This window comes from Spermophilus citellus (assembly GCF_964194105.1).
Source record: "Spermophilus citellus genome assembly, chromosome: 15".
NCBI lineage: Eukaryota > Metazoa > Chordata > Mammalia > Rodentia > Sciuridae > Spermophilus > Spermophilus citellus.
In genome coordinates, this window is record NC_138195.1 from 90955187 (window position 1) to 91243544 (window position 288358).

The 288358-nt window shown below is 47.7% G+C and overlaps 2 protein-coding genes across 22 annotated transcripts; one reads left to right on the top strand and one right to left on the bottom strand.

Moving 5' to 3' along the window:
* The first annotated feature begins 3094 nt into the window (after window positions 1–3094).
* ZRANB1 (zinc finger RANBP2-type containing 1) lies at window positions 3095–54084 on the top strand. 5 transcript variants are annotated; one of them, XM_081267429.1, is made up of 11 exons: window positions 3497–4021; window positions 16816–16987; window positions 18569–19422; window positions 38410–38597; window positions 44066–44219; window positions 46055–46126; window positions 46500–46698; window positions 50840–50960; window positions 52152–52281; window positions 52473–52702; window positions 53655–54084. In XM_081267429.1, exons 2-11 carry the CDS (start codon window positions 16947–16949, stop codon window positions 53871–53873), a joined length of 2208 nt encoding a protein of 735 aa, XP_081123555.1. In that variant the 5' UTR covers window positions 3497–4021; window positions 16816–16946; the 3' UTR covers window positions 53874–54084. The 5 variants fall into 5 exon arrangements, with proteins under 5 accessions (XP_081123558.1, XP_081123555.1, XP_081123557.1 ...); XM_081267430.1 differs by lacking the exon at window positions 3497–4021 and adding an exon at window positions 15771–15897; XM_081267431.1 differs by lacking the exon at window positions 16816–16987.
* A 1854-nt stretch (window positions 54085–55938) lies between these two features.
* CTBP2 (C-terminal binding protein 2) lies at window positions 55939–189204 on the bottom strand. Of its 17 annotated transcripts, none has more exons than XM_081267422.1 (12): window positions 188397–189204; window positions 187909–188115; window positions 146091–146194; window positions 94624–94781; window positions 66373–66527; window positions 66053–66197; window positions 64741–64947; window positions 61703–61917; window positions 61178–61308; window positions 60570–60697; window positions 60109–60226; window positions 55939–58308 (listed from the first exon to the last, which is right to left on the bottom strand). In XM_081267422.1, the coding sequence occupies exons 4-12, from the start codon at window positions 94679–94681 to the stop codon at window positions 58128–58130; spliced, it is 1338 nt and encodes a 445-aa protein (XP_081123548.1). In that variant the 5' UTR covers window positions 94682–94781; window positions 146091–146194; window positions 187909–188115; window positions 188397–189204; the 3' UTR covers window positions 55939–58127. The 17 variants fall into 17 exon arrangements, with proteins under 17 accessions (XP_081123548.1, XP_081123549.1, XP_081123550.1 ...); XM_081267423.1 differs by lacking the exon at window positions 188397–189204 and adding an exon at window positions 134638–134717 and having other exon boundaries at window positions 187909–188189; XM_081267424.1 differs by lacking the exon at window positions 188397–189204 and adding an exon at window positions 146802–146964 and having other exon boundaries at window positions 187909–188188.
* Window positions 189205–288358: the final 99154 nt, after the last annotated feature.

The window sequence follows — 288358 nt, forward strand, 5'->3', positions numbered from 1 at the left end:
GTATGCTGATTTTAAGTCCTTTAGGTATAGACTGAGTGGGATAGCTGGGTCAGACGGTGGTTCCGTTCCAAGTTTGCTAAGGAATCTCCATACTGCTTTCCAGAGTGGTTGCACCAATTTGCAGTCCCATCAGCAATGTATGAGTGTGCCTTTCCCCACCCATCCTCACCAACACTTATTGTTGTTTGTATTCTTGATAACTGCCATTCTGACTGGCATGAGATGAAATATTAGTTTTGATTTGCATTTCTCTAATGACTAGAAATGTTGAACATTGTTTCATATATTTGTTGATCAGTTGTATCTCTTCTTCTATGAAATATCTGTTCAGTTCCTTAGCCCATTTATTGATTGGGTTATTTGTTTCTTTGGTGTTAAATTTTTTTGAGTTCTTTATATATCCTGGAGATTAGTGCTCTTCCTCTCGTGCGAGTGGCAAACATTTGCCCCCAAAATGTAGGCACTTTCTTCACCTCATTGTTTCTTTTGCTGAGAAGAAGCTTTTTAGTTTGAATCTATCCTATATATTGATCTTTGATTTTCTTATGCTTTAGGAGACTTGTAAAGGAAGTCGGGGTCTAATCCAATGTGATGAAGATTTGGGCCTCCCTTTTCCTCTATTAGTCTAATTGCAATGTCTTTGATCCACTTTGAGTTGAGTTTTTTTTGCATGGTGAGAGATGCGGGTTTAGTTTCATTTTGCTGCATATGGATTTCCAGTTCTCTCAGTACCATTTGTTGAAAAGGTTACCTTTTCTCCAATGTATGTTTTTGGAGCCTTTGTCTAGTATGAGATAACTGTATTTATGTGTGTTTGTTTTTGTGTCTTCTATTCTATACCATTGGTCTACCTGTTTATTTTGGTGCCAATACCATGTTGTTTTTTTACTATAGTAAAAACAACATGGTATTTGTCTTGCTAAGGATTGCTTTGGCTATTTTGGGTCTCTTATTTTTCCAAATGAATTTCATGATTACTTTTTCTATTTCTATAAGGAATGACATTGGGATTTTAACTGAAATCACATTGAATCTGTATGGTGCTTTGGGTAGTACAGCCAACAGTTTTAACAGTTTTGATTTACTTGTACAGTGTGTTTAAAACATATCCATGCACAGGCCCTATTGGGCATTGTCTCAGCAGGTCTGTGGGGCCAAGAGTGTGTGTGTGTGTGTGTGTGTGTGTGTGTGTGTGTGTGTAGGGTGTATCCAAAAATTTAAAAAGCTCCTTGGTTGATTTTAATGTATAGGTAGGGTTGGGAACTATTGGACTCAGATCAACTATCTTTCTGGCTTTAACAGAATCATTTTTGGATTTGCTTTTCCTCTCAGTTACAAATTTCACTTTAATTTACTTAGCATAATCTACCATATTTGTCTTACCATCTTTCTGGTGCTGTAGAATCCTTTACTAATGTGTCTTATTTACTTTTGTGTCCTTATTCCTTGGTATATGGTAGATTTTCAGTAAACATTTGCTAAATTGAGTTAATAAACCTTACCCAAACTATATGCCCTCCTCAAACTAAACATAATGGCTCTATGTGTGATTCTTTTTTGTTTGGTTTTGGAGATTGAACTTGGGGGCATTCAACCACTGAGCCACAATACCAGCTGTTTTGTATTTTATTTATGCTGAGGCTGGCTTTGAATTTGGCCTCCCGGGCCACTGGGATTATAGGAGTGTGCCACCCAGCCGGTTCAATGTGTGATTCTTGATAACCTGTAGGTGAAATACTCTGCACCCTTGGTTCATAAGGGGGAAGATGGAGGTATTAAAAAGCTCTTTAAAAAATGTTTTCCGCCGAAAACTAAAAAAAAAATATATATATATAAAAAAATGTTTTCAAAAGTGAAATGTTGAACGATTGTTCTATGAAAAACATGGTGTTTACATGCAACTGTTACATTGTATGCTTGAGAATATGCGTTGTTTTGTAGGCAAAGGGCTAACATTGCTCTGGAAGACTGGGAATATTGAAAATCTCTGTATGCTAGAATGACTGTGAAATTTCACCAATGATTGTGAAATACGTTGTTGGTGAGGGAAAGCTATAGAAGGTATAATTCTTTGTCGGCCATCCTGAAGTTGTACACATTGCCTTTACCATATTTATGTAAAGAAAAACTTAGAACATCATAAATAGTTTTACTAAATGAGATCCATCCAAATATTAAAAATTTGACTAAACTTCGAATAACATAGTCCTCCTGTCCAATGCAACTGCTAAAGGTCCTTTGGGAATGTTGTCGTTTTTCTTTGACAACTTCTAAAGAGATTTACAAGTTTTATGGACTTTAAAACTCTTGAAATAAAGTCTGAAGCACTGAAAGGCACTGAAGAAAAACCAAAGCTGTCGAGCTAGAGAAACCTGACACATTCCTGGGGTTTTATCAAATGGCTGACTTATTTAGGCTGTTATTTTTATTCACAAAAACATCACCATGTAACATATTGCCTGGAACGTGGGCTCTGGGGATTCTCATTTTTCACGGCTGTAATTCATCCGCTGCCTGAAGAAGGTGAGGCTTATTTGCATCTGCAGAAAGGGCAGCCGTAGGAAACCGGCCGAGAGCCAGGGAGTGGCAGAGGGTGCTTGCACGCGAGCAAGTGTGCGTGTCCCGGAGGCTGCCCACAACCTTACCTAAGCCGACAGGCGCACAGTTAGCCTAGGCCTACACATTCGTCCTCCCAGTGTCTTTGTCAGGAGTTAGAAACCGTCTGGGAAACCGCGAAGCAGCGTCTAAGGGACCGAGCGGCTCACTCCGGAGTCTGGGGACGCGGAGTTGACGCAAAACTGGCGAATCTGCGGCCGAAAAGCGGCCCCCACCGCGCTCAGCGCCGTGAGCCGCACAGCTGAGGGGTAAACTCTTCGCCCCAGGGCGTCCTCAGCGTCCGGCCGAGCCCGCAAGCACTGAGGCCGCCGGGAAGGGTCAAGGCTTGGCGAGCGCTGCCTCCTCACAATTGGGACGCGCGCCGGTGACGTCACATGGCCGCGGCCCGCCTCCTGCGTCGGGAAAGAGACTGCCGCCCATTGGCTGCGCCACCGGCGGCCTCGGGGCCAATGACAGGGCGGCGAGCGGCGGGGTCTAGCCCTGACGTTGTGCTGCCGCCGCGGGGTTTATTTGGCTCCGGGTCCCTGGTCGCCGCCATTAGGAGTCCGCAGTGCCCGAGGCCGCCCCCCTCTCCGCCCCCGCCCCCCGGCGCCCCCCCGCCTCCTCTCCGCCCCTCTTCCCCCCGCCTCCGGCAGTCGGGAGCCGCGCGCGGGCCAGCGGAGACCATGTCCTGACTGAGGCGGGAGGGCGGAGGCGGCAGCAGCGGGGCGGGCGGCGGCGCCGAGGGAGGCGGAGAGGGGCCGGGCTCGGCTCGTCGCCGCGGGCTGTGCGGAAGTCGCCGCCGCCGCCGCCGCCGCCGGGCGCTGAGCGTCGTGCGGGGAGGAGGAGCGGGAGCTGGAGGAGGAGCCGCCGCCGCCAGGTAACCGGGCCCGGGGTGCGGGCGCCGGCCGCAGGCCCCTCACCGCCCCGCCGCGGCCTGCCGGGCCTTGGCGGCCTGCGGCGCCCCGGCCGTCGAGCCTCAAGGGGGGCGGCGGCGTTGTGGGCGAGGGCGGCAGGCCGAGACCGCCGCTGGGCCGCGTCCATCTTGGGCTCCGCCGGCGCGGGGAGGGCCCGGCTCCGTGGGAGGGCGGGGGCGCCCGCTTGTTTACCAACACAGGCGGCCGCCCTGCCGCCCCTCTTCCACCAGATTACTCCTCCTTCCCTGCTGGTCCGCGGCGGCGAGCGGGGTCTCGCGCCGGAGCTGCGCTAGGCCGTAAATACACGGGCCGGTCGCCACAAGTTGGTGCTGGTCTCTAAACTTGTATTTTGGTCCCTTGACCGCTTTCTCTCTAACTCCCGCGGTGGCTTCTTGTTGTAGCCATTTCTAAGAAAATCCAGGTGGGGAGCGACGAGGCGGATGGCGAGGAGGAGCTGGAACTCGTGGAAAGATTATCTGGCTCTCCGCTTGCAACAATGATTGCTCAGTGCAAGTATCTGTTGTTTCTCTGCTGTAGTTTGGTGCGGGTCATTTCACAGACAAAATAGCTGTAATTTTTAAGCACCAAGGGCAGGCAGTTTAGGGTAACTGCCTAAGTTTGAAGTTGAACCGGCCCATTATCTTTGAGAATTACAGGTGTTTTGAAACTCCGTTGCTGAGAATTTTTGTATTTCAGTCACTCAGTTCTCCCTTTCCTTAACTATGTAGATTAAGTGCCAGCCGTGTTCCCAATGCTTTGGTGTCACGATATAATCTATGATAATGTAATAAAGGTAATGTATAAAATACTATTTTGAGAACACAGTTGAAAAGAGATCTTAAATTCTTGGAAGTGTTATGTAATGAATGGTTCCTGTACCTGCGGTCTCTCTTAGTTGACTTCCTTATCACTTGTGTAACCTCCAGTGTACCCCTGTGTTGATCAAACAGTTTGACTAGGTGGACAGACCACAAGCCTAGGGGACCGTCAGGAATTTTCATCTTGGCTGATGCCACAGGCCTTTGGAAAGTCATCCAGACAGAGTTTGGGAAAAATAAAGCTGGATCTCGCTTCCTGGTTGTTATTGTTTTTAATTTAATGAGGTCATTCTAAAAAAGGTTAGAGCTCTACTGCCTCTTAATCTTTGGCTCTTAAGGTAGGCAGTTGTCTTATACTAAAATTTTATAACATTGTTTTTATTGGGCCATTAGGGGGGCAGGGGGTAGTAGGATAGTAATGACACATTTTACTCCTTGATGGAGGATGTTATTTTGGGAAGAATGTCATGAGGGATTTTTATTTCTGTTGCTATTTCACACCTTTTTATTAATGTCTCAGAGCATTGGGACACTCGTTATTTATTCTTAAAATGTGCTTGGGTTACTATGATGAACTCATTCACAATAGTATATTTTAACCTCTTGGCCTTGATCCAGATCTGTACACTGATAGGTGCTATGGCATTTCACATTTAAAGTCTGAGAATTCACAGTTTTGGAACTCAGTTCAGTTGTAAAACATTTGAGGTAAATTTGCTTCATATGAGTAGTTGATACAATGAGAGCCATTCCATGTGCCTTATACTTACTGCTTTTATGTAATAAATGTAAACTTTAAGAAATGTGAGGTGCAAAAGTAGAACTCTGTAGCTTTTTATTTAACTTAGTTCAGTTTTATTTATGTGTTGCTGTTCTCTCCTCTTCTTGACTCTGTTGTTATCCTCTCTATCTGCGCTTTCAACACTTTTTCTCCCAGTTAGGTTGTATTTCATTTGGAGTATTTGTGTTTCACTTATGCTTTGAGTAAATGATATCTGTGTATTTGAAAACTATCACCTCTTTGCATCATAATATACAGACCTATAGTAAACTCCTTAGTAAATATAGAATAAAGTTCAAGCTCCTTGGTGTGGTGTTCATATTACTCTGTAGTAATGCCCTGACTTAGTCTTCAGTCTTAACTCTCGTTTTTTTTTATTTTTAATTTTTTTGGTGAATCCTTAGTTCCAGCCGAAGTACATTGTTTGTGGTTCCTGTGAAATCTCTAGAATTTTTTTTTATGCCATTCTTTCTCTTTGATATTGTGAATTCATGGATACTCTACTCTGACTTATTTAATTGCTGTCTCTTGAGAAGTCTTTTTGATGACTTCAACCCCAAGAGATCTGGTCTGCTCACTCTGTGAGTCTTTCTCCTTTTTTTCTTAATCTATTCTAACCTGTTCTTATTTTTCTGTTTTTATTCTGCTTCCCATCTAGATTTTCAAGACCTCTGAGAAATGAGTGATAATAGTCAGCACTGAAAATATGGATATATATGTCTGACAAAGTATTTTTGGTTATAGAGGTAGTCTGAGATATACAGTGTATAGTCTCCTAAGTATTGGAGTTTCTGGGACTTCAGTAGTCTGAGACAAAACACTTGAAATTATGGCTCTCTTAAAAAGAGTTTGGTTAGTATGTTATCAGCTCAGTTCATCTTGTAGAGGATGGTTGGCATTTTCAAATGAAAATAAGTACCACAATTTTGTGGTTTACTTTATATTTGTGTTTGGAGCAGATATTTGGTTTCGAGTTAGGCACAAGTGACTAAAATTTGCTATTCCCTATATGTATATAGGTAACATTTAGCATCAGAGAAGGAGAAAATCAGTAGCCTCAGTTTACATTCTTAACATGCTGCCAGCATCTGAGGTTGTCATTGATAATAAGGCATATGGGACATCAGAATATGTGATTCACTGCTACCTGTCAACATTGTTGAAAGAAAACACAAATGAGCTGAACCAAAGTATTGTTATATTCCAAGAATAATACATGTAATTATGTACTTAGGTGGATGCTGATACATTTGGAAAATAGATGGTGTTTGAGAATAGGAGGTATGGTGTTTTATGGATACGTAGTCTTTTTGCAGTAAACCATCCCAATTTACTTACTGTATCTATGTGAAAACTTGTTCTTTCTAGTTCATCAAAATAGTTTTCCTCTTCAGACTGTCCAGTTTTTTTTTTTTTTTTTTTTTTTTTTTTTTTTTTTTTTTAATTAGAAAGTAGCCTATATGCTCCCAACCCTCCACTCCTTTCTGGTGTAACTAAAGCTAAAATTAACATGTTACTTTGTGGAACTAGTAGGCATTTTTACTTAGACTACTTGCATTCATAGAAGTCACTTTTATAGAATTGTACTAGTAATTTTACTGCTTGAGAAATATAGATCCCCTAAGCATTCTTTGCTTTCTGAGTGGTGGTATTTTGGTTAAGATGAAGTTTTTGATAAGAGCTGTCTGTTTGAATTTTAAAATGGAGATTGGCCAGCTAAATTGAATATATAATATTGATAATTTTTCTGTAGCCTACTGAATGGAACTTACCAGTAATAAAAAAGTGAAGTTTCCTTTGTTTTTATAATTTATATGTTGAAAACCAACTGTCCCGATTCCTTTTCAACTAAGACTATACAATTTTGGTTGTTTTGTCAAGTCATATTTTTATCCATAGATACGCATTACTGGAATCAGTTGCTTTTTTTCCAGTTTTATCTTAATTTTGTTTATTTGTTTGTTTGTTTGCTGGGAAGTGAACCCAGGGCCTTGCACATGTAACCATATATTCTACCACTGAGCTACACTTTGAGCCCTAGTTTTTTTTTTTTTTTTTTTCTCTTTTTAAAGCAAGGGTTTCATTTAGGTATGTTTTATAATGCCATAAAATTTACCCTTTTAATGTATACAGTTCATTGGTTTTTAGTGTATTCATGGAGTTATCCAACCATCACCGCTATATAATTCCAGAATATTTTCATCACCCCAGAAAGCAAGCATGTACCCATAAGCCCCTATTGCTCTGGACTCATGGCCACTACAAACTAACTTTCTGCCTCTATAGATTTGCCCATTTGGAGATCTCATGTAAATGGAATCGTACAGTATATGGTCATTTGTGTTTGAATAAGTATCTTGTTCATATTAAGAATGAAAAATATTCCAGTGTATGGATAAACCACATTTTGTTTTTCCATTCATTCATTTTCACTTTCCTTATTGTACCATATAATGCTATTAACATTATGTACAATTTTTTGTGTGGACATAAGTTTTCTTGGATGATGTATATCTGGGAGTGGAATTATTGGGTGATAGGGTAACTATGTTTAACCTTTGAGGTTTCCAAAAAGTAGTTGTAGCATTTTATATTTTTGCCAGCAGTGTATGAACACTTATTATTGTCTTTTTAAAAAATTCTAGTGCTCCTAGTGAAGTGGCATATCCTTGGTTTTATCTGAATTTCCCTAATGAGTGATAATGTTGAACATCTTTTCATGTGCTTATTGTTGGTCATTTGTTTATCTAGAGAAATTTCTATTCTGATCCTTTGCTTTTTTTTTTTTTCCCTCCTCAGTTAGGTTTTGTTGTTGTTTAGAGTTCTTTATATATTCTAGATACAAGCATTTTTTTTTTTTTTTTTTATGGGGGAGTGCCAGGGATTGAACTCGGTGGCACTTACCCACTGAGCCACATCCCCAGCCCTATTTTGTATTTAGAGACAGGGACTTATTGAATTGCTTAGCACCTAGCTTTTGCTGATGCTGGCTTTGAACTTGCAATCCTCCTGTCTCAGCCTCCCAAGCAGCTGGCATTACAGGCGTGCGCCACTGACTATAGGCATCTTATCAGATTAATGGTTCGCAAATATTTTCTTCCATTCTTTGGGTTTTCTTTTCAGTTTCTTGATGTGTCCTTTGAAGCATAAGTTTTTTACCTTTGATGAAATTCAGTTTATTGGTTTTGTTACATGTGCTTAATCCAGAGTCATGATATGTATCTTTGTTTGCATCTAATAGTTTTATAGCATTAGCTTTTAAATTTATATCTATGATTATTTTGAGTTATGTTTTTTTAAATATTTATTTTTAGTTATAGCCAGACACAATACCTTTTATTTTATTTTTACATAGTGCTGTGGATCGAACCCAGTGCCTCACGCATGCCAGGTGAGTGCTCTACCTCTGAGCCACAACCCCAGCCCTTGAGTTAAGTTTTGTAAATAATGTGAAGTAGGGTTCCAAGGTAATTTTTTTGAATGTGGCTATATATTTGTCTCTGCACTGTTTGTTGAAGTTTACTTTACTTCAACAGTATAATTATTCTCAACTATAAGTTGGTTATTGTAAGATAAAATTCCTTGGATATATGAAATTATTCCTGTTCTACAGATGCAAAGGATTTTAGTGTTGTACATTAGGTTGTAGCAGTACACTTGTGATTAGTTTCTGAAGACAGGGTTGATTTCTGTGATTTATTTATTATTTTGTTACTAGTGATTGAACCCAAGAGTGCTTTACAACTGAGCGACACCCCCAGCTCATTTTATGGTTTTTTTGAGGCAGGGTCTTGCTGAGTTGCTTAGGGCCTTGCTAAGTTGCCGAGACTGGCAAGCCTGGCAATTTCTGTGATACATACATATACATATATATAAAATATGTATTTTTTTTAATCACTTCCAAATCGTTTACTTTTTTTGTTTAATTTTATTTTTATTTTCTTGGTAATAGAAGTATTTCTTTTTTTTTTTTTTTTTTTAAAGAGTGAGAGAGGAGAGAGAGAGAGGGAGGGAGGGAGGGAGGGAGGAGAGAGAGAATTTTTTAATATTTATTTTTTAGTTCTCGGCGGACACAACATCTTTGTTGGTATGTGGTGCTGAGGATCGAACCCGGGCCGCACGCATGCCAGGTGAGCGCGCTACCGCTTGAGCCACATCCCCAGCCCAATAGAAGTATTTCTGACTAAATTTTTGGGGGGAATACTTTTCCTTTGATAACAGCAGAATATTGAGTTGCATTTTTTGACTAAATGATTAGTAAGCAGCTGTCACATGCAGATACTATTTATAGAGAGAGAAATAAATTTTCACAGTTGAGTGTTAGGGGAAAAGAATAGTCCACTAAACTAAATGCTGTGGCAGGTATTTGTCTTGCTTTGTTCTTGGTCCTAGTGGGAAAGCCTCTCACCATTAAGCTTGATGTTACTGTTGGTTTTTTGGAGACTTACTTGTATCACTGAGGAAGTTCTCTATGCTGATGGTTGATCATTGTTTCTCTCTCTCTCTCCTGGGGATGGAACCTGGACCTCAGCCTCACACATAAGCTGTATACCTCCAAGCTGAGTGTTTTCTCTAATTAGTTATACATAACAATAGAATGCATTTTGACACATCAAATACATGGAGTGTAACTTTTCATTCGGCTGATTGTACTTGATATAGAGTTACACAGGTCATGAGGGTAGTAATGTCTTTGATTCATTCTATCATTTCTAGCCCCATGGCTGGTTTTTTTTTTTTTTTTTTTTTTTTTTTTTTTTTTTTTGAGATGAATGGGTGTTGGATTTTGTTAAGTGCTTTTTCTGCATTCATTGATTGATATGATCATGATTTTTCTTTAGCCTGTTGATATGATGGATTATATTGATTTTTTAAAATTATTGAACTTGCCTTGCATACCTGCAATTTGATTTGATTTGCCAACATTTTGTAGAGCAGTTTTTCATACATATTCATGATAGAGATTGAGAAGACAATTTCTTCAGTTTAAGTCTGTCAGGTCTGAAGTATATTTGCAAAAATTTAGGATGGAAGAAACTTTGGTTTCTTTTCTTTGAACCATACCTATAAGTTGTAAAAAGAATCTATAATCTTCAGTTTTCCCAGATGTTTTAACATTTCTTCTCAAACCCAAACTCTTGTTTTATTACTAGATTCAACAGTTGTACCATTATTCTGTAAAATTGCCATGAAAGTTTTTAGATCCTTTTAATTCTCCACAGTTCAGTAAATAGTGAATACTACCACAGGTCCCTGGACCACACTTTTGAGTAGCACTGTCCTAATATACAGTATTCTGATCCCTGTTCCTTTTTTAGCATTAACATTCCAAGTCATAATTGTCCGCCTAAATAACATTTGTTACTGTAATGATAGATTTTAAAACCTGTTTTTTTTCTTTTTTTAAATGTGTAGATGTGCTTGTTCACTGGGGACAAAATTCAGAGACTCATGCATGATTGGCAAGCACTTACCACTGAGCTATAACCCCAACCCCTAAAATCTTTTTTATTATGAAAAATTTCAAGCATATGCATATAGAGAGACTAGGAGAGTGAATCCTCATGTATCCATCACTTAGTTACCAACATAAGGCCAGTCTTGTTTCATTTGTATTCCTTCTTCTCCATGGATTATTTAAAGGAAATTTTAGGCATCTTATGCTTTGTGTGTTCATATCTCCATTCACCCCCACTGGACCCAAGACCTTGTGATGTTCAGATTTGTACTTTTCTCCCCTGCATCTTGTAAACTGGTATTCAGATATAGAGGCTTGATCAATTTAGATACCATAATTATTACTTGGTGCAAATAAGTCAGTGATCCTTAGTGTTAGTCAACTCCAAATTTTAAAATACTATCAATTTGTTGTAATAAGAGGAGGGAAAATTTAAGTTTTTTTTCATTATCTTTGGAAATAGGGTATTTACAGAATCAATAAACAAGATTTTAAAGTGATATTTCACATAGAAAAATAAGAGATCGATAATTAGCATTTAATACATGGGATGGGAATCCTAGAGAGCATCATATTTGCTCCCTTAGAGAAAATTGAGATTCTGAGATATAAATATATTTCACTATTTCAAAGAACAGTAAGCTTTTCTTTAAAACAAGGTCATGCATAGGCCCTGTAATTCATATACATTACATTTGTGTGGACTCCTTTTTCAATTGGCAGAATGAAAATGGAAGGCTTTTCTATTCTTATTTGGTTGACATGGTATGGTTTCTTGGAATTATCTGGATTGATGTATATTAGGCTAAAGAAAGTTAGGCTGACAGTTGTTAATAGTATTTTCTTCGTCAGTGATTGCCTCCAACCAAAAAATACTCAAGGCATTTTATAATCTAAAATTGTTGTGATTATTCCAAGTTGTCCTTTTCCATTCAATTCTTCATGCTAAATTTAGTGTATTTTGTTTTATAAATAACTTTTCTAGGTCCATCTAAATATGCTTTGGGAAGATTCATGTAATTTTGTCAAGTTAAATGTGAGAAAAATCTTAAAAAAATTTTTTAAAATATTCATTTAAATATTGCCTATTAGTAGTTATCTAAGAGGTACTACTCAGTAAGATACTCATGTGGTTTAATAATCCAAATTTTGGATGGTAGGAATAGGAAACTATAAGCAGCAGTATGTACATGTATTTATACATAGTGTATATAGTGCAGACTTGAATACAGAATGCCTGGGTTTAAACTTTGGCACTGCCTTTTAGTACCTTGTGACTTTAGGAAAGTTACTCAACTTTTGTGTCTGTTTCCAGTCTTTAAAATTGGGCACAATTGTCTCAGGGTTCTGAGAATCAAATTAGTAAATATAGATAAAGTGTTAGAACTATGTTTAGCACATAGTAACTGCTTAGCAAGTTTTAGCTGTTGTTTTCTTTTTTTAGTTAATAAGGCTGACCCTGGCAAAACTATGAAATTGACAAAGTTGGCTTAGGTGTTTACCTACCTCTAATGATTTGAGTAAGCAGGGCCTTCGCTTTGTTGCTGTTTTTGGCATTTCTTTCCAGATGCCTTTTATTAAAGTTTTACCTACCTGTTCTTGTCCATACAATGATAGAAAAATCCTTATCCTATCTTTGTTAATCATCATGTCAGAAATAATGAGGAAAGTGATCTAACTGAATGACTTTATATTATTAATAAATAACATTTATTTATTTATTTATTTATTTTTTTAAAGAGAGAGAGAGAATTTCTTTTTTTAATGTTTATTTTTTAGTTCTTGGCAGACACAACATCTTTGTATGTGGTGCTGAGGATCGAACCCGGGCCGCACGCATGCCAGGCGAGCGCGCTACCGCTTGAGCCACATCCCCAGCCCCCAATAAATAACATTTATAAAATAGTTTTTTGAAATCAAATGACTTTAATGGATTAGAATGTAGGCAAAATAACAGCATTGGAACACATAACAGCGTTGGGAAAAATATACTTTTGGAACCAGATGGTAGGTCTGAATTGGTATTAATTTTAATATTTCATCCATTTGGTTCTGTCTTATTTTTGCAGCTTTTTCTTTCTTTTTTTTTTTTAAAGAGAGAGTGAGAGAGGGGGACAGAGAGAGAGAGAGAGAGAGAGAGAGAGAGAATTTTTAATATTTATTTATTTTTTCTTAGTTCTTGGCGGACACAACATCTTTGTATGTGGTGCTGAGGATCGAACCCGGGCCGCACGCACGCCAGGCGAGCGCGCTACCGCTTGAGCCACATCCCCAGCCCTGGACACAATATCTTTATTTATTTTTATGTGGTGCTGAGGATGGAACCCAGTGCCTCACACATGCTGAGCCACAACCCCAGCCCATTTGATGCATTCATTCTTGACAGACTAAATTGTAAACTTTAAATTCTTTGTTATACTTTAAGGATTTAGGATTGTTTTGAATGAGGTAGATGGAGTAGTCAAAGGGCGATTCCTTCAGTTAAGTACAGCATAGTTCAAGTAAGGCCAAGGTAGGTGTTAAATTTCCTTTGTCTTGCTTGTCCACAAATTCCGTGGAAGAATTCACAAGCATGCTTAATTCAAATCTACTCAATTTGAATCAGATATCATGGAAAATAGTGACCTTTTTGTATAGGAAGGCCAGCTCTCTTGAAATATACTGATCATTGATTATTTGCACACAGTTTCACATAAGATTTAGTACTATTATAAGACACTTAGTGATTGCAAAAGTTTTGTCCTTGTCCCCTTTACATAGCAGAATTGGTTAATCAGCTTATAGGTTTTCACATTTTGAAGGTATAAGTTTATTGTAGAATGATGAAGTTTTGGACAATGAGGGAAAAAATTTATTGATCAACTTTATGGCTCTTAGTGGTCTAATCTCTTCAATTTGAAGATGGGAAAACTGAGGCTGAGAAACATGAAATTCTGATAAAGAATTGGGTTTTGAATATGTTGAGGTATTTGTTAGAATATTTGAATGGAGGTGTCAGGTAGGCAGCTGGATTCATATATCTGGAATTGAGGGAGAGATCCAGCCTGGAAATGTAAATTTGAGAGTCATTCCCTTATAGGTGATATATTAAAACCCAGAGGTGGAATGAAATCCCCAAGGGTGTTGGTGTGTAGAGAGATTGAGAACCAAGGACTGAGCCTTGGGAGCTCTTGGCTCCTTAAGTCAGGAGTATAAGAATAAGCTTAACTTACCCTTAAAGTGGTGTAGGATTTGCTAGAAGCGAGCCTGTCTGTTGTGCTTGTGTATTGAAGGCAGTGCCTTCATGTGTATTATCTTCAAGGGAGGTGACACATTTATGAGTTGGATGTGCGTACGGTGTAATTTGGAGTGAGTATGTGGGCTGTGAGTGTAATGGTAAAGAGTTGAGAGTTTATGCAGTTAGAAAAGAGCTTCAAAAAGAGGATTGTTCTAGTCAGCTGGATGGATTTAGAAAGCTAAGATGCTTAGGAAGCTATTATAGTAGTACTGACCTGAACTGAGAAAGGTCTGGTAGCAGTGGGGATGGGAAGGAAATAACCAAATGGATAGAACCAGTGCACTAGAAAGCATGTATGGGCAAAAGGCAGAATTCAAGGTGATTTTGAATTTCTCTCTTGGGAACAGGGATATGAATGGTGTTATTAATGTAAACTAGAGAAGTTAGGGTAGGAGTTTGTTTTGAGAGGAAGATAAAGAATTTAATGGAAGATTTGACAAGCTATTGGACCCCTAAAATGTAATCGGATTTCTAGTCAGTGGGCTAATCATATCATCATCTCTAGGATCCTGTTCTAACCCAGGTGTTTTTCCTGATGATTATTGTCAGAAAGATAAGTAGGAAGATACTGGTGAAAAAAGAAGAAATGACTATGTGGGAGTTTTAACTTAAGAGTTAACTAGTACTTTCAATTTTTTTTTGTTTATCTAAGTTTTGTAATTCAGAATTACTTCATAATATTTTCACAGAACTTGAAAATTGAGCATGCTTGGAATATCCTCTTTAGATTTATCTGTATTTCCCTAAGAGGTTTTCTGAGCATCTGTAAACCTCCACAGATTTATATTAGTAAGTATTTATGTTAATAAAACTAATAAAAACCCTTAAGAGGGCTGTTAGCTCGTTCTTTGGATAATTTCTCATCATTTGAAACTAACTGGCAACTGAGCTTATCTCAGTTTGTTTAATGGGTTTGTGCTTGATGAAGATTATTTCACTTCCCTAGTTTTTTTTCATAGATTTTTTAAAAGTACGTATTTGGGGGCATTTGTTGTATAGCTACAATTTTGAGGAATTGACGTCAGTGTAGCTAAATTTCTTGTACAGTGTTAGTGCTTTGTAAGTATGATTTAATTAATTAAACATAATAATATAAAAATGTAGTTACTAGCTCCTTCCCAGCCATTAATTATATAGACCATAATATTATTCTCTTTTATTATTATTTGAGTTGGGAAGTTTGTAATTAAAGGAGTTATGAATTTAATACTGGAAAATGGTTGATATATTTGGAGACATTATTATTCTATAGGTAGAGCTTGAAGCACAAATGGATTTCCTGGTATTGTATTTGAACCAATGAATATTTAAGAGTAGCAGTTGTATCCAGTTTTCCTTAAAGAAGTCCTGTTGAACATTTTATTGTACCATACAATCTGGCACAGACTAGTTATATTCCTATGCCCAAGTTAATTTATGTTAAAACAATATTTAGTTTTATTTCAGGGCGCAGCATTAATTCTTAGAATTGATTGCTTTGAGACTAGTTTTATATGCCTTTTAGTATGTTTTGACATTGGGAAGAAAAAGAATACTCAGTGTTAATTTCTTCTGAATAATATAAAATTACATAGTTGAGTTGATGTTATCCTTCTTCATTTACTAATGGCCACAGGTACCAGTGGCTTTCTCAGAAAATCTTCTCCAGTGAATTTCACCTTTCAGTTAGTAAAAGACAATATTCCCACAAAGTTTCAATTCTCCAGAATGGATATACATCATCATTTAGTATAATGCACTCCTCTTAAAACTCTTGAGCTTGGTTTTAGTATTGCTTAGTTACCTGGATTTTCCAAAACAGGCTTATCAGGCAGCTGTATGTCCATTATTTACCAGGCATATTTGATGATTATCATGTTTTTGTGTTGCAGATTGAACCCAGGGCCTTGCAAATGCTAAGTACATGCTGTACCACTGAACTACACCCCCCAAACTCTATATGATGATGATGATGATGATTTTAATATGTATATATTTTTTAGTTGTCAATGGATCTTTATTTTCTTTTTGGGTGGTGCTGAGGATCGAAACCAGTGCCTCACAAATGCTAGGCAAGTGCTCTACCTCTGAGCCGCAACCCCAGCCCCGTATGATTATTTTTTATGACAATATTTTTGTTTTTGTCAGCCTTGGACATTTAAGTATATATACCTATACATTAGTTCCATGAAGATTGGCTAAGATAATGTAAGGTCACAGGCTGTTTAGTGAAGTTTACAGGTATATCATAGTAAGATTTATCAAAGCAAGTATGAAGTTTTGAATGTGAATATTAAGTGAAATATTGAATTTTCTTGCAGTAGTCCTTAATATACGTTCATTTGTTCTTATGGTGTTTCTCATGCTTGTTACAATTTCTGGTAGCATGAATAAGTAATTTACTGACATTTCATACCTGAGAAACTAAAGGAAGAACTGGCTAATAAACATGAAAATTGCCATTTAATTTCTACTGTCCACTTTATGAATGCTTATGATTATCGTTCCCTGCTCTTAAACACATATTTGGATTGCTGTCAGATTTCGAGTAGTCTTTGTGTACAAACTAAATTTAAAAAAGTCTTAAGAAATTTAAATTACCTGGGTATGAGGGGGGGAAAAAAGCAAAAGCAAAGGCAAAGACTACTGAAGGAGAAAAAGATTTCAAAGTTAATCAATTATTTCTTTTGCTTTTCTCTACTTACTTGGATATATCACATCATATTCCCACTCAGTAATACAAATAATGATAATATTAGTGCTTGTGTGTATACACACATTTAAATTATATAGAAAAACAACATTCTCATTTAATTTGGCTGACCAATCAATTAGCTATTTTTATTGTTGTTCAATAAAAATTTAAATGTAATAGTCTTATTTTAATAAGTGAGAATAATTAAATAGAACTGATTAAAATTAAGCCTTTAAAATACTTATGGATTAATTAGCAGGCTATAAGTGAAATTCAGTTTTGGTCTCCTTTACAGGAATAGCTATTCAGTCAGACAGAACCACTTATCACGTTTTGCAGTATCTCCTGAGGAAGTCAGAATCTGAGCCAGCATGAAGACTGAATCTTGTCTTTGGTCTGATTTATAACTGTGCTTTTATTCTAACCATGTGCAAGGTGGAGGTTATAGCATGGAAACTAAAACATTAGTAAGTGTGATTTTTATTTTAGCTATTAAATAATAGCCTTTCTAATAGTGAAGTTGTCTTAGAGTTCACACTACATGGGGTGTGGGCTTGGCAGGTAGGAACATAAAAGACTTCCAGAGTAAAAAGACAGCTTTCCAGTTTTGGGAAGAATCCCTGAGGAAGAGAGGGAAAAGTATCTGTTACTCTACCTATGATTTCTTTCTCTTTTTAAATTTAAAATTGGTGGGAGCCAGGTTAGTGGCACATGCCCGTAATTAATCCCAGCTACTTGGGCGGCTGAGGTAGGGAATCTCACAATTTGAGGCCAGCTTGGGCAACTTAAGTGAGACCCTGTCTCAATGTTCTCCCTGCCCCTAAAAAAAGAAAACGAAAAAGAAAAATCGGTTAAGATGAGTAAAGAAAGGATTTAAGGAAATGAAAACATTTTAATGTCTAAATTTAAGCCATTAAAGAAGTCTTAATTGGGGCTGGGGATGTAGCTTAGTGGTAGAGTGCTTGCCTGCCATGTGCAAGGCCCTGGGTTTGATCCCTAGTAATTCATTGTTTAAACTTGCCATGTAAATTTCTTTATGAATTAGTAAGCTCACTGTAGGATTCTAGAAACTTTTAAATAATGAATATATTTTAGTATGAGTTGAATTTTGAATATATTTTAAAATTTCAAATGTTAAATAATAGTCAAAATTATATTGGCATGATTATGCTGATAGTTATTTCAAGAAATGTTCTATCAATTTGATTTTCCCAAGTATTGGTAATACGGGTTTGATTTTTTTTAAAGGCATTCTTTTTAATTAATTAATTAATTCATTAATTTTTATGTGGTGTTGAAGATCAAATCCAGTGCCTCACATGTACTAGGCAAGCTCTCTACCACTGAGACACAACCCTAGCCCATGGGTTTGCTTTTTGTGCTCCACAGAGAACTAGATTTTTCAGATACAGGATATCAAGAAACAATCTATTTTATAAGGTTACTTTGTTAATTATGATGATTACTCCTCAGTGTCTTTTTTTCTACTTGTGCTGATTAAAAGCAGTGAATAATTGATATTTTTAAGCTGCTTTTCTTCCACACCAACGAGGATATAGATTACTTTGATCTTCTGTAGTCGTGAATCAAACATTATAATAACCTAGATAGCATGATCTATGTTGTTTATAATTTGAGAATGATTGTTTTGAGGTATTATTTAGTTTGTATGCTTTTCCTTTGAGTCTTTTTAACTATTGGATACTTTTCTAAATTGATGGTGATGACTAAGCTGAAATTATGACCAAGCTTTCCTATTATGACTTCCATGTTTTAATTTCTTCCCCTTTTAGAATAAGTGTCTTTATCTCTTGCATTCCAGAATACAATTTCATTAAATCCTGAGATCTAAGAGTTTTCTTTGGAAATTTATCCCCTGTATCTCTATGGAAATCCAAAAAGAAAAGTAAAACAATTTAGTATAAAATCTTACATTCCTCTTTTGAGAAATGTATATTTTATAAGTTGAAGGATACATTTATTTTGGGGGCAGATTTTAAGAGGTGGAATTAGTATTTTTTTAATAACCATGTCCTAATTATTTATAGCTTCCTGCTTGACATAACTCACTTCAAGAAGTGCACAATGTCAGAACGTGGAATTAAGTGGGCTTGCGAATATTGTACGTATGAAAACTGGCCATCTGCAATCAAATGCACTATGTGTCGTGCCCAAAGACCTAGTGGAACAATTATTACAGAAGATCCTTTTAAAAGTGGTTCAAGTGATGTTGGTAGAGATTGGGATCCTTCCAGCACTGAAGGAGGAAGTAGTCCTTTGATATGTCCAGACTCTAGTGCAAGACCAAGGGTTAAGTCTTCATACAGTATGGAAAATGCAAATAAATGGTCATGCCACATGTGCACATACTTGAACTGGCCAAGAGCAATCAGATGTACCCAGTGCTTATCCCAGCGTAGGACCAGGAGTCCCACAGAATCTCCTCAATCCTCAGGATCTGGCTCAAGACCAGTTGCTTTTTCTGTTGATTCTTGTGAGGAATACAATGATAGAAATAAACTGAACACAAGGACCCAGCATTGGACTTGTTCTATTTGCACATATGAAAACTGGGCCAAGGCTAAAAAATGTGTTGTTTGTGATCATCCCAGACCTAATAATATTGAAGCAATAGAGTTGGCAGAGACTGAAGAGGCTTCTTCAATAATAAATGAGCAAGATAGAGCTCGTTGGAGGGGAAGCTGCAGTAGTGGTGGTAATAGCCAAAGAAGATCACCTCCTACTACAAAACAAGACTCTGAAGTTAAAATGGATTTTCAAAGGATTGAATTGGCTGGTGCTGTTGGCAGTAAGGAAGAACTTGAAGTGGACTTCAAAAAACTAAAGCAAATTAAAAACAGGATGAAAAAGACTGATTGGCTATTCCTCAATGCTTGTGTGGGTAAGTTTCTCTTTTCTGCATTTTTAAAATTGAGATGGGAAAAAGTATTAAAAATTACATGAAATAGAAGCAGGGTTAATAGTAATATTGAGCTCATTTCGTGTGATAGTTGTACTCAAAAGTATTCATACACAAGAATTTATATTTGTGATCTTGTCAATTTGGTGCTAAATTGCATACATTTAAATGTGTACATGTCTCTGTATCATTAGGGGAGAAGTTTCAGGTTAAAGCAAACTTTTTACACATTGTTAGAAAAATATACCTGGAGTTTGAAACTGCTTCTCTATTTATTGTAACAAGATGTGACTGAGAAACACCAGCTGCTATTTCTCAGTGTTTGTAAACAGTGTGAGCATCTTGTGATGAGAGGCTTTAGTCAGATGTTAAAAATATCATAAAAATGTGTGACTCCAAGAAGTTGAACAAACATAATATTGACCTTGAAAGTGCTGATGTTAATTTAACATGAATACCATGTAGTAAACGTTTGCAAACTTCACGGAACAGATGTCATGTAGCCAGCTGATCCTATAGTTCAAACTATGATTTGTGTATATTGTGTTTTTTAATGTTTTTGTAAGGAAATTTGAAATTTTCGACCCAGACACTGGGTCATAGTTGGTAAAGGACAAAGACATGAGAGCAGGGTTTTCATCCAGTTATTGACATAGTTATTTGTGAGAGTTCATTATTTGTGATATAATACAAAAGCTAAAACTATACTTTTCTGTACTATACCATAGTTTCAAGGATTATTTCTGTAGTTCACTATAAAAGGTACCAAACGTACACACATATCTTGAGTAGATTGGATGTTTGAGATTATATATATATGTTTTTTTAGAAACTAGGAGATACAAAAGGGATTTATTTACTGTCAGATTTTATTGATATCAGATTCATATAACAAACCACACCATTGTGAAAGTGAATAATTCAGTTTTGTTCATATTTATAGTGGTATGCAACCACTACCTCTGTTTAGTTCAAAACATTTTCATCACCCCAAAAGGGAATCCTGTACCAATTAAGCAGTTAAATTCCCATTCCCTAACTGCCAGTCTACTTTCTGTCTCTGAGTTTACTTATCATGGATATTTCATATAAATGGAATTTTACATTATATGACCTTTAATTACTTGAATGGTTTGGAATACTCTCAAAATAATATTTTCAGGCTTTAGCATACTATGCATCCTTTCACTACATGGTGGTGTTAAAATACACATAGGTTTACAGATAGAAATGAGCTAAACTTCATTTTTAGTGATTCTTAACATTTCGGTGTCATAGAATCTTTTAGGAATTAGGTTTATAGTTTTTTAATTAAGTAAATCTCAGGTTGAGAACCGCTTGATATTATGGTTTATTGAAGCCTTAAAAAGCAGTTTTCAAAGTATGTATACTAAGCATCAAATTGTATACTGAGTGTAAATTATAAGACTTTCTTGTTTAAAATTGGAAAAAAAAATTCCATCCTCAGGCCAACTTTGTAGCTGATAAAATGGAATGAGGAAAGTTGAATTGTTGAGAAAGCAAAAATAAACTAAGCATCAGTAGTACTGAACGGGCATTTCTTACTAGTTGTTGTGTATGTTTCTCACCAGTCATCTTTATGTGGTGAGAGGATTGTGGGGGATGGGGGGATGGCAGTGCAAACCTGACATCAGCAAAAGTGGATTCTGGGAGCTAGGATGGTAAAGTCAGAGATGAGAATTTAAATTCAGTTGACTCTGGAATGTCTGTTGTTGGTGCCAAGTGTTTTCAGGGAGCTCACTTCAGCACTCACTGTAGTCTGCCCTTCCCACTGGATAGACAGCATTGTACTGAGAGAATATGGCAGCACTACTTACTTAATACATCGATTTTCTTTTGTTATTGTTTGGAATCATTCCCCTCTGGCCACCTCTCCCCCAACCCCAATGCTAAAGTGCTTTACTACTGAGCCATATCCCCAGCTCTTTTTATTTTGAAATAGGGTTTCTCTAGGTTGCTGAAGCTGATCTTCAACTTTCAATTGTCCTACCTTAGCCTCCTGAGTTCCTGAGTTGCTGGTAGTATAGGCGTACACCACTGTTCCAGGCTCACTTTCCTTTTAACAGATGAATCTCTGTCTCCTTGCAGGATTTGCTATGTTGCCTCCTTTGAATCTTCTCAAATGGTGCCTTCTCAGTGAGATCCTCTTGACTGCTTTATCTAAAATTTCATCCCTGTCCTATACTCCTTGCTCCCAGTTTTTTTTTTTTTTAATATTCTTAAGTTTAGGTGGACACAATATCTTTATTTTACATTTATGTGGTGGTGAAGATTGAACCCAGTGCCTCGTGCATTCTAGGCAAGCACTCTACCACTGAGCCACAATCCCAGCTCCTCCCAGTTTTAATTATATTCTTAACAGTCACTTTCTGGTACATTTGGTAATTTTGGCTATTATTTGTATCTCCTCTAAAATTTAAGCTTCCTCTGAGTATCAGGAATTTTATGTGTTTTGTTCACAGCTATGTCCTAATGCCTAGAACAGTGCCTGCTGTGTATCAGATATTTATTAACCAGTGAAAAGGCTTTTTTATTATTATTATTATTTTTTAAAAATTTTTATTTATTTTATTTTTTTTGTTTTTTTTTAGTGAAAAGGCTTTTTAGAAACCGAGGTTTGAACAAACAGACCTGTAAGGATTCTGTCACTCTTTTGAATTTCTAGATTCATTGCTTTCTTAGCTTTCTCTATCTTGCACTTTACAGACTACTTGAACTTTTTTCAGTAAAGCAAACTCTACTTTTCTTTGGCTGTCAGGGTTAACACTGAGGTAGTCAGTACAATAGTTTTTTAGTGGTTAAGGGTAGAGATACCTTAGTTCATTACCAGACAATTCGTGAGAAGAGAATCTGAATTCAAGGTTTTTTTTTTTTCTTTTTTTTTCTAACATTAAATTTCTTCATCTTTGTACTTGCATTGATGGCAATATTTGATTTTAAAAAGTTATTCTATGTGTTTCTTAAAGTTGTATCAGATAAAATTTTTACATGAAACCGTATTGTCATTGGATCTATAACTTCGTAGTTAGCACTTTGTTTTCACTTTTTTTTTTTTTTTTTTTTCCTGTGCTGGGGATCTAATCCAGCTCATAGCTCTCTACTACTGACACACCCCCAATTTTGTTTCGCTTTTAAACAACAGTTTTTCAGTAATCTTTGTTATATTTAATTCATCTAGTGCTCCTGCTAATGAAAATGTGAAGGAGTTGAGATGTGAGGGGTGTTAAAGGTATAGGGAAAAAGAATTAAACCAGGCATGGTGGTGCATGCCTGTAATTCCAGTTATTCAGGAGCTGAGGCAGGAAGATCCAAAGTTCAAGACTAACCTGGACTGCATAATGAGACTGTGTTTCAAAATAATAAGCTCTGTGGTGTAACTCAATAGTAGAATGCTTGCTTACTTAACCTGTAAGGCCCTGGGTGCGCTTCCCAGCTCCACAAGAAAATAACAGAAGAAAAACCCCTACAAGCTTAAGGGCTTGGTGGTATGGCTCAGTGGTACAATGATTGTCAAGCAAGCACAAAGCCATAAGTTTGATTTCCACCAACCACCCATATACATGTGGGTACATGTATACATGCAAACACAGAAGAATCAAGCTTATATAGTAGGTACGTGTTGAAACTTGGAATTTTTATGCTCTAGTGTTTGGTTGCTCAGTAGCATGAGCACCTTTCAATCAGTGATGCCTTCTGGTGCTCTGAAGTTTTGGGGTTACCTGTATTGTGCACTAATATTTTCTGTTGAGAATCACTGATTTGTGGGCTAAACTCTTTTATGGAGGAGTAGGCTGAAATGGAATCATGAAAATTGTAATCTTGATCACTTCTGAGCAAGATTGGTCACACTTCCAAGATTTTGACGTCTAAAATATAGAAAATATCTTGGAATTGAATTTTTTTTTCTGTCAGGTTGTCTATGAAAATATTTGTTGGATTTGATCTAATTTCCTTTTTTTATAACTTGTTGAAAATTAGTATTTGAGGTATTTTCCATATTGATGCCAATTATATTTTTGGCCCTTTGCAGAAACCTGTGTACTATGTCATATGCAATGTATCCATGTTAGAGTGCCAGATGTAACTGTAGAAATATCTACATGTGAATAGTATTAAACATATCTGAAGGTTTTTTCCATCATAAACGCTATACTCATTTTAACAAAAATTGGCAATCCCTGGGCTTATTACATTTTAGAATATTCTTTCTGATTTTTTTCTGGTATCTATTAAGATTTGTGTATATGGGCCAGGTGTGATAGTGCATGCCTGTTAATCCTGGTGGTTTGGGAAACGGAGGCAGGAGGCTGGTGAATTCAAAGCCAGCCTTAGCAACCTAGCTAGGCCCTAAGCAATGTAGTGAGATCCTGTGTCTAAACAAAATATAAAAAAGGGCTGGGTGCGTGCGGCCCGGGTTCAATCCTCAGCACCACATACCAACAAAGATGTTGTGTCCGCCGAGAACTAAAAAATAAATATTAAAAAAAAAATTCTCTCTCTCTCTCTCTCTCTCTCTCTCTCTCTCTCTCTCTCCTTTCACTCTCTCTTTAAAAAAAAAAAAAGGGCTGGGGATGTAGCTCAGTGGTTAAGCTCTCCTGGGTTCAATTCCCCAGTACCCCTCCCTCCCCAGATGTGTATGGATGGACATTTGCGATTTGTCAGTTGAAGGTTTTTCTCAAGAAAACAAATTGTTAAAGTTGTTTTGGTGTTATTTTTCTTTCTCTGGAAAACTGTTGTAAAACGTAACCTTGTATATTGATTTTTTTTTTCCCCCTTGTTTTTTTTTTTTTTTTGTACTGGGGATTGGAACACATGGACTCTTTTCCATTGAGCTACACCCCTAGCTCTTTTTACATTTTTATTTGGAGAACAGAACCTTACTAAGTTGCCCAGGCTGGCCTTGACCTTGCAGTTTTCTTGCCTCAGGTTACTCATTTGCTGGATTACAGATGTGCGTCATGTGCCCAGCTAATTCTTAGTTTTGAAATTCACGACTGGTCAAACAAAGGGGATATTGTACAGTCCAAAGGAAATTAGGTTGACCTTTAAGTTAGTTTTGGGAGATGGTTTTACTATGAACTTTTGTGATTAAAAGGTGATTTATATCAAAAGTACTATGTCAAAACAAAATAAAATTCCTGTGGTGATTTTACCTATTAAAGACATCTTTGGGAAGATTTTCTAATTTGAGAAAACTGTGGAGATACAAATGATTTTGTAGAAATGAGAGAAATTGTGCAGAAATAGGAGGCTTCTATTCTTGAGTTCTCCTTAGCTTTAGAAGTTATTGATCTGCTTCACAAAGATTTTTTTTTAAAGGGGGGGGGAGAGAGAGAGAGAGAATTTATTTATTTATTTTAGTTTTTTTCGGCAGACACAACATCATCTCTGTTTGTACGTGGTGCTGAGGATCGAACCCGGGCCCCATGCATGCTAGGCGAGTGCACTACCACTTGAGCCACATCCCCAGCCCTCACAAAGATATTTTTATCAAAGCCTTATCTGAAGATACACATAGTAGGGATGTGGCTCAAGCGGTAGCGCTCTCGCCTGGCATGCGTGCGGCCCGGGTTCGATCCTCAGCACCACATATAAAACAAAGATGTTGTGTCCGCCAATAACGAAAAAATAAATATTAAAAAATTCTCTCTCTCTCTCCCTCTCTCTCTCCCCCCTCCCTCTCTCACTCTCTTTAAAAAAAAAAAAGATATACATAGTAAGTATCTTGAAAAACATATTAATAAGATGAATTAGTGTCCACATTTGTATTTTGTTCTTGCCTACTATTGGTCTTATAGGTTCATTCTCCAGTGTACCCCTATGGGTTTTTTGGTGACTGACATGACTGATTCAAATAGCTGGGCAGGTAGGATAATATGTGGTTTCCCAATTATGTTCACAACCTCATCTCCAGAAACTATTGGTTTGCTACTTTACATGGCAAAAGATAGTTTTGCATACATGATTAAATAAAGGATCTTGAGATGAGAGATTATCTTGGATTATCCAGGTGGCAATGTAATCACAAAGCTTTTTCCTTACAAGTCAAAGAGGGAGAGAGGAGAGTGTGTGTCACCAGAGATGTGAGAGTGGAGAAGTGGAAATACAGGGCTATGAGCTTAGAATGAGGGTAGCTGCCTTTAGAAGAAAAGCCAAGGATATTTTACAGCTTCCTGAAGGAGGAGTACACTTGCCAACACCTTGATTTTAGTTTGATGAGACCCAGGTTGAACTTCTGATTTTTCTCAGTAAGAGAAAAAGTCTGTATTGTTTGAAGTTAGTAAATTTGAAGTGATTTGTTAGGGAAGCTATATGAAATAAATACAAATAGCTGTTTTTCCCCACCGCCAACAAATACCATCTTAATTCGACAATTTCAGAAAGCATTTACTTCACTTTCACCAGTTGTTAGCGGGATTGAGTTAATTGTTTTGTAATATAAAGAAACAAGTTGTGGTAGAAAGACTGACTTGCTCCATGTGAAGTAATCATGTCCTCACTCTTTTCTAGACAAAGGCAGTAGAGGTGCTTTTATCTGCTAGCTGTGGTTGAAAGGAGAAGTTACTGGAACTTTTGAATAATTTTGAATAATGTTTTATGCCTGTGAATATTACTGTTTTTAGTCTTGACTTTAAGTCAGCAAAATAAATATGCCTACATGAAGCTGATTGATGTGGCCCAAGTTGACCTGTACTTGCCAATAATTTACAACATTGCAGGATGAGGCCCCATTATTTGAACTTGATTTTTTTTTTTTTAATGTGGCATTTCTATTCTTTTTGCTTTGTTTGTGTTGGCTTGTTTCCAGCTTGGTATGCTAGAGCCATTTGGGCAATCTATTTTTCATCTTTAAGAATTTTTCCTGAAAAAGAAAACAAAAAAAAAAAAAAAGAATTTTTCCTGTTCTGTGAAATTGCATTGCCGTCATATTACTACCATATTGGTGGCTCAGTAGCAGATCTTTGTTGTGGGAAATAATTTTTAGAGCTCATTTTCTGGAAGCTAGAGAAATTGTTCACTATTTTGTTAGATTTAAGTTATGGTTATTTTTTGAATGCTGGATTATGAACTTTGGTTTTTATATTGATGCCAAATTGAGTTTTCTGTTGAAAGATACTCTTCTGATGTAGTGTTCTTTTTCTTTTCTTTCTTTTTTTTAAATATATTTTTTAGTTGTCAATGGATCCTTAATTTATTTATTTATATATGGTGCTGAGAATCGAACCCAGCTCCTTACACATGCTAGGCCAGCACTCTACCCAGTGTTGTTTTTCTTAATACATTACTTTACATATAAATGAAAGAAGAGCCAGGTAAAAGGTAGCTCTTGGATCTTACTAATAGTCTCCTACATTTAAAACTATCCAAATACACTATGCGTGGTGGTGCATACCGTATTGTCATCCCTGCAATTCAGGAGGCTGAGGTAGAAGGATCACAAGTTTGAGGCCTCCCTCGGTAACTTAGGGAGACCCTGCCTCAAAATAAAATCAATGAATAAATAAAAAGGACTGGAGATGTGGTTCAGTGTTAAAGTGCCCTTAGGTTCAATCCCCAGTACACAAAACAGCAAAAACTATCCAGTTGCTCCCTTTAAACAACAACAAAACCCCAAAACCAAAATAAAACAAATGTGATTTGATGGAAAATACTGTATTAAATACTTCTAGTAGAATCTAAAATACATGCAGACTCTTCTAGCAAATCTTTGGCAATGTATCCATAAAAGGAAACTCAACTCCTAGAAATGCTGGCAGTGCTTTGTATGTCCTTGGTTAACTCTGATACTCTAATAGGAGAAGTGTGTGTGTGTGTGTGTGTGTGTATAGTTATAAAAATTGCAGTATCTTTTCACTGTACACATTATTGCTTGTAGATTTGTGCTCTGTTCAAGGTAATTCATATTAATAGGTAGTAGAATTACTTTTAGTACCATGGAAGGAATGTTACCTTTAGGTTATTTTTGTCTTGTTTGAAATTTGGAACCTGGGATATAAAATAATAGTTTGTCATGATTTTAAAATGAATTGAGAAAATTTCCAGCAATATAAAAGATTCTAACCTGTAGGGAAACATACACATAATTAACCGATGCTGGGCAGTTTATTCTGGGATTTGAAAATATTTCCTGGTATGTGGAGTAAAAGAAAACTTCTGGGAATATAGTGTGTCTATTAAGGCAAATGGATGGTGATGGCAGGCATAGAACCCTAGCAGTTGATCTTCTGGTTGTCTCTGGTATGCTAAAACACAGTTTCTAAAATACAGTTGATTACACAGCCTTGCCAAATGGTAGTGTGTGCCTCCTATGCTGAGAAAGAGAGTGTATCTTGTGGTTCTTGATTATATGATACTGACATTTGAGTCTACATCATTGACTTAATAAATGATAATACTGAATTAGGAAATTTGGAAAGTCTTATTAAATTATGTCTATTATAGTAGGGGGAAATACCAAGAATAGATACTTGAGTTTAATTTAAAGAAATGTAATAGTTTCTCCTTTTTTTTCTCCTCACCTCCAATCCTGCTGGAGATAATCACTTTTCACCATCAGCTGTTTATTCTGAGAAATTTCATAACACACTGAATACTACATACATTTGACATAGATTTTCCAGATTCTGACTACTTTGTTACATTTGATGTCTACATTTGATGTCTGTGTTTCCCTCTCACTGGTGCGTTTTTCCTGAAACACTTGAGAATTAGCTGCAGACATCATAACACATTGCCCTAGAATACTTTTGCATGTGTTTTCCAATAACGTGGACATTTTTTCTACATAACCACATATAATCACTCAGGAAATTTAATAATTTAAGTCCATATTTAGTTTCACAAATAGTTTCAGTAATACTGTTGCCTCCATCCTATTCAGTCAAAGCCAATACACAGTACATTGTGTTTAGTTTTATTTGTTGAGTCTCTAATCTAAATCAGTGCCTTTTAAAAAAAAATTTACTCTTTTATAACATTAGGATTTTTGAAGAGTCTAGTTTTGCAGAATGATTTTTCAATTTGAATTTGGAGGTTTCGTTGAGTCCTCAATAGTATTTTCTCCTGCCCTTCTCTCTGTATATTTGTATAATTTTTTTTGTTGTTTATTTTTTGTTATGGGTGAATGAGCCCTAGGCCTGCACATACCAGGCATGGCTCTGTCTCTGTGCCACATGCCTAGACCTTTTTAAAAATAGTTTTTAAAAATTTGAAATGGGGTTTAAGTTGCTGAGACTGGTCTTGAGCTTATGGTCCTCCCACCTTTGCCTCTAGAATAGCTGGGATTACATGTGTATGCCAACATTTTTTTTTTTTTAAAGGAGTGAGAAGAATACTACATGGGTAAAATAGTTTTGAGTGCAGTGTCTCTAATATCTTTGAATAATACCCTTGTATCATTGAGTTTTTTCAGTTAGTTGTGGTAAAATATGCATGACATACATTTTATCATTTTACTCATTTCAATTTAATTTATGGTGCTGGGCATTGAATTTATAGCCTTAAATATATCTTACCACTGACTATTCCCTATTCCCCACCCTTATTTTTAAGTGTATAACAGTGACATTTTACATTTATGTAGTCTTGCAACCATCATCACCATCCATTTCCAAAACTGTTTTCATCTTGCAAAACATTAAACAGTAACTCCTCATTTCCCCACCCCAATCCCTGACAACTACTATTTTTTTTTGTCTATGAATTTGAGTAGTTAAGTATGCCAAATGAATTAAATTATGCAGTATTTGCCCTTTTATAACTAGCTAGCATACTTCACTTAGCATAGTATCTTTAAGGTTTGTCTATATTTTGGTATGTGTTCGAATTCCCTTCCTTTTTAAGACTGAATAATATTCCAGTATATGTATATCATGTTTTATCTGTTCATCAGTCAACAGACATGGAAATAACATTTTTTGTTTTATCAAAGTTAGAAATTCTACTGGCTTCCTCTAACAATGTATGAGTTTAGTGGTTTTTTTTCTTAATAGAGCAGACTGTGCATATTATAGAATATTTCGATGTAAGAAAAGCTATGAACAAACAAGAATTTATAATCTCACTGCCTGGAGGAAATTTTTGTGTATTTTCGGTCTTTTTATTTACTTACTTTTAATGGTTGAAATTTATATTGTATAATCTGTCATTCATTGAACCTTATATTTTCAGATAAAATGTTTTCATCTTTTAAAAAATGAATGTGAAATATAAAGAGGAGTTTTCGGAACTGAAGTTAACCTATTACTTATTAGCCAGCAGTATGAGACTCCCTGTGGAGTTCTCTCTGAGGACTATTTGTTACTAAGGGCAACAAGTTATCCCATTTTATTAGTCATTTGTGTTTTATCTGTGAGTTTTTTTTCTAATGTTTTCAAATTTAATATTTAATATTTATATGTTGAAATTACACATTTATATTGATATGTGAAAAATATTTTTTTCTATCATCCAGGAATCTGTGAGTTGTTGATTCATGTCTTTTATTTTCTTTGTGATTTTTTTACTAGTTACATGATAGCTATATAATTATAAATAATATGCATATTAAAATACTACCAGTCATGTTTATTGCAAATATTCTTTTCCCTTTTTGGTGGGACAGTTTATTATAATTAACATTTGTCTTTTTTCTTTTTGGATTGGATATTGAATACAGAGGTACTTTACTCCTGAGCTACATCCCCATCCCTCTAAGATAAGGTCTGGCTGATTTGCTGAGAGTGTCACTAAGTTGTTGAGGCTAGTCTTGGCTTTTTGATCCTCCTGCCTCAGCTCTTGAGTTGCTGGGATGATAGACATGCACCATCACTCCCAGTTTATTTTAATTAATATTTTATTTTTGTTGTCTGCATTTTTTGGATTGAATTAATATTAAAATAATTGTTCTAAATATTTTTCACTAATATGATTTATTAAATGCAAATGTCCCTCATTGATTTGGGTGCTTAAAATCATTTTTATATCAGTTATTTTGAGGCTTTTATGTACATTATTTGCACACATATATTACATATATACACATATATTTTTTTTCTTAATTTTTTAGTTGTAGCTGAACTCACAATATATTTATTTTATGTGGAGCTGAGGATGGAACCCAGTGACTCACTTTTGAGGCAAGCACTCTATTGCTGAGCTACAACCCCAGCTCCTAAATAGTTTTAAAAATCTGACAAAGTCACTTACTATATTTTTTAAATTATTATTTTAAAAATTATTTTGGAAGTAACTACTCCCCCCCAGTTATTTCTTTTTTTTTTCTTTTTTTTATTAATTGTTCAAAACATTACAAAGCTCTTGACATATCATATTTCATACATTAGATTCAAGTGGGTTATGAACTCCCATTTTTACCCCAAATACAGATTGCAGAATCACATCGGTTGCACATCCACATTTTTACATAACGCCCTATTAGTAACTGTTGTATTCTGTTACCTTTCCTATCCTCTACTATCCTCCCTCCCCTCCCCTCCCATCTTCTCTCTCTACCCCACCCCCCAGTTATTTCTAAAAATTGTCCATTTTACTTTTTCATTGTTTGTTGGTTCATTGATTCATTAATGCATTCATTTATTCATTGAGTGTGTTCCCAAGCATGGTGAAAGTTGTTGTGAGACTCAGAAACTGAGTTTATGGTCTGGCAGGAGACTATATTAATTCAGCAAACCAGTGTGCTGCAGAAGTGTGAAGTGCTAGTGGAACATGTAATGTGATCTCAGTAAGAGTTTTGAAGAAGGCTTTTAGTGACATCTTGGCTGAAATCTTGGAAGAGGGAATGGTATTTCAAAGGAAATTGCATTAGTGTTAAGACCCCAGAATCAAGAAAGCATGTCATTGACTGATAACCTGGGGGAAAAAAGCCATCAGAATGAGTGCTATGAGACATAAACCTGCAGAGAATGCTGAACTACAAGGTCTATTTACTTAGGTAAGGAAATTTGGCTCTCTGTATAATGACAAAGGTAAATCTTTAAAAAGGGAGGTTCCATAATCAGATCTGTGGTTTAGGAAAACTACTCTGACCACAGTGGAGGAAATTGATGAGGAGGGTCCAGCACTTGAGGCAGGCAGACTGCTCAGGCAATTATAGCAGTTCAGGTGAGAGAGCATAGTCTCGGGCTAGGCTAGAAGCAATGGAGTTGGGAAATGGGGATGTATTAAGAGGTACAGTTGGCAAAACTTGGAGGGGAAAAGGAATTAAGAAAGATAACCAGGTTTTTGGCTTGGACCTCTGGGTTGGATAGCGGTGTCATTTTTCACGAGCACAGGAAGAGGGCAAGGTTGTTTTATTTTTTTATTTTTTTTATTAGTTGCTCAAGACAATACAGTGATCTTGACATCATACATTTGATTCAAATAGGGTATGAATTATCATTTTTCCACCTATACAGATTGCAAGATCACATTGTTTATACATCCATGTGTATACATACAGCAATCCTAGCGTCAGTTGTATTTTTCTGCCCTCCTTATCCCCCCTCCCCTCCCCTCCCCTCCCATCACTATTCTCTACCCATTCTACTGTAACACTTATCTTTCTCTCTTTTTTTCTTCCTTTCCCCCTCACATCATCGTATATGTATTTTGTGAACCCATGAGGGTCTCCTTCCGTCTTCCATGCAATTCCCCTTCTCCCTCCCTTTCCCTCCCTCCTCTTTTCCTTGTTTCGTGGTAATCATCTTATGCTCTTCCTTCCTACTCTGTTTTGAGTCACCTCCCTTGTATCAGAGAAGATATTCGGCATTTGTTTTTTAGGGATTGCCTAACTTCGCTTAGCATAATCTGCTCTAGTGTCATCCATTTCCCTGCAGATGCCATGATTTTGTTATTTTTTTAATGCTGAGTAATATTCCATTGTGTGTAAATGCCACATTTTTTTAATCCATTCATCTGTTGAAGGGCATCTGGATTGGTTCCACAGTGTAGCTATTGTGAATTGTGCTGCTATGAACATTGATGTAGCTGTGTCCCTGTAGTATGCTCTTCTTAGGTCTTTTGGATATAGTCCGAGAAGGGGAATAGCTGGGTCAGATGGTGGTTCCATTCCCTGCTTTTCCACGGAATCTCCATACTGCCCTCCAAATTGGCTGCACCAGTTTGCAGTCCCACCAGCAATGTACAAGTGTACCTTTTCCCCCACATCCTCGCCATTATTTGACTTCATAATGGCTGCCTTTCTTACTGGAGTGAGATGGTATCTTAGAGTGGTTTTAATTAGCATTTCTCTGATAGCTAGAGATGGTGAGCATTTTTTTTTGTGTACTTGTTGGGCTCCAAATTCCTTAATAGGACACCTGTAGCACAAGAGTTAAAATCAAGAATCAACAAATGGGACATCTTCAAACTAAAAAGTTTTTTTCTCAGCAAGAGAAATAATAAGTGAGGTAAATAGGGAGCCTACATACTGGGAACAAATTTTTACCTCTCACACTTCAGATAGAGCACTAATCTCCAGAGTATACAAAGAACTCAAAAAGTTAAACAACAACAACAAAAAGGCAAGGTTGTTTTAAACATGATGTGGTGAGGGATGTCTAATGTGTTATGCTTCGAGGGCCTGAAACTGTTGGGCAGAACATACCACTCCATTTATGTGGATACATGTGTGTGAGCCATGAGTATTTATGAAACTTGTAGAACCTTCTCTTGCAGTGGCCAATTATAGGGACTTTCTTGTTTTGGGATTCTAGCTGGGGATCTTATCAAGATGATCTAATATTTCTTCTAATTTGGTAATTTTGTGTATATTTTTGACTAGGAGAATTTTAAGTGACTATAATATGAACAATATAAAGTTATGAAGTCATGGGTTTTTCCTTTTATTTTCAATAAATAACCCCCTGCCTATTGAAATGTTTACTTACCATAGTTTTCTTAATTGTAAAAGAGGGTGGCTACAGTCTTTCCAGTCCTAACTATAATACTATAATCCTAATTCTAAAATTTGATTCCAAATTCAGCCAGGATGACTTGACAGTGTAGCAGTGAAATTTTTATTTTGAAGTCAGAAAAACTTTTGGATTTGATGGCTGTGTGAGTGTGACTCTGGCATATACTATTTATGTGAGTTTCAAAATATGCTTTTAGGGGCTGGGGGTTGTTGCTCAGTGGTAGAGCACTTGCCTAGCATGCATAATGCAGCAGCAGCAATCCCTCCCCACCCCCCCCAAAAAAAAAAGAAAAAGAAAAATATACTTATAAAATTTTTAGAAAAATCTTAATTTCCTCAAGTGACCTTCATAATGTCCCATAATTCATTAGCATTTATACTCCTCTCTGATCACTTGTTCCAGAGATAACTTTTTCCTTTAAATTCTTCCATTATTCTTCCTGCAGTAAATTTTCCTGCACTTCAGGCTCTTCTTTCTTAGAAAGGTGTCTTTCATGACTTGGGGATATATATTTCCACAGCAGTTAACAGTCAGATCAAAGATGTAAGGAGGTAAGAGCTCAGAAATATTATTGTTCTCTGACAGTTTGTCAGTTAATAATAGGACATTTAAAAGGCCTTAGGGACTATTTGACTCCTTATTTCATCGAGTCTTCTTGTTTTTCTAAAGAGAATTTTAATAATGGGGAAGTGAGATTGTTGAATAGGAGTTACTCTTATTATAGATTAGATTATATTTAATAATTTTTTCCGATTTCTAATTATCACCCCTCTTTTTTTTGACAGTGTCACTATTTTATAGCATTATTCTGGCATTAGAAATGGTAAATCGTGTTACTATTAATTATTGTCAGCAGTGAAATAGGAGGGGTTTGTTTTGCTCAAAACTGTTTCTGGAATTTTCCCTCTGTTTGAAGGCAGACTTAAAAATATTGAGGTTATTTAAATTAAAAAGCAGCTTATGTTTGAGTACTGAAAGTTTGCTGTGAATATCTACATCAGGTTTATGATTAAAGTATAAATGATTAAAAAGAAAAGTGTTACTAAGTGGTCTTTTTTCTTATTAATATACAAAAACAATTAAATGAATTCAACTCTGGGTAGAGGAAAATGACCTAGACATTATAGCCAGCCTCATCTGCATCTTTCTACTGACCATGATATAGGACATTCTGAACATTACCACTTAAAACTAACTTTTCTTTTTAAGGGTTCCTGAAATTGTGCCTGCTGACTCCAGGTCCACCCTGACCCCACAGCATAAACCATGCTGTGATGTCACAGCTACCATAGAACTCCAGGGTAGTGTTGAGCTGGCCCATGTGGGCTCAGGTAAGTCCTGGCTTTTTTTTTTACCATTTGGCATTCTTTTCAAAGTGAGTTACCATTATGATTTTATGTCATAAAGGAAAATAAGGCAAAACTTTGAAAACCGTGCCATACATGGGGGAAAAATAAGTCTATTTTCTAAATATCTATGAGCCAGCTTCATATGCTAACCAACGGAGTTCCATAGTAGCTGTGAAGTCCTCGGTGACTTATTCTCTTGTGGCTTCAAAATACTATAAGCTCATGGCCCAGCTCATAGGACAACATGAGCTGCTACGGCAGGTGCCACCATTTTTTTTTTAACTTTGTAGCTAGTAATGTATAACACAGTATTTTTCACTTACTCTTTAGATCTTCATGTTTTTAAAACTGTATTAACACTTTTCTTTGTAATTATGTGACTCTATTTAGCTAATTATGCATTTATTCAATCCTTTTGAATGTATGATGGTACTGCAGGTCAGTTTTATACTGGTAATCTTCTCAGAGCATCCTTAGTTGTTTTTTGTTTTTTTGGTTGTTGTTTGCCTTCATTGCATGGAGGAGGAAGGGACAAAATGTTTGCTAAATTTAAAAAGTATTAAGAGAAAGTTTCTTGAGTTATTCTTTAAGGCATTGTGAGTTGGAAGTAACTTAGAAGAAAGCCATGTACAAGTCATCTCTTTATTTTCTCTTGGAACATTTCAGTACACCTCCCCCCCCCCCCCCCCCCGCTTTTGTTCTATAAAGTGAGATTTTAGCACTTAACCTTTATATGCTATCTTTTCCTGCCTACCATTTCTTCTGCTTTTCTCTACTTTCTTTTTATCCATTATATTAAAAGTAGCTCAAAGTGTATTGTTATTTGAAGAACTCCGATATCTTGTAAGATTTTCTTGAATATACTACGATGTCCTCCCTCCCAGTTTAAATTCTTTGAATATGGTTCGAATTCTTTTAAACATAATGTTTGTAGTGAAGCGTCATGAAGAAATTGCCTAAGCTTTTCAGTAGTTCTCTTTGAACAGTATGTAATAAAGACATAACAAAAATTGGGCAGTTCGTGACATTCTCATGAAATTTGTAAAAAGTTTACTGATCTTTGTAGCTGAAAATTCACCTGTCACTGAAACCATAAGTTCTTATTATGGGTAAAGAAAAAGAATGGAATCATATATTCCTCAAACATTAGACAAAAAGATATTTTTTTAAGTTATCTTTTGTCTATACTTCCATGTGTTCGTGCTAGAAAGTTTGGAGAATTTTGTGCTGTGAAGAGTGGAGAAGAGTCTATTCTGTTTTATCCTCATTTTCTATCCTCTTGTATTTATTCTATGCTAAGGAATGGGCACGTTAGCTTTTCTGCAGTTTAATGTAGAGTTTGGGATCAGAAGGAGTAATTGAGTATTTTTGTTATTTTGGATTAGACCAGATAGAAATTTTGTGTGTGTGTGTGTGTGTGTGTGTGTGTGTGTGTCTGTCTCTCTCAGCGTTACTGAGATATTGTTTATATACCATGCATTTCATCACCATTTTGCAGATTTTTGTTTTTTTTGAAGTACTTACTTTGAAGGCAGAATGGGTGATACTGTAAATCATAGGATTGTAAACTTCAGTGTGCTGTTTAGATTAGTCTTCATCTTCCTGCCACCCCTAATTTGAGAAATCCCTCAGAAAAGGGCTGGGGATATAGCTCAGTTGGTAGAGTGCTTGTTTCACATGTTCAGTCCCTAGCAACACACACACACACACACACACACACACACATACATATATATACAACCCCCCAAAAAAGAAATCCCTCAGAAACATTAGAAAAGAAATAAATTCTTAAGAATTTCTAAGGTGAAATTCTTTTAGACTTCTCCTTTATGGTGAGTTAGCCAGAATAGTAAAGACAGTGATTTAGAAGATCTCCTTCTTCCACCCAAAGAAGGAAGTCATTTTGGTATTTAGCTTTAGATTTCCTCATGTTTGTCTTTTAGAAATAAATATATTTGAATATAGAATATCACACGTACGTAGCATACACATAAATACATATGTATATACAGATCTTCCTCTGTCAGGTGAATTGATCAAACTTGGATTGCTTTTGGGAAAGCATGGAATAATCATATGTAACAAATAAATTTTATAAATAGATATATTTTTAGTTTTAAGCTGAAGACCATAAAACATGCAATGATCCTGCTACATCCCGAAATAGTTATGGCTTTTTTTTGAGATGGAGAGTCTGTATTGTGTAAGTGATCTCCAGGGTGCTGGGACTATAGATGGTGTGCTACCACGCCTGCTTTATCTTGAAAAATGTATGTCTGGGGATAGGGGGCAGGGGGACCTTTTTGAGGCAAAAGCATATTGACTTGCTAAAAGGGTCCATGACCCTAGAGTTTGCAGACTTTTGAAGCTGGCCATTTATGACTCAAAAGTGTTATTAGAAAGGACTTTTTTGAATATAGGAGGTGTGTTTTTATTGTCTTTGTGTTTCTCATATTGCCTTGAACAGTGCTCTTTCAGTAGATATGGAAATTAAATTAAGTGGGGGTTTGGTGCAACCTGTAAGGAATATCTATTTACCTTAATTCCTAATGCAAAATGCTTTTTTAAAAGCATACTATTTTCAGCTAGTATTATCATTCTACTCACCAAATTTAACAAATTTATTTTTCCTGCTGTAAGTTAGGAAACAAAATTGTTTGGTTTTATAATCTCGGGTTTGGGGTCCTCCCCTCTTATTTTTAGTAAATTGCAAGCTAATGTAGACCTTTCTTTTTAAAGGGTTGATTTTTATTGTCAATATAGTTATTACTTTTACCTAACATTTTTGTGTTAAGATTAATAAAATGATTCATTGGGAATTTTGAAGTTCTCTGTGGATTTGGAAAAAGTGATACTTGTTTCATTCTCTTGTCCCTAACTTGTTTGTAATATTTTAACATACCTTATCAAAAATCATCTGGTTTAATTTTTACTTTAATAACAATTATCAATTTGAAATAGGTGTATAGATGTCTTGGCTCATATGTATATAATTGGGATGTTTTCCCACTCTCACTCATTCAGGCTGCTTTTAGAAAAATATGGAATGCTTCACAATTTTGCATATCATCCTTGCACAGGGGCCATGCTAATCTTCTTTGTGTCATTCCAATTTTAGTATATGTACTGCTGAAACAAGCATTCTGAGATTTTGAAATTAAAATTTTTGCTAACTTCCACATAACAATGAAAATGGTTCCAGTCACTAAGTTGTTTCACAATTAAGAGCAGTATGGAAAACTCAGTTCTCCCTCCCCCCTTTGGATTTTGCTTTAAGAATGTAGTGTAAGGGGGCAGCAGCCGCCCAACATCCACTGGAAGCACCTCATTGCCTCCTTGGTTTCTACAGTTAGGATGAATGCAGGCCCAGAACAGGGGCTCAGTATGGTCTGTGAAGTCTGGTGTCTCACATTAGGTTACTGATTTTTCATCCATTTACTGTATTCTAACATTTCCTTTAAATTTTACCAGAGCATGGAGCCAGCACTGATGATGGTAAGGTAAGTGCTAACTAGGTAGTTCTGGCAAGAAATTTTTAAAGGGAGGGAAATGCTAATTTTTCTTATATTCTTCAGGACAATAAGTGATACCCCAGCATCCAGGAAGCACAGAGAAATGTTTAGAGTTTGGAGTGAATGCTACAGGTTTTTGCTTTTTGACGAAAAATAGGATTAAATGCTTTTCTATCTTGATGCTTGTTTTAGGAGTCGTAGAAGGTGATTTAGCTGCCATAGAAGCATACAAATCATCAGGAGGAGATATCGCACGCCAGCTTACTGCAGATGAAGTACGCTTACTGAATCGCCCTTCTGCCTTTGATGTTGGCTACACCCTGGTACACTTAGCCATACGTTTCCAGAGGCAGGATATGCTAGCAATATTGCTTACAGAGGTAAGTGTGGCATTTTGGTTAAATGTTCTTTTTAAAAATATACATACATTCCGAAACCAGACAAAGACACCTCAAAGAAAGAAAACTACAGACCAGTATCTCTAATGAACCTAGATGCAAAAATCCTCAATAAAATTCTGGCGAATCGAATACAAAAACACATCAAAAAAATTGTGCACCATGATCAAGTAGGATTCATCCCTGGGATGCAAGGATGGTTCAATATACGGAAATCAAGAAATGTTATTCACCACATCAATAGACTTAAAGATAAGAACCATATGATCATCTCGAGAGATGCAGAGAAAGCATTCGACAAAGTACAGCATCCCTTTATGTTCAAAACATTAGAAAAACTAGGGATAACAGGAACTTACCTTGACATTGTAAAAGCTATCTATGCTAAGCCTCAGGCTAGCAAAATTCTGAATGGACAAAAGTTAAAGGCATTCCCTCTAAAATCTGGAACAAGACAGGGATGCCCTCTATCACCACTTCTATTCAATATAGTTCTCGAAACACTGGCCAGAGCAATTAGACAGACGAAAGAAATTAAAGGCATAAAAATAGGAAAAGAACTTAAATTATCACTATTTGCAGATGACATGATTCTATACCTAGAAGACCCAAAAGGGTCTACAAAGAAACTACTAGAACTAATAAATGAATTCAGCAAAGTGGCAGGATATAAAATCAACACGCATAAATCAAAGGCATTTCTGTATGTCAGCGACGAAACTTCTGAAATGGAAATGAGGAAAAACACTCCATTCACAATATCCTCAAAAAAAATAAAATACTTGGGAATCAACCTAACAAAAGAGGTGAAAGATTTATACAATGAAAACTACAGAACCCTAAAGAGAGAAGTAGAAGATCTTAGAAGATGGAAAAATATACCCTATTCATGGATAGGCAGAACTAACATCATCAAAATGGCGACATTACCAAAAGTTCTCTATAGGTTTAATGCAATGCCAATCAAAATCCCAACGGCATTTCTTGTAGAAATAGATAAAGCAATCATGAAATTCATATGGAAAAATAAAAGACTCAGAATAGCAAAAGCAATTCTAAACAGGAAGTGTGAATCAGGCGGTATAGTGATACCAGATTTCAAACTATATTACAGAGCAATAGTGACAAAAACAGCATGGTACTGGTACCAAAACAGGCGGGTGGACCAATGGTATAGAATAGAGGACACAGAGACTAATCCACAAAGTTACAATTATCTTATATTTGATAAAGGGGCTAAAAGCATGCAATGGAGGAAGGATAGCATCTTCAACAAATGGTGTTGGGAAAACTGGAAATCCATATGCAACAAAATGAAACTGAATCCCTTTCTCTCGCCATGCACAAAAGTTAACTCAAAATGGATCAAGGAGCTTGATATCAAATCAGAGACTCTGCGCCTGATAGAAGAAAAAGTTGGCTCCGATCTACATATTGTGGGGTTGGGCTCCAAATTCCTCAATAGGACACCCATAGCACAAGAGTTAATAACAAGAATCAACAAATGGGACTTACTTAAACTAAAAAGCTTTTTCTCAGCAAGAGAAACAATAAGAGAGGTAAATAGGGAGCCTACATCCTGGGAACAAATTTTTACTCCTCACACTTCAGATAGAGCCCTAATATCCAGAGTATACAAAGAACTCAAAAAATTAGACAATAAGATAACAAATAACCCAGTCAACAAATGGGCCAAGGACCTGAACAGACACTTCTCGGAGGAGGATATACAATCAATCAACAAGTACATGAAAAAATGCTCACCATCTCTAGCAGTCAGAGAAATGCAAATCAAAACCACCCTAAGATACCATCTCCAGTAAGATTGGCAGCCACTATGAAGTCAAACAACAAGAAGTGCTGGCGAGGATGTGGAGAAAAGGGTACACTTGTACATTGCTGGTGGGACTGCAAATTGGTGCGGCCAATTTGGAAAGTAGTTTGGAGATTCCTGGGAAAGCTGGGAATGAACCACCATTTGACCCTGCTATTGCCCTTCTCGGACTATTCCCTGAAGACCTTAAAAGAGCATGCTACAGGGATACTGCCACATCGATGTTCATAGCAGCACAATTCACAATAGCTAGACTGTGGAACCAACCCAGATGCCCTTCAATAGATGAATGGATAAAAAAAATGTGGCATCTATACACAATGGAGTACTATGCAGCAATAAAAAATGACAAAATCACAGAATTTGCAGGAAATGGATGGCCCTAGAGCAGATTATGCTTAGTGAAGCTAGCCAATCCCTAAAAAACAAATACCAAATGTCTTCTTTGATATAATGAGAGCAACTATGAACAGAGCAGGGAGGAAGAGCAGGAAGAAAAGATTAATATTAAACAGAGACATGAGATGGGAGGGAAAGGGAGAGAAAAGGGAAATTGCATGGAAATGAAGGGAGACCCTCATTGCTATACAAAGTTACATATAAGAGGTTGTGAGGGGAATGGGAAAATAAACAAGGAGAGAAATGAATTACAGTAGATGGGGTAGAGAGAGAAGATGGGAGGGGAGGGGAGGGGGGATAGTAGGGGATAGGAAAGGTAGCAGAATACAACAATTACTAATAGGGCATTATGTAAAATTGTGGATGTGTAACCGACGTGATTCTGCAATCTGCATTTGGGGTAAAATTGGGGGTTCATAACCCACTTCAATCTAATGTATGAAATATGATATGTCAAGAGCTTTGTAATATTGTGAACAACCAATAAAAAAAATAAGAGCTGTTCAGCTGAAAGTATTATGGAAGCCCTAAGAATAAATAATAAATTTTCCAACACACACACAAAAATAAAAGTATACATACATACATACATAAATACATACATACATACATAAATACATTTATTTATTTATTTATATGTGGTGCTGTGGCTTGAACATAGTGCCTCCCAAGTGCTAGGCAAGTGCTCTGTCACTCTTCACATGTGCTAGGAAAGCTCTCTACTGCTGAGCTACAACCCCATCCCTAAATGTTCTTTTATATTAATTGTGGTGTTAATTTTTATTTTTGATATAATGTTTCTCCAAACATTTCTTATGTTTTAGCTATTTTTCTCCCTCTTTAAAAAAAATCACATTAAACTCTTAAGAGTTGATTTCAACAGTATAAATTTCAAGGGTATATTCTTTTTTCTCCTTCCCTTGAAATGAAGTGTGGTTATGATGCTTGGGTTGGCCTTGATTTTGTGGGTTCAAGTAATCCTCTGTCAGCCTCCCAGGTACCTTGGTCTGCAGGTGCACAACATTTCACCCAGCAGTGTGTGCTTTTAAAGCATGGTGTTTTGCAAGAATATTTGAATCATGGTATTTGATGGGATGTGTCTGTTACAAGTTCAAGTTATTGGGCCAGGAATATAGTTTTCAAAATACCAAACCAAATTTGTGACTAATAAGAATGAATTTTATTTTAGGCAAGGAGTTCGTGAAAATGAATAATTTAAATGTAATTAAAACAAAATTTCCATTTAAGTTCTTGGACCCTCAGTGAAGAACTTTTAGCTTAAGGTCTCATAAAGTTGAAGAGGTGAAAAGATGAGAGGCAGCTTCATATCCTGCTTGAGGATGATGGTGAAGGGGAATGCTTAGACGCCATTCTTCTTGAAATGTCTGAGCATTTGGTGTTATGTCCAGGTTATTTTTGGAAAAGTTTTTCTGGTTTTTGAAAGAGTCTGAGGGATAGCCTCTTGGAAAAAGCTATTTTTGAATTTACTTTTGGTATTCATTTTAGCAGTGTTGAAATGAGAGTTGTAGTCTGAAAATGTTTGTTTGGTTTCTCTTGTGTGTGTGTGTGTGTGTGTGTGTGTGTGTGTGTGTACACACACACATATATATTTAATTTTGGTACTCGTATTAAACCCTGGGGTGCTTAACCTCTGAGACATATTCCCAGCCCTTTGTAATATTTAAAGTCGGAGTCTTGTTGAGTTGCTTAGGGCCTCATTAAGTTGCTGAGGCTGGCATTGGACTTGCAGGCCCCCCGCCTCAGTCTCCTGAACCGCTGGGATTACTGGTGTGTGCCACCATGCCTGTCTGGTTTCCCATATTTTGAGTGTTTTTTGACTGTTGGATTCATGGAGTTAAGATGTGGGAATTTTCATAGTTACTGATAATTGTAGCCAGCATAGTCTAGTGTACTTGCATTTTCTTGGTTACTGGTAATCCTGGACAATACATTCTGATAGGACTGAATTTTCATGTAGGAGCTTTCAAAATAGTTATGAATAGTTATGCAGGTGTTGGAAACTCTGTTACTTACAAATGAAGTTAAACTCTCTACATGTAAACATAGATGACATCATCAGTAAAACTTGGAGTGGTTTGCCACAAGATTTGCTGCTCTAGACTCTACTTGTAACTGGAAGGCTGCTGTTAGGTAGGTGATGTTACACGTTGCTGTCACTGAAAACTGAGCTGACTGGCTCACTCAAGGATGGCACCAGACTCTTCTACTCACTAACAGACACCTTTGATTTAAAAATTTTCGATATATGTTTTTTGAACTCTACATACTAAATACAACTGAAACCTAAGGTGAAATCTTTGCAACATTTGTTGCTATTTAGAATTTTTTTTTTTTTTTTTTTTTTTTTTTTTTTTTTTTTGCTACTGGGGATTGAACCCAGGTGGGCTTAACCACTGAGCCACATCCCCTGCTCTTTTTTATTTTTTATTTAGAGATAGGGTCTTGCTAAGTTGTTTAGGGCCTCACCAAGTTGCTGAGGCTGGCTTTGGTCTTGGCCTCCAGAGCCACTGGGATTATAATGGCTTCTGCCACTGGGCCTGATGGCTATTGAGCATTTTAAAAGGGGAAGAAAGTTCTAGCCACCTGAGCCTTGTATTTCCTTGTTTTAGAGGCCTCTGTACTAGACTCACTGCAACAATGTGCACAGCTCCTCTGCCAGATTTAAACTTAGATTACAAATGCTTTTTTAAAAAATTCTGTGGTAACACATGGGGAGAAGGAAGAGTTTCAAGGCCAGTGTGGAAAAAATGCTTTAAATGTTGTTTTCTTTATTCCAAGTCAGGGTTCTTAAAATACATGGAAGAAGAGCATTTGCAATTCCTTATTTTTACAAATGTTTTTAATGATGGCTAGTCCATCTATGTTTTCTGTTCTCCCTCCCTCTCCTATGATGCACCTTTATAAACAGTAGTCTTTTGTATATATTTAAAAATGTGCATCTTTGAGTCTTGGGATAAATATGAAGAGTAGAATTACTGAATCAGAGTAACACACTTGTATTGCTGTTTTTCTGGAAAGATGTACTGATATGTATTTCCACTGGTAAGAAAATAATACCAACACAATATAAGATTAAAAAAACAAACATAGCTTTGAATTATTGGGACATTTTGCTAATTTCTTTAAAATGCTGTGTTATGTTCTTTCACTTATGATAAATGAGATACAGAGGAAAGTTTGTTTTGTTGTATTTAAGGTGTCTCAACAAGCAGCAAAATGTATTCCAGCAATGGTGTGTCCTGAACTGACAGAACAAATCCGGAGGGAAGTCGCTGCCTCTCTTCATCAGAGAAAGGGGGATTTTGCTTGCTATTTCCTAACTGACCTTGTAACATTTACATTGCCAGCAGGTAATTCCAAAATTTAATGTGAAAAGAAATTTTCATTTTATTATAGTTCTGTTTTTATAGATGGAGCAAAAAATGTATTTTTTTTTTAAAGAAAGCAAATAATATATGTGCACCTTAAATGACTTTACCGTCCTGTTTATGCTGAAAGTAGTCAGTACAAGAGCTGCGTAGAAATAGATGCTTTCATTATCATTATTATTTGAAAGATCAGAAGTAACTGATCTTTGTGGGTCTCGGATTGTTATTTTTTTCCCCAAGTACTGGGGGTTTAATCCAGCGGCAGGCACTCTACCCCAGCTCCTTTTTTAGTTTGGGTCTTGATAAATTGCCCAGGTTGGCATTGAACTTAAGATCCTCTTGCTTCAGCCTCCTGTGTCACTGGGATTATAGGCAAGCACCACTGTACCCAGTATTGTGTGTGTGTGTGTTGCCCATTTATTTCCCTCTTTGGTTTTGTCTTACAAAGTTCTCTTTTTTTGGTCTATTTTAATTTTCCCTTTTCATATTCATCTGTTATTTTGAAATTGGATAGTGATTGGTTATCTTGTGTAAGCAGAAGGATTAGAACACAGGACTTTTATGGAAAAGAGGTCATTTTTGGATTAAAGATGCTGGCACTCTTGAGATGGCATTGCTTTTCACTAATTACACTGATTTGTATTATATTTGTGAAACAAATTTTTATTTTTCAATAATTGGCTGTTGAGAGAAATCTTCTAGGATGTCTTGTTAGTGGCATTGAATAAATATACCAAAACTCAAAGGCTTGTAAAATAAAAGCTTTCATATGGGATCTGAGTATTTTCAACTTTCATACTCAGATATAAACAGGGGCATTTATAAATGGTAGGTGATAAAAACTGAGTCTTCTAAAATTTGGACAAATATCATTTGAAGTGCACACACACTAACCTAATCCTAAATTATGATTAGATTTTTATTTTGAATTTAAAATGCTTTTTTTGGGGGAGGGGGGTACTGCGGATTGAACTCAAGGTGCTTTGTTACTGAACTACATTCTCAGATTTTAAATTTCTTTTTATTTTGAGATAGAATTTTGGTAAGTTGTTCAGGGTCTTGCTAAATTGTTGTTTCTGCCCGCAAACTTGTGTTCCCCCCTGCCTCTGCTTCCCAAATCTCTGGAATTATAGTTATGTGCCACTCCACTTGGCTGACTTGAAAATGCCTTTAAAAAATATTAAGGATAATTTTTCTTATGGGTACAAGTAACCTGAATAGAGCATAGAGAATTTGAGGAAGATGGCAAAAAGGCTATGTGCCAGAATCATGCTTCATTTACTTTTAAAGAAGATTCAATTTGGAAGTAATATTTTGAACAGAAGTTTCCAGTGTGAGGAGAAGAAAACAACTAAAAGTTGATTTGTAATTATTGGTGCAAATGTTGTTGCAGTTTATTTATTTGTTTTGTTTAGTGTTATGTGCTTAACCACTGAGTCACATCCCCAGCCCTTTTTTATTTTTTATATTGAGATGGGGTCTCACTAGGTTGCTCACAGCCTCACTAAGTTGCTGAGGCTGGCTTCAAATTTGAGATCCTCCTGCCTTAGCCTCCCTACTTGCTGGGATTATATGTGTGCAGCACCATATAATGTTATTTATATTAAGTATATTAAGAAGTTTTGGTAATGAAATACAAAAAGGAAATAATATACCTGTTTTACCTTTCACATGTTACATGTGTTCATTAATAAAAAAAATCTGTTGACCTTCAGTGGAGAGGAAGTTATTTTAGAGGACATGACTATTAGAGGCTACCATAGTTTATCGAATTATGAAATACAAGAATATGTTTTCAGTCTGATTTTCCTTTGTAGATATTGAAGACTTACCCCCAACAGTTCAAGAAAAATTATTTGATGAGGTACTTGATAGAGATGTTCAAAAAGGTAAGCATGTAATTAATGAATGTAATTTACCTTTTATCTGATAAATTAAATTTTGATTTGCTTTGTTAGGGTATGGAGTAGTTTGATGTATTTTTGTTTTAGATTAAAGATGTAAGATCCTTAAATTTCTACTTTACAGTATAAATGTATTTCTGTATTCAACATTTTTTAGAAAATTATAAGGAATTTTGAAGTTGAATAAACTATTCCAGAGTCATGTTTTAACTACTAAAAATCTATTTCAGTTGATCAAATTTATTTAGGTATTTATTAATAAATTACCTTTTTACATGTAAAAGATGGATTCTTCACCCTACTGAATATTTTGTAACCACATAGGCACGAAAATGAATATGTTATTTAAATTCCTCAGAATTAGAAGAAGAATCCCCAATTATAAACTGGTCCTTGGAGTTGGCTACACGTTTGGATAGTCGACTGTATGCCCTTTGGAATCGAACTGCAGGGGACTGCTTACTTGACTCAGTACTACAAGCTACCTGGGGTATTTATGACAAGGACTCGGTGCTTCGGAAAGCCCTGCATGACAGCCTGCATGACTGTTCACATTGGTGAGCTGGCATCCTTCCCTGTTCCACCTGGACTGGATTTGCTGGATCATTTCCTTGTAGTAGTGGGGTACTTTTCTGCTCAGTTTTATTTTCTGAGAAACTGAAGAACAAAACTATTGGGTTTTGGAAATGAAGAGTGGTTGAATACCCCAGTACCCCAGTAGTTTTATACCTTTTATCAGAGGTTTAAAATAGAAACAGATGAAGCTTTAACCTGGAAACAATATTCATTTCCATAAAATAGAAACAGTGTATTTAAACATTTCTAATATAACATTGTTATTTTTATAGACTTAAATACTGATAGGGCTGGGCATAGTTTCGCTCGCCTATAATTCCAGTGACTCAGGAGGCTGAGGCAGAAGAATTGCAAGACTGAAACCAGCCTGAGCAATTTAGTAACTTAGTAAGACAATATCTCAAAAAAGGACTGAGGATGTAGCTCAGTGATAAAGTGCCCCTGGGGTTCAGTCTTCAATACCCCCCTCCAAAAAAAAGATACCACCTTTGCTCATAATTTTGAGTACTTACTGGTATCATATTATCTTCAACTTTAAGAGAATTATGTTATATATAATTATATATTATAAGCTATTTTTCTTCCTGAGGAAGAGACTTATAAAATCCCATTTTGCAAATTTTCAAATCCACAGAAAAGTTTAAAAGATAAAAATCCATGTGATATACCTAATGTCTCTTTTATTTGATTGACCAATTATTAATATTTTGGCACACGTGCTTCATCTGTTTAAGTGCTACCCTGTACTGATTTTTTTTGACATCAAAATTTTACCCTTCATTATTTCAACATGCACCTTTTCAGAACAAGAATATTCTCCTGCAACATTATGAAACCTAAGAAAATCAACATTGATTTGGTTGTCTAGCATATAGTCCACTGTCAAATTTCTCTATAGTTGTCTCAAAATGTCCTTTATATTTTAACCTAGGATCTAGTCAGTCAAGTCTTGTTATTCTTGAAGTATAAATTCACTCGTGTTATCAAGCACAAGAGACAATTTTGTGATTTTCCTACCCTAAGTATTTTCTTGGTTCTGTGAATATATTATCTCACTTAGCTATCATTTCATAGGTAATAAAATTGAGATTCAAAGAACCTAGCATAATGCAATATAGTAAAAAGTTTGTGATTGCCTGAAAAAAAAACAAAATAGCTCCCTGACTGGCAAGCCTATATGTAAACCTTGACTGGATATATAATATGCTAAAAAAGAATTTTGTCACCCAGGCAGATGGTTTAGTCCGTTAGTCTTTGTCCAGGAAAGAGGGCTTTGTGCCTTTCAGGAGAGGTGGGTACTATATGGATTGATATGGTAGTATGGGCAAGACCATTCCTATGATGAGGGGGATTCATCAGGTTAGGTAAGCCTGATGCCATTAAATGTTCAGTTTTCCTAGCCTGTCTTTGTCAGATTGTATCTTTATCAAGCAGTAGTCTGGTGATTATTTGGCCTGCCTTTGAGAGGATGAGAATGGTCTAATTCCCATGATGGCAGTTATTGGCTCTGTGGTTTTACAGATCTGCCTTATGGGTTTGGTTAATGCGACTGCCCTATAAGGTTGATTTGTGTTATTCCTTGGTATTGATGAAGTCTAGTTTCCTAGCTGGAACAGCAAGCAGATCTGGACTGTGATCAGTCTACAACTTTGCAAATGCCCTTTTAAAAAAGCCTTGTAATTTTTTTCACTGATGGTAACACCATGATCTTGTTGTAAGGTTGAAAGTATCTTGTAAATTTCAGCAGATGATGTTTTTTCCTAATTGTTTTTTTCTTTCTTTCTTTTCTTTGGGGTTCCAGGGATTGAACTCGGGTGCACTCAACTGCTGAGCCACATCCCTAACCCTATTTTGTATTTTATTTAGAGACAGGGTCTCACTGAGTTACTTAGTGTCTCGCTTTTGCTGAGGCTGGCTTTAAACTCTGGATCCTCCTGCCTCAGCCTCCCAAGCTGCTGGGATTAGAGGTTTGTGCCACCACATCTGGCTCCTAATTGGTTTTTGTTGTTGTTGTTTTGAGGTTAGTAATAATAACTTTGGGCCAACTCAGAGCTGGCAGTCAGTGATTTCTGGATTGGAGTTGCTGTCAGTATTTGTATTAGGACTGGACTTCTTAGGTATTTCTGAGTCATTTGAAGTTGTCAGTGTAGCACAGAGATAGGCAGAAATAGAGTACTGTATGTAATCTGAACGAGAAACAAGGCTGTTTGCTTATAGCCACCAGGAAGTGTTGGAGCAGAACTTTCACTAAGTTGTCCTCACTCTGAAAGGATGCTTCAGGAGTTGGGATCCAGAACTGTCATATGGACAGGATTCCCAAAACCACATTCTCGGGTGCCTGCCCTGAGATGTCTTTGCCTAGTGTTTCAGAGTTCAGGAATAGAATGTTGCATAGAGTGCAGTAATCACAGGATCATGCTTATGTTATTCGAAGGGTAGAGTTGGGGGTGAAGATTATGTAACAAAGAGAAAAGGGGTTCATTGACAATTCTGTTTACTGAGCTCAGCACTTCAGGAGGTAGAATGAGACAGGGTGAGAAGTCTAGGGTCTTGGAGGAGGCAACCCATTGTATATGGGCGCTTCTTAAGCCGCTGTTTGCCTAGGTGCCCTTTTTATCTGTGAAGTTCTGTTGGATATCCATGATTTGAGCTGACTTGAGTTCTCAAGACTGAATGTACAACATTGTACTTGCCTTTCATTGACATGTCAGTACAGTTTCTCAGAGGAATGTTTGGGGGTAATTAATATAAATAAAAGTTTAGTACAAGTCTTTTAGAATGATTACTATTTTGTTATTTGGTAGAATTATCTTCAGCTTGGAGTTGTGACATTTTTCAGGGTAAACTGCCAGAAATGCTGGTTGGAAGTAAACAAATAAATAATGCATGTAACTGTGCTCTTTCCAAATACTTGTAGTTAGTACCTGTGCTATCATGTGGATAGATACAGTTGCATGAAAATATTAAAAGTAAGACTAAAATGTCTTTAAAAAAATTTTTTTTTTAAAGAGAGAGTGAGAGAGGAGAGAGAGAGAGAGAGAGAGAGAGAATTTTTAATATTTATTTTTTAGTTCTCGGCGGACACAACATCTTTGTTGGTATGTGGTGCTGAGGATCGAACCCGGGCCGCACGCATGCCAGGCGAGCGCGCTACGGCTTGAGCCACATCCCCAGCCCTTTAAAAAATTTTTAAGGAGCTGGGGATGTGGCTCACTAGTAGAGTGCTTAAAGTGTGCAAGTTTCTGGGTTTAATTTCTACCACTCCAAAAAACAATGACCTAAGCTTGAAAATCGGTTTAGAATTCAAACAGTGCATTAAAGATGAACATGTTTTAAACACATTTTTTGCTCTGTATCTTTATTTTATTCATTTTTTTAATGTGGTGCTGAGAATTGAACCCAGTGCCTCACACATGCTAGTAAGCACTACCACTGAGCCACAACCCCAGCCCTGAACATACTTAAATGGCTATTTCACTTTAGAGGTTTTGACTAACTTATTTTGTAAGACTAAACCAACATTTTGAGCATAATTGTTTCTGGTTTTTGTTAATTTTATACTTGATATAAAGAAAAAGCATACTTTTTTTTATTAGTAGTAATATAGTCTGCCAGTGACCCACTAATTGACTAGGTTGAGATATTTAAAAGGCTAGATAGTATAAAGAAGGAATTGTTTTTTAGTTTTGTTGATTTTTTTTTTTAATTAAGTGATCATCAGATTTGATTTTATAGAAAGAAATCTCACGGCACTGATCTTGATATTTTTATAAATATGGGATATTTCCTGTTTACAAAAGTAGTGATATAACAGTGGACAAATGTGACTTCTTTGTGTATAGGCTCAGATGATGATTGTCTTTTTTTTTAACTTGTAAACTGGTAATAGAAAATTGAAAGTAATTGTTCTCTTCACTCGTGTTTGGTGAAAATTTGGTGGGTGGCAGATCAAATTTTGGCTGAAGATATTTTAAAAGATGTCTGCTAACAGAATGGGAGCATTTTTAATTTGAAAAAGATATTGCAAATAATGTAAAATTGGTCTATGAATTGCCTTAAGATTACATTAAAGAAATATTTAAAGGTAGAGTTTATAGAAGGTTTCTTGTTTTAACTGTGTAGGTTTTATACACGCTGGAAAGATTGGGAATCCTGGTATTCTCAGAGCTTTGGTTTACATTTTTCCTTAAGAGAAGAACAGTGGCAAGAAGACTGGGCATTTATCCTCTCTCTTGCTAGTCAGGTAAGCAAGGCTTGTCTATGAGAAAGGTAAGCCATGTAGTCAAAGTTCCTGATTTGCTTGGGCAAACCATATTGGGATAATGTGGTACAAGGAAAAGTGCTTGACTTGGCACCAGTCAACTTGGGTTTTAGGCGTGACTGCTATTAAATACATGAGCATAGGAAGTCCCCACTGCAGAATTTTGAGTAACAGATGTTATATCAAGTCAAAACGAAAAGTTGTGCAGTGATCTCGAGCACCCTGTTCTTGAGGTTGCTTTCCATATGCCTATTTTACTTACCTATAGGTTAGGTGAGACCTTACCAGGATCCCTTAACCAATGACAGGTGCTTACACGGTGGAGCTGAGCTGTCAGGCCCTGAGGAAGGAAGTGTACATTCTTCAGAATGCTCCCCAGTGGTGAGGCTGTACCCAGGAGATAGATATAGGCAAAGGAAAAGGTGCAGTCTGGCTTATTCTGAATTAATTGCCACTGGCAGGACTGACTTCTAATTGATGCAGGAGTGAACTTTTCCTGATAATTTTACTTGCACATTCTTTAATAGATGAGATTGGTTGGTTCAGTGTGGTGTGTCCATAGCCTGACACACTTATTAAACTCTTGGTTTCATGCTAATTTTATTTTTATTTTGTGAGGTATATTCAGCATAATAAACCACAAAGTCAAGATACATGCATAATAGTTCATTCGGACGTTGGGCCATTTGAGGGCTCACAGTGACCAATTAACATCTAACATGTAAATTGGCCATGTGTTGTCAGCATCACTAACTCTGGAAGATAAACCTATTGGATATGACAATTTAAGTTAGGTGTTACTTCCATTTAATGATTTATGACATAAAGCTCACTGTTTTCTTGTTGTAAGTTAGTCCTTTCACAGTTAATCAGGATGTGATCACAGGAAGCTCCCTTGCTGTTTGAGTCTGTTTCCCAAGATTGAAGGAGTTGTGAGCCTGGATAGTAAAGGGACTTCTTAAAATGTGTATCCTCATTTATTAGGTTTGTGAGTGGGTAGTGAATAATACCTATGTTTATTAAGGTTTTTTTTGCTTTGACTTGCCAATATTGTTTTTCTTAAAAAATGGACTGAAAGTCATACTGTGAAGATAGTGTTGCTTTTTATATATCACTTTTCCAGGATTGGTAATGTTTTAAAGAAAAAATGCCTTTTTTTGTTGTTCTGTACAGCCTGGAGCAAGTTTGGAACAGACACACATTTTTGTCCTTGCCCATATTCTTAGACGACCAATTATAGTTTATGGAGTAAAATATTATAAGAGTTTCCGGGGAGAAACTTTAGGATATACTCGGTTTCAAGGTAAGCCATTATTCTAGAGCATTTCAGAAGTTTTTTTTTTTTTTTTTACTATGATGATGTAATTTGCACCATATCCTTAAGCAGTCATTTATGGGGGAGGTGGTCAGAGTGACTCTTGGCTACCAGCAATAACAGTGGCCATGGGAAATGAGAGGTATTCACCATTGTGATTTTCTTTTGCCTTTTCCCAGGAGTCTATCTGCCTTTGTTGTGGGAACAGAGTTTTTGTTGGAAAAGTCCTATTGCTCTGGGGTACACAAGGGGCCACTTCTCTGCTTTGGTTGCCATGGAAAACGATGGCTATGGCAACCGAGGTGCTGGTGCTAACTTGAACACCGATGATGATGTCACCATCACGTTTTTGCCTCTGGTTGACAGTGAAAGAAAGCTGCTCCATGTGCATTTTCTTTCTGCACAGGAGGTAAGCAGCATGTTTCTTCTGTTAACACAAGTAGTAAGCTTAGTAGCAGAATCCAGTCTCTGGTGCCTTTCAGGTGTGGTTTTATCTGTACTGCTAGATACATTTCTGAATGTGGTTGTAATGATTGCAGCTTTCTGTAAATACTAGTTGGTCAGACGTTGAAATTATCATTTCAAAACTCCTTTGTGGGAGCATAGCAAGGAATTTGAAAAAGCAAGACTGAGGGATTTGTGAGTTAATAGGGTCATGGGTGAAGTGAATCTTCCAGTTTGGAGGAATAGAATTCTAAGAATCGCAGGGCCAGTTACATTAAGGGGAAGAAGGTAAGGAGGAAAGAGAGGATAGGTGACAAGGTGAGGTGATAAGGGTGAGATGGGAAGCCAGCAGCCAGTGTGCCCAGAAGAGGAACACTGATTAGCCAAGGCTAGTTGCCTGGGGCACAATGCCTTATGGATACAGGCACAAACAAGCACATGTAAATCGAGCAGGGGAGGTGGTGAGAAAGTACAAAAGAACACTCTCTCAGAAAACTCGTATTCTTGTGAAATTATTGGTCTTTTATTCAGTGAACTAGTAATGATCATAGAATGTTCATAATCACAACATTGAAGGGAAAAAATTAAATACAAGAAAGACCACAGTCTGTAATTTAAACCTGTTCATAATTTACTAAGTAAACTTACCTTGTTAGGTGTTTGAAGCTGTGACTTTTTTGGTGATTTGTTTGCCTTTTGCTATCCTGTGAAACAAATGATCTTTTGGGATGTTTTTCCCTCTGGCCTTTTCTGATTATTTCCCCACTGACATATGTTAAATTTAATTAAGACTTAGTTTTATGAGGTTGAAAACATGTTAAAAGTTTGTTGCTTTGGCCTAATTGTCTTACCAGCTGTAGGTTGCTGTCAAATCTCTGATGTTGTATTTTCCCCTTTTCTTCACATTCCTCTAAAAGCTAGGTAATGAGGAACAGCAAGAAAAACTGCTCAGGGAGTGGCTGGACTGCTGTGTGACTGAAGGGGGAGTTCTGGTAGCTATGCAGAAAAGCTCTCGCCGGCGGAATCACCCCCTGGTCACACAGATGGTAGAAAAATGGCTTGACCGCTACCGGCAGATCCGGCCTTGTACATCCCTATCTGATGGAGAGGAAGATGAAGATGATGAAGATGAATGAAGAAAAACTTATGGAGCAGAAGACCAAGGCATCAGAATCTGTGATGACCCCCAAGTTAGCTTGGTGCTCCAAGCAGAGTGTATAGCATGAAATGAACCAAATCTGGCAGGATCTGCTCAGAAGTATTTTTCTGATCCACACCCAGTGGAGATAATTAATGCATCTGCTGCATGAGGAAAGAGAACTGGTTGAACTACAGTTTGTATAAAAACTAATTTTATTAAGACAGAACTTTTTTCTTTCAAATTGTAAATCTGTCTATAATTGTAATGCATGTGGTTGTGTAAGAAATTGTGTAATAGGAAAAGTTGTACCAGCATCTTCATATTGAGAAAACTTTTTTCCAGCATGGGCACTTACAAAAAAGCACATGGCAGACCACTCTTATTCCTTTGAGATGTTCTCTTCATTAGAACCTGGCATTCTATTTTCACCTTAAAAGATCCATTTTACATTTAGTCTGAGATCTGAAAACTTTGTACAAATTGTCCACAGCAAAACATAAAAATAAATAAGCTTATATTTTATTAATTTAGTTCCTGTTGTGCCCAATAAAATCAAACCTTTTAGGAACAAACTACAAGAAAAGCTAATAATCTTTGAGTGAACTTCATAGCTTCCTTGGAGAGTTTTTAGTTTCAAATTTGTCATTTTTAGGTTTTATGATTTGCTCCTTTGAGCATTTAGATACTTGTGGACTTGTCTGGAAGAATGCCCTGAAGTGAATGTTCTTGCCCCAGACTCTGGGCAGCAGTTGGGAAGGGAAGGGAGCAGGCTCACTTCTCACTGAGTAGATTGTGTCAAATTTGTTCCCTTCAGCTCCATCCACATTGTTCTACTCCTAAATTGCCATGCAGAGAACCTTTGGATTCTTCCCATCTCCTGTTATCACCTTTGCTCTAAGCAAATGCTGTTAGGAGGCCGTGCCTTTGCTTAGACTGATTGGGAATACTATTCAGTGCAGAATAAAGATTTTAAAAAATGCAATAAGGTGGTAAGTGCATTGTATGAATTCTCTTTAAGTCCAAGAACTCTTGCATGTTGGTTAATTGTGGCCATTCTTATTATTTAATAAGTTAAATTATTATGTAGAAAAACTTTCTATGAAAAGTATTATTTGACCACTTCAGGTATACATTCATTCAGTACTGGGTAAAAATTTCGGATCTCAGGAACACCAGACTTAGTTTCCTGACAAGCACTTTGTAACTATTGATATGACAAGGAATTTGCAAAGAAGCAAATAACATAGACACATTTTAACTTTCCTTTGATGAAAAGGCTGTGAGAACCTTTTAATATTTGCTTCCTGTTTAGATGGTATTGAAATGTGCACATCTTCAAATTTGATGCTGGAATACTAAAAACAGAAAAATACCCATGACCTGTCATGTCTTTGGTTCTTTCTCCTCTCCAAACACTCAGTAAAGTGTTCCCAGGATGGGATCATTTTTGCTGCATGCTAAAACCTGCGAGGAAGAGTCATGTTTGCAGTATGATTCCATATCAATGAATTTTGGTATATTACAATAATGGTGAATGTACTGTCCCAAGTGGTTACTGTCTTACAAATTGTGGTTTCCCTTTTCCTTTGTAATCAAGTTTTTAGAAGCAGGGGCCATCATTCTGAGTGCTTAGAATAGCATCTGTAGTTAACTGTTCTTCATGGATAAGGAGGATCCTTCAGGGGTCACAGATCCTGTTCTAGTTGTTTGGCCACCTCACTTGGGAAGGCAGAGTGCCTAAGAGAGGCATTAGGAAAGCATCTGGTCTCTGGGGTCTGCATTGCACTCATTGTTGAGCTGCTAGGTGTCCTTTCCCCAGAGTTCTCTATTTATTTATGATTAGTTTGATGGGTACAACATTCTTCCCTGTGGGAAAGCATTATATCTGGTTCCATTTTCTAGGTTTCAGACAGGAAAAGGGGCTTTAAGTGGTTTTCACAACAGACTGGTTGGCTGTTAAAGGCCAAATGCTATATTAAGCTCTTGAACTATTCAACAGCCATAATTTTCCTGAGATAGAGTGGCAAAGATTATATATGGCTGGGTAACAGACATAAATGTAATGCCTGAATTGTGTGGACTTAACTTTATGGTTTTTTTTCTAGGGTAAAATCAGTATGGTGTCTTCTATTCTTGTTCTTCTTTGGATTCAATTATATAATAATTTCCAAAGAACTGTCTGAGCAACTGAAATCTAATTAAACAAAACCCAGGCACACCACGGATTCACCTGCCTTTTTTCTATTTGACTCTTAGTCTCATCCCATCCCATTCTGAACATGTGAAGGTAAAATAACTTGTGCACAAATGGTTGGGGTCTTTTTGTGCATTTCAACATCTGTTTGGTAAGTGGTTATAAAGACAGTTATTTGACCTATTGTTTTGGGAAGCTGTCTCCCATGGGAGTTTAAGGTAGTTTCACAGCAGAGTAGGGATGGGGTTGCCACCTACCAGAGTGATAAGAGAAGGCCAGGGAGGGTGATGCCTTACCACAGGATGTTTTGGGTTGTGACTTTATGGTTCAGTGGTAGAGCGCTTACCTAGCGTTTGAGCAGAGCACAGCAAACAGTTTTCTAACCAGAAGAGAAGGATAAGAAAAAGCTCAGAGGGAGTTTGACCTTGGAATTGTGGGCCTTCATATTACTATTTAAAAAGAAAGATCCCTTAAACGAACTATATGGTTCTCAGAGTAATATTTCTTTGTAAATCAGTTCTTATTGTCATTGGCATGCGTGAGCCAGTTCTAGTTTTGGGTCGATTAAGACCGAATTTCTTCAACAGCTTTTTTCTGGAATTGACTTCGTTCTGGTGCAGTGTTGCATCTTGAAGGGTTAGATGATTTAACAGTGATGGGCTTGTGTGAGGTCTTGCTCTATTGGGTAAATGCTGTAGCACATGAGGTAATTGTCAGCATTTGAATCTGGTAATGGAATAGGTAGGTAGAACCTTGGAGTAACAAAGAGTTGGGAATTGGCGAACAATGCAGTTACCTCTAAACATCTCAAGTAGAGAACTTTTACATTGGTGAGATGTACTTGAATTTCAGAGCTTAGCAGAAATTTTAATTACTTTTTATTGAAAACTGCACTGAACGCTAAATGTTCACCTTTTACAATAAACAAGTACAGTAACGGTAACTCACACTAAAACAAAACATACTTCTGATAGCCATTTTTCCTTTTGGGACAGGTTAAAGTTTTTCTTTTGTCACAAAAACAGGAATGTACCTATACAAAGGCTCAAAATAGGCCATCTTTTTAAACAAAAAGGCAATGATTCACAAAAGACTATGAATAGAACATGTAACTAGTTGATACAAATCTAATAGGATTTGTTAAAATCAGTCACATCTAATAACACATCTGAAGTGTTCTTGTATAAAATATCACGTGAAGAAAAGAATTTATCAATGTCTAAAAAAGTGGGTTTGTTCATAGACAATCTGACAAGTTACCATAAAAAGTGTTTCCTGAGACATAAGGAAATGCAACATTATTCTTGAACCCTTAGCAGTTCAAGACTTTCCACTCAATAAAATAGCTGAGGATCTGAAACTGAGAAAATATATTTGAGTACAAACAGCTTGTGAAACTTAATACTTTTTTCTTTTTTCTTTTTTTTTCTTTTTTGCATCATCAGAGGGTACAACTGAACTTACAACCAACTTGCCTGCTCGGTATGCAGTTCAGCTGTGAGGGAGACACTTCTGTACAGGAGCCTGTACTGTCTTCAATCCTATGCGTGCAGGTGTCTAACACAGGCAAACAGTTTTTTCCCCATTTTGTAGCAATTTTGTCTTCCTATTAGCAAAAAGAGGTAACAAGCCCCTGTAGACCAAAGGGACTAGAGTCATAAGATGGGGATTTCCTCTTAATATTTTTTTATTTTGATGTTTGGAACTCTTGATGCAACATTCTAGAGCAAGGTGCTCAGGACCTGCTGTGCCCAAGGAACTGATAAAGGAAAAAGCTCTATTTATTCTTTGTGATTTGATGCACAGATGGAAAACTTAACACACAATAACAGAAGTTGGTCGTTAATAAATCAACGTCCTATTCTTTCAGCGCTTCCGGAAGCAGACGACATCTTCAGTTTTCTAGCTCTTGTAGCTTTTAACACTGCAACACCAACGATGCATATGTCCAGGGTCAGTTAAAAAGACTGTCAAATTCCTTCTCTTTTAGTTCATCCATTTTCACTGTCTCTTGGTCCCAAGTTTATCTGAATGATTACCTTTCAGCATTCTCTGCTATTGCTCGTTGGGGTGCTCTCGATTGTCCCCATGTTTTGTAGGCTGGTTGGGAGAGGGAGCTTGGGAAGGGTGTGCCACCGTGGGGAGGTTGTGAGTCACCGGGATGCCTCCAGGGATGATCCCTTCCATGGCTGCAGGAAGTCCTCCCGGAGCCACGCCTACTATGCCCGGCGGATACCTAAGGAGCACATGGAAAAGGGGCCTTGAGTGAGCAGAGTGCCTAAAAAGCTCTTGGCCCTTCAGGTATTACAGGAAATTTGTTGTCCTCTACCCTTAGGGGTGGATTGGGGGGAATAATCACAACATTAGACCTTTAGTTTTGTGGCTTATAAGTATGGGCAAATACCTATCCATGTTGTGATACCTATGCAGGCTCTGAATTTTCTGGCTGACTTAGGAAAGTGTTCTCTAGTTGGGTTGATTTTGTGATTTGCCAACAGATTGTGAAGTACTATCGGAAAAAGCAAGTGTGGCTGTTAATATTGACTGAGTGTTTCTTTTCCCAAGCCTTCTGTTCAAATTCTAATCCCCAAGGTGGTGGTACTAGGATTTAGAACCTTTGGGAAGACTTCTCGTGAGTCAGATAAGTACCCCAGTCAGCTCCCTTATGTGGACATGGAGAGAAGCTGGTAACTCTCACCAGAACCCAAGCTTGCTGGCTGGCACCTTGTCCTGACAGCCTCCAAAACTGAGAAATTTGTGGTTTGGAAGCCACTGGTCATTTTATTAGTGGCACATACTCTCAAGTTGCTGCTCTTGTGAACTGGGACAACAGCAGCAAACTGGTAACCTGCTGTTAGCTCAACTCCTGCCATTTTATGCATGCCGAGATATGGGCTCACGTTACATTGCAGGCAGGACACACAGTTCTTAGGCACAAGGTGACAATACATTTAAAGGGGATATATAGGTGCTTCAGAATGAGTGTCCCTCACCAAGCTGCCAGGCCCTGTAGGCCCTGGTTGCCACAGTTAAACTGCTAAGGAATCCCTAGGGTCTCCAGGGCCTTGATTGTTGGGTTCTTTGGCAGCTCTTGACCTTTAGAGCACATATGTAATGTTCAGAGCCTTTGAGGGTGAGCCACCAACAGGAGTGAATTTGATTCTGGTTCAGAGATGGGCATAAGCGGTGACGTGACACTTCAAAGTGCTTATGAGGCAGAGCCATGTGACCTGGAAGTAGCTACAAGCAGCAATGTCTGGAGAGACTTTCAGAGGAGGGGCTACTGACTGTTATTGAGTAAAGGCCCGGGAGGCTCCTGACCACCTTGGCCATAAATGCAAGTGCTGCCAAGGGTGGGAGGTCCCAGGTTAGAGCAAGGCTGCAGCTCTTCCTGTGGTGTTTCATTTTGCTGAAACCCAGGGTGGGGAAGGGGACAGAAGACAGGACATTACTGCTCTCTTCTGTCCACCCCCAGTAGTCACACTGATTATTCAAACTGCGTGCATTTTCCCCCCACCCCCTTTCTGGGGATATGACCCAGGGACACTTGACTTGCTATATCACTGGCCATTTTTGAAAGTTACTGAAGCTGACCTTAAACTTGTGATACTACCTCAGTGTCCCAAGTCACTGGGATTACAGCCATGCACCTAGTTCAAATTGCATATATTCTACTTATTATTGATTGTGTGTAGAAAAGGCTATTGTCCCTAGTTGATTTTCACATTCTTTTACAAGAATAAACAGGCCTTTCCCCTTGACAGTTTGTTCTTCTAGAAACAGATTTTACAGTGGCTTCAGGAGAAGGAGAGATTCCTGGCATGGTGGTCATACCAGTTTGAGTGACCGTTTCCTTCAAGTTGTGTTTATTCTATGGGATTTGGCATCAAAAGTGAGGATAATGTACACAATTCCCAATAAAAGGCTGATTTTTCTTTATTACCAAAATCACTGCAAGTTTGGGCTTTTCTTGCCTCCTTTTGTCCCCAAGAGCACAATGCTAGTAGTTCAAGACAAATTCAGTTTCTCTTCTCACCTGTATGTGGCACCATTGAGCTCAGGATGAATTGCTTGCTGGTCTATTACTGACCAAGGAGCTGATGTGACAAAGAATTCCTTGTTGACACAGTTTCTTAAGCTTTCTGGGATGCGACCTGGAGATAAGAGGGTTAAAATTAATCATTCATGTGCAAAGAGTGCAGTCACAGTGAGTTCAATATTACTTGGAGGCTTATGGTGCAGAGAGCCTTCAGCTGGATGAACCTCCCGCCCATCTCTGGGGGTCGCCCTCTGCAGTTTGTAACAAGTACAGTGGCTGAGGCTAGAGGGAAGGGATTTCCTCTGAAATTTACTTCAGAATTTGAGCCCAATTCATACACAATTCAATTTATTGACTATAAAAACTCATTCTGTAGCCCTTGGGGAGCTCAGCTTTGTGGCCGTTTTCTCCTTTCCACCAGCTGGGCTGCAGCTGGCTTGGAAGTACGGAGGGCTCACCTGTGATTGCTCGGCGGATCTCTGTGGCAGCTGCCTCTCTCATCTCAAGTGATGCTTGTTCACTATACCAGGCCGTGTGGGGGGTACAGATGAGATTTGGTGCATCTTTCAAAGGACCCTGAGCAAAGCTAGACAAATGCAAAGGCACTCAGTAAATGGGAAAAGTTAAGACCTGGTGACTGTACTACTTGTCAGCTGGGAACTCGGGGCCACATGGACCAGCTGGGGGACTCTGTGGAGTGGGTGTGTTCTGTGCTGTATTTCATTGAGGGAATGTTAGAACAGGAGGATCAGACAGAAAAAGAAAGGCCAATTCTATTCAGGGTTGCCTTCCACTAACCAGAAGGAATATGCTGTCTACAGCTCCAAACCACCATATTGTGTTCGACTCTCCCTTCTCTGATGACCTTTGGGGGATCTTTTGGCTCTTTCACAAGCAAACAAGAACATCGCAGTCTTCAGAAGAAAGACCGTAATCTTCATCTGCAGAATGTCCTACCCAAAAAATTTTGCCTAGTAAAGTGCCTCAGATTTAAAGTGTAGAGGGTCAGTTCTGGGTCCTGCACACTCCTGGCAGGACGTTAGAGTCAGGCTGGACACACACCCACCTAAAGGGCTCCGATTCATGCACATCAAGGGCTGCCCCTCGTATCCTGCCCTCCTTAAGGGCCTGCGCCAAGGCCTTCTCGTCCACCAGGCCACCGCGGGCTGCATTAACAAGGAATGCCCCTTGCCTCATCTGTGGGAGCAAAGAGAAGCTAGTTACATACTGCTGCCGCTGCTGCTGCAGGTTCTAGAATCGGGGTTTAATAAGAGCTGCAGTTAAAGGATGGGAATGGGAGGTCTTGGTGATAGATGAGGGCCCGGGGTCAGTTTCTGTTGATACTGACAGGAGGTTGGATGTGTGGTTACTCACCTGCCTGAAGAGTGGCGGGGGACCAGCTGGGCCCTGGGCTAGCTCTAGGCCACCCTATGTTCCCGCCACCCCAAGCATGGATTTGTCCCAGGGACTACTATTTGTGGGTTCACCAGTGTGTCCAAGAATCATTTCCCATTCCCTCTTTGCCCAAGGCAGGTGCCCCTACCTTTGGACAGAAGTGTCCAGGGTCTGAGGATGTCTGTTTTGAAATTACCTGCTTTATAGTAAAGTCATTGATGAGGTGGTGGTTATGTTCATTGAGATTGCAGTGCAAGGAGACACAGTCGCTCTGATACAGCAAGTCCTGTAGGGTGTAGACCCTCTGCACGCCCAGGGACCGCTCGATCCCATCCTGCAAGTAGGGGTCATAAAATATGACGCTGAATCCAAAGGCCTTGGCTCGAACAGCAACCGCCTGCCCCGTGCGACCTGTGCAGAAATAGAAGGTCCAGGTGAGTGAGATCTCCTGGGGGCACTGTGTGCTGCCCTGTGCTGCCCAACCTGCTGCTCATTACTTCTTATGCCTGAGGTCACCATCCTTACTAGCAGCTGATGACAAGAGGACTGCACCCAAGACATAGTGGTATCTGAGCCAGCATTATGCCCCAGAGGCCAATGGGGTCAAAGTGGGGATGGGTGTCCTTGGTCAAGTCCATAGTGCTTGTTGCTTATATTTGCCACACAGCAGGAATTTTTTAAAGGACATTTTCAAATCTATATCCAATTAAATGTTCTAAGGACCCACCCATCACTAAAGGTCTCCTATTTCTGTTTACCTCTCCACTTATTGGCACAGCAGGCTTCTCATTATCATCATTACTTTATTGCTCTCAATATCTTTCAGGGAACATTTGTTCTCCAGACTAATTGCCTTTGGAGTACAAGGGTCAAAACTGACCATTACTGTCCACCTTGAGCCTACAAATTGGCTGAACTCACTCTGAGGCAGGGTGTGTGTCTGCCAGGCCTGGCCCTGTCCCGCAGCAGAGCCTCATGTCTAGCTCCAGCATGGAGTCTGAGACTGTCACATAACAGGCAAGAGAGTATCCCCTGCTCCCTGGTGGCCATGATTTGACAAACCTGTAGACCCCTCAACACAGCTTCTGCTTCCCAGAACAGTTTTCAGTTTGAAAATAAAATGGGATGAGGGATGCTTAGGGCTTAGAGTGATAAAATTTATTTAAAACACGTTTTTCAAATATGCAGGCAGGGAAAAAGCAAGGGAAGACCTACATTTTCAAACAGGAAGCCGGTGTTTGAGGGACAACTTGCTGGTAGAAGTCTCCCTCTTGCTACAGCTCCATCTAACTGGGACACGGCCGTGGTTTGGAGGCAAAAGTTTCATAAAGTCATTCTGATCAAGATGGACAGCTGCATGTGATCAGTGGGACATAATCTAGCAAGCCATAACCTATTCACATTACCATGTGGACACAGTGACTGGGGTAGAGGAGCAGGACTGTGCCAAGGTACTGGGAAGTGTAGCACCTGTGCCAGAAGAACCCTCTCTTGGCCACACTTAAAACGCGGGGTTAGTGACCCCATTGTGTGGTTGGTGGGAGTCCATGTTCAACAGGATAATGTCTCCTTCACCCATGATGGCCATCCTTAGCCACCCTCCTGACTCCTGCATATTTTGATCTGAGGCTGTGGCTCTGTCTAGGAGCTGGTGGAAAAGCAGCCCAAGCGCCAAGTCCCCATTTAAAACAGAAGGGGGCTGGGTGTTAGTTCTCAGTTTTGTTTTTCATACATTCACGAACACCCACGGATTCACCAGCTTCTACTTTTTCTGTGAGATTTTCTGATGAAAGACCTAATTATCAAAACTAGTCCTTATAGCAAAGAAGCCAAGTGCTTGGGCCTCTTGTTTAAATTTTTTTTTCCTTTTTATAATTTAGAGCATGCTACCAGTAGTTGCCTTTTCCTTCAGTTTGTTGTGAATGTGTGCAGCCTCCTCTGATCGGCAGCGTGAGTGGGGCTTTGTGGACTGCTGTGGATACTCCCAGGCTCAGTCCTTTGGTCCCTCACAGGTGGCTGCACCAGTGACTGGGCAGCCCACAACTGTGCCTTCCTCTGTCCCCGCTAGTATGCTGGAAGGCTATAGAGACGATGACAGTTTGTGTGTGGGATCCAGGAAGATGGCAGTAGCTACCTACGGTCAGGAAAGCAGGGCTGAAGCCAAGAGGGTGGCCTTGGTATACTAAGAGGGCTCACAGGGCCTTTAGAAATGGGAAGACAAGGGCACACATCCAAAGAAATGGCCCCAGCAAGGGGGTCCTGGAAGGAGAGCTGCTGTGGGGGTCCCAGCCTTGCCAGAGACCACACCAGGCCAAAGGAGGGGCTTAGGAACTGATGAGGTTCTTAAAGCACCTAGCAACTTCCGCCTCAATTTAGCTATCAGATCCCCAGCGAGGCTTGTGGGGCAAGAGGGCACTTGGGTTGTCAGACACTAAGCCAACTATCTAGAGACATGCAGCGTGAGCTGAAGGCTCAGCATTTGGGGAACATTCCCTATCCCTCCTCAAGAGGTGCATCCCACCCCATTTCTATTCACAGGTCAGGAAAACTCAAGGCTATGAACTGGCATGTGTGGAGGCTGTGATTTGGGAGACGGCTGAGGCACCATGAGCTGGGGATGGGGTGTGTCCCTATTTTAGCCCCCAAATGGACAACAGCATGGCATCTGGCTGCCCCCTACTACATCTGCCGGAGACCCTCCCAGCAGCTGCTTGCTGGCCTCCATGACAGCACTGAGGTCTAGGAAGATGCTTCCAGCTCCTCTGAAGGGAGCTTCCAGGCTGATGGATAGTCTGTGCCGCCCTCTGGCTTCAGTCTTTCAATGACATCTAGCTGCTACCTCAGTCTCACATTCAAGACCCACAGAACCCAGGCCACCACTCAACCACCAGCCTGCTTACGGCCCATAAATGTGCCAGGCGTATCCTCCCCACCCTGGCCTCAGGGAATGTTCAGATGCCTAGTCGTCCTGCAGCCCAGCAGTAGAAGATGCCATCCTCGTCATCCCGAGTAGCAGCACAAACCTTGGCTTACAAGTTCAGATGTTACCTCTGAGGGTCCCCAGACTGCTTCTGACCCAGACCTCTCACCCCCTGCAAATTGGTGGTGGCCAGGCACTGGCCCTGCCCTCCTTTGGCAAACGCTGCTCCCTGGCTACCACTGTGAACGCGAACTCTTGGAGACAGGACATCCCCGGCTCCTTTCGGGCAAGCCAGCTGCATGTTGGGCACATACCGAAGCCGATGAGGCCCAGTGTCTCCCCACGGATTCGTGCCGCTCCTGAGGCCACCTCGCGGATCTGTTCCACACTCTGTACCCGTGTGCCTTCCCGCAGGGCCTGGTACAGCCACGTGTTGCGGCGGTACAGGTTGAGGATGTGGCAGATGGTGGAATCGGCCGTCTCTTCCACAGCTGCAGACGGGATGTTGCACACGGCGATCCCTTGGAAAGGACAAAGGCAAGGCCCAGAGGTGAGAAAACCCGAGGTTCTATAGGTTAAGTCCCAGGGCTCCCAGCCCACCCTGCTGAGAGCGCAGGTTCCTGCACCCAACAGGGAAGTTAGGCTTCTTTAAACTTATTTCTGGAGCCTCCCATCCTCCTGAGCTTCTGTGCCGCCACAGAGATGGCTTAGAAGCTGGGCTCATGGGGCGGCTGTGGCCGTAGGCAAATGCTAGGGGTGAAGAGATGTGTGAAGCTGCCACTTCTGAGGACCCTGGAGGGAAACTGGAATCTGGGGTGGCCCCTTTTCCTTTTGCTGAGCCACTGCTAGGCAGGATGTGGGGAAGGACCATCTTGTGCCTCTTCCTTGGACCTCGCCTGTGAAGCAGCCTCGAGGGCCGCACAGCACTCAGGCCTGGCTCCCTCCGCCCTGCTCCTACCGCCAAGGCTGCACTGTGGCCCAGGATGCTGTCCTCGGTGCAAGTCGGGGGGGCCCACCAGGGTTTCACTAGTGGAAATGCATGGGCACAAGTGTCAGTCATGTGGGGTGCTCCAGCTCAGGCATGGAGACCCGCCGACCAAGAGGCAATGTGCACATATGGCTGGCCATCCCGGAGCACCAGAGGCCCTCTGGTACCTTGCTGACAGGGATGAGGTGAGGGCTAGGTGGCAGGCCCTTGGCCCACTAGGTTGTCAGACCAGGTTGGTGGTTGCAATGCTAGTCATTTGGAAGTGTCCTTTAGCAGCCTCACAATATGGGGCCCCGTGTGCCTAGCGGTGCCACATCTCAGAGGGCCTGTCTTTGGGTAGCACCTGTTGCTTCTGGCGTTCTCTGCTGTCAGGGACTGGGCAGGGGCTGCCTATTTTGGCACTGATCTGGGCCCTGCTTCCCACAGTATGTGCTCCTTCCCTAGATGGAAGAAACCCGAGACCCAGAGCCTTCCACACCTTCCTCTCCAGGGATACATGGGCTCCTCTAGTCTTGGGGGTCCCTACAGACCTTAGGCTGCAGTGCGTTCTTGGGGGTAGGGGTCCTGGTGTCTGAGGAATGTGGAAATGAAGCCAACGAAGTACATCGCAACTCCCTGGAAGCCAGCCACGTACTCACCAAGCTCGCCGGCAGCCTTGATGTCCACGTTGTCATAACCACTGCCGATCCGCACGATCACCCGCAGGGCCTTGAACTTCTCCAGGTCTTCCCTGGTGAGGGTGATAGTGTGGTACATCATGGCGCCCACGGCCTCATTTAACACCTGCAGAGGGAGGCGGAGCACAGGTCAGAGCCCCAGTCCTTAGCAAAATCATGAACTAGAGACATGAATGTTTGGGGGCGTGCCGGTGACCTGGCACAGCAGGGGGCAAAGGATGTTGGGGATGCCCGTAGTGGGGGCTTGAGAGCAACAGTGACACAGGACCAGCGTGGCCCACCTTCTCGTGGATCTCCTGAGTGGACTGTGCATCGCAGAAGGCCACAGTGGCCAGGTCCTTCAGGATGGGCATCTCCACGGTGCAGTCTCTGCCATCCAGCAGTGCCACCAAGGGGCGGGGGTGCAGGGGGCCGTTCATGATCTGGGGGCGGATACCTGTGAGGAGGGAGCGGATAAGTGGGTGAACAGGGTCCCAAGTGTCCCCCTCAGGACCCAGGCCAGGGCAGTAGGAAGCAGCAGAGCCTGGCAGGGCAGGAACACGAGGCAGGACCACACGTGGTTAGGACCAGGCTCCTCCTCACACCACTGCAGGGCTGTTTTGAGGACCCAGCAGGCTCCAGACGCGGTCGTTTCCCCTGAGGCCTAGAGGGAGCATCTCCTGGCCTGTGGGGTGAGGACAAGACCTCCCAAGGAGCTCACGGGAAGCCCTGGGGAGCCAACTCTACAGCCACTGAGGAGTGCCTGCATTACAGCTGTCACTTTGCAGAGGGACTCTGAAGGTAACTGCCCACCATCAGCCCACAGCCAAAGGCCCCAAGACCCTTGGGCCCCTCAAAACAAACATGATGAGGGAGTGCTTGAGGACTGGTGCCCTGAGGAACCTCCCCGAGAACCCCTCAGTGGAACCAGGTGGCCAGGGCAGTCTCAACCCTCTCCCTGACCTATGAGGAGCCATAGGTCCGTGATGGGAAGGGCACAAGTGAGGCAAGAGGCCCTTGGCACTCAGAGCAAACTTCCTGAAGGGTTACAGAGCAAGCAGAACCATTTTGGGGGCAGGGCCCTTCTGTGCCATCTCTCTGCCATGTGGCCATTACTCCCAGATATGCAGACAGGATGGACATCCCAGGTCCCCCCAGGTGACAGAGCAGGAGTCCAGACCAAGTGGGTGAGCATTCCCTTGCTGGACTTTCAGGGGCGTTGGCAGGACGGTTTATCAGACGGAGTGCACGATTACGAGTTCAAGTTGTTAATTAAGAAGGGGCCACAGGGGAGAATGACACCAGGCACAAGGCAAGGACCCAGGGTCATGTGATCTATCTGGGGAGGCCGAGCACCATCATTCAAGATGCCCATGCACAGCATCAGTGCAGACCCGTTACCCAGGTAACAAACTCCAGGTTGCCTAGCGATCAGCTCCCTGCGACCCTTGGGCTACCTGACCCAGGTTCAATGCCTGGGTCCCAGCTGGAAGTTCTTTATTATGAGGCAGAGAACGACACAGCCTCGGGCTAAGTAGAGGTGGCGGGTGAGAGCAGAGGGATGCCCTGTGTCCTGCGTGAGGCAGAGCGGGACCGAGAAGCCAGGTGCAAGGCTGCTGAGAAGGCCACAGAGGAGCCAGCACAGAGGGTGAGGGAAAGCCTAGGGACAGTTTCTGACCCACAGAACCTGTCCACTGCACCCTGGGGAACCCAGAGTTTAATACAGTCTCCTCCCCCACCTGCCATCTCAGTCTTGCCAGAGGCTGAGACAAGGGTCCTAGAGGGCCTCGCGCAGTACCAGAGAAGCTGCCAGCCAGCAGACCTCTTGTATTACCCGTTTTCTGATGTTTTACACAAATCAATTTTTAACATATTAGAACGTAATGGACCCATGACAGAGTAAGGTTCAAATACAGCAAGCGGAACACATCCCCGCCAGGACTCTGGGACTGGTCTGTTCCCTCTACCACTAGAAGGATCTGGAGGAAGGGAGTCCAAGGCACCATGGTCAATGAGGAGTCTAAAAATGGGACCAGATTGAGGGCTCCGAGTCATTGGACGCTGTTAAACCTTTTCCACCGACACCACCAAGACTGATAAGGACCTGATGATGCTGCCACTGCTCCTGTTCCCAGCCGGATGGTGAAGCCAAGGCGGGGCCACAAGGCCTGGCACTCCTCCATGCCGAACAGCGGTTACCACCTTCCTTCCCCAGGACGGAAGGCCGGCAACTCCCCTGTTGTCAATTACTGGCCTCGGGAATGGCGGGCCACCTTCCCCTTCAGGAACACTCTTGGAGCACTCGGTGCTCTAGCTCGAAGCCGAGCTGCTGCCTGTCCTCAGGCCATGGAACTGCTGGAGCTGAAGTCGTGTGTAACTAACATGAACTTAGGGTACCAGCAGGCAGCATCGCTGGTGTTTGTGAACAGTGACCAGTCACCCACGAACGTCCCTGTGGAAGACAATGGTGGCTTTCTAGTCATCCAGCTGTGGTGCCACCATATCTTTTAGGAGAGTGAACATGGGCTGACAGGCTAGAGTCAGCTGTCTGGTGTGGGACTCAGGACAAATGGGACGTGCTCTCCGGGGTGGATCCTGCCACCCAATGATGCATGGTGCTGCTGGGCGTGTGTTTACGTTCAGGGATTGAACCCAGGGGTTCTCTAGCTCGGGGCTACACCCCAGCCCTTTCTTCTTCTGATCCTCCTGCCTGCATTCCCTGCATCACCGGAAGGACAGTGTGCGACTCCAGGCACGGCACCCTGCGGTATTCCTGAGGCCTGTGTTCTTGGTCACTGTGTGAGTTAAAGTGAAGAAACATGCCGCATTAAAAAATGGTTCGAATTGGTTTCTGTCCTTTGCAGGTTAAGAGCCAACCTGCCCCCAGGACGTGACTTTGTTGTTTTAGGGATTGAGAATCTCAGGTTCACCCCCAAGGCAAAGCAGCCTCCATGGTCAGGTCTGGACATGTTTCCAGTGCGCCTCCGAAGCCTTCTTGCACCAACAGTGTGGTCCTCAATGCAGCATGTGAAGAGCTGGAGGCAGCAGGCGGTCCACAGGTCCACCAGGGAGAGTCTCTGGAAGGGCTTGAATCCATTACTTCTCTGCAGAAGAGGGTGAGCCTGGCCCCCTCCCTCTCCTGCTCCTTATTTTGCAATGTTGTCATCTGCTCTTGCAAATGCTTCCACCGTGATGCCATCTGCTGTTTGGTCTTCACCAGAGGCTGGATCCAGGGGGCTGCCCCACTGTGGATTTTCAGCCTCCCAAACTTTCAGGCTTAATAAGCATCTTTTCTTTAAAAAGTCAGCCTGCCTCAGGTGTTTCATTATAGGAAGGAAAAAATGGTCAAATGCAATGTTTGACATAGCAGTGGAGGCTGCAATTCTGCGAAGACAAAGCTGGCGACATACCTAAGTGCCCCAAGGGCCCCACAGAGGAAAAGGAGCAGCCAAAGCAGTTGAATTCATGAAAACAATTTTTCCAAGTCAGAGAATGGTCTAATAGATAGAACCCAGATGGGAGCACTGGTGGGCTCAAGGAACTCAAGAGTTCTTGGGGATACTGGCCCCGAGCTATCCTTGACTGCTGGCTCTGGATGAGGGGCCTGGATTCTTCCAGAAGGGAGGCTCAAACACCTCTTACAAAGATCCCGAGACCAAGAGTACCATCCAGAGTGCTGTGTACCCAGCAAGAAGCTGTCATAGATTAAATGCTTTGCCAGCGCCAAGCCTTGTGAGGTAGCCTGGGTGACAGGAGGCAGTTGGTACAGCCCCCGCCCCTCGCACAATAAGGTAGAGAGAAGAGACAGCTGCAGCCTTGCGCCACCTTCAGAGTGGCACCACTTCTACCCTACAGAAGCCTTCATGGCTCATGGGCCCAATCATGTCCCCCAACATCCTAAGCAAAGTTTCCCCTAAATTTTGTAGGCCTCCTTAATTCAACAGCCTCTTCTTGTAATCCAGCCAAACAGGACTTACCCTCCTTGGTGAGGTACAGCACCCCGACCTCTGAAGGCCCCATAGACCCTGAGCTGGGGATGGCAAGGGGGTACTGCAGAGGCCTGGGTTTCACACTACAGACCAGACACTGGGCTAGGCTGGGGCCAGATCAATGACACGGGCAGGAAAGAGGCTCCACCTGGGACTCGGCACTGAGCAGCCCGGCACAGGGAGGTTGCAGGGGGCCTAGCTGTCTAGCTGAGGCCTACCCTTGTCCCACGGACACATCTGTCCACTTTGTGGGACTTCCGAACACCAGACCTGGGATGTGAACCACAGCACAGGTGCTGGAAAGTGACCCAGGCTGCCCCTGCTCCCACCCTCACCACAAAGACCCAGGGCAGCTTGGGGGCAACTCGCAACAGCACTTGTTGCCGGGTGTGGTGCTGTTTTAAGGCAGAACTGCCACTGCCATCAGAGTCAGCTTTATGTCCCTGTGCTTGCCACTGGCCCTCTCACCTGCCAGGTGCGCTTTCCTGCGATGTTGGGGAGGGGGTGCGCTCCAGGGAGGTCCCTGCCAAGCCTCTTGGGTGATCTGGGAGAGCGCCAAAGCCAGGCCCAATTTTGGAGACTCGGTAACCTTCAGATTTGTCATGTGCTCGGATTCTTCTCTGGTTCCCTCCCCTTGCAAGTCTCATTTGACACCTCTGAAGGCTCCACAGAGCCTCTGCCCACCACGCCAAGCAAACCCACGCTCGGCCTTGTTCTGCGCACTGGGGGTTGAACCAGGGATGCTCTGCTATGGAGCCACATGCCCAGCCTGTTTGTCTATGTGCAAGCTGGCTGGGACTTGTGAGGTCCCCTTACCTCACTGAGACTCAAGCAGCTGGGTGTGCACAGCACGCCTTTCTATTTCTGCCTTCACAGTGGAAATCACGCTCGATGACCCAGCACTTCCTTATGCCAGGACTCTGGGCCTCAGAGTCCTGTGTACCCAACAACACTCCAGCACCACCCTGCCAGGCCAGTTGAAATCTGCCCACCACGCCTAGGGAGCCCAACTGTTCCTGTGATGGACAGAGTGGGATGGAGAAGTGGGGTGAGCTCAGGAAGAGGCAGAATGGTGCTCCAGGTGGCCTGCTGACCTCCTCAAACACCCTACGACTCCCTTCCACAGTGCCGAGAGGGGGGCTCAGGAGCAGCCTCGTGCTCTGCCCCCACCTCCTTACAGCAGGTGCCTCTACTGTCCTGAAGCGCTCTTCTGTAGTGGCCAGGACTCCCACCTCCACACACCTTGGGGCCCTTCTCCCTGGGACACTGGCCACTCCTCACCCTCGCAGGGCGCTGGTCTTGCAGCTGCATTCTGGAGTGGTCTGCTACTCAACAAAGCTAATGGACACACTCGGAAAGAGCAAGGCCGGGGCAGTGGGAGCCCAGTGAGCCCCAGATGGAAGACAGCAAGGCAGACCGGCTCTTTGCTACTGCGGATTTCCTCGGAAGATGGTCCCAGGCAGTGGGCAATCAGGATGTCAGGACCATCTCAACTCAGAAGCTGGAGGGTGTGGGAGACTCCTGCAGGGCAGGCTGCAGGGCATGGGATTCGCACCCCCAGGCTTTCTCAGGGGAGGCCTGGAGCTCTCCCTCGCCTCTATAATGACAAGGAGGGGCTGCCACATCCCAGGGTGGACTCAGAAGAGCCTTCTCCAAGGCCCCATCCAACAGAGGGTCTGAAATTTTTATGCAACTTTTTGAGAAGTGCTCCTCTCTTCTCACTTTCCCAGAGGAGCCACGATCTGTTCCCAAAGCACAGGGTTCAGGTCACCCGGAGCTGGTTTCAGAGGTCGCCCTCCCTCGTGGGCCTCTAACACCCCCATTCCACAGCTGGGAATGACAACACCTGGGGCCCCTACCTGTGTGTGGGGAGGGCACAGCCCACTGCTATGAGGATGTCAGGAATGCTACCCATCACACCCACCTCGCCCAGCAGGAAACAGTGAACCCAACCCTGGCCAAGGCCTGAGCAAGGCAGGGGCTGGCCAAACAGCAAGTAATGGGAAAGAGCAGCTGGCTGAACATGAACGAACCCGCTGGTGAAGTCAGTGGCGGTGGAACCCTCACCTGCACACGCTCGGCTACTGCCGGTATCGCCCACCCTTTCTCCAGCGAAGACAACCTGGTGGGAAGGAGTTCTGCAGTTCTGCCCACCTGCCTGCCCTGTACGCGCCAGGCACCAAGAAGTGGATTGCAACATAGGCTCCCAAGTTAGGCTGTCCTCCAGTGTGGACATGCACACCCCCTCTACACCCCAGCCTCAGGGGTCCCCGGGGAGGCATCTGAACTACAGTCAACATAGTAACCAGGGGGAAAGGCTTCAGGAGATCTGGCCTCATCAGTCCCCGTCAGGGCCGGAGATGACAATGGAGGGACCCGAGTAAGCTGGTCCTCAATCAAGCTGCCAAGTCTGGCCTTTGCTGCAGAATGAGCTGGAGGTCTGCCCTAGGGCTGGCCTCAGGACACCTCCACTGCAGGCGATGCACCCGAGTGGGCCGCAGGGACCACGAGAGACTCCCCCACCCCCATGTACCCATCAGCCATGCACACCTGCTGCTCCTGCCCGAGCTACGCTCTGACCCCAGAGGCTTGCTGGGGACTTCTGTCCACCCAATGTCAGCTCACGCCTGCATGTTTTGGGGAGGCAGATGTCTGGACCCACAGGAAACACACCAGCTCATTCAACAACCCAGAGCACCCCGTCAGCCCCAAGCGCACAGCCATTTGTTGTCACTAGTTGGTCTCAGCACCTCAGGAGAGCTGCTCCTGCAGCCTATGCAGAGAAATGCTTTTCCTTTCAGCAACAGCATTTAAAACAACAACAAGAATGGGATTCTGCCATTTTCTTGGAACCGTCCGCGGCACCCTCCCGTATGTACGTATCAGCACTGCAGGTGCTGCCTCGGGTCACTGTCCACCGAGGGACACTACCAGAAAGTACCTAGAAACCCGTCTTGACAGGCCAGCAGCCAGGACCCAGGCTCTGCTTCTGTTTTCAGAAGGTGTAGCAGGGCTGAATTCCTGTATTCTGGTTTCTACGTTTCCCTGGAGCCCAAAGGCCCAGGTACTAGCTTGGGGGCCAGCTGATCTCCAGGTATGAGATGCACTAGCTTCCTGTGTAGTGGCAGGTCCCTGGAAGGTGTGTGACCAAGAGCTGGTGCACAGGGCTGGGAGCCCTTCTGCTTCCCTCTGCTGCTGCCACCTCCTCAAACTTTCAAGGCATCCTCCTCCCAGAGGGCTGGGGCCACTATGCCCTTGGGATTGCTAGACAAGTGGCCCCCACGCTCCCTTCCTTCACATGGCAGAACTTCAAGCCTCTGTTGAAGAGAGGAACCACACACATGATTTGGCCAAAGAGGAAACCAAGGACAAAAGGGGGCTCTCAAGTGAGCAGATGTGAGGACCCTGGTAAATTCACTTTTCACGTCAAGATTCTGCAGTCACCAGGCCAGAGCCAGGGTCAGCTGTGAGGTCCACTTGGCCATCCTGGGCCTCCTCTTCCCAGGGGTGGCAGCTGCCCTACAAGGAGCTCATAGCCCTTGAACTCAAGGGCCCACTGAGCCTGCTGGGAAGACCACCACGCAGACCACCCCTGCTCAGCCGCAGCTACAGATTCAGTTGCCTGCAGACAACAGGTCTCCTGGGATTTCTCTCTTCGGGCACACTAGTGGGGGGGTGGGGACACATTCTGTGCCCCAGTAATTAGACACACAACAGACTTTCCAATGCTGTGCCCGAAAAGTGGGGAAACACACAAGACTGGTCTGAAGTTGTAAAACAGTAAGTCCCACGTCCAGGGCCACGGTCGGTCAACTGCCACTTTCCCATAATTGATTTTCAATATTTTATTGAAGCAATAAAATCACCTGTGCACCCAAGAAACACAACACACCTGGAAATCAAGTCCCGAGTAACCTGGGGAGGGCGAACAGCCAGCCCTTCACTGCTCCCAGGTGCCATGACTACGACATTGCGCCAGCCCTCTCAGCCCCTGTCTGTTCACACCACTTCTCCTCCACCTTCTCCTTTAAATCCCGATGAGGAAACGGAGACGCAGAGGTACACTGAACTTGCTCAAGGTCACAGCGAGCAGGTGGGTGAGCCAGGATTCCAGCCCAGGTCTTCCTGGCTCCGGAGGCCCGGCACTAAACCCCAGGGCTCCCCAACTGCAAGAGGAAGGACCTCACCAAACCCATGACTTACTCTGGAACCTCCCTGTCACATTGGATTGCTTCACCTTGGACACTGGGCAGACAAGAATTCCAGAGCCCACCCCTGGGATAGACCCACTCAAAGGAGAGACACAGGATCTTGTGTTCCTGAGCTCAGCTGTCCTAAGGTCCCCCTTCACTAGGCAAGGCTAACCCATCAGTCAGACATTGTGTGCACTCTCCCTTCTCCCAGACTCCTTACAGGGGCCTATGACCCGGCACATACTCATGCTGCTGGCTGATAAGAAAACTGGGCCCCCAACATCCACACCTGACCATCCTTATAGGAGGCAATTTTGAAGTGGCCTCCAGCGAGTGTCTGCACCTTAGATGCTGAGCTCTCAGGCCTCTGGCCAAGGTGCTGGCTGCGGGGAAGGACTCCCTGAGGCCTCAGGAAGGGGGACCACAATGAACAAGGCCAGGGAGAGCTGCGGCCCGATGTTCCACTATGGGGCTTCCCATGACTGCTAGCCACTTGGTAGATGTCCCTTTCAAATAGAAACTGGACACAGGGTCAGGCCATCAGGCCTCATCTGAGAGGATCAAGCCGAGAGCAGTGAGCATCCGTCAGCCAGAGCCCTGGTAGCTTCTTCTTGGAAGTCACTCTGGAGGGCAAGTTGGTGACCAGCCACCAGCTGTCCACTTCCTGGGATTTCAGTTAGACTGGAGGGAAAAAACATGCTCCGTATCCCTCAGCAGGAGCTCTGGGGGTTCTGAGCCCGAGAACATCTCCACAGTCATCTCCTTCACTGTCCCAAGACTCACATGCCATGTGGTCGATGAAGGGAACTGACCACAAGCCAGCAAGGGGGGAAACCGTTCTCATGAGTGATGACCAACCCACAGAGGGACCAGCTCGTCAGCTTCTCTCTAGAATGTGCTGCAAAATGGAAGAGCAGAGGTCCCGAGGGACATGTGACAGTGATGACAGATCACCATTAACCCCAGGGGGCACACACCAAGTCTGTTCCCTGAGCCAGAGCCTTTGCCCTGGGGGTCCAAGAGGGCTCAGCCCTGCATCTGCCTGGCCTTGGGAGGATGAGATTCGGGGCACAGGGACACTGCGATGCTGTGCCACCTGCATGGTCTGGCACCTCGATCACAGGCCAGGCTCCTGGTCACTCTCCACCCACCCTGCTCTCTGTGAGGAAACCTAGGAATCCTCTGCGGCCAGGTCCACCTGAGGGACTGGTCGGACCCAGGACCCAGCCCCGCCTCCCAGTGCCCCACATGGCCACCAGAGCTGCGGCACTAGTACTTTTCCCCAGCTAAAATGTGTCCTTGACAACACGGAAGAGAGGCCTGAGGAAGGCCGGGGGCGGGGATGGGTGGGGGTGGGGGGTGGGAGAGGAGGAAGGGCTGTCCGGGCATCGCCAGAGGCGCAAGTTCCCTACACATGTGGCAGCTGCATGCGGTTGTCACCAGTGATGCGGGGGTGGGGTGGGAGTGGTGGGTGGAGATCTGCAGGACTCTGAGGGGCTACAGTTGGCCCAGGGAGAGCACAGGCTCGTGGCGTGACCTCTCTCCAGCAAGCACTTTAGAGCACCGGCGTACTTGAGTGCCCACACCCACCAGAAGGAGCTAGGACAAAATCCAGGGGTCCAGAGGGGAAGGGGACTGTGTGGACACGGCGAGATCAGGGACCCCAGGGAGGCCTCTGGAGGGTTCCTGCCCAGGCTAGGAAGGCCGAGGACATGCCTGCTCCTTCCTGTTGGTGCCCGAAAGGGCCTCACTTAACAGAGGACAGGGAGCAGCAGCAAGCAGGAGGGAAGGCATCCCAGGAACAGAGTGGGCTGGGCAGCCCATGAGTGCCCGGTGCCATGAGCTCTCCTGGGTCACTCTCTCTGTTGCTGATTTGTTCTTTGGAATCAGACCAGTTCTACCGGTACACCTGGGAACAGGCACCGTGCCCCTCCAAAGGCCCTGGAGAGCCTGGCAGACCCAGGCTCATTTCCCACATTAGCAGGCCAAGTGCCCACAACTAACAATGTGACGTGTCCTTCCTTAGCTCAGGCAGACGCAGGGGAGGAGCCCCAAGCTTTCAGCTCCCGGAGTTTCTCGTGTCGTCCCCCAATCCAAAAGGAACACAATTCTTAAGAACGCTCTTGCAGGCTTCCTATCCAACAGGCCCGAGGCCAGGAACACTGCCCATGACCCGGAGAGGTCTGACTGCCAGCCCAGCAGCTGGTGAGATGCCCCTTTCTTTTTCAGATGACTGAAGCGTTCCAGGTCAAAGCCCAGTTCACAGGAAAGCACAGAACCCACCACACACTCACATTTATGTCTCAATCTAGAAAACATCCGCCCAGAATGTTCCCAGCAGGGAAGGCTGTTCTCACCCTCCAGGGAGAGCTCCCTCTCTGTGGCCGGCAATCCCGCCCTTCAGTCTGGAAAAAGAGCAGGCCCCCAGGTTCCTGCACCAGCTCAGGGAGGTGGGAGCTATTCACCAAACCACTCCAAATTGTACCGAGAGCCTTGAGACTTGAAACGAGGTGGCTTTGGTGTATCTAACAAAAATTAGAAGACAACATGGAGGTGGCTGTACTAGGGCAGCTGAGGTCACAAAGGAGGAGGTGTGGGATGGAGAGAGGGTGTGATGTAAGAAAGCAGATTGTAAACCTAGAGCTGACACTTAGACTAGGGCAGGATTCACCCCAGACCAACGGGGAAAAGCCCTGCCAAGCAACAGGCTCGCTGTCCCATCTCTTGCACAATGTGAATCTTTTAAGTGACTTGTTTCTATTTTTACTTTGGATGCTAGGAAGCTCAGAGCAATTCTCCCCTCATGCATGGGTTTGTGGGGAAAGCTGGTTCTGGCCTTATCCCCTGCCTCATCCTCTCCTGCATGTATTTCTCTGCCTGTTTAGTTTTGCCCTTGTGTGTGTTAGAACCATTCCTATTAGTGAGGGTCAGATCCTTTTAGGACCAAAGAACATGCTACACTCCACATAACCCTACAGGAGAAAGTTGTTCACTCTTCAATGAGGGATCAAATCCCTGCATTGAGACAGCAGCATGATGCAGAGGGAGGGGCATGGCCCTGAGGTTACCCGTTGGGGATAGGTATGCACCCAGTAAGGGCCCTTGGAGCTACATATGATCTGAGATGGGCCATGCATAATACTTGTGGTTCTCGGAGCTGTGTGTCAGCAGAAGGTCGCAGAGCAGAAAAGTGAGCCCCTCTGGGCACCGTGGGGCTCTTGCTGGCATGGACCTTGGCCTCCAGTGGACTGGCTGAAAAGTTGGGGTGTTTCCCCAGCTTTATACCGTTATGGATTTTCCTGTGCTGTTCTGAACACCGTCCTGGGGGATCACGATGGCAGGTTTGGAGTCAGGCTAGCTGAAGTCCCAATGCTGCTGTTAGACCTATCGCAGGAGGCTGACCTCTCTGAGCCCCGGGTTTGTCATTAAAGTGAAAAGGAAGGGGGCAGATGCCATGGGAGGGAGCCCTTGGTAAATGCTCCAGGGTGATAGATAAGGCCCTGCCTCCCTCCAGATGGGGTCGGCTGCCCCTCCCTGGAGCACAGCCCTGGGCTCTTTCTCACAGTCCTCCCAATCCCTTCCTGGGGTCAAGTTCACTGCTCCCAGACACAGCCTCCATGGGGACAGGGCTAATAACCCAGTCAAGCTGTGTCATGTCCGCCGACCCCCTGTGTGGTCAATGTGGCCACAGTGCAGTAGAGGGAGCAGAGTCTTGACTTTCTCCTTTATGTAGAAAGGACTAGAAGCCCTGCACAGGGCCAGCGGGCACCCCACATCAGGGTTTGATCACCGTAGGTCTATGTGGCTAAGGTGGGCTAGTCAGTTGTGGGTTACAAGTACTCTTTTTATTTTATAAACCTACAAAACTGCCCATGGAGCAGCAAGAAATCTGTGAAAATGCTCTGGATTTCTCACCTCAGATGCTGTGCAGAGAAGAAATTGGCTCCAAACACCTGAGAAGCTTTCCTGTTAATACACGTTGGCTTCCTCACATTAAAAAAGATAGACGGGTGTGGTAGCTCACGCCTGTAATCCCAGCGGCTTGGGAGGCTGAGACTGGAAGATCGCAAGTTCAAAGCCAGCCTCAGCAACTGAGAGGTGCTAAGCAACTCAGTGGGACCCTGTCTCTAAATAAAATACAAGATAGGGCTGGAGAAGTCCCCAAGTTCAATCCCTAGTACGGGGGGGGGGGGGGGGGGAGATAAACAAAGAAAAAAAGCTAAAAACAACCAACTTAGAGGAAAACATGGGAGTCCACCTTCAGGACCTTCCACTAACCAATGTTGACATCAATAGTGCAGAAAACCAAAAAAAACAGGACCTTAAAAAAAACTTAGGACCTTAAAAATGCAAACCTTCGTGCTTCAAAGACACTACCAAGAAAGTGAAGAGGACCACGGATGGGAGAAGCCGTGGCCAACCTGTACCTGACCCCAGTAGCCAGGGGGGTCCTCCTAGGCCCAGGGCTCATAGACAGCGCTTAAGCCGAGGGGAGGAAACACGGGGAGTTCCCGATGGGACAGTGCATGCTCAGCAAGGGCCACACTTGAGAGCAGAGGGGGGGCCCATGGCCAGCCGCTTCTCCCTTCCAGTCTGAGAACCACCTCAATACGGTGCTCAGCATCGAGCCCGGCCCTGCGGGTCTTCCAGGACCTCTGACCTGCACCTGTGATGGGAGGGTGTCCGTTTTTGAGGATCTTGGAGAGGCATGTGGGGCAGAGGGGGGACACCAACCCTAATCTGCTATTTAGCAGTCACAGCTGATCTGATGGGCTGCTCCTGCAGGGGCCTGACAGGTCCTGCTGGACAAAGCCCACTCACTGTGTGGGGCTGCCCTCTAAACCAGGGACGGCCCTGTAGAGAAGCCATGGCGCACTGGTGCCAATCACCTTCAGCACATCTAGCGACAGGAGCTCAGGGCTGGCCAAGTCCCAGCAGCAGGCATGGCTAACTTGTCCTCCCAGGAAAGCATGGGTCAATTCCTTTAAACTGACCAGCAGCGAAGCACAGCAAGAACCAACCCGGGAGCTGCCCACTGAGCCTGTACCGTGCGAGGCAGAAAACAAGATCTCGGCGCCCTCCCAAGCCAGCCAAGGCCAAGAGCCCACGCGACTCTGGGCCATCAGGGCAGTGTCCTGTGGCAAGGTGAGTTTACAGAGATCCCCAGACAGCCATCTGTGCCCACCTGGGGACGGAGCGGGTTTGCTACCAAGGGGCAGAGAGGCTGCTGCAAGGGACAGAGAACTGTAGAAAGAGGCCAGAGGACAATGGGGCCGATAGAAGCAGCACTGTCAGACCAGGCCCAGTCCTGGCCAGGTGCCTCCAGTGACTGTGACCTCTGGTAGCCACACCCCCACAAGCCCCAGAGGCAGTTCAGTTCCTTGCCGCCCTGACAGACAAGGACAGAAGCACAGAGCAGGAACACACCGGCCCCAGCATGCAGCGGGCAGAACAGCGAGTGGAGCTCGTGGCTGCCCTGGGTGAGTCCCTGGGCCAGAGACCCGCTGCCTCCCCGGGAGCAGTGTCGAGAACCAGAAACGGCCTCGGCCTGGTGCGACAAGCTGCGGGAACAAAGGGTGCAGCCAGCACAGGCTGCCGGGTTTTCTCAGGGCAGGAGGACCACAGTGGAGACAGGGCAAGGAGCCAGGGGCACTGAGAATAGGGACAGCCTAGGGGGCTGAAGGTGGAGAACAATGACCCAGAGCCCCAGTGGGAGGGGCGGCTCCTGGATTTGGAAGGGAGGCTTGGCGGGAGGAAGGGGCCTGGGAGAGGCCTGCTACAAGCCCCTTCCTGCTCCCAGATGCCAGAATGGCTGGACCGCACATGTCTACGTCACACCACAGGAAGAGATGCCCGGGAGACAGAATGCCAGCCCTCACACACGCCGGCTCAGGTACACCAGCCTCCAGGGGCCTCCCTTGCCCCGACCACAAGTTGGGCTGTGATGCTCCTCACAGATGCTTCTCCAAGAACAGGGTGGCTGGGCGACTCTGGTGCTCCCGACTCCAAGGGCCCCACAAGGGCCTCTGACACACTATAATCATGACTGTCCTTTTATACCATGATCTTTCCTGGCCCCCCAACCGAAGGCAAAGAGCGAGTCTCGTCCCCCTGTGAACTCCAAATGTAGCCCCCGAGCTTACACAGCACCTGCCTGTCACATCAGCTTACTCCAACTTTGGGATCCTGAAGGGCTGGAGCCCTCACTCTACTGCCCAGACCCCTTCCCCAAATGCCCCTATGCAGAGCTGCATCTTCCCGGGCTGGCTCCACCTAGAGGTGGGAAGTGGTGTAGCCCAGCTGCCCTGGGAGGCCTTCTCCAGCATCCTCCCATCTGAGGGTTCAAGAGTTGAAGACCCTCCAGGCCAGTGGCCTATGCTCTGTCCCAGCACAGACATCAGTGTGCAGAGGATGCCTCCAAGCCGAGGGTCTCTGAGGAAGCACCTGGTGGCGGGGTCCAAGGGAGGCACCTCCTTCCTCAGACTCTCAAGTGGTTGAAAGGTTTCTCCTGGGGCTAATTTCTACCCAGGAGATGGGTGCCCACACCCATGATGCTGGAGTCCTGTATCAATTTTGGTGCCCCCACTGTCACCAGTCAGCCTCTTAACAGCCCTGGGCTCCTCCTCTGACCTGAGGAGTCCTCAGCTGGGCCCTCAGGTGGGGGCTCATGGTGCTTTATCCATCCAGTTGCTTCAAAGACAAATAGCTGGAGGCAGAAGCAGACCTCCCAGGGAGGGACGGAGGCAGGACTGCGTGTCTCACAGGGAAACCGAAGCTGTGCTGCCCCTCGGCTGAGCCTCCTGCAGGCCGCCAGCTTTGCTCTATGTTAGGAAGACAAGGATGAAAATGGCGCTAGTACTAGTAGCTTACTGGATGTGCCCCTTGCCACCCGGCACTGGGAGGCTCAGGAGGGAGCAAACCCTTGGCCACGGGTGACAACATGTGACAGCCACTGTTGGAAGGCTCTGCAGTTTGTGCCACAGCCAGCCAGGTCAGCAGGAATGAGAGCAGCCCCACCAGGTGCTGCTCACATGGGGCTGACCACAGCCCATTAGTCCTGCACATCTCTGCTGGCTTCACCTGCCGCTCTGAACCGCTGGGTCACAGGCTGCACTTGGCCAGCAAACAGGAGCCCAACGTTTTTGTGCACAAAGCCAACCACGAAGACGCAAGTGCTAAAATATCCAAAGCATGGAAAAAAGAAAAGCCGACACTCTCTCTCTCCTCTCCAAAGGGCACAGGAAAACAAGTCCACTTCCTAGGCATTCCTGCTCCCTAGAAGGAGGACATACTCATGTGCTGCCAAGGAGGGACACAGCTGGACTGAGGATCTGAAGATCGCCACCTGTTGGCTGGGAGGCAAGGTGGGCTCCCCAGCAAGCAGCAAGCACCCCTGGTCCAGGGTGCTTTCCTTTAAGGCAAACATGACCTCCCAAGGCTCAGCAACCCTGCCTGGGGCAAGTGACTACAGGCACACTGTTCAGTCTCCTGCTGCCTCCAACACACCCAAACCTGCTGCACAAGTGGCATTTGCACAGCTGAAAAGCTACAGGGGATGCCCAGCCCCTGCCCCCACCCCGATGAGGAAGAGTCATCATGCCACACGGAACGTGTGATAAGGCACAGGGATGACAACTGCTGCTATGGGACAGATCATTTGACAGAATTCGCTTGCTGGCAGACTTCCGACTGCAGACTTCTTCAGCACTGGCTGGCTGCCATGCCAAGGAAGTAAAAATCAATATCCTCGGGTCTGCAAAACAGTGTGTTAACAATCACACTCCAAACAACTCACACAATATCCCTCGCCCTAGACCCAAACAACAGTGAGTGTTTTTGTTGGGAGGCCGTGCTAAATAAACAGAAAGGAGGGGGAAAAATAAGGCAATTTTGCAGGTCCTCCTTCAGCAAAACCTTTCCACAACTTCAATGAGGAGATAATCTTTCTGTGATTATGACCAAACCTTCCCGTTGCTTAGCAACACATAATTAAGGAATATGTTTTCAGATCCGCTTTGCAAGCCCAGCCATTATCAGATGAAATTACTGGAGCAACAAATGTCATCGCCATGCAAATTAGTTGGTTGCAAAGAAAGACTGGCGGAGAGAGAAGGCGCAGGCCCTCAGAAAAATTATCTGACTCGCCTCCTCTCGCGCATTGATTAAAAGTCAAGCAAAGTATATGATCAGACTTAAAAAAAAAAAAAAAAAATCCACATGACACACAACCAGAATCTCCAGCAAGAGAAAAAACAGAAAAATTACTTGGTCTTTCTTTGGAAGAATGAAGAGCCTAGAGGACCCCCCTGGGACAACAGTGGTCATGACAGCAACCCGGGGCTTAGCCGTCCTGGGGGGAACCTAGGAGCGCACGACCCGGTTCCTGACACCATCTGCTACCGTCAAAAGGGTGCATCTCACTTTTCAGCATGGTTCTACCCTCTGCCCAATAATGCCAGTTACTGAGAAAAAAAAAAATTTGTTCATTCGATAAAGGATTCACTATGTTGTGAAGGCAAAGGGAGAAGAAAGGAAGAAAACGGATTTACTGTGTCAATTTTCAATCAAGATTCTGAAATTAAAATTAGAAATTCTGATGGCTCAGGTTAGCAGCCTAGAAGTTTAGGCCCAGCCCAAGGAGACACAGGCAGTAAATCACATGTGGCTCGTGCTTTGAAGGAAACCAGTGAGCACCAACCTCCCTTTCCTCAACTTGGAAATATATTCTTCCCTACAAGCAAACAGAATTCCCAACTGTATTTCCCAAAACGAGAGACTAAATCTGTTTTTGAAACACGGAGTTCTAAGGGATTTCAACATCTTGCTTTGTTTAACCCACAAGTGTGGAAACACACATTTTTATCTTTATGGTGGGTAATCCCTGTCTTCAAGAACGCGTGCAGGCGCTGTGGAGGTACCCTTCCACACCATGATGTGCTCTTAATGGTACAGGAATGGCGCAGGATTTATGGGAGGTGTTTGAGCAAACATCCCTGCCTTTTCCAAAGCCACCCAGGGCAAACTGGAGACTCGCCAAGCCTTGTGCATGGAAGGTCACAGCCCGTTCTGAATGTCGAGTCTCTCCAGGACACAGCTCCAGCACTACAAAGGGAAATCCGCAAAGCAACCTGGACTCCACAAGAGATTGGTGAGGTGCTGCCGCCCCAGAGGGCCAGCCTGGCAACGTGACTCTACTGAACCCAGGAGAACCCAAGTCCATTGGCCAGCCTTGGAGCTGGACCTGGCACTGTGGCCTTCCAGCTTGGCAGAGCGAGACTATGTGGGTATATGTGCCCACGGCCCAAGTGGGACCTGTAGGAACCCATCTCCCTTCTCAAAGCTCTGCCTCCCTCCCACATCCCTAGGGGCCCTGCCAGGAGAGGTGGGAAGGGTGCATTACTTGGCTCCGGTGTGAGCATGGTGGACACGATGATGGGTGCTCCAGTCCGCCGGGCTACCTTCTGGTACGGTGAATGAGGTGTGTGCAGGCTTTGGCTGACTGGCGTCAGGGTAGATGACTCCATGGAGACCCCAGGCTTCCGCAGGAGCTGGGGGCTGCTGTGGGGGCTGGGAAGTGGAGAGGCGGCCATGCTGCGCTCCCGCTTCAGCAATTCCATGGGTACCGTGTACGAGGTGGAGTAGGCTGTTCTGGGGCCTGGGTGGAGGGGGGTCGAGGGGCCTGGGTTAGTCAAGGCCGCCCCAGCCTGTGAGGGGTATGTGGGGCCCAGCCGTGTGGTCAGGGTGCAAGGCGTAGGAGAGCTATACCCAGAGTTGGAGGAGACTTGGGGTCCTTGGGGGGCTACTCCAGGGGCAGAGTAGGTGGCTGCCGTCTCCAGGAGATGCTGAGAGGGTGCACTGGAGGGGCGGCGAGCCAGGTCTCCGGCCCGGGGGGGTGCCGCCTGCAGGGGTGTGGTGCCCAGAGAAGCCAAGTCACTGGGCAGCAGTTCACTTCGGTGGCTGAAGCTGCTGGACCGTGTGCGGGGCAGGGGACCTGCCTGGTCCTGCCTCCGAAACTGCATCTCAGTCCTGCAGCTGCTGGCCAGGCGGCTCAGGACTCGGGCCTGGCCCAGGTTGGGCGCAACAGACTTGATGTCCGCATCCTCCAGGGTGGCCAGGACGGCTGGAGAGTCAAAGCCTTGCTGTAGCAGGGCTGCCAGAGTGGCCTCTGTGAGCCCCTCTGCCCGCAGCAGGGCCAGGAACTCAGGGAGCACATTCCTCTTGCTGAGGGGCCCCTGGAACGCCAACAGGTCAGCTTCATAATTCTCATAAGCCATTTTAGACTGGACGCTTTCCCCAGCAGGCCCGTAGCCTCGACTCAGAGGACCAGGGGTCACCCCCGTGCTGCTCTCAGAGGGAGCAGCCGAGCCAGGGTCCACGACCAGGCACGTTGGGGCCACCTGTCTGACAGGGGCAGAATCCACAGGTCTTTCACCAACATCGTTGTAGACCTGGCTTGGGGGGTAGGCAGGTCCCTCTGCCCCAAACCTGGTGTCCGGCAGTTCCCTTCCATACCGACCAGGCGACGGGGCCCTGCTCTGTGGCCGCTGCCCCTGAGACGTCATTTTGCCCCCAGGATCCTGGTACAGGTGCCCGGTGTCCTGCAGGGCAGGTAACTGGCCTTGGACATGCTCCCACGGCACTCTGCTGCCGAGCACTCCATAGCTGGGCACGGGCCGGTTGATACCTGTGTCCCGATAGTAAGGTGGCTCCCTGGGCACCCTAGTTCCTCTGGACGGGTCGCCATAGTAATCCCGCGGCAGCAGGGCGTGGCAACCAGACATGGCCTGTCTGCTGTCGTAGAGGGTAAAGTCGGGAGCAGAGCCCTTCCTTGCAGCCAGCGAATTGTAAAAGGCTTCCCGGTACAGGTAGGGTTCTGCGGGCCCTGGCAGGACAGCGTCCTGCGCTTGGTGGATTGGCGGTTCACACCAAGTCCCCTCTCCAGGGCCATACGTCAAAGAGCTTCTCCTCCCTGGGGGGCGCGCGGCCTCGGTGTTCTCCCAGGGGCCCTGGTACCAGCCAGCAGCATCCCAGCTCTGCGATCGGCCAATATTGACGTGCCTGCTGGGAACCGGCATCGGTAGAACAAGTGACTGCAGACGAGGCGCGGGGGACGGCTTTCTTCATAAATCTTCAATTACATACATCAAAACCAGACCCGGCTACACGCAAACCCTTCCGAGATGGCAGCAACAACCAACTGGGGGTTTCTGTTTCAAAGGACGGCCTAAATTATTAATCCTCCGAAACCTTAGTAGGCAAAGCAGCAGACTCACGGTAACTTTGCTTCCCTCCCCGGCGGTAGCCCAAGGTCTGTCCTGTGTGGCTGTGTCCCGGAAAGGAGGCTGTACTCCAGCCAGCTGGGTCCCCTCCTGGCTTCTGTGCTCACATGGACCTTGGCTCTCAGCAGGCGGATTAGGAGCTAAATAAAACCCCTAAAGCTTTTGTTCCATGTGACATCTTGTTAGCCTGATGAAGCTGGTGCTTGCTCCACCCAGGCCTCCCAACCTGTGACTGGGAATTATCTCACACTGAACTTCCGGCTGAGGTCCCTCCTGCTCCCTCCCCAGGGTGCTTTGAGGTCGAGCTCAGCCTCTCTCCCCTCTACTCCCCTGGGTGATCCCCAACTGCCGCCCGGATTGCCTGAGAGCTACAGAAGCAAAATAAGACTGCTTCCATGTCAGCCCAGCCTTAATCCTCTCTGATGAAGCGCTAATCCACTGCACACGGCTAAGAACCAACCAACGTGGGCGGATGGGAGAGTCTCATGTGATTCTGGAGGGTGGGTGTCCTACGGGGGGGGGGGGGGGGGTCAGTCTGCAGCTACCACTCTGCCAACACGGGATGTGGCTTTGAGGACACTGCTGACAGATCAGAAGTCCACATACCTCGTGATCAGAAAACAGATCCTTTCAAACACTTGAGGAAAGTAGGACTGGTGACAGGGAAAGGGGGAGGGGGTGGGGGGCACAACACTGCACACCTTCCAGCAAATGTGCCAAGGGTCAGGAGAAGCCCCATGGCAGCCACAGGACGGGCACCAGGGTATTCACCACCAGATGGCCAGGAAACCACAAAGGCCGGCTGCATTTAAAAGGTTTTAAATAAAATCATAAACCAGCCCCGAGACGGCTCTATCTCACCCACAGCCCTCTCAATCCAAGAAGCTTCAACTACTAAAAAATACTATTTAAAAAAAAAAAAAGTTAAAAATAACAATGTGAGAAGTACTAAAGATGACTATGAAGTGGGAGGGTGGGTGTGATTCCATTTCCAGGAACTATAGCCCACGGATGCCAGACCGTCTCATCCCGCCCACCCCAGGCACTCAACAATACGTATTAAATTTGAGACAAAGTCTGTTTAAACATTCACATTCCCCAAGGAAATGCACCAATTCACCCAATACCCAGAAATTCTGTGGCCACTTCTGGACTAGTGAGCCCCAGGAACTAGACCAAGTGCCACCAAGCCACCGACCAGGCAATCCCAAGACCATGGCAGGTCAGTCATCAGCTCCATTGACCCCTCTCTGTTCAGAATATGGGCAGAGCTTTCTCCCAGCCAGAAAGGAGAGGTGCCCCATGGACAACCCTTCTGGGAAGGAGGACCAGCTACCTGAGGAGGGCCCGAGACAGAGCATGAGCCCATGTCTGCCTGCTCACCAGCCTCTCCCAGTACTGGAATTATTACTACTATTTTTGGTGGAGGGGGACCCACAGGTGCAATTCCACCTCGCTGAAGCCACATCTGATCCCACTACTGGCCAGAGAGGATGGACACCACTTCAACAAGGCCCTCAAAATAAGATGACAACTCCGCTGCCATTAGCATCCATGGAATGCCTACTGTGTGCCCAACCCCAAGGGGCGCTATTCAACTGGGATGACACCACATCACAGACCTGGAAATGTAGGGGTGAGGGTTTTGTCCAAGGTCATAGGACTTGGATGCAGCAGTGTTGGGAAAGAACCTCCAAACCTGGGTAGCTCTGCCCTTCTGGTGATAAAAAAGGAAACATGTTTACAAAAGTAATACTGGCAGTTTCTGCTACACCCAAATTCCTAAATCCAAACAGGACTACACAGAGGACTGCTAACCGAGAGCTCACAGGGTATCACTAATTTTTCTTAGGTGGATTTCAAAGGCAAGCTCACAGGGCAAGGTGGCAGTGGAAGATAGGCCCACGGGGTGCCGCCTCCACGTCACACCTTCTTGTGTGGCGATCACCCAAACTATACAGCCTTGGCTCTGAAATTTGCCAAATATTATGACAGAGGTTTTCTTTTTTCTGTTAGGCAGAGACACCTGAGTGAACCTGAACTCTGTCTTTTTTTTTTTTTTTAAACACATTGGGGTCTTTCAGAAAGAGTTACTGTCCTGAAATATCTCACACTGACTACGAAAGGCAAGAGGGGACCAATTTTGGAAAGACTCTCAAATCCTACTGACTTCTTAATCCTGCCAGGATCCTCTCTAGAGGACACTGTACAAAGCAAAAATACAAGTATAAAACTATTTTGAAAATTAAGAAAGACAACCTACACTCTTGCAGACAAAATAAAGAATTAATAAAGAATTAATCTTGGAGGAGGACCAAATGGGCAACTCAGGGTTACAAGCTCACTCTTGAATGCGCGGTGCAATGGCAGGCAAAAATTCACAACCACAGAGGCCTCTGTGGAGAAGGGTCCAGACAGTTCCAAAAGAGTGGGGAGAAGAACAAGAACGGGACTAGCTCGGGCTCACTGGAGCAGCCCCCGACCAAGCCTGATGGGGACTGTCAGATTGGAAAAGGCCAAGCTGAGGGGCCATCACTTAAAAAAGGGAGATTAGGCGGAATCAGCGAATCTCAAGGTCAGGCCAATAAGAAAGTCACCTAGCTCAAAGGCCTGTCCATTGACAGCTGTGTGGTTCCCTGCCCACGAGGTGGACAAACGCTGCCAGGTTGGTCCAAAGCCTCCTAGGAGACGGTTTGTGCTCAGAAGACGGCCAGCCCCCACCTGGGGCGCTATGGAGAGCTGCCTAGGGCTTCCACCCTGAGCGCAGGCGGAAATGAGAAGCTCCCCAGGAGGTTTTCCTGCACCTCCCCAGGGAGGAGGCTGAGGTTAGTGGGTTATGCACTGCTTTCCAGCAGAGAGGAGGCCAAGACTATTCTTGGCCCAGACACACCCGCTTCCTACTTTTAAATGTGGACAGCCTGTGTGTATTTTTTGGAGGTTTCGGTGAAGAATAAGTGTTCTAAAATTTAAATTTAAAAAGTGCCTTCTGCCTTTAAAACAATATTCCTTTAAAAAAGCCCCAGCCCCCACCCCCACCCCATCCCTACCAAAGCAATTTACTTACTCATCTAACGCGCAAAGGCGGGGGAGCCCCAAAGGAGGAAGAAGCCACAGGAAGTCTGGCGACCCTCATCCAACCCTCATCAGCACCACACAGGCACAAACAGAAAGCAGAACCCTGCAGACACCACTGCAACCAGCAGAGGGACGAGTGCAAGCTCCCAGGCTCAAGCACTAATGCCACTTTCCAAGGAGAGCAGTGAGCCAGGTGCACCTTACCCATCCAGCCCCTTGCAGAGGGCTGCACTCTAAGCAGACAGCCCTGGTGTGACTCGCCCCTCGCCCCTCAGGGAAAGCAGTGGCTAGCCCCAGACTTCAGGCCCACTTCTCCCACTCCACCACGGAGCTCTGGGAAGCGTATTGCAGAGATTAGCCCTCATTCCCACTCACCAAGGGGCAAAGAGCCTGTCTAGAAGCGTCTGGTGAACAGACATGCAGAGATCCCACATCCAGTGGGACAGCTGCGGGCAGAGGGCACATCTCACTGGAACTGCAGGCTGCAAAGGCCACTCAGCTCCTGGGGAGCTCCTGCCCACAGCCAGTGTCCAGCTCACACCCCTTCCCTCCTCTAGCACCAACACTTCCTGCAGCTCCCCGACGACCTCTCAGGCTCCAACTCCTCGCCCCTCCACACTCCACTGTTCAATGCTTCCTCCTCAGAACTGGGCTCAGGACAGAAATTCCAGAATTTCATTCTTCCTGTTTGGTTTAGATGCTCCTATCATTCCACAACCACCAGGACCCACATCAAGTAACCCTCCACCACGAAGCCTTCTTGTTCAACATTGTCACTCACTTTGTTCCCAGTTCAGATAAATCACCATCTACTGAGATGACAAATTCTCCCCAAGAACAATCCCGGGGATCTAGCTGCAGAGACAGGCCATGATCTCTCACGGGGGCTTGGAGCCTGGTCCCCCCCCCCCCCACGGCCTTCAGAAGCTCAACACTTGCTTTTCATTTCATTTGACTTGTGGGCCGTCAACCAACCTGCCCTGCAAGGTACTGTTTGAGGCATAGAGTATTCAAGGTGATGGACAGTCCCTGACCTCAAGGAAGGTACAGCTGGGTGGGAAAATGACAGACACCTGCATATGGTTCCCCTCCCCAGGACCGCTCAGTGGTCCGAATCTATGCGCATGAGGAAGCCCAAGCAGATCCAGTCGCAGGCACCACCAGGGCCTGGGCTGCAGCAGCCTCCTTCCTCACAGTGAAGCATGACCCCTCACCCCACTCAGTTTTGGGAGGATCTGCTTCCCTCTTTCCAAGGTCATCAGTTCCTTTTGATGCCAGCTGAGTGGGAGACATGGAGAGGGGGAAACCCACGGTACCCCAGTGCGTATCAGCATCCAGGACACTTCCCCCCACAGATTACCTCCCAGTCCAGCTGGGGGAGCGCAAGTCTCAGGGCGCATGTGATGTTCAGGACACTTATGAAATAATGGCCTGATGAACTTGGTAGAAAGCAGTCAAGAACAAGGAGTCTCACTGTACACACTCTAAACACTCGTAGGTTCTGAGATAGCACAGAGAGGGCAGGAGCCGGCAGCCACGCATGTTTATCTCTGGGTTCTAGTTCACTCCAAGGACTTGGGAAGGCATGCGAGCCCAGAATACTCTTTGCATTTGGGTGGGGCACTGTCTGCAGGGTGACTGCTGCCCCCAAACGAAACGTAAGCAGGGACTTTGCTGGTTCTTAGGAGGAAAACGGACACTCAGAGCTTAGAAGCGCCATGACTAGGAACAAACTTACAGAGAGCAGGAGGCACTATGCTGGGCCAGGAGCATAGTGCCACAACAGCCACAGATGCTGCACCACACACCCGTGAGCCCCAAAGCCAGGCCCGAGCAGCTTGCACAGGCTGCAGATGTGGCAAGGGACAGACCGTGCCTCCAGCAAGCGGAAAGCGCAGAGAAACAATCAACCAAAATTTAAACACTGAGTATGATTCTCGGAGCAGAAAGTGAGGGCCCAGAGACCGTGGGGGAACAGGGTGGGTGCACCCCCAGGGCAGCGGTCAGTGCTCCAAGTGCATCTGAACACCAGGACCATATACGACACCATGGAATGTCGTCCCTTGCAAATAATCACAGTCCTGCCCGTGACTGTTTCCCTGTTGTTACATTAACAGAAATGTTTTGGTATATTTATTTGTATTATGGAGTTTTGAGCCATGTCTAGTTGACTATTGAATATTTAGACTGCTAATATAATTATAGTAAATCACTTAATTACTGGAAATGTGCATAATTGCCCGATACTAACATATAATTAAAATGTATAGCAACATTATTAATTCCATTTTTAAAATCGGCTTTTTAGGGCTTTCAAAAGATATTTATTAGGAATGATCATATAGTACCCATGAACACCAGGTTCCAATTCTGTTGCTCTAAAAGTGCTCAATACACCAAACAGGCAGGGATTATCTAGGGCATTCTTAAGAGGACAAATAAAAAGTCCAGGCTACCCAGAACAAAAACAAAATCATTCAGGACCAAGCCTGTGGACACTGGGCATCACACAGGGGAAAAGACCACCCTCTGGCTCTGTGGTCTCTGAAGGGCACACACCAGGCAAGGAGGATGCTGGAAGACAAGACCCAATGGCTCCTCCCAGCAGCCAGTGCTCAGCAACCCTGGAGGCCTTTGCCTTCCTGGTCCCTCAGCCACCTGGAGGCCCGCCCATGAAATGCCAGGAGCACCCAGGCACTTTCTTTGGAAAGTTTGCTGAGCAGAACTCTTCCTGTGAAATAAGTCACAGGCGAAAGTGGGCTCCCCCCCACCCCTGCAGAACTCTGACTTCTGCCCTCCTCGATGACAAAGAACACACAGAAAAGCCTTCTTCCATCCTTTTAGTGTATGCTTACGAGAGCATTCCTTGAAACCATTTTTTGACATTTCTATGACATCTGAACAAAATGAAGTAAAAGGAAATATTTACTTTTCTTCAAATTTCATTCTTAATAGCCACAGGGGAAAAAAGTGTTTAGTAATTGATTCTACCAAAATCCTCAGCGAGATGATCCAGGAAGAGGCCATCAGCAAAGCCACTGAGGTGCATTACCACTCTACAGACTCAGGGCTGCTGAAAATGCTTCTCTGGGTTACTTTTGCATGCTCTAGTCTCTGATCAACAAATATCTGAGCTGAAACAAAGCAGCTCTGGCATGGTATAATAAGACACGCAACTCTCGGGTGCAATTCACAAGTGTCATGGGTCAACTACGTCAGCAAAGTCACGTCAGAACATAAAAATCATCACCTAAATTATACACCAGAAAAGAGAAGCCTGCAACCTGGGTCTACCCAGCCCACACTGTCAAAGGCTGATGAATCACAAGTATCCTTACACAATGGCACTTGAGGACTGGTTAGTAAGGGGCATCCAAAAAGAGGAGAGGACAAACTTAGTCAACTTGAAAGCCTATTCATCATCCCAACTGATTTGGTGGAGTCTGGGTCTTGGGTTATGTCCTCATCTCTGAGCAAAGAGGACAGCCTGGGCTGAAGCTCCGAGCCCTCTTTCTCTGCCCTGAGTCCAGAGGGGAGCAGCCAGAAGTGCCACCAAGGACAAAGAACGGAACCCATCACCGAGAAGGGGCTGGACAGGTCTTACCTAGCAGGTACCTGATGGGGAGAGTCGCTGCCTAGGAACCATGCTCAGATTTTGTGTCCAACTCAGGCCTGGGACCCTGGAGCTGGGTCACATGGGGTGGGAGGATGGAAGGAGCCAGTATCCCCAGAGACCACTGACAGAAGCCCCTCCGAGCATTCTGTCAATGGGGTAACTACAGAGCACAGAGGCTTCCTGCTTCAATCCTTTAAAAACAAAACACTCCTAAGGACACAGGCTATGGGGAAGGGCTAACAGGACAGGCTCTCTGGACTTTAAAGAGGTCAGGTGACAGAGGCAAGGCTGATGAGAGTTCAAAGCTGTGTGTGTGTCTACACATCCTCAGGCAGAACACATACCCAAATCCAAGACTGACCTGGGGGAAAGGCTATACAGAGAAAGCATACTGCCTGGTACTGGGTACACACGGCCAGCTGCCCAGTGACTACCAATCCCACATCTAAGAAGTTGCCACAGAACCCTAACAGCTTATCAGTGGGAGTACCGGCAAAACACCTTGGCACAGCTATTGATCAAGCACAGTGAGCAGGCTTGTGGGCCGAGAGCTGTACCTGTAGTTTACGCTTATATCTGTGCACTGTACTTTAAATGATGAAAAAACAAATTGGCTGCAAATTCCACATCTCAGATGCCAAACTGGGTGGGAGGGTTGGGGACCATGCTGGCACAGAGGATCTGAGAGCACAGGGAGGGAAGGTCACTGCTCTTCCCTCCTGACCTCATCCCTGATGTAAGGTCTTGAGGAGTGGCTGGGTGGGGATGTGGACCCGCCCCTTGCATAACACCAGCCCAGCAGGGCTGATCCACTAGAGCACTCAGAAGAGAGGACTCAGCAACCTCAAAGCAGCCCCCTTCCTCCAGAAAGTCAAAAGCCAGTTTTTAACAACCTGCCCCAAGCGATGAACCCAAATCTTCAATTACACCATTGCCTGCTCACTGTGCTTGATCAATAGCTGTGCCAAGGGCCAGGGGATTGTTTTAGATTCAAGACTGAAGATGCGTGGCAACTAAGCAGAATGGGTGACCCCTGCCTTGTTCCTACACAGGCAAACCACACCCACCAACCAAACTAGCCAAACAGATGCTGAGGGAGCGAGAATGCTGTCTGTATCAGATTCCTAGGGGGCAACTGTTGCCACTGTGGTTATGAAGGAAAAGGCCCTAAGAGGGGACAAGAGGCCCCAAGAGGGGGCACAAGCTGTAGGTACAAAGAATAAAATACTGCATCCGCTAACTTTCTGGTGGTTCTGGAAAAAAAATCCCTCTATTCATCTCCCATGCACACATGCACACATGCAAAGCTGGATCTCTAGAAAAAGAAATCAAATGTTATCCAGTGGTAAACAGCGTTAAGGACACGCTGGCATTCATTGTACTATTCTTACAGACCTTTCTATAGTCTATAAGACTATAAGTGATTTTGAAAAAATATTCACATTTTTCAAAAAGAAAAACATAAATGCCAAGCTCCTTACAGTATAGCAGAACCCCAGGGATGGGGGCGGGGCCGTCACTGCTCCTACATCCTTAGTACAGAGCTCTCAAGGGGTGTGGAGTCACATAGCAGAATATCTTTGATGTCCCCACCCCATGTGGCTTGAGCTACAATCTATTTAAAGGACAAACAATTCCATATGGGTGGGGGTGCACACTCCTGCCCAGGAGCTGGTAGGCCAGGCGTGGTGTGCACTTGGAGGGTGCAGAGGGGGTCATTGCACCCATTTCAGTTCCGTTTGCCATAAATCCTGCAGGGAAGGCACTGGTGACCACTTGGAGCCAAGGCTAGCCCTGGAGCACTGATCTGGGCTGGCAGGGACCACTGAGCCCCCAGCCACAAGTTCTGGGTTTCTTGCCACTCACTAATTAGGAGAGGATGGTGCTTAATCAACATTTCAGTTCTGCCCCAGGTTTCCATTAGGTTTTTAATTATGTTTATTTTTCCTTTCATGATTAAAACACTTCCAGACATTTTCAAAGATACTCGGGACTCGGACACATCATGAGGGGGCAGTGCTAGGTTCTTTAGGAATATCTTGGAATTCACTGTTGTAAATATCTTAATTTAAAACAGATAAAGTCTAGAAACTTCAGGAAGTAAAAAAACCTGGTCCTAATATACAGCGCCTTTCATATGTAAAATAACCTGAGGTGTATAAAAGAAGCAAACCCCCAGCGGTCTCCAGCCCCACCTCAACCCCAGCAGCCAGGCTGGGTCCTGCATGAAAGGCCAGGGGCCCCTTGTGGGTACCTGGGCGGGCGAGGTGTTCAAATGGGAGGGGCTTGGACTTGAGAGGGCGGGGTCCTAGCCTTGGGTGTGCTAGGCACAGGTCCTGGAGGATCTGAGCGAGGGGCTACATGTCTTTCGTTACAAACCGCCAACCACGCTGGCTCTTACCTTCACAAATCCTGTCCAATCGCTGCCGCTTCACTTTGTGCTTATCCACAAGGGCCATTCTTTATCGAACTTTGCAACTCTGAGTCAAAAGGCAAAGCGGTCCTCTAAGAACTTAGGGGAACTCGCAGGAGTCTGCGCGCATTACGCCACTATGCACCCTGAAACAAGGAGAAAAGAATCCTTACTCTCTGGAGACCTTCAGGACACAGGCCATTCAGGACTTTACTGCCACTTGCTACAAGGGGACCTGCCATCTGGCACGTGGTGCTTGCTCTCCTCCCGAAACACCGGTGGAGGAGGCTCCAAGTCCATGTTCGCCATCTCCTGCTTTCTATCTTGAAACAGCGAGCAGTGAGTGCACAAAGGCGGCTGTTGGTTATTTCTGCAAGCAGCAAACAGCACGCGGACCTCCTGCCTTCAACTTCAGAGCTACAAACGCCAAATGCCAACCAACCTCCACTGCCAGAGGCTGAGCAAAGCTAGCTGGACCTGCCCTTCATTCCTGGGGATCTGAGGTGCTGTGTGACAGGGGGTGGAGGGACGGGGTCACAGACAACTGCAGAAGAGCACACTTGGCAGCAGGTCCCAGGCACAGTCGCTGAGATGCAGACAGTCACCATGGCTACGTGGAAGCTTCAAGGCCTTTCGGGTGCTTCACAAACCCACTTTCCAGGATAGCCTCATGGGGGCCAGAAACCTAAGCCAGAGCTCAGCACAACACAAGCCCCTCCACCCACTGTGCCCCTTGACCCAATGCACCACGGAAGTCACGGCATCACCACCCAGGTTTGCCCATGCCATCTCCCTGAACCTTCCCCAAATACAGAGGGGACTTCAGCCAGCACACTGCTGGCCTTGGTAATGGGACTCAGCTTTGCAGGCTGGAGGTGACTCAGACTGAGGGAGTGGCTGGTGCCTGGGAGCAAAGATGTCCAAGCTGTCTCCAGACCTGGCAAGGAGGCAGCAGAGGGAGGGTATCCCATGTGGGCTGCAATAGGTAGGACTCTTCAGAGGGAAACCCCAACATAGCCTGGGAGCTGCTTCCCAGTCTGCTTTTGGCAGGAGTTGGGGATGCAGAGTCTGATCCGCAATTAGTTTCATGCAATGTGCCTCTGAGGCCCAGATCATCAACCACGACCCAATGCCTAGTGTTTGGTTCATGGCTTCAGAAACTATGTTCTTTCCATTGATTACCACGTGAAGAATCCCAACAGGAATTATACAATGTTTTGGGACCCATTTTCTGGTCTTCTGTATTTTACTCAAAAAAATACGAGACTCAATCTTATTTTAAATCAACACCAATACCACACACACACACACACACACACACACACACACACATATCCTTCCCCCAGAAAAGGTTGCCCTCAGTTATCAGGCCAACTAGAGAAAGAAGAGATAAGACCAAAATGAGGCTCCAGGGTTAAAAATGAGGATTCTGATGTATGCTCATCAATTATGCAAAAATGCTAGGAGTTACTTTATCAAGGGTCAGGCTGCAGGTCTGACTATTAAAAGGTAGGCGAGTTCCTGGTAGTTAATGGCTAATTTCCCAGCAACAAGGGTGAAAAAGCATCCAAAAGATTTATGGCAATAATTATACGATTTTCAAAAAAGATCTAGAAAAAGATCTAGGAAACAGCTCAATTTCCAACCACATAAATATTTAATGGAACATCAAAGGACACCAAACTCTTTCCCAAGACCAGGAAGTTTCCTAAAACCTGGGATGACCACATGGAGCTCTGTGCTAAAATAAGTGGGGTGGCCACGTGGACATGTTTGTCCAGCTCTAATTTCGCTATTGCTGGGCTTTTTGAAAGGCAGGAATGCAGGAGAAGAGGCCCAACTCCCCTGCCAAGCTGCAGGAGGCAGAGAGGCCAGGGCCTGCAAGGGTATGCTTTGGCCCTGGTCCACCACAGAACACTGGGGTCCACCTGCAGCCTGGCCCCTCCTCCTCTGGTGAGCTCCTATGGAGCTCCACCTTATGCAATGGGTGAAAGAATTAATGAGTTAATATTTGCAAGGTGCCGTGGAGATGAAAAATGACAGCATTAGGATCCCGGGCAGGATGGGTTGTATGACCCCACCCCCACCCCCAGTGAGGCATAATCATTCTTTTTGCTTTCCTTTGAATTTTAATTTGTATAATTAGATGGCTTCCTGAAAAATTGATAAGTAGAATCTCGATCATGCAATCAAAGAGAAGATCAGCCGGCAGCTCCCTCCGCTCACACATCACACCAACGCCTGTGTAAAAGAGGCTGCAGTGGACTCCCATGCTGGGCTTTTCTGGGGCCCTTCTGTGGAGTTGTCTCTGCAGGCCCCCAGCTGTCCCTGTGTCAGGTCAGCCATGTTGGCAGTAAATGCAGACTCTGGCCGCCAGCCACTGGGTCTGGCCCACCCATCCCCTCTCTGTGATGTTATTAAAAAACATACGTGGTTTCCCTCCTTCACCTTTCAAGGAGCAAGCTATATACAAGGATGTAATTAACAGGGCTGTTTTTCTAATGACGGGTGGTCTGTGCATGGTGGGCCCCTGTTGGCACTGATACCACCAGCACCTCACCCACCATGCTAGGTGTGGCTGCACTGCAGCCTGCTCTTTTGGGTCTGCTGCAGAAAGTCAACCTTAGCCCTCATCATCATCTACTATCACCATCAAGACAACATATCAAAACCACAAAGGTACAGAGACAGACGAAATGGGAGGAGGCATGTATGTGTCCCACTCTCCTGCTTGAGCTGAGGACAGGATCCCAGGACCCACTTGCACAGTGACTTGGGATCTGCTCTCCTGCGAACTCAGGCTCCTGCTCATCAAAAGGTGATCATGTCACTCTTGCTCTTGTGACAGACAAGAATGTGCAAGAAAACCCTTGGTGGAAAGCAACAGGCATCTGACTCTGAGGACTGTTCCTGCCATTCCCTGGTTCAACACCAATCCTTCCAGCACTGAACCTCTGGCCCAGACCGGAAACAAACCAAAGTACCATTCTGCACTGTCCCCCTCAGGACATGAACCACTGATGCCTCTGTCCAGCTTATCCACACTGTGTAGGCTACCTGCATACACATACACCTGCATAAGCATACACCTCATTTATCAGATTGGTTTTTGGACTATTGAAATGCATGTGTTCAAGTAACCCTTATCTTACTAATAATTGTGAGCTTGACTATTTGGTTGTGCAACAAAAGGCCATTGAGTGCTTTCTCCGAGTGAACAGGCGAAAAGTTTATTATGGATATATAATGTTAGGAAAAAATGCAGCACATACAAGATTCGGTTTTATCCAGAGTTTCAGGCAGCTACTTGGGACAAAGCTTCCCTGCACACGGGAGAGTCTATTATATTTCTAAGATGCCTGGGTCAGAAAAGTACTTGGGAGATTTCTGGTCACTCTGACAAGCTGCAGGAGGAGGAGATGTGTTCAACGTGGGTGTCAAGAAAAACAAGGAATGCATTTCGCAACCACTTCCTCTGAACTAAGGGCAGAAGGAAGAGAAGATTCCCAACGTGCAACACTGTCTAGATGAGTTTTTTTTTTTAATTGTAGATTGTCACAATACCCTTATTTTATTTTTATGCTGAACTGAGGATTGAACCCAGTATCTCACAAGTGCTAGGCAAGTGAGCCACAACCCCAGTCCCCAGATGAGTTTTTCCCAGATGATCACCAATAGCCATCCCCTCCCAGGACCCAGTACCATTGGATGGACAGAAGAAAAACTTAGAAATGCAAATTGAGGAGGGCTAAGTCTCACATTTTGAGGATCTTCTCAGCTTCTTTATTCTAGTTCCCTCCCACCTTCTAAGATTAAACAGCTGAGGGATTTACAGAGTAAGTGCATGTCTTCAATGGTGCCTTTCAAAATCAAAGTTCTCCCCCAAAAGTGGTTAAACATAATGATAGCTTTCAGTTCTTTCAAAGAAATCTACATAAACATTATGCTAATGAAGAAGGTCAAGTCTAACAAATGAATATTATCCTAGTTAAGCAAATACGGACAGTCTTTTGCAGGGACCCCTGCCCACAAAGTCCTCAGGGTATATTCCCCACGAAACCTGAAGGGCACTTGGGCACTTAGACTAAAAATGCGGGAGGTGAGGGTGATCCCATGTAGGTAGAACAGGCTCCCTGCAGCCAGGAGCAGCCGGGGTGCCAAGGGTCTATAATATCCAGTCTGTGGTCCCCTAAGGGCAGAACACACTCTCAGAGAGCCTCCTTTGCCCAGCCTACAAGCTCTGTGGTAGCAAGACCCAGCTGGGCCACCATGGGGAAGCAGCACGGGTCCAGGCACAGGTGAGCATCCGGCTGGCAGCTCAGCCCGGGTGCACCTTTCCACAGTGTCTTGAGCTTTCTGGCTCACCAGTGCCACCACCCTGATGCAGTCTCTGCCTCTACTCCCAGAGAGAAAGCTGCAGGTGTCCATGGTCCCTCAGGGAAGCCACTCCATAACCTTCAGGGGCCAAGCATGCCCAATGCATGCCTTCTGTGTAAAGAGCTGGTCTGACCTTCAGTCATAACAAAGACAGTTCCAGGAGTCAGGGGATGGTGGGCACCACTGGCCTAGCTGTGGTTAGATGGCGGTCAGAACACCATAATTAATAACAAAATTATTAATACTTCTTTAAGGGAGGAAAGAAGTTTTATGGATGATGAGTGGAACATGAGCTCACCAGAATCAATTCTCAAAATTATGCCACCTATCACAGCACGAGCCCAATCACTAACTTTAGGTTAGAAAAACAAAGTCCCCTTGGAATTCTCCCTTGGGGAATACTGAAGCCCAGCTCCCAAAGTGATGGTGTTGGAGGGGCGGCCCTGGGGAGGCGACTCGACTCTGGGGTTTCAGTCTCAGGAATAGGCTCAGTGCCCTTGTAAGTAGACTGTTATCCCTCTCAGGAATTAAGCATGTGGTATTTAAGCCCCACAGACCCTGGCCATCTTGCTACAGCAGCCTGACCTACTCAGACAATGACCAACAGACAGCTCCTTGGTCATGGATTCAGAAGGTTTTTGCAAATGGATGTGTTGGTGGTGGGGACTGAACACACAGTTGGGACATAGAGTAGCATAAAAGGTGTAGAGGGAATCCTCCCTTCCCCACAGTTCCCCAACCAGCAGCGCCCTTCCTGAGATACATATTGAAGTTCAGCTCAGATTCCAGGGGACAGGCCTATCCACCATGCAGCAAGACTAGGGAGCTCATATCTCCCTGCAGAATGCCTAGCAGCCCAACCTTAGGGTAACCTGGTCACACCCAGATCACATGTCTTCCAGCTGGTCCAGGAACTCCACCCTCTGTCCCCCAGGGCTGATGCAACACAGGGCACCCTAGGGCACCCTAGAGACGTTCACAGCAGCTTGGCTGCAGTTATCACAGTCCTTTCCCAATGCCCAGAGGCTCCGAGTGCCTCAGGATCCAGAAGCACTTGGAATGTAAAAAGACAATACACTGCTAATGCCACCTATCACAGCACCAGCCCAGCCAATATAACTTAAGATTAGAAAAACAAAGTCAACAAGACTTCATACCAGAACATGATCAGGCCCAACTGGATCAATATAGCAAATAAAAAATAACTCAGGATAATAAATTAGCACAGGTCAAATATACCACCTAGGGCTTTTATTTGTTTTAAAGAATTTGGGCGTGAGACTTTAAAAAAGCACCCCACCCCCAAGTTCAGACCCTGTAAGTTACATAGTTTGTAAAGTCAAAGAACTTGGAAAGCAAGTCCTCCAGCAAGCAGAAATCAGGGCGCCAGAAGCTAACACACTACCTGGCCAAAGGCTGTCGCAGCTCAGTGGAGGCAGGCAACTTAAAGGCCACTTAAATGCTGGTGTTTGGCCTCAAACAACCTAAATATTTTCACTTGCTAAATGCTGTACTGAAGGACAGAGGGTCTAGGCAGTTGTGGTAGCTCATGCCTGTAATCCCAGAGGCTTGGGGGTCCCAGACAAGTTCAAAGCCAGCCTAAGCAACTTAGTGAGAACTGTCTCCAAAAAAAGACACAGAGGTTGAGCAGGAAGTCATGATTTTTCCACTGGTTGTTTCTTTTGGGTCATGATGTTTAGAATTTTCACACATTTTAGAAGTACCGTCTTCAAATTATGCCTTGAAAGAATACAGTTTTAATAATAGAGGCGGGGTTCGGATGAAAGCAAATAAGCAGATTTTCATTCAAATTAAGAGGCAAAAACTGATGCCTCTGTATTCCCATTGTGTTTAGACCCAGGAATCGCGTTGCACAGATGAACGTCTGTTTGTCTGGTTCTCTATTACTCTGGCATTAAAACTTTGATGGGCAGCGGCGGAGCTGGGTCAGGCAGGGTAAAGGGATTAGTGATCTTGAATTCAGTGCGGACAGGAGCTCCTCCCTGAGCAGCTCCTCTTTGGTTACAGGCTCGGCACCGTGATTCCAGAATATTTATATTTCACCAACTGGTGCCCCACCAAGGAAGGACCCAGAATACCTGAAAGTTTTCCTGCAAGGTCTGCAGGGGTCTTCAGTCTTAAGGCTGTTAGGCTGGATGTCACTGGCTAGACCGGGACTATTTGTTAAATTATGATATAATAGGTAATATATCAATTATACACAGAATATTAAGACATTAATATACACTATGAACATACACTGTAGAATACACCTTATGATACTAAAATATGAATTACTAAATTTGTTATTTAAGTCTGTGGAGTGGGGAGGGAAGATATACATTTGAGGCAACCTTGAATTATTTAGCATAATCTAATATACATGAAATATACCTGTATTTAAATCACATAAAGGCAATGTATAAAAAATTGCTTACTTATCAAAACTATAATGATAAAGTCTTGAATTTTTAGAATGCTTTTTTTTTTTTTTTTAAGATACCTGCCTCTTCAATCCCCGCCCCAGAGATGCCTCTGTCTGTGATGGACTGTCAGCCCTCCTTGGGGACACAATTGTCCTTCTTAAGCCCCAGGAGGCTCATTTCCTGACACTTGAGGTCTAGAATGCCCATCCCAGGCTCACAGTCCCCAATCACTCTCAGAAGCAGGGGAAACTAGGCCCATGGGGCCACCCTCCTCCTCCTCCTCCTGGTCCAGACCTTCTTGGGAGCTAGTCCAACCAGGAAGGCCTGCTACTGCCCAGCGGTGGGCCCTGTGGCCAGCAGAGGGCACTGTTCACCCTGCCTGGTCTTCCCCATTTCTGTCCCTGTGTGGGCTCTACAAGAATCCATCGGCTTCCGAAGGCCTGAGGAGGAGATGCCACATTCACCTCTGCTCAGCAAGGAGATCAGAAGGCACCCCTGCTCTCTTGCAGCAGAGACGTTCAGTGGTGGGAAGGGAAGGAAGGGAAGAAGTGATGAGGCCTCCTGCACTGAGAGCTGGAATCCCTGCTCCTAGAGCTCAGGGATCACAATTCAGGTAGAGACGTGGGTGAAGAAGCAGGAAAGCTCCTGTCCCAGCATGTGGGGTTCCCCAACCCCAGGGCCACCCTGAAGGGCGGTTTTCCATTATGCCCCTGCCTCTTATTTAAGGACTGGTGAGCCACAGAGATGACAAATGGAAACAACTGCTCAGCAACAGAATTAGGACAAACTGTGGAGGGAGGGGGCCGTGCAGTGCCTGTCAGGGTTTCCATGACCAGCTACAGATTCTGGGCAGGGCACGCGCCTGATAAACTGGTGACTGCTCACACCTCTTGGATCCCCGAGATCCTTGCTGTGAGACCTGGATGACCTCAGAATACATCATTTTTTGTTTTTCTGGCAAACTCTACTTTGGAGAGAGTTGAGGCAAAGGGGATTTTCCAGTCTTATTTAGAAACGCATGGAGACCAGCAAGGCCGCCTCCTGCCTGCTGACCAGTTTGACCCACCAGGTTCTAAGAAGGCAGCTTCATCAATAAGTTCACTAGCTCACTCACCACGAGCCAGGCACCTCAATGGCTCGGGAAAGGAAGGGCTGGTTTAGCTCACTGAGGCTACAGCAAGAGGGTGGCATGTGCCCCATCCAGTGCCCACACTACCATGGGATGCCCTTGCTCTCTCTGACCATCATTTCAAACCCACAGTTGCCATTGCAACAGGATGCGGTTGGTTCCCCTGCTGACTCCTGGTTTGACCCGACTTTGCTTTTGGAGACAAATGGCCACCAACACACTTGGGGTCCTGAAGGGCTCCTATGAGCTCCAATTCCACCTGCTCCAGGCAGCCTCCAGATGAGCATCCTTCCTCCCTTTATGGCACCACCATCCCAAGCAACCCCCCCATTTCTTCAAACAATATTTTCTTGTTAAACCTAGGTGGCTCCTCTGTCCAGCCCACTTTAGTGTGGACAACTCTGTGGGCTACATGGTGGCCAAGGAGAGACTGACAGGACCAGTGGCACCATCCTGGTGGGCAGGAGGGGGACTCTGGCTGGACTGGTGACGGTAAGTTATCCAGGTGAGCGCTGATTGGGGCTCTGCATCTGTTTTTCAGAAATCATGTATCCGGAGAGGTTCTTTCAAAAACAAAACAGAAGGAAAAGCTCACTCCAAATGGGCCCACCTGTTAGAAGGGGCAGGGACCACTCTCCAGTATTCACTGTTGGCCAGGTGGCAGACAAGGACCCAAGCAAAGACCCCAAGGAACCCTGTACCCAGCTTAACACGCCCAGGACAGGATGGCCACTGCTCCGATGCGGGGCCCAGCTCCTCTCCTCCCGGGTCTGAGCCAATGTTTCTGGGCACCAACTTCAGGCAGTGGTGGGACAGATAGGTTGACAAGTCTGGGGGCAGCCGGCCCTGTAACTGAGGTGCCCTGTACACAAAGGGAGGCACCTAGCAGAGCCACCTCACAGCTTGGGAGTAAAGTGTTTGTTTTATGACATATATTCTAAAGATGGACTGCTGCACATACCCAGGTTCCATGGTTCTGACATTCTTGAATTATTTCGCCTGTTCTGTAGTGAGCTCCAGTCCTGGGGTCCAACCCCATTTGAACATTTACCCACAGCCTGGACAACAGGTAAGATAGCCCTTAGTGGAGAGCAGCTGCTGAACTGTGGCAGGGAAGTGATGCTTGTGGTGCGCCTTTCCTGGGGCATCGTGGCTTGGATCAGGAATGTCCCCCAAAGTCATATGTTGGAAGCATTTCCCTCAATGCTGCAGGGTTCAGAGGTAGAGCTCTGGGGCAGTGATTAAGTCACTGGGTTCTGACCCACAGGGGATTAATCCACTCAGAGCGGACAGGGCTAGCGGGAGGTGGGACCTAGCTGGAGGAGGCAGTCATCAGGCCATGCTCCAGAAGAGTGTGTCTCCCTTTCTCCCCACTTCTGGGCTGCCACTCACCATCATTTCTCTGCATGGTGTTTCCGCCACGGAATCCCCAATCATGAAGTGAGAGCTCTGAAATTGACCTCTCCTCTACGTATTCCTGACAGGTATTATGCTCACAGCGATGACAAGCCGACTGTGTCACAGGGTGGAAGACTACCACGGTGAGTTGGCCTGCACCCTGACCTTCCAGGGCCAGACTACCACCACCTGCTTAGACAATCACAGCTCACCTGTGCTAATGGCCAAGGTGAATTTGGCATAAAATCCCATTAAGGAATACCTGGCGATATAAAAGCCACTTCAAAAACCTGCTCTAATTTCTGGGGATGCTGTACATATTAGAGGAGCTCGGAGGACTTGTAAGACACCTGGTTGCCAGCTGTATGCCCCAGACCAGACACCAAGTGGGAACAGCACAGCAGGGTGTTTGAGGCCGGGCCCTGGACACCTGTTCCTTGCGGCCTTCCTGACCAAGCCTGCACACTTACCTATGGACCTGGTATAGCACCCCAAGGGAACTGAACTAAAGGACTGTGGGTCACACTGACCATAAGGGTCTTGTTAATGAGCTGACATGTGTTCACCTCAAATCATGTTGAAACTCTGAGTCCCAGTTCCCTCCAAATGTGACTACATTTGGAGACACAGAGAGCAGCAATCAAGTTAAACAGAGATGGCTGGGCTGGGGATGTGGCTCAAGCGGTAGCGCGCTCGCTTGGCATGCGTGCGGCCTGGGTTCGATCCTCAGCACCACATACAACAAAGATGTTGTGTCCGCCGAAAACTAAAAAATAAATATCAAAAAATCTCTCTCAAAAAAAAAAAAAAAAAAAAAAGAGATGGCTGGGCTGGGTTCTACCCCAATGACAGGTGTTCTCATAAAAAGCAAAGTGGGGACAGAAATATGGACAGGAAAAGGTTGATATGAAGACACAGGGAGAAGATGGCATCTGTAATTCAAGAAAAGCCTAGAATGGGTCCTTCTCTCAGTCCTTCAAAGGAACAAACTCTGATCTCGCACGTAGTCTCTAGAACCCTGAGAGAATAGGCTTCCGGGGTTCATGTCACCCAATCTGTACTTTCTTATACGGGTGCAGGCAGACTCCTGGCAGCCTGCTGATGTTAGGGTCTACAACTCAAAAGGAACGCTCTGGGGGTAGTGCACCATTAGACTTAGGGAAGTTCAGAGCCAGGAAGTCACACACCATGAAGGAACAGCCCCTACACAGTGAAAGGACTGGGGAACCAGACCTTCTGCTTTCCTATGCTTAGAACTGGTCCTCCAACACAGCTATTAAACCTGAGCTCTCCAAGTTGGAGAGAAAGAGGATGCAGGTGAACACTTAAGGTGGTCTGCAAACACTGTCGGAGCAGAAACAACCACTCCTGTGGTGTGGACAAGCCCCACCTGGAGCCCCAGCTGCAGAGAAGACTTGGATCACAGCTGCAGATGCACAGAGTCGGGCAGGGGTGCACACAGCTGCAACCAGGGGCCTAAAGGCCCGCGTTCCCTGGCGTTAAAACCATGAAACCAGGTGTTTCTGGGGCCTTGAGATTTCAAAAGTCATCAAATCCAACTGCTCCTTTCACACACAGAACCTGAGGCTCAACCAAGCCAGTTAACTCCCAGGACATGTTTTTGTGGGTTCCCTAGGATACCCCATGCCCCCCCCCCATCCTGTGCAACCCCTATTCCCCTAGAAGAGCTCTGCCAAGGCTTACGGTACAAAATCCTGGAAACCAGAGAGGGAGATTGAGCCACGTCAGCCAGGCTCCTCAGTGACATCTCATTTAGCCAAACCCCACGGCCACTAAACCCCTCGAAGGCAGTGCTCTCCAGACTGAAGGAGAACTGTTCTGTACACTCATCAAAAAGAAAAGCAGGGCTGCGGTTGTGGCTCAGTAATAGGGTACTTGCCTAGCATGGGTGAGGCGCTGGGTTTGAGCCTCAGCATCATATAAAAATAGATAAAATAAAGGTATAAAAATATTTAACAAAAAGAGAAAAAGGAAAGCAAAGGAGGGAGGGGAAAAAAGCAGAAGCTAGGGAGACACATACCTGAGTGCCAGCCAGCAGGGACACCCACAGAGAAGTGGGACTGCGGAAAGAGGGGAGGCTTCCAGCACTGGGTGCTTAGTGTGCACCAAGACCTGCTCCACGTGGCTCTGAGGCCAGCTCCTGCTACCCGTACACAGGCAGGCTCACATACGCTGCCGAGATGGCTCCAGCAGATACAGCATCTGCACTGCAGAGAGGCCCCGGCATGACAGACACCTGGGTTTTCACACCTGTTCTGCAGGCAAGTCACCAAGACTTGCAGCTGGCAAGATAGAGATATCCCCTCCCCACCCAGGTACTTTTTAGGAGAGCACACCATTGGCTCTGAGGAGCCTAGACTGCCAAAGCCCATAAGATCAGGACACAGGTGCTGAGGAGCCGGGCAGGATCTGCTCAAGGCTCTTTCCCTCTGGTCACTCGCTAGGCTCAGCAACTCCTGGGAAAGCTAAAAGCCAACACTGTCTTCCTGTCTGCTATGGCGATCGCACCTGGTCAAGACTGCAACATGGGGGCTGGGGATGTGGCTCAAGCGGTAGCGCGCTCGAGTTTGATCCTCAGCACCACATACAAAGATGTTGTGTCCGCCGAAAACTAAAAAAAAAAAAAAAATTAAAAAAATATATTAAAAATTCTCTCTAAAAAAAAAAAAAAAAAAAAAAAAAAAAAAAAAAAAAAGACTGCAACATGCCATCCTGGACTAGGGGGTGAGATGCAGGAACTTTTGGGGACTCAGGACCTCCAACTTCTTCATTCCACGTTGCCATGGCAATGGCTCACTCCGTGTGGTGTGCCTGCTGGGGACCCACTGCCCAGGGCACATCCCTGCTCCGGAGAATGACAAGCAACAACCACAGCACACATGTATCCACATGCAGAACTCTGGAGTGTTCTCTCCCATGACTCGATGGCCCCTCACTGCATTCTGTGTGCCTCTCCATCTCCATCTCACCTCTCCATGGAAAAAGCCAGCTTCCTTCTGCTCCTGGGAGCACCATAGGAGCTGGGTCAGGCCCTAAGTTCCACTCCAGGTCCAGGGACCAGAAGTGAGACCACTAAACCACAGATGGAACCATCTTGGGGTGTGAGGCTCAGAAAGAGTTAAATGGATCTTTAAAAACAAAACATGAAAATGGCTTCAGTTCAGTTTGATGAGGTCAGTGAATATGAGGCCTAATGACACGTGTAAGAAAAAACATCTGTCAGTGTCAAAGGTCGGCAGGAAGTGAGTGGGGTCTGGGCAGCTCCAATTGGCTGGACACATGCTCCTCGAAAGAGACACACATGGCTTAACTTAGCCCTAGGGGAACAACAAAACCCCCTTTCAATTGTCCTGAGCAGCCCCGCCTCTGCCTCCAGAGCAGCAGAGGACCCTGACTGGCTCTTTGTTCACTCTCTGCCCCATGGAGGCCAAGCCCTTTGGAGCAGCCTTCGGGGAACTGGGACAGCAGGCCACAGAGCCTCCTGCTTCACTCTAGAAACACAGCAAATGCCTCAATAAATCCATCACCACCAAAACCAAAACAAGACGCTCCTTTGGGAAAACAGGAAGTCCTGGAACACAGCACAGCCTAAAACAGGGCGGATTTACTGAGGAACAGCACCAGCCTCCTGAGCCTCTGCACCAACTCACCTTATACTGGTCCTGCAGGAGCCGGGGCAGACGGGGCTGCCCCCAGGAGGGAGGGGCCTGGTCTTTGTTACACTCTGATGCAGGTCACAGGTCTGGGACTTAGCCAGTCCTGCTTCCTGTCCACAGGCCCCAAGAAAGGCCTCAAGGGAAGCCATGCCGCCCTGCTGCAGGAATGAGGCCTGGTGCTCTCTATAAACGGGGGCCGCTGGGGCCTTCTGGAACCTGCCTGCCCCTCATGGACAGCTACAGTTCCAGGAAGACCTGGCAGCTAGGTGCCAACTCCTGGGAACACACTGAACTTCACCACTGTGTGGTGGGCACGCAAGGTGCCAGGTTTCATCTGATATGAAGACTGGGCAGGCAGGAAGATGAGAAGTTCCCATGTCCCCCAAAGGTACCCAACTTTAAAGGGCATAAGTACAGGAAACCTCCTAAGAAACCGTAAGTGTCTTCCACAGACTGTGCACACAGCTTGTGTTCCTTATGCCGGCTCCCGCCAGCTGTGCCCAACTGTCCCCTCCTTTCCCACTGATTTTGTTTTGTTTGTTTTAATAACGGCCAAGGATACTGAGGGCAGTCAAAAGCACAGCCTGTGTACCAAAACTCTACCCTGGCTGCAATGGAGAGCAGAGAATCAAGTCAGCTGACCTCCACATGGAAGAGTCCAAGGCCCCAGAGTAAATCGTCCAAGGTCATGCTGCTTACAGTGACCTTCAGCATGTTCCTTTACCTCAAGGAAAGACCAAGGTGGTTCCTGCCCCCAGAGCTCCTGCAGATTCACAGGGACAGCTGCCTGGGACACTGCATTAAATAACTTGTCAACTCCAAAGGGAATCAAAGTTCGCACTTGTTGGGCGTGGTGGCACGGGCCTGTAATCCCAGCCTCCCTGGAGCTGAGATAGGAGGATCCCAAGTTCAAGGACAGCCTGGGCAATTTGGTGAGATCTCAAACATCAAAGAGGGTGGAGGATGTAACTTGGTGGTAGACTGCCCCAGGGTTCATCCCCAGTACAGGAGGGAGAGAGGGAAGGAAGGAAAGGCCAGTCCAGGCTTAAGTAAATAAGAAAACGTGGGCAATGTTGGGTATTTCGGGATTTTAGTGAGTTTTGTTGGTTCACAGAGAAAAAAAAAATCAGCTGAAGATAAACATCAAGGCACACAATTCTGTTTAAATATGAATTTAGTCCACCATGGGGGGGAACGGAAAATTGAGAAATGGGGGAGGGGAGACTATGGTAGGTAGAACTGAGAACTAAAGTGATTCAGATGAAATGCAGTTTGGACCTAAGCCTTGCCACCACATAGCCATCCTGATCCACGTGCATCCTGGACTCCAGTGAAGCAGCCCGACCTGGTGCGACCACGCCCCTCTACCTGACTTCGGGGCCAAGACTTTTACGGGGTTCTTTACCCATGACCTCAGGAGCAGCGTTCCAAAGGAGTCACCTCTGAACCATGAGTGCAAGGCCCTCCTACCCGTCTCCAGCCTTTCTGAGGGCCAGAAGGTTGTGTTGGGGGCTTGTGCTAGGTCTAGCTTTGCAGATGTTCCAGGGGAGACATAGGCGACTCTCTCTCAGGACCTCCAAGTTAACCCACTGTCTGGCCTGGGGTTCACCCTCCCAGGGGATCTGAGGTTTCAGGTCTTCGGTGCCTAACTGAGGCCATCTCGTCCAGCTCTGTTCTTTCTAGTGAACAATATGGAGAAGCTGAGCACATGTGACCACGCAGCTGATCCACACAAGCATTTCCCCACAGCCATTTATTTTAAGGCACCAAGCACTATTTTTACACTCCACAGAAACACTGCCAAGGGAATCCACAGAGGAAATCAGAGAAGCTTCAGCCGCCCGGGCTACGCTGGTTTCGCACATCCACAGCGCCAACGATCATGGTGCACTATCTGCCTCCCTTCCTCAGAGACGAGTCTCATAGCTACAGTCACCGGACATTGTTGAAGATCAACAATTAAAAAAAAAATGTTGCAAATGGCTTTGAAATGAAAACTCAGTCTCTCTTCCACCGTTGGCCAGGATATCCCACCTGCAACCTCGTTGTGAGCAAGTGACAACATGAAATTCCAGCGTAGGGAACAATCGATGCCTGGGACCCATCAGTCTTGCCCTCTGCCTACCATTCTGGGTTCCGCAGTTGAGGAAAGGCTGACCCTTGCAGCCCCACCCAGAGGGCGTGGAGCCCCGCCCAGGACTGCTACACTGGCTGGAGATCCTGGCTGACCAGTGCAGGCAGAAATGCTAGGGCAACGGGAGGAGGGAAGAGGAAAATGCAGTTGCCGGTTGTATATCAATCAGCCTGTTCCAGACTCTTCTGGTCAGCCCTGGAGGTGTGCCTTAGGATGCCCAGCAGCCAGTGCCTATTAGACCCTGCTTGCCCCCAGCCTTTGGAATGCTGAACTCTCCCTGGAATCCTCAGAAAACAGCCCTGGTATGTACCATTTTATTTGCACTCAAAACATCCTTTCTGGGCCCAAACTAACAAGCTGAGCTTACTATTTTTGACGAAGGCCTTGGCATTGTTTAGGAATGTTTTCAGGGCTAAGCACATCACTAAAGCAAACATCTTCTTTCCCGCTGCTAGGCCAGCGGAGCTGTGAACGTGCCTCCCGACAGGACTTCCAGTGGAACTGCCCCCTCTGGTGGAGCCACTAGCAACAGGCGCCCTGGCTCCAGGGAGCTCTGCTGGGCACCAGAGTCCAGTACCCATGCTGTCTTTGAGGGTGGCTCCTTCAGCAGCCTCTGGCCCCTCACCCCAGCAGCATGGGAGAGGACAGAGCCTCCTAGGCCTGTCCTCAGCACCCTGACCATATCATTGAATTTTCCCAATGGTGCTAGGAAACAGGCATGATATTATTTCCACTCAAAATGGCAAATGTGATGTGCAGGGCATGGAACAACTTGTTCAAGGAGACTTATAGGTGTCCCCCAAACTCTGTGAGAGACAACATAAGAAAGTTTAGAGGTGAGGTGACTGAGTCATGCAGCCTTAACTTAATCTGTGCATTCACCGGGTGGTGACTTGGCAGGTAGGGCGTGGCTGGAGGAGGTGGGTCACTGGGGGCTGTGCCTCTGGTGAGCAGAACTCCACTTCCTGGTGCCAGGCCCTGAGGTGCCTTCCTCCTCCACACCCTCCCACCATGATGTCCTGCCTCACCTCAGGGCCCAGAACAATGGAGTTGGCCAGCTATGGACTGGGCCCTCTGAAACAGTGGATTCACATAAATATTTCCTCCTCTAAAATTGTTCTTGTCAGGGTTTATAGGTCACAGCAGCAAAAACAAATAGCCCCCCCCAAATAAATGCCCCCCCCCCAAAAAAAAACCTTGATTAAAACCGAGACTCCATGAGGGGTAGAGGTAGGCAGAGCCATGCAGTCCAGCTGCAGCTATACGCAAGGTCCTGGAGAGCTCCCAATGCACAGGCATTTGAGTACATTTATTTTAACTGCTACAAGGAGAGCACCTTCCCATTGGGCAAGGAAGGAGGGCCAAGAGAGCATGCGACTGCCCACAGAGAAGAGCACAGGAGCAGGGGGCTAGAGGCTGCACCCCTCAATTCTAGACAGTGGAGAGAGCACCCCCAAACAGTGGGGTGTACTCACAAAACCCTCACATTGTTCGACTGCCTTTTAGATAATTTAAATAAAGGGGTGCCAGTATGTAGTATTTCTAGATTTGAGAATTTCAGGCACAATAAAAAGCCTTGAGGGCGCCACAACCCACAGCCCACACCTGCTTTATATTCTGCCTATTCACTGATGTAATGAGTGACTTGCTTTACAATGAGGATGTAAGTATCCGCGTGTGTGCGGACAGCACGTGTGAGGTTGCCATCAGTCACCTGTTCACCTGGCCGGTGGGCACACCTGCTTTTGGACATTTGCAACTTCCCATATGTTATTACTTTTCTAAAGCTGCAGTCTGTACAATGGGACGGGGCTGGCTACTTAGTAAAGTCGCTAGGAGGCACAGCTTTATGCAAATAGCTGCTGCTTTTGTGGCTCTCCTGAGGTCAGGAACGTTGGGCCAGCCTGCTGCACACCCATTTTTCTGTTGGTTCTAAGGAGGACATATGAACAGATCACTGTGTTCCAGTCACCTTTCCAGGCTTCCAGACAGCAGGCCAGTCCTCTGCATGAAGGGAGCTGGACCTGACGGACACCCTGACCCCCAGACCAGCAATGCCCTGGGCAGCAACGCACCAAGGGGCAGTGAGAACCTAGACCTCTACCGCCACGGTGTGCTGACCACGGTGTGCAGCCATTGTTAGCTGAACCAAGAACAATGAGCAAGCCATCATCACATCATCCACGTGGTGAAGCTGACTGCAGGCTACCCTGAGGACGTCTTCATTTCAGATGTGGAAGGAGCCGGGGTGAATTGCTCTGGTGGGCAGAAACATGTTTGAGAGACGAGGATCGTTTATCCACCTGCAAGCCCCGTGCGTGTCTCGCACATGCACCATGGGACCAATTTCACCCCAACGAGGAGTGAGCATCTGCCCTCAGCCTGGGCTCTGGCCACTTGAGGAACCAAGGAAAGATGCTGAGGCCACCCGGGAGGGGCCCCAAACATGGCAACCTGATCCACAGGCCAGAAAGGATTCCTTCCTGCTGTAGCAAAACTGTTAAGTTCCTCTCAAGGTACACAAAACCAAGGCAACCCTCTCGTCCTTTGGCTCCCCTCCAGTAGTAAAAATTAATTGCCACATAAAATTGCTGATTCCTAGCAAATGAAGCTATACGATTTATCAACTCACGGATGGCGCGAACTCAATAGTGGTTTAACTACATCACCTGAGTTATGGCTGTGTTTTCTACCAGTGACAGCTTTACGGGGAATATAAGTTTAGCAAATTCATTCACGTAGGACAAACTCCCAAAGTAAACAAAGGCATCAGGCAGATGCGGCTCCCTGTGGCTTTGTCACACTGATTCTCAACCAGCACCAGGAGTGGACTCCCCTTGGGCCCTTATCTGACCAAGCTCCCCTTGGGTACCGGTGAGTACTCACCTTCCCTTGCCACCCCCTAGGCTCCAGCACCATCCCACCAGGGGCCCTTTCCCAAGATGACCCAAAGCCTCGGCACCCTAACTTTAGAGTCATAGTTTTATTACCCGATGCAACTTTGTAGAAGAATCCAGTTATTTAAGATGCACAAGAGACAAATTACTGCCAATAGCGTTTTAATTTTCTGGCAGGGTGACGAATTTACAAGTAGCTCACAAGGTGCAGCAGACCCTTAGACTGAGAGCTGCTCCCTTGACACCCAATGACAAGCAGCACCCGGCTTTCCAAGAACATAGGCACCTTTGTTTCACTGGAATCACTCCCGAGATCTGGACATCCCTGTCATGTCTTCTCCACCCCACCCCCACCCGCCACCACTTTCCTTGTCCTTTGTCCCCTAACATAGTGCCATTCTTTCTAAACTGAATGAGACTCCGGCCTGGATGGGGGGTTGGTCACCTTCTGGTTCCACAGTTCCTAGAACAGGCCAGCTCTTCCCTGCACTCTGTCTTTGGAGAAAAACACCTTTGGGAGAAATCCTTAGAGAACAGCAACCTCAGGAAGGGTACCGAGAGGGCCCCCTACCTGTCCCTGTCCGCAAAGGAAAACCAACGGCTACGACTCTTGGGAGAAGCAACCGGATTCTGAGAATTCCAGGCTGATGGAAGACGCAGCAATCCTGGCTAGATCTGTTTTGTTTTCTACCTGTAGCTGTCAGTGTGGTGCCTGGAGGCTGTCCAAGAACCCCGATTTGAAGAACTGGACATAAGAGGAAAGTCACAGGTCATTAACCCGCATGTGGATTTTCCCCATTTCTGGCCATTCCACTCTGTCCCTCTGTCAACCCCAGACTCCTCCTCCAAGGATGTGGAGATTCTGCCCACGGTTTGTGGTCAAAGTCACAGGAAGAGAGACCAAGAATGCAGCCTTTCTGGTTTGGTCACTTACCTCAAAGCTGGTTTTGTCCTTTCTTCTTTCATTGGCCAAGTTGTGCATATTTAGGATTTTCGTTCCACAAGTTTCCCCACCTCACTGGTTTTACTACTTCACGAGCAGAGACTACTCCCTCACGATTATCTTAAACGCACCCGCAGGTCACCCCAACTATTTGGCACAGAACACGAAAGGCCCAGGAGAAGTCTCAGCTGGTGATGAAATGTTTGCCTCCAGAAAACACACTACTGTCCCCACTGCCAAGGGGTAGCTGAACCACTCTGTGCAAAATCTGTGGGCGAGGACTTTCTTCAGACAAGGTCCTCTGGCGGGGTTCACAGCCATCTCTTCATGCCAAGGGGGCCAGGCCCTCAGAGCCCAAAGCCCTGCAGCTGTGGCCTTGCTCGCCTCTTCCGTAGGGAAGCCAGGGCTGGGACTCGGCTCACCACACAGGGAGACTCTGACAGCTGGCAAAGGCGCACACTTTTTCCTTTGAAGAATTTTTTTTTTTTACTTAAAAAGCATGCACAGCAGTCCTCTGCAAAACCCCACACCAGGTGACCAGAGACTGGTGACCAGAGACTGGGAAGCACGAGGAGGACACGAGGCCTGAACGTCGTGCAGGGTGCAGGTTGGGGTCCCGAGACGGGAGAAGGACATTAAGCAACTGAATACAATCTAGACTTCAATCACTTCTCACCACGCCTCAAGGTCCTTCAGCTCAAGGAAGGCTACTCCATACACAGGGCCCAACAAAAAGCGCCTGAGCAGGGGCCTCCGCTGACCATGCTGACCTCGGGACAGCCAAGTGTAGTGCAGGGCCAGTGTTAAGGTCAAGGCCTAGGACAGTGTGTGCAGCGCACTCTAAGAGGGCCAATTCCTTGGCGGGACTCCTGCCTGCCCACTTTACAGGGTCTATCATTCCCGCAAAGGGGCCCTTTGGTGCCAAGCAACACTGGATTCATACTAAATCCTGTGGCGGGATGGTCCTCAGCTCACATGGTGTGCCCAATAGGAATTTGGGAAACAGAGCGGGAAGGAGAGTTAAAGGTGGATTTCCCCACCTGGCTGGGCACCACTGACCCTAACTCCAGGGGATGCTTCACAGAGAAGCCAGAGTTTTCTCCTCCAATGACCTTCTTGGACTGTGGAGTCATGTCCCTTCTGACCTGATGTGCGCTGGACATAGGACCAGCACCACAGAATGACCACGCCCCAACTCTCCAGCCTGAAATTCTGTCAAGGAATCCTAACTCTCTGGTGGCGTGAACCACAGGAAAACAGCATTTGCACGTACAACTCCCCGTCCCCTTTTGTCAGAATAGTAAGTTAGAAAAGCCTAGAAAGCAAAGAACATCACAGTCCCATTCTGATAGCCTAAGGTTTAGGGATCAATAAAAACAAGAACGCTCATCCAGAAGTTAGGCTAGTCTCAGGGGGGCAGGAAGCAGAGGAACACGCGCGCCACAGGGGTCGCGAGTTAATCTGGACTGCACATGGGACTGTAGCCTGCCCCACAAGGAGGGGACCCAGGTTTTCCAGTGTGGTCTTTGGGGGTGGGGGTGGGGGGACTGCACTAGATTTATCAGTGGCCCCAGACACTAGCACTCCTGGGCCAGCAGGGCCTTGTGAGGGGCTCACTGCATTGGGGGGGGGGGCTTTTCTAGCAGGTGGTCCCCCTCAGCAGGCACACCACGCCCGTCTTCCTCTACACGTGGACTCCTGGGCTCTCTGGATTGAGGTGTGACCTCACACAAGGCAGCTTTATTTCTGATCCTCCAGGTCCCAGTGGAGACAAAGAGATAAGGCACAGGAAGGAATGGCGCCAGGGCAGGGCTTGGGGCGGAGCAGGTGCCCCCATCCTCCCCTAGACAGCCTCGGGGCTGCTCACTTCCAGACTTTCCTGTGGACAAGGTTCCAGGTCCCCTGGCCTGCTTGTGCAAACCCCTGGCCCACCCACAACAGCCACGGGCCCTTCTGATGACAACACCGACCCTGCAAACAAAGTGGACGGTCATTTCCTGAGCTTTTAAAGTCCCCAAGTCAGAATGGGGATGGATCTAATCCATAAAATACCCCAATGCTGAATTTAACAAAAAACACGACTTGCTCCAAGATTCCACTTACACAACCTTAGCTCTCATGTTAAATCCCCAAGGCACAACCTTAGCTCTCATGTTAAATCCCCAAGGCGGGACCTCGTCACTTCGGCTGACTCCCCCCCATTTCATACAGAGTACTTTACGGATTCACCCCCTTCACTAAAAAATTCCCAGAGGAAGTGGAAAAGAAACCAAAGGTGTAAAATTATTTCCTTTTCCTCACCATAAAAAAACAAAACGAAAAAATCATATAGAAGTTTGCCTCTCTGAGTAATAAACATCAGCTAATAACAATATTTCAACATTGTTTTATTGGCTGTAACAAACACATCATACCAATGTAAGAGGTCAGTAGGGAACACTAGGTGGGCAGTATATGAAAATTATTAGATTTTTTTCCCTGTAAATTTAAAATTACTGTAATACAAGTTATATTAAAATCATTATTATTTTTATTTTTGGTACTAGGGGCACTTTACCACTGAGCCACACCCCCAGCCCTTTTTTATTTTGAGACAGTATCTTGCTAAGTTGCTGAGGGCTTTGCTAAATTGCTGAGGCTGGCTTTGAACTTGCAATCCTCCTGCCTCAGCCTCCTGAGCTGCTGGAATGACAGGTGTGCATACCAAATCCAGCTAAAATGCTTCTAATCAAAGAAAAACTTACCTATGCCCCCTCCAGTTACATTCAGGGCAAGAGAGCCCCTGTGTGCAGGAAGCCCTCCCCTCCCCCACTTCTGAGCAGACTTGCTCAGCTCTCCACTGTGCATTCCCTCCACATCCAGCTGCATCTGTGTCCTAGGCAGGACCAGCAATGTCCCAGCCCTTGGAGCCCCACTCACCTGGCAGCAACGGTCGGGGCATCCTAGAAGTGGAAAGGAAATTTGAGGGGAGGTGTCAAACACAGGAGCCTGTGGAAGATGACAGACAGCTCTGGGCATAGGAGGAGGGGCCCAAAAGGACAGGGGGCAGGATAGAGAAACCAGAAGACAAAACTCACAACACTGGTGTGAGCTGACGGCCAAGGAAGGGGCAGAGCCCGCAAGCAAATCGGCCAGGTGTGTCGTGAGCTTGAGCCCAAGTAGAACAGGAAATCAGTTCAACATCACAAGACTCACATCCCAACCGTTGGAACCAGGTGAGGGGAACCCAACCCAAAGTGAGCTAGGACCAAAAAGATGGCAGTGAAAACCTACAAGACTCAAATTAAAACACAGCAAATGGCCACGACAGCCAGCCACGCAGCCAGAAAATGATTTTCAAGAGCCGTTTAGAAAAGCAGGCTCACTAGGGCCACTGAGGGAAATAATGGCAAAATAAAAACCTCCGCCAACAGAGGATAAATCTCTAAAGCCACGGTTAATGGCCCAATAATTTTTTCCTTCAATAACAAATGAATCAGCAAAATCAATTTCCCAGATACCCAGAAAAGCACCCCATGGCAGCCTGACACTTCCCAAACAGATCAACACCTTTGCAAAGATGGCCACCAAGTGCTACAGGTTCAAAAACAGTGCGAGGACAGGAAGCGGAATCTGGCCATTTTCACAGAGGAGGACAGGCCAGAACAGCCAGCTGCACACACGCAGCAGGCGGGGTGTGTGGCAGGAGACCAAAGGTCAGGAAGACTCCACCTCCTCCTCCAAGCTGGAGGGGGCCTGCCTGGGCCCTGGACAGACGCCTGACTTCAACCCTCCGGCCTGGCCAGGGGGTTCCCTGACCAGACACAGAAGGGCCAGAACAGAACCCACCTCTAGCCCAGATTTATCCTGCAAGGAAAGGCAACCGGGGAGAAGGACAGATGCTAGTTCCTGGGGTCCCTCGTGGCTGCTGGGCAGGGAACTCAATGCCATTCACTAGGGGCTACCAAATGGAGGTGCCGACCCTGGCGATACACACAGAACAGGTACGGGCACAGGCTGGGCAGGGCCTGAAAGCTCAGGTGCAAAAAAAAAAGCTGCTCTTGGAGATTTGATGTGTTCCCCTGGATATGTGCTTCAGGACTAATCATTTTACAAGGCCCCAAATCATTAACAAAACGGTTGATTACAGTTCTGGCAATCATTATTTAAGTCATTACTTAGACTGTTGGATGCAATAAATAGAGAGATGACAGAATGGCAAACAGCTGAGATTCCACCTCCAGAGCCCAAGAACACAGTGTCAGGGAAGGAACAGAGCAGAGCCGTGGCGCAGCCACATGGGCTCATCCCAGTCTTCAGATGCGAACCGAGCCAGATAAATCACTCTAAGATGCCTTCCTCTGCCTCAATTGCAGGGGTCACTGCGCTAAATTCTTACATAGCCCCCCATCCACTTAATTTTAGTGTTGGTTATGTATATTCAGAGGCTCAAAAATACTTGATAATTCCAGTGGACCCACATAATTTTGAACTGTTTTTAAATATAAAAATGGACATATTAATGAACTGGAAATCAATTAGGACATAGCAAACCCTTTTTGGTAGCAAATCAAGTGCCTTGGTTCATAAAGCGGTGTACACATAGTACTGTGGCTCTGACACTCAAGTTTTACCAAAAGATTCTCTTAGAATATGGGCTCATCAGGGCTGGGGCTGTGGCTCAGTGGTAGAGCACTTGCCTCACATGTGTGAGGCACTGGGGTCCATTCTCAGCGCCACATATAAAGGTCCATCAATAACTAAAACAAAAGAATATAGATTTATTAGAAGGTAACGGCCAACACGGAGGCTTCCTGCTGTGTGGTTACCTAAGACAGAATCCTCCCCCTGGCCAGTGTCTAGAGCTGGGCTGGAGGCTGTGTGATGTCATCTCACCTCCACAAGAGGCGGCTCCGTTCTTGCCCACTGCAGCCCAGAGGTGGAATTCCTGGACCCTAATCCTCAAATCCCTCAGACACCACCGGATGCCGAGGATATTCTAGCACCATGCCAAGTGCCACCCTGGGCACCGCTGACATTGGGGCTGGATAACTCTGCTGGGGGCCGTCTGTGCACTACACTACATTTTATGGCATCCCGGCTTCCACCCAGTGGAACGACTTGGGTGACAGGGGTTTCCTGCACACATTCCTGGCAGGAACCTTGCCTGCAATGATGTCCTCCAGTGGCCACACTGAAGTCGGGGTGGCCTAAGGACGCACTGTGAAATGTGCAACATTGACTCTGCTCTCAGCTCCTGTTCTTCCAGGAACGCTTGGTACTACCTCCAACTACCCTGGCACCTGCTCCGGGAGCTGTTCCTTCCCCACAGCTACGGGTTCAACTAGAGAGAGAGGTCTCATAAGCGAGATGGCAGGGCCACACAGCTGGTATTGCCCAAACTGGAATGGCTGGCTGCCCTCAGGCACACAGTCCACTTGTCAATCTCTCCTGCAACTGGACAACCCAGCCAGCCCTATCACCCACAGCCATCAGCCTTAGGTGCTCAGCCATGAGGGATGTTGACAGGGCTGTCACCTCTTCTTGCTCCTACTCAGTCCATCTAGAAATGGCGGCCTTCTCAGGGCAGGCCTCGACACCGCAGCTAGATGCCCGACTCCTGTCCCAACTCCAAATTCTGACCTGTTTGCAGAGGCCGGGGACTGACCCGAGATGTCTGCCCCAGCCCGTCAATCCAGGGGCCTCAGGAGCAGCAGCTATGATGGTGCCACCTGGAGAACTAAGAGCCTACGCACCCGATAGTGGTGCCACATGCAGAGTGGAGAGGAGCAGGAACCTGGACTTAGCACCAGACACAAGCTGACCAGCACGGAAGGGGGAAACCATCAGACTGCTAAAAGAAGACACCGGAGAGAGTCTTTGGAATCCTGGGTGGGCAACGATGACAAACGAGCCATAAAAATACAATATTCAATACGGGACTTTACAAAACTTCTGCTCATCAAAAAGATTCCATCAACAGAGTGTGATTGCAAAGTAGGAAAAGATATATTTTTGGTACCAGGGATTGAAGGATTGAACTCAGTGGCGCTCGACCACTGAGCCACATCCCCAGCCCTTGTTTGTATTTTATTTAGAGACAGGGCCTCACCGAGTTGCTTAGCAGCCTCACTTTTGCTGAGGTGGCTTTGAACTCACCATCCTCCTATCTCAGCTCTGGGACACACAGGTATTATCACCACACCAGGCAGGAAAAGAGATCTCAGTACTAATATCTAACTCAAGACCTGTATCCAGAATCTGTCACAGGTTTGTACAGTTTTAGTGTGCTAGGGTTTGAACCTGCCTCCCAAAATGTGTGCACTGGAAACTTTATCCCCAATGCAAAGGTGTTGGGAAGAGGGCTCAAGGAGCAGAAATTGGGCCCATAAGGCTACACCGTCATGGATGCATTAAGCCCTTCATCATTGGGACCACACACATTTGACACAAAAGGACCTTGCAAAGCCCAGGCAGCAACTGAGTTGTAGCAGGGGTTAAAGGTTTCGTATCCACGCTGGCCAGAGGTAGCTTACTTCTCAAGGACCATCCATGGCCTCCGGATATCTCCCTTAAGAGTCTGAATGTCCAGAACGCTCCGTCCTCCTGAACCTCTTTTCTTCCTCCCCCTTCAAATTGTCCTTTCTGCCAAGAATCACTTGCCTCGCTACTTCCTGCTGACACATTAATTACAACAACAAATAACCCGAGTGATGTCATCTAAACGCTCACTTCCTGTAGTGGACTGGCCGTGGCAGGGGAGGGTGGGGAGGCAAGGCCTCTGCCCCATGTCCAGCACCTCATGCCTCATTTTAGAGAGGAAAAAAAGACCGCGGCTCTCGCTTGGCACGAAGCCCTTACACAGAGGAACTCACCCCTAAGGGTAAGTTAAATAAAAATAAAATGTGTGTCAGGCACCGCTGCCACCAAAACACAGCTATTGTAGTGGGAAACAGGCTGGCGATTGTGCGGAACTATGTAAGTGTGTGCACAGAAAGGGGAGCCACGTTGGAGGCGTGGGCCATGAGATGCAGGGTGCGATCACATTCCCTGCGTTCCCAGCATGAGTTGGTGAGGAAGGCCCGGGCGGAAGTCTCTGTGAGGACAGGGAGGCACCTGCGGGGCGTGAGGACGGTGCGGGGGTGGTGGTTCCCTGTCTGTACTCTTAGCATGATGGATAGGCCTGGAGACAGGGAGGAAGGGCCAGCTCCAAGGGCCCCGGGCTCAGGGGAAGGGCCAAGGACCAGCTCCAAGCTCCCTGGGCTCAGATGGCAGCTTGGCCCATCGCCTTCACCTGCCCTGGCAGCCAACACTGATGGGTGTGTTTAATTTTCTGAAGGGAACAAAGATTTAAGCTGGATCCAATAGCACCTTCTGGAAATACTTGGGACTTCCACCAAATGGGCTCTGTGGCAGACAAAGAGGAACGTGACCAGGAAACTGGAAACCCAGGTTGGCTGGTGACATCACGGTGAGGAGCTACGGGGGCGACACGGCAGAGGCCCAGCCCGCAGTGTTCCACACTGCCCATGGCCCTCACTGTTTCACCCGAACTCACCTCCATGTGTTTCGTCCTAACGGGGCCACCAGCTGGAATCTGTCCTGCAAGCCTAGCACTTGGTATCACAATTATCTTGGATTATGGCTTCAAGAGCCAAGTCTGACCTTGGGTTCAAGGTCACATCCCTAGGCGGGTGATCAAAGGGCAGGGGTGGCCACTCTGAGGCCATATGTCCCCAACCCACATAAGAAAACTTGTTCTGATCTTGTCACTCCAGTTTCTCTAAGACCCCAAGCAGAACCCTCCTCATGGAAGGCCACGGGCTTGGGTACCCAAATCAACAATCCAGGAGACTTCAGGATTTATTTTCTAGGAGACAAGAGGTCCCAAATATTACCAAGACCGTTTTGTCTGTAGTCCTCTAGATACACGGTCTTAGTGTCAGTTATTGTGCATGTATTCAGCTGAGCCCAACCTACCCCATCCTCAACGTCACTCCGTCACTCAGAACTACCTGCCCTATAGCCACCAAGACTCTTATACTGCCACGGCTTTTCTCAACGTGTGCTGGCCAGTCTCAGAACAGTGTTCCAAGTTCCTAGCCAAAGTGCTGCTCCCACCTGCTGGGAGGTCACAGCAGGTCCAGCTGTGAGAACAACTGCCCAGGCAAGGGACAACTCAAGGTCGTGCCTGCAGGGGGTCCGACCACCTTTGGGGCAGTTGACTCCCAAGTCTTCAGCTGACCCTGACCCCAATGATAGAGTTCCTTTCTCCTGCTCGGTCTTCTTGTTCCTGATCATGCACAGAGTGCTCCATCAACCCAAAACATGGGAAAAGCAGCCCAGGCTCTCTAGACCTTGATGAGCTGAGGATTCTCCAGCCTCCACAGGGACCTTCTGGGAGCCAGCAACAAACACATCACCCGCTCTGTGGGCAGGGCCCTGGCTTGCTGTCGCACAGTGAGCAGATGACTTGGGAGGCAGAACCGTCCACAGCCGCTGAAGCAGAGGCTGCCCACACTCACCAGCAGCACAGGGCCCCAGGGAAGGGTGGAGGGGGAATCCGAGGACATCTGCACTGATCTGCCTGGGCGACCTCCCTCCAGACTTGAACCCCAGTCCCCTGGTCTTAGGGATGCCATGCCCTGGGGTTCTCTTTACAGGGACCGAGATATACAAACAGTGGATCCATTTCAATAAGATATGAAGAAACGAGAAAAGATCATTTTGAAACAGGCTGTTATATATAGAAAATTAAATCAAGTGCCTTGGATGTAAACACCAGGGTGGATCATGCACCAGAGTGCCATTAATTATTAACTGTCCTGAAATGTCCCAATACGGACTAAATGGCCTATTCCCAGAGCAAAATGTATTCTCATTGACAAAAGGAGACCAAAATATTTGTCATGGTTGCTAATTTGAATAGAATGGGTTCCAAAATTAGAAAGTGGCTACTTCAATGTTGAGCATCTTGACAAGGCTTTTTGCAGTTGGAACAGGGAGACCAACAGGCTGTCTCCCCAAGCACTCCGTGCAGTGGGCCTTACTACCAGCCTCCCCTTTTGATTTTGAAGAATTTTAAAGCCAAGCCACACTCCCTCCATTACTGGTAACCATGCTAAACGGTTCCAATACCGCACCTGAGCATTTGCAGCGATCCTGTCAAATAAAATCTTCCTCCAAGTTAACTCTGCTCTATATTTATGCATTAATATCACAGCTTACTGCAAAGCGCACAAATCATTCTAACAGAGTGTAAATTTAACTACCATGAAGGCATTTTATACTCTGCTTAACTTCACTAAGGGGCCCATATTTTTTGGAGCAGATAAATCAGGTTTCCATATAACTCTACTTAAGGGAACAGAAGTCAAAACTTATAAAGAGAAATATGCCCTGTGTCCCTGGAATACAGAGCAAATAAACATATCTGCACCCCAGCCAAGAGTCTACTTTTGTCATCTGTCACTCTTACCAAGCATAGAGCACCCACTGGAATACCTGGCCCAGGGAAGGTGGAAGGGCGGGAGGGGTTGTCACCTTCCTCCCAAGTCCGGTCCCTGTCCTCTTGCTATTCTGCAATGATGAGGACTGACCACTGTTGCCCTGAGAACATCTTCCCCACATCATGAGGAGCCGACATCTGTACCATCTTGAATGTCATCGATAGAAACATGATCTCCTCTGGATCTTTCCTAAAGGGAACTCATGCCCTGATGTCACAAGGTCCCCAGATGCACACAAGTGAAAAGAAAAAAAAGGGGGGGGGGGCAAAAGAGATCCATCCATACCCACAGCAGCTGAAGTCATAAATTATTACTGAATAAGGGAACCTTAGCCACGGCCCATCTGGAAGGGCCAGACGGGGCCTCACACTGTGCCCTGAAGGTCGACAGAGGGAGGGCCCCAGGCCTGAGAAGCCGTGGTCCTAGCCTCTGAATCCAGTGTAGGACGCTCCCAGGTTCACAGCACATAACCCCAAACATGTTGCATGCACCAGTGAGGAGCCCTGGCCACTGCCTCCCGCATCCCACAACCAGACACCCAAGACCTGTGCAGGGTGGACAACAGCCACACCTCCTCAGTTTCTGGGGAAGAGAAAAGTCAAAGACAAGATAAAAAGACACATGAAAATGTGGCCCACTCAAAGGGCCCGACTGGCCAGTTCAGAAGCAACCCGAGTGAGCTTCAAAACCATGGCAGGACCGGCTATGACAATGGGATGAAGGAGGAAGCTGGGGCTGTGGATAAGCACGCTCGGAAGTAGGGATCACGATGAATGCCAACAGCTTAGCAAAGGCGCCAGCAGATCACACTACCAATCATCAGGCTCAACAGAGGGAGGGTGAAGATCACAGGGCTCGATCCCCAGGCTTGTTAATTACAAAGAGAAAGAGAAAAACATCAGCCTTACAGCGAGAACAGACAGGCCACCATAGCCATGTGATCAGAATCAGCTGGCCAGTAAGGAGAGAAACTGGGCAAGTCTTAATCCGTCTCCCCAGGTGGCTCAGGGTGGCTGAAGCCTGGTCAACTGCCCTCCTTTCTGGCCAGCATGTGTTACAGGCCTGAATGACCACATGGCTCCCAAACTCATGTTCATGACAGCTCACTGACGTCCTGTTTAGATTCATCCCTCTGGAAAAGACAGGGAACTATCAGTAGCTTCCCCCCAAAACCTTGTTCTTCTGATAACTAACCCCGACTTTCCATTCTAATCAATCCTTATAAAAATTTAACATGCCTCTAGCCTCAGGTAACATTTATTTTTAGCTAATTTTGACGGTTCCCAGTGACTAGCCTGTGGTGGGCACACCAGTCCTTCGGCAGGCAGGCTGTTAACCATGATCACTCTGCTGTGATCAGTTGTCCATGGACACGTGACCAAGGGCCTTTGGTATTACCATCTACTTAGAAAATTCAGCTCCAAAGTCACAGCTCCAGGAAGGTGTTTCCCAGAGTGCACCTAGAGAGTTAGGAATCCCCTTTCTCCAAGCCAGCCCGAGGACCCCCTCTTGCCAGTGTCCCCAGACTGTTAGGAGGGCCAGCAGGGTATGGACCCCCAGCTCATCAATGCATCCCACCGGTTAGTGCTGAACACCTGCTGGACTTAATACAACCAGGTTAATATTTACCTTAAGGTTCCAAGTATACGTCTGACATGGAAATCGAACATAAGACCACCAGATCCTGCCCACGTCCTCTACACACTTTCCAAAGCTGGAAGTCAGAGCCAATTGCTTGGAAAAAGGTCTTTGGATTTTACTTCTGAATGCAACCAACAAGTCTTCCCACTATGTTGTAGGGAAGCAACTCCTGAGAACACTCGGGGTCCACCCCCCAGGCTCCACAGGAAAACCCCCAGGTCAGGGAGCTGCATGCCCAGCACTGGGCATGTCAAGGATGCACAGTGACCAGACTACCAACCATATGGTACATAAGCTCCCTGATCCGGGGACTTGGGTAAGGACGCAACCTGCAACATGGTTTCCTCGTCTGCAAAAGAGGAAAAAAATGCCACATTTGGAGACTACGAACCTAACCACCCACAGCTAGGCCGGAAGATAATCCAAGCTGCCTGAACAGGACCCAGGACCCAGGACCCACTGGCTGCTGCTTCTAAATGCATTTCTTCTCCACAGGCTGTGAACATGTACCAGCCCACAGCTCCAAGGCCACCACTGCAGGGTACCTCAGTAACACAGGGCAGGAGCCGCCGGGGAGCTTGGCCCAGTCATCCTTCTATTTCAGGCCCTCGGCAGCCACATGGAAAGGTGACTGATGAGTAAGAGTCTGACTCAGAGGGAGGCGCTCTGCAGGCTGCTCTTGCCAATCTGGGAGGGGCTATCTGCTAAGTGGAGGCCTTATGTCCAGTAGCAGGGTACCCCAGCCCTCCTTTCTGGGAAAGGAACACTGGGAGCTACCTCCATCAAAACCACAACTTCTTGGGCCAGAGGGGTTCTCAGAAGCACTCTCTCTTCCTGCCCAGCCTTTGTTCCCTGCAGAAGGGTGAGTGCGGCGTCCACAAACCAGATCTGGACCCCACCCAGAAAGCAACAGTAACCTACCCACTGGTGCTCTTTCCCACCAAGGCCCCTTTAGATCGCCCAATTTGGCCCCCGGGGATGAAGAACTCGCCACCTGTTACTGCCCGTTTTGACACCCAGCCGTGAGTTCTGGCTTCACCCCATTATCGAACCTTTGCCCAAGTGTATTTCCCTTGAACATTCCCCAGGCTCCATGCAAACAAAGCCCTCTCCTTAGCAACAGTGCACTGGGCACAACCCAAAGATGACCCAAACTGGAGCTGCTCCAGCAGCCGGGGTGTTGGCCATGACCAATGACATGGTGGCCAAAATCACCTTCATCCCTCCCGTCTCCACCCATTCCCGAGCTGAGACAACAGTCCATCAGCAGGAAGAGAGACAGATTGCAAACAGCTGCTGAGTCCTGAGATCAAGAGTTTTATTTTAGTGGCTACAGGGAAAAGTCAGGAAAAGCCGCCAACATCTTCACTAACAGCATAATTGTATCAGAGAAGACACCCTCCTCCAAGACTCCCGTGCTGCCCTGACGGCAGTTTAATCAGCGGAGGAAAGATGGTGAAGACAGTCATGAGGCAGGATTCCGTCTCCTTCCCATGCACACGTCTGACTCTCTTTAATGACAATGAAAGAAAGCTACACAGCCATATGGCGAGGGGAGCTACCCCGGGTGCGGCCGTTACATAAAGCGTTTAGCAGAGGATTTAGCTGCTGTAAAGATCCCATTAACCAGAGACGGTTTCCATCTCCGACTCTAGGCAGAGCTGGTAGTTTTACTTCCGAGATCAGGGCAAAGAGTCTCCCTCAGCAGGTACTCAGGGAGCCCTGGCACTCTGGCCTGACCTGGGTGACACCACTCTAGGGTGCCACCTAGTCCTGTTTCCCGCCAGCCACCCACCAGCTCCCCCATGGTGATCTCCTGAGTGTATATTTTTACCCTTTCCTACATCACTTCCAGGCACACCAGGGCTGGGAGGTGTCTGACGAAATCACACAGCCCTTGCAATCCTGTGGGGGTGGGGATGACTTGGTGGGTGAGGTCGGGATTCTGAATGCCAGCTGACCTGCCCTGAATTCCCCCCACCCCTGAAGGGCCCCAGCCCCAGGCTGCTGCTCCCTGCCTGGGAGCTCTGCAGACAGGCCCACCTCTGCCCAGGGGCGCTCCATCCCCTGACCCTCCTGCAGCTGGCTGCCTCCTGCTCCTCCAATCTGTGTCCTCCAGAGGCCTGCGCCAACGCTCCCACCAGATCTAAGACTTGATGTCCTGGTCTGAATGTTTGGGTCCCTTCAGATTTCTATTGATATCCTGACATTAGGAGGTGGGCTTCTGGGCATCAACTAGGGGATAAAGGCAAACTCAGGATGGGATGAGTCATTATAGGAGAGTCCCTGGGAGCTCCTCTGCCCCTCTACCATCTATCTGCACTACACCAAGAAAGTACTCTCTATGAACCAGAAAGGGGACCTTCACCAGCCACCAGATCTGCTGGCTTACTGATCTTGAACTTTCTGGCTTAGAGAACAGTGAGGAAATCAAGTCCTGGTCTTTATCAGCCAATGGTATATGGTAGATCTTTCTAGCAGATAAAGACAATGGATCTTCCCCTGGAGAGGTAAGGCCAGCTCACAGAAAGCCCCCTGCAGGGGGATGCCCGACCTCTAGGACATGGCTCAGTGAGAGCTGGTCCACTGCCGTCTGCTGAATCTGGACATCCCTAGCATGCAAACACACTTTCTGAATGAAAGTCTATGGACGGCAACAGGCAGCCCCCATTCCTCAGCCCTGCAGAGATAAGTCTGGGCAAGTACTGAGTAAGAATGGAAGCACCTGTGAGGGCCAGTGGTCACCAGGCTCCTCGGCGCAGGTGTAAGATGATACCCCATGGCGATAGGACACCCACAGTGACAGGGTGTCCGACTAGGCCCACAGCTGCTTGCCTCGACATCAGGAGCCTTCTCATTCCAGTGGACACACCCCACCCACAGGTCTCAGCCTCTCTGAAACTCATTTTCTACTTAACAAGTGAGAGCCCCCATTTAGGAATGTGCCAGACAACTAGAGTGTGCCTGAATACACGAGATCTTCATACTTCAATGCAGACTGCTCAACACGCAGACCCCTCGGGCGAGGCCCGGTGGCCTGCCATGCAATTCAGCAGCACCCAGATGGTCCACCTCAATGGTGGACAACTTGCATGTGCTCAAAGTTTTTCAGATTTAAATGAAATGCACCTCCTCATCTCCCAGCCCTGCTCAGCCCTGCCTCCTTCACAGGACAACACTGAGGACAGGTGTTTTCTTCTCTGGGCTCAAAGTCCACAGGTCCCTGAGATGCCATCCCCGCCCTCCATTCTACTTCCTCCAGGGAGTTCTTCAGGGGTCCAGGTGCTGTTGATGCCTGGCCCTAGAACCTGACCGGCATTCTGGCCACTGAGGACACATCCAGGAATTTCCTGGGCCCAAGATACCTTGGCTCCTGGAGCCACCAAGAGTTGCAGGAGGGCTGGGGATGTGGCTCAAGCGGTAGCGCGTTCACCTGGCATGCGTGCGACCTGGGTTCGATCCTCAGCACCACATACAAACACAGATGTTGTGTCTGCTGAAAACTAAAAAAATAAATATTAAAATTCTCTGTCTCTCTCTTAAAAAAAAAAAAAGAGTTGCAGGAGTGGAACAGAAATCCAGTCCTTGAAACCCATCAAGAGAAGTGCAACCAGCACTTGCCGTTTGACGGGTGCAGCCGGGTCGGCAGTCAGCAGGAACAGAAGAACCAAGAGAAAGGAAAGGGGAAAGGGAGTTGGTGAGGGGCAGGGCCTGTGCTGGGCAGGACAGTGGCCACAGCGCAGGAAGAACAACTCAGGAATGCCAGCACACAGCGGGAGTGCCCCACATGAGGTGGCTGCTGTGCAACTTAGATTGGCCTTCGATTCTGGCTGTCACCATGCAAAGATGGCCAGACACAGATGGTGCTGCCGTGTGCAGTCTACTGCTCAGCACTTTGGGGCTCACCACATGGACTGGCCTCTGAGCTGTATGGGATGAGTCAACACCACCTCTGGAAATTACTTCGTGTTTCCAGCTGCTAGGAGCTGGCAGCCCTGCCCAAGGCCTCACAACACAGAGTTACTTAAAAACACAAAGGGGGCAAGGCAACCTCCATGATCTCCACCGCCTGCTGCTGTGGAAGCCCACAAACGTGCGCCACGGGGAGGCCCAATTGGGAGGGAGGGAAATGCCAGCCTGAGCCCTGCCCACCCTCCCCCAGAATCCGATTCTCAGAAGCCAAGTGGGGAAGCATCAAAGCCACCCTTTCACCTGCCTGGCCCATCCTGCTGGGCCTCGGGCTTCAGCACTGCTCAGACAGAGTCAGTAGCGGAGACGCGGAAGCTGTATTCTCCCATCTCCTGGAGCTTCCAGAGGAATGCAGCAGCTTCAAAGCACATGGAGACCTACACAGAGTCTTCCTGTGTCTGATCATGTGCCGCCAAACACTCCTTTTACTTTAACACATGTGCTCTTGACAACACGTTTTAGATGAGAATAAAAATCGCTTTTTCACAAGAGGATTGAAAAGGAAAGCAGGAACCGTTGGTGGGAATTTGTTTTTAAACATCTGGAGATTTCCAAACTATCAGAGGTTCACAGGAAAACTTCAAATCAGAACAAAAATGCCTGAGAGAATCAGGGAAATTATCCTGCACGGTTGACCGGCTCTACTGAGGGCTACACTTTGGAAGTAAGGCTCTAGCCCATGGAGACAGAGGACAGTTAACCCAGGGCTATTAAAATGATGACTGTCAACCCAGAGCTTCACTTGCACCCCAAGTATGTCAAGCAGGCCATGGAGGACCTGTGCTCTATCTAGGCACAGCTCGGAGGGGTACCCAGAGCCAGCACTGCTCAAGAGACAAAACCTCCAGAGCAGCCCACACGCCCTCAGAGTCCCTGTACACCCTGACGTACAGCAGGCTAAATCCATGTCTGTTCAACAGAAGACACCACTACTTAGGGTCTGGCTGCTCAGCAAACCCATGACTGGGACCAATGGCAAGAGGATGATCCTCTTGTCCTCTGCTGGCTCCATGCTCACCAGGCCCGCCCCTGAAGTCACCCATCCTCCCTGGAAACACTCCTGCCTGGGCACTTCCTCTTGGGCTGGGCTACAGCTTTGGGTTCTGCTGGTGGGACTCCCAGGGGCAAAGCAGCCTCAGGAATGAGCCACCCAAGGGGCGGCTCCAATGCCATCAACCTTGACAGCTGATCATAATCCAACTGATCACAATCCCACCCAAAGGGCTGTAGATACCATCTCCCCAAGTGGGCAGGCAGGAAGCACAGCCAAAGGGACTTTCCTTCAAAAAGAGAATTGTGAGAGGGAGCCGACTCTGATAGTTAAGGCTGTTATCAAAGACAGTTCAGGGCAAAGCATCTGGGTTAGGCATGTGGAAAGAATTATATCTTTACATGTTATTTCTCAGGGGAAGACAGTAACAATGTATGAGGATGTGCCTGGCATGTGTGAGGTGCTGGGTTTGATCCTCAGCACCACACTTAAAAAACACCCCTCAATTTGGAACACTTCACTGTGCCCTGCAGCTTGGGGTGGGGACATCCCTGGGGCGCATAAGAAAAGAGAATTCTCATGAAGAATTCCAATGATCAAGCATCCTTTCCAGTCCTGTTGGCTGCCCCCAAGAACATGCTCACCACCTCTGTGTATGACACAACCAACTCGGCGGGCCCTGTTTGGGGTAGTTTCCACATTAGAAGGCACAGTGGTTGAGATGCTTGTACAACACACGTCCTGAACAAAGCCAAATACCTAAACAGGAGAGCAGACTGTTTCCCGCATGTGGATGTATTATAGATGGGCTTGCTGGTCACCCAGGCTGCCCCGCCCCCTTCCTTCTTTCAGACGCAGCTGGGTGGGAATTCACTGACCTAATATCACTGGACAGATAATTCCTTGCCTTGGGGAAAGACTGGCAAAGCCCATGGCATCTGCCATTTCCAATCTATGCTTTGGAACAGTGACTTGGGGCCTGTGCCAAGTGGGGGCAGGGCAGCACCGGAGGCCTCAACAGGGCTGCGGGTGAAACCTTGACAATCCAGCTCCAGCCTCCTTGGGAGTCCCTGCTCTGCATGGGAGAGCCAGGCATTTGATCCAGCTAAATCATCTCAAAGCCTGCTCTGGAGAAAATAATTGAATTAAAGAGTTGCCATAAAAACCATCCAGTGGGGAGCAAGGAGACGCGCAGGACGTTGTCTCCCCAAGATGGTGAGGAAAAACGTAATATGATGTGGTTCAAAGGACAGATGGGACTTTCCTAATTGTTCCCAGATTCCTAGCAGCAGGAGGGGTAACTAAACTGTTTCAATTAAAAGTTAGAGGAACAGGGGAAGGCAGGCGAAATTTTGCCGGGTACTGATGAGACTCTGGGATGCATTGTCCCAACTTCAGATGGTGAGTGGCAATGGCACATGAGTGGTGAACCCACCCCAACATGTCACCATGTCAAGGTGACAAATCTGTCAAATGCACTGGCGGGAGAATAAGCGGCCAAGCACCAGGCGCTAGCAACTGTTTCGGGGCAGGGCGCCTCTGTCTCACAGGAGGATCCCTCCACCAGGCCTGCTCCTGCACAGGAGGGTTGGAAAGGGGACAAAGTCAGGTGCAGTGGCATTCGCCTGTGATCCCAGTGATGTGGGAGGCCAAGGCAGGGTCACCAGTTCAAAGCCAGCCTAGGCAAAGTCCCACCTCAACATCCAAATAAACTGGTGTAGCCCATTGGTAGAGCACCCTTGGGTTCCATCCCCAGGACCGAGAAACAGATAAAAAGGAAACGTGCTAGCAAAGCCAGGAGGCAGCTGGCTGTGGTGCAAGGGTGATGGACACACGCCAGAAGGCCCAGACAGGCCCCAATGGGGGTTTGAGGCCATTTCCATGGGCATTGAGTAGACTCCAACATGGAGAATGGACTTCCAGGCAGTTCAAGCCAATGGTCAGGGTTGCAGGAGACTCACACATCCACCCCTGGAGCCAGTGGTTCTCAGGCAGGGGACAGCTCCCACCCCGGGACACCAGGCAATGGCTGGAGATGGTTTAAATTGCACTCTGCAGTGAGGAGGGACAGTGTTCCTAGAATGTGGGTGCCAGAGGCTCCAGTTCCCATGTCCAGGGACTACTGGGCCCAAAACAGTAACAGTACCAAAGCTGAGGAACGGTGGCTGGCAGGAATCATGATCGCAGCCTCTGAAGTTTCAAAGGAAACAAAAATGCTAAGGAATAATGGCTGGGTGTCACTGATGCGAAGGTGGCTGATGAAAGGGACAATGGGAGATGGTGACAAAAGGCATTCTCAAGCACAGAAGAGCAAAGAAGAAAAACAAGAATGCGCTCCTGTCACCTGGAACAGGAAGGTGGTGTCACAGGCCCGACCCAGCCCTCAGCTCACTCCAAGTTCATGCCTCCCGTCCACGTCACCCCGCAGGGAGGAAAAACTTGACACACGCCTACACATAGATCTCACAGAAAAAAAGTTGTCGTCGTCCCTAGCTGACAGAGGTGAACAGAGACACTGAAGCATTGAAGGCCCCAGAAACCCAAGACCAACGAGCCGACTCTCACTGCTGATGGTTCTTATCTACCAGCCCCATCTCCAGAGTAGCTACAGCAGTCAGATGGTTCAGCCAGGGGTGCAGGGGTGCAGAAGTAACAGCAAGGGACCCATTGGCCAGGGGCTCTTCTTCCCACGCAGATGAGGTGGGTTTGTGTAATCCCACCCATCTTCACCAAAGCCCCAGGGATATGGCTCTAACGGAGCGCTTTCTGCCATTCCCGCAGTGTTCTATCATGTCCCGGCTTTGAGGAACAGGTGTGTTCAGGTGCACACAGACACAGGGCCTGCGAACAAGGAGGAGCAGGTGCTGAGCTCTACAGACAAGACAGATTCCATAGGAAATAGATTCCTCCCCCATCTACCACAGGGAGGCTCCAGGATCAGGCTGTCCATGATCCCAATCAGGAGTAACAATGCCTCATCTGGGCCCAGCGGCCATTGACCAGGGGCTTGAGAGTCCTTGCATCCGCCAGGAAGTCTGGCCAGGTCTTCTAGGACACAGTCCTTCTAGGAAGCCCCGGGAACAGGGGGCTGGGTTCAATTTCTTTCTCTGCTTTTATTGGTCTGTTTCAGTGCTGGGGATCAAACCCAGGGCCTCACACGTGCTGGGTAAGTACCCACCACAAACAACAGAAAACACATACATGGTTTAAGCAATGGGATCACATTTACCACCACTACTAAACTAGGGAATACCCCCAGCACCCCACCAGCCTAGTACTCTGCCACCAGAGTTAATGCTTCCTTCTTTTCCTTTCTCTGAAAGTAGGACAAGAGAAGACTCTGAACTCAGTGTCACAGCTGTCCTGTGGGGGAAAGCCCTGCGTGTCATAAGAAAGTGGCAAAAAACCAAAATTGCTAAATAAAACACAGTCCTGGCGATAAAATCCTAGCACGAATTGAGACTGAAGCCTCTGGAATTGAACACTGACCGATCGATGCTTCCTAGTCCCAGCTCAGCAACGGGGACAACAGATCTACAAGCCCAAACCCATGGCCCACCACAGCCCAGTAAAAGACAAAAGCTCGCAGCCTTGAGATTGCAGGTGGAGCCCAGAGGGTGAGTTCCCTACACCCCACTCTCCTGATGAATCCCCTCTCCTAAGACAGAGGATGAACATGTTTAAGTATTTAAAAAGAAGAAGAAGAAAGCAAACTCAGTCCCTGAGCTTGGAAAAACCAAGTCTGGCTAGCACGAACCATCTCCAGGTTTGTTTAGTGAAATTAACTAGCGGTTTAACGGGGGGAGTCTGATATACAAGAGTGCCCCAATTTCTTCAGAGAAATTAACATTTCAATCCTGTTTTTATCTAGAAGTCATTAAACTGTGCAACATGAATTATTGGAAGTGGAGTAGCGAATTAACTCTATTCATCAACTAAGTCCAAACACTTTAGAGTGCATCGGTAATGAAAAAATAGCTCTACAATTCTATCTCTTCTCATTAAAGTAAACCAGTTTTCCCCTCTCTCAGTATATAAAACTGTCTTCTCTTCATATAATTTATATTACCATAAGCCGGCTCACATTCTAAACTATTACACGCCTCCAATTAATTTTTGCAGCTTTTGCCTGAAAATTTAATGAGATAGTAGAGTATGAACCTGCTGACTTCAGATTACGTGCGCGCCCCCAATATTCATGTTGGCATAATAAAATAATCTGATCTGGACCTGATGAGAGCATCTCCCATTGCCAGAGCGGTGAAGGTAATGTGTAAACCAGGTCTGCGAGTTTTACTCTTTTAAATCCAATTACAAAATTTACTGGCCTCAAATTAAACTGCTCCTACTCATCAACCTGGGAGAAAAGAAAGACGTGGCCCAGTCTAATTACTGCCCAACACCACTTCCATAAACATTCCAGTGAGTGGTTAAGACGAATGACTATTTGTGCAAGTCCGTAGTTCTCTACCATGGAAGCAGAGGCCAGCCGCTCGGGCAGTGTGGGTAAGAGGAGCCCTTCGCTCTGTTCAGCAAGTTCCCTGGGGTATGTATACCGTGGGCAGGGTCCTAATCAACTCCTGTGTCCCAGGTGTGTAAGAAGGTGTAGCTGTTTTGTGTAATACCTATTTATATGTACAGGTGTGCACACATATTTGAGCATGTGCAGGACTGTGTCTGTGGGTTCTGAGCAGGTGCATGTGTGCAGATGTGTGCAGGAGTTTGCACTTGGTGCTTGACGTGCGCCGGAGGAATTTAGGCAGAAATGCATAGGTCAGAGGCACTGGTGACTGGTGTCTCATCAGGCCTTCTTATTACTAACTTTTGGCCAAAAAGATTATAAAAAATTATAAACAAAGGTGTTCTACAGGTATAGGTAGAGAAAAACTAGCAACCAACGTGTGGTCGTACGCATCCAATCCCATATCTCACCCAACATCCAGGCTTTGGGTGGAGGGGATCACGTGGGCATGCAGCCCAAACCCAGTTCCATTTAAATCCCACCTCAGCTCCTGCCAAATGCCAAGAAGTCAATGAGCCTTCCTTATCCATTAAGTTAACAGGAATAAAAGAAAACCTAGCCTTGCAGGGCTGTCCCCCCATACACGAGGCGGGAGGCCTTGTTTAGTAGCGCTCAACACACTCAGTTCACAAGGCTTCCTTTCCGATGTCAGCGGCTAGACTGCTTTGGGCTTCTTCAACTCTGCTTTCCTGGTCAGGGATGGCCAGGGACATGAGCCCTGATCCCCGACCCTCAGCTTTCCCCAGGCTTGCTGGGCTGCAGCAGCCCAGCCATCCTCTGGAAGATACTCCTTTTTAAAAGGGCAGGTTCCTCACCCTCAACACGAAAAGGAGCCCTCATAAAGAGACCTCTTACGGATGTGTAAGAAGGCCAACCACAAAGGTACTCTGCTACCAGGGGAGGTGGCAGAAAGATCCCTAGGACTGCCCAGGTCCATAGTCACTGTTGCAATCTGTCACTCAGGTGGGCCAGGGTGGGGTGGGCACCCAACCAGGATTGGTCAAGCTGGGCTCTTCCCAGAACCAACAGTCCTAGCACACTCGAACCAGATGCATCTGAAATACAGATGCCACACTGTCTCAGGCCCATTCCTACAGGACCCCAAATTCCACAGGGCAACCCCCCCCCCATGTGTGCAACAGCAGATCTCTCACCAAGATCACACAAAAATGCTATGAGCCTTCCTGTGCTGAAGAATGGAAGCTATTAACTGTGTTACTGGCATGCACAGATGTTGTCTATTTCTAAAAATTCCCAAATAGATCAATTAGCATATTATAAAGAATTTACTTCCATTCTCCCTTGACAGATCATAAAAGCCCAAACATAACACTCAGTTTGAAACTGACAAGTGTATATAGCAGGAGGTTCTGTATGAACTGCAGACAACAGCAAAAGAAAATGGTATTTATCATGATTAGACACCTAATTAATTCTAAGAGTAGAATGTCAAAAGCTATATATACATTTCTTTAGTAACCGAAGTTCAACATCAAACAGTCACTTCTGCTCTGCAAAGGGAAGTCCTAACATTTTCCAAACATCTGTACCTAGCAATAAGGGCTATTCCGCCCGCTTTCTTGGTAAGTTAGACAGTAGAAGCAGGGGGTGGTCTAGGGTAAGTAAATAAGTACTCGCGCAAAAAAAAAAAAAAGGCAATACATTTTAAAATTAAACCAGCTTAAATACCACAACATACTTAAACAGGGCTCTAGGATACTCGCCCATCCCCTACCGTGGCAATTAACTCAATTTAAATTAAGAATTCTTGAGCTTCCACCATGTGAAAATTCTGGAGGCCTTTTGTGTTTGTTCGATTTGGGTGGGTTGGGGGTGGGTTGGGGGGTGGCTGTAAGGCGGACAGACAGAGCAAGGACATTATTCTGAAACTTTAGGCATTGTTCTTACTTGGGTGTCTAGCAATGGCCCTGGGGAGAGGGGTAAAGGAGATAAGGGCAAAAGGAATACCAGCAAGAATAACAGGCAAAACCAAAATTCAGTTAATAGATGCAGAATTGTCCTTCTCCCCATTCTTGCAGAATTCTCTTCCTAGATTGCAAATCAAAATCTGCATTTAAATAGAATCTTTTTAATGTAGAAAAGAGGAAGCCCTAGGGTACAAAGGTATTGCATTCAATATCTATGGGCACAACATTGCATTTTAAACGAGATGCCGCATTTTGAAATTTACTGAATATATTATGCACTCCAAAATTGTCTTGTTATTACTATTTTTACTAAATTCTCCTTTCTTAATGGGTTATGTTTCTTTTACAGCTAGGACTGTTAATAAAAGTAATGTGATATTACATCATTCTATCAATTTCATCGAGAAAGGACTACAGGGTACTGGATCTCAAAAGCTGTGGGCTCTGATAATTCCAGCCATTATTCAGTGTGAGATTCAAACAGTCTGAATTCATTAACATTGGTTGTTACAAATCTGCATTTTTAGACTTTGCCATAAAATGCAGCAGTCCAAACCCAGTGACCTGAATCTAACAGCCTTTCACGTGAAGTGGTCGCGTTCACCAGCTTCTGTCGTGGCTCTAGGGATAAAGCCCCATGTCCTCTCCTCTCCCTGGATGGACAGAGATGGGAGTGATGTGGGTCCCAGGCCTGCTGTGGTCTGAAGGTGTCCCTCACAGCACCAGGTGGACACAGTACCCAGACTCAAGTGCTGATGGTTCCTGGAATTGGGCACTTTAGTGGGTACGCAGGACTGGGTGAGGCTGTGGTCCTTGGTGGCTCTAAGCCTTGCCCATTCTCACAGGTCCTCTGCTGACAATGTTTGGGCAACTGCGAAGATCTTGTTGCATCAGCAGGAGAGTGGGGTGGAGGCCCATTATTAGACAGGTAGGGTCCAGCAAATGCACACACCTGGGTACAGAACAGGCGATTTGGGCACAGCCGCCTGGCACCAGCACTTCACCTTTGCTGGGATTCCACAATATTTCCTTCCCAAAGTAGGTGAGAACTGGGATCCAACACAGGACCTTGGGGAAAGGCTTCCTGCTCGGTGAAAAACCATCAGCACCAGGCTGGTAGGAAGTGGGTACATCCCAGTCCCAGAAGGAAAATGGAACCTTCAGAACCACCAAAGGTAGGTGAAGCTGGGGAAGGCAGATGAGAGCTCTCCTCTGTCACATCTACTAACCGCTCATGCTAACACAGACCACGGTGCTGCCCTGATGAAAGGCACCCTTCCTTCCTGCCAGCTTGGGATGGGCCCCATGCAGAGCCTGCGCTGTCAGCATTGGTGCTGCAGCCATTCCTCCGTGCACACGGCAAACCAGGGCCTTGCTAAGCCCTCTCCAGTGTGTTGGATGGGCACAACTGAGGTTATACACCGTCATTAACCCCATCCTGTGGCACAGAAAGTTTGTTTTCCGAGGTCAGTGGCATCAGAAGCAGCAAGGGTCCAGTGGCAAGAGCATCTTGTGATCCTGCCATCAAGATTCTGCTCTGTCCACCGTCAAGCCCTGGGCATTATGATCGCCACTGTTCCCATTCGAACACAGAAGGAGCCAAAGCCATGGGGCTACTGATGGGAGCCACTGTCATGAGCAATGCCATGAAGAGGAGCCAAGCCGCTTCCTGGCCACGCCTACCGCAGCATCAATCTGCTCCGTTCCAACAGGAGCACAGAAGTCTTTCCTTTCCGGCCTTGAACAGGCCTTGCAATGCTGCCCTTACGCCTGTGGCAGATCAGAGCACAAATCAATATGGATGCTCCTTCCTGGAGGAAGCTGCAGCCCGGCGTCGTGGTTTAGAGGTCATCTTCTGCTGTAATTAGGGAGCGGCAGCGAGTGGCAATTGAATTATGAGAAGCTGGAGCACTGTATACGCATCCGAGTGAGGGGCTGGGACTATCAGTTACACGCACAGCAGCACCAGCTGCCGGGCCTCTGGAGGCAAGGTGAGGCAAGCAGCTGCTGAGCTGGACCCACGGGCGGAATTTGAATCACAGGCCACCTAAGCATTGGTGCCAATGGATCTGGGGCTTTGGGACTTGGGGAACCAGTTGGACCTTTGTGCCATCCTTATGGTCACAGCTTGATGGACCAGCGCAACTGACCAGCGCATGTGCCCCCTCACCTACATGGCTGGCACAGGCGGGGCAACCCCAGATGATGAGAGAATGCAGCCAGGTGCCCTCGCCACACAGGGCTCAGATTCCCCACTCCACCTGCATGTAGGAGAGCCAGGCACATGCCTTTGCCTTCCCGTGGAGGAAGGCTCCAGAACACGGCTTTGTTATTTCGGAACATGTACACTCCCCTGGACAGGTAGTACCACGTGCTGGTTTGCCTTCTGTCTGTGGAAAACACTCCAGGCTACCACAGAGCAAGGCAGCCCTCCCGACAGATGCTGGGATGGGCTCCTGCCTGCACCCAGCCCACTCCACCCCCCCACCGGCAGCACTGAAGCCCAGATTTACTCCTTCAAAAAATACTTGGGGGCACCTGCACTGTTAAGCTCCCCCAACAGAAAATTATGGAGATCATAAGTGCAACGGGCACAGGTCTGCCTTGGAGGGCTTGCAAAAATCACTCTAGAAGGTTCTACGTTACCAGAACTCTACCCCCTAATCCATTAATCTTACCTGAAGCTCAGGAGAACCCAGTCAAACACAACAAAATCCAGCTATGGGCTCTCATGGGACATGAGGCCACTTTCCTGCACTCAGGGCACATGAGCAAGGGCCTGAGCAAGTGAGGTGGGTGGGGGCGCCCAGGCAGAGATCGAAGGATGCACGGAGAGGCCAATCCCAGGGTTCCTGGTGCAGCCAGAGACAGAGAGGAAGCCAAGTGTCCAGGAGCACTGGAGTCGAGGTCTCCTAGGACAGAGACCCCGTCTCTTCTCCGCCCATCTAGTCCTGTATTCTGGGAGGCCCATCTAGTCCTGTATTCTGGGAGGCCCATCTAGTCCTGTATTCTGGGAGGCCCATCTAGTCCTGTATTCTGGGAGGCCCATCTAGTCCTGTATTCTGGGAGGCCCATCTAGTCCTGTATTCTGGGAGGCCCATCTAGTCCTGTATTCTGGGAGGCCCATCTAGTCCTGTATTCTGGGAGGCCCATCTAGTCCTGTATTCTGGGAGGCCCATCTAGTCCTGTATTCTGGGAGGCCCATCTAGTCCTGTATTCTGGGAGGCCCATCTAGTCCTGTATTCTGGGAGGCCCATCTAGTCCTGTATTCTGGGAGGCCCATGTTGTGGAAATGAACCACTTTCGGTCAGCACGGGGCAGGACACCATCACTGTGAGTGAGCCCTTGGCCACAGCCTCTCCCTGGGAGAGAGGCACCCGTCCCCAGCTCTGGGACCCTGTCTAAGGCCCAGTCCTATAGACCTGCCTCCCCAGGCCCCAGAGGGAGCCATCAGCGGGCGGGCTGCCAGCTCCAGCTCAATTCTCAAGGAGCTACAGGGTCTGCCCCATGCAGGATGGTTTCCATCGAGTTAAAGGCCCTATGGCTGAATGGAAGAGGGAAGGCAACCACAGGTAGAACAGGTGTCGTTACCAGTGACAGGACCAGATAGATGCCTCACCACCAGCCTCGTTTTCTACAAAACTATGTCGAAAGACAGCAAAACGCAGTTCTGAGAAGCCCAGGCCCTCTCCAAGCAATCCAGCTGGAAGTCCACAGGGACACCCGATTCACCAGCCCAAGAATGGACGAAGGGGAGGGTCCTGCGTGGGAGCCAGTTACCGAGTACATGGATAGAGAAATGGAAATTCAGCACTGTAGTCGGATGCGCTGAACTGCTATTTGTTCACGGGTTATGTTTTTTTATCCTTACACATTAACATTTTTTTCCCTAATGTTCTATCTTTTTGCCATATATAATTAATTTTAACAGCCTCTGCAACTTACCCCACAGGTTGTTTCTGTTTCTTTTAAATAGTGTACCGCTGAGAAATTGATTTGTTTGCGCCGCGTGCCTAAAGAAACCACATTATGAAATATGTATAAATGTCACTGTTTGGGCCGTTTCTCAGGATAAATACAGAAGAACATCCCACTTTACTCCTTACATGGGAGTCCGCTTGAAGAAGAGGTTCTCATGGATCACCCATGTTCCCACACACAGAAACCAGTGAATTAGGCAGCATTTTCTTTTAAAACCTGCTATTTATCCTTAACTGGTATGAGTCTGGGGAATTATCTTAATTGCTACATGGAAAGAATGAATTGCAAAAGCGTTCAGTTAACCAAGACTTTATTTGTAACAGCTTGGGGCCAGGTGGGAGTTGCCAAGTTTGCCAAAAATAAATGAAATCAATCAATAAATAAAGCAAACCTGTTCTATTGGTGTCAGGTAGATGCCAGAGAAGGAGGAAACACAGGCAGCAGCACCCATCTTTCTGCACCAGATAAAAACACCAGGCTGGGGACCCACTTTCTACGAGGGCCCTTTCCTAGAACGTTAGTTGAGAAAATACATTCAGGTTTTTGCTCTTCAAGCAATACTGAAATTAGGAGTAGAAATGTCACTGTGACGAATTCTGAAAGTACCTGGGTACTTTCCTATCATGTGGGCTGGTTGAGGCCAAATCCCCTTTCTAGCACTGTCTGGATTACTCGTGAGTTGCTGCAAGCTCACAGTTACGCCCTTTACACCTGAACCTGGGCAAATCCCTGGAATTTCAGTGAGGTGATGGACGCCCCCCCCCCCGCCCACACACACACACACACATACACGAAAAACCAAGTACGACTGCCTAAAAACAAGGCCATGCTTAAAAGAAAAGACGCTACTGGTCTTCCACACTCTATGAGCAGTCATAAAACCAGGAATGGTAACACACAACCACTACACAAAAATGCCTGCGGAAAGACAAATCCCTTTCCTCTGCCATTAATCATCACACCCAGGAACTTGACTCCAGATCCAACATTTTTAACAAGAAAGCTCATTTCCCTGCCTCCTCATTTACACACCAACATGTGCACCCTAAACCTCCTCAAACTTCAATTTCACCCTAAACACAAAACTCTCTTTCAACACAGTAGGACCCTCACCCTGTTGCACCCATCTATTCCCACTCTCCCCTGCTCCAGCAGGCTCACTCCGAGCCTCAGAGGCCCAAGGCCCGTGCTTGGTCACTGACGTTGGCCTCTGGTTGTCCCACAGGATGGGGTCGTGGTTCCTGGGTGCAGTGGGAAGACCAGCGCTGGGGCAGAAGCAGTCTACAGTCATCCCCACTTTGCATGACCAACACTATTCTCCAAGCTTGGGGTGGAGACCAATGCCAGACACTCGAGAAAGACTTCCAAGCACATCTAGACCAGGGAAGTTGGTCACCGAGGGTCCTTGATATTGTTGACACAGCAAGTCACACCACCTCAGTGTTTCTGTAGGCTCCCACCAGGCAGGGGAGCAGGAGAAACCTAGGTTTGGGGGTACACCAGCAATACCTGAATCCTAGGTGTACAGAAAGGTCCCAGGTACTGAGAGGAGGATCTGAGCACCTAGCTCCTCACACAGGAAATGGGGATCTTAGCCCAGGTGCCAAAGACCTGGGAGGGTGGGCCACACACCCACACTTTCCAGCATGGCATCCAAATCGGGTGCTTGACAGTGATGTGCACGAAGTCCCCCAAGGAGCCAGAGGCCAGCGGGCTTGCCACCCTTTCTGAAGCACTGCTCAGAGCCACCTGTCGCAAGGAGGGCCCTGCAGTGGGACACTCACCCTAGCAGGGAACCTCAGAAAGCACAGGTAGGCTTCTGCTGCAAGGGTGACAATGAAAATTGAGACCTTCCGTTTCACTCTGCTCCTCCTGACTTTGGTTGGAACCAGCAGCCGGGGTGGGTGGGTGTCCTCTATAAACAGAGCAGAAGATCAAGCCCACCGGGAGCAGCCAGGGCTGATCCACCAGACCTGGAGAATAACGGGAGATTGGACTACGGTGGCTCTAGTGTACTCAGGAAGCAATGCTAGGACTCAGAGTCTCAGGAGGAATGCAGGCTGCGGCCACACCTTCCATGTATGCTCGGGGGCTGAGAATGGCAATGGAGTGCTCAGATTCTGAGGCACAACCCACATCCTTTACTACAGGCCCAGGAGTAAAATCCATCCAAACAAGACCCAGAATTTCAAAGGGACCCTTTGCTCCTCAGAGAGGGCAGGCCAGGGTGGCCAGGGCTCTGCAGCATGGCTGCAGGCTCTGCCTCAGCCTGCTGACTGCTTCTCATCTTGACAGTCTCCCAGAGGTGAAAGGCCCCAGGACCATCCTCTGACCTGTGATTTCCAACATAGGCAGTTGTGCCTCTGGCCTAAACATTGGATCACTCGCCCCCAGGTGGACATACTGGCTGACATTGAGCACCCAGAAGGCCCTGGGAGGCTGCAACACTGGGACCACAGTGCCCATGGCCAGACACCACACGGCTCCACAGTCCACGCCACCAGGTCCTGAGGTTTAGGTACTGTGTCTGGAATAAGAGTGTTGTACTTTGCCTTCCATTTTATCATGTCTGTTCTGCCAGAAACGGGTCAGAGATCCTGACTAGGGAGAAGACCTTGGCTGGCACTGCAGAGCTCCCGCTTCAGACGGTCAGTACAGCCTGGGTCCCTGACAAGGAAGGGCAAGGTCTCCCACCACCACACACCAAGTGACCCTCAGATTGCCACCTCCAGGGTCCTTGTTAGGCAGGTCAAGCTTCCACGTTATTATTGCAATCTCTCAGAGCCCTCAGTGTGCACAGGCCGCCAGACGCACCGTCACGTTGTGCGTTTGCGAAACCACAGCCAGCATCAGCCCACCATCACTTGACATAAAGGCAAAGGGCTGTGACTTGCCTTCACTCACTCACAGACGTTCAGCCAAAGGGGCTTCTTTTTCTCTGACACTCGAGTTAAAATTACAAGATAACTAGATGGCTGCACAGAGCACAGCTTAATGACAACAGCATAATAGAAACCACAACACAGGCGAAGTGATGAGAAAGTTAACTCCCGTTCCCGAGTAGCCAGCAAGATACAGGGCACACTGGGTCTTCACTGCACAACCGACTGCAGAGAGAACAGCAGTTAAAGAGGACAAAATGTGACAGGTCTGAATTCAGCACGCTGCCCTTCATTATAAATCACAAGATGAGCCTTCCTTGGGACAAGAAAGCTGACCTGTTTAATGAAAGTTTTCATAAAAGGCCACAAACCAAAATATGAAGCCTGGTGCAACAGAAATCTAATGCTATTAAATTAGGACATGCTCAAAACCACCAAGAATGACAAAAATGACATAAAAATGGTTCTAGTGCCTCGCATGTTTGCCATTCTGAATTCATGACTTTGATGGAGTTGTGGATGTTTTCATTGGCCTCCTTCTGGGTCTCCATCAGGGATCTCAACAAAGGAGTTGAAATTGTCATGCGGTCCTTTAGGAGACAATTTAGTAGCCGAGGTGTTACTGTACTTCGACTACAGGTAGGTGGAGGGAGTGGCTGCCCACAGAGTGGGGTACATCCTACTGGGCATGACACCATGCTGTAGAGCACACTCAGGCTTCCTGGAGACGTGAGAACATCATTCTGAGGGGTTTGCAAGTGTAGTCAGGGGAGAAGGTCAGCCCTGGCATGGGGGCAGCAAGGCAACCTGTGTGCAGACTTTGGAGATCACAAGGTACCATCTCAGCACAGTGGCCAAGCTCCAATGAGGGCCAGCTCCATGACTGCTTGTCCAAAGGGCCATCCAAAACTCTTAGTCAGGTCAGGCATCCCTGGAATCCCAGCAAGTTGGGAGGCTGAGGCAGGAGGATCAGCAAGTTCAAGTCAGCCTGGGCAACTTAGGAAGATGCAGTCTCAAAACAAAAAGGGCTGGGGTGTAGCTCAGCAGAGAGTGCTTGCCCAGCTTGGGCAAGGCCGTGGATTCCATCCCCAACAGGGGGGTGGGGGGGGGGGTAGCAACAACAAAAAGCTTATTCAGAAGTATGCCAGAAACCCAGGTGTGCTTGTAAGCACTGTACAGGCTGTGTCGAGGCACACTCGGGGCTCAAGAAGCATCTGCTAACAAATGTTGGGACCTCATTCTGATACTGGATGCATTGGTAGAATAATTCTTTTCCTCCGAGATGGGGACCAGTGCTAAGCAGGGTCGTGAAGTGGCTCCAACTTGAGTCAAATGAGGATGCCATCATTCACACATGTATTTTAAAAGTACATTTTGTCCTTTTCTGCATCCTTTAGGCGAAATGAGTTCACAGCCCCAGCCCGAGTACCCATGAACACCCAGGACTTTCCTCGGCAGTGCTGGCTCTCCAGGGGGGCACACCCGGGTGAGCGCAGGCAGGAGTCAGGCACTGCCGGTGCTGGCCCACGGCCTGGTCCCCTCAGCAGACCTGCCCGTGACACCTCCAGTCCCAGCACTGGGCACAGGAATTCAGGCATGCCAACCCAGAGGACTGTGCCTCTGCCTGGGAATGCCGGGAAGGTGCTACGAGGGATAACGGGAGCCAGAGGAAAAGGCACACGTTGGCCTTGAATGGCAAACTGGATGGCGACACCACAATGTCCTCGTGTTCCCCTGGAGAGGCCCCAGTGACCCTTCGCTGTTCTAAGCTGCCTAAGGGCTCCCTCTGGAAAGTACCTGAACATGAGGGCCACCTCTGCCGTGATGGCTTTTGCCCTGCAAACCTCGTCTAAGCATTCCTGGGGAAGGTCTCCGAGTCTCCAGGTCAAATTAAATCCTGGAGACCATCTTGGCCCACCTACTCAACTGACAAAGAAAGGTTCTATCACATGACCAGAGGAGGCCAGGCTCCCTGCTCAAGGTCATCATCCTGCTGGCCCATCTGTAGGCGTAGGCTGGGGGCAGTGGCCTTGCCCTCCACCCGTCTCTACCACTTGAAAACGAGGAAGACAGCTGGCAAGACCTTCCCAGTCCCGACCCACTGTCTGCTGTGCTCAACCTGACAGCTCAGCCCCCCAGCGGCTCATCCCACCACACGGGACTTCAAGTTGCTAATGGCCTCCACCAACTCAGGAGGCCAGACCCTCCTCCTGGCCAGCTCCAGCGTTCTCCTGTTGGACACCAAGTAAACTGGCTTAGACTTTTCTTGCTTTTGAATGACACTGTTCATTCAAGGATAGAAGAGGGCTTTTTAAAAAGGTAGGAGAAGGGGGAAAAAAAATCAATCCCAAAGATGTTGCCACTTGGAGATCTTGAGTAAGACCCACATCTTGTGTGAATGGTTAAAGGCATGTTAAAACTAAACTCCAAACCCCAAACCTTGCAGCAGGTGCAGTCTGATCTGTTATCAATCAATATTCTCTCTACCACACTCCAAAAGAGTGTGGGCAGAATTGAATGCTCTCTCTTGCCTATACCCAAATTCCCAATCAACTCCCCCAGAAAAAAACATCCTGTGTTAAGACAGCCCAGAGGTTTAGCAAGTCTGAACATCTAAGCTGATTCGAGAGTTGCCCTCACCAGCAAGCTGCTTTCTTTATAAAATGTCCATTTAACTGTTTTACAAGGGGCTGGGGTGGCAAGAAACCATCTCCCTAATTCATTTTTACTCTTTTTAATTAATACATCAAGAAGTCCTACCACTGTTTCCACCCTGACTTGAGTTCCCTTGTAGTATAATTTCCGTTGACTTATCTCTATAGCAGCAGCAGCAGCAATCACTTTACGCTGAACTGTACTGCTTCAGAGTTAATTACATGTATTTTGCTTTTGATAAATGAAAATACCAGATGCAATTAATTGAAAGACAATCAATATGATCCTGCTATTAGACATCCCGGTGATACATCCAGAGGCTGCCGCGATCCATAGTCATCAACTAATTGAAAACACGTTCCAAAGGGGGTTTTAGAAAACTGAACTTTTACCTGGAGATGTTTTACAATAACTCACCAATATAAATCTGTCTGCAAATTCTACAGTTCACGCGACGGGCTGTCCGTCTTCTTAAGGGGATACAGCTTCATTGGCTCAAAACCATTTAAGGTGGTGAAACCCTGAAAGCAAAATGAATCAAATCAGTGAGGCTGAAGCAGGGGTGTTGTTTACATCTTAGCCAGCCTTTAATTGCATCTTCCAATGCTTTCGACTCTACGCTACCGAGGTTATTAAATGGTTTCATTAAAAATACTATTTGTCTTGCTGCAGTCACACACCAGATCAAATCAACCAGTAGAGCCCCAGAAAAAATGGACTCTTTCCATCTACCGTGACATGAAGCCAGGAGGGCAAGACCAGAAGTCCAGGTTGTGTCATCGCCAGGAAAATGTCATTTAGCTTTCTTTACATCTCCAATTGGCAAGCAAAGGGACCAAACAATCAATACCTTCAAGCAAAAAGTATTACCAACTGTTTTGAGAAATGCAGAATTATGGAGCACAATTCATAAGCCCATGGTTTCTCAGTGCTATTAGCATAAATGCTGACAACCGTTAATCTACTGTAAGTCTGATGAACGGTTGCAGTTGTCCATTAATAGAAGGTCATTTTAACTTACTACTGGAATTGATTACTCAGTTAAGAATTCAATCCTAATGTTCAATAAAATCGCACTTTCTTAGCAAATGCAGTATGAAGTGAGGTGACGCATTAAACAGCACTCACATTTATTTCACTGTACTGGAGGAGAGAGGAAATAGATGGTACCATTCATGTCATCTGAACCACTTCCTACACACACAGAGCTGCAGGAGGAGAGAGCACCTCCTGGGGTTGACAGAAAAGGCAAAGGTCCGGGCAGCGGCATGGCCAGGGGGCTGTTCTATGGCTTTGCAATGAAGAAAGAACTTTTCAACATGGGTATTGCTATTCAACAGGAGGGTCCACACAGCAAGGTGACCCTTCTCCAGCCTCAGGAGAAAGGACAGGACTGTCACAGCCAGTCCTAGCCATGCCCCACCCCAACTTCCTTACAACCAAGACACACAAAATGCCATATATCACCATGACCAGCTCTAGCTACACTCCAACTTTCCAATCATTCACATCTCAGGAAGCTATGGATTCCTAATAGTTCTCATGTAAAACAGAGGCTGAGCCCTAGGACCCAATCCTGTTTAAAAAAAAAAAAAAAAAAAACCATACAGGAAGTCACAAAGAAGGACCACAGGACCTCCCAGGTCCTCCACCCACTTCAAAAGAAAACCAGGATCCCGTGTTCACCTCACTACTTCACTTTAGGAGTGGGGCTTTGGAGTGAGACCGCCAGCTCCACTCCACAAGAAAGCCCAGGGCAGGAAGGCCTCCAAGGAACCATCCCTCGGAGGCTCGAAGCCCTGCATAAACCCCAAGTCCTCCCACCTACTTTACTCCATCTCTGTCAATCCATGCCACATGAATAGCGGTTACCCTGTACTTCTTAAAAGCTGTACAATTTTTTATTATTGTGCTGCGTTTTATATTGGGAGGCTCCCCCCCAACAACCATTTTCAATCTGAGATGGGTTAAATCCACAAATGCTGACTTTGTAGACATGGAGGGTTAGTGGTACTTGGGCAAAGAGTGACCTCTATCCCCAAAGTTATCACCCAAGATTAAGAAAGACCTCATGGTCCTAGGCACTGCACATGGCATTATAACCCCCAAGTCTACAATTTAAAGAAAGTAGGGACAAAGCAGACATCCCAGCCTTTTAACATGAGAAGAAGGGAGGGACTAGCACAGACTTTCAGTAGTCCCCAAACCTATAATGACACAATCACCAAGAGCCAAGGAGCCATCTCCCGTTAAAAACAAAAACAACTGATACTGGAAATTAAAGCCAGGGCCTTGTGCATGCTAGGCAAGCTCTATCACTGAGCTACATTCCCTTTTTATTTTTTTGGTCTTGCTAAGTTGCCTGGGCTGGTTTCGAACTTGCTATCCTCCCACCTCAGCCTCCAGAGTGACCAGGATTACAGGTGTGCACCCCCATGCCCAAGGAACCAGGTGGGGGAGCTTCTCTAGAGAACTTCTCTCCACACTCCCAAGCGCTTCTCAAAGGTATCTTCTGTTACTGCTTCCCTTCCAGGCTGCTATATACCCTGCCCATCTCCAAGTCTCTAAATGTTAAAACACCTTGATCACATTTTATTCATCTCTGGAACACAAGAGGAAATCAAAGATTTAGTTAATTGTGTAACAGAATTTATATTCCCTGCTAAGTACTACTTGTCCTAATTGGCGAGGGACTCTTTCTTTTTCCAGAGTTTTGCACAAGAGACAAAAATGTTCACTGATGCACAAACATGAAATCAGTTGTCAAAAATGTAAGGAAGTTGTCCCTTTTGGAAAGGAGGAAAAGAAATTGGGGGAAGATTTAGTGATTTTGTAAATTACTTCTTGATTTTAAACAAAGGTCTGAGGACAAACAAAATAACATGGTAACATCTACCTAATCTTGGTGTTGGGCACAGGCTCTTACTTGAGATCTCCACAGTGAAGATAATTACACAGGAAGCACAGCTGTACCTGGAGAAGGCTTCCAGAGAGGTGGCATGCCACAGAACTTCAAACTGGGGGATTCGGGGAAGCCTGTGGACTGCCAAGTGAACAGTGACGGCTTATTTAGTGGGTTAGGAACATGAAAAGACTTGGAAGACTGTCAGAATCTTTAAAGCAAGTGCCCATTGTTACTTGAAGGTCGAAAGAAGTACTTTAAAAGACTGCAGCTACAGAAAAGCTAAAAATTCAAAAATACTTGTTTCGGCAGATACTTGCTGACAGTGCAGCGTGGAGGTGTACCCCGAGGACTTGCCAGGGGAAATTTTCTTGGCAGGATTTCTCTAAGAACTTCCAGGAGGATACAACCAGATGCAGAAATGACTTAGCTGATTAAGATCACCTCTGTTCCCCATGCAGCAGCTGTAGGAGCCCCAGGAGCAGGGCATCTGAATGCCAGTCAGCATAGCCACCACATCTAGGTTAACTGGGCTGAGCCACCACATCTAGGTTAACTGGGCTGCTTCTGGCAGAGAGGTTCTGCCTTTGGCTTATGCCACCCACCTGGGGGATCTACTAAACATCCTTTGGCCTGATGTGCTCCCCCCCCACACACCCAGGCAGGGCAGAGGCGCTGACGGGCACAGGCATCCTGGGAGAGGAAGGAGCACCAGGGAAGGAGTTGGAGCCAGCAGAGCTGCTGGGTTTCTAACTTGTTCTTTAACAAAGTCAGGTATAAGAAAAACTGCATTCTAGGTGGAGAGAGAATAAATATTCTTTTCTGAAACTCAGTGAAATTAGCACCTTGGGAAACCTGCAAGAGCTCGTGAGGAGCCTAAGCAGATCTTGAAAAGGGACTGAAAGGCTCTGCTTGCTCATTCCACAAGGGCAGGTCCTGTCCAGGAACTTAGGCCATCCTGCAGAATGGCTTCTGGGCTCTGCACGGCACTGGAGGGCAGCCACTCACCACCCAGCCATAGACAGTGGAGAGGGCATGCAGGCGGCTCGGCCCACCTGGCATGAGCACTGTTCAGAGTGCCCACCTACCTGCACCTACTCGGCACAGGGGATTTCTGGAGCTACTTCTCCCAACAAAGGCTTGGGTAGGCTGGCTCTTCTCAGCATGCGGGGCTTTCCTGAAACCTACTTGGATTCTTTGTCCAGACCGAGTTGCTGAGGCTTTCCAATACCCATCTACGGTCCCCGAGGCTGAGTCACACTGGCCAGTGAGCAGAGCACAGCTCAGCTTGGGCAGTTATCAGGAGGAAGGTCTTTAAGAGGCAATGTGGACAGAAGGAGGTGGCCCATTTGACCTGCTCATGGCTTCCCTGAGACCCTCACAGATCCAAGGGCCCAGGCATCTTTTACTATTTAAACCAGACAGGAGTTCAAAAAGTCATCCCTTAGGCAGTACAAAGTTACCACAAGAGCCTTGGAAGGGGCTCGGGGAAGAACACTGCATGCGAGGCAGGGTGGCATTCCGGTTTGGTTGGCGCACGGGGAGAACCAAGAAACTGACCCTGTCCAGTGCAGGGCAAACTGTCTGCCACATGGCACCATAGACTGACCACGGCCACTCCTATAACTTGATTTCACTGTCGCCTCATGGTAAATAAGCCATGTGGATGAACTTTGAAACAATTATCCTTTCTTGGGGGCGGGGGTCCTGAAAGCCAATTCTGTCCACAACCCTCTACAGCCATCCACCTTGGTCAAGTCGACACTTACCATGCCCCACGTCCCACCGATTAGAATTCCAGAAGGAAAATGTCCTCCAGGCAGAAACTTTACCTACACAAGCTCTTTGAGAAGTGCTTATGGAAACCTAGAGATTAAACGCACTCAGCTGGTTTTAGGTGAAGACTGGAAAGGCCCAACAGCCAGAATTTGAGAGCTCTGGTCTTGAGCACGAGGACAGCCATGGAACGCTAGAAGGCGCGACTTGGGACTCTGCCATGTTCTTAAGGAAAATAAAATAGGATAGCGCCTGGGTGTTGTCTCAGATGCAGCCAATTAACCCTGCTCTGCTCGGTCTTTCGGCTGTTGACTTGTGGACGCCACAGAGCCCAGGGCTGCCAGGCAGGCCAAGGCCAGGTGAGGGGAGAAGCTGCCTGGTGGCCGTAGCTGGGCCTCAACCCGCTGGAGCGCCCTATGCCGAGGCTCCAGGAGGGAGAAACAAATGAGGGCGTGGGAACAGCAGATGGGAGGGCTTGGCAGCACCAGAGAGGAACACGGAGCGCAAATTGATAAATGGGTGCTGCCGATCAGGGCTGGCGCTGGCCAAGTTTTGAAAGGGGGAAAAAAAGGATAGATCCATGAGCAGCAGCCCACACAATGACGTCACTCCGTGAACTCAAGCTGTGTTCCCACACCCCAACTGCCCAGCTGGCGGGAAAGCAAGAGCAGCTGCTGCGGCTGCGTGTGCTGACGGCGGCTCCCAGAGGCCTGGCCAGGCCCCAGGTCGGCCCGTAAGTGGGGGTGCCACGGGCCTATTCACAGTGGCACCTCAGCAGACCAGAGTGGCGAGGGGTGCCTGCCTACCAGAGGGACGGGCCTCCATCAACTGGCCCAGCACAAGAAAGCTTCTACCAAACTTACCAGGCTGGGGGTCCACCCCCATCCCACAGAGACCCAAAGGGGCATCGTCTCTGGCCTTTTACATCTCCAAACAGTAACCCAACCAGACAGCCACCAGGTGAGGCGCCCACACCTGTGACACGGCTGGGAACTATCTCAGAAGAAACGGAGGGCAGAGATGAGCCCAGGAGTCTACGAGAAGTCGGTGACTACTAACGAACTGGTACGTCCTGACAGGAGGTGTTTCCGAGTTCCTGCCACCAGGCCCCCAGGACACCAGTCTCAGGGAGGTGGGGTGGGGGCAAGGAGCAACAGTCAGCAGAGGGAGGGGTCTTCAACACACTAACCAGCACAAGGCGAGATGGAACCTCTGTGCCAACAAGCTTGACCCAAGAGGGGACCATCCAATAGTGGGACACTTCCTGATCTTCAGGCTCTGGAGACAGTCTACAAGGCAGACCCCTCATGCTAGTGGGAAGGGCACTGGAGGACATCTCGCAGTGGGCAACGTCTCTGGAAAGTTTAGCCCCTGCTCCACTGACCCCCAACAACAGGGGAGGAGATAATCCTCCTCTGATAAACTAGTGCTACTCAGGATACCATGTTCTACATCATACATTTTGATCTTGAAATCATGCGATTAAAAAATTTACAGACACGGGAAAAAATAACTATAGGTCAAATGGAAAACGAAATACAAAACATATTCAAATCTTATATTTAGAAATATTCTTCAGTGAATTTCACTTTCTAATATATACATATATGCATAAGAGGCAGAAAATATACCCAAAGTGTTGTTTCTCCATGCTAAGATTGAAGAGAATTTTTCAAATATATAACATAAAAATAATTTAATTTAGTTCCCCCCACCCATACTCTCCTATATTTCTCCACGTTTTACAAAGAGCATGATTTCCTTCAATCTGGAAAAGGCTGTGGGCTACTAGGTCAGGAAGCAGGACAACGCTGAAGGCGAGACACTGCCCAGGTTGCCCCTGCAGGCTCCCAGCCGGGGTGCAGCCCCAAAACATTAGCCCTCTCGTTTAACAGAAGCTTTCCTAACATGGCTACATGGACTGAAGAATCCAGAGCCCCGGAAAGAAAGGCTGAAAGAAATTCACCCTATTTTATTTCAAAGTAAATTAAAGCTTGAATTGAAAATGAAGACCATCGCTGTCCTCGAAGGCAGCAGCCTCAGAGACTGTCCTTATTAAGAGTCCATTCCCAAACCAGGTATACCAGAGGCCAGCATACAAAGTCTGTAATATCGACTCCAATGACACCCAAGGACCTAACTGAATGTTATTTCCTCTGGAAGCAACAAAACGAGTCACAGTGCCAGAGGAGTGCTATGAGACCTGGGAATGGGGTCCAGGTCACCAGCCAGGCACGGCAAGGGCAATCCCCCTTGACTCAGTCTTTTCCGTTCCCCACCAACACCCTGTCTGTCGGCAACACTTCAGTGGACCAACTGCAGATGGCAACCAGAGCAGGCTGACCTCCTCCACGTGAGGGTCCTAGATACAGATGCTGCTGTCAAATGCCCAACTGTCCCATTACCCACCTCGCCAAGTGAGCCCATCTCAGGCACCAAATGGGCTTTCCTGTTCTGTCACCTAACATCCCCCAAAAGGGCACAATGCCCAGAAGCAGGGCTGGCTTAGCAGTCTCCCTTTAGCCAAACAGCAACTAGCAAACAACAAAAACCAAAACCTGCAGAGCCCCTCCAGCAGAGGGAACCTGGGAACACTGTGAACACCGTCCGCTGATTGGAGCACACAGGAACTCACCCTGGGAGCGAGCGAGCCTGACCCAGCCTGCACACACAGCCATTACTCAGTTACATTTCAAGGACAGACACCCTTTAGCTCGGATGTTCATGAGGGCCATAATTCAGAGATGCTGTCCTCACTCACTGGACGAACATGTAAATACACATGTACTTCCAAAGCACAGTGCAGGGGAGCCTTCTGGAGGAACACAGGCGGCTGACGCAGAGCTGTGAAGGAGATTCTGGAGATCCACTCTTACTCCAGCAGCCACAGCCACGCAGGGGAGAGGGCTTCTGCCTGAAGAGCCATGGTGACACAGCCTCTGATGGCTTAGCACACGTGCCTCCACAAATATTCGTGGAGCATGACCACTAATGAACAAAGTGGACTTGATTATAAATTCATCCAAAATTGGGTTTCTTCACATATTTCAGCCAACGTGTAAAAGCACTCAGAGGAACAAAACAAGCTAAAGATGCTCTTTGCTGGTCCCTAAACCAGACAGCCCATCCTGATGCAAAGCTGCCCTGGGCATCACCCCATGGACCCCAAGCAAGCAAGGGCCCTGGAACATTCAGTCTCCATGATGGATTTCCAGCTGCCCAGAGCTTCAGTGTGAGATACTCCTCATCAGCATAGACACAAACCAGGGACACGTGCAACCTGAATGAGTCTCCAAGGGAACGAAGCTAGACAAAGCTGATCTTCAGAGGCTACGTGCTATGTGATTCCATTTGTGTAGCATTCTTTTATGACAAAAATTAAGAGCTGGAAAACAGATTAGGGGTTGCCAGGTTCAGCACTGGGAAGGGGAAAGACAATCCAACTCCCGAACTTTGAACGAGTGGGTCAGTTTCAGGTATAATGAGCCATGTGCCAGTCTAGGACTGTCCTAGTCACCTGAAGGGGGTGCAGTTACAAAAGGTTAATTGGGGACTCTTGGGGTGAATGCATACAGGAACTTACACTTGTGACAATATTGTGCAGAACTAAAGATACACCCAAGTGCATACTTGTAACACCAGGGAAATAGTATTTGAGGGTAGGAACAATGTCAATTTCCAGGTTGTTACAGTTACACAATGTTTCTTTCCACTGAGGAGCTTCAGGAGCTGAGGGATCTGTGTTTACTTCAAAATAAGAACTTTAAAGAAGTAACGAGGAAGTGGGTGCTGTTTTTTGGTTATTTGTGCAGTTTGGCTTGTGCTGACAAGTAGGGCACCTCCTTCCTTGTGGCCACCAGGAGCTGGCCTTGTTGATACTGCTAAGGCACCGGGCTGGGACAGGTGTCTTTTAGCTCCCGGGGCCCAGAAGAGCTCCCAACTCCTGAACCCTGGCCTTCTCTTGCTGACGCGGGCCAAGACGCCTGCCTGCTACTTCAGTTCTTTCCTGGGAACAGGCACAAATGCCCAGCTTGCTCTCTCCCAGCAGCTACCAGCCACCCAGGGCCACACCCGACAGATGGCGCCTTCCCTGGTAGAGCAGCCTGGGGAGGAGGAGAGAAAACCAGCCCAGGGTGTCTCCGTGCTGGGCAGGTGGGCCACTCTGGACTTCTGATCCCGCCTAGCTGAACCGAAACCTCAGGCAGCAGGCTGGAACAGGCCAGGACCATCCGGCTGACACACACAGTTGTACGCGGGGCTGGCCAGCTTCCAACAACCAGCGCGTTCAAAGAAAGTTCTAGAGCTGGGGCGTCCCAGCAGATGACCAGGATCAGGAGAGCTGCCTGCCATAGCTCTGCCCCTGCTCTTGCAGCAGCCTGGGGACCTGGCTGGTGCCTGTGGACTCCACATCAGCCTTTTGTACCAGGGGAAAGGTCCGCCGTGGGGCCGGTGCCCAGTCTGTCCTCACAGAGCCTCTGGGGCCTCCCTTTTAAGGAGAGCTGGCTTTCTCTGCCGAAGCTCCCAGTCACTCCCTGCTGATTCAAAGAATCCAAAGGAAGAAAATTACAGGAGTGCCTTCCCTATTTCTGTCTTTATTGTCTTCAGGGTTACACTTTTTCCAGTTCCCTCGACAGGAATTTATCCTCACTAACTCCCAGCAACAGCAATGAAAACACCCCCATCCCCCATTCAAATGCACACCGACATGCACACGGGTGGACAAAAACCTTTTCAATAATACTATTTTCCAGATTCAATAAACCCTTAAATGGCCATTTACTCAAAGATCTCAAACCGCTTTCAAATCAGCACTGCTCAGCTTCAAAGCTCTTGAGAAAAAAAAATAACCAGTGAATCTCCTCCACACGAATAAAAATTACATTCTACATAAATTAAATATATAATTTGATTAAACATGTTTATGTCTTTGTGATGACATTTAAAATAGAAGTAATCATTTTCTTTTTTTAAAAGAAAAACTCTTTCAAATATAATTCGAAGCTGTCAAACCAATCTTCTGCTACAGATCTTTTAAATGTCACATACCTTCAAAAGGGGATGGCAGTTTCCTTTTAAATATGCAATTCCAAACAGTGTGTTCTGAATCAAGAATGTATTAAAATACACCGCTGGCATTTATCCCGATTTAAGTATCGCCCTTTCCCCCTCCCGATTTGCTCAGAAGCATAGCACTGTGGCGTCTCTCCCCAGGACAACTCAGGGCCGTCAGTGCCACCACCGCTGGCTGTAATCACGGGGTTGAACACCAAGTCACACTCCTAACACCTTAGCGGGGGCAAAGGTGTCCTCTGCTGATTCTACCAGTTTCCCTCCCAGATGGCTTGCTGAACTCTGTGTAACCCAATTTTGGCACAGCATCAACGGCCCGATTGTAAGACAGTGTTAATCAGATGCAAGGAAAACTCGGAACTCATTCTCATAAGTCAATGACCTACATATTCAATTGCTTATTCGCCATCTCAGTAGCAAACACTGTGCTATATTTAAACGCAGAGTACAGATCTATCTTTCTTCTAAAAGGCTTAGAGAGACAGATAAGCTTACACTCCAGCCCTCCTCTCAGCACAGGGAGGGCAAATCTGTCAACATCAAATGTTTAGGGGACCCTGGAGGGAACACATTGTCTATCTCTCTGCTGTTTGGATAGAGAGGTATGAAGGGCCTTTTTTTTTTGGTAAGCAGCAAACATGAGTCAATGCTTCTATTGAACTTAAGGAGACTGAGGTAGGGTTAATGCTGCCTCCCAGCATCTGGCAAAAATATGTGGGGAGGGGTGGGGGAGCCAGACAACTTCAAGTCAGTTAAGCACAGGTAGCAAGTATACCAAGTGCCCAAAGAAGTCGAGATAGTGACAGGATGTGAATACTTCTTAACTGCAGTCCCCCGGCAGTATCTGAGTCATCTTGGAGCCAGCAGGGGCAACAGCAAAAGCAGTAGAGACCTCTTGAGATCTGGAGCAGGGAAGCACAGCTCAGGGGCTGGCTGCTCACATCTCTTGGTATCTCACCCAGATCTGATGAAGTGCGGGCATGTCGGCTCCTCACCTGGAGGTGTAGGGCAGAGCTGGACAATCAGCCCCAGGCCAAAGTAGGCACCCCCTACCTGGGAAGGGGAAGCTGCACCCAGGACCTTGCCCTGCACAACTCCAGGGAGCCTTTCACATAGTCTGTAGTGCAGAGGTGCTGGGGAGAGGGCTGGATGGGATTGCTTCAATTGAAGTTGGAATTGGTCAAGCTGGGTGGCAAATGCTGTGGGGCCAAGGGCAAGTAACTAAGCCTCTCGGAGCTGAGGCTAACTGCCACCAGGCAGAGGAGAGGAGGGATGCAGCCAGAGATGCACCAGTGTTCCATGTAAAGCCAGGCAGCCATGAAACTTAATGAGTCTCAAAAGTCACTGGGGCTTGAAGGAAATCCAGAGGGTGGAAAATTAAGAGTTGGGAAAAAGACTCTCCTCCTCTTAGGATTCAGACAAAAGTCCCTACTTGGATGGCAAACCCTGCTCCCAGGAAATGGACAGGAAGGTCCAGAAAACACTAAGGCCACACCCCACGAGCTGACACCAAAGGCAGAAAGTCACAGATGACCAGAAAGACAGGGCAGTGCAGGGTCCATGCATAGCTCTTTAAGCACTTGTTCCCTTCCCTGTGAGGCCAGATGTACTTGCTCTCCTCTCCCTGGGCGGCCCCACGGGACTGTCACCACCTCTCGCAGGTGACAACGTTCCTTCGTGTGACCCTTACTATCCTTACTCCAGTTATTCCCAAGGTAGACACACAGCACATCCACGTACCTATGTACGCACACACAGAGGGTCCCCGAGTAATGATTTGACTTTACAATGGTGTAAAAGTGATTTGCCTTCAGTAGAAGCTGTACCTTAAACTTGAAATTTTGAACTCTTCCTGGGCTAGTGATACGTAGTTCAATCCTCTGACGTGGTGCTGGGCAGCAGGATTGGGCCTCAGCTCCCCAACAGACACGGCTGATACAAATGTTTTTTTAGAAGGGAATAGACCCACATCAACTGACAAGTCCTCCAGGTGTTTCAAGTTCTATCACAAAAGATATTCCTAGCTGAACATGGAGGCACAGGCCCATAATCCCAGCAACTCAGGACACTGAGGCAGGAGGATGGTAAGTTTGAGGCCAGCCTGAGCAACTTAGCAAGACCCTAAGCAACTTGGTAAGATCCCGTCTCAAAAAAAAAAATTTTTTTTTTTAAAGGCCCGGGACTGTGGCTCTGTGGTAAGCGCCTCTGGGTTCAATCCTGGTGTTTAAAAAAAAAAAAAATCCCTGGAAAGGCTCCTCACAGAATGGCCTCCCCTAAAATGTCCCTCTGGCCACAGGTATGGGACTACAGGCCTGGCATGTCACCAGGTCCTGGGCTGTGACAAGGCTTATAGAGCAGCTGCCATCCCTCTACACCACTCCCTATACTTACTCTTAATGACAGCTCAGTGACACATACTGGGTATCCCTAGACTCAGAGCTGCCCCCCACCCAAGACATCTCTGTCTATAGCCAAATGTCCCAAATTTGCAGTTGTTTTATTTGTATCCTTTTTTTAAAGTCAACTCTGGTCCTCATCCAATCTCATCCCTTCTTACAGCTTTTTTTTTTTTAAGTCCTCAAAGTACTTTCTCGAAAGAGGAAGGTTATAAATAAGTAAAACAGAATCCACTAAGAGGACACTCTAGGAGCCCTATAAAACACGCCTCTGAAAATAACGGCCCCAGAGAGACTTGGGTAAGCAGGCAGCAGCGACTCAAGGCTGCAAGGCCAGCTAGCCAAGGCCTGGGGCCCTGGATGGCCCAGGTCACAGTGTGGCTGAACAGGTGGCCCCTGTTCAGAACCCCTGCTTAGCCACTGTCCTCACCGCTCTGAGGCAACCTAGAAATACAAGTGCTCCCATGTAATCATCAGGGGCTCCAAGGCCAACTGTCAGTCATAATGTAAACGGTGGACAGAGATATTAAACAGATGCAGGACCACACCAAGAACCAAAGGGCCACAAGACCCTCCCTCTGGACTTACTGGTGTCAAGCTTTGTTGGAAAGCAAGGTGGCATGAGCCACAGTGGGCCAGGGACTGATACCCATTCTGAAAACTCTGACTACAGAGGAGCAGATGCCAGTTGGCTTAACAGGGAATGGGTGTGTTTTCTGGGGTGGGGAGTCCTCAGCCCACCTCCAGCATAGCAAAAAGTATAAACCCTGCACCATCTTGAGTGGTGGGAATAAGGGAGAGCACGGGGCTCCACCCACTTATACCTGCAGGAAGCCAACATTCTGATTAAAAAAAAAAAAAAAAGGTAGCTCTAAATTCCATGATTAGTCTTAGAAGATTTCATGCTTCCACCAAACAGATTTCTGGGCCATGGAATAGGTATCTATGTCCACAAAAATGTTCATAAATGGTTTGTTTTGTTTATTTATTTATTTATTTACTTATATGTGGTGCCGAGGATCGAACCCAGCACCTCATGTGTCTAGGCAAACACTCTACTGCTGAGCCCAAGCCCCAGTAGCAGTTTTATTCAGAACCCAAACCTTAAAAACAGACCAAATGTCCAAAAATAGGTGAACAGGTCAAGAGGCTAGTAAATTCGTTCAATAGAATATTACTCAGAGGTGCAGAGGAACAAGCAACCGAGATAGGTCCCCAAACGGGCTTTTACAGCTAGAAAACATTGATTGAAAAAGGCTCTAGGCAAACAGGTGTGCATGGTACATAATAAGCACATCACAGATATACACTATGAATGATGTGTGTATATCATACATTCTATGGAATTCTAGAACAGGCAAAACTAATCATACTAGAAAAATAAAACAGTGCTTGCCTGAGCTGACCATGGAGGTGGGAGAGGGGACGGCATGGACAGGACCATAGGGACTTACATGGAGTGACGGTATATCCTGTCCCTTGATGGATGGGTATAGGATGGCCAAGTGCGAGTCCCTGTTGGAACCCATGGACGGGCATACTGAAGATCACCTTGTTCCACGTCTCTTCCCAGCCAATCCCCATTGCACCCCACACTCCCCAAAAGTTTTTTTAGCTCAAAGGAAAACAAAATAAAAAGAACCACAAACAAGTGGACCTTGCTTGGGGAATGCTCCCTCCCAGGGATTTGTAGCAGGTCTTCTCTGGACTGAGGCCCACAGAACCAATTCAGCACACAGCACAGGCAACACGCGCTTCCCCAAAACACTCAGGGCTTCCAGGAGGTCAGCCATGCTCAGGACTGTGTCAAACGCAGGTGGACAGCAGGGACTCCTACACAGGAAAAGGGCCACCAGAGGACTAAACCCCCCAGGACACCGGCATCTGCAGTTCCACAGGGCTTTGAGACAGGGGAAAGGACAGCCCAAGGGTTTCTGATGCCTCCCGCCAGCCTCACCAGTGGCAGAGCAGCCTGCAGCCACAAACAGCTCCCAAAGAGCAAAACGACCACCTCAGGTCCATGTGGAAGCAAACTGCTAAGTGCCTGGTGACTTCTTAACATGGCTGCCGTCACAAGCTGCGTCCTATTAAAGTGGGGCTTCTCGATCTCAAGTTGCGTTCCCAGTGCGGGTCATGCGCAGGCTGTACTTACAAGCCTCTCTTATTACCCAAGAGGCTTTTAAAGTATTAAGTACAGAAAATGCATGCAACTCCCCAGTTAAAATAGAGCGCATGGACACTCAAAAAGGTCAAGGCAGCCTCCACTCCATTTTCATTACGGATGCTTCATCCAGATGACAGGGATGCTGCGATAAAAGCAGTTAGAGACGCCCTGACAAGGGCTAAAACCTGTGGCGGAGTCTTTGAACTGGCAGATCCTGGAAATCACCTAGCACAGACCCTCCCTCCCTCTAGAGGGAGGCAAACCCAACGGGGAGAAGAAATCGCTTGCAGTCCAAAGTGGGGGGAATTTCCTGGGCACCACTTCATTTGAATAAATTCAATGCATGTTAGCTGGGGTCCTCCAGAAACCAAAGACTTCTTCCAGAACAAAAGACTTCTTGGAGAGCCAGAGGGGGCTGGAAGGCAGAGGGAGATGACCAGGATGCCCTGCAGTACCTGAGATGGCAGGAAGGAGGAATCACCCAGCGGTCCCTGGCTGTGTGCCAGCTGTGAGTAGGGGCACAGGTTGTATGTAAACTTGGTGTTGGAGTCCAGTGTTGGGACCACCAATTACACTCCCAGAAATAGAAGGTCATGGAGGAGCATCCTCATGGCTACCACACCAGGCCAGGTCACCGCTACAACATTATACCCAAGACTTGCTTTTCAACTTCGTCACGGTTTTGATAGTTAGACTTCTAGGGCCACCTGGCAGAACCCAATGCATCTAGGTGGACATCACCGGAAGGTACGGGACTTTCATGCTGCCCCCAGTATGCGCAGAAGGGAGGAATGGGATCTCTAGGACTCAGTGAGTACATGGACATGAAGGGATGGAGAAGTGGAAGCCATGAAGCTGGGACTGGTGACAGGTGGAGGTGACACGTTCTAACGGAAGCAGAAAGTGAGACAGAAGGGGACGGGGGCTCAGAGAATTGACAAGTTAATCAACTACCCAATCTCAATGTATTAGTTAGGGTCAGACACTTTCTCTGCAAGCCTGAGCGTGTGTATCAGTTCAACACATTAGAAAAATAAAGAAAAAAAGAACAATTGTTGCTCTATGGCATGCAGATCAATTGGGTGTTCTTGATGGATGGACAACTCAGTTCCAGTGAACCAGGGCCGAGGATCCTCCTCCTTCAACTCCTGGCATTCCCTGCGCATTTCCCACATCCAGCAAAAGAAGAAAAACTGGGTAAGGCATGCTGACCTCTCAACTACTTCTGCCAGAAGTGACACATATTCCCACCCACGTTCCACTGGCAGAACCACCACGGGGCTTCTGGCTGACGCCCGGTGGGCTCATGGCCACGCCGGCAAGAAGTCCCCCAGGAGGAGGGGAGGAGCGAAGGGTGTTGGCTCCTTTGTACCCACCTTCCATCCCAGCCTAAGATGGGCTTATCTCTTTGGGCTGGGGATGTGGCTCAAGTGGTAGCGTGCTCGCCTGGCATGCGTGCGGCCTGGGTTCGATCCTTAGCGCCACGTACCAACAAAGATGTTGTGTCTCCCGAAAACTAAAAAATAAATATTAAGATTCTCTCTCTAAAAAAAAAAAAAAAAAAAAAAAAGATGGGCTTATCTCAGAATCTGCTGGGAACTCTGTCTCTCCAAGCACAAGAATCCTAGATTGTGTGACCACTGAACAACATCAGAAGAGATGCCAGCTACTCCACAGACTCATCTATTCAGCCCTCTCCTTACCACACCACTCGGAATTCAATACAAGCCTGGCCAGGACTGGTCTTTCATTCACCAACTCCAAGTTAAGCCCAGCCAACCATGACAGCATATGCCCCAAGTCCCAGAACTTGGGAATCTGAGGCAGGAGGATCAAGCCCAAGAGTTAAGATCAACTGGGGCAACTTAGGAAGACACCATTTCAAAACGGAATAAAACAAAAACAAAACAAAAAACACCCCTTTTCTTGTGAAAAAAATGTCAAACTGTAAACCCTGGGCAATGCTTTCACGCCCATCAAGCCTAAGACACCATGACATCTTAGATCAGCACCACTTCATAAACCACTAAAGAAAATAAAATACTGTCAAGTATTTGTTGGTGACACAACAATTCCAGAGATGTTAAAATGTTGGAAAACAAGTTAATATAGTGCTTCCATTGGACTCTTCCCATACCTTTGGTAGAAACACAGAAATAACCATTTCACAAATAAGGACCTGGGGCTCCCATGGGTTGGGTGACCTGCCAGTAGTCACAGCTGGCTGAGCTAGGAGAGGGGGATTTCCAACAAGCGTCTGACTCAGCATGGGGTTCAGGGTCCAGCTCCCCACAGCTGTCTCCTGGCACCCAATTCTCAAAGCCCAAGCCAAGCCCTAGTACTCTTGCATCCACAGAATTCTGATCCAAATGGCAAATCAAGCACCTTGGAGATATAATATCCTTATAAACACATTTGAATTAAAAAAAAAAACTCCACTAAAATATGGGTTTTCATCTGCATAACACTTTACCAACAAATTCTACGAAATTCAAGTGAGAACAGATGATGTACAAAAATATCAAAAACAAGGATCCGATTTGGTAAACAGTTGAGCGCTATTTTCACATCATCCTAATGAATTTAGTTTCAATAAACACAAATCAAGCAAACACTCTACAAATTTTAATGGTATGGTACAGAATGAATCTCAGAATGACAGTTCTGGAAAACAAACTCTTTTCATCAAGTGACAGATATCACAAGAGAAGAAAAAATCACCACGGGAGCCTTGGTTCAAAGGGTCTGCTCCCAATCTGCTCCCAACCTGTGCATCTGAACTTGGCCCTGGGCTGGCTTGCCTCAACCCAGGCTGAAGAGGAAAGCTCCAGGTGCCAGGCTCGTTCTGATGGGGGGGGGGGGGGGCAGACATACCGCAGGCAGGTCACACAGAGGTGAAACACGGCCACAGCATTGAGTGAACATCACTGGGAAGGCGTCTGGGGCTGGCATGATACAGGCCAAGATGGGCCCACCCATCCTCCCATCTTAGTCCCATTCGCACTCTGAGGGTGGCATCCCAGCTGACGTTTCAGCAAAGTTTTAAAAAGTAGAAACAAACCAAGTTCATGTCAGGCTAGTCACATCACCTGGGTGCAGGAAAACATGTTCCTGCCCCAGCAGGCAGGCCTTACCCCAAGCCCTCTCATGGCTCCACCTGAAAACTGAGGGTTGTGCTTGGAGGCTATAATTAGAACACATGTGAATGGGACTGTAAACCCTAAGGCATGACAAAAAAGACTGGATGGGTCTCTTGAAATGGTGGGGGATGGGCTCTGGGAAATTACAAACCAACAGGAACAACTCCACCAGTTGTTTCAGAAAGAATCCTGGAGCCTAACACCACCTATCCCACCACGAGCACCCTGAGCCCCAGGATGGCACAGGCCGGATCCTTCTGAGCCCCAAGTGCAGGAAATGGATACCGAGGGTCTGGCAACCCCTGGCCACGGCTCCAAGGTCTTCTGTCATTTTCTATTGTGCACGTGAGTGATCGAGTCCCAAAAGATAGACTCAAATGCATTTAAGACTTCACAAATATGGCATTAAAAGGCAACAGATCAAACTTGAAAAACACATGATAGGAATGCCAATACTCTAAAGCCACCAACCGGAGTGCAGGCCCTTTCCCACACGCACAAAGATTAAGGCAGCCCCAACCACCAGATTCAAACACACGACCCCTCGGCAAACCCGGTGCAAGTGCCACTTCAGCAGTTAACTGTTATCACTCCGACTCACAGGTGAGGAGACTCACAGGTGAGGAGCCCCAGGCTGGCTCGTGCCAGAGCTCACAGTGAAGCTCAGACGCAGGCCAGCCCACGTGCACCAGTGTGGCAGAGGAAGCTTCAGTAAGGACCACCCAGTGGGAACACAGAGCCCTCGGCTCCCTGTTGTGCCCCCCTCTACCCTGGGAAGTGGTGCAGTGAAGGCACTGTTCTAGCTCTGAGCTGGGGCTGATCCAGGCAACCCCAGGAGGGGGCCACAATCCTGGTCCCATCACCTGCTGGAGACCCTCTGAGAAAGAAATCCTGCCAGGGAGGACCACCAGAGCACAGAGGCATCTGCTCTCCTGGCGCCCTGTGGTAGCCCTGTACCTAGAGCTGGAGGCCAACCAATCGGGGCCACAGAGCTCCAGCCCCAGAAGCCACCTCCAAGAGGACTGGGGTGGAGCTGGGTTTTCCCTTAACCTGACCGCCCCCCCAGCCTTTCCTCCTTTTTCCTTTCTGGAAAATTAAGTCCACCGTGCACCCCAACAGCTGACCACTCCGGATTTTACGATTCTTAAACCCCTTCCCGTCAGAAGCAGCAGCAAGACAGTGTCACAGGCAATGAACCTGAGGCTCCCCCACCAACTCTGCCCAGCTAGAAAGCAGCTTTCCTTAGGCCAGGTATCACTCTTCTCAGGTTTGCATCCTCCCGTCTAGGAGGACGCTTGGGGAGAAAGCAAGTCCCAGCACCCCCACCCATGCCCTCCAAAGCCCAACGCCCTGCAGAAGGAGAGTCCTGGGAACTCCTACCCACACCTGCACCTCACTCCCTGCTAGCCAGGGGGCACCTCCCCTCACCCCACCCCATTCTTTGTAGGCCAAGGATCCCTACACAGGGACTCCCAAAAGTGAGGTCCTGGTCTCCTTTGAGATACCCTGAAAATTGGATTCTTTTTCTATGAAAAATGTATCACCTCATGCATTTCTGGGGTTCACCCTCCAAGCAGGCATGGTGCCCTGAGAGGTCTCTGCCCGAGTCCAGCCCTCCGGATGGGTTTCCTAGGCAACGGAGGCTCTGGCCTGCTAGCTCCGCATGGACTGACGAGGCAGGTAGATTATGCTGCTCCAGGTTTCTTCCACAGGGAGAAGAGGCGGCAGCTGTCTTTTATTCGGTGGGGGCACGGGCCCTGCCAGGCTCGGGCCGCAGCAGCTACCTCATCCACGAAACTAATTCCACGTTTTCTTGCTTTCTTTTTTAAAGCTATGACTCTCACCTGTTGATGGAAAGCCAGGCCACAATCCACCTCCAAGTCCAACCAGGGTTTCCTGGCCCTGAAGGGCAGGTGTACCTGTCTGTCAAGGTAACTGAGCAGCTGGGCATCCCTGGGCATCCCAGGGCAGCCCGTGCCTTCCAGCCCAGGACAGGAAAGGGGTGTTAGCTTCTATTAGAACCACCTGGAGCTTTTGAACCATTGAAGGCAGGCCCCTAGTCCACTGATTGAACCTGGGAGGGTGGGTCTGGGCTTGGATCTTTTTGCAAAGCTCCTCAGGTGATTCTCAGGGCCAGAAAGGGATGAGGATGATGGGGTAGAGGGACGCAGGTGGGGAACCGGGCAGGAAGACAAGAAGACAAGTGGGAGGGGGGCCCAAGCTGGCCTCCTCAGGCTCGCAGCCCCATAGCTCACAGCCCATCTTCTAGAAGAGGTGCCCCCTGGCCTCAAGGCATAAGGGTGGGGAACCCCTAACTCCTACACTCTCCTACTGGCGGGCTTGCCCACTTTATTTGCTAGCCTAGTATGTGTTCTGGTGGATGGCCAGCTCCTTTGGGTCAGAACTGAGTCAGGCCACCCCCTCAGTGCCCAGCACAGCAAATGCCCCGCTGTCCTACCATCCCCTGGGGGACTCACTGGCCCTGAGTCAAGGAAGGCCCACCGCTTGAGTGTGCCTGATAGAGGACAAAGACACTGCAGAGGAAGTGAGCAAAGAAAGAGAGCAGGAACTCTGCGCCTGGCACCTCCTGAGCTTCCCTACTTGGGTCTGATTTGCTTCTAAAACAAACTCCTGCAGAGATTGCAATTCACTTAATCCTCACTGTGCACCTACTACATGCCAGGGCCTGATGAACTTGAACCTGGCAGTCTTTTACAAAACGCCATCCAGAACACAGACTCCTAATCCCCTCCCCCGCCCCCCAATGGCTTTGAGAGTCCAGGGACATGTAGGGGCAAAAACACTAGACACATTCTCCCAAAACAGCAACAGGATATTTTCCTGATGGTGCTGCCCATGGCCTTGAAAGAGCTAGGATATGCAAACAGGCCCTGGGCAGGCAGAGGGTGGGGAGCGGCAGATAGGAGTGTCCCCATGCTCTGACTGGGAGTGAACCCAGGCTCCCTACAACGGAGCTACACACATCCCCAGGTCTTTTTGCTCTGTAAGACAGGCTCTCACTAAATTGCCCAGACAGGCCTTGAATTTCCAATCCTCCTGCCTCAGCTGGGATTACAGGCAGGCACTACTCTCCATGTCTCCAGCACTGACGTCACTTCGAGGAATGGAGATGTTTATTTGTTGCAAGGTCTCCTGTTTCTGCTTATTCTTCTACTTCAAAAGTCTAAAATTTCCCATCGGGGTCTTCACATACCTGCCACGAAATCACAATTCACCAAGATACTGGGAGCACCCACAAGCACCAGAAGAAGAGAGATTTAAAAAGAAAAGCGGTGAGGAAATCAAGGTGATTGACAGGTGTAGGAGGAGTGGGGTATTTTTACATAGAGGTGTAACATGGGCCTACAGAGACAGTGACCAAACCTGCAGGAGTCTCGGCCTCGGCCTCGGCCTCGGCCTGGGGCCTCCTTTCCTGCCAGATCAGCCTTCCCAACCCCCCCAGGTTGCAGGTGGTTCTCCTCAAGGATGGTGAGCGGCATTACAACATCAGGGATCAGACTTTTATCTTTTAAATGCACAGTGTTCTTGGGCCAAAAACAAAACAACCTTTCCACGATGCTTTCCAAATTCCTGAAACACGCTTGGTGGAAAAATGGAGCCTGTTTCCTCTTATTTTGAATCTTACATTGGCTGTGTTTATAATGAAATAGAATAACTTATTTATTTGCTTACCTTACTTGGAAAGACAATAAATTGGAAGGGCTTCATAAATCTCACAGGGAATTCCTTTAAACAAGGACTGTCAGCAAAAATTCGTAAATAACCTCCTGCCAGCCTTGAGCAACCCCCCCCCCCACTGCACATTCTTGTTCCTTCCTGCGTTTGTACTAATCTTCTAGCAAACAAATCAAATCAAGCACCAAAATGTTTTTATTCTTATGGAGGTAGAGCTCAAAAAACATCCGGAGTCCACAGGGCTGCAGACTCTCATGGTCTCAGTGAAGATGAGATGCAGGTGAAGCCCCCCCCCCAAAAAAAAAAACCGGCCACACTACTCTCACTCATTTACAAAACCTGAGTGAGTTTTTGGCTGGCTTCAAAAATAGAGACTGGGCTATTCTAGTAACAAGCACAGCACAAATTCCCTCTGAAGCAAACCTTCTCTGCAGAGCTCTGGGTGAAAACACCTGAGGAAAGAAAGTCCAGGGCAGGGGGTGGTGAGAGGCCCTCAGGCCCCCGGCCTCCTGGGCTAGGCAGGTCCCAGTGTGGGGAGCCTCTGGATCCAGGAAGTTCTGGTCCAGTCGCTTCTCCCCAAGCAGATGAACCGTCATGCAAACCCAGACCTCAGGCAGCTGGTCCTGCCCTGCCACACCACAGGGCTTGGTGGGGCTGATGAGAGTGCCCTTCCGCACAGTCTGGATGGACAGTCTCACACTGAGGTTTCAAGGACTGTGCTAAAAATAAGTTTAAACAAGAGGCAGAAGGAGGCTTGTGGATAATCAAACGTGCAAGACTGGAAAGGGCAGCAGTAATCAATTTACATATCAGGAAAATATAATTACCATAACCAAAGGGAGAGTTTCCAAGCCAAAGGTTTAAAAGAAAAAAAAAGTCAAGACCAGCCAACCCAAATGGAGAACAAACGTGTGTTTTCTGCCAGGGCCAGACTTCTGAGTTCCCCGTCAGTTCCCAGAGCCCTGTAACTTCACCCCGTGACCTTGATTCCTGGGTGTAAGGAGCGCGGCTTAAGCAATCCAAACATACTAGTTCACATCCGTCTCTTCACTCAACTGGTTCACTGTGCAGAGACCAGCTTTTGATTTAAGTCCCATGGAGGTTCCCATACAAGCAAAAAAAGCCACTGAAGAGCTCCCGCTGCTGCCCAGGTCCCTGGGCCTCTGGGAGCCAGCTGTTCTGCAGCCTCCAACTCCTACAAGTCGCCCTTCTCTCCAGAACCCAAAGTGCTCCAAAATCTGACATTTTGAGCGCTGATATAACACAAGGAGAAAATTCCACACCAGGGCACTTTCATGCGCAATATATTATAAATAATGTGCTATTATTTTTAATATGTGTATAAAGTGTACATAAAACCAACGAGGGGCTGGGGTTGTGGCTCAGGGGTAGAGCTCTAGACTAGTACATGTGAGGTGCTGGCTTCCATCTCCGAAGCCTCATAAAACCAAATAAACAAAGGTATTATGTCTATCTACAACTTGAATGTTTAAAACAAAACAAATGAATTTTGTTTGGATGTCTGTCCCATCCCCCAGATAGCTTATTACATATTTGCAAATACTCCAAAACCGGGCAGGGGGCCCCCCCAAATCCAAAACAGTTCTGGTCCCGAGCATTTCAGAAGAGATCCAGGGCCTGTCCTATTAAGGAGCCACAAAATACATTTCCATATTCTCCTCTGCTGGGCACATTCCTGGCAATCAATAAACTATAGCTATTATTATTATTCCTTAACGTGTGTCTAATAGTCTCATACATCTAGTAGTCTCAGTGTGAAGGCAGAGGACCTTTTGGGAAGGCTCCTTTCAGTGCTTCAGTCACCCACACAAAGAGTATTGTCCTTTTCTCCCCTCCTCTGCAGGGCCCTGGGAGCTCTCAGCTGGGGCCGGCTGGGCCTGAGCACAGAACATCAAGCAGGGAGGCTGTGAACTCCCTTCCCTCCAACAGTCAGATGGAATCTCAGGATCCATCCAAGGAAGCCTTCCCTACCCAAAGTGGGAGACAGGAATGGAGCCCACAGAGGAAACTGGGACAGCATCCCATGCCAGAACACCCCAGGCCCTGCTATGCTCAAAGGCATGTGGTTCGGAGCTGCTGACCATGCAAGAAGGCCCCTGTGTGGCTGACTGACTGTTGGGGACACAGTACAGAACAAGACTATGGATGCCCTTCACCACACCACAGCACCTTCTCCCTTGTGCTTTTTTTAAACAGTGGGTATGTAAAAGCCTCCTACAGTTAACGCAGACAACTCAGTGGGTGTGGACACACACATGCACCTGCAACGCCACATCAAGGTGAACACAGCCCTCTCCTCCATAGAGGCTCTTGCCTTTCTCTGATGTTCAAATAAAGCCCAGCTTTCTGCTTTCCCCATAATAAATTCCAACGTTTGGGCAAATGTTTTAGCTGACCAAGGATCCAGGGGGGAACTGCCATGAGGGGCCCCTGGTGTGACAGTGGCCAGGAAGCAGACTAGAGGTGGCCACACTCTGCACAACTTCCACCCAGGTTCCGGCAGACAGTTTCCGACAAGAGCTCTTGCCATGGTCCCTAGAACCTTCAGGACAGGACCCACTTTCGACTATGAACCCAAGACTCCAAGGTCTCCTTACACCCACAGCAAGCCTCCCCTGACCCCACCAACATCAAATGCTATAACCAGTTCTCCACTGTCACTGCATGGCAGCTCACAGATAAACACCCCAAAGCCAAGGATGAACAAACATCAATCTCAGACCAGGAGTCAAGGTCACATTCAGTCTGAAGTCACGGACATCGTTTTCTCGGGCAGCAAGTGCACACAGACAGGAAGCAGCGTGATCACTTCGAGGTGGTCGACCAAAAGATGAACACGCTCACCTGCCCCTGACCCCATCTGAACAATGGGGGGACCAAGCCTGAGCCATGAAAGGGCACTTCTGGCAGCAGCCAAGAACTTAAATAACTGCAGCCATCCCCACTTAACAATTTAAAATACTCCCAAGACATTTCTTAAAGTTTCCCCCCAACAAACAGAAATAAAAGAACATTGAAAACTGCAGAGGAAGCGAGTTAACTGCTGCTCACATCCCAGAGCGCAGCAGGGCACCTGGCCAAGCACTTCCTCTGTGCCCCGCTCCTAAGGGCACCTGGGCTGGGAGCATGTCACCTCATAAACACCTCTTTCTGCAAAGCCTGACCTTCCTATTCCACACAGAGGAAGCAACAGCCGTAGGAGTGGGACCCAGGACTGGCCCCGGGGGATGCTCGCCCAGGTGCTCCAGCGCCACACTGGCCTCCAGGCAGCCTACCTTCCCACCAGGAAGTTCTCTAGTTCCTTGGGCTTTCCAAAGACCGTGCTCCTTGACCTCATGAAGATGGCCGACCTCTACCTTTGCAAAGTAGAAGCTGCTTAGGGGTCTTGGGAACATGCACAGCCAGCAGTGGCACCAGCATGGTCAGTATGCAGCCTGGCTCTCTCCAAAGCCACACCCCCCACAGAGAAAGGAGGAAGCAGCCAGTGACCTAGCAGTCACTTGCAGTCCCTCTGGACCTGGAGCCAGTGGCCGTGGCAGACGGAACAGGCACCTGTTCCCAGGCCCTTCCAAGAGGGGCTGGCGGGACAACGCATGGACAGACAGCAAACCTGTGTGTGCATGTCCCCAGGGAACCTGGGACAATGGCCTTAGATGCACCTAGGCCTTCAAGTGTGGGTCCAGAACTGTCCTTTTGGGGACTCAGGTGGTTTAACAAAACAGACAAGATTCTGAAGTGATTGCTTTTGACCTGACCTATCTAGCTAGCATAAGCCAAAGTCCTTCAGTCTCAGGCATCCCTGGGATGACACTGCTGGGAGGTCACCTAGGCAAATGCATCTGCTCTGACCAAAACATCCTTGCAGACAGGCGCAATCCTTAGACATTACAGATATCTCAGAAATCCCTGGCCTCTCACACCAACACCCACTGACCTTTGTCAAATTCCTAGGCTGGCTTCTCTATTATCCAAAAGGAATGATTTGGCAGCGATGGGCAGGGCTGGGGTGAAGGGAGGCACCTAGGGCCCCAGGAATATTCCTGGATGAGGAGTTTGCTATGCAGCCAAGTGGTGGTACCTCAATCTTTCAAAACTGACAGAACTGTGGCCACCTGGTAACCCCAGCTGCTCAGGAGGCCTAGAGAGGAGGATCGCAAGTTCAAGGCCAGTCTGCACAATTATGAGGATGGCAGCCACACACAGGTGTGGACCTTGGGTGGGGGGAGAGCACTTGCCTGGCATGTGTGAGGTCCTGGGTTCAATCTCCAGTACCTCAAAAAAGAAAAAAACAAACAAAACCCTTGCAGAATCGCAGGCTGAGATTGAGTTTTGCTGTACATAAATTATATCTACATAAAAATTTTTAAAAGCTAGTATCCCTCAAAAAAACAAATAATAAAAGTAAATGACTTTCCCTTTTCCTATTCAGTAAGCTGTGGAGTCCCGTGGCTGCCTCCAGGCCTTTTTCCAGCTAAAAGGAGGGCTGGCCCTTCACCCTCCCCACCAGCTTCCTGGAACCCTCAGCCCAACATCAGTGGCAAGGGTTCTTTCTGGTGGAGGCACACAGTTTGCCTCTCCTGCAAGTCAGTTACACTTTAATTTCGTCAGGGAAAACCCTTTTTATCTCTGGCCACAGTGTCCAGGAAATGAACTCCCTCTAAGAACCTTTCCTTAACTGCTCTCAGCTTAGAGTTCCATCACATTTACCCCCACCATCCCCCCTGCAGTCTAACTCTAAACCCAACAGCCTCTCTTACCAAGCAAGAAGGGCACAGGTTCATCCTGGCCCCTCTAAGTCTCTCCAGGAACAGCCCTGGCAGCACAAGGTCCACCTGTGTGTGGCTGCCGTTCTTTCTCCGGCAACCTCAACCCCTCCAGAATCCTACCTTGTCCCTTCTGGGGAAGTCTGGGCAAGCAGTCATGGAAGGGGCAGCCCAGCTCCCCTGATCCTGTCCTTGCCTGAAGTTGCAGAGGCCAGGGGATGCCCTGAGCTGAGAACCCCAGGACACATGTGGATAGGGAAACTGAAGCTCAGCATCCAAGTTCACCCCAGGGCACTGGCAAGTTAAGGACAGAGCCAGGACAAGACCCTGGCGGTTCCTTCTACTAGAGAGGTTCACTGCCACCCTGTGCCCCCTGTAGATGTCCTATGTGGGGAAGGCCAAAGTGACGGTGACAACATAGCTTTCAGCCCTACTCTTGGCAGGACACAGGGGGATCATGCCCAGGTATCCCAGAATGAGACAGAAGCTTGAGCCTCATCAAGATGAGTTGGGGCCACCCAATCCCGTATCCTGTACCCTGGAGCAGGGCTCCTATCACACCTCTCTGGCTCTCAGCGTCATCATTTGTCAGATGAGAGGTAGTTTAAAAGGCCCAAGACAGTGCCTGGCACATAGCAGTTCCCCTAGAAGCTGTTATAGCCTGTATCCAATAAGGATACCAAGGACCTTGCCAAACACCAATAAAATCTGCAAAGCCCTCCAGCTTGACTATTCTAGAATTCTGTGCCTGGATGATTCAGGCCATCCAACCGTGGCACCAGAGGCAAACATCTTCAGGACTAGGTGAGGCAGCCCACTCAGGACACCCTTACCCTCACCCTCATGGTCTCCAGGACCTCATACCTTCTTCCACCCCAGTGAATGCTGCAGCTGAGGGCAGCAGCTGCCCACCCTTGGGATTCTAGATGCTTCCAACTGTGCCTCCAGCTCTTCCAGGGCGCGGCCCTAATTTAAATGTTAAATGTCACTTCTGGAGATAGAAACTTCTGAGTCTGCAGCTAAGTCAGAGGCCTTCGGATGCTCTCCCGGCAGCCTACTCCCCACTCTTGACTTCACAAAGAGACAATAACGACCCACATTTGGGATCACAAGCCCTAGCAAAACTCATTTAACCTTCACCATGCCCTGGGAGTCATTTGCCCAGGGCTCCCAGCTAGTCATTCGACAACCTGGTAGAACAAGTGCATGTCCTGAGGCTGTGTGCTTACCCACCACACTTCAGAGGAGCACCAGGGAAGTCCTCAGCTCTTCCAGTGGGTCCCCACCCTTACCCCAGGCACTTTCCTACCCAATATATTCCCCCATGACTGCTGTGAATTAGAGTGAACTCAACTGTTCCTCCCTACAGCCCTAGGCTGGCCACCACCTCTGGCTACAGCAGGGGCCCCATTCCAGTCAGCACCCAGTAGGAACTCCATTCTATTCAAAGCAGATCTTCCTTACGGGCAATTTTCAGAAGCAGCAAATTCCAACACAATGTCACTGCTTAAGTTTCCAGCAATCAATCCAAATTGAGTTACCTTATCATATAACATGTATAAACCCTATGCCTAATATTGCACAACTATTTGTTTGATTTACTAAATTATAAAGCTTTTCTAAATCTCTTAAAGGTAGTTTTCCTACTAATGCATAACTGCTTAATTGGGAAGTGTACAAAACATAATTACACTGCCTAACACTCCGATATTGCTTATGGGAATATCTCCGTTCAGGCATTCTGCTTTATTTTGTACTTAATCTCTATTAAGATGTCTGTATGGAAACAGATAGGTATGCTACTTTTCATAAACACCATAAATCTTAAAGTCATTGCTTGGTTAGCCACCAAAATCCAAAAGGAGCCCCAAAAGATGTTTGGGCCCCCAAGCCTACTATTTCTCATATTCAATCTGACAAACCCCTTGCCTTTTCATAGGTAGCCAGGACCACCTAGTCCAGGCTACTTAGCCAGGTAACCAGAGTTCAGGCCAGGGCTGTTAATATGCTCCCACGGTGATACCTCAAACTTCCCCCAGGAAGCAGTTACCCAAACCAAGGGTTAGTCCCTTCTGCCTAAGACCTCAGTTACAAACCTCGTATAAGGGATAAATGGAGGCCCCTTCCGTCCCCCCTTTTCTGAAGACACCTGCGGATACCTATCAAGTTCACCCCTTCACTCTGGGCTCCCATGGAAGGTGCTAGCTCTTACGCTGGATGGTTTTCTCCTGTCCTGCTTCTGGCCTTCAAACCCACACTCTTCTCTAGAATCAGGGGGTCTGAACACAGCTGCCTGTGGCGGGCCTGGCTCAGGTGGAGAAGCGACCATCTGGATCTTGCTCCACCCTTCCTGAACCAGAGGCCATCCTCGGGGCTCTGCCAATTCCTCAGGTGGGAAATAACCACAGTGCATTACTGTCTCACAGTAGGGATGTTAATGTATGACAAAGAACTTCTGCAAACAAAAAGAGAGGTAACCTGTTGGCCTCACCGAAGCCCAATTAAAAATTCTCCAAAGAAGATGAAAAGCCTTTGCTAGGAAATGTTCCAGAGTGTCATCCCCAAATGTCTCAGAGCACTGGCATCACAATAAAAAAAATGCAGTTGGCACAGGTAGGGGCCTCAGCTGAGCCCCCAAAGGTCGATTTATCTGCCCTGAACTCCATGTGCCTATCTCTGACTTGAGAAGAGAAATTTTCACAGTGTTACTTCACAAAGTGATTCAGATTTTACAAAAATACAATTTGTAAAAACCATTTCTTTTCTAGCTGGTGTCCTGTGCTGTTCCACTCTGCCTCATCTCAATAAACACGCTCACTGGTCAGGAGACACAGTTAAATGTCATGTGCATCTGCATATGGAACCCGCTCCCCAAGTGTCAGACAGACAGCAAAAGTCCTCTGGGAAAGTGTGGTGAGGTTTATGGAGGCGGGGATCCCTCCTACACCAAATTAGGAGTAGGGCAGAAACATGCATCTCAATTTTCAAATCTATGCATTTATTTGGGGGTGGTTATTCAAGGTCTATAAAATTTCCTTTCAAACACTTTGTATGCCAAGTGTTCCTTCAGGAGGCCCAGGGTGTGGGCTGCTGGGGAGTCTTTAGAGGCAGTCTAGGCCGTCCTGAAGGGCTGCATTAAGAGCAGCCTGGGCGAGTTTGCTAAAATGCAGATGTTAGGGGCTCTACAAAAGGACCGAGTGGGCCCAGGAGACAGACTCCTGGCTAGAGTGCCCCAGGGATCCCCCTGCATGACGGCCTCTCTCAAAACACCCAGGCACAGGTCCTCCCTGGGGACCGTGTGGTCTCTCATGTGAAAACCACCAAGCCCACAGCTGGTCTGTTACCACCAAATTCTGGGGCTGGAAAGGGCTGGGCAGGGGATGGGCTGGAACCCTTCCGCTCCCTCCCAAGGGCCTTCCCCAAGCTCCTGAGGACCCTAATTTTAACTGTGTGTTAAAGATTTCTGAACCCGAGTTTCTAGATGGAGGTAGAACTGGAACGTCAAGTGCAGCTCTCACAAGACAGAGGTGAAGGGGAGGTGTCATTCAAGTCCATGAACGCCACCACAAGGACTGGGCTGCCCTTATTCCTACCACGGTCACCACCCCCAATGATTGTAACAATTAGCTAATGTGAGCACCTCTCAGGTAAATCAGCTTCTTATGCACTGTACACTTCCATGATTCGCAGCTGGGAATACGTGGCGGCCTTCTGGCCCCAACGCATGGCCTGCGGGGATGCCCTGGCTTCCAGTAACGTTGCCTCCCAAGGGCATTTTCAAGGACCCTCTTGCTTTCCCAATCTCCAAACTATAAGTTGAACCCAAGAAACTGCTGGTCCATGCAATGACCAGCCCCCTGTGACCGTATCAGTCCAACAGACATCTGTCTACACATGCCCTCTCTCACCAATTCACACTCACCCACACTTACAACTCACACTTGGAGCCCACCATGCTGCTTAGCACAGCATCACCACCCAGGGGAGAGAGCATCTCACGTTGGTAGCTCCCGCTTGGAATCCCAGCTACCCGGGAGGTTGATCCAGGAAGGAGAATTGCCTGTTTGAGGCAACTCATTGAGGCTCTGTCTCAAAATTTAAAAATAATAAGAAGGGCTAGGGATGCAGTTTGGTGCGAGAGGGCCCTGGATTTAATCCCCAGTGCCTTAGTGAGGCACCGAGCCCATCCATCCTGTGTGTGGCCTTTTGTGGGTGGCTCAGTCAGCACCTGTGAGTGGATGGGTACCCTGGGAGGAGATGATGGATCACCACCCCATTGCCAGGGCCAGGGTCAGGAAAGGGCTCAAACACCCCCCGCAAATCTGCCACCCAGCTGGACCTGGGCCAGTTACCAAAGCACACAATACCCACCACGTGCCAGGAAGACAAACCTATCAAGAGTCCAGGAAGCAAAGGACTGCCCTGACCAGGGTGCAGACCCTCCTACTGCCTGGGGACCTGGAGGAATTACAGAGACAAATCCACGAAGGGGAGGGGCAGGCAGAGTCGCTGGTGCCTCTGCAAATGTGGCCACGTTCCCCCACCTGCACCCTGGCTCGCTTGCTCTAAAGTGGGTGCTGAGCCTCAGGGGTACAGAACTAAAACCTGAGCTGCCCTTCTCAGCAGGCTCCACCATGGAGGGCAGCCCGGGCAGACCCACACCCCCATTCTGGCCACCCAACAGCCAAGACAACTTGTTTATTCCTTCTCTGGGAAGGGAAAATAGATCTAAATAGAAAAGTAAATATTTTACTGGGCATTTCTTGGAGTACACTAATACAAAGTGACATTCTGTAGACTAAAAACAACCTGAGTGATCTGTAGTCTATCACTGTAGTCTCCCTGTACGTCTCCCTGTAGACTATAGGTAGATCTGTAGCCTATCTGTAGTCTCCCCACCCACTGCCCTTCCCTACCCAGGTGCCCTGCACATTCCAGTTTTTGTTGTTGTTGTTATTGTTGTTGTTTACTCTAAATACTTCTCACTGTGACCCCCTCCAAAAAAAAAAAAAAAAAAAAAAAAACAGCTCACCAGGCCCCATTAAGAGTCATCCATCTATCCTTCATTGCAAATGATAAAAATACCCTGCACTGCAGGTCTGCCCCTCCAGACAGGGCACAGCCAGCCCACCTGCCACCAGTGACCACCCAGCTCACTCCTCACCCTGTGCTACCCACCCAGACCCAGGGAGCCTCCCTGCTGTCCCCAATGCTGTCCCCAGGAGGGAGAGCACAAAGTGCCCAGAAAGTCATGGCCCCTGTGCTGGGTAAATCCCCTGCTCCTGTCCTGTAGAGGAAATTGGTGATACCAAGCTCGTGGCTTTTCTGAAACAAGACATACCTCCCATACCCCAGACCCACCTAAGCACAGTTCTGAGACCGCCCACACCCTGGCTCCTTTAGGAAGCTGCAAAGGCCATCTGAGCATTCAGACCTCAACTGCCTACAAGACCAGCCACTTGGCCGGGTCCACCTCAGGCACAACAGCCTGAGGAGCAGCCCCACCCTTCGTGTCTTGAGTCTGAGGGGATGAAGCCGACCCAGAGCTGATCCTGGCCCCCCAGCAGCCCACCCACACACCACCCTTTCCGTGTGGAGTGAAGCGGAATGGAGACCTGTTTGAAAACTGCAGGGGGACTTAAAATAGAATATAATCATTACCCAAGCTGGAGCCAGGCCAGGACACCGGGGCTAACATGACTAATTTGTCAAGAGACACCTCCCCGTGATTCCCTCTGTTGACCTGAAACAGGGAGGGCCTCACTGCGTGCCCCCAGCCTCCCTGGGGCCCAGGCCCCAGCTAGACGGCAGAGATTCCTGGGCACTCGTATGGTCACAAGCCCACACGTGTTCCTGAAAGGAAGAGGAGGGCTGTGAAGCAGGAAGATAGTCTTATAATTAAAGGAAAGCCTGTTTTTCAGGAAAATCTCCACTGCAGGAGGACCTGCCTCTAGGGGAAGCCAAGGTCAAGTGCTCCAGCACCACCTGCCTGCTCCAGACTTTCTGGCCAGGCTTGGCTCCGGATCTCAGGACACACCCAATTTTGGGCTGTGCCCTTCAGATCAGATAGCCTGTTTGAAAAAAAAAAAAAAAAAAAAAAGCCTGTCCCTTTTGTTCCAAAGAATTCATTCAAATTCCTCTCTAAGGCTCCCGGGCCACAAACTCAGGGCAGCAATCAGAAGGAAGCGCCCCCCCTCAGACAAGTTTCTCACTGGTTTTGATAGGAGTGGTGCAGACAGAGTATCCCAACGGGAGAAATCCTACCCAGCTCCCCGGTTTCTTCCCCTACATTCCCCCATGAATGCAGAAACCAGATCTTATTTTAAGACGTGCACAATGAATCCAGTTGAAAGTGAGAAGCAGCCAGAGTGGGGGCGAGGGATATCCCATTCTAGCCCCTCCCTTTAGAGAGGGGCACACCCCAAAGGCCGGGCTCACTTTGAGAAGACATCACACCAGCCCAAACCTCAAACACAGAAATCGGAGTCCGATCTACAGAAAAGGATACCAGGATACCTGACCACTAAATCCAGATGACCACATACTATCTACATAATCCCAGGTGGGGTGTGTGTGTGTGTGTGTGTGTGTGTTGAGGGCGGGAGGTGGAGTATTACCTTGGACACAACCAGATGGAGGGCAAGGGAGGAAGACTGTAAGACATCTAATCTTGGAGCATGGCAGTCACCCCCAAACACCCCCAATTCTCAGTTAAAAAGCAAAAAGAAACCTCAATCAAAGACAGGAAAAACCAGAGCCAGACAAGGATATAACTAGCTCACTTCTGGCTCCCTTACTTCCCTAACCTCTTGACCCTCAGTCTCTTCATCAGGTAAGTAGGGACTATCACTTCTACCGCCTGGAGTCAAAAGAACAGAAGTGAGAATATGGCTGAGGCTGGAGTCTTGACTGGCCGAACAGTGAGAATCCAGAGAATTCTCCCCACAAAGCCAGTGAGGACTCTGCCTACCATGCCTGGCGGAGGGTCCTGATCACAAGCCTTGGTGTTCTGAACATTCATCCCCAAAGTGCAGTGAATCTAAAACTGGCCTGGAAACAATCTAGAAAGCCCTCTGTGGCATTAGACCGTGATATTCTAACAAACAGACCTAATCAGAAAACTAGCTGAACTTATAGCTCCATATGCTCTGGGGAGAAAAAAAAAATCAGGAGAAAGATATTTGCTTCTGAGATGAGAATTTCAATCCTGCGGACACATGCCTGCTAGGTGCTCAACCCAGCCCAACCCTCCTCACCTCTCCCTCTACTTGGATCCAGTGGGTGAGAGGGGGCAAAGAGCCCAGAAGAAGGCTCCAGAACCCACAGTTCTCCCACCAGCGAGTCCTGCCAACTCTCCCCCACCCTCTTCCAACAACCCTGTTCAAATCCCAGCTCAGCCACTTTTAGTGGGGTGGGTCCTGGGCAGTCACCTGAAAGTGCCTGTCTGGCGTCACTCTTGTGAACCTCAAACTCCATGGTACACACCAAATTACGTAGCAAGCGAGCGAAGCACTGATACCAAGTAAGCGCCCAATGGCTGCCCGCTACAATGTTACTTCAGCAAAAGTTGGTGAACGTATTTAAATGCCGGCAGGGAACCTGGGCCACCAAATAAAGTCTGCACAGGATAGAAAGGCAAACAGAAATTCCTCCAAGGAGATGCAGGCTAAATGAAAAGGCCTGCATTGGGCAGACCTCACCACTTAGTGCTTGGGCAAGAGTCCCGAGCCTCTAAGTATCGAAGAGCTGACACGCAGAGTAACAGTACAGCTTCCTGCATATACACCTGCTACAGCAGCTGGCGCAGTTTCCCGCACCACGGCGCTATTTTATAGTACAAGTAAAATACTCAGAATCGAGAACTGCGACTCCAGACACTGCCCAAACCACGGGATACAAACCCGCCTGGTCTTAAAGATGCCGCTGTTTACCGTTTGCTGGCAATTGATCACGATCGCTCAATCAACCAACCTCCGCAAAAGTCCACTAGAGGCGCCAGGGACACCAAGACTACAGGTCTGGGGCATCGGAGGCCGCGATCACTGGAGCGGGGATGGCCCGAACAGGGTCCTGCCGGGTACCTGGCTCCTGTGAGGCTCATCCTGGGTACTCGGGCCACTTGGGCGTCCCGCGGCGCCAATCCCCGCCCAGGGGCCCCCGCTGGTGTGGGCCGGCGTGGAGCCCGACCCCCACCGCCCGGGATGCCAGCGCTGCACAAAGGCCTGCGGGAGGCAGGAGGAAATGAGCGCAGGGGCAGGGACCATTTCCACCCCCTCTCAATGACTTCCCCGCGGCGGGAAGCGATTCCGATTTACACGTGAAAAGGCGACCGCAGCGGAGGGGCGTTTCCGGGGGGTGTCAGGTACCGCCGCCCGCGGAGGGGGCGGGGCGCGCCCGCCAGGTACCGGGCCTGCGGGGGCGGGGCCTCCAGGTGCTGGGGCCCGGAAGGGCTGGCTGAGCCGCCAGGTGCGCGGGCCCCTGAGACATCCCACCTGCGGCCCGGGGAGGCCTGGAGTCGCGGAACCCCGGCCCCAGGATGCCCCGACGCAGGAGGCCGTACTCGCGGGAGGCCCGAGCTCCGGCAGGTCCGGGGAGCACGGCGGAGGCGCAGCCCGGGAACCTCGGCCAGACCCCGCCCCCTCCAAGTGCGGCGCGGCCAGCTGTGCGGTGGCCTTCACCGAGGCCCCTCCGCCCTCCGCGCCCCCACTTCGACCCAGGAGTTCCCGCGGTCCCAGGCCCTCCAAACTGGGCGCCACTGAAACAAGACAGAAACCAGCCTCTTTCAGTCTTTCTTCCTCGCATTAAAAACACGGATTACTTTATTTACCCAGCTCGCAGGAGGATTAATGGCCGTGAAATGTTTTTCAAGATCAAAACCATTCCCAGATTTTACTTGTGGGCACCTATGTGTATATTGATATCTGTCTGTCCAGTGAAATACACTACCCATTGCTCTCCCGAAATGACCTCTCTCCTGTAACCTGAAATATAGGTAGGGGACTCCAATTCAACCACGTGCACTGGGCGTTTGAGCCTCACTTGAAGACCTCTCAACATCTAGAGAAGGCAGAGGGGAACGTTTAATGTTATTTGTCACCCGCACTGAGAAGAAAATGTGGCCTGTCCTCCTAGGCAGGTGTCCCCAAGCTTGGGCCTCCATCCGGGTCTCCCTTGTTTGGAAAGCCTTGGTCCACACAGAACCCCAGCGGTCAGCCAAGCTTTGCCAGTTCTGGGAGGAGCCCACGCAGCCTGTCTGGCCTGGCAGCTCCACCAGCTAGGCCTCCCTTGTGTCACCAGTACTGTTCCTCAGAGCAAAGCCAGGCCAAGTGGCTAAGCCAGGGAAATTGTTGCCCGGCAGAGGCCAGGGGTCTACTCCAGGTTGAACCGCACCCTCAACTGTTCCCAGAAGGTGGTTTTTCAGAGCTTTCTCAGACCCTGCCTGATGGTTGCTTTGGCCTTACTTCTGCGGGAGCTTACCGCAACAGTATAGGACATCCAGGACCCAAATAAATGAGTAGGCACTGTTCTACTCTTCCTCGGGCCCACTTGGGCCTGAATAAGAGGATAAGCAGTTCGCACTTCCACTCAGATCACACTGAGACCACCAGTCAGCAAGAGAATACAGCCACTGCTCAGAGTTCGTTTAAAAGGAAAGGTGCACACCTCACCCCCTCCAACAAAGAACTCTGGCAGCTCAGCAGCCTCAAGCCTCTCCCCTCCCATCCCCCTCCTCACCTCCCCCAACACACACACATCTGGAGCAGGTACAATACTGTCACTTCCTGGTTTGATTCAGGCCCCTTCCAACAACTCTTGGCTAGCCTCAACACTGAGGTGAGACTTTAAAACTGCCATAATGGGGAAAAAATATCCCATTAAGCAGAGAAGTTGACCTCTGATTTAGGTCTATGGTTCCTTCCAGAGAAAACTTCCTGGGTTCCTTCCAGAGAAACTTCCTGGGATTCCGTGCCTCCAATAATGAAGTTTTTGTTTGTCCTGGGCTGGGACAGACTACAGGAGGCCAGATTTCAGGCATGGTTGGCAGCACAGCTGCAATTAGGTGCCTGGCACTGGGGAAAGACCCCCATGCCCATCTATGTCCACAGTCTTTCCAATGGTTCTCCCAAGCGCTTTGGGAGGAGACACAGAGGGTCACCATTTCCCACTGGAGGGCCTTAAATCATAATTAAGGATTGGTCTTAATGCAAGGAGCACATTTCTGCTATTAGAGGGCTGATTTTGAATGGAGTAGAAGTGAATGACTTAAAGAAGCATGGCTTTCTTTCTGCATTTTACTTACAATGAGAAGGATTTTTAGAACCACAATGGTTGAAAAGCAATGCCCTCCCCAACCCCCAGGACTTTTCTGGACTCAGAGGCCAACAGATCCCAAAGCAAGCCTGACCACCAGCTCAGGAAACAGCAGCTATTCAGGGTTAACATCCTCTAAACACCAAATGACCTTTGGGTAATATTACATAGGACACAAGTCACAATTCCCCATAAAACCAAAATCACCACTTGCCCCAGTAATAAGAACTCAACTGTTTTTAATCACAATTTTTGTGGATATTGAACCCATTTTAGGCAATCATCTGTTAGGTAAACAACTAAAGCAGATCATTTCTAAAACATTCACTAAAGGACTGTTAGATAATGAGGTGCATGGGCTAGGGTAGGTACATCGAGAAACTGCCACTGGCCCCCAGAGTTCTAAGCTAATGTATGTGGCTGAACAGCAGAAGAGGTGATGGTCTCAAGAATGTTCAGCTATCTAGGTCAATCTCGCTTAGGGTGGGGGGTGAAGAGAAGGTGGTAGGCATGCATATCATCTGGGTGGGACCCTTGGTTGGCTCCTGCTGGCCCTAGGTTCTTCGGGTGGAAGTGAGAGGGCTTTGAGTGGAGAAGAGAGATAAAGGAGTTTTAGAAAGGGCAGCAGGCAGGACGTGTCCAGGACACTTTCCCTGACACTGCAAATAGCACTACTTCAAAGTGAGAAAAAATAAAAATAAACACACCTTCTTCCTGGGACATGAGATGCCTCAGTTTTGGGTGCTGAATATTACTTTGTCACTCAAATTTCTAGGGGGGAAAAAGTTTGATTTTTCCCACTTTCCTGGAAGAACAGTACTATTTGCTTTTGGCATCTTTCCTCCAAAAGCAAACAAACAAAAAGACAAACAACAACAGCAACAAAAAAGCAACAAAGCAGATTACTGAAAAGAGGAAGCACACATTCCCTAGCAGCCCAGAAAGACCACCTTCTAAGAAAAACTCTGGAAGGGAGGCAGTCCAAATTTTCCATGCCCGGCCAAAGCAGATGAATGCCAGGCTGGTTCCCACCCCGCCTGCAGCTCCCGGGGTTCTGTTCTCCAGCAGTGAGAATGGAGGCACAACTGCCCCTTGGCTCTCATTGTCAACATTCCACACAAACAATGGCCCGGCTCGCTCTCCATTGTACATTCTGTATTCATTTGTGAATCCCCCTTTTTTACACAATGTGCAAAGCCCTTCTTTTCACAGGCAAAGTTCTGAATGCCCAAGTGCAGCCATAATTTAGGCCTTAAACATTAATAATGACAGCTAAAAGCAAACTCTGGATTATGCCGAAACATTAATTTGTGAATATCTTTAGAATCACATTGATGGCTTTTGGATGCTTTCCATTAAATCACCATCAAAAGAACCACTGAATACCTTAAAAGTGTTTCTGAAGTTTTGAGCAATTATTAAATATAATTTTCCAAACCTGGAGATAAGGAGATCCTTTCGGAAGTCTTTGATACACAGTCTATCAAACCCAGACTTGAATAAAAATTAACTTCAAAAGACAGGCATAGGGAGAAGCCTTGCATTTCACCTTTTTTTATTTTTTCCAGGAGTGCTGTAACTTTAATTTGCAGCCCCGAAAATTAGGATAGGCTTACCAGCTGTAAAGGGGAAACCTGATACCTGCCCAGGCAGCAGCCTGGGAGAGTTCATCATCCAGCATTGAAGTGCCTACCAAAACTTTTCACTAGGCCGCATCTTCACAAGCATTCCTGAGTTAGCAATTCTCAGGGAAGATTCTTGGGGAATAAGATACCCTGACATTTCACCAAATAGGGTCACTTCTGTTAAGGACAAGGAATTCTTTGTAAAGGATGAAACTGTGCTCCCATTTTTTAATTACTACAAAATTGTGTTCCACACTCTGTAATGGAATGATCCCTCAGACTTAGAAATATTACCTGAATTGTGCCCTGCCCAGTGGATAAATTTCCCTTTCCAACCATGTGCTGCATGAATACCTATTTGTGGCTGGTATCAGGGACCCGGGACACTTGGCTGCTGCTTTTCACTGATGGAAAGACTATTAACAGAGGGACCCAGGTTGCACTCTCATACATTATGATGACAGCCTCTCTATATTGAAATGACAGTGGTAAAAAATGACAACTGGGGCCACCATTCTATTGCTGCTGTAAACTCTTTAAAATTTTTCCATTTAGGGAAAGCATTAGGTGCAAAGGGTATAACTTTGCCTTCAAAAATGATTCATGATGTTGGTGATCCGTTGGCAAATGGCATTCCTGTGCTGAATCTCAGCAGGGCCCCTCCCTGAGAGCTGTCCTTTTCTGTCCTTTTCCTCTTTAATAAGTGAATCTCAAGAATTTCAAATAACATGAGCCACCCTGAGCTCCCTTTCTCCTAGTATATTAACAGTTCCCCAGGCTGCTCTCATTCTTAAATCCAGTCCACTCCTCCTTCAGTGGACACCCAGTCCACTCACCAGCTTCAAGACCGGAAAAGTTGCAGGTTGGCTTTGCAGTTTTGTTTGTTGTTTCTATTTGTTTTACTTAATCTCTCTTTAAAACACTTTCCAGCCTTAGGAATAACATTTCTGTTTGGAGTTTTTAAAGTCAAGAGTGAAGTTATTGATTATTCCCTGAAAAGGCAACTGATGAACTAGTTAATAATTATTCAACTAGCAAGTTTTACTGTTTCATCTTGTGTGTGGGGCCAGATTAACAATGCCAGGGAAAGCAAACTCAACTCAGTGGGACAGGAACAGGTGTGCCTGAGTCTTAAAAGGCCAAAATATGTCACTGGTGGTGTGTTTTTACAATGGCAGTTAGTGTTTGTTTTTAAGTAGCCAAACTTTTTACTTTCTTAACTTTTAGACATACTTTGCTAATATTTCTTCATAAGACAATGACTAAATATCGCACATAAACTGCAACTCCTGCCTAGCAAAGAAATGCATTTTGGAGACAAAGAGTTTTTTTTTTTTTTTTTCAGTCACAGCTAAGTTACCCTGCTCATCCCCCAAGAGAGCACCCATTCAAGGGTTAGTTTCAAAGATCCCAAATGAAATCGTAAATAACTCAGGAGGCCAAACTCAGTCTGCAGAGCACACCACCTTCCCCTCTGCCTTATTAAGGTACCATTAAAGGGGGGAGGGTGGAACATATCCCAAGTTAAGTATCTTCCCAAGCAGGAAAAGAAACCAAAAAGCACCTTGTCAGGTTCAAAACAAGCGCCAAACCCTAATTCCCTCTAATCACTGCTTTCCATAGGGACAGAACTGGGGTTCCCTACCCCTGGGGCACAGAAAACCAATCAACGCCATAAATCCCTTTGCCTTCGACCCTCTGGGGCAGGGTGGGGGAGGGGTGACCCAACATCAACACTTACACTAAACCCTTCAGTGCTCTACAGAAATATGCTGGCTTATTTCCTTTGTTTGGTCATGTTATACTTGATCAAGTGTGAACGATTAAACTGGTTTCATTAAAAGCAAGTGCATTCACGGCGAACATCCAACTTCGGTGGCAACTGTAAGCATATTTTGCAGGAGGGAGGGCCTCCTTGCTTCAAACCTAGCATCTCATTAACTTTTCTTTGGGGGGCAATAAAAAGGGCACTGGGGGTTTTTCCAGGAGAGTGTCCGAGCCAGACAAAAGGATATTCAGTGTTTCAACTTTAAGATACAGTCCCTGCTACTTAGAAAAATAAAAAGAAACCTTGTTTCAATATTAAAGCTGCTGACTGAAAATGTTGAATTAGCATTTTAAATATTACTTTGTAATTGCTGTAAGAAGTACTCTTTGAAATCAAGTGATTATAAACACAAGATCCTTTAAAGTCCCATTACTTCGAAATGTAAAATACTTTATTTATTAAGATTTCAAAACAGTAGAATTCTCCGAAGTGGATGAAAACTAGTTTTACTTTTGAGAACCGCAGGCAGCAAACCAATCTTAGGGGCCAAATACTGGGTACTTTTAAAACTGTCCTTGAACCCCAGCACCGAGTAGAGAAAGAATATTTTCTTTGAGAGTGGTTCGATAGTGGATGTATTTCGTCAAAGTTTAGAAGGCAGAAAGAAATCACTTTGTAAACTTCCCTCAAATATAACGTTCCCTCAAATATAACGTCCCCTCAAAATTATCCATATCAGATAAAAATATACCAGTCTCTAGAATATCCAACAGAATTGCAAATAAGGCATTTAGCATTTTAAATTCCCAATGCATATTTATAGAATTCTCTTGTCTACCCTTCAAGCCACTCGCATCTGACTCTCTAAGAACTTAGCCCGATCTCCAATCTTTAAAGAAAAAATGGGGAAACATAAAGATCTGTTTACCCCGCGTAGGGAAAGGGAGCCCGGCGTGGCGACGTAGGCCACTGCCAGCAGCCTCCACCACGAGCGCGCAGGCAAGCGGAAATTTCTATGAAAAAAAAAAAATTCCTCTTCTCCCTTATAGAATCCTAAACGTGGGGTCCCCAGGAGCCAACTGCTGTTTGGGCCGCCTCCGGAAAAGTACGGGGGTGGGAGGGATAACCACAAACATTCGCGCGCGCACGCTCTCCGGGTCCGCGACCATCGTCGCCGGCGGAAAGCAAGCCACTGGAGGGAGTGTGCGCGCGCGAGTGTCTCGGCGCGGCCCGCGGTGACCGCGCTGAGCTCTTGGGCCCGCGGCCTCCCAGCCCCAGGGCGCAGCGTGGGCTGCAGGCGACCCGCCACGCTGCTGGGCCTCCCGTAGGAGAAAGGCCTGGGCGCGCCCCGGTTCCGGCGCTCCACTGCCCAACTCGCCCCGGGCACTGGGGAGAGAGCGAGGAAGAGAAAGAAAGGCGCTTCCCCTTGGCCGCGCGGGGCCGTCCAGCACCGCGGAGGACGAGGAAAAGGAGGCGACCGCCGCGGCCCGGCTGTCCCTGCGCGGCGCTGAGTCCCCGCCGCCCAGGGCGCGCCCCAGCCAGCCCCTCCTGCGAAACTTTTTCTTTTTGATTCGCCCCACCCGAAAAGTGCGGCCCGGGCGGGGGAGGTGAGGGAGGCGGGCGGGCCGGGCTCCCGGCGGCGGGTGGCGAGAAGGAAGTGGTGCCCGCGGGAGCGCGGCCGGGCAGAGGAAATGCCCAGCCCGCCCGGCCCCCGCCCGGCCCGCCCAGGCCCCCCGCCCCGTCGCGACTTTGGCGGGCCGAGCCCCGCGCGGCAGTGGCGGCGGCTGCTGCTGCTGCGGCGGCGGCAGATGTGGCCCGGCTGCCCGGAGGAGCCAACAATGCCGGGCTGGCAAAACAAAAGGGTTCCACTTCGTCTCCTTCCCGGTCTTTCACTTGCGCTCTCTGGGCGCCGCGCGGGATCCCGGGCAGGCAGGGGCCGCGCCCCCAGGGGCCTGAGTCGCGCGCGCCCCGACTTCCCCGCAGACCCCCACCTCTCTGCCCCCCCACTCGCCTCGCAGGCGCAAGGCCCGCCGCACCCCGGCGTGCTCGGACTCCTGGTCCCCAGGGATCCGGCCGTTTTGTCCCCGCGGCGCGCCGCGCGCTCCGCCCGGGTCGCCCGCGGCCCCCGCACGCGCACCCACCGGGCTCGGGGGGCAGGAGCCGGGGGTGCCTAGGAAACCGTCGCCGAGACGCCGCCGCCGCCGCTGCCCTCCGGACGCCGCTGCGCTCCGGGTTTTTCTTTCCTTTTTTTTTTTTTTTTTTTCCAATCCTGATGGGAAGGAAGGTGACCGCCTACTTCGCATTCATCAACTCTCATCACAACAAAAATCCTGGCGCAAACGCGACCAGCGGGCGCAATCGGTGGCGGGGGGACCGCAGGCGGGGACCCCGGGCCGGCACCCACCCCCGGGCGCCGAGAAGAAACCCGGGCCGGGGTCGCGGACCAAAGATGTCCTCGGAAGCCGGCTCGGTGTCCTTCGCCCTCCTCCTCCTCCTCCTCTTCCAGGAGTGGCGCAGTGAGGCGCGGGCACGGCGCCCGCGGCCGCAGGTGAGGCGGGGGCGGCGGCGGCCCCAGCCCTCCCCCCTCCCCCGGTCCTCCTTACCTCGTCCAGGGCCGCCGGCGTCCACCGCGAAGGGCGCCCACCCGGGAGGCGGCGGCGGCGGCGGCGGCGCTCCCGCCCCTCCCACCCCACCCGGCGGCGGTGGCGGTGGCGGTGGCTGTGCTGCCCCCCCTCAGCGCGGCATGGCTCCCGGCTCCGTCCCTCGCTCCTCGGGCCGCCTCCGGCTCCTCTGGGCCGCTCCCGAGCCACCTTAAAATGACACACGCACACAGGGACACACACACAAAAACTTAATCTCTCCAGCTCCCCGCCCCTCCCCCTCCCGCCCTACCCTCCCTTCCCTTCCTCCTCCTCCCCTCGCAGCCAAGCCTCTTCCTACTTCCCCACCCACCCCACCCCCTTCCTCCGCCCACCCGGCTCCCGATCACCCCCACCCCTAGTCCGGGCCGCGCGTCCTCCCGCCAGCCCGCCCTCCAGGCGGGGGCTGCACTGGGGGTCCCCGGCCGGCGCCCGCCCCGCGCCGCGCTCACCCCCAAGAGGATGCTGATTCCAACTTGGATCGGGGGAGGGAACGTCCTGGATGCAGAGCGCCTCCCGGCTATTTGCTCTTCTTTATTTGTTTTCTCCTCCGGGAAAGGAGGAGGAAAGCCGAGAGAAAAGGAAAGGGAAAGAAGCGGCTCGGACCGCGTCTCCCGAAGCCTGCTGGCTGCGCAGGAGCGAGGCGGGAGGCGAGGTGAGGGTCGCCGCTCGCTCACTCCTCGCTTTTTTTTTTTTTTGGGGCAAAGGCGGGGTCTCTCTTTGCAAACCAATGACACAACCCCACATGGGCCGGTCTCGCCCCCTACAGATACTCCTCACTACAAATGGGCTCTCTCGGGGGATTAGTGGCTGAGCGAAAGTGCACACTGGCGCGGCGGGCACTCCCCGGCCTGCCCCCCACCCCCGCAAGGTTCTGGGGAGGCTCGGGGCCGCAGGAGCAAGGGCGGGGGTCCAGAGGCTGCGGCCTGGAGTCCGGGCTCCCCTCTCCCTCCTTCCTTCTCCTCCCGTTCCACGTGGGGCCCCAGGCTGTCGGCCACGTGGGAGGACGCGAGTCCGGGCGGGCCTCGGCGCAGATCCCCCGGATGGCCCGGACCTGTAGGGCCCCCTCCAGGCCCCCGGAGCCGACCTGCCCCTGTCCCCGCCGGGCGATTCCAACTTCCTCCTGGGCCCCGCGCCGGCGGTTTCTGCCTTCTCAGGCCCGCGGGGTCAGACGAGGGCCGGCCACAGGGGGCACTTGCGCTCCCCAAATCCAGATTCCGGAGGCTGTGCCAGAGAGGCGGCGAAGGCTGAGGGTGCGCGGGGATAGGGCCCCATGTGCTGGAACTTGCAACGGTGTGTTCTCCACAAGAAGCAAAACATTTTTACACACATTAAAAAAAATGTTCCTTCCTGTTGCCTGGATCTCGCCGGAGCTATTTTTAAAGCCTTGCCTTGAATGGGATCCCGAGGCCTCACGGGACCGATGCGCGCTGCTGCCCAGGGTCCAGGGGTCGGGGTCCTGGGCTTGCGCGGCGCTCTTTCGCTACCCCAAGCCCACGCCGTCCTGACGTCCTGCTGTTGGAATCTGGACACCAAATACGGATCTGGGCCCAGCGGCCGCTCTCGGCCAGACAGCACCTGGACTGGATTCCATGCCCGTGACCTGCAACATCCGAGCTCCGTCTCCGGAAGGGAACCAGCGGTGCGGAATGGGGAGGCTCTTTTTCCTGCGCCCCAGGGCCCCCCAAACTCTGATATGATCCCCTGAGTCCTCAGCGCGTCGTCCAAGAACCCCTGTGGGGGCCGCACAGAGCCCTTGACTTGATTTATTTAAAACCCGTATTGAGATGTTAGAAGCTGGATTGAGACGTTGAGCAGGAAAGGCGCGGGGAGGAGTCTGAGGTCTGGCCTTTGAAGTCGGGGACGGCCATTCCTTGGACCAAGTGAAACGAAGCGCGTGGTTTGGCTTCCTCTGAACCTGAGAACCCTCAACCTATGTGACCAAAGAAACTTACTGCCAAGGCCGGGCGCGGGGGGGCGGGGAGGGGGGTGCAAAGAGGTCATGGAACCGCGGAGCCCTTCGCTGCTTCCACAGCAGCCCTGCTCCAGGCCTCCCAATCCATCTCTGCCTGTTGCCAAAGCGCGTCCAGATGCCCCCTGTGCGATGGGTAGTGTGGGGCCGTGGCTTCTGTGATTTGCCTTATAATCAAACTGGAAGTACTGAAGATCTCCTGTTTCTGATGGCATCACGGAACACACAAGATGTCCGAAGCACGTTTTTTTTTTTTTTTTTTTTTTTTTTTTTACGTGGCCAGTTATGTGGCTCGAGCCTGCGTTCCGGTTCCATGGGTGAATTCCCAGACAAGTGCTCCCAGTTGTCTCCATCTTCTGGTGACTCTATGTCCCCACAGACTTATCTTTAGGGCTCTCTTGTAACCAGCAGTTTCCCCTCAAGGTCATGGTGCTTAAGACTTGGTTATAACTGGCTTTGTCCACCACTAGGCTACTGGGCTACCAGTTTCTGCTTCTCTGAGTTTCTTGGACACAAACGATAATAATTATAAAGATTTTTCTGCTTCCTTATTTCACAGAAGATCTTTGGTTCTGAATAGTTGTCCATCCTCCCTGAGAAACCATAGAAAGTCAGTTGGTTCTTCATATCAGTTGCTCAACTTTTGAGCCTTCTATAAATTTGAATTCTCCCTTAGAAAATGCTGTCTTCTTTGTTTTGAGAATATTAAAAAGAAGGCCTTCTCAGAGCTGAAAATTATTTCCCACTTCAGCTTGACACCCTGCATTTTAAAATACAGAGCCAGTTGCCTCCAACATATGAATTATTTCAGACTTTTTTTTTTAAAGATGTTGCAAACAAAGAGTCCCATTCAAAAATGGGCAAAGACTCCAATAGACATTTCTCCAAGGAAGATATACAAATGGCCAATAAGCACATGAAAAGATGTTCAGCTTCACTAGTCATTAGGGAAATGCAAATCAAGACCACAATAAGATACCATTTCTTGTCTACTGGAATGGCTATTATCAACAAAGCAGAAAAAACAAGGGTTGATGAAGATGTGGAGAAATAGGAACCCTGTGTATCGCTGGTGGGAATGTAAAATGGTACTGCCACCGTGAAAGGCAGCCTGGCAGTACCTCAGAAAGTTAAACATAGAAATACCATATGATCCAGCAATTCCATTTCTGAGTATGTGCCCAAAATAATTGAAAGTAGAGACTCAAGTGGATATATGTACACCCATGTTCATAGCAACAACATTCACAATAGCCAAAAGGTGCAAACAACCCACATCTATCAAGGGATAAACAAAATGCGGTGCATCCGCACAACGGAATATTATTCAGTCTTAAAAAGGAATGACACTCTGACAGGTGCTACAATACTAATGAGCCTTGAAAACAAGCAAGTGAAACAATCCAGACACAAAAAGACAATGTCAATGTGTAATTCCACTTAACTAGAATAGGCAAAGCTATCGACAAAGTACAACGGCAACTACTGGGGCTGAAGGAAAGCGGAATGGGCAGTCAGTACTCCAGGATACAGGGTTTCTCTTTGGAATCATGATAAAGTTCTGGGAATGAATAATGGTGGTGATTTCACAGTATTGAGAATGTGTGATGTTTCCCGGGGCCACGCCGCTCTGGCCTGTAATCCCAGCAGCTCCAGAAACTGAGACAGGAGGATAGTGAGTTCAAAGCCAGCCTCAGCAATGATGAAGTGCTAAGCAACTCAGTTAGACCCTGTCTCTAAATAAATACAAAAATAGGGCTGGGGATGTGGCTCAGTGGGTGAGTGCCCCTGAGTTCAATCCCTGGTACCAAAAAAAAAAAAAAAAAGGAGAGAATGTTTGATGTCACTAAATCATGCACTTAAAATGGATAAAATTGTAAATTCTATGTCACATTTATCTTACCACATCATAAGAAAGTTGCAAAGTACCTTTGTCTTACAAATGTCCTAGCTGTATATTTATTGCTATGTCTAAAAGTATTTTTCAATAAAGAAAAAAGGATAATAAAATGTTTCAAAACCAATGCCAGTTAATTTTTAGAATAAATATCATTTACTAATTGGTATCTGTGTATATTACTTCTATAGGATATGTTTGGTTTTCAGAACTTCCAGTGGTCTCTTCCTATCTGATGAATTGGTCAAGTTGAATTTCTAGTGTTTCAACATGGAATTGACAGACCCAAAAAACAGGGGAGTCTTAAAACTCCTAACAGCAGCAGGTGGCAGAACTCATACTGTTCTAGACTTACCACCATGCTTAGCCCTGTGTCACATACCTGAGACACATCTTCAGTCTTCATGGCAGCCCCTTAAGAGAAATTCCAGCATTATCACCATTTTACAGTTGAGGAGACTTGAGAGTCAAGGACAGAACATGATGTCCCACCTGTGCTGCTGATGAGTAGGCACTGGGCTTGGATGCCAGTCCTAACACAGACACCCCTGCGTGCTAGAAGGGGACTTTACATATCTGCACTGTCAGCAAAGCTCCAGAAAAGGCAGATAGTTAATCTTGAAACATATACTTAGCATCACCCTACTTGAATGTTTTTTTTTTCTTTATTTAATAGTTTAAGAATGAGTCTTCAATCTTTAAAGGCAGGGGAAGCCCAAGAATTATGTGGTCAGAGACTGGTTAAAACGGAAAAGACAAAAATGGGCATGATATAGTGGACTTTAAAACTCCTAAGGGTCAATTTTGGAACAATAACAAAAAGCCATGATAATGAGAAAGCAGAAAGTAAATTTTTAGTAACTGGGAATGAGTAACCCATATGCTTTCATATTTGGGAAGGAGAGATAACATGGGACTTACTACTTTGCAACTAGTGCTTTTTTTTCTTATGAAATATCGATAATCATGTTTTTCTGATTGTTCGAGTTAAGTAGCAAATACTACTTTTTTTCAGACCTTATCATTGATCAAATTTCTTTTTATTTTTTAAAATTTTTTATTTTTTTTATTTTTTTTAAATGAGGTGAATGATATCCATCCATCCATCCATTCACCCATTCTACACTCTGTTTTTAGCATTTTATTTATTTTTTTTAAAGAGAGAGAATTTTTTAATATTTATTTTTTAGTTTTCGGCAGTCACAACATCTTTGTTTGTATGTGGTGCTGAGGATCTAACCCGGGCTGCATGCATGCCAGGCGAGTGCGCTACCGCTTGAGCCATATCCCCAGCCCCTGATCAAATTTCTTGAGTGTAGGTGAGTTAGAAAAGGACACACTGCAGTCAGATGTATATAGAACAGGCGTTTCTACCACTTAGCTATATCCCCAGCCTGCCCCCACCCCCTCCTTTTTGCTAAGTTGCTGAGGTTGGCCTCAAACTTGGGATCCTCCTGCCTCAGTCTCTAGAATCACTGGGATTACAGGCATGTGCCACCACACCTGGATAAGACTTTCTTTTTTATTCTGGGGAATGTAACTTATCTGCCTAGAAGCCTCCATTCGTTTATTTATTTATGTTTGTTTGATTATTTATTTGTTTTTGCATTTCTGGGAATCCTACTCAGGGCCTTGTGCATGCTGGGCAAGCCCTCTACCCCTGGATTACATCCCAGCCCTGCATTCCATTTGATCTCAGATTTCCTGGTTTGATTCTGTTTCTCCTGACTCCCTCCATCTCTTTTGGGGTGCATGCAGTTTGAACTCCCTATCAAAATGAGTCTCCCCTTGCTCCAGAGTCTGCATTCTTTTTCTGGGTGCCCAGATTGGGATTCAGAGGAGTGCATTGGAGGAGAGGGTCCCAGTTTTCCAGTTCAGCAGTGTGGCCTGGTGGAGCTCCAGAGCTTTAGGGTTGAGGGTGGGTGTACCTGGCACAGGTGTGACTGACTGTACAGACAGGGCAGAGACATTTTGCCTGGGGACCCAGACACTCCCCACTAACTAGGCCAGCACCACTAACCCTGAGATGCTGCCTGTCCTCCATAGGCTCCCCTTCCACAGCCCGAGGACAGGGCCACTCCACCTCCAGGGAAACCTTTTAACTTTGGGGTGCTTTCTGGGTTCCCCTGGAGGGCACTCCTATCACTGGCCATCGATCCAGTCTCTTCCCTTGCCACCCACCAGCAGGGCAGAGAGGAAGGGAAAGGCAGTAAAAACTAGTCCATCAAACCTTGGAGGTTTCTATTACCTCTGCTCTGCACTCCTCCAAGAGAGAACAAAGTGCGTTTCTCTTGAAGATCTGATGGGTTTGCTCCGAAAGATCATTAAAAACATGGGAGTGATCCTCTTTGCCGGGGCTCATAGGAGGCTCAAAAGTCAAGTTAACGCTCAAAGATGCTGCACCCTAATGGCATATTTTAGAAGGCCACATCCTCCTTCCTCTTTGAAAACTGATTTTGTTTGTTATGGGAGAGGATTGGTTTGTGGCATTGGAAAAGGCATCACAAATATGTGCATATATTCGTATGCTTGGAAAAAATATCAATTATCCTTTTAATACAAATTAAGGAAAGGTTCAACACAAAAAGTTAAAAAGAAACTGTATTGAGGAAGTTCTGATTTCCATTTTGGCTTTTTGATGAATTGTAGCATCGTACAAGTTTTTACTGTAACCATGGATAGTACTTTTTGGAAATTGATAAAATACACGTAAAACCCAACCATATCAATATTCCTGAGTTAGGGCCAGGGACATTTTTCCCCTTGGGAGAGGAGGTTCAGAGGAGGCAGATATTGTCCTCAAGGGCAATTGTCACATTTGTAGCTCTGGAGTTGAGTGAGGGTTTGTTCAGTGCTGTAGAGCTGGACCCTGGGGGGTGCTCAGGAGGTATTTCCTGGGTAGATGGATGGATGGATACATGCATGAATGAACAGACAGACAAACGGTTCTGAAGTGAGCTGAACCCTGATGTAAGGATGGATCAGTTGCTTAGTGAATATATTTCAAGAGATCTGAGCTGTACAAAAGTTATATATGCAAATGGATTAAGAGAATGAGAAGACTTTCAACTGAACATCTTAGTGTTGGGGTGGTAGGATTTGGGGTGATCTTTAACTTTTTAAATCTTAATTTTGTTTCATTATTTGTATAATTTCCAAAAGTAAAGGGGCTTAGGAAATGAAATATATAGCCTACTCTGCAAAGGTTTAGAAAATGATAATATGCATAGAATAGAGAACAGCAGAGCGCACGAGGCCTTGGTAAAAGGATTGCAGCTCGAGCCATCTCGGCGTTCTTGTGCTGGGGATCAAACCCAGGGCCTCCCCCTTGCTAGCCAGGAGCTTTACCACTGTGCTGCAGCCACAGCCCTTCTTATTACTATCCTAACAACTTCTCTATAAATCCAAATTAATTTAAAAATTTTTTGAGGCACTGTAGAATGAACTCAGGGCTTTGAGCACACTAGGCAGGTACCCCAGCATTGTGCTAAACCCTTTGCTCCCCAAATGATTTTTTTTTAAGGAATGGGGAAAGATGAGGTCTGCAGCCCCAGTGTGGGGTGTTGAGTGTAAGGACTTCTTTTCTTCTATTTAGGCTTTAAACGGGATGTTGTGATTCCCTCCTGCTTTCTACCTCCCTGGGAGTGGCTTTGATGTCTCGGGGAACCAAGGACCCATGAAAGGCCCATGGGACAGGTCTGCTGACACAGTTCCGCGTGTGTCCCCCGGGACAATCAAAGTCCTCTAACTGAGGTCCTTACTGCTCTGTTCCCTATCTCTTCTATTTCATTTCCAGAAAGCAACAGTTATAGAGAAAAAGATAGTGGCCCTAGATAATAGTGGGTACTTTTATTGTGACTGTTTTGTGCAATAAAATGGACTAGTTATGTGCACTTGAGGATTTCAAGGGTCTCTGCAGAGAGTTCCTGGGAGCGGACTTCACTGGATTGTCATTCACCTGTCTCCCCTGTTCAGGGTTCAGCTCACTTCAGAACCGTAATTAGCTGGAACTCTCAGTGGGTGCTGTTCTCAGAGGTGGCGGGTGGAAGCGGAGGATCCTGCCTCGATGCTTGGCTGCATAGCTGTGCTCACTGTGGCTACAGTACAATCACTACACGATTCATAATTAATTCTAATCAGTGAGTACACGTTGCCTTTACAGATGCTGCGGCCCTTCTCAACCATGCATTAAAAGTCCTGTGCTCACAGCCTACACAGTAAGGAGTACAGATTGAGACTTTCACAGATTCAGGATTTAACTGGCATTTGGGTTTAAAACCATCACTTTCACCGGGCATGGTGGAGATCACCTGTAATCTCAGCAGCTCTGGAGGCTGAGGCAGGAGGATGGTGAGTTCAAAGCCAGCCTCAGCAACATCCAGGCGCTAAGCAACTCAGTGAGACCCTGTCTCTAAATAAAATGCAAAATAGGGCTGGGGATGTGGCTCAGTGGTTGAGTGCCCCTGAGTTCAATCCCCGGTACCAAAATAAAACAAAACAACAACAAAAAACCCATCACTTTTATTTTTAAAACACACACACACACACACACACACATACACACACACACAGTGCCTGAATTCTTTGAAAAACAGTTTGTATGGTCCTAGGAAAACAAAAACAAAAATGCAGATTCGCAGACACGATGAATCTGTAATGTAACATCCAGAAGAAATAAACACCCACTCAGAAGCTCGACCACTCAGTGAACTGGGAGGAGGGCCTGCTCGGAGCCTGGCCTGGCCGGACCCTTGCAGCAAAAATTTACCCCAGGGATTAGGACTCCACAGTTTCCTGTGTGAAGGGTGAAGCTTCAAGAGAGCCCAGGGGTAGGTCTGGCTGCCCCCTGGGGATGGTGGGTGACCTATGTAGTCACACAGAGCTCAGCGCTCAAAACGGCTGCCACTTGAACAATAGGCACCACGGCCTCATCGCATGGAGCCATCCAGGTTGTGTACCTCGTTCTGAAGGAGTGCTTTGCCTAAGGTCCCTCTGCCGCTACATGGCCAACTGAGTACAAGGGCTTCTTAAGCCTCCAGTTTCACTGTTTGTCAACCCCCTTGGAAAAGGAACTTAAACACTGGATGAAGCAGGCCTGTGAAGATTCAGATGGGGACGTCTCCCTGAAGCACGTGGGTTAGGAGCGCAGCAAGGCTCAGAGGCGAACAGATAGGACGAGGAGCACTCTGACTTGTCAGTGGTTAATCCACTTGATGGATTTATGATTTGAATGGACCACTGGGTGGTAAGTGCGGGTGGGTGGGGTGTGGCTGGGGAAGTAGGTCACTGGGGAGCATGGCCTTGGGGATTACATCTGTCCCTGGTGCCTTCCTCTGCCCACCAGCTGCCACACCTTCCACCAGGATGATGTCCTGCATCATCCCGGCCCAGAGCAATGGAGCCGGTTGACCATGGACTGAGATCTCTGAACCCATGAGTCAAAATAAACCTTTCTTCTTCTAGTTGTTCTTGTCAGGTATTTTACTCCCAGTGATGAAAACCTGACGAACAGGCCCTGTCCTCGTAGAGCAGGTCCCAGGGTGGAAAAGCCTAGAAGCCTTCACCAGTAGCTTTTGGAGTCAAGTAGAAGCCAACGTGAATGTAAAAGGCCCCCTGGCCTCCTGTGAGGCCGCTGCCTTACAGGTCTGGCGTTGACCATACCTGGGAATGTTAATTTTTCTCTAGCAGGGGAGGCTGGTGCCTGCAGACCTTCAGACATGTGACCGATGGTGACTAAGGCCAGAGTCCCGCAGGCTGCTGATGTCACTCAGAGGACCAGGGGTGAGGCCGTGGGGGGCGGGAGTTACTGCTAGCAATAGCCAAGTGTGGGACAAAGATGGAGTGGTTGGACTCCCTGGGAGCTGGGCACTAGGGGAAAGATCCCTCTTGTCAAAGATTATTCAGCCGCAAGTAGACTAGTTTTAGTGTCTAAAGCTCCTGATAGTCACCTGCAGTTCCATAGTCTGCAAAACACCCTATTAACAGACCGTACTTCACTGAGAGTCTGTCCTCCCAGGGGAGCTCTGTACTAAAAAATAAAACAGAATTTAAAAATCCATGTGACCCTGCATTTCCCTGAAAATCTACAAATAAGGCCCATGTTTGTGGGGTCAGCTGCTGGCCAGGGGAGCCCACACCACACTTGCTAATACATTGCTCATGGCACCCTTACTGCCCCTAGACAGCATGGCTACTTCCTTTGGGTCTGGTGTGGCCCTTGCATGTCCCCGAGGTGGTGCTGCTGGATTGGACAGGTGAAAGTCCCCCGACCTCTGGCTCACCCTTGCCCTCACACTTAATTTGTGCTGCGAAAAAAACGAGGCAGGGTCTGCTAGTTGTCTTACCCGCTCCAACTTTTTTTTTTTTTTTTTTTGGTACCAGGAATCGATCTCAAGGCCACTCTACCACTGAGCCACATCTGCAGTCCTATTTTGTATTTTATTTAGAGACAGGGTCTCACTGAGTTGCTTAGTGCCTTACTAAGTTGCCGAGGCTGGCTTAGAACTCGTGGTCCTCCTGTCTCAGCTTCCCGAGCTGCTGGGATGACAGGCGTGCGCCACCACACCTGGCATGCACCAACTTTTCATTTCAAGATTTTTTGAATCTATAGGACATTTGAGTTACATAGTACATGAGTGCTGCCCACCAAGGCTGCTGACTGTTGGGGCCATGTATTGGTACCAGGCATGTTTAATTCAGCTTTCCCCCTCTCTATAGAGAAACAGCTTCCTGAACCATTTGAAAGAATGCTGCAAACGCCCTGCATGTTAAGTAGTCTAGATAAGTGCCCCCCACCCCAATCTGTATGTTCAAATCTGGTTTCCAGGGAGCCCTATTGGGAGGGGTGGGGTCTTTAAGAGATGGACTTCATGGGAGGTCTTCAGGTCACTGGGGAATGCCCTTAGTGGAGTAGGGGGAACCCCGCCTCTTCCTCTTCCTGGAGGTCTTGCCCCACCTTCATTCCTGCCGCAGAACCAAAGGCACTGAGGCCAGTGAGGCATGGAGTGGAGCCTCGGAGTCTGTGCGCAACCAAACCAAACAACAATGAGAAAAAACAAACCCAAACAATCAGAGAACACTTCTCATAGGTGATCATCTCAGGTACTGTAGTAGCAGAAAGCTAACACAACCCCCAAATACTTTAGCTTATTTTTTAAAGAAGAAAGTCCTAAAAGCCTTAATATCTTATCACACCTATGAAAATTAACAATACTTCTCAACACCAGGGCTGTGAACTCAGTGCAGCCCTACATACGGCCACTCTGTGTGGCTGACCTTGCCCTATTTGTTACAGGTGAACAACAAGCTGACTTTAAAAACTGAGAGCAAGTGTGTAGAAACCTTTGCAGAAAAGTGACAGGTTGAATTGAATTATTATTGAATCTAATAATAAAAATCACCATGACTATGTCTTGTATATTTTTCATTTTATTTTCCTAGAAATTCACTTTTTATTATATTTTACAAAAGCATCAGTTTGAGACACTAAAAAACAAATAAACAAACAAACACAAACAAACAAACCTGTTTCTTCACTGAACTTGTTTGAAAGGCACCAGTGAACACCCAGGCCATGTGCAGAGTTGCCCAACTGTCCTGAAACGTCTTTTGTAGGATACGCCTCTGGATCCAGGATGTGCTTGATGCATTTCATGGTCACGGGCTCTGCTGGCCTTTCTTAGCAGTACTTCTTGCTTCCCTTTGGGTGGGTCCAGCTTAGAGCCAGGAGTGTAACTATCAGGGGCCCATCCAAGTTACTGTTCACAAAGCAATAGAAGTCTAAGCCCAGTGATTTGACAAACCATTTTCAAATGTCATATGAATGTTTTCTTGATGCAAAGAAAAATTATATCTGTAGCATTTTGGCAGATGATACGGAGCAGGCAGAGAACCTGTGTTCATGCTGAATCTCAGCCAAGCGAGGGGTGGGTGATGACGGGCAGGACAACCGCACCTCGGGGGTGGGGGAAACTTTGCACAAGAAGAAAACATGGTCTAGTTTGGGCAGCAGTGCTTCTCGGGCCTGGAGTGGGCGTCTTGATGTGGACTTGGTGCTCCTCAGATGGGAAGCAACCATGTTTCTCTAAATCCACTCCCACTGAACAGAGAAGTCATGGGATTGTTAGAAAGCATCACAGAAATGCCTGTCATTCATCATGTGTGATTGTTCAACACCGGGTGTGGCACAGGTAGGGGCTTAGAGTGGATGCCCCTGGGCCTGCATCCAGGGCGGGTTCCCAGGCTGCAATCTGTGCAGGTGCAAGAGGCCTCATGCTTAGAAAGTCTCTAGGTTTACTTCAATGCTCTACAACCACCATCCTCTGGTTCTTCATACTTTTTTAAACAAGGGCCTTATTCTTTATTTTGCACTAGGCTATGCAGCTCTCCAGCTGGTCCTGCCCCACCACATCTGGTTGACCTACCTCTGATTGCAGCGTGGGGGCTGCGGACAGGGGCGTGCGAGCTCAGACTCCACTCTTGCAGTCCATAGATACTTCCAAAACAGATGGCCCCACATTCTGCAACCCACCCCTGAGGCTTCTCCTGAGGATCCCACTCACCAGCATTTGTGACAGTCCTGAAGTACAGGAGAGATCACTGGGGGGGGAGGGAACCTTGCAAGCAGCCGTCACTAGTGGGGACAGGAGCTGGGGGAGAAATGTGCTGGGCTCCTGCCCTTGCAGAGGCAACTCTGAAATGTGTTCAGGAAACTTGTCAGAGTTCCCACCTTCATTCGATGCTCCCAATGCTCCTTGCCCTCCCCACACGGACTCTCCTGCTCCTGGGGCTGTCTCCTCGTGCAGGACATGACGAGGTTCTGCTTCTGGGGTACCTGTGCTAAGATGGTCCAGGCAGGGGGTTTCAGCAACACCTACTGGGCCCAAAGGATTACTGATAGGAGACAGGGGGATGAGCGAGGAAGCGCGAGGCCCAGGGCCTGGCACATAGTAGGAGTTCAGTAAGCTATAGCTGCAAGTGTGGCTTCCTGTTTCGCCTGTCTACTTTCCCGTCAGCAGAACTGACATGAGATGCAGGACCACATGTGACAGAAACGGTTAGTGTCCTGGGCTGCAGGGACAACTCACCACACACTGGGTGGCTTGACAACACATCTTTATTCTCTCACAATTCTGAAAGCCAGAACTCTGGACTCAAGGTGTGGGCAGGACCGTGCTCCCTCTGAAGGGTCTGGGGGAAGGGTCTTCCTTGCCTCCTTCAAGTGTCAGGCAATGGCCATTCCCCACGGTGTTCCTGGGCTTGTGGACGTGGGCTCCGGTCTCTGCCTCAGTTGCCGTGGGGACTTCTCTTTGGGACCTGAGCACACATTCTTGTCTTCACCCTTAGAAGGACAGTGGTCATTGGATTAGAGCCTGCCCTAATCCTGCCCACACCTTGACTCAGTTACATCTCAGTTACATCTAAGACCCTGTTTCCAAGTAAGATCACATTCCCAGGTCCCGTGACCTGACACACCGCTAGGGGGAAGAGTTCTCCCCACTGTGGAAGACGAGTGGAAGTTATTTAAGGTGAAATGCAGAACACTCTGGAATCAGTTCATGTGTCACTTTAGAGTCACACTGTGACACCATGAGGTCTTCGTGGGAAAGCCAGACTTCCCGGGTGGAGTGCTGAGATGTTTTGACATGGCCTTTTGTAAGTGAGCTGAGAATTTAACTTCTGACACAGGCCATAATCCCAACTGGGCTTTTCCCACGGAGCTATTTATAAATAGCCTCAGATGTTAATTATTAATATGTATAAAATATTTATTAAGCACTTAATTTATACCAGGTTCCTTTGCCAGGCACTAGACAGACAAAGAAGAATCAGGCACAGACTTGGCCCTCAATAAGCGCCTTGTTCACTGGACACTGGTAGTAAAAACTTGCAAATCCATGTATGAGCACCTGCTGAATGCCTACTGCATGCACAGACAAACTGGGCTGTGAGGCCTTGCTGTCTGCCTGTTTGCCACCCAGCCGGGCTGCCTGGGGAACTGTTCCTGGGCAACACACTAACACGGTGCCACCCCTGGGAGCTGTGGGGTGTGCTCGGGCTGCAAGCTGGGTGCTGCTCCTGACTCTGCCTTCCTACTGCCCCCGTGGTTTGATGGATTGCAGCCTCTCTGGCCTCCCTCTCTTCCCCTGTAAAGATGAGCCAGTGAAATCGACGGTGGCCCAGGAACTACTGTCATCCTCATGGTCAGCAGAACCAACCAGACTTTTATAAGCACTTACTGTGTGCCAGGAACAGACTAAACCCTTGCCACGCACCACTCCCTTTAGTCTTTGCAACTTCCTATGAGGTGTGGGTTTAATAATTGGTCCCATTTTAGCTGGGCATGCACCTGTAATCCCAGCCACTCAGGAGGCTGAGGCAGGAGGATCACAAGGCCAAGACCAGCCTGGGCAACATAGTGTGACTCTGCCTCAAAAAATAGTTGTTACTGTTTACAGATTAACAAACTAAGGCAGAGAGGGAATAAGTCCATTTCCACGGGGAGTGGAGAGTTAAAGGTTAGAGCAGGTGTCTAACCCAGTGGTCTGCCAACAGGTTGGAGCCCTTAACAAGTGTGCTGGGCCATCTTCCTGTGCGTGCTATGACTTTTCAGTATTGAGAGGACTTTTAAAGGGGGCAGCAGTCCACCAGGTGGGTGGGGAGGGCAGGGGTGTGAATCTCGAGCTGTTGGGGAGGAGCGGTGGAGTCTTGTGTCTTTCCCACACCATGGCAGAAACTTGCTTCGCCTGGAGCCGCCTCTCTGCTTGTCCTCTGCAGTGGGTTCTCCCGAGCTCCCTTTGGCCTGCTGGACAGCACCTCTCCCTCTCTGTCCATGCGCTAGAGCTGGGCAGCTCACACCCCACCTCTGAACTTCCTCTAGCAACTACAGACTACCGTGCAGGATGCATTTCATGTCCCTTCACTGCTCCTGGCTTTAGCTCCTTTACATATTCTCCCCCACCAGCCCCAGTACTGGGGCTGGAACCCAGGGCCTCACACATGCCTGGAACCTGCTACGTCCCCAGCCCTTTTAATTTTTAACTTGAGTCAGGATCTGGCTAAATTGCCTAGGCTGGCCTTGAACTTGTGATCTCCTTGTGTCAGCCTCCAAAGACATTGGGATTTGTTATGGTCTGGATGTGAGGTGTCCCCCAAAAGCTCACACGGGAGACAATGCAAGAAGGTTGGGAGGAGACATGATTGGGTTATAGCCTTAGCTCAATCAGTGAATTAATCCCTGATGGGATTAATTTGGTGGTAACTGGAGGCAGGTGGGGTGTGGCTGGAGGAAGGGGTTCACTGGGGGCGAGGCTCTGGGGTGTATATTTTGTACCTAGAGAGGGGAGCCTCTCTCTGCTTCCTGGTCATCACGTGAGCTGCTTCCCTCTGCCGCCCTCTTCCGCCATGATGTTCCTTCCTGCTCACCTCCCACCCTGAGCAGTGGAGCCGGCCTTCTCTGGATCTTAGTCCACCTCTGAATCCAAGCCTCCAAATAAAGGTTTCCTCCTCTGCAATTGTTCTGGTTGGGTCCTTTAGTCCCAGCAGCAAAAAATCCAACTAAACAGGATTACAGGCATGAGCCACTGGGCCTGCTCTAATTTTCCTTCTACTCTGGGCTGCAGATGTCTCCCCTACCCCCGACCCCCAGACCTACTGCATGTCCTTCCCACTCTGTGCTATCTTGGGAGGTGGACACAACACGTGGCCTTCTGCTCTGGTTCTTTAGCCCAGTGTGTCCAAGGGCCGTCCACGTAGCAGCCGTGTCCCTGCCTTGTTCTGCACAGGCGTCCTTTGGAGACCGTGCACCCCTCCCTGGGTTCTGGTAACTTTTTCCTTTCCCCACTCTTTGGGCTGGGCATGGTAGGAGTCCCAGGCTGCTGCACGATCTTGGATCTTGTGGGGTCCCCTGCACCCATGTCTTTGGAGGTAGATCCCCCTCACATCATCCTATTTGGGAGGGGTGGGCTTGTGCTCCAGTGGGTCCCATCTGAGACCCAGCCTCTTTGCAGGTGTCTGTATTTCCTATGGATTGTCATGTGTGAGTCACATGCTTTTCCATGATGAGCTGGGACCAAAACAGGTGCCTACGGTGCTGTGCTGGGTGTGTGGCCTGTTCTCATGCCTACCAGTTACCAGGCGAGTGCATGGGTTTAAGAATCTCGGAGGGTCTCGCCCCCTCCAGCCCTGCTGGTTCTGGAAACATCGGTCAGGGAAGGTCTGCTCCCCGGTGGCATTTTGGAAGTGGCCACGTTCACTTGGTTCACATGAATATAGAGGAAACTTCTAGTGAATGTCTGCGTTGAAAAGCGGCTGTGACTGTTGGGTTCACACGAAGACACGAAGACACGCGGGAAACTTGCGAAGCCTTGATGGGGGCGGGGGGATGGGCAGCTGACACAGAGCCATTTTCTTGCTTTCATCTCGTCACCACTGGTGGCTGGGAACAGGCCATCCAGCCTCTGCCTACTCAGGAGGATTTTCAAAAGAGTTTTCAGGAAATTTCATTTATTAACAAGGAACTGCTCTACTAGAAAAGAAGAATAACATTTGCAAATAACCTCCTATTACTTAAGGCTTTGATTTTTGCTGTATTATGGAAGAATTGGCAAGAACAGCAGCGTAAGACAATGCGCTCCAAAGCTCAGGACCAAGAGGAACAGGCAAGAGTTTCTTAAGCCTGTCACTCAAACCCGAGGGCTTCTTTCTGGAGCAGTCTTTGATGTGAATGCCCCAAATCCAACGGTCATTTAAATCTTAATGATTACACTCAGGAGCAAGGCAACTGTTTACAACACGAAAGCTCTACAAAATAAGGACTAGGATTTCAATGTTACTGGCCAGAGAAGAAAACTGAGGTCAGCATGTCCAGCTCAGAGCCATTTTATCTCAAAGATAGTGTTACTGCCAGGCGTAGTGGGCAATCCCAGAGACTTGGGAGGCTGAAGGGTGAGCTCAAGGTCAGCCTGGGCAACTTGGCCAGACCCTGTCTCAAAATAAAAAATAAAAAGGATTGGGGTGGTGCACGCGTGTGGTCCCAGTGGCTCAGGAGGCTGAGACAGGAGGATTGCGAGTTCAAAGGCAGCCTCAGCAAAAAGTGAGTTGCTAAGCAACTCAGTGAGACTCTGAGTGGCAGAGTGCCCCTGGATTCCATCCTCAGTACTAGAGGGAAAAAAAAGAAAAGAAGAAGAAAACCCTACCATTTTCAACAACATGGATGCTTCTGGAAGACATGATGCTAAGTCCAGTGAGCCAGTCAAGGGAGGCCACTTATATGAGCATCTCAAACTTAAATCAGCAGAATAGTCAGTGGTGGTTGTTAGACAATGCGGTAGAGGGGACCAGAGAGTGGACCAATGGGTATAAAGTTGAGGTTACACAGCATGGGTAAGTTCTCGATACCCACTGTTCAATGTAATGCCTGTAGTGAACAAGAAGGGGTTGTTCTCTTAAAAATTGGCTAGGTGGGGGCTAACCATGTGGCTCGGAGCTTGCCCAGCACGTGTGAGGCCCTGGGTTCCATCCCCAGTACTGGAAAAAAAAATTGGCTAGATGGGAAGATTTCATCTTAAAATATTCTTATCACCAAAATAAATTAATTAAAAAAATAAAAAACAGCTAAGGGACTTGAGAACTTCTGGAATTGAGGGGTGGGGGATGTATCTATTCCCTAGCTTGTGGTGATGGCCATGAGTATGTGTGTGTCCACATTGCATACATTAAATATGTGCACTTGTTTTATGTATCAATCATACCTCAATAAATGGTTAAATTTTTTAATGGCCTCAGAAAATAGTCATATCTCATTAAGTTAAAAGAGCCTGTTGGAATTATAGTGCAATCCCAATTTTGCAATAATTTGGGTGCACAGACATAGAATAAAGATGGGAAGATATATATTAAAATATGAACAGGATATGGTCCTTGGGCTTCAGGATTAGAGCTGGCTTTTATGAATGGCTGTCTGTCTTCGTTCTTTGAGATGAATACACACCAGTTTTCTAATCAGAAATAAATAAGCAATTTTTTAAAGGTAGAAAAACAAGAATGAAATTCCAAAAGGATTATGTCACACTCGTGGCAGGTGAGATTGGAGCAGTTGAGAAGTGACTTTCATTTGCTACTTTACATGCTTTTAAAATGTGTGTATTATTGTTATAATTAAAAAAAGAAGAATGACGTCAAAGCAAGTTCAACTTCTTTTCTAGTCCAAGCCCCACCAGATGTGTTTTCAGAGTCACGGCTTAAGAGAGAGTCAGTATACATAAAAAGCACCTGACCACAGCGGAGGCCCCGAAAGCCTTCACAACTGGGACTGTCAAGTTCTGCAAGTTTCAAGGTTTGTGGCACTGTCCCAGCACAGGCTGTTGGGAGGTGACAGGAGCTCTGGTAAGCAGAGGGTGGGCAGAGGCACCTCCAGTAGAGCCTGTTCTGTGGTCGGGGGCGTTGGGGACCAGAGAGAGAGCCACCTGGTGTCTCAGACAGCAGAGGGCAATGGATAGGCTGGAGCATGCTCCAGCAAGTGTATGCAACTCTCCGTTTCCAGAATCCAGACGTCCATTAGCAGCAAAGAATGCAGGGGGTTTCTCTGTCTTGACAAAGGAGGTGTTTGGGTTTTGGAGTTGCTGTCCAAGTGTGCAGAAGCAGCGCATCGTCAACATACTTGAAGACACCCGGTCACCCCGGCTTTCACTACTATGACAGACCATTGTGAGCCTGGTACGAACATTGCAAGAACTTCAAGATCTGGCAAATTTTGCTGTGATCTTTTTGCTGTGTCTGGTGCTGGGCTGGAACCCAGGGCCTTAGCATGCTGGATAAGTGCTCTACTTGGAGCCACACCCACTGCCCTGCAGTGCCCATTTTGAAAGAGATGAGGAATGGTCTATTTCCAACTTGTCTAAGGATTTATTTTACTTCATTGAGTTGATCATGCATTTTTCTAAATGGGTCTCCATTCTTAGGGCAAGTCTGCTTATTTTGATCCTGCTCTTCAATTTAGTATGACAAGTATATTTTTCATATTAATACAAATTTTTCAAAAACTTCCAAAATGTCATACAATGGTCCATAGTATGATTGTGCCATAAATTATCCCTTTGGCTCCCATTGAAGTTGCTGGCAATTTTATTAATATTGATACTGCTGTAATTAATATTTTTGTGCCATTTAAGCCTTATTCATGTTTCAGGCTATTTCCTAAGGGGTGGTTCCAGTTGCAATCATTAGGCCAAAGGCATGCACATTTTTCGGTGTCTTTTTTTCTTGTGGTGCTGGGGATGAAACCCAGGGCCTTGAGCATGCTAGGTAAGTGTCACGCCACTGACTGAGCTACAATCCCGGCTCCTACCATTTTTTTTTAACCATTTGGTTTTTATTTTATTTCTTGGTCAAATTTTATTTTGGGTTTCTAGGTTATATTTTTCTTTATGTCTTTCTTTGACAGAAAGAAAATAGCTTTCCCTTCTAATCATAAAGGAAATACCTACCCAAGGTAAATGGTTCTGGTAAAGAAAAAGAGGTAAATGAAAAGTCCCAGGTATTCTACCACAGAAAAGTCCCAGGGATTCTACTTCAGGCATTTCTTCCAGATCTTTCCTTATGTGCTCAGGCACACACATGTGATCACCACGCTTGTTCACCTCTAACTTCTTCCCTTAACACATCACAAACATCTTTCTAATTATTTGTTTATTTATGTGTTACTGAGGATGGAACCCAGGGGTGCATTAACACTGTGCTATATTCCCAGCCCTTATAATTTTACTTTTTAAATTTTGAGACAGGGGGCTGGGGATGTGGCTCAAATGGTAGCGCACTCGCCTAGCACGCGTGCCTCAGCACCACATAGAAACAAAATAAAGATCTTGTGTTCACCTAAAACTAAAAAAAATAAATATTAAAAAAAATAAATTTTGAGACAGGGTCTCATTAAATTGTTGAAGCTGCCCTCAAACTTGCAATCCTTCCACCTCAGCCTCCTGAGTCATTGGGAGGCTGTAGCTATCAAACCGGGGTTCCTAATAATTTAATAGAGGACTCTACAAATTTTTTTTGGCTGTACTCTGTCCCACTCTATGGAGACATGCATCTTACTTCACTTTTTTGTTGTTGTTGCTATAACCAGATACCATAGACTGAGCAATTTACTAAATACTAGCACTTGGCTCTGGTTCTAGAGACTGGCATGTTCAAGAGCAGGGAGCAGGCACCTGTCCCATGTCTGAGAGGGCTTACTTGCTGCGTCATCATGTGTTAGAGGGTGTCACATGCTGGGACAACTTCATCTAATCCTGGTTACTTCTGAAATACGCTCCCAAATACAGTGAGCAGGAGCTTGTGGATTATGTTTCTAACTTTGGGGACACATTTGAATCAAATTTGTGCTTCATGAAAAACCAAATTTGGGCATTTTTTAATGTTCTTGACTCATCACCAAAATACTTTCCGGCATCGAATACCAATAGTAGCCACTTCCGGTGCCAGCACGCGCTGGTCACTCTCTTGACCAATAAACATCATTGGCAAAGGGGAGTGCAAAGTCGGCTGGTGGAGGGGCTACCTTGGAAGAATGGCTAGGAATCGCAGCAGCCACCTCGGCAGCTGGCTTACTTGTACGGAGCACGCTGAAGGGGTGCCGAGGAAGGGATCCCGGAGGATGGTGGCTTCCCGGAACACAGCTGTGTATTTATCAAGCCCGTGATCACATCTCTGAATTCACATGGGGGGCTTATTTACTGTAATGTGACGCATCTTGGGGGAACATTGCATATTGATACTAGCAATCAGCTTGATCTAAGAATCACAATTCTTGCAATTAATGGAGCACCAGTCTGACACTCCAGTCACCAACTCTACCCAAAAGGCCAGTTGAACGGGAGCGGGGAGACTCCTACTGAGGCGGGACTTGCAACACCGACCAAAAACTGAGATACTGAGGGTCAGACAGGGAAACATACCCATCTGCACCACTTCACCCAGGCCAAGGGCACATGGCAGATAATGGCACTTGCCTGTGACAGTGATTCCCCATTTGCTCTGCCCATGAGAACTGTGTGACACCGAGGTCCCTGCTCACATCCTGACTGTGTCCATTTACAGGGCAAAAGGGGCCTTGGACCACTGTACACGGGCTGCGGGGCCTTGAGAGCTCTGGAGGGGTCTTCCCACAGTCCCCTGGTGGCCCGAAGGCTGCATTTATTCTTGAACTTTTCTCACCCCAACTTGTTCTGAGGGAGACCCGTGCTCCCAGGGCAGCAGAGCCTCTGTGCCTTGGTTGTTTCCGTCACCCCTCCATAGGGATGGGAGACCTGGGGACTGAGGGCCTCTGCCTTCCCTGCTCCTGGGGAGGGAGGGAGCGCCAGCCACAGGATCCTCAGCACAGCCTGGTTTTCTCCCGGCACTGACCCAAGGTTTCCCGTGGCCTGTTCGCTCTCTTGTGCCGCCTCCATGGTCTCCCTGATCCTCACAGGACACCGTCTGTGTTTAAACTTTGGTTCCCCTTTCCCTCCCTTTCTTCCCGCCATTAACTCCTCTCTTCCTCTTCCCTCTTTTTCCCCACTCTTCCTGGTGCTCTACCTAGTGAACTCCTACTCATCCCTTCAAACCCAATTCAGAGCTCAACTCGGGGATGCTTGCCTGTCCCCTTGAGCTGCTCATCTCAAAGTGGGTCCATGTGTCAGGGAATGGCAGGAGGCTTTCTTAAGTAGTCTGGCCTCATTTTGCATTTAAACCCGTCATTTGGGGCTGGGGATGTGGCTCAAGCAGTAGTGCGCTCGCCTGGCATGCGTGCGGCCCGGGTTCGATCCTCAGCACCACATACAAACAAAGATGTTGTGTCCGCTGAGAACTAAAAAATAAATATTAAAATTAAAAAAAAATAAAAAAATAAACCCGTCATTGGGATTCATTAAAACTTTCTCAAGGGCCTGAAACTGCAAACCAGAGGCACGGCAGACGGCTCCGCTCTGTTGTGAGTCTCTGGGGCCTCTGGATGACTGGTGGCCTTTGGGACCCCACAGCAGCACCAGAAGACAATGGGGCAGCAGACCAAGGGACTGTTGAGAAGAACCCTAATGAAGGAATGCAGCCCTCCCTCGCCTCGGACCCAGGGCTTAAGCAATTTGTGGGGTCTGCCTCCCAGAAACAATACGAAAATCAGCAGGACAAAGACTCCGGCTTCGTAAATCTGCTCTGGTCCTCTGTCCCTCAGGGCAGCCACTGCAGCCGAGCCAGATGCCACCCTCTTTATGGATGATGCTCTTTCCCACCTCTGCTATTGGCATGTCCATGCTGCCACCAAAGGTGATTCGACTCGGGAATAGAAAGTCAAGACAGGTTCTTCCCTCCCAGGAGCCAGTGCCTGAGGAAAGACAGGCCACTGTCCCAGCAGCCAGCATTCTGGGATGTCTCCTGGAGGCGTCTCCCTCCCAGTCAGACACTTTATGTTCTCAGGAGGGAAAAATGCTTCTTAGGGGCTATGACAGAGTGGAATTTAGAAGGGTCGACAGAGTTTCAGTGAGTGACAAGGAGGAGTGTCATGTACCTCTGGTCCCTGACAAAGTTGGTCCAAATTCTTCTGCTGGCATTGAAGACCTTCCTCTTGTGGAGTCTTCCATGGCTCCCTAGCTCAGTTCTACCAAGCTTAGCACCAAGGCCTAGAATATGCCCTTCCCAGTGCCACCATCTTCCAGGGCACTGCCATCTCTTCCTCCTCCGACTCGTTCCTTTTGCCTTCGGCCTGGAAGGCTCCCCTTGTGACCGCCTGAGTTTCTTCCTGCTTCATCCCCCTACGAGGCTGTGGGCTCCATCCTGGTCCCTGGGCAGCCCCTCAGCCTCCACGCAGGACGGTGCTCCTGAAGGTTGGTGGCTTGGAGTCTCTGCAGCCTCGGGAGTGAGCTTCGCTCTGCCAGGGGAAGGGTAAGCACTGAGCCCCCAGGACCCCTTTGGAAGAGGAGGGTTGAACCCGTGGCTTCCTCTGCTCTTCGCTCCCACACAGGGGATGAGCCAGAGGGTGCCTCAGTGTCCCTGGCAGGCCTCTTCCAGAGGGTTTCCAGAGGGACAACCCAAGAGCAGGACCCTAAGCCCTTCCCTGTCCACTCAGCAATTCATGCCCCCCACACATGAAAAGTGTGCATGGGCCAGGCACCAGAGGGCTTTCACAGGCCTTCCACCCCAGAGGGGACTCAGAGCTGGTCACAGAGAGGAACAGCCGGAGCCTGGCCCAGTGGAGGCTGGGGACAGGGTGGACGGGAAAGGCCCTGCAGGCACAGCAGTGTTGGCCTCAGGACTGGGAGGAGCACAGACTTGTGCAAACGTGTACAGGTGTGAATGAGCTCTGCTCTCCCGTGCCCCTCTTGTTTTTACGTGTGTGTGACTGAGTGTGGTGAGTTGTGTACATGTGGGTGTGAGTGCATGGGTATGTGTATGAGCATGTGCTGTGTTGGTGTATGCATATGTGCATTGTGAATATGTGTGTACCCGTGTGCAAGGGTTGGTTTTGCATGTATGTGTACGTGTGAGCGCCTGTGCTTGCATATGTGTATGAGTGTGCTCACTCTACCTGTGTTGTGTGTGTTGTGTGTCACGTGTGTGTACACTGTGTGTGGGAGGGCATGTTAGGCAGAGGGAACTGCATGTGGGAAAACAAGGGTGAGCAGGGTCACTCCCTGATTCACTCTGGGCTTCAGGGAAAAAGGCGTTAGCAGCAGCGCTGGGTGGGCAGGTGGTGGGGAGGGTTTGAGCTCCTTTGCTCCTTGGAGACCACCTGGAGGGAGCCCTGAAGAGTCTGAACTGGAAGGTGACATGGCTGGAGCGGGCCCAGTGCCCCTCATCCTTTGGAAGGACGGTCTCCGTGGAAGGGTGGCTAAGCTGGCCATGGGCAGGTGAACTTCAGGTGAGGGTGAGACCAAGGAGACTGGTACTGGTCCTCCAGTTTCTGGGGTTTGACTTTGACGGAGTTGGAAAGAGACACGAGGGAGGTCAGCGCCTTCGGTCCTGCCCGTCCGTCCTGCTCTTTACATCCCGGGGTTTCCTGCTCCCTCCCCAGACAGTGCCCTGCACTGTATTATGGAGCCCGGGCCCCCACAGCCTCTATCCCTGCACTCAGGTGACCTGTACTTGGGAGGGACGCCCCCATGGGGCCCTGCACATCTGCGTCAAGCTGGGGAACCTGCCACAGGGCTCTTTAAAAAAAAATAAAGGCCTGGGTTTTGAACAAACTCTTTTTTGGGGAATAATTTTTATGCTTCCAAGTATTTGTGGGTTCAATTTTGCACACAATTAATTGTACTTACAAATGCCTCCTTGAGGGCACAATTAGTCACCGACAACTCCTTCTAAAGGCGCCAGAGGCTAATTGTACCCCCAAGTGAGAAGTTCCAGGTGTAATTAATTATTCTTTAATTATTAAATTTATTACTCATTGGTTGGATGCACAAAGTTGTGCTCGGATGAACCGGCTGGCATGGGGTTGCTGGGGCCGTGAGGCCCGCGCCGCCTTCAGAGCAAACCCCTGCTGGGGAGATGTGTGCGAGGAAGCGAGCCCGCCGGCTGCCTGGTCGTGGGAATTCCTCGAGTGACACTGAGGGGCCAGCAGAACTGGGTGGGCAGCAGGAGGCCTGCCCAAAAAGCTCTTGCTTCTTCCTCTGGCTCGAGAGAGGGAAGCAGCTGGGGCTGCAGTCATCCAAGTCTGCCCTGCAGCTGTGACCCCTGGGCAGCCCTGTACCCTCCTGAGCCTCGCCTGTGAAGGGCAGTGGCACCAACTAGGTCCCTTAGCACTCAGCACATGCAGGGGGTTTGCTGCGGGGCCAGCCTCCTTGTGGGCTGACCTCAGGAAAATATCCTACAATCAGACTTACCAGATTTTTAATTTTTAATTTTTTTTTGGTGGTGCCAGGAAGGGAACTCAGGGCCTCATGCCAACACTCTACCACTGAACTCCATCCCCAGCCCTTTAAAAATAATTAAAAATAAAAAATCTTGTCAGGTGTGGTGGTACACACCTGTAATCCTAGAGACTCAGGAGGCTGAGACAGGATCACAAGTTCAAAGCCAGCCTCAGCAACTTAGCAAGGCACTAAGCAACTCAGCAAGATCCTGTCTCTAAATATTTTTTTTTTAAAAAAGGGGAACTGGGCTGGGGATGTGGCTCAAGCGGTAGCGCGCTCACCTGGCATGCATGCGGCCCGGGTTCGATCCTCAGCACCACATACAAACAAAGATGTTGTGTCCGCCAAAAAACTAAAAGATGAATATTAAAAATTCTGTCTGTCTCTCTCTCACCTCTCTCTTTAAAAAAAAAGGGGGGGGAACTGGGGTGCAGGGGATATAGCTCAGTTGGTATAGTACTTGCCTTGCATGCACAAGGCCCTGGGTTCAATCCGTAGCACCACAGAAAAAGAAGGGGAGGAGAGTGGGGATGTGGCTCAATGGTCAAGTGTGTCTGGGTTCAATCCCCAGAACCAACCAACCAACCAACCAATCAACCAATAAGTAAATAATCTTGAGACAGGGTTTTGTTAAGTTGCTTATGCTGGCCTTGAACTTGCAATCCTCCTGCCTCAGCCTCCTGAGTAGCTGGGATTACAGCAGACTTATCAGTTTTGAAACCTGAATATATACATCAGCTGTGTAACCTTGGGCAGGCGATTTCTCTTTGTGGGTGTCAGTTTCCTCTGTGAAATGGAAATTCATAACAGCAATCCCCTTCCTGGGGCTTCGAGGGTTGAATGGGTTTGTGTATGGAAAGGCTCAGCTCGGCACTTGTCCCTGGCGAACTTCAGGAAGTGTTTGCCACTTATTTATTTTGTTACTTCCACGTCCACCAAATTGTTTTCAACAGAGAAATCACTGCACAAATGGTGCCTCCCCAACTTTGTTTAAAATATCCCTAAGATATTGGGTGCCTAAGAGAATAGGTCTTTTGCATACCAAGTCAGTAGGAGTTACATAAACATTCAAAGTGGTCCCAGGTGGCTTCGGGATAATCATGGGTGGCCATTTTCTTCTTGACTTTTTTCAGTATCTTTCAAGTTTCTTAGTTTTCTGTTTTTTTTTTTTTGGGGGGGGTTGGGTGGGTGGGTGGTACTGGGGATTGAACTCAGGGGCACTTGGCCACTGAGCCACATCCCTAGCCATATTTCATATTTTATTTAGAGACAGGGTCTCACTGAGTTGCTTAGTGCCTTGCCAAGGCTGAGGCTGGCTTTGAACTTGGGATCCTCCAGTCTCAGCCTTCTGAGCTGCTGGGATTACAGGCATGCGCCACTGTGCCCGACTTGGTTTTAAGAACGCAGTGTGTTGAAACAGAGACAACAGAATGACGTGAATGCTGCCAGCCGGTTACGCACACCCTCTGCCAGCCCTTCGGCAGGTCCAGGCCCTCAATGCCCTTCTAGGACCAGTTTTGTCCTGTGTCCTTCCCTAACCACACCACCCTCACCAAGAGTGGCCATCTTCTCCTCCCCAGGATCCCAGGCTTTCACATGCCTCCAGGACGGCGCTTGCACACAACCTGCCTCTATGCTGGCCTGGCCATCATCCCCCCAAATCAACTGCCAGGATCTCTCCTTGCAGCATCCCACACTGGGGCTCAGTCAGGAGCTCAGCTGACAACCCCCTGCACCTCGGACCTGCACCCTTCATTTGATTTTATGTTTTCCTGGAACAAAAACTCAGAGCAATCCAGAGAATAATGCAATCAGCACCTTCAGCATCCAGCACCAGAAGCAGCACAGTAATCCCTTCACTTTGGTTTGTTTTTTGGAAATGAAGCCTACAGATGCAGTTACTGCCTCCTCCATGCCCCGGCCCAGTTTCTTTTCCCTCCATCCCCGCCCAGATTTGATTTGAATTTGGTGTATCTGTGTGTGTGTGTGTGTGTGTGTGTGTGTGTGAGTATTTTTACTAGATGTGTCTGCATCTCTGCACATATCAGTTTTATGAAGATGTTCATGGTGATCTCATTTTGCAACATGATTTTTCCCCTCAACTCTCTGTCGCTGAGCCCTGCCCATAGGGAAGTATGCAGATGCAGGTCTTCAGAGAGACAAGGCGAGGCGCTGCCGAGACACCGGCGACAGACCCTGGGATGCAGGGATTCGCCCAGCCGACTGCTTCTTCATGGCATCAGAGAGTTCTGGCCTCAAGCAACAGAAGCCCAGCAGCCCCACTAAGTTAAGCTACAAACAAATTTATGGACCATGTAGCTTAACTCACAGAAGGAACTACAGAAAGTCAAGTTTCAGGACACACATCCAGACAGCCCAGGCATTTGGCGGGCAGGAGCTAACCCATAGCCTTGTTGGGAAGCCACTGGCTAAGGTTTTTTTTTTTTTTAAATCTTTGTCATTTCACTCAAGATTCAGGGTTCCTGGGCTGGGTTTCTGGCTCAGTGGTAGAGTACTAGCCTAACGTGTGTGAAAGCCAAGTTTGATCCCCAGTGCAGGCAAAAAAAAAAAAAAAAAAAAAAAGATTAGGGTCCCTCAGAAAAAAACCTCACTCAAACTGGTTTACACAAAGACAGAATACACATGACTCACACATTAAAAACATACTGATCAGAAGTAGCTTCAGGAATGGCCTGATTCAGGACCCAAATAACATCACTGGGACTCCACCCTTGCCCTTCTCTCATGGTTCCTCCTTGTCTCATGCTTGTGCTGGAGCGACGGCCCCTGCAGTTCCGGCCTTCTAGGCTCTCAACTTCCAATGGACAGACAAACTCTCAGCTTCTATCGTAGCTCTCCCAAGAAAAGACTCCTGTGTCCATTGGCCTTGGTTAGGGCATGTGTTCATATCTGAACCAATCACAGCGGCCAGAGGAATGCAGTCGTCTCATTGGCTAGTGCCTGGTCACAGGCCCTGCCTTAGGAGTTCTACCTGAAGCAGGGGGCTGAGATTTCGAGGAGCAAGCAGCTTTTCAAAGGGAAACAAAGGGAAATTTATGTCCAGTTGGCCAAAACCCATCACATATCCACTCTGCAAAGTGAATAGATAAATAAGCAAGAGAAGAGATAGGAATCAAATGAAACGTGGTAGCAGCAGGCCGGCCACGCAGGACTGGCCAAAGAGGGAGACGGCAGGACCCCAGAGGCAGTGCTGGGAGACGGACAGGGAGTAAGCCACTGTCTTCAGACATCGTGGCAGTGCCCAGGCTCACCGAGCCCCTTGCTGCAACAGGGTGGGCGGTGAGACCCTCCACCTGCTCCCTTCCACCTTGCTCCCATCCATTACTGCCAAGTGATTAACTTCAGCCACATACTACATTTTCCTGGGATTATCCCCTCAAATGAATTATATGAATAATAAAGTTTCAATATTTTTCATTCAGCAATTAATCTTGGTGAGCATAAAACTTCATTTAAAGTGCCGGCACAGTGGCTGGAACCCATTAATCAGCGGGGAAGGAGCTGGCCAGGCGCAGGATCCGCCTGGGCTGTGAAATATGGGCACTTCTCAAAAACCGAGGTCCCCCCCAGATTCCGCTGCCGCCTCGGAGCCCTGCTGGGCTGCCTGGCTGCAGGGCCTCTCACTCGGATTCCACGTGGCAAACCCCAGGTTGGGCTTCACATTCACCGGGAGCGTTCTCCTTCCTCACTGGAGGAAAGAGACGATCGAAAAAATAGCTCATAAACCCAAACCAGTCATTATTAGAGCAGCAAAAACACAGTGCTTATACACAGAATAGTTTACGTTAAATTAAAAACCATAACTTATCTCTGAGACACTCCATTTAGTACATCTGAGGTTAAATATGGTTCAGAGCAGCTCCTTCAATTAAATTGTTCTTCCTTTGCTCTAGTAAACTATATTAAACATAATTTCCTGAAAAGTAACAGAGATCATTACTCTGTTTGCAAATTGATACCATGCTATTAAAATAGGAAATATTTGCAAGGATATTTAAGATAACTGTGTTTTTACAGAGACTCTGGGATCTGCCCTGATTTCTGGCTTTCTGGCCTGGGTGCGGGCAGGAACTCTGGACGCAGCAGGACAGGAGGACTGGACAGGCCAATGAGTCTCCAGGCTGGTCCTGAGAAACCAGGAGAAGTTTTCTAGAGACTTCCTGCTGTGACCCCACCCAGTATCTCCCTAGCCGGAGAGCTCGGGTTGGTTCTGAGCTGTTCATTTCTGTTGACTGTGGTTCCTGTACTGAAGCTGACTCCGTGGCCGAGGCTGGCTCTTCTCTTTGCCACCTGTCAGGAAGGCCGTTATAGTTACCTGGAGCAAGGCTGTCTCTCACCTCTGCAACCCGAGTCTTGCTCACAGGATGATTGCAAGTTCCTAAATAGCCTCTGGTTGGTGTCCCCAGGTTGGAGCACCAGGACTGGCGAGCCCATCAAGCAGGTCCGGCTGCCATCCGGAGTGACCGGCCATGGGAGGAATGGAAGGCCCTGGTAAGGACTGGGGGACACAGCCTGGCTGAGCTCTGGTACTTTGTCAGGGACAGAGGCTCTGGGAACCAGGTGGCTCACCATGTGGAAGCCACCTGTCCAGGGCAGTAGGGTGCCCGGTCCCGCCTGCCTGTCACCAGAGGCCGAAACTGGAGACTGATGGGATTGCAGAGGTAAGAGGAGGGTAGAGTCCTCCTTTGAGTGCAGGAGTAGACAGGATGTGTTCCTTGCTGCTCTGGCCACAGCTGTGTCACCTGAATGCCATGGTGCAGGAAGGCAGCGCCTCACGTTACGTGGAGAACATGCAAGAATAGTCTTCAGAGCCACCCACTCGCACGGTGGAGACTCAGCCCACCAGGGGGGTCACTGTCCCTGGGACAAGGAGAGATACTTGAAGACCTGGGGCCTCCAGGCTAGAAACTGCTGCTGGGGCGTCCGGTGGCCGCTCTGCGGGTACCTGAGTTCCAGGCCCCCTGCCTGTGTGCCCCAGCATGCAGCAACTCCCAGCTCTGTCCCGGGTCCCCTGGGCCCAGCCGTGACCTGGATGGGGTGTGTGTGGTCTATAACAAACGTAAGACAGTGTGTCACGAGGGACACTGAGCCGTGGGGAGATTCCAGGTGTGACAGCCGCACTGCGCACTGTGCCCTCCCCCAAGCTCTCACCAACATCTGACGGGGGCTGAGGGCTGACTAAACCTCCAGCCACCGGTGAGTAAAAAGGTATCTTATTGGTGGCTTCCTCTTGCTTTTCCCGACACCAGTGAGGTGCAGCGCCCTTCATTCGCCTCTGGGCCTTTTCCATTTCTTCTCTGAATGGCCGTTTTTGGCCCATTTTTCCGTGGGGCTGTCATGGAAAGCATTTCTTCGCGCGACCTGACGATGAACACCTTGTCTTTCATGCATGTTGCAGATACTTTTTCCCAGTCCACTTCTCTTTTCACTTTGTTTCTGGTTTCTTTCTTCACACAGAGGTACTCACTGTTTTCTCTAGAAGGACACTCATCTGTGCGGAAGAAGCCAAGAGGGGCCAGGTGTGGTGGCATGCGCCTGTGATCCCGGTAACTCAGGAGGCCGGGGCAGGAGGATCACATGTGTGTGAGGCCAGCCTCAGCAACTTAGAAAGACCCTCCCTGGCTCAATATAAAGTAAGATGAAATAAAATAAAGTAAAGTAATAAAGGATTACTTTATTACTTTATGAATGAGGATGTAGGTCAGTGGAAGAGCAGTTGGCTAGTATGCAGAGGCCCTGGGTTCAATGCTGTGCACCACACACACACAGAAGCCAAGGATACCCATTGCAACCTTATTTTTAATAGTGAAACACTGTTAAAATAAAAAATAAAGCAGAATCTCATATATTTATCAATAAATGACTAGTTACACAAATGAATGACACATCCCTACTAAGTACTGGGCCACCATGTCGTAGAGAAAAGACAATTGAGACCAGCGTGAGCTCACTGATTGGGAGCATCGTGCAGAGTGAGGTGCAGAGCAGGTTTGGATTCATCAGAGTGAGGTGCTCTCGCGTTTGGATTCATCAAAGCCCAGCAGATAGGAAACTCAGCTGTGCATTTCCCTATGTGATATGTTTTATATTTATTTAATTTTGTTTTCTGTGGTGCTGGGAATGAAACCCAAAGCCTCATGCATGTGAGGCAAGTGCTCTTCCACTGAGCTGCCCTCCAGCCCTTTCTGCTAATAGTTACAAATGCACAGCAGCACAGCTAGAAATACCCCCATGGCACGCATGCATGCCAACAGCCCCAGGGAGTCAGATTCCTAGGGAACTTGAGTTGTGTGTCCGTATTATTATCTGTATTATTTTATCCGTATTATTTGAATATTTCAGAATGGGCTGCATTCCTCTTTCACATGAGTGGCTGATAGAGAGACGCCGGTGTGTAACACAGGCTCCAGCAAACGCTGCGAGATCAGCAAGGAAGCCAGTCCGCGGGGTCCACCTGCTTCACCTGCGCAGCCCAGAGGAGGGGGAGGAAGGAAGCGGCATCTACTGAGGGACATCTCCTGAGCGTCCAGGCTGAGTCAGGGTCTGCCCTTAGTTCAAAAATCACTCTCCCTTAGTGCACGTGTTAACCTTGCTGATCTGTTGACCTGTGTGACCTGGAGGGGACACCATGCCATTCACTCTTTTGGGTCTCAGCTCCTTCATCTCAGAGAGGATGCTGTCACCTGCGTTGTCCAGTTTGTGCCACTTGGAGCTTGAGCTGCTACCAGAACAGCAGCCTCAGGGAGCCCATAGCCCCAGGGAGAGAGGTCAAAGGCCTGCAAGAAGGGAATCCAGGGGCTGGCACTGTTAGGTGGTCATGTGGCCAAGGAATTTTCCTGGAGACACCGTCAGATGGTGCTGCTTATCCTCGGGGAGGGCAGAGGCTTGGCCAGGGCCGAGACCCTCACTGTTCCCTTGCCCTTGAACCCTTGATCCCAAAGAGGCCTGCCGACGACAGAAGAAAAGTGCGTTCTGTTGGCGGCGTGGCACTTAGAGAGTTAAATCCACTAAGGGAAATCGGGAGGATTCCAGATGGAGAAGACCCTCCAGGGGGAAAATTACAACGAGAAGAGCCATCCATTAGGGGCTGCGTCCTCCCTATCTGAGACTGTCTCCAAGGCCATCCGTCAGTGCCAAGGCCAGCGAGAAAGACCTGCAAAGATCAATTCCTCTGTGCAAGATAAATAGTTTAAAATAATTGTATATATGTAAAGGGTTTGCCTTCCATAATTGAAGAGAACAGAGGGAGCCACGCACATTTCAGGGCGGCTTTCCCCTGCTCCGAGCTGCCGAGGCTGCAGCCTTGTACAGATGGGTTAGTAGCTGGCACAGAGCCAAGACGCTTAATCAATCTCCAAAGTTTATTATGAATAACCCCCAAAGCTCATGGATCATTCTTAGCAAGAACACCATCCTGGTTATTTCCTCATTTTTATAAATTGATCTATAACTTTGAATCCGGGTCCTTGAGAGCTGCAGGGGACATTAAAAATCAGCAAATCCAGCTGATTTTATTCTTTTATTCTCGAAGAAATCAAAGCAAACTGTTCTTGTTGACATCGGGGCAGGTCCCTGTCCTCTCAGACCCCGCTGTCCTGTGCCCTGCAGGGCCTCACAGTGGACCCAAGGGCTCTGAAGGATGCACTGAAAACCACTGGTTCGTCAAACTCCCCCATTTTTCAGATGGGGAAGCTGATGCCCAGAGAGGGCAAGTAACTTGACTAAGGTCACACTCAAGGTCAACATGGTGGTCACGATGGGTCCCTCAGCAGCCTTTGCCCAACCACCTTTTTTCTTGACTGAAGAGCCTGTTTCAGCCAGACACGGTGGTGAGTGCCTGTAATCCCAGCTATTTGGGATGGTGAGGTGGGAGGATCTCAGAGCCCATCTCACATAATAGGGACTGAAAGTGCTGTTTCTTCAATTTCCTGACCTGCCTTCTAGCTGGAGCATGGGCCTTGACCTAATTCTGGAAGGGTTTACCTCCTAGCAAAAGACTCAAGCAAAGAGAAATCATCATTCTTCTTGACCTTCAATGTGGCTGTGATGAGGATGTGTTGACTGGAGCTGTGGCAGCTAACTTGTAGCCATGAGAACAAGCTTGAGAATGACCACTGTATGCTCTAGGAAATATAGACCACTCTAGGTGTTTAAAGTAGAGGAAATTAGGGATTGCTTTCAGAGATGATAGAAGAGCCAACAAGTCAAATGAAATGATGAGGTACACCTCTCCTCCAAGAGGTCAGCAATGTTAGGATACTGTGAACACTCCCAGGGATGGAGGGACAGAGGAGGAAGAAACGAGAGCTCAGGATCTGCACTTGGGGTCTAAAATCACGGCCAAGAGCCTTTTGGAAGGAGCTGGGGCACCAGGTGTGGGTTGAGGGGAGGCTGGGCCATAGTACATAGAGACTCATGCACTGCTGGGGTGCCTCAGGAAGCCAGGGAGAGGGAGAGAAATGGCCCCACGTCACTCCTCTCTGTCCTCCAGTCCTTCATTGGTGCCTCCTGTTGGTTGAGAGTCCCCAGAATCCTGGGAACTATAGGTCCTCAAAGTGTAGGTGGAGCAGGGAAGGGGCCAGGGACACAGTCAACCCTTGCCAAGGAAGGGCAGCCCTGGAGGGTCTCACCGAGGCCTGGACCAGTCCGTGCCTTGCCTGCTCCTGAGGACAGCAGGGTCTGAGGTCATCCTCTTGGACTTGCTGGGCATCGAATTCTTGCAGCTGAAATAGCTCGTGGTCACAGCCAGATCAGTACCAAACCCAGTCCCCGCCTGGCACCTGCCCCTGCCCGGCAAAGTCAGGGACAGGTCAGAAACCTGCATCTTGCCCACTTTGAGCAGAAAGATGCTGAGCAGGTGGCCGGGCGTCGGGTTCCAGCTCAGAGATTCTCGAGCAGAGGCAGGGAGGGCAGGGTGCTGGGCCACCCACGTAAGTTAAAGCAACAAATAAGATCCCTTTTAACTCACGTGGCCCGAGGCTTTAGCCCTGGACAGAAGGCGCCTGCAGGGCCATCCCCGGAGCCCAGGTGAAAATCAGGATCTCAGCTGGACAGCCCACCTGAGCTGGTCATTTCACATTTGTTTAGACTCAGAACATTTCTTGGAAGCCCAAAGTAGGGCTCCCCATCCTGTTTGAAGCCCCCGAGGGTCTTCCTGGTATTTTGAGGGGGCAGATCAAAAACAATGAATTGAGTCCCAGCTCAGCTTACAGACAAGGAGACTGAGACACTGGTTCTCAATTATCTGCTGCGGGACAGAAACCCCCTCGAGCCAGCCTGCGTGGTCAGGGGACTTACTGGGGTGGGCACAGGCAGAGCTGGCCTCAGGGACGTGGACCTGGGGCCCCAGCAGCTTGTGCCGTTCGCTCTCTCCCCCTCCCCACGCCCACCCTTCCCCTCCGCCTTCGCCAGCCTTGATGCTGGCTTCAACTCTGACCCTGACCTGATTCTCTTTCACTGGCCTCTCCAGCCCAGTCAAGGTCAGAAATCTGAATGTCCCTCTCTCCATTCCAGGATGAGAACTTCTGAGGACACACTAGCAGGGTCAGGAACATGAGATGTCTGTGACCCCGCCTTAGCCACAAGCACAGCCTGGGGGGGGGGTGATACCAGGGAACTGGCAGACAGCACCTGGGAAGGACTCAAGTGGGGCGGCCCCGGCTGCTCCCATTCCCCGTGATGCCCCAGAAGAGTCGGTTCAGGAAACTGCCCGAGCCCCGCTGGTCACGGGATTCCACTTGATCTTGACGTCCTGAAACTCTGGTCCTTGCTGTCCTTGGCTGTCAGACAGGAAGTCATTTCCCATCTCTTGGTCCTCGTTTGGTCAAGTAGGATCAAAATCGCGGAATGGTTCACACTGCAACTGAGGAGGAGTATGGACAGCGGTGGGCTGGCCCTGGCTGGCCCGGCTGCTCCAGGTTCCTTCCCAGAGCCCCTTGAGGAAGGCAGGGTGAGGCGGTGCCCAGCCCAGCGCCTGCTCTCTGGGCGAGGCCCCGCCTGCAGCCTCCTGGAAGCGTCTCCCCCCTGGGATGGGAGCGCTGGTTTCCAGCATCTTTATTTCTGGGGCTGTGATTCTTATTTGGTTAAATAACACATTTTTAAAAATTGTTGTGATTCCATACTGAAGCTTCCCATATGGTTAATTGGAAGTGTTCTCACCAATATTGCAGGCTGTAAAAACTAATGAGGTAAATGGAAAATTTATCAAGTGCCACAGTTAGAAATTAACTTATAGCTTGATGCTGCGCTCATGGCTAATGCAGTCAGAGGGGAGCCGGAGTCAGGCTTGGCCACCCTTCTGGCCCCGGGTGGGGGATAAGCCTTCCCCCTGCCCATCCTGAGCTCTGTGCCCACCTACCCTCTGCACACAGCGAGCGAGTACAATGAATGGCGTAGTAGTCCATTTCCTGTGGCTGAAAACACAACACCACACCTTGGGCTGGGTGTGTTGTAAAGAAAAGGGGGTTTATCTGGTTTATGGCCCTAGAGGTGCAAGGCTGAGCCATCTAGTGGCCCTGCTGGCACAGTGTGAGAGGACAGGGCATCCCATGTGAAGACACAGGGAGCTTTGCATGTGGGTCCCTTCTGGTGTCACTCCCTCTTCTTATAATTTTTTTAAAAAAATTTTTGGTACTGTGGATTGAACCCAGGGGCACTTGATCACTGAGCCACACCCCCAGCCCTAGTTTGTACTTTATTTAGAGACAGGGTCTCACTGAGCTACTTACCTCTTGCTTTTGCTGAGGCTGGCTTTGAACTCACGATCCTCCTGCCTCAGCCTCCTGAGCCGTTGGGATTCTAGATGTGCGCCAACCATGCCTGGCTCTCTCCCTCTTCTTACGAAGCCACCAACATTCCATCGTGGGGGGCTGTGCCCCAGGACCTTACCTGATCTTAGTCACCTCCACAGCCCCACCTGTAACATAGCGGGGTTAAGTTTTCATGCTTAGTACCCCATGATGGGGACAACTTTCAACACAGGAAGCCTTGGGGACACTCGAACAAGAGCAGACCAGGCTTTCTAAGACTGTGTCACTCCCAGTACATGTGTAGCCGGTCATCGGGTCCCCAGTAGTGACTGCAGCCAGCAGTTATGGTCCGGGCACCTCCTCTGCAGTCTCTTGTGCTCCCCTCCCCTCGAGGCTGTAGGGAGGTCTGCGACTGTGGTCATCTTCAGGTCAGGAAGCGGAGTCTCCGAGGGGCGTGAGTTGTCGGAGGTCACGCAACCCTGAGAGGCGGGCTGGGATTTAAGTCAGCTCTGGCTCCCGTATCCGTGTGTCCCCATCAATGCAGGAATCAGTCCTTTAACCCAACCATACACAGACGCAGGGAGCCGTGTGGTGTGGGCACCATGCTCTCCTGGAGACACCAGGAGGGAGCAGGGTAGTGACCAAGATCTGGCTGCGAATCCCACTTGCTTTGCCACTCGCTGGCTTGGGTGGTGCCCTTTTGGCTGCCCCCCCAGATCTGTCTTACCCTCTCCAGTCTCCACTCTGTGCCCCGGGAGGCTGGCCTGTGGCCCACGGATGGACCCCTTGCCTGTGCTGCTGTTGAGCTTAGTCGGTGGCAGGCGTTGGCTAGAGATGGAGATGGCAGGAGGGTGAGGCGGGGCCATTTATTCTTGGGTCCCCAGTAGTGACAAGTCCCTCCTTGCCAGATGCCATAGACTGTATCTCTCCCATGAAGAATGTGGCCTCCCCTGTTAGTCCTTTAGACCCAGGAGGGGGCGGACCCCTGCCATCGACAGCCCTGAGAGTCTGTGCCGTCCCTTCTTGCTTTCTTAAACCTAGCCTACGCTTCTGCCATTTCCTCCTTTGAGGACCTCCTCTCAGCTGACTACTTCGAGTGACATTTCTTCCCTGCTGGGACTGTGGGAAGGCGATTTCACTCAGGTGGCTGGCATGGGCCTTGGCTCCTTCACCCCCGAGGTGGGTTCAGTAAAGAGCTGCCATGAGAATTGCAGGAATTTTGCAGAAAACATTTGCACATAACAGAGGCTCAATAAACACCAGCTCTTTTTGCTAAGACAGGATTCTGCCTTTAAGGACAAGCGCCGAGGGACTCCATGCTGAGTGTCCCATGGGACCACCTGCATGTGTAGAATCCAGCCCTAGATTCTCGGCCCAGGACAAGTCACACACAGGTGACGCTGGAGACCCTCAGAGGCAGGCTCCGGCCATACCCCTGGGAAGCCACGGGAGACTGGCTGGGAAGGCTTTCTGGGGGCTGCTGGTGAACCCACAGGAGCTCAGGGAATGAGGGTGGGGGGGGCAACCTGATGTGTCGGGAAGTGGGTGGCGGCAGGGCTCTGGCCGCTCTGCTCTGTGGTCCAAACAGCAGCACTGGGTGGAAGCGGTCCTGCGGGTTCTCACTGGAGAAGCACCAATGGGTAGCAACGCCTGCCGGGGCAGGGCTCCAGGGTGTGGGTCTCCGGCCCCACGCTGTTAAAAACGAGGGACTCATCATGGTGGGTGGGCAGCAGAGAGAAATCTAACTCCCGCAGCCCACATTAGACCCTCTGATTTGGGAGCTGTCATAATGTGGAGAGGACTGGGTGGAGGGGGCGGAGGGCAGGATGCTGGGTCTTGGCTTGCAGGACATGTCCCTGGAGGAGGTGGAGGAGATGGCTGAAGGGGTGAATTCGAGGGCTTCTGCTCGCGGCTCTTCTCTCGGGAACTTTCCTGCCCGGCCTGCCCCCGCGGTTGACCTTTAGTGCCAGCTCTTTCCACCAGCGTCACTCTGCGCCACCATCACCCTTGTCCCAGGCCCCCTCCTGGGATCAGGAAGCGCATCTGATGGCCACAGGGGCCCCTCCTGGGAAAGCCAACAGCAAAGCAGCATCTTCCGTCAGAGCCCAGGCCTTGGTTGGGTGCCCATGGGCCCTACATTCTATGTGGGGTGCAGGGTCTGGAGCCCACCAGCCCGGGTTTCAATCTTGTCCTCAGACAAGTGGTGTGACCTCTCTGGTCCTCTCTCTCCTACTCTGCAACTCTGGGTAGCAATGCTGACCTTATCAGATGGCACACATTGTCACCTCGTGGACTAGTCTGAGTGCCGATGGGGGACAATCCCACTGTTTGAATCGGGGTCACGATGCTGCACTCAGAAGAAGGTCTAGGATCAGACCCTGACAGGGTGGAGAAGGATGGAGGTCTTTACTTTTGTGTTCCTGTGTTAAGCTCACCACAGCCCTAAGCAGAGGCAGGGATGTGCAGAGGGTCATTCCTGCTGTTGACCACCTCTGGGCCGGGCCTAGCTGGCCACCTGGGCTGGCGTGGTGTCCTCCAGCAGATCCAAGAAGGGGTCTGTCTGCCTTGGGCCTGCTCGACCTCCCTGGGCACCCCCACACCCACCCAGGTTGGCTCTAACACCGCCCTCTATGGGCTCAGGACACGAGTGTGCCCCATCCTCCGGCCAGTTCACCCTCCTCCAGATCTCCAGCACTTGACTCTGGGGGAGGGGCGATCTGGGACCCCTCTTGGCTCTTCTTTCTCCGCTCCTCTGTAGCTCGTCCTCTCCTGCTATCTCCCCTTACCTCTGTCCACATTGGCTGTCCCCAGGTCTGCTCACTGCCACCACCCTGACAACTCAAGTCCCTCTTCCACCTCCCGCATTGACAACACCACAAAATAAGAGCCCTCTCCTCTCGGCCCTCCACTGGATTCCCAGTCTCTCTGACCGTGGCTTTTCCCAGAGATACAACGTGCCGGTGGCTGATGGCCACAGTCACCAAACACAAGGGCTCAGCCAGCCAAATCGCCCCCCTCACGAGCCCTTGGCACAGGGGCCAGAGGTAATTCCCAGGCCTGGAGGTGCCGTCTCCCCTGCAGTCCCTTGGGCGGCGGCCACACCTGAGTCCTCGGGTCTCCAGGCAGGGAGTCCCGCTTCCTGGGTGCTTCTCACAGGATAGTTGAGTGCGTGAAGCCAGATGGGGCCTCTCTCCGACTCTGAGGCTCGGGGACTGCGTCTCTTCTGCACTGTGCCGGGAACTCTTGACAGAAGAGAGGGACTCCTACCTGCCCCTAGCAAGCCGATGACCCTGCAGCAGAGAACACTCAGTGCCCACGTCCCTCCCGATGCTCTGGATGCTCTGCCTGTGGCAGGACACCAACGTCCCAGTCTTGTCCCATCTCTGAGGTTTCCTTGCCTCCCCCTGGCCTGCGGCACAACCTCCCGGCTGGCCTCTCCTCTCCAGTCCTGCCAGACTCTCAGAGCCGACAAGTCTTCTGGAAGAAGGCAGGTCACAGCGCGACCCTCCTGAGCCTCAACAGTCGCCTGTCATTTGTGAGGAACCCACAGGTTGCCACCAGGTGGGCGCAGGCCTGTCTTTGTTCAGCGGTCTCCCCACCCTCCAGTCATTTCCTCTGTCCTTGGGATGTTCCTTGCTTAGAGCAGTGTCCCACCCCGCAGCTCCACCCTTCCTGACAGTCTCCTGCGCACCTTTTAGGCCCCTTTGCCAATTCCACTTTCTCCTGAAAGACTTCTGATTAAACAGGTAGCAGGAGAATTTTCAAAAACCGAGAGCACTCAAAGTGGCCCAGCAGGCAATCACTTCTGTTGCAATAATTCAGAAATCCCAATGTGTCATATCTATCCAGAGATTTTAGAGTTCTCTGCTTAAACCCAGTAAATCCACTTGTGAGAATCTATATTACAGAAATACCTGGAAGTGCTCTCAGATATTCCTACAGAAGGAGGCTTGCTGCAGTGCGGTGTCCGATCCTGAAGAGAAGCAGTCTGGGATGCATCATGACCTAGCTGGTCAGCGGCAGGGCTGCACGGGTGACCCTCCCGCTGGCAAACGTGTTCTCAAGACGTATCCACGGATGTGGCCAACTGCTTGTGACCTGCGATGTGCACAATGTAGGCTACTAAGAAGGTCTCGATATTTACTATGTGTGTGTTGATACGCGTGTATACAGGCACAGACACCGGAAGGAAACAGGAACAGGCCAAACTGTGGACAGTGGCTTTCTTTAGTTGGTGGTTAGTGGATTATTTCAGATTTTATTTTCTATAACTTTCTCTTTGTATTGCTTCATGATGGAAAATAAAATAAACGCCTTTCACTTCAAAAGAAAGCAAACTCCAAGGAGCTCTGTGCATCTTTTAAGGAGGGGACGTTCCTGGGATGATGCAGGATTTTGGGGTGTTTGTCTCGTTTCTTCTTAGAGGCCGACTCCCTGGAAGCACATGGACTGGCCTTTGCTTCTAGCTCACCTAGAGAGCCCGTGCACGCCTGGACTGCAGGACGTGGGAGCTGGTGGGAAGAATTGGTGCTTCCTTGGAAAGCAGCCCTGGCCGGGACCTGGCCGGGATGGCCAGAGCATGAGTGCGGCTGGAAGCAGCCCCCCACCCGCGCCCTGCAGCCCTTGGAGGGCCCCCACTCTGGTCATCCTGTTGATTCATCTGGAAATAGCTCCATAAATGGAGTCGATGATGACTGCTGCACAAGATCTTTTTTGTTCTTTAAGGACTTACTCTTGTTTTTGCTTAACCATCCATTTTTATTTCTTGCTGATTTGAGGGTCTATTGTTGTGGAGATTAAACTTTTTTGTTGTTAAAACCCTCCAGTCTCCTGCCTTTTCCCTTTCCATTTCAGTTTTATTTTCCGATCACCTGATGGAGAGGGCTTTACCGTCTCAGATGGGTGAGTGTTTGAAAGTGAACCTGAACAGGCGCCCCCACACAGGGACCAGGCGGCCCCACACGGGGACTAGGCGCCGGAGGTGAACTTCCTGAAAGCGAAGGTCCCTGGACCCGCAGGGCTCTCCCCCTTGCTGTTCTCTTGGCTCTCTGCTGGAGACAAATTCCTCAACTCAACTCACATCCCGAACCCCAGGGGAAGTCAAGTGCTCAGTCTTATATCGTGGCTTCTCTAAACTCTGAAGTAAAGAAGCCGCCCCTCTGATCCACGCGGCCCACCTCTCCCTGCAGAGAACCGAGGGACATTGATTCAGGGGCCTGAAGACACAGAGCATGCTGCTTCTGGATGCTGGGCACTCCCCCAAACAGGAGAAGGACCTTACCCTGATTTTTAGGTGACAAAAAGAAGTTGAACTCAAGTTGGGGACAAATGTGGCACCAGTGCGACGGTAAGGGCAGTAGCTCAGTTGAATGCACCGCACATTCATTCAGTCCACAAGAATTTGTTGAGCACTTTCTAGGTGCCAGGGGCTGCTACAGACTCTGGGAAAAATAGTGGGCAAAGCCAGGCTGGCTCCCGCCGCCCCCCAGAAAGCAGTCCTGTGGGCATTCATCAAAATCACACAGACGACATTGGAACTGTGGCAAGCAGCTTCCACGACACCCTGTGGGCCCCAGGTCAAGGGCCTGCTCCCTGAATCCGGCTCTGTGAGTGGGCCCCTTACCCACACCTCTGCTGCTGAGGCACCAGGATGCTCTAAAGAAAGGAAAGGAGGCTGCTGTTCAGAAAACCAGGCAGCGGACAGTTTACAAAGACAAAACTTTCACTGGCTAACAGTGTTGGAGACTGGGGGGTCCAGAGCATGGGTCAGCCTCTGGCAAGGGCCTTCATGCTGTGTCATCCCATGGCGGAAGGCAGAGGACAAGAGAAGTGAGGACCAGAGGGAGCCCACCCTGAGGTGACCTTGCTCCTCCTGACCTAGCAGGTCTTAGGCCCCACTCCTAGGGCCATTGCACTGTGGGTGAATCTTCCAACATGGGAACTGTGGGCGACACCTTCAGACATGGCATCTGGTCGTCTCTGGCATCTGAAGGCAGCTGCCTCCCTGGATGGCACCTACGGCGGGGGCTGCTGGAGGGGGGGGGCTCATGTGGGCCCGGGTTTGGAGCCCCAGCTTAATGGAAGAGTGTCAGGGAACCTGTGTGGGCCCTTCCAGTCAGGACCAGGAGTGGGAGCCAGAGGGGCTGCGGGGGCTGCTTCTCCCAGCCATGCCGAGAGTCCTGAGCACGTGGAGGGCCCTCTGCCAGGGCCCATCCACAGGCCCCTGGGGCAGGAGGCTGGTGAGCACCATCCCATCAGGCCAGAGAGGAGGAAAAGGCAGAGAGAGTCTGTCCAGAGTGTGACCACACCTCTACGGAGCCAGCTCTGAGATTAGACAAATGGGTTCTGGCTCCCAGACCTGCCGCAGAGCCCCAGACCCACGCTGTTTCTTGGCAAAGTCTTTCCACATTCCTCTAATTCAGATCCACCCTAGTTTCGTCTCTGGAAATATTGTAGCTGTCATAATCCTTGTTCTAATAAAATACTCATCTGACGACCTATTAGGAAGGCATATTGTTGACAGGAAATGTGCATTTGCCACATTTCCTATTATATTGTCTATTTCCTGCCTCATTTTTCTTGGGAGGGCAGGAGTCACTGGAGATAATAGCATATTGACAGAAAGAGAGGACGAGGGAAAGGGATCATTGGAAGTGGGGAATTTAGTTCTTTTCTTCAGCAAAGGCTTCTAGCAGGAAATCCACAACTCATTTCCTGTCGGTCTGCTCAAAATAACATCTGCCCCTTCTCCCCTTAACAGATTGTCCCCAGCCCTGGAGGCCAATGCCCTGGTGATACGTGGAGGCCACGTCTGTCTTTTCTGGGGATGATGGCCAGATGAGATTCCTTGTCAGGGTGAGAAGGTGTCCCGTCAGTCAACAGGACCTAGTTGAGGCTGGTGGAATAAGAAGAAAGAGATCTTACTTTCTAGAAAATTCTTGCCCCACACCTTTTCTCTCTCAGTGTCAAACTGCAAATAGTAAATCGCCAGGGTATCAAAACCCTCTTACTGGTGGTGGAAACACCCGTGGTTGTCTGAAGACTGCAGTCTGTGGATGGGGATGCCACCGCTTGGCCCCCTTCTGGGATGACCCTGCCCTGCACACACCTGTGGGGCTCTGGATGGCAGAGTTCTGACAATGGCCAGTGGAGTGTCCCCAGGAGGGAGGGGGCTCAGACCTGCCCATGGGGCTAGGGTATGAGGAACCCAGAGGCCGACCTTCTCCTCCAGGACTTCCTGTCTCCACGTTTTCCCTTAGCAGGTGCAGGTGTATCTACAGCTGGGAATGTTGGGGGAGAGGGGAGACAGAGCAAATCTGGGGTGGCCCATCATCCCGGTTTGCCCAGACAGTTCCTCTTTTAGCACTGGAACTCCACAGTCCTGGGAAGAATATGATGGTTGGTCACTCTCAACATGTGAATCTTTTGTTTATCAGTCATGTACAATGCTTTCTAACTCCATGCCAGCCCCCGGGCTAGGCTCCGGGAAGCAAGAATCCTACAGGTCTGGGAGGGATGGAGATAGATATCTAGATTGATAGATAGATGTCTGCCTGGATATCTAAGTAGGTAGGTAGGTAGATAGAGTGGCGCTGGGGATTGAACCCAGGGCCTTGTGCATGCTAAGCAAGCGCTGTACCACTGAGTTACATCTGCAGCCTTCTTTGTTTTATTTTGAGGCAGGATCTCCCTAAGTTACCCAGGCTGGCCTTGAGCTTGTGATCCTCCTGCCTCAGCTTCCAGAGTAGCTGGGATGATAGACGTGCATCCTTGTGTCTGTGTAGCTGAGAGAGAGATATGGACACAGGTTGTGCAAACTACTCAGATGGTCTTAGGTGAAGAGTTGAGTTTCTTGGTTCAGATAATCTAAAGTGGGGACATGTTGCTTCTCAGGTATGGCTGGATGGGGTGAGTGCATTGCTGTGAGGACAGCGCCCCCTGTAGAAGATACCCAGGGAGACAGTCAGCTCCATGCCAACTGAGGGTGGTGGCAGGGGATCCCCAAGGATCACTAGGGTGTGCTTGCTGGAAGCAAGGAGCTGATGCTGTAAGGGCACAGATAGCAGAGGACCCTGCTCATCTGTCAGCGCTCTGCCTTCCCCAGCCTCCATCCCCGGCCTCCATCCCCGTCCAACCCAGAGTTCCAGGCATGCTCCCTGTTTCCCCTTTGAAGCATTTTCCTGCAGATTCACAATTGTTTGTCCCAGGATCTGCACGTCCTCCAGGGCCGAGTCCTGTCTCTGGTGAACTTCTCCCATGCCTTAGGAGATTCTGTGTTCTGAGTTAGGAGGAATGTTGGCCATGGTTTGCCTTTGTCACTTATCTGGCTTTTTCCTTCCAAAACTCAGTAGAATGTTGCCTTTAAGGAATCCACAGTGAGCACTGTAGAGGAGTAAACAGAGGGAGACTCATCTGAGCACCTGCTGGTCTGTGGCCTGGGTAGGGCTAGTGGCTGGGTGAGAAGGAAGTTGGCCCCTGGGCCTGGGAACTGGGCAGGAACATTCTAAGCCAAATTGAGGGCACCTGAGTGAGTTCTTGCTCTGTGTCCACAGGCTCCAGGTTCCAGTGGGATGGGAGCCTCCTATGAGCTTCCCAGCCCCTGCCAGGCACTCCTTTTGGAGCATGCCCCTGCCTACAGTCTGGCTCCTGGTCTGGTTTATTCTTCTCCCCAACACCATGAAAGCAGGAATAAGCTCTGTTCACTGTGGGAGCCCAGGACTTGGCATGGTGCCAGGCACATAGTAGGCACTTACTACATGTCATAGTTACTATTGCTGGGATTATGCTGTCACACTGAGGTAAACACGTTACGTATGTCATTCGGTTTAGTATTCACATTAACTCCATAAGGTCAAGGTTGGTCTTTATTTCTTAATTAAAAATAATTAAAATACATACCAAAGTTTCCCATTTTATCCCTTTGGAGTGCACACTCTGGTGGTGTTAAGCACGCTCACCTTGTTTTGCCGTCGCCACTGTCTGTCTCTGGAACGCTTCATCTTCCAGCCTGAAACTCTCTCCCCATTCGCCGGCTCCCTGCCCCTCTGCCCATCCCTGTCAACCACCCTTCTACTTCCTGTCTGTATGACCACGTGCGTCTGGCTCCTCCCGTTGGCGTGGCATTTTCCTTCTGAGGTTGAGTCACATTCCACCGGGGTCCATCCCACCCACGCTTGTCTGCCTGCGATGGACGCTCAGGGTGCTGTTGCCCTTTTGGCTCCTACAGATAAGGACCAGGAGTTTCAGAACCACCATCCTACGGAAATGAGTGTGGACGCTGAGGGAAGGTAAGCGACTCCCCCGCCACACACCCCCCACGGCAGAAGCAGCTGTTGGCTTCGCCTGTTGGAGGCTGCCACCCCACAGTTCCTCGCAGCCATGGGGTGAGAAGTCCTGCAGAAGGCTCTCCATTGTACCAGTAAGGATCAGAGCAGCTGCTGTCATCTACGCCACCATTCGATGGGCTTAGCATTGGAGGAGAAGTTCCCTCCTCATTTAGGTAAAGTGCAACTGTGGGTTGGTCCCGAGCGAGGGCGCTATTTCTCCATGGGGGTGACTCAGAGGCCCAGTGTTCTTCCTTGTTTGGCTCCACCATCCCTAGGGTCCTGGGTCTCTGCCTCCAGATGTTGGAAGGGGAGGGAAATCAAGGTGGAAGCTTCTCAAAGCCCCTGGCCTGGAAGCGAGCACCCCACTTCTCATCTCTCGGCCTCGAGGGGCACTGGGAGATATAGTCCCTGCTGGCTGCTATTCCCAGCAGCTCTACCTGCTGCAAGTTGGGGCATCTAGTTTTGCTTGGGTCACTTGTGCCTCTGTCACACCAACAAGTGCTGTGAGAATCTGGGTGTGATTTCTCACAGAGGGAGCTGTGTGTGTGCAGGAGGCTGAGATCTCGGGGTGCGCAGGAACATCGTTGGGATCCGACGCGGTCTCCGCTGGTGAATCTCACTTTCCAGGCTCCCCCAATGTCACGGGTTATCCTGAAGGTGACTTCTCGGAGGGCCTCGGTGTGGAAGCGTTTCCATAGGCAGTAGATAAAGATCTCTTAACCTTGTGTTTCCCTCATATCATCATAAATAGCTCATGCAATGCCATTTCAGTGAGCCTGACAGTTTCTACAATGAGATCTGGAGCAGCGGCGTATCTTCTTGTTATATATAAAAAAGAGTGACAGCATCCATCGTTTACGGTGACACCAATGAAGTCTGCTCGTGGAGGTTCCCTCTCCATCCATTCATAATGCCGTTTATGACTTCAGGCTTTTAAACACGGCGCTCCGGTCTATTTTTCAAATGTACCACCATTATCAGCTCAGGAAGCCATTCTTCAATATTTCATTTTTCTAAGAATATCTGGAATATCTTAATTCCTATGAGGTTTCTCTGTGGGCGAGGCTGACAGATAGGCCTTTAATGTGAAAAAGGGGGAAAGGAAGCCGTGGCCGGATCACTCTCTCCTTCGGGAGGCTTCCATTTTCCCCTTCTTGTTACGTTTGCCCAATAAAGACCCACAAGACGCGTGGCTCCTGAGCGCAGCCGTCCATGCTGTCTGGGGAAGCAGAGGAGAGTCACCACAGGGGCTGATCCTGCCCTGGGTGCGCAGTACCTCACCGAAGCCATGAACCTGCCACCAGGAGGAGGGAGCGGAGCGGCCGCTGGAGGTGAAGCAGAGCCCCCTGGTCCCAACGGGGGCTTGGAGTGAGGAGACCTGCTCTCTGCATCCCGAGAGACCCCTGCTGATTAGAAATGCCCACTTGCACCCCCAGGAAGCAACCATATGGATCCAAGAAGAATCACAACTGGCATGGCTTCCGGATGTCCCAGGCCTTGCAGGCACATGGTGTCTCCCTTGGGCCCTTGTCTGCCCATCTTGCCAGAGCTGGGCACCAGCCACTCCAGCGGGAGCAGAGTCTCCAGCAGCAGGTCTCTCCACGGGCTGAACACAATCAAGGCAATTCCCACAGAGACGCAGAAGGACCCTGACCTGAGTACCCTCTAGGGAGGGAAGTTGTGGAGCACCCGGAGCTGCCCACGAGCAGCCACTGAGGGTCTGAAATGGACATGCTGGGCACTCCGAGGATGGGAACGTTTGACCTATTTTAGCAGTAACAAATCCTTTCCCTCACTCGTCCGTCTTTAATTACAAATGAGTTCTTGGTAGGCTTAGCAAGGGTAAATAAAATTGATTCTCTCCACATAGTATTGGAGATGATAAATGTGTTCAAGCCAGGGCTTCAAAAGCCTGTTTGCTGATTAGAAAAGGCAAAATAATTGTGAGATAGTGACTAATAGGTGGAAGGGATCGTGGTGGAATTGGTCTCCTTGCAGAAATGTCACAGGTCTGATCTTTTAGAGATAATTGCCACCAGATGTCTGTGTTTCATTTTCTACCCTTGGGTTGGCTGGGGCATTACAGGGACTCTGTCCCCCGGGGTGTTCTGCCTCTCTTGGCTTGAAGTCTGTAATGGAACCTCTCTGTTTCCTTGAAAGTAAGGGCTGTGTCCCATTCATTTGTTCCCTGGTGCCTCACTGGGTCCAGCCGGCAGTGCCGTGGAGAAGTAGCTGGCAGGTGCTGTCGTGGCTTCCCATCCAGCTGCGGCACACACCCACCACAATCTGGGAAGTCACATGACCTCGGAGAGCCTATTCTACATTTTTGGAATGAGGTTAAACAGCACATAGTTTGCAGGATGCATGTAGAATGAATAGGATAAAATATTTAGTTTGACTCATAAGAAATTGCTGATATTTAACTTTTTAAAACTTAATAAAACAGGGATTCTATATGGTTCCACCTAAGATGTATTAGTTGTTCATTACTGCATAATAAATTGTCCCTAAACTTAGCAGCTGGAAACCACAAACATTTGTTATCCTGTAGTTTCTGTGCATCAGGAATCCAGGTTGGCTGAGGCTGCTCCCTGTGCCTCATGGTCTCTGGCAAGCACAGCCAAGGTGTGGGCTGGGCTGCGTCTTGTCTGAAGACCCGACTGGGTGCACCCCCTCTGGTGACGCAGGCTCACTCACCTGATTGTGGGAGGTTTCAGTTCCTTGTGAACTGAGGGAAAAGGACCCTCAATTCCTTGATGGCCACTGGCTGGGGTCCATGCCCTGTCAGGTCTGCAGGGTGGACTTCTGCAGAGGCTGCCCCAGGGCATGGCAGCTGGCTTCTCCTGGAGTGGGCGGTTGTGGGGCACCAAATACAGAAGCCATATTCTTTATAATCTAATCCTAAGAGTGCCATGTCCTCACCCCTGCCATGGTCTATGTGTCAGAAGTGAGCTGTGAAGTCCAGCACACACTCCACACTCAAGGGAGAGGTGTTACTCAAAGATGCACAAGCCAGGAAGCAGCATCACTGGGGTCACTCAGGAGCTTCCTCCCACAGTGTGTGACCCTCAGCATGGAGTCTGGTACATGAATCTCAGAAATGGTAAAGAAGATCAAGGAGAGGAAAGAGTTGCAGTTTCAGAGGTGTTTGCATTTCCATTTGTGTGTGTGTATGAGTAGGTATATGTGTATATGCATGTGTATGTGTATGTGTGTGTATGCATGTGTATATGTATGTGTATGCATGTGTGTGTATGTGTGTATATATGCATATGTGTGTATATGTGTGTATATATGCATATGTGTGTATGTGTGTATATGTGTGTATGCATGTGTAAGCGTGTGTATATGTGTATGCATGTGTGTGTGTGTGTGTGTGTGTGTGTGTTTGGTGCTGGGGATTGAACCAGGGCAATATCCCAACATAGCCCAGCCTCCATTCACATATATTTTTTTAATATTTATTTTTCAGTTGTAGTTGGACACAATATCTTTATTTTATTTATGTGGTGCTGAGGATCGAACCCAGGGCCTTGCACATGCTAGGCGAGCGCTCTCCCGCTGAGCCACAACCCAGCTCCTCCATTCACATCTTAATTTAATTGGAATGGAACTTTTTTCCATGTGAAATGATGTGGATGAGATAATCCGGAGTAAAAATTCCCAGTAGCAGCAGTCTCCAACAATCCCTTTACGGAGTGCCTCTGGCCTGCTCTGCCTTGTTCTCCTGGGGTCTTCTCCTTAGCATTCTGAGCACCTGTCTTCTGGGAACACCTCCGTGGCTGTCCAAGGGACCTTTCAATGCCCTGGGTCAAAGCCTGGGGTGGGGGTGCTGCCAAGTGCAAACGAGGTAGAGACTTCTAAAGGAGGGACCAGGGCTGAGCTGCCTGATCTTGTGATGTTGGGGGTGTGGGCAGGGCCTTGCTACTCTGAGGTGGAAGTTCCAGCTAAGGGACAGACCCCTCTGGGAGAAGATGCTAGGGAGTGGAGGGAGGAGGAGGGGGAGGGGATCCTGTGTCTGTGCTGGTATGGAGCTCCCTAAGATGGCTCAGCACTTCCTGAGAGCACCCGCTGTTCCCTTGACCCCCTTTACATGCAGCAGGAACCTGTGGGGCGGAGCCTGCTGGAGCAGTGGCTTAGGACCACGAGCATTTGACATTGGCAGCCGCCATTTGTTGGGCGAGCTCTTCCTGGGTTCTCCAGAGCAGCTTCTCTTCTGGGTTCACAAGAGTGGAAGGAGGGGAGAGCTGTCATTTCCCATTCACAGGTGAGACTCAGAGAAACAGGTCAATTGCCCAAGGCCACTCAGAGTGAGGCTGCGAACCCAAGTTCAGCTGAGACAGGGCGTGCGGAGAGCATCCTGCAGACCTGCAGCGCTGGGGAGCTGGGGACGCTGAAGGAGCCACCCAGGGTGTTGCAGCCTGGACTGCTTCTGACTGCAGCACTCTCTTCTCCAGGACCTTAAATCTGAATTTTGCTGCTTCATCATAACCAGCCTAGAACCCACCCAGAGGCCCAGGCCAGGTGGAACTGTGGAAGGGGAGCGAGGCAGGAAGTGACACAGAAGCGTGAAGGGAGCTGGGCTGGCAGCTGGGGACCCCTGACTTGATCTTGACTTCTCCTCCCCCTGGGTCGCCTGGGAAGGTCCCCTAGCTTTTTGAATGGGTCTTTCCCACGTTCCTCTGATGAAATAATCATACTATCCTAAGGCTGGATACTACGAGTTTCATGGCCTGTGTGGCCCTAGGAGGACGTGGCAGCCTCCTGAAACCTTGTGTTGAGGACTTGGATTTGACCCCAAGCTCAGATGAAAGCTTTGGCGTTGACCAGCCCTGTCTGCCACTGGCAAGGGAGGGCAAAGCAGGGGTGGTACATACACCTGGCTTTTGCCAACCCTGACCTAGGGAGGATGCGTGCGGAAGGTCCTCATGCCTGCTTGGTACCAACGGATGCCTAATATTTTTCTTTCAGTTCATTCTGATGCAACTTATGAACAAGTCAGTACTTCACTTGGAAAGCATTGAACAGGCCACAGCAGGTGCCCAGTCAGTATCCCCGGAGTGCTGACAGAATCCCAGGCAGGCCAGGATCTCTCTCGGCCATGCTGACCCCCACCGGGGATCCCTGCACCCACCGACTTGGCAGAAGTAACCAACCAGGACCCCAAGGCTGCCCACGTGAAGCCAGGGAGGAGGCATCAAAATGGCCACGGTATTAAGTTGGTGTATTTACACCCCAAGAGCTTCACTGTCACCAGGAGCAGCCCCTTCATGAGATATAAATAATTTGTGCAGGCTGATCCCGGTTTTCTCATTAATATGCAAATGAGGCATGCCAGTTGTTAGGTTAGAAGAAAGCTGTCATGTTTATTGTGACAGATTTAATGGATGTGTTTGGATTGTGCATTCAATGTGTTTTCAAGAGCATGTCTTATCTTTGTTTAGGCAGTAAATCAAAAATGTAAACAACAATTCATTAGCATCTGTCAGAAGCTCAAAGCCACATTGTTGTACTTGACAATCTTCCCAGAGGTGGGGGGAAACCTATATCTGACTTATTCAAGATTAGTTAGAAATCGCGCTGGTATTTCTCCTCTTTTGCTCACCAGTGGGCAAGTGGCCGTTGTAGGACAGCAGCTCTCCTTGGAGAGCTGCGAGGGTCATAGGCCATGGCAGAGACCAGGCAGTTCTGTCCCCACTCACCTTGCAGTGCCTGCAGAACCTTGCAGCCTCCAAGTGCCCCATGGTGACCAGGGTTCTGGAATGGACACATTGCTTCATTCCACCAAACTCCACCAGCAGCCTGTCGGGAGAGAGAGTGGAACAGAGACAAGTTGAAAAGTAAAAAGATAAATTAGGGACCAAGGGAAACATAGACAGAATGTCATGATGTGGCTAAGGAGAAAACGAATTCAGACTTTTATTTTCTGTTCTTCCATGTGATTCTTTCATTTGGCTGCAGGCTTAGCTCTGAGCTTCCTGGGGGCCAAAGCAAAAAGGGGCGTTTGAGGTTATAGTGTTTCCTTTTAGGTTGTAACATTTACTTTAAAAATAAAAAGCAAAACCCAGGGAGGGCAGCCTATCATCCTATTTAGGAGAGACAAAGATTGTCACGAGACTTGGTTCTAAAAGCTTCCTGAATTGTGCAGCCCAGGGTAGGCACACAATTGGAGAGTCTTTAGATTCTTTATAAGACAAGGACCTAACATCTAGCCTCACCTGGTTCCTCTCTCTCCTGGCTTCTCATCAACACTTACACCCTTCCCTCAAATCTTTCTTTGCCTGCCCAGGCAAGCTCCTGGGAAGGGCAGGCTGTCTTCCCCGTCCTGTTTCATGTCCTTTCCCCCAGTTGGTTGTCCTGCTGTCCTGGACTGACTCCTGCCCCAACCCTGCCCACAGTGCTGACCACTCTTGCCTCCTCCTTTGTGACTGGCCGGGACCTTCCGCCCCTGGAGCTCCCCCCTGGGGCACAGTCCTGGTTTCCGCTCTCTGGTGTGGCTCTTGGTGGCCTGCTCCTCTTCCTCAGCCTTCCAGCCTCTTTCTTGGAGTCCTGCTCAGTGCTATTTGTCCTCTACCCTTTGGTCACCTCTTTGGGTCTCTTTCATCTGGTTCTGTCTTCTGGATTTCAGTCCTCATGCCCAGTGTCCCCTGAGGTCCCTGAGTTGGACCATGCCTCCACCTTCCCTGGAGGCCGGGCTCATGGGCTGGGGGTGGGGAGCACACAGTATCGTGGCTGTTGGGAGCTTCTGGTGTCCACCCTACCTCTTTGGGCGGCCCTCCCTTACCTCGGCTTCTATGCGGTTGGCTCTCAGTCTGGTGTGTGGAGGTGCAGGGGGGCAGAGGAGGGTGTCAGGGGTTCTGGGGGCCTGGGGGGGCACTGGGAGCAGACTGCAGGCAGGGGGCCCTCCGGACAGGCTGCGAGGCTGTGCTCAGCGAATCCCGAGGCTGAAGCTGCACAAAACACCCCAAAGGTGCGAAGGCCCTGCCTGCCCTGGGGTCTACAGAGCCACCCAGCAGGGGCCTGGGCCTGGGAGGGGCTGTGGGAGAAGAAGGTTAAGAGCCTTCACTCTGAGCCTTCATGGAGATTTAAACCCAGAGCTAAAAGGGTGCATGAACCTTCCAGCAACTCTGGAAAGCCAGCCCCATGTTCAGCAGGAGTTAAAGTAATTGATGAACTTGTTCTGCAGACGTAGGATCACATAAATAAAGAGCTACGGGTTCTAAAAATAACACTCTGGGGCCTTTTTTTTTTTTTAAAGTAAGGTAAAGATTGACTCTCAACACGCCCCGCCCCAAGGCTCTGTGTCAAGCATTAGGAGACGGAAGAGAAAGGACGTTGAAAATGCTGATTCAGAAACCAATCAATTTATTCTAAAAGGGGTTAGAGAACCACGTGAGTAAAAGCTGGTCCCCCTGAAGCCCCCAATCACTCTGGGCAAGGGAGGCTCCGGGCAGGAAGGGGTTAAGGTATGGATTTTTTTTTTTTTTTTAAACTCTGGATTTGAAGGAGGACCCCTGGGTGAGCTTTTCATTGTGTCGACTAAAAATGTTTTAAAAATCAATATAACAGTATATAAAAGGATCTTCTAAAGATTGAGACAGCCCAACCAAGTGGGCCAAGTGGGCTGCAGGGAGCAGAGCCAGAGGGTGTCTAATCCTCCCAGGTTCCCAGCCAGGAGCAGGGAGGATTTGGGTGATACTTAATGCAGGGGGTGGAGAGACCATTTCTAAAGAGCGCTAATTACTTCTGCAGAAGCTGGTGATAAGACCGGGCCTTCCCACTGGCCGAGTTTGTGCCCAGAGACAGTAATTACACACTTTCCCTGACCCCAACTGGGTCCAAGTTGTACGTGATGCTGTCACCTAATAACTATGATAGTGAAAAGGATTCAGTCAACAAACACTTGCTGGCCTGGGCGCTGCACATGGGGATGGCTATCGGGCTCAGGAAGCCAGAAGTCTGCCCTCAGTTGCTCAGACTCAGGGGCAGTGGACTTCCCATGTTATCACCTTGACCCACTGACAGAACCGTGGCTCCCCTGTGATCCAGCGCACATTCATAAGCTTCTGGAAAAGCCACTGCCAGCCGACGCTCACTCTGCTTTGTGTGATGTTCTGATCTTTTCTGTTCTTGCCTGTTATTTTATTGAAAAAAAAAAGTGTGCTGGTTGCAGCCCCTGAAATTGATTTCATGACCACTACCAGTATACAGTGACCGGAAGTTTGAAACATTCTCATCAATTAGTGGGCGTGAGTAAAAGGTGACTCAAGGGGAATGCCATGTGATAGAGTGGCATTGGCCACGGCTTCTAGCTGGGGCATCAGGGAGGGTGTCACAGGGGAGGTGGCATTTGAACTGGGGCCCGAAGGACAGGGTGCTGCTTCCTATTTAGCTGGGCTGTGCTGGGCAGAGCCATGATGTCAGGGCTTGCCTTTCAAGGGCTTTCCCACCTGTGGCTATACCTGGCACACCTGGGACCCACTTAGACAAGGTGTTAGTCATATTGTATCAATGGGGAAACTGAGAGTCAGAGAGGAGGGACTTGGCCAGGAGACACACAGCTTCTAGGCTTGGGTGGGGCCACTACTTTGCAGCCCCTGCCCTGCTGCACAGCGGGAACCCTGGGCTCTGACTCTGCTTGGCTTCGGGTGCCCGGTGGCTGAGAGCTGGGCTTGGGAGCAAAGCTTGGCTCCTGTCCTGGCCCTCTCTCCTGCTTAGACAGGGACAGTGAGTGACGTGTCTCCCAAGCATCACCAGATAAACCTTCTGCCTTCTCCACAGGGAGATCTGAGTGAGGAAACTCTAAGTGTCCCATCCTGACTGTGGACACCCGCCCCTCCTTCCCTAGACATCTCCTACTCCCTGTGATCTAACCTCAGTTTGCAGGCCAATGTTAAAGTCACGTCTCTCTGTTCCTTAAGCAGAGGATCTCCTCTCTTAGCCACCAGGCTGAATCCCAGCTTCATCTATTTGACTTCCTTTCTCTCAAGGAACTTACAATTTAATCAGGAGTCCCTAATAGTACACGCATTCTAAATTGCAATCATTTATTGCATCTAGCCTGGGGCTTTTCTGTCTGTTAGAAATATCAGGGTTATTTCCTTCTTTTTAAGAGTTTATGTTGAAAAAAAAAACTTTACAAATAATGTTTGCTGTTTAATGTTCTCCCCTGAAATATCAATCTGCAAAAAATAGAAATCCTTTTTTACAATTCATCTTAAGGATAGAGTTCCAGTTTCTTATAATGTAATGAATGTACTGCAGATAATGGTCCAATCGTGCAAATGAAAGGCGCATATAATCAAAATGATAATGGAGCGTATTGTACTGCTTGTATAATAAAATCCATACCAATATGGAAATCATATCTCAAGGCAATATTCCTCTCTTTGATTTTTGTAATAATTGTACATGTAGGAGCAGGGCAGCGACGGGTGGGGGGAACACAGGCCTTTATTGCTTCATTAGGCAGCTGGCCTGTCAGCAGCCGGCCCTTCATTTCCAAGGGAACTTCTCTTCTTCACGGGATGATTTACTGCTCAAGTCAGCTCCCTTCTCGTCCTCATGGAAAAGAGTCACAAGGAGAGGAAATGGGCTTGCAGCACCCTTGGAAGGGTCCCTCGTGCCTGCTGGGTTAGGGTCTCGGTTTCACTGGGCAGGAGGCAGGCGGCTGGAGTCTGAAGGGAAGAGGGAAGTCGTCCTCATCTTTGGTGGGACCTGAGAGATCCCGGGACTGGACGGTCTCCCCTGCCAGCTGGGTATGGGGCGCAGGCAGGGTCTGAGCCTTGCAGCATGCTGGTTCAGCGCACAACAGCTGGCGGAGAAGGTCCCTGCTCAGCTGGTTCATGCACCAACTGAAGTATGACTTTGGGTTTGACCTCTCCGTCCCACAGAAGGAGGCGGATCCCATGCCCTCTGCTCTTTCCACCGCCGCAGGGTGGGCTTTGCTGTGTGCAGCCTGGGTGGGGAGCGCAGGCCTGTGGGTCTGGAGTTTGAAAGGCAGTCTTCAGAGGCTGGGCACTGCCAGGGTCTTGGTGACTGGTGGGCCTCACTCAGAATCTTGCCCGTAGGTCCTTGGTGTCCGACCCTGTTCTGTGGTTCCTGTCCTTAGCCAGTCTTGGTCTGACCATCCAGGCATCCCTTGGCCCCCTTTGGGCACCAATGCTTTGGGCATGGATGGGGCAACCCTGCCCTACAGGACTCGTGTGGGCCAGATCACCAGCTCCTTCCTGGACGAGTGTGGAGTGCAGTGACAGCAGCTACCATCGACACCTGCTGGCGAGAGCTTGGTAGCATTAATCCTGTGGATTCTTCACCAGCCCTTTCAGGTGGGTGCTTTATGATCCCCCTGTTACAGATGGGACACTGAGTCCATGGCCAAAGTCACAAAGCTGGTAGGCAGAGGCTAAGGGAGAGTCTGACTGCCTAATGAGGTCGACTCTGGTTTCCCTAGAGTCCTGAGAACAAAGGACCCGGCGTGAAGCAAGTCAGACCTGTGTGTCCAATGCCAGAGAAGCAGATGCTGTGACAAGAAGACTGAAAGTTACTCCAGGATCAGGAAGTTGCTCCTTGCTCCTCATCCTGAATGCCATGTGTCTGGCCCCTTCTCCTGGCCCAGTGGGGCCTGGGGCTGTGTCTTCTGGGATCCTGGACAGTGTGGGTGGGCTTGGCTCTGGAAGTCCCCATCACTGTGTATGTGGGGGGGCAGATAGTGCCCTTCGAGTGCCAGGTGTCAGCTCTGGGCGGGGACAGGAGGAGGAAGCTGGGAGGTCCTGAGCTGCAGCTGAGTCCATGGAGATGACCCAACTATTGAAAGGGCACCTGTGGCCCATCATAAGCTGGCTGAGGGATGGCAAAGGGATACAGGAACCTTGCTTATGATAGGGCAAGATGCTGGCCCACTTCTCTGGAGGGATGACTTTTTTTTTTCTTTAAGGGGGAAAGTTTATCTGCTACTCAAGGTTTCAGAGGTCTCATTTTGTAGATGGCCAACTCCATTCCTCAGGACCTGATGATAAGGCAGGACATCATGGCACAAGAATGTGGTGGACGAATGTGCAAGCAGGGAACTCCACTGGTCTTTTCTCAAAGGAATTTTTACTTTCACACCCTTGAGACTGAGATGTGTGTGATCTTGTCAGTTCCTGAGATCCCTCAAGTCATCTCTCCTATTTCTCTGGGCAAAGTCTTTAGCATTTCTTTAGTGTCTGTAATGACTTTAACAACCACATATTCCTTAGCCCCAGTTTTACTAGCAGATTTCTGGTCAAACTGAAGGTTTTACAAATCTTTCTGCTTTGCTTTCTGCTTCTTATTATCACGATAAATTTGACTAAAAACTGCCAGCAATTTCCATGTCACCCCCCAAAGGCTGTGCTGCCTTAAAAATTTCTCCATTAATTAGAATTAATTAGTCCATTGCCTTTAAATTCGGTCTCACAGAAAGTCTCAGGACATGGGCAAAGTGTAGATAATTTCTTAGCCAGAACTAACAAGAATGGCCTCTGGTCCAATTTCTAATAGAGTCCTCCTCCTCTGAAACCTCATGACCCCAGTCTTACTGTCCACAGTCCTATCAGCATTGGTCTTCTGAATTTCCACCAGAAACACCCATTAAGCTTCACTTACAACAATTTATAAAACCTTTCCAGCTTGCATCTGTAAACTCAAATTTCCCCCACAAATTCCATAAAGTTTCAAAAGCTTCTGAACTACATGGTTAAGTTAGTCACAGCAACAATTCAACTTCTCGGTACCAAATTCTGTTTTAGTTAATTTTTTTTTTTTTTTTTTTTGCTGCTGTGACCAAAATATCTAACACAAAAATTTTACAGGAGGAAAAGTTTATTTGGCATTCACAGTTTCTGAGGTCTTAGTCCACAGATGGCTGACTTCATTCCTTAGGTCATGAGGTAAGGCAGGACGTCATGGCAGAAGAGTGTGGTGGAAGATAGCAGCTCAGAACATAGTAACAGCAAGTAGAGAGTGGGTGACTGTAGTTTGAAGTAATACTACTTCCTAACCTTGGCCAGGGGATGCTGCCAGAGAGCCAGGACTATCTGACCCCTCACTATACGCTGAACCCAGAGTGGGGAGGATGGCCTGTGGCCACATAGTGAAATAGGGTTCAACAAAAGCCGTGTTTTCACTTCCAGGTCCTTTGGCTGGAGCACGATGGCCCACTGACTTCTCCAGTGTTTCCAGAGCAATCCCGTGGGCAGACTCAGTTCCTGGGGAGATGAACCTGCCAGGTCCCACCCTGTCGTATTGTCTTTCCTGCCAACATCCACTCAAGCCTTGTCATTCCCAAGTCTGTAGAGGCTTAATGGAGGGCAGGAGAGATTAGTGGTTAGGTGTGCACCCTCAGGGACCGGACTTGCTGAGCTTAAGTTGTGGTTCTGCTGTGGTCTAACTGGGTGGTCTTGGCCAAACCCTCTGAGCCACAGTTTCCTTCTGTGAGACACAGGGCTTGATGGGAATAACTCCTGCTGGGAGGAGTGAAGGGCTGAGTGAGTCCATCAGGCAATGGACTCTGGCCATACATGCTCTAGTGCCTCAAGTGTCACCTGCAAGGGCAGCAGGCTCACCAGCCTGGGGAGGTCCCCAACCTGCTGAAGGTGGTGCACCTGCAGCAGGAGGAGTGGGAGTTGGGGAGGGGTGGCTGTCTGGTAAGCAAGCACCAGCCAGGTTAAGGTGGGCACTGTGGCCCCCCAGAGCCCCTTATAGTGAGCCAGGGTGATGGCCTGCTGGCAGCTCCTTGGCTGCATCACTTTCCTGTAATTGCCCAGAGCCAACTTGTCCAAGGTTGTGCCCACTCCCCAGGGGTATCTGGTTCACGGTGGAGAGGAATAAAGACCTCAGAGCCCCAAACGTACCGTGTACTCAAACGAGACCACTGTGGCAACTTCACTATCCTCGTTCTCCCATGGTCCAACCTTTGCCTTGTATAGGTGCTGATCTCGAAGGGATCCCTCTGCCATGCACACCTCAGTCTATTTCTGGTGCCCACCTAGGACATCATTCCAAGCACTTCATATCCTTGAACCCAATTACTTTCCTGTGAGATGGGTACTATTATAATCCTCATTTGCAAAAGAAGAAATTGGGGATACCGAGTGATTAAGTAACTTATCTAGGGTCTAATGTGACTACGCTTTTTTTTTTTTTTTTTTTTTTTTAAGAAAGCTGTACAATAAGTAAGCCCAGGTACTTCTCAAGGTGTTCCAAGGAATCCTGCATTGGAATCACCTGAATTTCTTGTTGAACAAGCAATTTCTAGACTCTGATTGAGTCAGACTCTCTGAGGGTGGAGCTCAGGAATTGTATATTTTACAAGCAAATTAATGTAGGTGCCACTGAACTCTGGGGATGTTATGGTTTAGATGTGGTGTCCCCCAAACGCTCACTTGTGAGACAATGCAAAAAGATTCAAAGGAGAAATGATGGGATTGTGAGAGTCTTAACTCCATCAATGGATTAATCCCGTGATAGGGATTAACTGAGGGGTAACTGAAGTGGTGGGGTGTGGCTGGAGGAGGTGGGAATTGGGGGTGTGGCTTTGGGGTGTGTATTTGTTTCTGGAGTGGAGTCTCTCTCTCTCTCCCTCTCTGCTTTCTGCTCATCATTTGAGCTGCGTCCCTCAGCCTCACTCTTCTACCATGTTGTTCCTGCCTCACCTCGAGCCCCAAGGAATGGAGCCGGCTATTTATGGATTGAGACCCTTGAAACCGGAGCCTTTAAATAAACCCTTCCTCCTCTACAATTGTGTGGGTCAGGTCTTTCAGTCATAGTGGTGAACAGCTGACTAAAACAGGAGAGACACTCCTGCTGTGGCAGCTAGAAGGGATGTTGAGGATTGTCAGATGCTTTGGGCTGCAGTTACGGAAACAGAGCTTTGAAAGGCAGGAGTCTCGTCCAAGTTCAGGAAGGCACCAGAGAGCCCGGGTCCAGACTCAAATTCTCCCAACTCCCAGGACAAGCAACTGTTTCCACCCAGGTGTGGACGTTGCTCACCTGATGCTGCACACGGACAGGATTACAGCCGAGACTTAGTGGACATCTTCAGTATTTTAAAAAATACTGAACCATAGTTTTGGGGCTGGGGATGCAGCTCAGTGGTAGAGAAGATGTATGAGACCCTGAGTTCCATCACTAGCACTGAAAAGAGCACCTTTTGATAGTAAAATAGACAAAATTCAACATTTTAACCACTTTTAAGCCTGCAGTGGTGTTAAGTACATTCACGTTGTTGGACATCCATCACCCCATCCGCCTCCAGAACCTTTCATCTCGCCAAAGTGAAGCTCTGTGTCAGGAAGCACTCCTCATTCTCTCCTCCTCCAGCCCCTGGCAAACCCTCTGCTTTCTGACTCTGTGAATCTCATGGCTCTAGGAACCTCATAGAAGTGGCCTCAGTTAGTATTCATCCTTTCAAGACTGGCTTATCTCACTTAGCGTGAAGTCCTCAGGGTTCTTCCCTGTCATGCCAGAATCAGCCCCTGTTGTTTTCGAGGCTGTGTGACATTCCACTGGGATCCATTCCTCCACCGATGGACGCTAGGGCTGGTCCCACCTTTGGGGTATTGTGGACAGTGCTGCTGTGAGCATTGGTGCAGAAGCTTCTGTTCGAGTCCCTGCTTTCATTTGTTTTGAAAGTATACCCAGAGAGAAAGCTGCCAATCATCGAGTCATTCTGCATTGACTTTTTGGGGAAAGTGTCAAAAAGTTCTACAATATTCTGTTTCCACAAGAGCCACATCCCCACTAGCAGGGCACAGGGGCTTCACATCCTCCATGTCCTCCTCACCCACGCTGGCTCTTTCCTGTTTTCGACACTAGCCATCCTCAAGGGTGTGATCATAGCATCTCACCATGGTCACCTTGGGCATTTCAAAGCACATCTTGGAGACCACTTTCACCATAGGCTGCTCATTGACACCCCAGCCAGGATGTCAGGTGCCTCCAGAGCCAGTGTGGATGGAAGGGGCTCCATCCTCTCGCCCTGCTCTGGTGGGAGTTCCACCCAGCTCTGTGGCAGAGGCCAGGTGGGGAGACCTGGGTGGGCTGCAGTCACCAGAATGGCAGCCCCAGCCTGGTCACTGATGAATGTGGGCTTCAGATGAGTCACTGGCTTTCCTAGTATCTGGTTCCTCGTGTCCATAAATGTCTCCCCTCCTGGTTTTGGGATCGTCAAAGACAGCCGGGTGGCGTTCACCCATGTGCTTGTGCGTCTGACTTAACATAAGACACGAAGCTGAGATACAACTTCCTTTGTAGAAACCTGGGAAGCATCCAGTCCCCAAAGGAGGTAATACCAGGGCTAGGGAGCTCCGAAACTGCAGTTAGGGGGAAGCTTGTCCACTAGATGCTGTGGCCCGAGAGTGGGCCTCTGCTTCTGGGCCTGAATCAGACCTGGGACAGCCCTGCATGGTGGAGCTGCCCCTTCCCACCTGGGCCCCTCCAGGGGTGAACCTCAGGTGCATGTGGAGGCTGTGGGGCTGGGTGGTTTTCTAGGTCAGCCGGGCCAGAATTCCAGAAGTTGGGACCAACCAGCTCAGTGCTTCTCAAGCTTTGCGGACATGAAGCCCCAGGGCTCCTGTCTGTTTGCCGATTCTGGTTCAGCAGGTCTGGATGGGGCCAGACCCCAACAGCTGGCCGGCTCTCAGGGATGCTGCTGCTCCCTGGCCCACCTTCGAGTCCTGAGGACCTGGCTGATCTTGCTGGTGCTGCCTTGTCTCCAAGGCCTTCAGCCCTGGGACCTCTCTGCATACTGCTTCCCAAGCTCTTTCTGATGAACTTTCCCTGCAGCTCTGACAAAGGGTATGTCAGTTACAGTTCCTGTGGCAGCTGACCCCCCTGGGGCTAAGGACATTTCATTTATTACGTATGGAACCTGCTCTAAGGATAGGAACTGGGTCTCACCTGTCCCTTTGCATGTCCCAGAGGACCAGCGACGGGCTGCATCACGAGACTTCTCAGTGCTATGTTTTTGAGTAGAGGTTACAGCCCTTCCTTAAGTGTAGATACTTTGCATTCAAACACCTTCGTGTACTGAATTCATGACCTGCCGTTTCTCTTCCCACGGACCTAGCAGTTCCTCCCAGCCTACGTGATGGGCGTGAATTTTCTCATTTTTATCATCACAACAGTCCTGTGAGTTATTCAGACAGGTATTGACCTGCCTGCAAATAAGGGGAAGCTATTGTTTGGAGAAATGTTTAATGTGCTGCCCAAGGTATCCTAGAGGACAGTGGCAAAAATTGGGATCTGTCCCCAAGTAGCTGCTACCACTTCCCCAGGAGAGAGTTGGGGTCACAGCAGGAGCAGGGTCTTGGGCTCCAGACAGGGGTTATTCCTTCTCACTGGGACATCCTAACATTGGCTGGCCAGTGTTTCTAGGTGCCAGTCCTGTGGGCCTTCTTGCCTGGTGGCATAGATGACCCCACATGGCTTCTTTCCTGTCCTGGCATCATAGGCCCTAGCCCTGCAGGGAGACAGCTTGACAGAGTGGATACTGGCCTTGCCTCTGTCACTTTGGACCCTGGGGTTCTCTGAACTTTGGCTTCCTCTTCTGCAACACGATGCTGTGTAGGTGGCCCGGCAGCTCCAGGTGAACATGCTTCGTGCGTGTCCAGAGACGCACACGCTGCTTGCTGATCAAGAGTGCATGATGTATGATAGAATTGCTTTAGCGTTTGAAAAGTTGGGTGGTCTCAGGTGGCACTGCCACACGTCTTTATTTGAGCGGTTCATGCCTTGCTGTGTGGAACAGTGAGACCCGAACCCCTGTGAAGTCACCAGCATCTCCTCGAAGCTCAGAGAGCCGATTTCCTTTGTCGTCCTTACAATTCCCCAGGGTTAGCCTGAGTCATCCCACATCGATGGCAGCTTCAAGTTAAAAGTTAATTATTCTTCTTCATCTTATTGAAGACTCTTAACATTTTTAGTGATTTACTTTGCTTTGTAATTATAGATGTGGTGATTAGAATGTCTTAGTGTCTACATTAGGTTTTTTTTTTTTTTTTTTTAAATATGATTTACCCCCATTGCTGATTTAAAACTCTTCCTTAAGTTTTTATTCCTGTTTCTGTGTCAGGTTTAGGGAGTCTGGTCCAGCCCAGTGCCTCTGTGGGGGCTATTAAAGTCTCTGTGTACATATATAATTAAGGAATTTCAAAACACAAATTACCGCCTTTGGGGCCAATAGCCAGCGCAGTTACCATCTATCATGTCAGCTCTTGAGAGGGTGCTGTGTGTGTTTGGCAAAGTAAATTAACATACAACAACTTTGCTTAAAACAATGCTCACATTTAAGATGCAGCAAGAATCAGGAAAAACAAACAATAAAGGGTCCCAGGGACAGCCAAAGTCCCATGTTTAAAGGAGGAGAAGATTCCTGCCTGGCCCCTTTTATTGTCTGTAGATTTCTGCACAAAGCTGTCTGTTGACCCAGGCTCTCTGCACCTCTTTCTGTTCCTGGCCAAAGTGTTTTGTTTACATCACCTCTGAGCGGACGGGGCTTGGAAGAGACTTTGGAGCCTCATCTGTGTCGCCTGCTTCATCAGGACTTATTATCATAGAGACCACGGAGCAGCTTTTCTGAGTTTGGAAAGCAGGAGGGAAATCTCCCACCGCTGTCTCCAACCTCAGCACAATGGGAGGGCAGCCTCTGGCTTTTGTGTCCCAGCTGGGACTCTTGGCCTCAAAAGCCTGCTTCTGGTTTTCAAAGTTGGTCCCTTCCCAACATCATTGCATTAAAAGATTTTTTTTTCCACCAATAAAACCACATTCAGGGCTAATACTCATGCTTTAAAAAATTCAATTGTCCTTTGGAGGCCAGTTAAGAGAAACACATTTTTTAAAACAGATGTGTTTGTGGTCCGATGCTGATGTGGACAAGGTCCTTCTATTGGGATGAGTGAAGTTTCCCCATCTCAGTAAGAAAGATATAGGTGATGGTTCCTCACACACAAAAGTCAGGGATCAATGGTGTTGTACAGCTCAGCTAGTATTTTGGTGCATATTTTTTAAGACCTACTTCTATAGGGATTGATTGATTGATTGATCAATTCCAGTACTGGGGATGGAACCCAGGGTGCTCTACCACTGAGCTACATCTGCAGCCCTTTTAATTTTTACATTTTGAGAAAGGATCTTGCTAAATTGCCCAGGCTGGTCTTGAACTTGTATCCTCCTGCCTCAGCCTCCTGAGTAGCTGGGATGACAGGGGTGGCCACTGCTCCTGCTCTATACCTAAAGATTCATCTGTTTAAACTGAAAATTTGCTTCATAGCCTTTTTGCTCCACTTACTTACCTTGAACAGCTTCGCGAGTTAGTGAATTTTTGATTTTTAATGGTTGCACATGACTTTATCCCTCAACGGAGACCATCATTTCTATAGTCTTTGTTGCTGATGAAAATTTAGACTCTTCTCTCTTTTTTGGGGGGTGGCTATTAAGGATAATGCTTCAGTGAACATCCTCCTACATACATCTCTGTGCATGTCTATGATAATTTCCTTAAGATAGATTCTTAGAAACGGGGATACTGTATCAAAGGTTATGCACATTGACATTACCATTTATTTCTCTTAAAAATAGCATTTTCCTTGGTAAAAGAAGCAAATTGCTTTAAGACAGATGTGCTGCACTTCTTGTGGTATTCATGCAGAACATCTTGGCAAGAAGGGCTCAAGGCATGTTTTTGATGGCAGCCCGACTAAGGAATGTCATCCCAAGAAGAGACTAGCCACCTGCAGGAGAAGTGGGAGCTGGGAGGGCAGTAATGGAGACTCTTTCTCCCCGGAATGCTGGCACCAGTCCCTACCCAGGAGCAGAGACCAGAAATGACAAAGGGAACATGGAGCCACAGCTGCCTGGGTAGGAAGATGCCCACTGCTCCCAAACCACGGGCAATCCTCATGGGGAGGGCAGACACCAAGCATCTTTACCTTTTGGAGGCTGTTCATCTGAGATGGTCCAAGAGTTGTTGTAGCAGCATTGTGAGGGCATCACAGTCACAGAAGTTTCCAGAAGTTTTACCAGTCAGACAGTTGCAGAGTGTCAGATTTCCATTGGGTGGAGTTCTGCAGGATAGGGCACTAGGAAGTGAGCAGTAGGTAGCAGTGGCAGCTTTGGCTCAAAGCTTTTTTTTTCCCCCAATTCATTAGAGAACAGCTGAGTCCCCAGGGGTAATTCACTGGCTGGGTTAGATGATATCCTTCCTGATGGGCTATCACCTCAACGAGAAAATGTGGTTTCAGCCCTCTCAGCATGCTGCCATCCCTGTCTTCTGATAATAACCGCCCTGAATTTTCTCAGGAGACATTAATCACCCCATTGTTAGTCCTTGGGTTTGGATAAGGTTGACCCCACTCACCTGGACCACACAATTCTCATCTTCCTCATCACTGTGATTAATCTAGGGATGGGCACATGACCCAGTTCATCCAATCAGAATGTTCTCAGGATTTTTGCTTGAGCACCTGTAGAAAAGTGTTCCTTCTTCCCCTTGGAAATTAGCTCCAGCAGAGGCAGGAGCTTCCAGGAGCCCTGGTCCAGGAGAAGCACTGCTTGGTTTGGGAAGCATTAAAAATATTTTTAGTTGTAGATGGACACCTTTATTTTATTTACTTATTTTTATGTGTTGCTGAGGATTGAACCCAGTAGCTCCTACGTGTGAGGAAAGTGCTTTACCACCGAGCCACAACCCCAGCCCCTTGGGAAGCATTTTTAGAGAATAAAGTCAATGCAAAAAAAAGTGAAACAGAGATCTAGAAATACAGCTTTGTACAATATAATCTGAGGCCCTGGACCTAGGTGTACTTAAAGTAGAGATCCATGTGGAGTGTTCTGTTACTTGAGCCAATATATTCGTTTTGTTTTCCCCCTCAAGCTGATTTGATTTGGGTTTCTGCCACTTACATGGAAAATTCCTGACTACTACAGTGTATTAAATTTCAACTTGATCCATGCTCTAGATGAGATAATGTTGCCCCTGAGCTTCTGTGAAAGGGCTAAGTCCTATGCTTAAGGTTTCAGGCAGGAGTACAATGTCTCAGAGACAAGGCAGTAGTTGGTGAGTGCTAGATCACCAGGGAAGGGAAGAATCCAATTTTTCTGGTAGAATAAAGACAGGGCTCATGCAGAAGGTGATATTTTTGATGATATTTGGGAAAATGTCTCCACTTATAAATGACATGATGTGTACATAGAAAATCCAAAACAATCTATAAATTTTTAGCATTAATAAAACAGTTTAGTAATGTCTGGATACAAGATCTACATATAAAAATCCTTTGTATTTCCTTATAGCAGCAGCAACAGCAGCAACAACAACAGCCCAAAACACAAAACAGAAAAAGAAACTATTGCCAGTAGCACTCAAATCAAAGCCAACCCAGTATAAACAAACATTCCTTCCAGATCGGTATCAAACATCTCAGAATTAATCTAATAAAAAAGTGTAATGCTTCAGCACAGGAAGTACCAATTTATTATAAAGTGAAATTCAAGAAGATCCAAATAATTGACACTCTGTGCAAATAATGGAAAGAAAGATATACCATGTTCATGGATTAAAAAATTCAATACTGTAAAAATATCAATTCTCTCTCAAATTAATTTGTAGATTCAATGCAATTTCAATCCCAATTTTAGGATGATTTTTTTTTGGAAATTGTCATTCTGATTCTTACATTTATATTTATACAGCAAAAATGAATGAGCAAATAAATAAGACAGTCTTAAAGAAGAACAAAATTAGAGGACTTACACAAATAGATATCTAGGCTTATTATATAGTTACAGTATGGTAACTAGAGCATGATATTGCACAAGGGTGAACAAATAGTCTATCAGAAGGGAATAAAGTCCAGATACACACCCACCCATACAAATTTAGAAGATTTTTCTCAAAAGTGAATGGCACTGGGGAATATTAGAGATAGGATAGCCTTTTAATAAATGGTACTGAATTATTGGGATATCCATATTGAAAAAATGGAAACCTGGGTCCTAACTCACACCATATACAAAGAGCAGTTCTCAAAGGAATGATTCCAGAGTGCTCTTAGATCTAAATTGGGAAACTAAATTATTAAAGCTTCTAGAAGAAAATGTAGAGAACATTTTCATGGCTTAGGCATAATTTCTAAGAAAGGTCAGAAAAAGCACAAATTATAAAAGGGCAATTGATATGTTGAACTGTGCTAAAATTAAAAGATTTTTGTTCACCAAGGGGAGGAGAATGTAAGCCTCATATAAGATATTTGCCATATATATATATATATAACCAAAGGCTCATGACCACAATACATGAAGGATTCCCACAAGCCAATAAAAAATAACAACCCAGCAGAAAAACAGGAGAAAAAGTTGATAAACATTTTACAAAAGAGAATATTCAAATTACCAAAAAATAACTGAAAAGGGGCTTCATTTGTTAATCGTCAGGGAAATGCACATTAAAGTCATAGTAAGGGGCTAGGGTTGTGGCTCAAGTGATAGAGGACTCACCTAGCATGAATGAGGCACTGGGTTCACTCCTGAGCACCACATAAAAATAAAATAAAGGTATTGTGTCCACCTACAACTAAAAATATACTTAAGAAAACTCATAGTTAAACATCTACCAAAATGGTTGATATTAAAAAGGCCCACATAAGCATGAGTTGGAGAGTATATGAAGCCTTTGAAACTTTTATTCTCTGTTGGTGGGAGTGTAAATCATCACATCTTCTTTGGAAAACCTTTAGGTTTGTATACTAAGTTTGAACATAACACATACCCTGTGGCCAAGTATATGCTCAAAATAATTGTGTACATTTAGTCAATAAAAGACACCTCACACAGTACTATTTGTAACAGACCCAAACTGGCGCTATCACACATGTCCATTGATAGTAGTATAGATAATTAAACTGGGGCCCATGGAACACCATACAGGCAGGATCTTGGCTAGTGGATGGTAGTTCCCAGGCCTTTAGGGCTTCCAAGGTCATTGGACACTGACACTCTGCGCAACAGCTTGCATATTTGAGCATTTTTCTAAGAGAGCCAGAGTTTTTTCTTTTCTTTTAAAGTACACTTTATTTTTGAGCATAGTCTTAGGCTCACAGCAAAACTGAGGTGCAAGACACAGAATTTCCTATATACCCCTTGCCTCCTTCACACACAGCCTCCCCCATGGTCAACACCCCTGCCAGGACGGTGCCTGTTACGAGAAACCCACAGAAACACGTTGTTTCCTCCCCACACCACAGTGTACCGGGGAGTTCACTCTTGGGGGTGTACATTCTATGGGCTTGGACGTGTGTAAAGACAGGTACTCGCCCTCACACTATCATACAGAATATCTCAGGCCCTTAAAGTCCTTATCTCTCTCTCCTGACCCCTGACGATGGCCGTTCTTTTTTACTGCCTCCACAGTTTTCCCTGGACGTCATCTTGTTGGAATTGTACTCTAGGTGGCCTTTTCACACTGGCTACTTTCTCTCAGCCCTATGCACTGAAGTTGCCCCCAGGCCTCTGGTGGCTTGATCGTTTGTTTCTTTTTGGTGCAGAATAATGCGCCTCCGTCAGGATGAGCTCTTATGAATTGGCTTACGAAGGTCTTCTTGGTTGCCTCTGAGTTTTGACAATTACAACTTGAGCTTCTATGAACCTCTCCCCCCTTGGCTATGCACCAAGGAGTGGGATTTCTGGACGGTGTGGTGAGGGTCAGTTCTGCAAGAAGCTGACAGACTATTTTCCAAAGCGGCTGGGTCATTTTGCATTCCCAGCAGCTGTGACTGAGAGGTCCTGTTGCCCCTCTACACCCTGCCCAGCATTCGGCGTTGTCAGGGCAGAGATTTTTTTTTAAATCAAGTTTTTAAAGGTGCCTGGAGCCTACAGAGGTTAAGAGCGACTGGAAAGATGACCTCCAAGACACCTCCGGCCGTGCGGGCCACCGGGGCTGCAGGCAATCTGGAATCCGGACGGTCAGCGGTCAGGGTGAGGCTAAAGTGTCTGTGGCTGACGGTGGGGGTGGGTGTTGGAAGGAAAAGTGGGACCCCTTCTGTCTCGGTTGCTGGACACACAGAGGCAGGTGGAGAAGAGGCCGTCTCTGTTCTCGGGCAACACTGTTGCAACTGTGATTTCTCAGGCCTTTGTAGCAGCACTGCCTAGTTTCTGTAACATGCAGAGATGTGGCTTTGAGGGCACCCAGAAGTTGTCATAATGGATCAAGTCATCCATGAGCGCTGGATACAATGGGAACTGCTAGACGCCATCCCAAAAGGGCATCTTTTCTCTTAGGAAACAGGTCACACAACTCATTACATCAGGAGGAATTAGAAGCAAGTTGCTGAGGCCAGAACTTGGCCTGAGGATCGGGAGAAACCTTTCCTTCCGCTTCTGACATGAAGTGATCTGACTTCTTTGATGACAAAAATCTTGTTGTAGGTGATGGATAAATGGACTTTATTAATATTGACTCATGGCACTGTTCTGGAATTTTTAGCAGATTTCACATTTGCATGCTCAATGTGGCAATTTCTAAATGAAAACAGGCCCACGGAGGGGGGTGGCCTAGGGATGGGACGTGGGGCTGGCGTGTGGCAGAGTTGGGAGAAGCCATTCACACAGCCCTCAGAGGCTTCTAGCTGGGGCCACAGAAGTCCTCTCTGCTGGGGTGCAGGCCACAGAAGTCCTCCTCGGATTGCAAGGGGCTTTTCACCGGGTTTCACAGGGAGAAAGATGTCTCACAGTGTTTGTGCCCACAGGTGAGCCTCTCTGAGCTGTGTGAACTGGAATTCTCTCCCCCTTGGCTTTCTCCTGGGTAAGATGACACTGTGGTGCCGGGCTTTGGTGAAGTTTAGGTGGCACACCTGGATGACGGGCCACCAAGCGCAATCAGCAAGGACCCACGTGGTCATGAAAGACAGAATGAAGGAGGAGTCTCCACAGCGAGGACTGGGGGAGCCCAGGAGGGACAGTCTTTTCCTCGGGACAGTCTGTGGAGACCGCAGGGACGTGATATTCGCCGTGAGCTTTGAAGGATAAGGAGGGTTTTGGTGGAAGTGGCAGAGAGAAGGCTTTTAGGCAGAAGGAAAAGTCTTGAAAAGAAATGTGGAGACTGAGAATCCATTGGAGATTTGGGGACTCCTGGTCCAGGCCACTCCTTGAGTTGCCTGACGTGACCAGAGCTGAGGGCATAAGGGAGGATGCCATGGGGCGGGATGGTGAGTAGATCCGGAAGTCCTCATTCTGTGGGCTGAGCAGGCATGGGGGGGGGGGGCTTTACATTCCATTCTGGAACCATGACTGTCCTCCTAGTTAACGTGCCAGCAGTACCTGGGGCTGAGGTGGTCAACTCTCCGTGCCACCCCAAGGGGACATGGCGTCATGCCTCTGCTCCGCTGGTTAATTTTATCCTAACATTAAAGCAAAGGCTAAATTAGACTGTGAAGGTAAATATACACAGAGAAAGCTACAAAATTAAAAATAGAAGGGAGGGGTTGAGTTGTTAATCATATTGCAGCATTTCAAAAAGAATGGGCTGAGTTTTCCTACCAAAGGATGACTCCAGCATATGAATTAATCTTTTGTATAGGAAGAAATGAAAGTCATTAAATGTCATTGTCTTATTTTAAAAGCAGCAATATCCTGCCTGATTGCAAGTGCTCAGGGGAGGATGATTAAACAGAAACCTTATCTCTGCTGTTGCAAGGAGAAAATTGGAGAAAAGTTATCCAATTACAGATGATAAAACTGAGAAAAATTCTGAGAAGAGGCCAGCTTAGGTTGGTAGGTTGTGCAAGAACATGGTCACCTTGGTCCTGTGATGTGCTCACAGTCAACAGCCAGAAACACACAACCTTGGAAGTTACAGCCTCACTCCAACCTGTGGTCGAAGACATTCAAAAAGTCTTGCTTCCTTGAATCCTTCTGCAAGTTCCTATTTTAACAGAAGAGGCCCATGTTGTCATGTGCTCCTATAGAATAAGCTCAGGACTTTCAAACCTTGTTCATGGCCCCTGCACTCAGCCACCCTCTCTGTAGCCTGGGTCTACAAGTGCCCCACACTGGGTGTTCCCGATGGGTTACGCTGGGTATTAAGTGACATCTGGTACAGTAAGGTCGCTCCTCTCACCCTCTTGACATTCTGGGCTGGATGACCTTTGTGGTGGGGGCCTATCCTGTTTTATTGTAAAATGTTCAGGAGCGTCCCTTGTCTCTATCCCCTCCAAGTCCCATTCCCCCCGCCCAGTGTGACAACCGAAAAATGTCTTTGGCTCTTGCCCTGATGGAGAGTCATCCTGTAGTCAGTGCTCTGTCTCTGTGCTTCCTGGAGTTCACCATCAAGGGTAGCTGGAATTCTTACTTTTGTTACTGTTGTCACAACCTCCTAACAGTGGCTTTCTAGCCTAATGTTGTTGCTAATGTACCCAGTACATGATTTCTTTTCTTTTCTTTCTTTCTTTCTTTCTTTCTTTCTTTCTTTCTTTCTTTCTTTCTTTCTTTCTTTCTTTCTTTCTTTCTTTCTTTCTTTAACTGTATCAAAGTATTTAATTTCTAACTTGTCAATCTAGGATTCTGATAATTTTTTTTTCTGCAAAGGAATAAATATTTTCCTAAAAATTAAAATTTGGACTCCACATTTTCCTTGTGAATAAAACCTCAGGGGCAGGTATCATCTCAGAAGAGAATATCACATGAATCACATCTGGTAGTATAGAAAGTTATTGAGCTATCACCACGTGAAGCTGTCACATCATAGGTGACCATTCCAGGAGAACATGGGCTTTACTGGATACAATAATAAAAAAGCACATTTTAAGTAAAAATCAGCCGGATAACACAGATATGAAAATGGGAACATGGCCACAGGGGTCCCTCTGGCAAAGGAGGGACAGAGCTGCTGTTTCTAAATATTTACATCTATTTAGGTAGTTGGGACTCTATTTCCCGGAAGAAAAAAAATAACTTAACTATAATTATCCTTTTACTTGGACCATTCCCATTCCCTTTAGATAAGTTTTTATCACCAAGGAGAAGTTAGGGGAAGAGGAAATGGGTTTTATCAGAGTTGGTCCACACTGGCCACAGCTCCGTTTTGGTGATTTAGAGAAAGGGGCTGCTGCAACCGATCACCCTAAGTGTGGTGGCTTTCAACAGCAGAACTCGATTCTCACCATCTGGTGGTTGGAGGTCCCAGATCAAGGGACTTCTGGGCTGAACTCCCCCAAAGCCTCCAGAGGACCCTTCTTCCTTCCTTCCTCTTCGAGTTCCCAGTGGCTCCAGCCCTGGGCTTGTGGTGGCATCTCTGCCTCTTTCTGTACAAGGCCCCCCCCCCCCCCCCCCCCCCCCCCCCCCCCCCCGGTCTGGGCTCTTCTTTTCCTGTTTCCTATAGGACACTCATCACTCGATTTAGGACCTACCCTAATCTGCTGCTTCTTAACCCTAACCATGTCTGCAGAGACCTTCATTTCAAGTAAGGTCGCATTCTGAGTTGCAGGGTGGACAAGTCTGTTGGGGACAATCTGGTCACTACATCGTGTACTTCCAGGTGGAGCCCTTGAAGGCTAAATCCACATGGCTGATCCCACGAAGAAGCTCCTAGCAAAAGGGGATCATTTTTTCCTCCCTCAGCCTTCAGATTTCCTCTCCAAACAAAGGGATCACAGACAAAATGAGAAGAATATTAGGCACCCCCCCTTCCTCAGGGAGTTTCACCTCTTCATGGGGCTTTGAGGGTGAACAGGGAACCCTCTGCTGATGGTGACAGCTCTGTTAGGAGAGTCAACAGAAACTCCCCAGGGCTCCTTCCCCGTCCCCCAGGCAAGGCTAGAGGGAGGACAGCCTTGAAACTCCAGTGCTTCTAGATTCACTGATAGTGGCTGACACACTGACCAAGAAGGGAAGTTAAAATAAACGGTGGACCTTAACTGGGACACTGACTGACTGGCCATTTGTTTCCCCTGCTTTGAATATCAGTTAACGTCTGCTCTGTGACTACCGTGGTCTCCTCATAAGCATTTCCTTGTGGGTGGCTCAATGATGGAAATTCTCCACCTTCTGCTCAAGGTCCCTTCCAACTAAGGTAGATTTCTGCATTGTACAAACCAACTTAAGATGGAGCTCCTGCCCTTAGTCAAAAACTTTCAGGTTCTCCTCAGTTCTAAATGTTTCCCTGCCTTTTACCTATCTATCTATCCATCCATCCATCCATCCATCCATCCATCCATCCATCTATGCATCCATCCATCCATCCATCCATCCATCCATCCATCCATCCATCTATCCATTCCAACTATGCATCCATCCATCCATCCATCCATCCATCCATCCATCCATCCATCTATGCATCCATCCATCTATCCATCCATCCATCCATCTATCTATCCAACTATGCATCCATCCATCTATCCATCCATCCATCCATCCAACTATGCATCCATCCATCTATCCATCCATCCATCCATCCATCCAACTATGCATCCATCCATCTATCCATCCATCCATCCATCCATCCAACTATGCATCCATCCATCTATCCATCCATCCATCCATCCATCCATCCATCCATCCATCTATGCATCCATCCATCCATCCATCCATCCATCCATCCATCCATCCATCCAACTATGCATCCATCCATCTATCTATCCATCCATCCATCCAACTATGCATCCATCCATCTATCCATCCATCCATCCATCCATCCAACTATGCATCCATCCATCTATCCATCCATCCATCCATCCATCCAACTATGCATCCATCCATATTTCCTTCCTTATATCCATTTGTTTATCTTTCCTTCCTTTCATCCATCCACCCATCCACCCATCCATCCCTCTATCCCTCCCCCCATCTATCCAACTGTCCATTCATTTATTTCCTCCCTTCCATCAATCTGTTCATCCCTTTCCTTATCTGTTATGATTGGGATTTGGAATGTCCCCTAAGGACTCATGGGTTGAAGGCTTGGTCCTCAATGAAGCAATGTTAGAGATGGGGTCTTTGAGAAGTGATGGATCATGAGGGCTTTGACTTCATCACTGGATTAATCCAGTTGTAGCTGAATGGACTCTTGGAAGGGTGTTCTTGTCCCCATCCCTCTCCTCTCTCTCCTTCCTGACTGTCATGTGCTGAGCAGCTTTAGTCCACCAGGCACGTTTAGCATGATGTTCATGCTCAAAGCAATGGATCCAGCCAACCATGGACCAAGATCACTGAAAGCATAGGCTTAAATAAATCCTTCCTCCTCTAAGTGGTCTTTCTCAGCTATTTGTTATGGTGATGAAAGCTGACTAACACATTCTCCTTTCATTCAATCAACTATTTATCCACATTCCCACCTTCCTTTCCTCCTTCCTTCTATCCCACTATCCATCCATTTATATTTCTTTCCTTCTGTCTGTCTATCCACCCATCCTGTGCACTAAGTTAAGAGTTGCCTGTGTCCAGGGACAGTGCTGGAGGACTCCAAGGACATAGTGACTACACAGAGCGGTCCCAGGGATTTGTGACCTGAAGCTAATGCAATTTGGGGGTCCTTTTAAAAAGGGTCCTGCAAGTGAAGAGTCCTGAAACTTAGGTTTCAATGGCTTCTTAGCAAATCCTCCTTTGCCGGTGTGGCCTCTCCTGTCTTGGAGCTCAAACCCTGGTCCCACCGAGGAAGGCTGGGTCTCAGCCAGGAGAGGATTTTGGTAAACATGGATGAAATCCCCAAGACTATGGCCCAGGAGAATCCTGAGTCCCCTGTCCCCCAGCTTCCTTTTCAGTGCCCCATCTGACTCTGTTCAGGGTGCCTCAGCTCTCTCCCCACTGCTGTACACAAAGCTCCCCCTCCCCTTTTATACAAGATCACAGGTGCTTCCTGGTCACTCTGCTGCCCCATTGTGCTTTGCCTAGCCTTGCTCCCGTGTCTCTCCCACCCCTCCCCTCCTCTCCCTGTTTCTTTAACTCCTGCCCTTGTAAGGCATCTTCACAGCCCCTGGGTCCTGGGACCTTCTGTTTTAAGCGGGTTGTCAATTGATTCTTCCCATTAAAGATAGGTGTCTGTCTACCTGAGCGGGATCCACGTGTTAGCTGCAGGAGGACATTTTCTCCATCTTGTCACACTGGTTAACATCAAGTTACTGCCAGGGTGACACTGGACCAGGAAAGGGGAGCTCTGTTTCAGGTCACCTTTGCTTTTCCATCCATAAGAATGGGAGCCACACTGGTGAAGCTGCGGGACACACACCTTGAGATCCGTGAGTCCACAGGGCTCAGTGTCAAAAACAGTCAAGGTGTCCTCATTTCTCATGCTTCTCTTGCCTGGTGTCCAGGGAACTGATCTCCTCTGACCTGAGCGTGGACTTGCCGGAACTATGCAGTTCCAGTTGGGATTCTCGGAAGGCTTGGATTCATCTGGGCTCCTTTTTGCTGGTGTTTTATTTCTGCTATTGTGCTGGAATCTTCCAACTCTGCTGGGGCAGGGCTTGCTCTTTGTTTAAAGCATGCAGTCATCCACAGTATTGTGTAGCGATGCCCATGTGGCTTATATAAATAACAGCAGAAATAACTGTAAAAACTTTGCTCCTCAATAGCGCTTTTCATCATCAAAGCGCTTTGAAAATATTAATTAATTAATAAGCAAAACAAAAAGCCATAAGTATATTTTGAGCAAAACAGACTTGGTGTTCCTGGGTGGGAGACCTCGGCAAGTTTGCAGGTGCAGGTCTAGTGGTCTGGTCCAGGGGTACTTGATGAGCTAGGGAGTCAGGTGGAGCAAGGCCTGCAGGCCACTGGGCAGGTTGAGGGATTCTGACCTGGAGTTTCCCAAGGGATCCCTACCCAGCTCTGCCTTAATGGGGGGACCGCCATGTTCTTTCTGTTCCCAGCAGAGAAAACTTAGAGATGTCAAATGGGTCCCCAAAGTCTGAGTGTGACTGGTTCCAGATTGCCCACAAACCATAAACCCAACTTGAAAATCACCCAAGGTACAGCTTAGCCTGACCGTGTCCCCCCGTGGGCTCAGGGGGCAGGCCGGCTTCTTTTCATCCTGATTTATCTGGCACCCAGTCCCCTGATCTTTCTGATACACAACCTGAATTGAGCCCAATATCTTCCAGTTGCCTGAAATGGCAGTTATAGAAAGGCATGTGTGTGATTTTAGAGCTCAGAGTCGGGGTCACTCTGAACATCTCTTCTTTATCACCTGGGAGTGGGGTGGGATGTGGAGGCTCGATGGTCCCTCAGTCAGGGCTTGGGTGGGGTTGGGCCTCACTGTGGTGGCTGAGCCCAGTGCTCCTCCTTCCATGACCAGTGTGTACTGTGCACTGATCTTTGCATTTTGTATGGGTGCGGCATAGTTAGTCATCATAGCAGGATTGATGATGCTCTGTTTGTACTTGTGCACGACACATTCGATCAATCCCATTCCCCAGCACCTTCCCTTTCTCTCCTTTCCTCCTTCTCCTGATCCACTTTCTCTACTGACCTCTCTTCTATTATTATAATAATTATTGTAATTAGTGCATTATAATTATATGTGTGGGTGAGATTCATTATGGTATATTCATACACGGACATAGCATAACTGGGTAGATTTCTTTCCCCAGGGCTTCCTGGTTCCCTCCTCTACTCCCTCCCTCTTGATTCCCTTCTTCTTCTCTATTGGTCTCCCTTTTATCTTTGTGAGACAACTTTTTTTTTTTTAAAAAAATCTTTCTTTCTATTTTTTTAAATTCTAGTGTTTACATGTGAAAGAAAACATTCAATCCTTAACTTTCTGAGTCTGGCTTATTTCATTAAGCATGATTTTTCCATCCATGCATTTATCAGCAAATGCCATATTTCATTCTTCTTTATGGCTGAGTAAAACCCCCTTGTGTATACGTACCACATTTTATTCATCCATTTATCTGTTGATGGACACCTAGGCTGTTCCCATAACTTGGCTATTGTGAATCGTGCTGCTATCAACATTGGTATGCTTTGGTCACCATCGTATGCTGATTTTAGTTCTTTTGGATAAATACCAAGGAATGGGATAGCTGGGTCATATGATAGTTTCATTCTTATTCTTTTGAGGAGTCTCCAAACTACTTTCCAGAGTGTTTGAACTAATTTACATCCCACCATCAATGTAGAAGTTTCCCTTTTCCCAAGTCCTCACCAGTGTTTATTGGTGTTTATTTTCTTAATGACTGCCACTCTAACCACAGTGAAATGAAATCTCAGTGTAGTTTTGATTGCTAATGATGTTGACCATATTTTCATATATTTGTTGGCTATTTGTATTTCTTCTTTTGAAAAATATCTGTTTAGATCAGTTTCCTATTTATCTATTGGGTTATTTGTGCTTTTTTTGGAGTTTAGTTTTTTGAGTTCTTTATATATTCTGAATATTAATCCCCTGTCAGAAGACAAGGTAGAGAAGATTTTCTCCCATTCTGTAGGCTTTCTCTTTACACTCTTAATTGTTTCCTTTACTGTCGGATTTGATGTCATTTGATGTCATTCTTGATTTTATTTCTTGAGCTTTAGGAGTCTTGTTGAGGAGATGGGTGCCTGTGCTTATATGTCGCAGGATTAACCCTGTGTTTTCTTCTAGCAGTTGTGGTGTTACCCATTACGCTCGTAATAACATCCTGACTGCACCCCAACCTGGACTTTTAATCTAATCTTATTACAAAATTAAAAAAAATTACACTCCAGATACAACACTGTAAAACCCCTGACTTACTATTGATGCTAACTTCTAGGAGTTTACCCTACAAAAGCCGAGAGATGAAAGGAACCAGTAAAGTATTTAGAAACATTCAACCCCAGAAGCTTTCAAATCTGACTCTATGTGGTGGCCTCTCAACAAACTAAATCCTGCACTTTAGAAAAAGTATTTTATCTGCAAAGAATTTTATCAGCTACATAAGAATCCGTGCAGATTGTATACTGAGGCTACTTACTGATCTTGCACTTCTCTCTCTTTCTCTCCCCCCTCTCTTATCTTCCTCTTGCACGAAATCCATTGCAGCCAAGCAAATATTCTGAACCCAGGCCTCTCTACCTGCATGGTCCCATCCTTTCCCTGGCCCCCAACTGGAAGTCCATGTCCTTGAGAAGTCTTCCCTGCACTCTGCTGTGAGATCTACCTGTCTTGGCACTTGCCTCTTCCCCCTGCAAAGGGGCAATTTGCCTCACTTGAGGGATCTTTCTGGGCTGGGAGCCTCTTGAGAGCCAAGGCAGGTGTCCTTCAAGGTCCCCACTCACTCCCGCCACTGCCCAGCGAGGTCGTGTCCTGGTGGGCCCTTTGAGCTACACTATCCCTACTCAGTGTCTGCCTTCCCTGGTGCTCACCCACCCAGCTGGTGGCTCAGATGCCTGGGGCCATTTGTCTCAAGGGTCCAGAGGGTGAGCTGAGGTTTCCATGACAACCCTCACACATGGGTATTGGAGGTCATGTCTGCACAAAGGAAGGGATAAGCCCACTCTGTCGACATACGTGTTTTCTTTGCCTGCAACATCGCACAGTTTTGTTGCCATAACATCCAAAGTATATTTACCGGGGCTCCGGCTAATGCAGCTTCTGCTGTCTTCTGACCTCTGCATGCAATTTTAGAGAGTCTATTTATAACACCTTCTTATGGTTCCCTTTCCAGAAAACTGAAATTCGGCCCCTCAAGTGTATTTTTTAAATACTTTCAAGGAATCAGAAAAGAAAAAATAGGTGGATTCGGTAGTGAGTAACGGAACGGAATTCTACCTTCTAAATAACCACTCCAGGTTCCGCAGCGACCTGTTACTCTGGAGGGAGCGGAGACCAGGACTCTGCCTTTGCTGAAGGGAGGCTCAGTCTCCCCTCCCCTCCTATCAACCTCACCCACCCCCAGCTGGCTTCCCACCTACTTCCCAACAGGGCTTTCTCTTTTCATCTTCTCCATCGATTGTTAGGGATTATCATCCGCGTGGCTTTAGAAGTGTATGGATGTAAAACAAGCACTTTCTGAAATCACAGTGGTGGCGATCCGCTCTGAAATTCCTGTTTCAAGTGGATGTGTGATGTTTTACTTCTCCTTGACTGAGTTGGGGGTTAGTAATTTCTGCCTATTGGTTTTCTTCAAAAGAAGAAAATTCATAGCTGTATTTATAAATTTAGAGGATGGCTTTTAAAAGGACATAAATTATGCAAATCTTCTGAAAGTCTTCTGATCTGAAAATGAACTTGGGGTCCTCCCCACCCATCTCCCATCATGCCAGGACCCTCCCTCCCGACCCCTCTTCTTTCTCTTAGCACATCAGGCTTGTTCCTGTTTGGGGGCTATGTCTCCTGCCCTGATTCTGGCCACAGAGTAGACATCCAGGAGCTTTTGTTGAGGTAGACAAGTGGATTTTGCAGATTTAAGATAAGTGCTATGACACATAGGAAAGCCAATGTGTTGGGAGTTGGGGCCCAAGTTCAAGTCCTGGCTGCAGCCCTGCCTGGCCTGTCTTGGGCATCTCGCTCCACCCCAAGAGCACCGCCTTTCCATCTGAGATGGGGTTGGTGGCACCTCGTCCCCAGGACAAGTTGAGGGAGTGAAATCCTGGACAATGTGTTGGCAAGTGTGGTGCAGAGGGGAAGGGGTCTGTCTGTATTGACAGTCACAGTGACAGCTTGGCAGGGCCGGGGGACGATGAGCTACTGTCTTGCAGATTAGGTTTCATCTCAGTTTTTTTTTTTTTTTTAAGCACTTTTGGAATTAGTTCCAGAATGATCTTCACTCCTGTTGAAGTCGGGCTGATCAGGGACAAGAACTGTTGTATGATTGTGGAGGGGTGGAGTCACCCAACCTCCCCATGTGGTCTGGCCAGCCCAGGACCGCTCCTCAGCCCTGTCCAGACTCCACTGAACTCACTTATCTGTGCCAGGCACTGTGCGGGGGACAGAGAGGCAAGCTGACCCAGAGCCTGGGCACGGCCTTGCCAGCATCCCTGGAGCAAGTTCCCTCCTGGTATGAGTCTCTTGCTGTTTAATGCTCCTGTAAAATGATACTGACACTGGGAAATTGATAAAGAACAGAAAGTCATTTCCTCACAATTTTGGAGGCAGGGAGGTCACAATCAAGGTGCTGGCATCTGGCAAGGGCTTTCTCGCCACACTTCCAAGGGGAGGAGCACTGAGTCCTTGCGTGGAGAGGGTCGATGGGCAAGGCCATGGGTGCCGTGAGAAGCAGCCTCCGTTGTCCAGCCTTGACCACTCACCAGTGGAGGAGGGCGGAGCTCATGGCCACACCCAGCTGGGCTCCCCCTGCCCATCCTCACACACTTAACCGCTCTCTTGCCTGGGAGGACCTTGGTCCCCCTTCCCCTTCGCCGTGAGGACACAGAGGCACACCAGATAACTGCTGGGGAGCTCCCAGTCACCCCGGGATGCACACCCAGGCTCATTTGGGCCCATGAACTGCACTCAGCCACTCTGGGGCCACCTCCAGCAGCCGTTCCCCATGCTCCTTGGCTGACACCCCCTTTGGGAGGCACTTGGCTTTGGGGGTCCTTCTTGGAACACCCCCACATACAGTCACACATTTCTTCCCGGCAGAGGGGAGAGGCCAACCCCAGGCTGCCGAGCTCAGCCCTTCCCAGCCCACACCGACCCTTCGAGAGTCCTTTCTCCTTGCTGCCTTCACGCCAAGGTGATCTGCTCACGGATGTACAGAGTAAATGAGGTTGTTTGGCTTATGGATACAAATAGATACTGCTTTTTGACTTGCAAAATGAATTCCACCGTGACTGGCTCAAACTTAAGTATGCTAATGCTCAATGAACCAGTTGTCTATTTATTTCTGTTTACGCCTGCAGACCCATTAGCAACTTTTTCTTGTTTTCTTTTAGAATATTAAACGGTTCCAACATATTCTAAAAATTAGTTGATTAGCTTGTTAGGGCACATTTTAACTGCTAGCTCCGCCGAACCAAAGGAGAAAATGAAGGTAATTTTGTTTGCAAGGAATGTATGATTCGGAGCTGACTGTTGAAAGATGTGCAGCGTCAACGTAATGAGGGAGTGTAATATCTTAGTTTGCATCAATATGGAAATAACCGTGCGCTTTGACAGACCTGATGCTGAAGGCATCACCAGCCTGCTCATTATGCATGCCGGCTCTGATTATGAAAAATAGTGTGTTTTCTTTTAAAGAGGAATCCACATTATCAATCAAACCACACCAATTATTTCAGAAGGGGATCACAGTGAAACAGACATGGGGGCTTCTCATCAAGAGCAGCGCCTGATAGGCAGGCGGATCTTAAGGGGTGTGATATTTTTATTTCGTGACAGTTGTTAGTATTAATTAGGAGCGCTAACGAAGTATTTTGTGTGGTGGCACCCAGACAACCTTCTTTCCCTGCTATCATCTGGATCTTTATTATTTTGTTTTAATGAGCCCTGTCTTCAGTAATATCAATGCACCTCTAATGATACCTCTCATCCAGTCTGACTACTGCAATGCTCTTCTCACGGGGCTGTCATGTCAGGGACACATGGAAAAGAAGGGAGATGAACAGAGAAACAATAGGAAAACCACAGCCTGCCAGGCGCAAAACCCAAAGAGGTATGCAAACAAAGTGACGTCCACTGCAGTGCGCAGCCTTTCCATTCACTGTGAGCACGTGCAGGGGTGTGGGTGTGTGAGCTGTCCATGTGTGGGGCAGGTGCGTTTGAAGATTACTCAGTTAATATTTTTATTGCAACCTTGCAGATGGGTCATCAGAAGACAGGATCATCTTTAGGTACAGTCACCTGGGATTGCTGTTCTTTTTTTTTTTTTTTTAAAGAGAGAGTGAAAAGAGAGAGAGAGAGAGAGAGAGAGAGAGAGAGAGAGAGAGAGAGAGAGAGAGAGAGAATTTTTTTTAATATTTATTTTTTAGTTCTCGGCGGACACAACATCTTTGTTGGTATGTGGTGCTGAGGATCGAACCCGGGCCGCACGCATGCAAGGCGAGCGTGCTACCGCTTGAGCCACATCTCCAGCCCGGATTGCTGTTCTTCCCCATGGTTCCCCTGGTCTGTGAACTGCATGGGGAATGGACAGGTCTTATGATTTTGGAGGGAGCCCAGCCACTATTCTCACTCAGGAGCTGATGTGCAGTTGGAGCTCAGGCCTGGCTGAAAGAAGGAGCTCTCTCCTTCCGGTTTAAGCCTGCATCTCCATACACTTGTCTGTTTCACTGTGGTCCCCTTCTGAAATAATTGGTGTGGTTTGATTGATAATGGGGATTCCTCTTTAAAAGAAAACACACATGTTTATCTAGAAGGAAACACAATAAAAAGCTAATGAGAGGGGCTGGGGTTGTGGCTCAGTGGTAGAGTGCTTAGCTAGCATGCATGAGGCACTGGGTTCGATCCTCAGCATGACACAAATGTAAAATAAAGATATTGTGTCCATCTAAAAAACTAAAAAAAAAAAAAAAAGCTAATGAGAGGTGCTGATGAAGTGTGAGGATTTGGGCAGACCTGGACACACTCATCTGGCGACCTTGCATTGCGTCACTTTTCTGAACCTTAATTTCCTGAAGAATAAGCAGGGGTGTGAATTAAGGATAATATACCACAGGGTGACATGTGACAATACATGCTCAGAGCATCCATCCCTAGAGGGTCAGCACTCAGGGAATTCTTCTTGTCACATGAAACATGGAGGCAAGAATGCTGCACCTCTTGGTGATCTTCTTCTCGAGTCCCCCAGCAGCTGGACAGACCGACCAGTGTGGGTGTGATGGTCACCTTGTAGCACTGGGACTGCTCGTGTCCTGGCATGTTCCAGGATGGGGACCAGAGAAAGTCTGGGCCCTGGCACCCTGGACACGCGCTGCCCTCCATGGCATCTCAGAACTGCTGCCCAACCTGCCCTGCTGCCCCCGCTCACCTTCCCACTGAGCCCCAACCTGGGCTTCAGGGGTAGTGACACCCCCCCAAAACAGACTTTCTCTGAGTAGATTGTGTTGGGTTGGGGATTCCGCCTTTCTGGGGTGTCGATGTGCACAGCGGGGATTCAGGTCAGGGGAGTGGCTGCATAAACCTGGGCGATGAAGCCAGGGGTCTGAGTTCCAGCCTGGATGGAGAAGCCATGTGAAGTCAATGCTGAGAGCCTTGAACTGTGGTGTCCTTTCCCAAAGCACTTCACCGGCCCCAGGGACACAGCCCAATTGCCTGCACCTGCTCATGCCTCTACTGACGCGTGCATTCAAAACACACATGCTCATAGTCTGCACAGAAGACTGCAGGCTTGGGTTCCACCTTGTAGAGACTTGCAGTCTAATGGGAGGAATAAGACATACTCTATAATCCCAGTCAGAAATGGCAGGTGCAGTAGGTAGCTCTACTTTGTGCCAGGCCAGCTTGGAACCCGGAGGGATCGCAGGCTGCTGGACAGCTTCCTGGTCGAGTTGGCATGGCGTTCATTGGATCACAGCATTTTTGGAGCAGGCTTCCTATGGCTCTGTGCTTGCCAGGCCCTGGGTTATAGGGTCCCTGCTCTAAGGGATTGACTCAGTAGCAGGGGTGAGGTGCAGAGACTAGCAATGAACCATCCAACAAGTGCCTGGAAGGGACACTTTGCAGAGTGGAGACAGCAGCGGGCAGGAGGCATGTGCTGAGCTGGGTCCGTGAAGAGGAGCAGGCCAGGCCCTCTGGGCAGTGTACAGGGAGCAAGGTCAGGAACAGCACCAAGCGCAGGGGAGAGAAGACGGGAGGGGAGGGCTGGGGTGTTGGGACGCTGGCTAAGAAAAGATGATTTTATCCAGTGATCTTGGGGGACTTGGGCAGGGCACCGTGCGGGAAGGTGCTTGCAAGGGGCGAAGGTCCTGCAAGCTGGGAGTAGCTGGAGGCCCTCTGAATGGGGAGAGGAGGCGGCTTCCTCAAAGGGTGAGCAGGGGTCACTGCAGAGGTGGGGCAATGGAGGGAGATACGGAGGCAGCCAGGGACAGGGTGCTTGACAGCAGTCCATTCTTCAGGGCACCTTCGGCCTGCTGCTCCAGGCTTGGTGACCCCAGAGGGACATGCTGTGAGTGGGAGGCAGGGATCCCTCCATGGGCCTCTGCGGGAGCAGCACACCACACCCCTCCCACCCCCGTGGCCACGTCTGCTCTGTTCCTGACGTCATCAGCAGCCGGGAGGGTGAGATGGTTCGTCTTGGTCGTCCACTGGCCTGGACTGAGAGATGCCTGGGGAATGAGAGCAGCACGCTTCTGGGCTTGCCTGTTTGCAGAGATCACTGGCATGTGAGGTAGGAAACTGAGTGGGAAGCCTGCCCTGAGTGTGGGCAGCACCGTCCGGTAAGCTGGGGCCTGGATGGAGCAAAAGCGAAGGAAGAAGGAAGCCCCTCACCACCCAAGTGCAAGGTCTTCTCAGGCAGGTGTCTCTACTTTTTGGTATTGAGGATGAACCCAGGGGCTCCCTACCACTGAATAACATCTCCAGCCCTTTTTAATGTTTTATTTTGAGACAGGTTGTTGCTAAGTTGCTTAGGGCCTAGCTAAGTTGCAGAGGCTGCCTTAAACCTTCAGTTCTCCTGCCTCAGCCTCCCCATTGCTGGGATTAGAGGCGTGCGCCAGGCAGGGCCCAGCTTGGCTGTGGACACCAGAGTTCGGCTTCTGCAACCTCTCATCCTGGACTCACACCAGTGGCTCTCCAGGGGCTCTCAGGCCTGCCTCAGCCTGGGCTGCTCTGGGTCTTCCAGCTTCTTGGACTGAACTATCCTGGTCCCTCCAGCTCTCCTGCCTGCAGAAGGCCTTTGTGGGACTGCCCAGCTTCTCACCACGTAAGCCAATCCAATCACCCCATTATAGGTCCACGTATTTTCTATTGGTTCTTCTGTTCCTCTAGAGAATCCAACAAATACAGCAGACTCGCCAGACTCAGGGTAAAAATACAGGACGTCCAGCTAGATTCCAAGTTCATTCAAATTTATTTATTCATTGCTTATCTGAAATTCAAATTTAACTGGAGGCCTTGTGTTTTATATTGTCTCTGCTCTTCAGTAAAAAGAATAGAGAAGCCAGTCACATCCTGGGGAAGAATGTGTTTGTGGGTGTAAGCACGAGAGAGAGAGAGAGAGAGAAAGAGAGAGAGAGAGAGAGAGAGAGAGAGAGAGAGAGAGAGAGAGAGAGAGAGAGAGAGACGGGGTTGGGGGGCAGAGGGAGAGAGAAGGTCTGTATATCTGTATATATCAGTTTTGGGAATAGAAACAACAAAAATTAAGAACAAATCAGGTTTGAAAATGTCTTACCAAGATGGACGCTTGGACGCTTTCCCAGCAGCAGCCTGACCCGCAGGAGAGCCCATTCACTGATGGTGCTTTTGCTCAGAGCCTGGGCCATGGCGTCCCTTGCTGACAAGCTCCCTCCTTCCATGGTCAGTGGGCACCACACCTCAGGGGCAAGTCTGAGGAGGTCTCAGAACATGGCCATGTTCAGGCTCCCGAACCCCAGGAATGAGCAGAAGGGCTGACATCCCTACCTGCCGAGTGCCTGGGCCCAGGGGGTAGTGATGGGGTAGGAGCCCCCGGAGGTGTCGGTGTCAGGTTGTCTGTGACTGTCCTGAGGGGAGCAGGACCCCCTGGGTGGTCTGAGTGTACCAAGCTACCCAGCAGAGCTGGCCAGGGGGTGTTGGTGTGTCCTTAGAACCTCCTGGGTTTGTCCTTCCACTGAGATGCTCAGACATGACAGCTCTGAAGGCTTCGAGGCAAACCCAGCCCGGCACGTTGTCACCACAGAGAATGAAAAGGTGAATTTAATAATGCGCTTGCTTGGGTTCTGGGTGCTGCACAGCCTGGGAAGCCCCTGGCAGTGGGTGCTGAGGGTGGGCCCTTCTTGGACGTGGGCAACCTGGTGGTGCAGGAGGGGAGGCAGGAGATGGCTTCAGGAGCAGCTGTCCCCTGAGAGGCCTCCTGCTGCCCAGAGAGCCCTGAGCCCCTTCCAGAGAGTAATTTCAATGAACCAAATGGGTTGATCTTCACTCTGGACCACATCTCACACCACCACCCACTTGGACGCAGCCGTGGGGGCTCAAGGTGGAATCAGGCAGGACCAGCAGGGTGGAGGGCTGCCACAGTGCTGCTGTGATGTGAATTCCTTGACTGGGGCATTTTTTTTTTAAGAAAGGGCGACGTCACTCCTCGAGATTCAAAAAGGGCACGTGGTCAGGCCAGGCTCTGGATAAGACAGGGACGGCCTTAGCTCAGGGAGTGGGCTGGGTGGAGGAAGGGCACTTTGGATTCAGAGCTAGGAGTGGGGACCCTGACTTCTACTGTGTCAGTGGCTTTGGGGAAGCACTTGACCTTGGTGTGCCTCAGTTTCCCACCTTTGAAGGAGCTGTGAATGGTGTGGGAACAGTGAGGCATGGAGCACGTAGAGGCCCCTGACCACCCGCAGAGCACCTGCTTGTGCTGGGGGCCTTCTCCAATGCTCCATTTATACCAGCTCATCCTCTCCCAACGACCCCGTGGCTGTGGCTAGGCCCATTTTGCAGATGAGGAAACTAAAGGAGAAATGTTCTTTCCCCCATATGAGTTAGGATCCGGTGGCAGGTGCAGACGCATATACAGGTCTCTTTAAATGGTGTGTGTGGCCTGGCAAGTACCATCGAAGGGCCGTGAAAGGCACGTGGATTAGGGATCGGGCTTCTTGGCAGTGGTGGGTTTTAAGAGGACCTTGAAGGATTAAAGGGACCTTGCTGGGGAGAGACAGGAAGAGGGCGTCTCAGACAGAGCCTGAGCGATGGCAGGGAGCAGGAGAAGATGTGCCGGTCCTGCTGAGCTGCAGCTGGGTGCAGGCTGTGTGTGAGTGTGTGAGTGAGTGTGTGAGTGTGTGGGCTGAAAGCTCAGCCAAGCCCTTTGCGTGTCTTTCTGTGGAAAGTGGGGCTATCTCCTCCCCGCTGCAGACTGACCCTAAACTCTGCTTACCTCTCCGATACTGGATCTGTCCCTCTTTTTAATATGATGTTTTTGGTGTGCTGCAAGTCTGCCCTTTCTGATCAAGATGGGCTGCCAGACTTGACATTTCAAGGGAAATAGATCCCTGTCTGCAAGAGAAGGTGAGTGAGCTGGGCACGCGCTCTCTGCCACCTCCCTGAAGTGGTGGGCAGGTGCGGTTGGTGCCAGGGTCTCTGCCGAGCTCAGCCACGTTCATCAGTAGAGAGCCGAGTCGCTGCACACCCACCAGCCCCGGCAGGCACCTGGGGGACCCTGCTTTCTCCAATGGCTTGCTCACAGCCACCCCTGTAGGAAGATTGAGGGACAGGGGTGGAAACAGCTGTGACAAAACCCCAACGTGCCAGGTGTTCTGAAGTGTGCATGTGGAATGCAAGGGGGAGGGGAGGTCCTGTCCACCTGAGGGGGACAATCCTGGGTCAGGTAGTCCCAGAGCTGGCCTCTTAGGGTTATAGGGCTGTTCTAGTTCCTGGGAGCAGCTGAGTAGGTGCCACTGGCCACGTGGGGTGACCTTGGGCAGCACAGCAACTTAGCTCTGATGAGACAAGTTTACGGAGGGGGGGGGATAGTGGGGGAGGACTGGTGAAGGTGGAGGCTGGGGCCGGAGGGGGCTTGGCGGGGGCAGGGACTTCGGGTGAGCAGGAGGAGGCTCTCACAGCTACTCCTGGCTCGGGGCTTCTCAGCAGCCTCTGAGGACCTGGGAGGAGCAGCGGAGCCCAGGTGCCCAGGTTGCGCACAGTAGAAACTCACTCTGGACGTAAGCACCTCCATTATTCCTGCACACCTGGGCTCCCTGCTCAAGACTTGTACTCGGCCAGGGCTCAGCCCAAGAGCCCTTGACTTGGAGAAGACAGGCCCTACCTCTAGTCCCGCAGGTAAAGTAATTCCACTCGGGGAGATAGGTGTGCCCTTAGGAAGCGATGGGAGCTGGTCACCCAAGGCGCACCAGAGTGTGCTGCTTGTCTGGGGAGCCATGGCCTACCCTGGTTGCCCAGAGAATCATTAACAGACCTGAGTTCTCCTCTGCCCGTGAGGGTAACCTCAGAGTTTTCGAGTGCCTCACCTTTGGGTGGTGGGCCAGGGCTCTGGGCAGGATTGTCCAAGTGTCCCCTACACTATGGAAAGTTCACATCCTGGCAGCAGCAGGCCCAGGGAAAACAGGAGAGAACCCACCCTCGGTGGCTGAGCCAGGAGCCAGCAGGACAAAGTTTCAGCGGGTTTTAAAAAGAATCTTGCAGCCTAAGCCGTTATTCCCCCAGGAGTACATGTGTTTCATGAGAACTGCAATAAAAGCTGGGAAAATATGACAAGTTATGATAGACTGAGCCGCACGGCAATGACAAGCCATGTGACGAGATGGTATTTTGGGGTTGGGGATAGAGTTAGAAATAATTACAGTATAACCAAGCACAGCTTTCCCACCCCTCTCGCTGTGCCACTGGGGTCTTGTGCGCGCGGATTGGAGAGAAGGGGGAGTCGTTTGACTCTAATTTCAAGCCTTGTTCCTCTAATGGTTCCTTGTGGAATGATGTTAAATAATGATAATTATCACCAAGCCCAGAGCTCCGGGCTCATCTTGTCATCTGCAGCTGTGGCCCGTGGGGTCTGCCATCTCTCTCTGAGCCTGGCTGGTGAGGCTGGTCTCCAGATGTTCGCCCATGACTCCTCCTTCGTCCCTGTGACTGTGATTTGGTAGGTGCCAGCCGATGAGCACAGGTACCTTGAGGTGGCACGGCACCCACAGAGCCAGGGTGGGTGCCGTGAATTGCAACAGGCAGGGGTACCAGCAGCAGGCACATGGCAAGAAGAGGCGAGGGGCACGAGAGGCCAAGAGAAGGCCAGAGCCTATTTTAAATTCTGAGACAATTGTGTTTTCTGGATTATGTGATGTACATGATGAGACCCACGGCTGTGTTGGGTTCTGCTCTCTTTTCTCCTGCCCATACCCTTCCTCTCTGCCTCTGCCCCCTTCTGCTTGGGTGTCTTCCCTCAGTCTCCTTTCCTCCTGCTCCAGAACTGGGGTGAGTCTGGGCAGATCTACTTCCTGTCAGGCTTACTGATCCGGAGGGCGATCCCCCCATCTTCAATACTCCTCCTAGGCACCGTGGGGAACGGCTCGGAGTTATCACCGCTATGATCACACCGTTGTTTTCTAAGCTATTTCTACACTGTGGAACATTTAGTTTGTTTTCAGTGTTCTGCTTTATAAATAACACAGCAATGAGAGACACTTTTGTCCACGATTCTGATGATTTCTTTGGGATGAATTCCTAGAAGTCTAGAAATGAAATTAACGGGCATGACTATTTCCAGGTTTCTTGAGATACATTTTTAATTGAGCTCTTTCTCTTCCCCCACAAAAAAGTTCATATTTTTTTTTTTAAAGGAGCACATCCCTTCAACTCGCAGGTAAAGATGGCAGATTGGACACACTAAATTTGTCCCCCCAGTACAGAAAGCTGATTTTTAAAAAGGCATAAACTTTCGAGAATGTGCGAGGAGAACAGCAGTGCTGTCTGGAAGCCTGGGAACAGATGGACAAGGGGCGACTGCTTCAGCAGATCTGAGAGGGCCGAGTCTCCAGCCGGTGGCTGAGAAAATGGAAAATCAACCAATGTGCACAGCTGAGCCCTCAAGACACGCGGGAGTGGGCGGCAGCCGTGAGTCTCAGGCTGGCTGGATCTCTGCCCCTCCCCAGGGGCTGGACCAGGGTGCTCCATCTTGCCTCCCCGTTCTCTCCTCTCAGATTCCAGGGATGCTGACATTAAGGCTGAGACGGAAGGGATCTCCTTTGGGGAGTTTGGCCAGCAGAGGACAGACTGTGAAGGTACCAACGTGATTTCGGGTTCCCACATACTTGCAGTTACTCCAGACCGAGTTTTAGCTCCTCCTGGTCAAGCATGAGAACATGACCAAGGATTGCCCACCTTCTAGTTTCCCACCTCAAAGAGAGAGGCCAAAACAGACCATCTGAAAATACTGACCCCACCTGAGGCCACACACAGAAGCCAGTTGGAGATGGACAATAGAACCCCACCTGAATGACCGAAGAATAAGGTTTCTAGCAGAGAGAGGGAGACTGTCATGATCTTAAACAGGACCCGCAAAAAGCACAAATCATAAAATAAAAGACTGGTTGTTTGGAGTTCACTAAAATTTAACATTTCTGCTTCTCAAAAGATAACCATTTACAGTATATAAAAGTAATCCAGGGAGTAGGGCTAGATACATACATTAGACAAAGGCTTCTATCTAGATCATACAAAGAACTGCCACAAATCAATAATTAAAGCTGCCAGTCCCCGCAAAAACAAAAAGATTGCTCCAAGACTAAAAGTCTTCTAGAAGTGAAAAACCCAGAATAAAGATTGGAAGAAAAACTTGAGGAATCTCATGAAAATTGAACAAAATTTCGAATGGGTGGAAAATTAAAAAGACTAGAAAATGAGTGGATCACCTCTGAGAGTAGGAAGAGAGAAAATGTAGATAGAGTTCAAGAAAAATCACCAAAACAAAGGACGCACGTTTCAGATCCAAAGGGCTCATGAATTTACAGTCCATCAAAGCAGACCCAGGTGATGAAGTTTCAAGGCACTGAGGACAAACACCGCGGAGAGAAGACGTAAAACACAACCTCCTACAGGAGAAGCTGTGTTTGGGGATCAGGTGTCATGGTGGCCTCAGGTTTCTCAGCCCAGAGGCAATCCCAACAGCTGAAAGGCAGTGAGCAACGCTGAGGGGAGGGAAAATGATCCCTCAATCCAGAATTCCACCCAAACTATCAATCACATTTGAGGGCAGAATAAGCAGATTCCGACTTGAAAAGCCTTAAAATTTTTACATCTCATGCATCCATTTCCCAGGAAGCTGCAGTAGTTTGTAACTTCACCAAAATAATTAGTTAACATAGGAAAAAAATCTGGGAGATGAGGAGACGCAACAAGGAGTCAGCCGAAAGGATTTCCAGAATGATGTGGAGAGTGAACCCGGCCCTGGTGGGGACCAAGCAGAGGACCCAGATCAGGGCCGTGGGAGCCAAGGTGGGCGCAGGCTGTCACCACAAAGATGACCTTTGCTCTTTTTTTTCCCTTGCATTTTTAGAAGTGTGTGGCTTTTTTTTTTTTTTTTTTTTTTTTTTAGTTTTAAATAGACACGGTTTGGGCCCTAATCCTGGAAGACATAGTCCCAAACACTATAATTCTGAATGTTGAAATCCTGAAGGAGACACTTACCTCTCAGAAGAGACACTATGATCTCAAAGGTGGTTGTCCCAAGGCAGGGCTTATCCATTGCAGTCCGGATGTGCTGACCCTTGCGATTTCCCCAAATATCTTGGCTTAAGAACCTGATTCCTCAATGAGGCTCCTAGAGCACAAGAAGTAACAGCAAGAATCGATAAATGGGATGGATTCAAACTAGAAAACTTCTTCTTAGCAAAGGAAACCATTAAGACCATGAGGAGGGAGCCCACAGAATGGGAGAAAATCTTTACCAAATGCACCTCAGTTACAGGGTTAATCTCCAGGGTATATAAAGAACTCAAAAAAATGTAACACCAAAACCCCCAAATAACCCATTCAATAAATGGGCATAGGAAATGAATAGGCACTTCACAGAAAAGAAATACAAATGGTCAACAAATGCATGAAAAAAAATGTTCAACATCTCTAGCATTTAGAGAAATGCTAAAGATTTCATCTTACTCTAGTCAGAATGGCAATTATCAATACAAGGAACAATAAATGTTGGTGAGGATGTGGGGGAAAATGCACACTCATACGTTGCTGGTGGGACTGCAAATTGGTGCAGCCACTCTAGAAAGCAGTATGGAGATTTCTCAGAAAACTTGGAATGGAGTTTTCATTGTATAAATCTTTCACCTCTTTTGTTAGGTTGATTCCCAAGTATTTTATTTTTTTTGAGGATATTGTGAATGGAGTGTTTTTCCTCATTTCCATTTCAGAAGTTTTGTCGCTGATATACAGAAATGCCTTTGATTTATGCGTGTTGATTTTATATCCTGCCACTTTGCTGAATTCATTTATTAGTTCTAGTAGTTTCTTTGTAGACCCTTTTGGGTCTGCTAGGTATAGAATCATGTCATCCGCAAATAGTGATAATTTAAGTTCTTCTTTTCCTATTTTTATGCCTTTAATTTCTTTCGTCTGTCTAATTGCTCTGGCCAGTGTTTCGAGAACTATATTGAATAGAAGTGGTGATAGAGGGCATCCCTGTCTTGTTCCAGATTTTAGGGGGAATGCCTTCAATTTTTCTCCATTGAGAATGATGCTAGCCTGAGGCTTGGCATAGATAGCTTTTACAATGTCAAGGTAAGTTCCTGTTATCCCTAGTTTTTCTAGTGTTTTGAACATAAAGGGATGCTGTACTTTGTCAAATGCTTTTTCTGCGTCTATTGAGATGATCATATGGTTCTTATCTTTAAGTCTATTGATGTGGTGAATAACATTTATTTATTTCCGTATATTGAACCATCCTTGCATCCCAGGAATGAAGAAAGCTGGGAATGGAACCAGCATTCGACCCAGCTATTGCCCTTCTCGGACTATTCCCTGAAGACCTTAAAAGAGCGTACTACAGGGATACTGCCACATCGATGTTCATAGCAGCACAATTCACAATTGCTAGACTGTGGAACCAACCCAGATGCCCTTCAATAGATGAATGGATAAAAAAATGTGGCATTTATACACCATGGAATATTATACAGCACTAAAAAATGACAAAATCATGGAATTTGAAGGGAAATGGATGGCACTAGAGCAGATTATGCTTAGTGAAGCTAGCCAATCCCTAAAAAACAAATACCAAATGTCTTCCTTGATATAATGAGAACAACTAAGAACAGAGCAGGGAGGAAGAGCAGGAAGAAAAGATCAACATTAAACAGATACATTAGGTGGGAGGGAAAGGGAGAGAAAAGGGAAATTGCAAGGTAATGGAGGGAGACCCTCATTGTTATACAAAATTACACATAAGAGGTTGTGAGGGGAACGGAAAAATAAACAAGGAGAGAAATGAATTACAGTAGATGGGGTAGAGAGAGAAGATGGGAGGGGAGGGGAGGAGGGATAGTAGAGGATAGGAAAGGTAGCAGAATACAACAGTTACTAATAGGGCATTATGTAAAAATGTGGATGTGTAACCGATGTGATTCTGCAATCTGTATATGGGGTAAAATTGGGAGTTCATAACCAACTTGAATCTAATGTATGAAATATGATATGTCAAGAGTTTTGTAATGTTTTGAACAACCAATAAAAAAAAAACTTGGAATGGAACCACCATTTGAACCCGTTATCCCACTCCTCGGTTTATACCCAAAGGACTTAAAATCAGCAATACTATAGTGATACAGCCACATCAATGTTTATAGCAGCTCAGTTCACAGTAGATAAGCTGTGGAACCAACCTAGATGCCCTTCAATAGATGAATGAATAAAAAATACCACTGAGCCATAAAGAAGCATGAAATGATGGCATTTTTTAGTAAATGGATGGAACTGGAGAATATCATGCTAAGTGAAAGAAGCCAATCCCCCCAAACCAAAGACTGAATGTTCTCTCTGATATGCAGATGCTAACACGCAATAAGGGGGTGGGAGAATAGAAGTCCATGGATTAGACGAAGGAGAATAAAGGGAAGGGAGGGAGGATGGAAATATAACAGACAGTAGAATGAATCGCACATAACTTTCTTATGGTCATATATAATATAGGACCAGTGTAAGTTCACATTATGTACAACCACAAGAATGGGAAGTCATACTCCACGTATGTATAACATGTTAAATACATTCTACTGTCTTATCTAAAAAAACAATACTAAGAAAAAGGAAATCCTGAAAGATCAAAATTATATCCAGATAATTCTGGAAGACATGATTTTAAAATTCTTTTAAAAAACTTTTATTACATTTTAAAAGGGGATTTATTTGAGAAACATAAAAATTCAATAGAGCACTTCATAAGCTATTTTGCACAATAAAAAGGGCGATGATAGATATTTTTGCAACATAAACACTCAGATATACCAACAACAGATGCACAAGAGTAACAGTTATGAGCTGATGGACTGTATTCACAAGGAAGTAGGTCAAAAAGAGAAAGACACAGACGCATGTTGGGATGGCTGGTAATTGTGCACCCGGCTTTATAACCAGCGTCATCCAAAATGCCCCGACAGACGACCCAAGTCTTTGAGGAGATCAGTCAAGAACCCCCCTGGGTCATCACTGCATGTGAGTCACCAGAAAGCCAATGTCTTGAGAAATTTTGCCTTTTGTAAATGCAATGTACAAAAAAGACATCTCTTTATCTATTGAAAGAGTTTCCACATTTTTATATCCAGGCACAATACTTACACACAACATCAGTGCTCTGCTAACGTACTTTCTCAGCATCCAATTTGTGAAAAATGCATAAAGCAAATTACAACTCTCTAAAAGTCTCTGCACAATTTATGTCTCTGCCATTGGAAATGGGACACAGCCATGCAAGATGAAGTGTGCGGAGCTGAGCCTTGAGAGACCGTGCTGATGGGAGGGGAGCGTGGCTGATGGCATGTTTGTAAAAATGATTTGAATTCATTTATATGGTATTTATGGGAAAGCCTACTCAGGGGTCAAGACCTGTTAGGGAGAAAATGAAGGAAAGGGTAGAGGTGATCCATTCGGGCTTTGTGGAGATACAGCTCAGAGGAAAGAGGAGAGGGTCAGGCTCCGACAGTCATAAAAATGAATATATGGTTCCAACCTGTGATGAACACCATAAAGAAGAATTTCAGGTTGTAAAAGGATTGTAAAACAAAAGAATTGACCTGCACATTAACATTATATCAGTAATATGTTTTCATAAATTGTTATCTATTTCATTTTCTTCAGCTTTTTTATTCCAATAAACTGATGTCAGTGCATAGAGTAGATATAAAAATAGCTAGCTATTTAAGTCTCTAATGTCAGAGAATAGTTTGGAATCAACTTCTTTTGCTAAGGTTTTATCTCTAGAATTTACTCCGATGACTTGTGGTGCTGGTTACAATCTGGAAGGATACAATCCTGGATGCGGCTTTTTTTGAGTGGTTTCTAGGATTTTATCGTTTGGGATGGCGATCTTTGGGATTTTAGACTTTAGGCATTTTACCTTTTGGGATTTCAACAGTCAGGATTTGGAGGCTTGGAATTGTCTTTTGGGATTATGATGGACACAGTACACACACACACACACACACACACACACACACACTTACAGATGCATAAAACTTGCCATTTTGACCATTTTAAGAGCTAGGTCAGCAGCCCTGGAAATGTTCACATTGTCCTATGATCATGGCTGCTGCCTATTTTCAAAATCTTCATCACCTTCCGTAGAAGCTCTGTGCTCTTCAGTAAAAACCGCCCCTTTCTCCTTCCCCTAGCCTCCGGTAACTTCTATTCTACTTTTGTCTTTCCGGATTTGCCCACCGCAGGAGCCTCTCGCAGGTGGAACCTGTGCTTTTGTGACTGGCGTCACTTTCATAACGTCTTCAAGCTCCTCCAGGCTGCAGTCTGTGTCCAAGCTCCAGTCCTTCAATGGCCGCATGAAATCCACCGCACGGAAGGCCACACGTGGTGGGTGCTATCATCCGTTGATCACTGCCCCTGTCATATACTGGTGGGTCTTTCCTGCCTTGACTTCCTCGTGGGGTGCCCTGGTGAGGTGCTTCTGCCGTCCCTGCCTCGTTTCAGAACTGTCTGCCGTGACCGATCGCTGATGGCCGTTATATGAGTCCAGGTGCAGGAAACCAGGAGCAGCCCGTCTTCCACACCGGTTCCTGTGGGATGCCCATGTGGATCCGCACCCTACCCCTTGCTGATACCTGCAAGAGCGGGCTGTGTGTCACTTGGCTCCTGATGGCTTCCTCCACCAACGTCTCCAATGGACTCAGTCTTTCTCAGGGAAGCTGGAGCCAGACTATGACCAGAGACCTGTCCATCTTCTCTCTAGGGACCTTCACACCACCCTACTCAGTGAGCCTTATGCTTTGATGTTCAATTTTCATATAAATTGTCACACCCGTTTACATAAAAGAAGCTGTTGATAAAATAGTAATATCCTATTGAGAAAAAGAAAAATTTAAACTAATCTGATTCCAAGAAGGGTACTCATTTACCGTACAATGTAAAGTTTTAATATTTGCTAATTTTATAACCCTTGCATTTGAAAAATGTTCTCATCCAAAGCCATGACCCGTGGGTAAGGGCAAGGTTTTTTAAGAATGGCCTCCCTTCCGTGTGCTCCTTTCCGTCATCTAATACATTTTGAGAGGAGGCAGAGTGCTGGACCCTGCACTTTAGGCAATATCCTGCTGAAAAAGTATCTGAGATGCTGTCCTGCTGCCCTGGAGAGAAGAGTTAGAGAGGCCAACTCGTGGGCTTCACCTGCTTGTTTCCCACGGGTGCCCCACCCTGCGTGTGCCTCATCTGCTTTTTGGTGGGTTCTTCAATTATGGGCATATGTGTTAAGGGCAAGAACTCTGAGACATGGGCACGTGCTGATGTCCTCTGGATGTTGCTTATTGGTGCACTGTTGTTGGTCATGCAGACTGTAACTACACATCACGCAGGGGAGCAGGTCTGCTGTGTCCCCGCCACTCACAGGAGGAGTCTGCACTTGTTAAAATTAGATTGCTGGAGTTTGTAACAAGAGTCAAAGGTGCTTAGAGTGTGTTGGTAAATAAAACCACACACCGTCTTATGACAACGACAGAACTGATCTATCCACAGGAGAAAAGCATGGAAGGAGGTCTAAAGCAGTGCTCTGTTGGCTGATTCTGGAAGTGGAACTCTGGACGAGAGCCTGGCTCCCGTTCTTTCCACTTCCTCAATTTTTAATGAGAGAATGGCAATTATTGTGATGGAGATGATCTGTCAGAAATAAGGTGCATGCATGGGCCAAGATGTGGAACCAACCTCAGTGTCCACGAACAGATGAATGGAAAAAGAAGATGCGGCATACACGCATGATAGAATATTATTCAGCCACAAAAATGAAATTCTGTCATTTTCAGCAACGTGGATGGAACTGGAAGACATTAAGATGAATAAAATGAGTCAGGCACAGAAAGACAAACACTTGAGATTATTACTTATGTATGGAATCTAAAAAGTGGATCTCAAAGAAGTGGAGAATAATAGAACAGTGTTTTTCAGAGCCTGGGAAGCGGGTAGGCAGGGAGGGATGGAGAGAGAATGGCTAATGGGACAGTTGGATGTGAGGAGTAATTTCCAATGCTCTGTAGCACAGTAGGGTAACTGTGGCTGAAAGCAATTCATAGAATATTTCAAAAGAGCTAGTAGAGAGGGCTTTGAATGTCCCCAAACACACACACACACACACACACACACACACACACACACACAAAACCTGAGGTTTTCGATGTGCCCAATTGCTCCGATCTGATCATGACACATTATATCCATATACTGAAATGTCACAATGCAATCCATAAATGTGACAATCATTTTGTGTCAATTAAAATGAAAATACATTTAGAAAAGGAACTAAGGCGTGTGCTAATACTCCTACATTTGTCCAGACAGCTGGTGTGTGGACGGGCGCCTCCTCGGAGCTGCCTCAGCCCTGGCCCAGCCCTGCTCACCTGGGGCAGCCTGCAGAGGTATTCGACCACCCCTTGCTTCTGTCCCTCTGCTTCTCTCCCCTGTGCAGACACCAAATAACTAGTGCTGTGCAGAGTACAGAATTGTTCTTAATGAGGCAGACAGGCCCTTGAGACTGGAGTCCAGGCACGTTTTGGAAATAGACATTACTCTCAGGAAGTGCAGGAAGTGAATCTGGTGGCAGAACGGGGTGACCCGAAGGTTCTCGTATCTTATAAAAAAGAGTCAGATCTTACACTGCAACTTGCTTGTCTGTTTTGTTTTATTTTTTATGAACCGGGCCAGGTTAGTGTGCCAGACGCAGGGTTCTCTTGCTCTGCTGGCAGGAGGGTGAATTAGCACAGTCTTCCTGGGGGACACTGGGTGAGTCCTCAAGGTTCTACACGTCCATTGATAGAGCAGTTCTACAAGTAGGGGCTCATTCGAAGGAAATAATCCTGGATATTTGTAAACAGAGAGTTGTAAAGTCCTTCACAGCAGGACTTACCATAACAAGCAATTGGAAATAATCAAAAAGGTTGGTTTGATAAATCATGGAACATTTATACATGGCATATTACATTTTTGAGGAATATAGAATAAAGAGGAAATTATTTGACATCCATTTTTATGTGAAAACAGACTATAAAGTGGCATATAGCAGCTTGATCCGTTTTTGTATTGGAAGTAGATACTTGCTAATTTAAAACAATGGAAAATTACACACAAAGTTGGTAACTATTACTCTGTTTCTGGATGGGAGATTGGGGTTGATTCATTTTCTACACTTTGGTTAACAGATTCTTTCATTCACCCAACACATGTGTCTGAGCTGTCCTGCTCCACGGAGGCATGCCCTGGGCGAGGTCCGTCGTGCTGGCCTGGGAGCTGCGCAGAGCAGGGCTTTCAAAGCCAATGGCCTTGACTTTGGGGAAGGAAGTGATGTAGTAGGTTGGCCAATGGGGCTTTTAAGTGGGTTGGCTTCTTCCAATCCACTTAAAAAAGATGGAAGTCTTCCTTTCAGCCTTTTTGGAAAATGGTGCCCTGAAGACTCTTTAAGATCATGTTTTTTCAAGTAACCAATCAATCAATAGGCCAAGGAACTGAGCAGAGGCTTCACAGAAGAAGAAATACAATCAATCAGCAAACACACGAAAAAAGGTTCATCATCTCTAGCAATTAGAGAAATGCAAATCAAAACTACTCTAAGGTTTCATCTCACTCCAGTTAGAGGGCAATCATCAAGAACACAAGCAATAATGAATGCTTGAGAGGATGTGGGGAAAGGCACACTCATACATTGCTGGTGGGACTGCAAACTGGTGCAACCACTCTGGAAAGCAGTATGGAGATTCCTCAGAAAACTTGGAATGGAATCACCATTTGAATCAGTTATCCCACTCCTTGGTTTATACCCAAAGGACTTAAAATCAGCAATACTACAGTGATACAGCCACATCAATGTTTATAGCAGCTCAAGTCACAATAGCTAAACTATGGAACCAACCTAGATGCCCTTCAACATGTGAATGGACAAAGAAAATGTGGTACAAATACACAATGGAATATTACTCAGCTTTAAAGAAGAATGAAATTATGGAATTTGCAGGTAAATGGATGGAACTAGAGAATCTCATGTTAAATGAAATAAGCCAATTCCCCAAAACCAAAGGCCAGATGTTTTCTTTGATAAGTGGATGCTGATCCATAGTGGGGGGAGGAGGGAAGAATGAAGGAACTGTGGATTGTGCAGAGGGGAGTGAAGGGAGGGGAGGGGCTGTGGAGATGGGAAGGACAGTAGAATGAGACAGACATTATATACATTATATACATGTAGGATTTTACTAGTGGTGTGACTCTGCACCATGTACTGCCAGAGAAATAAGAAGTTGTGCTCCATTTGTGTACAATGTGTCAAAATGCATTCTATGGTTATATGTAACTAATCAGAACAAATTAACAAATTTTAAAAATCATGTTTTTTTTCTAGTGGGTTATTCATCCATCTACCAGTCAATCCATCCACCGTCTCATCCACTTATCCACCAACATACATCCATTTACCCACCTGTCCAACTACCCAAGAAACTACCCATTCATCCAGTTATCTACTTATCCATCCAACCACCCACCAATCCATCCACCTCTCCACCCACTTATCTATCTACCTCTCCACCCACGCGTCTGCTTTCCTCAGCTTTTTCACTGCTGTGACTAAAGGACCGGACCAGAACAACTGTAGAAGGGAAAAGGTTTATTTAGGGGCTCATGGTTTCAGAGGTCTCAGTTCATAAGAGGCTGGCTCCATTCCCGGGGGCTCAAGGTGAGGCAGGGTATCATGGCAGAAGAGGGAGGCAGAGGGCAGCAGCTCACAGGGTGATCAGAAAGCAGAGAGAGAGGTCTCCACTTGCCACATACAAATATATACCCCAAAGCCACACCCCAGTCCCCACCTCCTCCAGCCACACCCTACCTCCAGTTACCATTCAGTTAATCCCTATCAGGAAATTAACTCACTGACTGGATTAAGACTCTACAGCCCAGTCATTTCTCCTTTGAACCTTCTTGCATTGTCTCACCCATGAGCTTTTGGGGGATACCTCACATCCAAACCATAACACCATCCATCATCCATCTCTCCGCTCAACCAAACACCTGCCATCCGTCATCCACCCCACCCATGCACCCATCCATCTGTACACCCATCCTTTGGTTTCTCCGTTCACTCCTGAATCACTGACTGCGCTTCTCGGACCTCATACCTGGCTGGTCCCGGGATACAGGCTCACTCCCACCCCTTCAGGAAGCTCAGTCTAGGTCGTCTCTATCACTTGAGCAAAGGAGGGTTGGGAGCCCGGTGTGGCCTGGTGGGTAAGTGGCAATCTGTGGCCACCCTACCCGGACTTCCTTGGGGTGTGGCAGAAGCCAGGAGGCTCTGCAAGATTCACTTTCCAGAAGGTGCCCATCACACTCGCCCCCAGTCCCTGCCCTCTTGTCAGCACTGGATCTATCAACAGGTAAGATCCCGGCTTTACCACGGGTCCAGCAGTCCCCCTTTTTGTGCGTTTCTCTGACTATTGATGAGGCTGACATCGTTCTTTCATTGATTGTTGGCTTCTCCTTTCTCTCCGGCCTGCGTGTTATATTGCAGGCGATTTGCCTTCTGCCCTGGGAAGCCTTTGTTGAGGCCTAGATACCCGAGAGCCATGCTCCAGACACGAATGGGCTCACGTGGCAGCGACGGCCGCAGCGCTGCGAGAGGACTGTGGGTGCCCTGGTAAACCACGTGCAGGGTCAAGGAGGCTGAGGCCAGGGAAGTCTCCAAAGGCAGAGTGAGGAGGGTTACATGAGTGATTTTGAATTAATTATCCTTGAATGCAAGGGTGGGGTCAGTCCAAGGTTGGACAGGCAGTTCTCGGGCAGATGTCCTTGCAGAAATGTCTTCTGTGTGACGTTGTGGGGCCTCCGAGCAAGGCCTTGGTTCTGGCAGAGCCTTTGTGAGAGTTCTTTTTATCAGGCTCGCATGGGGGACACCCCTCCTGCAGAACCTCCTGGCTTTTATTTTATTAGTATGTGTGTGTGTGTGTGTGTGTGTGTATAGATAGATAGATAGATAGATATATGGGTTTGGCAGGAGGAACTCCATTTTGTTTCTGACAAGTCTCATACTTTTCTCGATTGTTACATTTGGAAGCAGATGTTTCATTCCTTGGTGCTGCAGTTGGTAGGACCCCTGCTGTACCATTCACTTTGTGTGGCTTAGTATAATGGGAAGTGCTCAACTCAGCTCCTTTTCTGCTCCCTTTCACAAAGCATGGGGCCTGTGTGTGTGTTGGTGTCTTCCCTGACGGGACTTCATGTTGGCCGAGACTGGAGCTGTTGGATTTTGTGCTTTTATTTATTTATTTATTGGCACCAGGGATGTAACTCAGAGGCACTCGACCCCTAAGCCACATCCCCAGCCCTATTT

Bases quoted from the DNA above. Each gene is read 5' to 3' on its own strand.
- ZRANB1 (XM_081267429.1), top strand. From the start codon at position 16,947: ATGTGCAAGGTGGAGGTTATAGCATGGAAACTAAAACATTA. The intron at 38,598-44,065 runs GTAAGTGTGGCA...GTTGTATTTAAG, and splicing joins TAGCAATATTGCTTACAGAG to GTGTCTCAACAAGCAGCAAA. The intron at 44,220-46,054 runs GTAATTCCAAAA...TTTCCTTTGTAG, and splicing joins AACATTTACATTGCCAGCAG to ATATTGAAGACTTACCCCCA.
- CTBP2 (XM_081267412.1), bottom strand. From the start codon at position 85,327: ATGCCGGTTCCCAGCAGGCACGTCAATATTGGCCGATCGCAGAGCTGG. The intron at 61,309-61,702 runs GTAATTTCAAAA...TTGCTCCCACAG, and splicing joins ATGACTTTACTATAAAGCAG to ATGAGGCAAGGGGCATTCCT. The intron at 60,698-61,177 runs GTGGGTGTGTGT...GCATTTGTCTAG, and splicing joins CATGAATCGGAGCCCTTTAG to CTTTGCTCAGGGTCCTTTGA.